Source organism: Stegodyphus dumicola, chromosome 6 (assembly GCF_044657685.1).
Source record: "Stegodyphus dumicola isolate Sdum_Otavi_A_Nest chromosome 6, ASM4465768v1".
In the NCBI taxonomy this organism is placed as follows: Eukaryota; Metazoa; Arthropoda; class Arachnida; order Araneae; family Eresidae; genus Stegodyphus; species Stegodyphus dumicola.
In genome coordinates, this window is record NC_140773.1 from 23,847,288 (window position 1) to 24,135,645 (window position 288,358).

Here is a 288,358-nt window from a genome sequence, read left to right on the forward strand (position 1 = left end):
CAGAATGTATATAGGCTTGCATTCTAAAAATTGAGGAAATATTTTTCGAATGAGCAATAACAGTAGCAGATGACATATCCGGACAGAGGCAAATAAGAATCTTGAAAACTCGTGCACAATAGTAAGAAGGAACCGGTTCCTGGAAGCTGTAGGCAAAAAATCTTCGAAATCTAGATTTTTGTCGTTCAAAAGGTGCAGTTGCTTTAATTAAGTTTCTTTCACATCTACCAGAAGCGAAGTTTTACTTCACAGCAGTATCAAGAATTAACAGTTTTTCTAATTTATATTAGTCAAAAATGCAAATTTTTAGTTCTTATCCAGTGATACATTCGAGTTATTCTGCGATGATAAAGTTCATTATGTAGTGAATTTAGGTCTATTTGAGGTTTTATAGCTGCATTTATTCGTTATAAAGTGTCTGCAGTTTCATTTTAATTCCAGTGCGACATATAATATTAAATTTGATAAAAGGAAGTTCTAACTGCCAGCGCATAATCTTCTCATTTTTAGTTTTACTCCAGTGCTGTTGATCAAACTTAAATGCCATATCCTTTTTTTTATGTAGTGCCTACAAGTGAAGCACGTATTAAATACTCTTCTCATTATTTTAAAAATGATAAACAGAAACAACAAAAAATTGCGGCAAGCATAGTCCATTTCTCACAAAACGTATGGCAACAATGCGAGTTGTCTGCTTCTGAGTTCCGAATTTGACACGTTTATGTAGAGTACATTTAACTCGTTTATTTGTATAAACCTGGGCTGAAATCTCAGCCAACACAAAAAGATAAAAGACACTTATCTTCAGATTATCGATGCTTACTCCCATTTTGTAGAAGCGATTAATAACCGAAGTTTATGCTAACTTGCGCAATTGGCCACGTGACATATGCATATCTCCTGTCATTATCAATATTTCGTTTCCTTGATTATCTAGTTTTGCCTCCGGGTACACATTGTAACCTCACAGTTTTAGTTTTCCTTAACCTTGCTAGGCGATGGCTGCTGTGACAGGACCTTTGCGTTTTACAGGAAGAGTTGCAATAGTAACTGGTGCTGGAGGCGGTGAGTTTAGAGTATTAAAATATTAATCATAAATGCTAAATTAGAAACTTTTTTTAAGGGCGAGTTTGGACTTCACATTAAAATCTTTAACCAGGAAATAACGTCTCTGTTGCATCACAATGCTCATAGTACCAAAAAAAAAGAAAAAAAAAAAAAAAAAAAAAAGAGGGCGAAATGAAATATACATTCATAAAAAATGTGATCGGTGTAAATATGTTTTTAAATTGTGTGTAACGTGTAAATATTGCTGTTTTTATAAATAAAAATGGCGGCTTTTCACAGGCGTATTGAGAATAACGAAACAGTCAATTCCGTTTTCGTCCTTTTTTTGTAAACTTTTGAGTTATATGCATGTTACAAATATATGTTAATAGTTATTGCTTGAATGAAGTGTTTCTCTGATCATTTTAATAATTTATTTTAAGTAACAAATGCAAATCATATTGGAAGTATTTACATTACTTTAGGTAGGGTAAAGTGTTCTTCCTGAAAGGTTACCTTCATTCATAGTCATGTACAACCTTCTATTTTCACCATTTCATCTTATTCTTTACTTTTTTGAATTTATGAAAATGCAACCTAATATAACAGCATTAATTCCATTTGAATGAAACGAAACTTGATCTTCGTTTTATAAAATATGTTATAAAAATATGATGTTAATAGTCTGTATATGTACAAATATATGAAATGGCTATGTGTGTGTACATTAAATTTTTAACGCAGTTTTCAATACTTATGAATGTAAAATCTCATTCAAGTTTTGTTTCAATTGCACGACATTTTTACATAGTTATACATATTTGATCTTGAAGAATGTAGGACTTTGGAAGGTTTATGCAGCATTTATCGATATATTGCACTTAATGAGGTTCACAAAATTTTTCTTTTTTCTTTTCATGAAATTTTTTCTCCTGTTACTTCAAGTTCATAACAGCTTTGTATTTTCGATATTTTTTAAAAATATATAACAGTTACCTATTGGATTAATAAACTAATTTTTATTACTTGTTACAGTTCCTAAACAGTATATACTTTCTTTGGATTCAGTTTATATTGGTGAAAAGAATATGGAATAATTACTGTTTAAATAGTTTGAGCTCAGATTTTATAGGTTTGAGTTTACATTGAATTCTGTTGTGTTTGTCCTTACAGTATAGTATAATTTGTTATTCTTCAAGAACTATTATAGGTTTTACAGTTTTGATATTTATTATATTAGTTGAAAAATATTAGTTGCACTATACAATTTTGCGTTAATCTTCAAATTATGGTAACGTGGCGATTTTTTGGCGAAAATTTGGCGACCAACCCTGCTACAGCAACCTGCTAGTTTTTTTTTGGACGCCATTTTGTTTTCACGAAGTAAAGGCATTTTTTTTCCAACAATCTGCTAGCCGAATTACGCTTATACTAGAACTTTTATGGAACAAAAGTGCTTAATCATGACGAAGATTAGGTGCAAAATTGGGAGAAAGTGCAGATCACCCACTGCTTGCCGCGTTTTTAAGAATTGCACATACACAGTATCCATGTACACGTCGACCTATTTTCACTTCAAAAAACATTCCAGAATTGTACAAAAATGGCATTGCGCACACTCTTGACTTTATCCATGTACACTGCTAAAGTCCTAGCTAGTAACCTTTATCGCCTTACCAAAATGTCGCCAAACTACCTGTTACCATATTCCAAAGATTAGCACAATTTTGTATCAGTGAACTGCAGTGATTATGTGCATATTTTCAACATATGGGCTTCTATAGAATTACTCTCGGAAGATAATGTCTAGCATTACACGTGAATGTTATTTTGCAGTTTTAAACTTACCGTTAATATGAAAATATTATATTGATAAAATTATGGATCCACCAAGACATTCGTATTTTAGTAAGAAAAAAATGTTTTTTATGAGAAATTGCTGTTTTTCTTTTATTTTTTTCTACTAAATTACTATACATTTATAATTTTTTTCTACAATAAAAATCATAAATGTATGAATTTCAAATTGCTGATTTTTTAAAATTGGCATGTTGCTAAAATGCTTTATATTCTTTTATATTTGTTCAAGTATTCTAATTTGTGATATAAGTTACTTATTGGATGCAAATTGTTAATTTTGGCAACTTTTCTTAAAAAGGTCGCCAAACTGTTGCTATTTATTGTCAAAGGCAACAAACATTATCAGCATATTGAAAGAAAATGTTTTTTTAAAAAAAATAGAAAATATACTTTTTTAAAAGAAATACACAGCAATTAAAAATATTTGGTTAATCTTTGGATTATGGTAACTTGGCAATTTTTTGGCAAAAATTTGGCGACCATCTCTGCTACAGCAACCCTCTATTTTTTTTTGGCCGCCATTTTGTCTTCATGAAGTAAAGACATGTTTCTTTTCTTTTTATTTACTCAACACTTTTTCCAACAATCTGCTAGCCGAATGACACTTATGCTAGAAATTTTATGGAACAAAACTGCTTAATCAAGATAAATATTAACTGCAAAATTGGGAAAAAGTGCAGAATCGCAGACTCCTTGCCGCGATTTTCAGAATCGCACATACACAGTAACCATGTACACGTCGACTTATTTTTACTTAAAAAAACATCCCAGAATTGCACAAAAATGGCATTGTGCACACTCTTCACTATATCCATGTACACTGCTTTTTTCTCATAAATTAGAAAAATTTCACGAAAATGCGTGAAAATTTTGTGAATCTTTAAATTCGGTAAAAAGCAAATATATGAAATTACCTGATTGCGAAAAAATATATACCCTTTCCAAGGATGAACATTTCCACGTATAAAATAAATAATATATCCAAAAACTTTTACCTCTAAATTATCTATTATTAACGTCACCAACGAATTTATAACGCAAACATTAAAAATGGTTGCAAATACTTAGTTAATTTAAATATTATAATATTTAAATTATTTCCATGCACGTTTACTTCCACTGAAACGTATACCAAACTGCTACAAACATATAATTCACAAAATAACTATCATTTAATTAAAATATAATTAAACCATGTACACATCGACTTATTTTTACTTAAAGAAACATCCCAGAATTGCACAAAAATGGCATTGCGCACACTCTTCACTATATCCATGTACACTGCTTTTTTTCTCATAAATTAGAAAAATTTCACGAAAATGCATAAAAATTTTGTGAATCTTTAAATTCGGTAAAAAGGACATATATGAAATTACCTGATCGCGAAAAAGTATATACCCTTTCCAAGGATGGAATATTCGCACGTGTAAAATAAATAAGATATCCCAAAACTTTTCCCTCTAAATTATCTATTACAAACGTCACCAACGAGTTTATAACGCAAACATTAAAAATGGTTCCAAATACTTAGTGTCAAATATTTAAATTCTTTCCATAAACAATTACTTCTCCTCAAATGTATTCCAAAATACTACAAACATATAACTCACAAAATTACGATCATTAAATTAAAATATGATTAAATTAAAAAACACTACTTAAAATATAAATAACCACATACATTAAATTAATAATAAAAATTAGCTTACAATCCTAATTATTTTATACTAAATCATTGCTAATAACTATTTTCCCATAATACCATATTAATTTATTTACTCCTTACATTTAGAATAATGCATAAAAATAATATCCTCAAATGATTAAAAATACTAACTTACCTAATCTTCTACAGAATCTTGAGTGCATAGCGGATCACAAAATGTCCATTTTCACCAGATTTCTTGCACCACCATTCAAACTTATCTGTAATATCCTTCCTTTCACACAATCTCATTTCATTCCCACATGTTGGACATTCATACTTATCCGCAATTAATCCTACACTCGTACACCATTCAACCAATTCTTTTGGATTATCAGATAAGTGCATTAAAAATTTAGAATTCATTTTAGATAGCGCCATGCGATCCAAAAATTAAACAACACTCTTTCACACAACACACAATGAAGCTTAATACAAAATACTATAGTACTGCAGATATTTTCCCAAATTTCCCCCTTTTTCCGATTAAAGAACTGTAATTCGTCCATTAATGTCACATGACATATCTCATGATCTCTCATTTCCCTCGCACAAAATAATGCATAATCGGAACTGAGTACTTCTCACATTATTCGCAAAGTCCTAGGTAGTAACCTTTATCGCCTACCAAAATGTCGCCAAACTACCTGTTACCATGTTCCAAAGATTAGCCAAATATTTAATTATAAAATAAGAGTTGTACGATACATTAAAAAGATGAAATACTTTTTTGGGAAATCCTTCTGTATTTTTTTCTCCTGTGAGTGATCTATTTTCAGTTAAAAATAACCATCAGAATTGCACAAACTCGACATCACTCTTAAGAAAGCATTTCGTATGGCTATCGAATAAATGCATCTTGCCATTGCACCCAGAATATTCATTTTTATTTGCAAGTGAACCCATTCCTGTGCACTACTGTAACATAGACTTTCCCCTTTCATTCCAATTTAAAAATGTCCTAAATTATACCTTTTAACCATGATTACTATCACGCCAAAATGTTTAATTCCAACCTTCAACCTAATGAAAGTGACACACAGATTCTGTTTTCACCATTTAAAAATACAGAATTTTAAAAACAACGAATGATATTCGAAAACAAATAACAGTTAATCTTCGGATTATGGTAACATGACGATTTTTGGCAAAACTTTGGCGACTAACCTGCAACAGCAACCTGCTAGTTTTTTTTTTGGACGCATTTCGTTTTCACGAAGTAAAGGCATGTTTTTATCATTTTTTAATTTTTACTCAACATTTTTTTCAACAATCTGCTAGCCAAATTACGCTTATGCTAGAACTTTTATGGAACAAAAGTGCTTAATCATGACGAAGATCAGGTGCGAAATTGGGAGAAAGTGCAGAATCGCCCACTGCTTGCCGCATTTTTAAGAATTGCACATACACGGTATCCATGTACACGTTGACCTATTTTCACTTAAAAAAACATCCCAGAATTGCACAAAAATGGCATTGCACACACTCTTGACTTTATCCATGTACACTGCTAAAGTCCTAGCTAGTAACCTTTATCGCCTTACCAAAATGTCGCCAAACTACCTGTTACCATATTCCAAAGATTAGCCCAGATAACATGTAAGCAAAAGAAAAAAATGGTTGGTGAATTATGAAATACTGATTTAAGAGATATAGGACTATATAAGAAGTTTTAAGTACAGTGGAACCTCGAGATATGAGTTTAATTCATTCCAGCAATGAGCTTGTATAGGGAATTTCTCGTATCTAGAAACAACCTTTCTCATTGAAAATAATGGGAATCCAGTTAATCTGTTCTGCACCCCCAAAAATATCAACATAAAAATCAATTTTTTCTAATAAATAACACTGGTAAATAATATAACCATAATTTACCTTTATGATGGCTTCCAACACCGAATCGCCTTTTAACTGCTTCTTTTTAATCCGCACCAACGGCTTCCCAACACCTTCTATGAGTTTCGGACAATGTTTTGAAGTAATGGTAACTTCTTTGGCCACATCAGATTTCTTAATTTCTTCCTTCTTCTTCAGAATAGTGCAGATTGTCAATGTTGAACGGCCATAAAGTCCTTGCCAATTCTGTCACTCTTACATCACACTTAGGTTTATCTATGATTTCTTTCTTAATTTCAATGGCCATGGCTTCCTTCTTTTTATTTCCAGCACTCTCCGAGGCAACAATCTTCCTTGCAGGCATCGTCAAATAATTATTTCCACATTAAATGTAAAAAACAATTAACCCACAAGCACACAAACACGTAGATCAAAGAACACTGATTGATCTGACGAGAAATTCCCCCGAGTCAAGCCAAATCAGGAAATACCGCCATACATACCAACAGCCTGGCTTGTTGCTCATTACTTGAGTCAGTGCTCGTATTTAGAGATGAATTTTTCGCTCATACTTTCACTGCTCATACTTTTCACTGGTGCTCGTATCTCGAGGTTCCACTGTACAGTACAAAGTCTTTAATCTGGACTCGTCAGGACTTTGGCGATTCCGTACTAGGGGTTTTTCCGTATTATAGGTCATCAATTTAAATCTGGTAAGATGGCATACAGAAATTATAAAATTAAAAATATGAAACCGTAATTTATGAAATAAAGAGCAATTATAATCTAAAGGCGTATCAAAATTTACAAAAAAAAAAAAAAAAAGCTTAATATTTATTTGTTTACTTTATTAAACATTTCTTTCAATGTAAGTTGTTTAAGTTGCTTTGTTTTATGTGCTAATACTTTCTCTTTAATTCTATAAACTGACATAATTTCTTGTTCAATTACAAAGTTCCGCTGTTCCAGTCCTGTAATTGCTGTGCCGAGAATACCGACTAACTTGTCAATCGAAATTTTTTCGCTTTTCACTAACCTATCTGTATCTTTCTTCATATCTGTATACCTATCTGTATACTTTCTTCATGTCTTTATCCATTTTTTGTTTGATGGACATCGAAACATGCTTTTGCTTTGTAGATCCTTTGGCAGCTCCAGAATCGAAAACTCTTTTTGACATTATCGAAAGTTCAAGTTTACTTTTTATAAAATTGCTCTAACAATCTGCAGAAAATAATAAGCCATATTCAATCAGAAGATTAAGGAAGAATGCAATCTGCAACATTAACCGAAATAGATAATTACATAATTTTAGCCTAGCTTATACCATCTGGTATACATTAAACGCGCATGCGTAAAGGTATTAATTGCATGCGTAAACGCTACGCATGCGTAGAAAGTTTGTAGCTTTGAGGTCCAGATTATAGATCATTCTGGATTATGGACGTCCAGATTAAAGACTTTGTACTGTACAATAATTGCTTACAAATCACTCACTCTTAAAAATTATCTGAAGGAACTAATTATTTCTTGTACTTTGACTATTTTGGGAAATGTACATTTCTTTTATGTAACTCTCGTATTTTTCATGATTTTTTTGACAAAATTCATTTTTATACAATTTAGGCTTGGGGAGAGAATATGCTTTACTCCTAGCTGAAAGAGGAGCTGCTGTTGTGGGTATGTCATATTTATTTATTTGTTTATAATGCATGCTTTAGAGTTTGAATTCATCAGTATTCTAAAGAATTATAAATTTTCTGTAATGAGATTTGATACATTAATAATAAAGTTGAACTTATTTTTTTGCATATATATCTATATATATATATCGTATTTGACGGCATATAAGACACACCTTTTTTTCCTAAATTTGGTCTCAAAAAAGTTACCTGCGTCTTATACGTGAAGGATACAGTCTTATACGTGAAGGTAATTGCATTCAATAATTGTTTATTTGGCTTTTATGAAAGGTGAGAACTAAAAGAAACCACGCTATTGAAACTTTTTTCCCTTGTGTGTGGCCGTCTTAAGTAAGGGTGCATCTTGTATGCCAGTGCGTCTTATATGCCGTCAAATACTGTATATGATTTGACATTTATGACATACCAGGAGATTTGAATGCTGACTGTTCTGTTTGCATATTAATGATCCAAGCAATATTTAAGATTTCATTCATGTGAAATACTTTTTTTTTTTAATAATTTTAAGTGACAGACTTTGAATGCTAAAAATAGGGTAATTTTTAAAACAAAATCTTTTCTGTAATAGGACATTCCATGTCAAATGATTTTCTACAGCATGTGTATGCCAGTATCGCTTGTTGAACATTTTAGGTTAAATATGTTTTTCTTATAAGTTCTTGTTTTTATAGTAAATATGAGTAAAAGGTAAAAATATATATATGGGTGCCCCTTGGCGATAATTGGCGATTTTTGGCAGTACATGGACACAGAGTTTGTGCACTTCTTTGGCTTTGTGTAATGGCAATTTTTGTACAAAAATCACCGCTACAAAAATCCAAAGTAACAAGACAAAGAACTGCACAACCTCGGTATCCATTTACACATTGACCTATTTTCACCAAAAAAAAAAAAAAAAAAAAAAAAAAAAGAAAAGAAAAAAAGAACAGAGTATTTTACAAACTAGGCATTGTGCACTCCCTTGACTTTGGGGGAAAAAAAAAAAATCTCAGTAAACTACATGTTAAATTAAACAATGAAATAAGATAAAAAAGGAAATTCATCTTAGTATTACACAAAGGAAATATCCACTTACCTTATTTACAAATTTCTGTGTCGTCAAACAAAATTCCTTAACAGCATCCAAAAACTTCCTAAAATTATCTGAACTAGAATCTGTATACTAGCGTCGCCACATAAATTCACAAAAATAAGAGTAAAAAATATCCTCCATAGTGCCAGTATCCTCCGACCGTTTGACCATACGCATTTCCTATAAACAGGACACTTATAATGGATACTAAGTAAACCTTTATTTACACACCAGTCAATTAATGCTTTTTTCCCTTTTGTTTCAAATTGTACAGAAACTTCAAATTAATCTTACCACATTCATCCATTTTACCATGTAAACCACAAAATAACAACGCACTTCTTATTTCATCGTTCAAATTCACCACAATCACACAATCGATTACATCATAATAGGGTTTTCCACAGCATTCAACTACTCAGGTTACCATAAATGAAACAACTTCGTGATAAATGAAACAACAACTAGGCAATAAATGAAACGACAGCTTAGCAGTAATCCATCCTTAAATCTACTCTAACCCAGTTAAAAATGTATCATCTTTTTTTTCTTTCTTTATTAAAGTAAATAAATTATGTGTATCATATGTAAGAAAACATTTACCTCATTTAAAATTAGTTAATGATGAAAGTATGTTTTCTTGTTGGAAATATCAAGTTAGCACACACATCTTTATTTAAAAAAATGTTTTTGTGTGTGACGTTCTGAAACTGAAAAGATCCTTTGTTTATAAATAATTAATAATAATTTTTATCTTAAAAGTGCTGTAAAAGATAAAACATATAAGAAACATCGGTATTTTTCCATTCATGGCAGCAATGTAACTTTTCCTTTATGTGCCAGTAATCTAAATAAATAACGCATTATGTGCGGAGAAATGAAAAAAAAAATCATAAGCAACCTGTAAACATCTTAATTTGTTATTTTTAGTGGCCATCTTTTTTTGATTTTGCTCTGGATTTCAAAGTTCCTCGCTGTAATAATGCTTCTTTTTGTGTAAGTAATATGATTGTATTTATAAAAAAAAAAAAAAAAAAAAAAAAAAAAAAAAAAAAAAAGGCAAGGTTAGGCGAGGATGCTGTGCTTGTAAGAATCAAATTAACATCAGAAAAGATAATTGGTTTGAGAATTCTCATCTCCCCTTTACAACTGCCATCAGATTAGTTTATTTATAGTCGATTGCAGTGACATCCATCTTAATTTGTGAGAAAGAACTTCATATGTCACACAATCACAAAGTCATTGACTGGAATCATTATCTATGGGAATTTTGCATTTGTCAAAAAGGTAGGAGGAGGACCAGGGCAAATTGTCATGAAAGTCTTATCACTATGGAATAATAACGGGGGCCATATTATCCTTCCATAATGTGTTTTTGGAGGAATTTGATGCGATACAAAAGAAACGTTCCTTATTGCTGTTCCAAATAGAGGGGCAGAGTGTTTACTAAAATATATTAACAAAAGGTTCATTATCTGCTTCCCTTGTTGGAAGGAATACAAGATGGACAGACTTATGAAGGTTGGCTTTTCCTACTTCAAATTAAATCAAAAATTCAGTATTTGTATTGTAGACCAAGAAACTAGTGTTCATCTACAGACTGTAGAGTGCATCTGGGGGCAACCAAAAGAAGGAATAAACAGCAACATCACACCACACCACAACATTTATCATCATATTTAACAGAATTGGCTTGTGAAAGAAACAAAAAATGAACAAAAAAGATTTACTCAACTCTATTATCAAAGCGATAGCTAAACACTTTTGTGCCATATATCAACATTGACTTTTAAGAAAGCCAATGAAATTTGTGTCAACAAATAATAGTTATTTAATCTTTTGATGTCATATGTTTTGTACAGTATTTATTTTTTGGCACTTTATGAAAATTATAGGCTACTTTCAACAATAAAAGAATTGGTTTAGTAAGTGAGCACATAGTGGAAAAGTTAGATTGTGGTCATGTAATGAAAAAGCACTCAAATATTATGTTAATTTCAATTTATTTAAGACTTTTAGATGTGACTTTTAGACTTTTATCAGTCTTAGGTACAGTCCATTATGCACCTGACACACATCTTGTTAACTGTAAAAGAGATGTCAAACACATACTGAGATCCAAGCATAGTACCATCATTTGACATCTGCTGAAAATTGCTTATAATTAAAAACCACAACAAAATGTACCTAATTTTAAGTACTCAGTTTTATTTCTAATCAGTAGTCTAGAAATAACCCAATTTCTAGTCCAGAAAAGTACCTGATTTTATTCAGTAATGGTTCGCCAGTGGCCAAGCAATAAGAATACTAATAGTTTGACCTGAGTTTGAATGTCAGTGATCAGGCTGGTTAAATGGAAGTTTTCATGTTTTTTTCCCTTTTTCATATATTGTAAGAATACCTTTTTATTGTTTTATATTTTATATTTCTTGGCTCATGAGCAAGCCTTATTTAAAATTTTATCAGAATAGTTTAGCAGTTTGTACGTGGTGACAATGATGTATTTACAAGTTGAAAAATGATGTAGCAGTGGTTTTTTTTTTTTTTTTTTTTTTTTTTTTTATGAAGGGAAAATTAATTTTTGTTGAAGCACAAATTAGGCATTGTGCACTGCCTTAACTTTGTCCATGTGGACATTGATCTATTTTCACTTAAACAAAGTCAAGAAGCTGAAACAAAGTTAAAACTATCGTGTTAACCAGAAAAAATTCGCCACTGTCTTAACCCTTTGCGGCATGGTGGGTCAATATATGCCCCACCTAATTAATATTTATTTTCTCAGTTAGCAATTTCCGCTAGAAATTTTCTAATCTTTTAAAAATAATCTATTTTAGTTATAATTTTTCTCAGTAGATGTTATTACTATACCAGGGCTTAAGTTTATAAGCAAAAAATATTCAAAATAGGATCACAAGAGTGATATCCATGTATCTCGCATTTTTCAATATTTAAAAAATTTTGGTATACAATTTATGATATGTATGATTCTTTTTAATATTCAAAGGTATTTTATTTTCAAAAATCTTAATTGGATTCAATATTTTATAACATTAATTTTGCAGTTGAAATAAGTGGGTTAAAATTTGTCCCACCACACACTTGAATTTCCGCTCAATAGATGGCAGCACTCACGATTATTTTTTCTTTTCTTTTTTGCATCTACTTTTTTTGTGATTGCGCGTGCTTTTACATCCGTTGTATGCTCTGATGCGCTAAAATGTCTAGAAAAAATTAACAACTCAGGAAGCTTTGGATCTTTTTGCTGAATTGCCATCCGATTGCGACTCAAATGCTTCAGATGTCAGTTCTGATTCAGATGAAATTGAAATCCAGGAGAGAATAACTGAGGTTGAAGTTATTGCTGAAGAAGAAATGGAAGTAGTTATAATTTGTTTTGCTTTTTAAAGACACAAACCCATCTATGCGTGTGGCACTGTAAATATGGATCGGAAGTATCTACCCAAAAATTTAGAAAACAAATTTATGTCAAGAGAATATATAGATTTTTCAGTTAGCGATGATTCAATTTATCGCATAAAATGGAAGGATAAAAAAAGATCCGTTTCTATCCTATCTTGCTTGGAAAAGGCAACTGAAATGAAAGAAATTAATAGAAAAGAACAAGATGGAAAGACAAAAAAAAAAAAAAAAAAAAAAAAAAAAAAAAAAAAAAAAGGTACTGTGCCCAAACAGCATTATTTCATACAATAAGAATATGGGATATGTCGACTGATTGATCAACTGAAAGGACTATACGAAATAGACCGCAAAAGCAAGAAATGGTGGCACATGATTTTTTTTTTACTTTTTAGATGCGAGTATAGTAAACACATTTATTCAAGTTTGTTCGCGAACCTGATCATGATGTAAAAACAATGAAAGATTTTCTTCTCTCAGTTATAGAAGGTCTAATGGCACTTGCAGGCAAAAAAGAGCTGAAAAGAAAACTGAAATCCCCAGTTCAAATAAAAACTAAAAACTCGTTCGTACAACCAGAAAAGAGACTAAAAAATGTAAGTAAAACGCCAAAGAGAACGAGCAGGAGAAGATGTGCATATTGCAGCATATCGAAAGAAGAACGACAAACATTTTGGATGTGTGAAACATGTGAAGTGCCTCTATGCTTACAAAAGAATAAAACAACACGTTTTTCAAAGTTTCATGAAAAATGACTTTTTTCCAATTTTAATCATATATAAATGTTTTTGAATCAAGTGCCAATTTTAATATTTTATTTAGTATCATATGTATGAGTATCAAATTTTAATCTTAAAATAATATTCAAGAAAATATTTTTCGTTCCTAAAATTTAAAAATATTAAATACATACTATATGCAAAATTTTACAGGTCATGCATATATGCAATAAGTACAAAATGCATTTTAGTGTGTTTATTATGAATACAGTCAAAAGTCGTTAATTCGGACACCCATAATTGGGAATGATCTATAATCCGGACCTCAAAACTAAAAACTTTCTGCGCATGCGCCGCGTTGACACATGCGCATAGGCGTTTACGTGTGCGCGTAAGACCATTACGCGCACGCGTAATAAAAAACATTTATATATGATTAAAATTGGAAAAAAGTAATTTTTCATGAAACTTTGAAAAACGTGTTGTTTTATTCTTTTGTAAGCATAGAGGCACTTCACATGTTTCACACATCCAAAATGTTCATCGTTCTTCTTTCGATATGCTGCAATATGCACATCTTCTGCTCGTTCTCTTTGGCGTTTTACTTAAATTTTTTACGACTGCGCATATGAGTGTGCGCAAGTACAGAATACGTTTTCGCGTGCGCGTTTTATGTATAATGGACGTATAAGCTAAAATTATCTAATTATCTATTTCAGTTAATGTTGATGATTGCATTGTTCCTTAATTTTCGAATTGGATCCGGCGTATTATTTTTTGCAGACTGTAAGAGCAATTTTATAAAAGTAAGCTAAACTTTCGATTATATCAAATAGAATTTCCGATATATATTTGTTAATATGTAAAGGACCTAAAGCGAAAGTATGTTTTAAAATCCAAAATCTGTTCATCAATTTCACGCTGCTCGGCGGGGGGAACGCCGCGGCGGGCGCGTAATGAATTGGAAGTTGATCTGTCAGCACTATCCTTATCTTCAGCACAGATGTTTTTATTTTATTTGGCTTATAATTCATTACCAAATGTAGTATTTCATCTCGATATGCTCCGTCTTTGATATGATTTAAAACAAGTTCCTTGTCATTATAATTCGCTTCCGATAGCGAAGAAAGTGACAGAGGTTATTGAAAACGAAAAAATTTCGATTGACAAATTAGTCGGTGTTCTCAGACACAGCAATTATAGGACTTGAACAGCGGAACTTTGTAACTGAACAAGAAATTATGTCTGTTTAATAGAATTAAAGAGAAAGTATTATCACATGAAACGAAGCAAAACTTAAACAACTTACATTGAAAGAAATGTTTAATAAAGTAAACGAATAAATATTAAGCTTTTTCTTTTTGCAAATTTTGATACCCTTTAGATCATAATTGTTCTTTATTTCATAAATTACGGTTTCATATTTTTAATTTTAGAATTTCTGCATGCCATCTTACGAGATTTAAACTGATGATCTATAATCCGGAAAAATCGATAATCGGGAATCGCCGAAGTCCCTACGAGTCCGGATTAACGACTTTTGACTGTATTTTAGAATGCACGCTTTATTTTGTTTATTCATTCCACATATGATTTTTTTTTTCCTGCTATACACCAATATGCTATAAGACATGCTAGTTGCATGGTGGCACAAACGGTATCCCACCTTCCACCGTAAAAAATAAAAGCGCAGAATTTTTTTCAAGCCTTAAAGGCACTTAAGTAAGTCCATCTGACTTATTCTAAGGCATTTTTTTAAAGATAAAAATATATTTTAAATATGCGTGTCGCAAAGGGTTAACACACAGAGACGAACAAATAACCAAAAATACAAAAAGAGTAATAAATAATGAAAAATACACATTTACAAATTAACTATTCCTAACATAAAATCATTAAACAGCAAATGCTTCCCATCACCATCTCCTCAACACCATCACCTGTAAGCAATTCAATTAAATTTATGGTTGTTTCAGCTCATCTGCTGTTAGTGGTGAATGAATACGTATAATAGCATCCAAACCATTAACATTCATCCTCTTACTTACCTCAAACATGCTCAAATGATGGTACCCACTTCAAAATACAACACCAACACATGTGCAACCAAACACAGCAATTGAAAAGAATAGTAAGAATAAAAAACCCCAGTCTATATAAAAGGTTACTATTACAAAAAATAGCTAAAAATCTCATTTTATCTCAACATGTTTGGCAATATTTACAGAAATAAACCCTTTTTAATGACAAAAACTTAAAAAAAAAAAAAAAAAAAAAAAAAAAAAACCACAATTCCCCCCCCCCAGACTAGTTTTGGCAGCATCAACATTAGGATTACCGAAAAACCTATTTCATGCAGCAAGCTTCCAGATTTCATAAACAACTAATACCACTTGGCGATTTTTTTTTCAGATAGAAAATAAAGGGTACTGTACAGTAAAGATCAGTCACCTAGTCTAGTATAATCTGGTCAGTGGAATAAAGTGCAATATAGTTTAATTGATGTAACTGTTAATATTGCTTTAGTTTGGTATTTATATTATATTGCCATTGTTTTGAAGTAATTGGAAGTAATTTTACAATGGAGTAGCTTGAAAATATTTGTAATAACATACCCATACAATGAAATTTGTTTTTACAACCTTCCTTAGATGACCACATTTGAAAGTGATCAGCATTTCTTAGTATGTAAATAAATATTAGTATTGAACATTACCTTTTGTAGATGACCATATTCACAGAAGCTTGCAATCATCTGAAACCATGCTTGTTTTCAGGGAATTTTTTTAAAATATAATAATAAAATTTGTAACAATTATTAGCAATGATACAGCATATAATCAGGAAATCTGCTTTGTTAAAACTATTTAAAAAATTTTAGATTTGAAAAATTAGAGAATGTTCTACAATATTCTTGCCAGTTTATTTTAGTAACATATTGATTTCTTATGCAATATTGTAAATATAATATATTTTGGTTACATAATTATTACATTATAATTTATAGGAAAGACATCTTTGTGAATATACTGAAGTTGTACAAGTCACTTTAAAATATGATTTAGCATTACTGACAAGTGCAGGATATTTGCTTTCCAGATGAAAGGTTACGAATATCAAGCTATTGATTATGTTTAAACAAATTATTACTTATGATTTATTTCATATTTTAATAACATTGATTCTGAAAAGAGAATAATTTTATATAAAGATTTTATATTTTTGGACAGTTTTTCTCATTTAATTATTTTCCATTTTATGTAATATTTTATGCAAACATTGGTTGCAAAAAGAATTGCAGCCTATGGTTATTTACCAGGATATTACCAGTTTATCTGGCTAATTTTAAAAAGAGGTGTTTGTGATGTAATATTCCAACACTCCTTAATAATATAATTATCATTTCAGTTGCCTAATTTTCAAGGTAATAAGTGCTGATTACTGCATCCCGGTAAACGTATATTTACAGATACCCCTTGGCAAAAAATGGCGATTTTTTGTGGTACATGGATACTGAGTTTGTGCAAGTCTTTGACTTGTTATTTTGACTTTGTATAGTGCCAATTTTAGCATCAAAATTCCCCGCTACACAAAGACAAAATAATAAATCAAAGAATTGCACAAACTCAGTATCCATGTATACATTCACCTATTTTCACTTAAAAAAATATCGCAGAATTGCACAAACTAGGCATTGCCCACTCCTTTGACTTTATCCATGCACATGTCGACATGTTTCCACTTAAAACAAAGTAGAGAATTTCACAAACGTGGCATTGTGTAATCCCTTTGTCTATGAACACATCAATATATTTTCACTTAAAAAGTCAAAGGAGCACCCAATTCTAGGTAAAAGTATATTTACGGAACATTCAACTACTCTTACTATAAATGAAACAACAACTTTGTGATAATACAAGGGGTACCCTTCAGTCTACTTTAACCCTGCATCCCCTTTAAAATCATTGCTTTTATAAACATTTTTTGCATACCTGATCAAAAATCATTTTATTTTGCTTTAAGCTTCATAATTTATATATAAGAAAAAGGTAAATATAGTGGTACCTCAATATACGAGTGTTTTGAGATACGAGCCGCCGAACGAGCGATATTTGGTTTTGAGATGAGAGCAAGATTTGAGATACGAGAAATTGCACACTATACTGCTGCACACGACCGCAACATGTGCGCGAATGTTTGTGTCGTGTGCAGCGTCTAACAGTTTCTCCTACCTCAGACTAGACTTGTTCCTCTGGGAAAATCCATGGGTCTGGATGTGGATGAGAGAGATGTGAACGAACTTGTCGAGGAACAGTCTCAGGAGCTGACAACTGAGGAGTTGCATGATCTATATTCGCAGCAGCATATGGTGGTTCAACGAAAAATTAGTTTTGAAAAGGAGCCAGAGGTATAGGAGATTATCCCTACAAAAGACATAAAGGAGATCTTGGGAATGTGGGAGAAAGTTGTAGAGTTCGTGGATAAAAATCACTCCGAAAAAGTTGCTACTGGTGGCACATCGGAGATGTTCAATGAAACTTGCCTAACTCATTTCTGCAATATCCTGAAAGGGAGGAAGAAACAAAACCTCCTTGGACAGTTTTTTTTTAAATGATCTGCAGGTGAAAAGGAGCAAAGCGGGACGAAATATGTATTTATTATTTATAAATAAATGTTTCTTGTAAATGCATTTTTCTTATTCAAAAATACTTAACAAAACAATACTGGTGGTGTTTTGGGAGCTGTAACGGATTAATGGCATTTCAGTTAATTTCAGTGGGGAAAATTGCTTTGAGATACGAGCAATTGGACATACAAGCAAGATTATGGAACGAATTAAACTCGTATGTCGGGGTACCACTGTACAGTGCAATGTCTTTAATCCAGACGTCCATAATTTGGAATGATCTATAATCTGGACCTCAAAGCTACAATTTTTCTGTGCATGAGTTAACGCATGCACAATTGGATCCGGCTTATTATTTTTTGCAGACTGTAGGAGCAATTTTATAGAAAGTAACCTTGAACTTTTGATTATGTCAAAAAGAGTTTCCGATTTTGGAGCTGCCAAAGGATCTACAAAGTGAAAGCATGTTTCGATGTCAATGAAACAAAAAGTGGAATTGTTGCAAAAAATGGATAAAGGCATGAAGAAAATGACAGAGAGGTTAGTGAAAATGAAAAACTTTTGATTGACAAATTAGTCGGTATTCTCGGCACAGCACTTACAGGACTTGAACAGCGGAACTTTGTAACTAAACAAGAAATTATGTCTGTTTATAGAATTAAAGAAAAAGTATTAGCATATAAAACGAAGCAACTTAAACAACTTACATTGAAAGAAATGTTTAATAAAGTAAACAAATAAATATTAAGCTTTTTTTTTTTTTTTTGTAAATTTTGATACCCTTTAGATCATAATTGCTCTTTATTTCATGAATTACGGTTTCATATTTTTAATTTTATAATTTCTGCATGCCATCTTACCAGATTTAAATTGACGATCTATAATCCAGAAAAACCCCTAATCCGGAATCACCAAAGTCCCGATGAGTCCGAATTAAAGACTTTGTACTGTAATTATAAAACTTTTATGTGTATACAAATGGATATCTGCTTTTTATCTGTTTCAGAGCTGGAATCAGTTAAGTGTTGTTCTCTGTTGTGAATACTTTAAATGACTGTTTAGTGATATTAGTGAGAGAGATTTGGTGCGACTAAAATTTTTATTTATTATTATTTTGTTTTTCAGTCAATGATCTCGGTGGAACAAGGAGTGGAGAGGGCAAGAGCTCCGCAGCAGCTGATAATGTTGTACGAGAAATAAAGTCTAAAGGAGGAAAAGCAGTTCCAGACTACAGTAAGAAATTCATATTTATATTTTATAGCTGAATTGCAGTATTTCAGTGTTTTATATATTTTTTGATGTTAGAAATATCTTCAGCAAAGACTTTACAAAAGTTTTAGAGTGTTGCTTTTCTTTTAGTATTATCATCCAATGCCATGGCATGTTATTGTTGAAAACATTTCATCGCCTTATTGGTTTAACTGGTGATAATCAAACTCATAAATGCTAATAACCAATGAAATTTACAGACAGTAGTATTTAATTTTATTAAAAAAAAGCTATCTGAATTTACTATGCTATCCCACACTACTGTCCTATGAATACCTTGGTATGCATTTGTTGTCCTCGTATTCCACTAGGAGCACTAACTTAAATTCCCCTAGAAGCACTACCTGTAGTTTGAAGAACAAGTGACGTAGACTCTGGCAGTGATAGCATGATATGATTGATTTGTGAATATAGTGAAAAGGAAGGGAATGAATTAATCCCTGCAAAAAGGAAGGGGGCTGATAAAAAAGAAAAAATGAGGCAAAATGCCACCTGGATTATTCAAGAGAACAATTATTGTTATGTTCTTAATGTAATGGTGTCCTTCAGAAATGAAATTATTTGTATAATTTTCTCTCAGGTTTCATTAATAAAAAAGAGGTGAGTAAATTTAGTAATTATAATGAATCTGTCATTTGAGCTATAAGTATTTGTATATAAAGTATTTGTAGTGATCATATGTTAATGATACAGAGTAAATAAAAATGTAAGGCAGTGATTGGTTTCTTGGTTCAGGATTAACTGAAATGGGCTAAGAGAATCATGAATTTCATTAAAATATTTTCCTACAAAAATAGTGCAGGTCACTGAAGTCTTTAGATGTTTTCTCATTATAAAAATTAATATGAATTCTCAGGTTTGATTATTTGAAATGTTCCTATGTAAGATTTAATAAAAAGGTTTTTTCAGAAAATAATTATAAAATGGTAAAAAGTAAATCAGTAGTATACCAGCTATGTATAATTAATCATACTTTCTGTTATTGCTTTACACTGGTGTCTTTACTTAGATTAAATGAACAAAAGCAGGATTTTTTTTTTTTTTAAAAAGGAGAAAAATGAATAGTATAAAGCCAAATGAAAAAGATAGTTATGATAATATAAGTATATCTGCTGTTACAGTGATATTATATCTACATTAGTACTTGAAGAGTTAATTACATTAATGTATTAGTTGTCAAGTATCAAAAAATGGAAAATTGTGATAGTCATTAAAAATATGTATCAAATTGTCAGCAAGAGGAATAAATTTTAATCCACAATGGAGTATTATATTGCTTTGTCTAATATAGCTGTGATTTAAATGTGAATTAGGCACATAAAAGAATGTTCATTTGACTTTTTTAAATTTCTTTTTAAGATTCTGTTGAAGAGGGAGAAAAAATTGTGAAAACAGCTATTGACAGTTTTGGACGGATTGGTAAGCATTGCTTCAATATATCTGAGGTATTTTTGTAGAAGATCTTAATTTAAAAATTTCATACATAAATTAAAGCTTAATAAGTCTAAGTATTCTGCTTGAATTAATAGTAAAATTTATAAAGCTGATGTTGTATTCTCCTGTTTCTATCAAGTATTAAACACATAAGAAATAAAATTAACTCATGAATTTGTCTTCAGATAATGCTAAATTGCAGAAAAAGACTTATTTTTGTAACTTCAGAATCATGTATTGTGCTGAGTGAGATCTGTCTTTTGATAGCCTTGACTCTTAGAGTTCTAAAATGCACAAACAAGGTTAGGATCCTAGAGTTTTGTATATTCTTCCATGCTGGAGATAGTTGAGGTCAAAGGCTTTTGGCCACTGATTTCTTTTTCTGTCAAACTTGCTGCTCCTGCTTTATATGGAGTCAGTGCATAGATTGTGATACAGCAGTTTCATCTGATTGCAGGAATGTGTAAAAAAACAGCTTATGCTTGTGTTAAAAACTGGGATAATTTGTTTTTATATAGTTTGAATTTTTTTTATTAATGTATGATTTTTTATACTGTTTCGGATGAATTTTTGTGGACGACTGCTTAGTGCATTAAAATTAGGAGTATATAATATTAATTCGTATTGGATCGTAATTATTTAAACCAAAATATAACTGGATGATTGAAGAAACTGTTAGGGAGAAAAAGAAACTGCATTAAAAAAATTGCTGGGACAATTAAAAAGAAACTTACCTAGAGAGGAAAAAAGTGCTGTCATATCTAGAACTATGAAAAACTTTTACTATATAATGCTGGTATCTTTTTAATGTACAGTAAAACCCCGCTTAACCCTGTTTCGTTTAGCGCTGTTTCGGTTTAGCGCTCTTTTATTTCAACCCGGGGATTCTCCGAAATTGTGCGCAGCGCTAGGTTTCCAAATAACATATCCGAAACAGTGTAGTTGTGTTTCTTGCTTTGTGGACGCATTTTTATCATTTGAAACATTTGTTGACATTATTGTAAGTTTAAATTTGTATAATACTATAATGATTAATACAGTGACAAATATTATGATCTTTAGTTTTTATCATGGGTGATAATAAAAAACAAGAAAAGAAAGCAACCAGAAAAACTGGAAACTCAAATGCAAGTGATTAGAAGATTAGATTCTGGTGAACGTCAATCTCAAATTAGTGCTGCATTGATTTTGGCAACTTCAACAATAAGGACAATTCTTAAGAATAAAGAAAAAATACTGTCATCGGCAACTGCAACTAGAATTACCCGTTCTAGAAATAACATTATAGAGGAAATGGGAAAACGACTGTCTATATGGATTGATGATGAAATTGAACGTAATATGCCATTAAGCCAATCTATTATAATGCCTTCTTGACAAAAAGGCAGAAAATTGGAAACCCAGAATAGACTCAATGATCTGACTGAGAATTTTATTTGTTTTTAAAAGTACATGCGTTTATATTGTTTTTATTTTTGTAAGAAATAAATTTTTGATTTTATTTTTATTAAAAAAAACATTATTAAATTTAATGCCTAACCATTTTTTATCCGTCTTTCCCTAACCCCATTATTTACATGTTAAGATAGCCTCGCTTAGCGCTGTTTCGCATTACGCTCTACTTCGATGGAACGTATCCCCCGCATTAAGCAGGGTCTTACTGTATTAAATATTTAGAAAGGGAACTGTATACTTTTAATTGAAATGCTGATGGTATTTTTAATATTTTATTAATATTTCATTAATATTTTATTAATGAAATTTGATTTGTGGCTGTCTTTGAAGCATCTTGTTTTCACATAATTATCTGTGAAACTGAAACTTTCACAATTATTTGCCATTTTATTCTTCATATTCATTTTTATTCTGTTATAGTAGTTCAACTATTGAGCCACATACTATGTACCGAGAAACTTCAAAAGATGTGAAAAAATAAGCATAAAATGTTAAGATAGACATGTATGGACTTTATTCTAATATTGAAGAATATTTTTTAAGAAGTATTTAGTGTTGTTTGATATATGATTAGTTGTTTCTGAAATAAAATAACTTTTCAGTTTATCAAGGTCCATTTGCCTGGGTTTCTCTATGCAAAAAAAAAAAAAAAAAAAAAAAAAAAAATCTTTATAGAAAATTATTTTGGGAAAAATTCTTTACAGTTTTTTTTTTTTTTTTTTTTTTTTTTTGTCTTCATGCGTAAATAAGTATATTAGGGATGTGTATTTTTACTGGTACTATTTATGAGCATTTTAATATATCAAAAATTAATATTTTATAAAATGAAGTACACCTCTATTTGTTAAATGTTTTTTATTACGTCTAAATTGTACAATAAACATTTTATTCCAATATTATTTCTTTAAGAAAATCTATGATTTGTATAGTATACAGTACTGTCTTATAAACAAATTTTTATATAAACAAGTAAAAGGAAATAATAAAGCAACAAAACCTATCAACAGAATATTGAAAAGTATATTCTGTATGTATGTTTTGCAGCAGGTTTGTTTTGAAGCTGTAAATGATGTGATGGAGTATTGCTAAGATGGTATGTTGTAAGACGTTATGTGAAGTAAGAAGATTTATATTGTTAAGATTATTTAATTTGGCATAGATTCATATAATTACTAAACACTTGTTCTGTCAAATTTGTGGTCAGATATCTTTTAATTGCTCTGCAAGTTCATGTCTATTCTGAGATGGTTATAGCCAATGAGATATGGCAGCCCTGAGAAGAGTTTAGAGATTCAGCAAAGGCTCCCAATAAACAGTTATTATATGTGAATGGCGATTATCTTTCTAAAATATGGCTTTGAACAGACATGATAACATTGGCAATACAGCAAATCTCAGGATTTTATCTACACATCTGAACCATAAAAATCTGTGAAGGACCTGCATGACAATGTATCATAATAAGTGCTTTCACAAATGGTTATGACGAGCATTATAAATGTATACCATTGCACAATTATATGGAGTAAGCTTCTGTAATATGTTATAAGGACTTGGATAATATATTTAATGATTGCATACATTATAGAGAAGTCTGTATAATATATGCAGTCATTTGTGCCAAGCAGAACCACACTTTATCATTGGACATGATATGTTTCTAGTTTGATACATATCTAATATCTAAACACTGAAGTGCCTTAAAATAAGTGATAGATGTTTCGACAGACACCAATAGAAGATGGCTAGTCTTTTTTTTTTTAACGGTGCTTTGTAACATTGTTGTATAGATGATGTGTGCTAGTGATATGTAACAAAACTATTATTTTTGGCAATTCTTAATTATTACACAATCCTCCAAAAGTTGTCATCATGACTGTTATGAGCATCCAGTTGGAACCACTTTTTTGAGTGTTACATTATACAGCAACTGTTAAGTTGATTGTTTCATCATATGTGGTTAACTGGATTTCTTTGGCATTTTTCCTTCCTTTGTAAGAAATTTAATGATGAACACATTTTCGGATTTTTCATTTTTATTATAAAGCGTACTTGCTGCATTTAAGTAACTGTTTAGTTTATTATGAATGCTCACAATTGGCTAATTTAAAATTATGATGAACTTCATACTTAGCTTATGGACACAAGAATGGGAAGATGTGAAAAATTTCCCACTCAGATAGGTAATTTATGAATTAAGAATGCCCTTCATAATTGCAATATTGAATTTTTTTTACTTGATGCATTTTGTGTTGATTTACTATAAATATCGGTTCACGTTTCAAATTGTTGCCACTAAATATTAGAGCCCTGCATTATATTTAAAGAAATTAAATAATGAAGAATGTGCATGAATATATGTATGTTTCTCACATTTAAAAAAAATCATGGTACATAAAGACATAAAATCTATGTATATAAAGAAGAATGAATGTTTGTGTGTTTGTTAACGATTAACTCAGTCACTACTATAGTTATCGTCAGAAAACTTTTGACAATTCTTTTCTGTGTCCTAGAAAAAGTCTACATCCACTCCCCCCCCAAAAAAAATAGCTAAAATCAGAGATATAAATTAAAAATGCTGGAAATGCTAATTTTTGCTCTCAGTTTTTTCAAGTGACAACAGTCTGGCATGCTGGAGATAAAAATCTGCATTATTTTAAGAAGTATTGCCACTGCTCGCTTTCAAATTGTAGAATTTGTTAATAAAAAATTTCGAAGTTTTACAATGAAATAAAAATAGCATTGCCAAACATTAGATACATTACTCCCAATTCCTAAAAATTCATGGAAAGCCATTTCGACTATTCTCAACTTCATACGACTTTAATCAACTGAGATATTAATTAAAAACTTTAAAAGCACTAATTTTTGCACTCATTTTTCCGAGTGGCAACAGTCTTGCATGTTGGAGATAAAAATGCTTCATTTCAAAAAATGTTGCTACTGTTCGCTTCCAAATCATAGAGTTTGTTAATAAAAAATTTGTAAGTTTTACAATATGTGTATATAAAAAAGAATGCGTGTTTGTGTCTTTGTTCGCATTATTGATTTTTGATCAATTATGATAAATTTTTTGACACATTTAATTGACTAAAATTGAATATAGGTGAAATATTGGATGGAACTTCAGCTTTTACAACCATTTGATTAGAAAGACAAAAATCATTAAAAACTGCATGCCATTGTTGCTGATATAATGAGAGAGAATTAGTTTATTTTTCTATTGAAAATTTTTATGCGAGTTCCAAATTGCATCAGCCTGAAAAATGTATGAGTATGAATCGTAATTTTTGCATCATTATTAGAGAAGGGTTACAATGGTATGGTTCTCTCTGTTGTTAGATACATTATTCTCAATCTAACTTAACTGGCATCGGCATTAATTCCACTAATTTTGAATAAAGTAGTCCTCCACTCGAATATGGGCATCTGGAAACCCAAATTTGGAATTTCTTTTATTATCTATTTCATATTTTGTCAAACATCAAAGAATTTTTGATTAACAAACTCGATGATTTCAAATGAGCAATGGCAACACTAAGGGGGAAAAAAAATTATCTCCAGCAAACGAGACTGTGTATCGGAAATTCTAAAAATGTGCTCTTTTAAATATTTTATGATATTACTATTCAATTGAATTCTATGGTTTAAGTGCAAAGAACATGATATTCAATAAGTAAATGTAACACACAAAACATTAAAAAATGCTCCTTTGACCATAATATAAAATCTGAAAGCTTTCAGATTTCGTTTGTTTGTGTGTGTTTAATATTTATCCATCTGTTTCCGTTGCAGATATCCTGATCAATAATGCTGGAGTTCTACGAGATAAATCCTTTGCAAAAATGTCTACTGAAGACTGGGGTTAGAAAAATGTTTTAACCATATATTCATATAAACTATTATAATCATGAAGTTTTAATGCTTTTATTTGTATTTTTAATTTACATGACCTTTACAAGTGGTGGCATTTTCTTTTCTTTCATGTTGATGTTGTACTGATGTTACAAGTTTTAAATTTGAATATTTACCTTTATAGGAATATATTCTGATTGAATTTTTTTAAATTCTGATTAAATTTTTTAAAATTGTCTGTTAATAATGTATATTACATGTTTTATCCTGTGTATATTTCTTGTCTGTTTTTTAATCTTTTAGATTATTTACTTTAAATAAAAACTTAGTTTGCTTTGTGTCTATTCATTAAACAATTATTTAAAATTAATAAAATATGTATCAGTTTAAGTGTTAAATATATATAAAAGGAAATTGTCACAAATGATATTCCATGGTTTGACAGCCTAGTTTTTGGAATAATTTTAAATACTTTTATTCTAGATATTATTCATAGAGTTCATTTGCGAGGTTCTTTTCTTATAACCAAAGCTGCCTGGCCATATTTTAGGGAACAGGGCTATGGAAGGTATGATTACTTGCTCTGAATTTGTTTAAGTCTCTGTTAAACATATAATTGATGTTTGTGTTTTTACTAATATATGTTCACATTTAGAAGTTTCTTGTTTAGGATTTTAAAATTATCTTTGATTACTTTATTTTAATTACTTAAATGTTTTTAATTTATTTTTTGTAGAATAATAATGACAGCATCTGGTGCTGGTATCTATGGGAATTTTGGACAAGCAAATTATTCTGCTGGTATGTTGATTTTCTCAACTTCACATTTGTAAATGCAAAATTTTTCAGTGCTTTATAAACTTTCTCCTTGCTATATAAACACATGCAGATGTTTGGCAAAAAGATCATTGCATCCATCATGTCTCACTATCTTCTAAAGAGAACTATTTGTTATATATATATACATATATGTAATAATTTATTTACTAAACAATATTGATTAAATGATTATATTATCTCCTAAGTTTAATTATAGTAGGATTATCTTAAAAGAGTGAATCCATACTAGCAAGTTATATTTTGAAAGATGTTTTGAAGTAACTTGAAATTAAAATGTTAAAAATGTTTTAATGGGGACTGGAATTAAATCATGAATAACAAAATTTCATTTGTAAAAGGAATAATTGGTGACCTTAAAATTAAAAAGTCTAGATTTTATGTTCTCCTAAATTCATCTGTTCTCCCAAATTCGAGATCTTTCCATGTTACATAACAATGTAAAATTAACCAGTCATAGCTTAGAGTATTTTCTGCATATACTCGGTATAAATATCATTTGCAAGTAATTATGTCTTCTTCCTTTCTCTAACTTCTGCTCTGCCAACACCATGCTGTTTTGCCTTGCTAAAATGCCTACATCATACCTTTAAAAACCAGTGTAGATAAAAATTATTGTATTTAATTATGATTGGTAAAGGCTTTGTCTACCAAAAGTGAGCTGATGTGAATTATCATGGAATAAATTTGTGTTTAGAAATGGCCACATTTGGAAGTTACTGGTTTATGCATCCTTCTAACTAACTGCACATAAAAATATTACATATATATATATATATATATATATATATATATATATATATAATATAGAAGATGACACAGATAGATATTGAACCATATATGGCTGATTCACGATGAAGAACAAACTTGGCAGCTGAGTCAGATTTAAGTATTCATTTTTATTTTAATTAGCATTTGCAGACACAAATAGCTTGGCACACTAATGGTGTCTGTTTCAAAACATTTGTTTTTTTTTCATAGCTTTTTTTTTGGGAGGGGGGAAGCAGTATGATGGGACTTACTAGGCTGAAGAGCAGAAGTGAAGTGTGTCTTAATCCAAGATGGAGGTTTAGTTCAAAAGGAGAAAGAAAAGTTTAGGTTTGTAAATTTTGAAGAAAGGTTTAAGTTTGCATGTTTTGAATTAGCTACATCATTATCACATAATGATGATAATGTAGCTAATTTGGAACTTAAAGTCAAAATTTGCAAACCAAAACCTTTTATTTCTCAAATAGGCTTTCCATCTTTGATGAAGTCACATTTCGATTTTTGCTTCGATTCTGCCAACATGCAGAATGCTTTTGGTAGCTATCTTCAAAATTATATTAAAAAAAAAAATTGTGTAGTTCTTCAAGAAAATGAACATTATGGAATAACAAGGATGATATAGCTGATGTGGAATATAAAGCCAAAATCTGCAAACCAAAAACCTTCCCAAATAGGCTTTCCATTTTGGATTGAGTCACATTTTGCTTTTTGATTCTGCCAGTGTGCTTTTTAGTAGCTGTCTTCAAAATTATATCTGAGAAATTTGTGTAGTTCTTCAAGAACATGCCAAATATTTTATGGCTGCAAATGTCAACTAAATAAAGAGGAATATTTAAATTTGCCATGACTGCCAGCCTATACATTCTGCCATGATTGCCAAGTCAGTTCTTTAGTATGGATCAACATCTACATCAGTGATTCTCAACCTTTCTAAAGCAGTCATTCCCCTAACGAGAGAAAGATATGCCAATAAATTGGTCATGTAAGCAACACCAGTCTTAAATTGTAACAATTTGTCTTTCAGAGTTACATCTTTCTCTTTGAGGAGCTAAAGTATAGAGTCAAAGATTCCAGAACCTGTTGAGGCAGGTACATCTGGAGAGCCAGCGAACCTCAGTGTATAAAAGCAAGCGATTGAATTCTTCATTGTTGTCCTTACACAACTGCCCGAATATTCGATCACTCAGAGAATTACTGTGAATTTTGTTCACAACAGAGATGACATATTGTAATGACTGATGCAAACAGTTGCTGATGTTTTTTGCAACTAAATGCTGTCTATGGATCATGCAGTGAATACAGTCAAAAGTCATTAATTCGGACACCCATAATCCGGACCTCAAAGCTAAAAACTTTCTGCGCACGCGCCACGTTGGCACATGCGCACATGCGTTTTACGTGTGCGCTTAAGACCTTGACTACTGCGCATATGCGTGTGCGCAAGTGCAGAATACGTTTTCGCCTGCGCGTTTAATGTATAATGGACGGTGTAAGCTAAAATTATCTAATTATCTATTTCAGTTAATGTTAATGATTGTGTTGTTCCTTAATCTTCGAATTGGATCGCGCTTATTATTTTTTGCAGACTGTAAGAGCAATTTTATAAAAGTAAACTTGAACTTTCGATTATGTCAAATAGAATTTCCGATGCTGGAACTTCCAAAGGATCTACAAAATGAAAGTATGTTTCGATGTCCAACAAACAAAAAGTGGAATTGCTGCAAAAAATGGATAAAGACATGAAGTATGTGACAGAGAGGTTAGTGAAAACGAAAAAATTTCGATTGACAAGTTAGTCGGTATTCTCGGCACAGCAATTAACGGGACTTGAACAGCGGAACTTTGTAACTGAACAAGAAATTATGTCTGTTTATAGAATTAAAGAGAAAGTATTATCACATAAAACGAAGCAACTTAAACAACTTACATTGAAAGAAATGTTTAATAAAGTAAATAAATATTAAGCCTTTTTTTTTTTTTTTTTTGTAAATTTTGATACCCTTTAGATCATAATTGTTCTTTATTTCATAAATTACGGTTTCATATTTTTAATTTTAGAATTTCTGCATGCCATCTTACGAAATTTAAACTGATGATCTATAATCCGGAAAAATCGATAATCTGGAATCGCCGAAGTCCCGATGAGTCCGGATTAACGACTTTTGACTGTAGTTAGAATAATTTTTCCTTTCTCCACAAACCAGATATATGCTGATAGGAAAGCCTCAGTAGCACTTGGCAAGGTTAATTCATTAACCTGAAGAGAAAATTCAGTGCATATCAAAAGTTTGTATTAGGAAGTTTCAACTTCTTCAGCTATCTCATCAATTAGTCGTCATACTGTATCATTGCTTAATGGGACATGTTTTATAACACTGGATGTAGCTGGATGGTGTCAAATCATTACTAAAACTTACTTGACAGCCAGCAGTATCAACTCTTTGCTGACGGTATGAGCTTTCCTAGATTTAGCAGTTAATCTTGACATACTATTAACAGGCTATCAAATCTTTGTCACATAACCATTGTCACATTTTTTTGATGCAGTTGCTAATAAGCTGAGACACATGGCACCTTCAGAAAGTTGCCCCCCTCTGTTTATGAAAAATGACAAATCTTTGTTTTGTTGGTCAGGATGAATTTTTTTGCAGATGTTCCTGCAAAGGAGATGGTTTTATTGCTTCATTAGATAATACTTTATTACAAAGCAAACACATGGGTAGTTGCAAATTTGATGGCGGAAGAACAAATTTGAATTTCAATTATGTGGGACTGTAGTGACGACACTTCTTATTATTAACCGACATCATTGGCAGTAGCAAAATATGTTTCGGGAAAGATAACTATTTCTCAAAATTGATAATTCAGAATCATTATAAAGAGCTAATAAGCACAGTTACCTAGCCAACTGCCCATATAAACAATAAAAGTAAATTGAAACAACTGAGAGAAAAATAAAACAGAAATAAAGCGAACAGAAAGCAACCAGGGATCAAATCAAACATTCATATTGAAAGGAAGCTCAATGCATGTGCTTTGATTAATGCATGTGGGAACAGCTGATACATTAGCTGTGCTGGTTGGGATTGGAGAAGAACTGTAGTGTCGAGTTCTTTAAGGTCATCCCATCTACAATACAAATTCTTCTCACCATTCTTAGAATTGTGTGAGGGGAGCCGTCACATTAAGTTCATTTTATTGCTGATACAAATGGTGTAAACTGGATAATAGATTTAATAAATTTTTTTAGGAGTTTTAAAATTAAGTTTGAATGCCTAAATAAGCTCATCGCTCCTACCACTCAAAACATGCCCACTCCCCCTACTATCCAAGTTCACTGCTCCCGTTGAAAACCAGTGGTCTTTCTACATCATTACATATATATGTTGAAAGTTTTCTTCAGAATTATTCTTTCAGATACTGATCTGTGTACTGCGGTTGAAATCAACAGTTTTAGCATATCATATGGAGTAAATTTTCAAGCATAATATCACTTTTATGATTCTGTTTTAGACATATCATGGATAATACATGAATGGATCTTACTGCTTTAAAAATGGATTCGAACTTTGATTTCTGGAAAATCCTGAGAAAAGAGCAAATTCAGAATAAACTGTTGATGGCATAATAAAGCAGTAAGATCCATCCACGTATTCTTCTGATGATTCTTTTAACTTCTGATGAGTTTCATAATTTAATTAAAAGTAGTAATGCATTCGAAGTTAACAATATCGAACACTTATCAATAAAGACATAACATGTTATCAATGTGTAATTCTAAATTTAGTTTTTGAATTAAAAATCTGATCTTTATCATAGTTAAAATTGTTTATTCAACTAAAGTTCCTTTGTAGTTGGTCATCTTTGTTTTGGAAGTTAAAGGTCTTAAAAAATTCTGTATAAAAAAGTGTTATTTTATGCTTTTGTTCCACACGGGCATACGCACATACACACCCCTAGTCTCCCCCAAAATTTATCCTCATCTGTATAAAACCTGAGAATTATGAATGGACAAGCTGTCAGGCCTCTCAAGAATACTCACTCTTTCTGACAAAAAAAGAGTAGAAATTTTAACTGCTTGTCCATTGTTCTAACACAGAAATTGAAAATTTGAGATAGCAAGGGTTTCTAAAAAAAGGCTGTAAAACAGCTATGGTAAATACATTAATTTGATGCTGAACATTCAGAGGAATGTTTTTTTTTTTTTTTTTTTTTTTCAGCACATTGAGAGATTCAATGATTCAAGGTATTATTTCGGATATCAAGTTTCGACCGTAGTAACTTTTAAGGGAGAGTAGTAAATAAAATACATTCATTTCAGTTTTATACTAAATAGTATAAATTTAAATAAATTTATTTACTTGTATAAGCCTGTTTAATTTTATCATTTATAATTTAAATATATTTGTATATAAAGTGGAAAAGATATAAATTTTGATCAACCTAGAAATTTTTGTGACTGATGTGTAGTTAAAACTTATGGCAAATGTCCAAAGAGGAAAGTGACATGCAATAACTTGCTTATTTCCAAGCATAGTCTGAAGTCTTCGAGTTATTTAATTGCCATTGTGTTAATATGAAGCAATTTTATCATGCCAAATGTTTCTATGCTTGGAAAAGTCTAGCAATTATTTATAAATTAAGATTTCAAGAAACACTTATTTGGGCAAAGAGAAGCTGTTTCACTGTAATGGAGAGATTTCTCAAATGTGTCTTTTCAAACATTTGCCTCTAGCTCTAGTATCAAGTTTGTAAAATAATACAGTAGAATCTCGAATCACAAATACCTTCCATCACAAACAAATTGGTTCATAAACTTAATTAATTTGTTCTGTTATCAGGACTGGATTTAGATATTGCCAAAAGCTGATGTTCTAGCTAAATATTTATGATATGGCTTAGTCAAAGAAAATTGAAGTAAAAAAAAGCATAACTTCAGAAAAGCAAAGGAAAAATAGCATTTGGACACTTTTGCCACTACATAAATTCAATTAAATAAGAATCTTAATTGGTTATAGTCAGTGCCGCATTGATGTTTATTTCTCCATCTTGCATTGCCAGTAACCTTTCAATAGTTTGCTTGTGACAAGTAGTATTGGATCAAATAAATTGTATTTGTGGTTAATGCAGAAATGTTTAAATCTGGCTTCTCTTAATATAATAAAATTAAATAAATAATATAATAAAAATATAATAAAATTAAAAAACTGAGTATGTTGTTATATAGTTGAATAAATAAGGCATCTGAAATGAAGTTTATATCATGTTTGTTATTTCAATCTGTTTTGATTCTTTCCAGCTAAATTAGGAGTTCTGGGTTTAAGTAACACTTTGGCTATTGAAGGAAAGAAATATAACATTCATTGCAATACTATTGTTCCTATTGCAGCATCTAGACTAACACAAGATATCTTACCACCAGGTAAGAAATAAACATGTTTAATATAAATATATTTTTTAATTTATCAAGCGAAGTAGTAATTATAATTTAAAAAAAAAAAACAATTTTGGTCTAGAAAACATCTTGCGCAATATGCTGCAAAATAAGTAAAATATAAAAATTGTAGTAAGCTCGCCTAAAAGTTACCAAGAGCTGCTGCTCCAAAAGGTTCAACACGTTTTAACAACACTTTTGGAGCAGCAGCTCTTGGTAACTTTTAGCCGAGCTTACTACAATTTTTATATATTTTTTAATTAATATAAATATCTTTTTTTATTGTTATATTTTATTGTTTATATCATTATCAGATTTTTGTATAATCTGATATCATAAAATTCATTAAAGTCAAAAATAAAACAAACTTAAGTTTAGAACAAGAAAAATCTTAAGTAAAGAAAGAAAACTTAAGTTTAAGGAAGAATTGCATGGTGTATATGTATATGGATATATGTATATGTGTATACGTAATATATAAGAAATATGATAGCTACTTTAAAAATAATTGGTGACCTCAAAGTTAACGTTCTATATTTGGTTCTCTCCCTCTAAATTCATCTGTTTCCCCAAATTTGAGATCCTTCCATCATTATATAACAATCTAAAATTAACAAATCATAGCTTCTCTTTACAATTACATCAGACTTAATATAAATACTCTTGGCACAGTAAACTGTGTCATTATTTCATTCCTTTCCCTAAGTGCTGCTTTGCTTCTCAACTGCATACATCACTTCTTTTAAAAAAACAGATTTGGATATGTGTGAGAATGAAGATTGGTGATTTGTCGAAATTCAGTTCTGTTGCCTTCATCTGTATGCCTTAACCACAAGCCATGATGGATATCAAAAGCTGTAAAAACTTCCAGTGTTTTCTTTTACACATTAGAACATTACATATATATATATATATATAGCTACATATAGCTATATATGTATTGCAGGCTAGCCCCCTCTTTACTTTTAATTGCTGGCTCAGATTAATAACTTAGAAATAATTAAATGAAGCAACATGCTTTGTAAAACATGTAAGGTTAATGCTGTGCCTTCTAGATCTGTTAAACAACAATCACTTTGAAAGACTTACAATTGTATCTACCAAATAACCTGTTAAAGAATGTTTTCTCACTTGTAGACAACGTACTGCTATTCTTGGGCATTTTCATATACATAATTTTGATAACATTGAAATTAGTGTGCTAGAAATTGTACCTGATACTAAATTAAGACTGTTTAAGGAATCCATTTACATACTGCAAAAAAGGTCACTTTATGCTTATGGACTTGATGCCAATCTAAATAATACGACCAATAAACATTCAGAAGTTTCTATATATGGACAATTTAGATTTTTTACCAATATTACTCCTAGAGGAACAAGAGGAGGTAATTCTAACAACGAAAAATTTTTTTCAACACAAGATCTGAAATTAATTATTAAAAATCTAAATTCATTCCTTGGAAATAAAGTGCAAAAAATGCCATTAAACTTCTTCATACGTTTAAGAATGTTACTTTATGGAATCTTATTAAAATACTTAATGAACAATCTCAATGTTTTCAAATAGTAAAAGATCTGATAATAGACTTTCGCAAGTTTAAATTAAAGAATAGTAATTTTTTTCACAAAAGTTTTTGTACAATACAATTCCAGCACCCTTCTTACAATCAGTTAAAAATTCCAAGCATTTTTAAAAAATGTCTACACTTGCTACCTGACCAACAACTTCAAATCAAGCCCTGTTTTAAATTTGAAAAGACCTTAGGTCAACTAGGCCCACCAGCGGCCGAGCGGTAAAGTCACTGAACACTGGTAGTTTGGTCCGAGGTTCGAATCCTACGAACAGGCTGGCTGCATGGGTGTTTTCATGGTTTTCCCCATGTGTAACGTGTATACGAGCCAGTTTCCCTTACAAAGTCCTCCACGAAGGCATCCCTCCTCTTAGGCAGATAGCCCTAGTGTGCTTTGCTATAATTAAATACACCAAACACCACCTTAGGTCAACTAATTATCAACCTCCACAATATAATAGAAGATAGCATGTGTCATTGCCAACTTCCAGTTTACCAGTTTATAATAAATATGTAGATCCGTATCACCAGCATATTGTTACAGGAGATCTCAATATCATTGAAGATAAACATTTACTTTGCTGCCAACGGTCAGTCACTTTACATTGGCTATTACCCAGTGATGTTGTTTCCCCCCTTGCTTACGTCATACCGCCAGTTGGAGGGCAATGGAAATGCTCGGGGGTTTGCCTTTTTTTGAGTTTCCTCATTGCCAAGGAAGACGGCTCTGTTCCAGGTCTGTTTTTAATAATTTTTTTCTCTGTAAGATTTTTTCTAGGTCTTGGCAAGACCCATGCTTCAATTCGTCTTTTATATTATCTTTTCCATTTTGATTTAAATATAATTTATGATACTTTTACAAAGTATTAATTCTTTAAGCTCGCAGGTCCACCCATAAGATCTTGTATATTTTGACTAATAGCATATCGCTACTTATATTTTCTCTGTACATCGGAATTGCCTTTCCATTATTTATTTTTATCTTTTTTACACCTTAATGGGTCAAAATAAGCGGACACATTGGGAAATTGGAACAGAGAATTGAGACTAAAGTTTTTTACATACTTTATTTAATTCATTAAAAAATTGTCGTGCACAGTTCCAATTGTCTGTTTCAGCAAAACGCGGGATGGAGTTGGTTTAGTTTGAAATTCATTTTAAAAAATTTCCCTTGACGAGTCAAAAGGAACTTCGAATTGGGCTAATTAACCATTTACCGCTTCTTAATTTTTATTTTTTCATTTTATTTTTTATTTTTACCTCAATCAATTGATTAGTATTTTACTGTGTTTTAAATTTATTTAATTCGTTTAGCATATAGCTTACTATTTTTATTTTTGTCTCGATCAATTGATTAGTTTTTTACTGTGTTTTAAATCTACTTAATTCGTTTAGCATATAGCTTACTATTTTTATTAATCTTACTTGTAAATATTCAAATGTTGTATATTTCTCCTTTTTCACACATTTCATAGCAAGTAAATATGCTTATGTTGAAGTTTTCATGGAGCCACAGTTTTTGGTAACTTTTTAGCGTGCACACTAAAATTTATCTTCTAATTTCCTTAATTTTGCAGCACCATTTGCAAAATTTTTGACCACATAGGTCTTTTTTTGTTTGTTGTTACTACTTAACTTTTAAGTTATATTTGCATTCCACTCTGAGAGGCAGAAAAGAGTATTAACTATCATCCCTTGTAATTTGTAAAAGTAATTTAGAATCACCCTGTGTATACATATGCATATAAATGATATATATATACTGCATTCTCCCTAAACTTAAGTTTGTTTCTTAAACTTCAATGAATTTTATGATAATATAAATATATATATTAATATATATACATACATGCATATATTAATATATACCGTAATTTCCGGAAGAAAGGCCGCATCAGCGTAAACGGCGCACTCGAGAAAAATGGCGGGGAAAAAATTAAAATTACACAGAAAAGCCGCATCAGCATAAACGCAGCAATAGATTAAATTGCGCGTGACATCGTCGTGGGCCGTATAGATGCAAAAACTCAACCTAAGTCCTGATATATGACATACCATCTCCCTTCGGAATAGTCTTTCATTTAAAAATAATCATCGGCTTTAGCTTGTCAATGTCGTTTGCGGCACAAGCTAACACACATGTAAATGACGTTCTTTCATGCCCCGTCATAAACATAGATACAGTTTTTGCACCAGTTTCATCAACAGTTCTGTTTGCAGGAGAGTCAAAAGCTAACGGCGTTTCATCCATATTTATTATCTGCGACTGAAGAAGTTTTTTTTTTGTCAATAATAACTGTCACATATTTTAGAAAAGATGACTTTTTATCCTGCCAGTCCATTGGTAATTGTTGCCTGACTGTTGTTCTAGTACGCACAGAAATATTTTTTCTTTTCATAAATCTGCTACACCTCCTTTGAAATCATTTATGTTAATTCGTTTTGCTATAAATTTTGCTTGTAAGCGAATTTTTACAGTCGAAATTGCTATTCCCTTTCCTTGTTGCTCCTTAATCCAGTTTGCAAGGTCATCCTCTAGATTTGGCCACCTTACAGTACCACTTCTTTTGGCTCGTTTCTGTTGTGGCATATTTTTAAGAAGTTCTTTTTCAGTTCTCCAACGTCGAGTACATCTGTCGTCCACTTCAAACTCTCGAGCTGCTGCTCGATTTCCAAGTTGTTCAGCACGTGAAATTACATTAAGCTTAAAACCAGCAGTATAGCTTCTGTGCCGTTTAGGGACATTTTCAAAAATTTTCCTCTCCCTTCTTACTTAAAAACTATCCAACAAATACTTGTACCCAAACTGATGGGATCTGTATCTGGCAGAATGCCAAGAAAAATCCATTCATGCTGAAGGGGAAATACGTCAGAGTTCGTTATGGCGAGGCAGGTGGAGTCGTGTCCGCAGAATGTTATTGTTCTGGGATCTCATTTAGGGTGAATAAGGCATGCAAGTCTGTTCAAGGGAAAGAATGTAAACAAAATAGCGTTCGCAAAAAGCAACTGAGTGGTCTTTTGTGTGGGAACAGCACCAGTCTATGCACAATGACAAGGCCATCCAAACTATGTACAATGACCCTCATAGGAAATATTTTACTTTTAGTGCACCTAAACGCCGCACCCACTGAAAATTTAAGTTTTAAACACGTATACGCCGCGGCGTTTCTTCCGGAAATTACGGTATATTTATGTGTGTTTTCATGTATAGGGAGAGAAAGAGAGAGAAAATGTGTTCATTTTCTGTGCATGTAATTTAAATATATTAACCCTGTTATAAAATTATTAATGGAAAGTAATTTAATGTTTATTATATGTAACTTCATATTATGCATCAAACTAGAGTATCCCCAAAATAGTAAAATATGTGCATGAAACTAGTAAATATGCATATTAGAAAATATTGCATCTAGAGTGAATAGGAAATATATAGATGATTTGATTTAATGATGATATCTATATAAACAGTTAAAAAATTTTTATCATTAAACAGTCAAAAAATCTTTGTTGTTATTATGAATAATTTATGTTGAACAGTGAATTGTGACAGGAAATTGTATTTTTAGCAAGCATAGCACTTTTTTTCCTATGATTATGTTTGTAAGAAACCTATTCATGAGCAGAGCTTAATCTGCCATTTGCAACTAACTGGCAACTTTTTCCAATAATTGTAGATTTTTAGTCATGTTATTATGTAACATATAATCATCTGTAAACTGCATGTAAGTCAATATGGCTATGCATAAGTACACATTTCGAATTATGTTAATTTTCATAATCAGTTTTTTTTAGAATTTTGCTGATTCCTAATGTTACTATAATGGAAATTTAAATCTAAATTTGAATTAGCATATACAAAAAATTTATTACAAAAAAGCGAACAATCTTGTTCTTAGTGTATTTTATTAATTTTGGAGCTACACAAAGATCTTTTTGAAGTATCTTTATTAAGCACATACATTTAAAATATAATTTTGCAAATGCAAATTTTAGAAATCCTATTTCTGTCACTTATTGCAATGCTTTATTGTTGTCATCTTATAAAATGGATTTCTTTTTTGCTAAATAACATAAAAATTAACAAATTGAAAAATATGTTAGCTATTTGCAATTTTTTGATGTTAGCATATTTTTTTGCCAACCATATAGTTTTAAATGTACATGTATTAATAAGTACTAACTATATTTCTTGTGGAATAGAATGTTCAGTTGAATGTGTTTTCAAAAGTTATCATAAATACTATAATATTTATGATAACTTTTGAAATAATCCCCCTCTCTGCACTTGCTTTAATTTAAAAAATTCTAAAAAAGGAATTTAAGAGATTCTCAGAAATTTATTAAAATTTTTCATTTTAATTGTATAGAGGAAAGGAATTTCAAGCTATGTGCTTCATTTACTAAATTTTATATACTCAAAATAAATACAGTCAAAAGTCGTTAATTCGGACACCCATAATCCGGACCTCAAAGCTAAAAACTTTCTGCGCATGCGCCGCGTTGACGCATGCGCATAGGCGTTTAAGCGTGTGCGTAAGACCTTTACGACTGCGCATTTGCGTGTGCACAAGCGCAGAATACGTTTTCGCTGCACGTTTAATGTATAACGGATGGTATAAGCTAAAATTATCTAATTGTCTATTTCAGTTAATGTTGATGATTGTGTTGTCCCTTAATCTTCGAATTGGATCCGGCTTATTATTTTTTGCAGACTGTAAGAGCAATTTTATAAAAAAAAGCTTGAACTTTCGATTATGTCAAATAGAATTTCCGATGCTGGAGCTCCCAAAGGATCTACGAAAACGAAAGTATGTTTCGATGTCCATCAAACAAAAAGTGGAATTGCTCCAAAAAATGGATAAAGGCATATCCTTTGTTTATCTAACCGTTCCGAAATCTGTTTATCAATTTCACGCTGCTCTGCGCGGGGCGGGGGGGGGGGGAACGTGGCAGGGCGCAATGAACTGGAAGTTGATCTGTCAACACTATCATTATCTTCAGGGCAGATGTTTTTATTTTATTCCACTTATAATTCCTTATTAAATGTAGTATTTCATCTCGATGTACTCCGTCTTTGATATGATTTAAATCAAATTTATGATTTAAATCAAATTCCTCGTCATTATAAATATCACGAATACAAATCAAATAGTTTTCTGGTTGCAATTTTCTAATTTCGGCTATGCATAATGTATGCTTTACGCATGTGCGCGTTGAAAGAAATGTTTAATAAAGTAAACAAATAAATATTAAGCTTTTTTTTTGTAAATTTTGATACCCTTTAGATCATAATTGCTCATTATTTTATAAATTACGGTTTCATATTTTTAATTTTATAATTTCTGCATGCCATCTTACCAGATTTAAACTGATGATCGATAATCCAGAATCACCGAAGTCCCGATGAGTCCGGATTAAAGACTTTTGACTGTATTGGTGTATTTTTAAAGTTAATTCTCTATTTTGTTTTTCATTATACATGGATTTCAAATTTGACTTTAATTTAAAAAATTTAATATTAAGTAAAAATTACTTTTTCTTATTATTTTTATTTAAAAGGTTTCAGAGATTCAAGTAAATATTATAAAGTTTTAAAAAATTTTATTACATCTATTATAAAATGTCATGCATAAATTTTATATAAAAATGTTATTTTCATTTTTTCATTCTAATTTTAAGTTATGGGGGGACTGAAAATCTTTTATAGTTGCTAAAGTTTTAAGTATGTATTGTCAAATGAATTTATCTCATGATATATATATATTTAACCCCTCATTAATAGTACTACCATTATGGCCTTAATAAAAACTTTTAAATATTATATAACTGTATTTTCTAATTAAATTGGATGTAAATACAGTATTCAGCTTTCATTTCCAAGCAAGGAAATATTTACACGAAGGGTGTTATCCCATATCGTACTCAGCATACTGAAATTAAATGTTTTTAATTAGCATGCAAACAATAGCTAATAAACAGCTTTTAAAAACAAATAGAAATGCTTTCTTCTAGTGTTGTAGAAGTGTAAACCAGCACCATCTAAAAATTTTTTGCAAAGCTAGCTTTCTCAAGAAAATGAATGTACATTTTGTAATACTCAATAGCCTATCTAGCTGACCAATAATACAGCTATAAAAGATTTTGCCTTTTATTTTTAGTTTCAATCTTAGGCATTTTTTGATAAAATATTCAAAATTTTGCTGATTGTATAAGAGTACTTTAAATTTTTATGATTAAAAATGTGCTAACTTGTGCTATGTGTAAATTTGGAACTGGACATGATATGTATGTCTCTAAATATATATTTCTTCTCTTCTCCTTTTTAGATATATTTGATCAACTGAAACCGTCTCTTGTAAGTCCTGTAGTTGCCTGGCTGTGCCATGAAAGCTGTCCAGAAAATGGTGGAGTTTTTGAAGCAGCTGGTGGATGGGTTGGAAAATGTAAGAACGCATCAAGGATTTTTTTTTTTAGATAAATATTTTCTATTTATATAGTAATATTTAAGTTCTAAATAATTTAAATTTTTTATTTTTTATAAAGGTATTTTGTTGTTTGTATTTTGTAGTTGTTTTTGTAGTGATTATTTTTAAATAAAATGACATTGTAAGTTTTAGGTAAAAAATTCCACAAATGTAGAAAAAAGTTTTCCATCTTGATAAAACTTGATTCTTGCCATAAGAAAATAAAGGTGAAGAAGTGATTAAAACTTGATAGCTATCAATCTGTCAACCAAGTGAACATAGGTCCTGATGTCTTATATATCAATATTATGCCTCTAATGGAATAGTAGGTTTGGTTTGGTTAATTGGTTTATGACAGTGCACATGAGAACTATCTGTGTAAGGAGAAGGATGCCTCTGTGGAGGACATTTTAAGGGAAATTTGCTCGTATTTATATTACATGTGGGGAAAACCACTATGCGGCCAGCTCACTTATCTGAATTGAACTCAGGTTATTACTAGTGTTCAGCCGCTTTTAATGCTTGGCCAGTGGTTGGCTTAATTGCATAGTAGGAGGTTATTTAATTTGAAGTTCATGTATAGCATATTTACATGTAAAAGCAGATTCAGTTGAGTAGGTGCATTAGACTGAAGAGGGATTTGTTTAAATTTTAAGAATTAAAATTATACAGTCAAAAGTCGTTAATCCGTACTCGTCGAGACTTCGGCGATTCCGAATTATCGATTTTTCCGTATTATAGATCATCAGTTTAAATCTGGTAAGATGGCATGCAGAAATTATAAAATTAAAAATATGAAACCGTAATTTATGAAATAAAGAACAATTATGATCTAAAGGGTATCAAAATTTACAAAAAGAAAAAGCTTAATATTTATTTGTTTACTTTATTAAACATTTCTTTCAATGTAAGTTGTTTAAGTTTTGCTTCGTTTCATGTGATAATACTTTCTCTTTAATTCTATTAAACAGACATAATTTCTTGTTTAGTTACAAAGTTCCGCTGTTCATGTCCTATAATTGCTGTGTCGAAAATACCGACTAATTTGCCAATCGAAATTTTTTCGTTTTCAATAACCTATGTGTCACTTTCCTCACTATCTGAAGCGAATTATAATGATGAGGAACTTGATTTAAATCATAAGACGTAGTACATCAAGATGAAATACTACATTTAGTAAGAAATTATAAGCCAAATAAAATAAAAACATCTGCCCTGAAGATAAGGATAGTGTTGACAGATCAACTTCCAATTCATTGCACGCTGAGCGTTTCCCTCCCCCCGCAGAGCAGCGTGAAATTGATAAACATAATTCGGAATGATTAGATAATCAAAGGATATGCCTTTATGCATTTTTTTGCAGCAATTCCACTGAATTAGAAAATTTTAGCTTAGCTTATACTGTCTGTTATACATTAAACTCGCATGCGTAAACGTATTATGCGCACATGCATATTCGCAGCCATAAAGGTGAAATGCATGCGCAGAAAGTTTGTAGCTTTGAGGTCCGGATTATGGGTGTCCAAATTAACGACTTTTGACTGTATTTGCTTTAAGAGGCATGCAGGGTGGAAGGGAGACTTAGCTCAAAAGATTAAAACTTAACTGAAGACTTTTAAGATTCCTACCTTCCCCTGAGGATGCTATTATTGTATTGTAATTAGCAATTAATCGTACACACCTTCAGATGCCACAAATTTAAAAAATGATTTGAAATTCAAAAGCTTGAATAATTCTGGTTTTTTTTTTTTTTTTTAGAAAGATATCTACCAGAAGCTTTACTAAAAAAAAAAAAAAAAAAAGGGACATTTATCGCAATTTTGGTGTACCATTCTTAATTTTTTGGAACAAATTTAGTGTCTCATGTTCAGTGTTTATTTATGATAACTTTTGAAATAATCCCCCTCTCTGCATTTGCTTTAATTTAAGAAATTTTAAAAAAGGAATTTAAGAGATTCTCAGAAATTTATTAAAATTTTTCATTTTAATTGTATAGAGGAAAGGAATTTCAAGCTATGTGCTTCATTTACTAAATTTTATATACTCAAAATAAATATTGGTGTATTTTTAAAGTTAATTCTCTATTTTGTTTTTCATTACACATGGATTTCAAATTTGACTTTAATTTAAAACATTTAATATTAAGTAAAAATTATTTTTTCTTATTATTTTTATTTAAATTTTTATTTCGGATATTCAAGTAAATTTTATATTTATCCTCTGGTTAAAATTTTGGTTATTATAAATATTAATTTAAATACTCTTGGATAAAGGAACCATTTTAAATTTTTATTGTGTAAATACATCTTGTGCCACCAGTGTTATGTAAGTGATGTATGAAAATCATTAATTTAGGAGTGGCATACATCAGAAAGATTAATTATCAGCATGTCACCATTTCTTAAGGCAGATAATGAAATTGAAAGAAATACATGTAGGGCAATTGCAAATTAAAATTTATATTTTTTTCTCTTATCAGATCAGTGGCAGAGGTCTTCGGGCAAAGCATTTATACCACCAGACAAACTTACTGTAGAAGCAGGTGATTATATAATTTTTTTTAAATACATTCTAAAAAGTTTAATTGTAATATTTTTCTTTAATTTTTGTTCTCTTTTAACAGTTCGAGACAACTGGGATGCTATTGCTGATATGTCAAATTCCTCAACTCCTGCATCCCTGCAAGGTATAAATTTCTTAAATGGATATGTAAATTCAAAAAAAAGATTTTAAAATTATTTGAAAATTTTTTAGTAAATATATGTAAATTAATGTCATTCATCAAAGATTTTATATTCAGTTGTATAAATGTAAATTTCACTAGAAGAATTCTGAATTGAAATTAAATATTTTAATTATCTTTTCTTTATGTAATTTTTTTTAGAACAAACTGTGGCCTTGGTGGAATCTCTCAGTGGAAGTCTTCCAAAAGCAAAAATACCATCAAGGAAATCTGCTGCTGCTGTTGATGATGTCTTTTCTTATGATCAAGATAAAGCAATTCTATATGCTTTAGCAGGTTAATTTTTTCTTATGTTATTTTTTATTTTTAAATTGAAAAGATGTATAATTGAATTCTGCATAAAACTCTTCAGAACTGAAAATGAAAATTATTGCATAATTTCTCTGATTATGAATATAAAATATGTAACTGCAATCCTTTTTTAAGAAAGACTCGCATCCCTTTTGTTTTTTGAGAAAGGGCATCTATATATTACAAAAATTATCTTGTTTTGTTAATTTTTCCTATATCATTTAGAACACTTGAAAGGTATCATTATTAAGAAAGCCTTATTTTTGATGTTTATAGTTGCTTACTGAGTGTCTTCTCTTTATTTGTTACAGTTGGAAGTTAAACCCTCTCATTTACTAATTTAAGTATTATGATAGCAGCAAACCCTGTACTAGACTTTTTTTTTTTCTGTATAGTGTCAGTAAATGATATTAATACTACATTGCTAACAGACTGTAAGATGATATACCTTGGAGTTTATTTTTGTACTATTCTGCTTATATTTTAAGTATGCATTAAAATAACTGAGGTGTTTTTTAAGTCTTGCAACTTGTGACATCTGGTTAAACATAAACTTTCGTGTTTTTAATTCAGTTTTTGCTTCATGTATTTATATATTTTTTTTCTGATATCATTTAATTTTGTCCTCCCTCTGATGTTAAATCTTCTATTTATAGTGGGTATGTCTACAAAGGAACCGACTGCACTTAACTTTCTGTATGAAAATGCTGATGACTTTAGAGTATTGCCTACATTTGGAACAATAGCTGCAATGGATTCTTTGTTCAATTCATCTACTTTCCGAGAACAAATGGAGAAGCTGAATGCTGATCCCACAAAAGTAAGTAAATATTTTATTCTGTTTTGGTGCAGAGCATAAAAAATATTGTATAAGGAAAATGAGCATTAAAGTATGCTACAGTACAATGTCTGTAATCCGGACTCGTCGGGACTTTGACGATTTCATATTAGGGGTTTTTCCAGATTATAGATCATCAATTCAAATCTGGTAAGATGGCTTGCAGAAATTATACAATTAAAATATGAAACCATAATTTATGAAATAAAGAGCAATTATGATCTAAAGGGTATCAAAATTTACAAAAAAACAAAAGGCTTAATATTTATTTTTTTACTTTATTAAACATTTCTTTTAATGTAAGTTGTTTAAGTTGCTTCATTTTTTTGTGCTAATACTTTCTCTTTAATTCTATAAACAGACATAATTTCTTGTTCAGTTACAAAGTTCCACTGTTCAAGTCCTGTGTCAAGAATACTGACTAACTTGCCAATTGAAATTTTTTTGTTTTCAATAACCTCTCTGTCACTTTCTTCACTATGAGAAGCGGTATTTTCTGGATTTAAAACCATACTACAGATTTCGCCATCCATTAATTGATTGATGATTGGGGCATTGTCGTCACAATGAAAAACTTCAGTTATATCATCGTCATTTATTACCGCATCTCCATATTTCTTTACAAAATCCAATAACTGGAAAATTTCACTTTAGTTTGCGATGTCCGAAAACCTTCAAATCCGCGGCTATCATCTTCAATGTCCTCATCATGAAATATGGTAGCTGGCCATAAATTATGCCAAGCATTTTTTAATGTATCTGGAGACACACGATCTTGCGATCTCCTCCCACGATCTTGCGATGCTCCACACAGCAGATTTTATGCTAAAAAGTTTCAAAAAGTCTTGAATAGTCTTGCCATTGTTCAAGAAATTTAACATAGATTTTAAAAAATGCTACTTTATATTTGCATTTCAACACGTGCACTATTCCCATATCCATAGGCTGAATGATAGATGTACAATTTGTAGGGAAGAATAATATGGATACATTATCTTTCACTAAAACTTTAAGTGAAGTATGCACCGAACAGTTGTCAACAATCAGGACTATTTTTGAGTCATCAGGTAAACCAACTGAATTCAAATGTCGCCGAGCCTCGGGTATAAAATGATTTTCAAACCAATCATTCATCAACGCTTGTGTCATCCACGCTCTTTTATTTGCACGATATAAAACGAGGAAAATCGTTACTCCTTTAAATGTTCGAGGTCGTGCATGCTTTTCAATTACAAAACATTTGCACTTGTGCATTCCTGCAGCATTTGCGCATGCTAAAATTGTTAGTCTCGCTTTGGAATCTTTGGCACCAGTTGGAGTCTTTTCTGTAGAGGTTGCCATAGTATTTCCCGGAACATGTTGCCAGAAAAGACCAGTTTCATCAGCATTGTAAATTTGTTCCGGAGATAATTGTTCACTAATAAGAAGTTCGAAGAATTCATCTGCAAATTGTTCAGCAGCTTCAGTATCAGCTGAAGCCTTTTTCACCTGAAATTTTTAATTGTCTTATACCATGGCAATTTTTAAATTTGGTTAATCAACCTGTCGAATATGTGCACTCAGTGTTTAAGTTCATTTCTTCATGAAATATTTTGGTTTGAGCCATTAGCATTGGACCCATCAATGGCACGCCCTTGCTCTGATGCTGTTTGACTCATTCAATCATCACTTTGTCATGATCGTCACTTTTAGCATAATGAACCCTTTTTCTGTTATTCATTGCAAGTGGGGTGTCAGAATCCACAAAAAATTCTAAAAGTTCCCTGCAAAAAATAATAAGCCTGATCCAATTAGAAGATTAAGGAACAGCACAATCTGCTATATTAACTGAAATGTCTTAGAATCAGTAAAGATAACTTTAGCCTAACTTATACTGTCCATTATACATTAAAAATTCATACGTAAACGCATTACGCACATGCGTAAAGCATACAAAAAAAAAGTTTTTGTCTTTGAGGTCCAGATTATAGATCATTCCGGATAATGGATGTCCGGATTACATACTTTGTACTGTATTACTATTAGAAAATCACCAGAAAATGGGTATTATACTGATATGTATATAAATAAATTTAATTAAATATTTTTATTATCTTGCACTTAGCTAAAGTTTGGCTTACAAGCAATGTGAGTGTGTTTGACCTATTAAATGCAACTTACATTGTAATAAGTAGTAATTTTACTTTTAAGTAAAATACTTTTAAAATAGAATTTCAAGAATAACATAATTTTTCAGTGAGCTTTCAGTTATTTAATTTTTTAAATGAGAATATAAGTATAGTAGTTTTTAAACTATTTCAAAGTATGAACTCTGTATTGAGAGCATCAAGGTAGTCAACAAAAGATGAATAATTTTGTTTCTATGATCGATTGCCACATCAGCGCTATTTTCAGAACTGTACTGGTTACTCTTTCAGTAGAAAAGATACATATATTTAGAAAATGTTGTATTAATGTTGTATGCCAAATTTTTATTAAACAACATGCTATCTATAGTTTTAATTGCAAAAAGTGCTACCTTTCCTGTTAACAGGGTGCTACTAAGCGAAAACATAAATGTTGGTGCAATTTCTGATTATCTGCATCCCTGTTTTCAACATTTGATAGAATTTCTGTGTTTTTGGTGCATTTTCAAGTATATGTGTAACAACAACCTACTCAAGCTTACTCATAACAGACATGTGTGAGCACACACAAATTTGCATGCTGTATATTCAGTTACATTCTCACATTTCAGTAATATAGATTTATGTTCTCTATTTTCATCTTTTACAAGTATCCTTGTTCTATGTGTTATGACTTATCTCACTTTTCTGACAGTAACATCAGAACAAGCCCATGAAATTCATTATGTCAAGCAGAATAAGATTGCACCTGTCATTGGCAAGAGTCTTGAGCTTCATACAAGTAATAATACAACTTCGCTCAGTTCCATCCCCAATTTTGATGGAGAGCACACCAGGGGAGAGGGATCCAAGGGTTTCCTGACCCCTCTTCTCCTACCATAACCTCTTGAGAAGACTTTCAGCTCAACTTATATTTAAAGTGCCTCCATGCCGCAAAGACACTATACATTTACAAGTATCCATGCCTTCTTCGGGATTCAAACCCAGGCTCTTTGGTACAGTAATAGGCTCTTCTAACCATTATATCATCTGTTGGCTCTTGTTCTTTGTATTAATGGAATAGTACCTCTGAGGTGAAAAGGAAGCCTTCGCCTATTCAAAAGGTCACCAATATCCATTGATGACTTTTTGTAATGGTGTGGATAATCAGAAAGTACCAACCTGATAAACCAACAACTTATTTTAAACTGATTTCTATATTTAAATGAGTTTCTTTGTAGCTATGCCAACATATGTTTGTATTCTTACCAGGCAAGTACATATGGTGTACGATTTAAGAAAGTAACTGGTTCTAGTTTTTTTAGAGTACTGCCTTTTCTTCATTTTATTGAAATTTTCTGAAATATATAAATGTAAATGTCGTTTATTTAAAGTTAGTCTTATAATACAGTTAGTTGATAATTATATTTAGAGGAAAAGAAGAATTTAATATGTTAGAGGAAAGTTAATTTTTGTTTCATAGAGATATACTTAATTGAACATAGAGCAGAAGCTGAATTTACTGAACATAGAGCAAAGAATTATTTATTTTTCTTTACAAATAACACAATAACATAATACAATACATAATAATAATACAATACATAATAATTTACAATAACATAATAATTAAAAGGGCAAAATTTTTATTAATTTACTTGAAATATTCTTTTTCTATTCAAATACTTACTTTGTACTTAATAATATATTAAAAATATGCAAGTATTTATTTGTGGCTCTTTAAATTTCTGAATTTTTATGTGCAGTTTCGAGTGTCATGTAGTTTGTTTGCCTTTGCTGTAGATAATGAAACATAAAATTTATAATTATTGTTTAAGTATCCAGTTATTAACAAAAATTATTATATCAGTAATTTAATATGGCACTATTGTTAGTCAAGATTAATATGTCTTTATTTTGAGTTAAATAAGGACAATAATATCACATTTTTATGTTTCTTGAAGAAAATATAAAGAATGACTTTTCATTTTTAGAAATGTGTTCTGTTAACTGTTAAAAAATAGATAATCTCATTATTATAAAATCCAAAATACTGTTATGTTAAAAGACATATTTTAATTTTGAAAGGCATACTAAAAGCTTAAGCAAACATTTCTTTGTGAGCTGAGTATTTCTTTCATCATGTAGAAAATGTGCTGCTGTTTTATAACTTAATTGTGGTGAAATATTTTGTAATTGTTGTCAGATCCTGCATGGAGAGCAGTATTTAGAACTTTACCAACCATTCCCACCTTCAGCTGTGCTGACATCTAAATGCCGTGTGCTTGATATATTAGATAAAAATTCAGGAGCAGTTGTAATTGTTGAAGGTAAATAAAAAATTGTATATGGAGATGTGCAAGCAGAAAATTTTCCTTTCTATATTTTTTGCATGTTTTCCAAGAGCATTTTAAATAATTTCTTAGTTTAATTTATTGATAACATTTTCATTAATTTAAATATTTTATGAGCAGTGATATTGGCATACTTTTTTATACTGAGTCTGTAATTTATTCAGATGAAAATTGTAAGTTTTTTTATATTATTGTATTTATTATTATATTTTTATTGTTATAAATTGAGCACTGTATGGTATAAGTGGTATTATCTTGAGATGGTCAGGCATTCAATTATTATTAGTTCATTAGTGTTGTAACTGTCCTTAGCTAGTTGTGTTGTAGCTGTTATCAGGTGTTTATTACATTATTGCTTTTTGTTATTTTAAATAAAAATATGACTGGATATTATTTTTAATAAAAGTATAGTGGGGCACATCAGTAACAGCTTAATATCTACAAATCATCACATTCATTTTTATTAAGTTGAGCCTGATTGAAATAGTTAGTCAGTTCCTAAAATAGTAAAGGAAATGATTTTGTGCAGTTTAATAGTAAACCAATGAAGAAATTTGATTTAAAATTAGTGCAACTAAGTATAAAAAAATTATTGATTGCAGTTTCATTTGAGCTCATCCCAAGTTTATCAAAGCAGTGCTGCTTTAGTATATTGCTCACAGCTTAAACAAAACTGCAGATTGCAATCAGCAATATTTTTTAATTATGCTGATTTTTACACTGAACTTCTTCATTTGTTAGCTGTTCACAATTTTTTGTTGCTATCAATAGTCATAATTTTTGTTTAGTCATTAAGATCAGATTGATCTTTAACTAAGTATTCTTTTTCAGCAGAAAAATAGGTATTTTGAAGCAAATAGAAAATGTAGTTTACCCTCTCACAATGTAAATTTCAATTATGTTCTAGTTATATACAGATGTTGTGGAATAAATATATTAAATGTATTGCAAATTTAAAGCAATTTGGGAAAGAGGGAATCTAGCAGAAAAGTTGCATAACTTGAGGGGGGGGATTTTGTGAATGCATGCAAATCTATTAAACTTTATTTTCTTATAATTTTTCTTTCTTTTCTTTTCTTTTTTTTTTTTTTTTTGGTACAAAAAAAAAAAAAAAAAAATATTTTGTGAAATTTTTTATGATTTTCCTTGCTTACTTCTTTATGTTTCTCTTACTATATAAAAAGTTGTATTTTAAATAAAAATATATTTATAATGTTAAAATAAAAATTAAATTATATATAAACATTTATTTATTTTTTGTAGAAGATACATTCAATGAAGCTAGCGAGTTAATAATGCGCACACAGTGGTCAATATTTCTAGTTGGTGCTGGTAATTTTGGGGGTAAACGAACTACAGATAAAGGTGTGAAGGTTCTGCCATCACCTAATCGCCGACCTGATGCAGTTATTGAAGAGAAAACTTCTATTGATCAGGTAAAATAATTTAATGTTTATGTATGAAAATTATTTAAATTGCCTTATTCTTAAATTGACCAAATTGTTTAAGCTGGTCAAAAATTCATTAAAATAACTCAAAAATTATTTAATTATGTAAGGTAAAAAATTTAGATATTTAAGAACATAAAAGTATAGTTTCAAATTTTTGAATAAAATTATTGATTGAAATAGAGTAAATTTATTATATATACTTTTAATTTATGTTTGATATATGTATAAATAGCTTCAAATTTCAAAATTTATTTTTATGTGTTTTTTGTCCAACACAGTTTTTATTCCTCCTTGCTATATATGAAAAATTTCCCCCTCTTATGCTATTTCTCTTGCATTTTAGGCAGCTTTATATAGACTGTGTGGAGATAAAAATCCTATTCACATTGATCCATCATTTGCTGCTATTGGAGGTATTGTATAGCAATATAGTTACAATTTCCAGTTTAGTGAAGTATGTTTGCATTGTTCGAGAAGTATTATTTTTTGAGTTTCCGATACAGTCAAAAGTCGTTAATCCGGACTCGTCGGGACTTTGGCGATTCCAGATTATCGATTTTTCCGGATTATAGATCATCAGTTTAAATCTGGTAAGATGGCATGCAGAAATTACAAAATTAAAAATATGAAACTGTAATTTATGAAATAAAGAACAATTATGATCTAAAGGGTATCAAAATTTACAAAAAGAAAAAGCTTAATATTTATTTGTTTACTTTATTAAACAATTATTTCAGTGTAAGTTGTTTAAGTTGCTTCGTTTCATGTGATAATACTTTCTTTTTAATTCTATTAAACAGCCATAATTTCTTTTTTAGTTACAAAGTTCCGCTGTTCAAGTCCTATAATTGCTGTGTCGAGAATACCGACTAATTTGTCAATCGAAATTTTTTTGTTTTCAATAACCTCTGTCACTTTCTTCACTATCGGAAGCGAATCATAATGACGAGGAACTTGTTTTAAATCATATCAAAGACGGAGCACATCGAGATGAAATACTACATTTGGTAAGGAATTATAAGCCAAATAAAATAAAAACATCTGCCCTGAATAGTGCTGACAGATCAACTTCCAATTCATTGCGCGCCGCGGCGTTCCCCCCGCTGAGCAGCGTGAAATTGATAAACAGATTTCGGATTTCGAAACATACTTTTGCTTTAGATCCTTTACATATTAACAAATATATATTGGAAATTCTATTTGATATAATCGAAAGTTTAAGCTTACTTTTATAAAATTGCTCTGACAGTCTGTAAAAAATAATAAGCCGGATCCAATTCGAAGATTAAGGAACAACGCAATCTGCAACATTAACTGAATTAGATAATTTTAGCTTAGCTTACACTGTCCGTTATACATTAAACACGCAGACGCATGCGCAGAAAGTTTGTAGCTTTGAGGTCCAGATTATAGATCATTCCGGATTATGGGTGTCCGAATTAACGACTTTTGACTGTAATATAAATGATTGCTTTGCAAACTGCTTCTTTTGCTCCTTTTTATTTTTTTCCCTTTTCTTCTTTCTCTGCTTTATCATTGTTTTGATAAAATACAGGCTTGAAGAGAGAGTACTCAATAACTTTCATTTCCACTCATTAATTTCCTGTAGACTTTTTATACAAAAGTCAACAATTTACAGTTTCATTACATCTAAGTATGCTAAGGTATAGGTAGCATTCCCCCCTCTTAATGTATTCTTTGTATTTTTGCTTTTGTTTACTTATTATGGCAAAATGAGGAAATTGTTTCCTCCTTCCCAATACAACTGTTCTTTTTGCATGCCTATAACTGAAAATTTTAGTTCTAAATTTCTTATAATAGGTATCAACTATGTTACTTTCAAGAATACATTTTGTGATTTAATTTCCGTGATAAGTAGCCCCCCTTTTTGGCTATTTATCTTACATTGTTTTAAAACTAGTTTCTGACTACATCTAAAAATATTGCAACATGCTATTCTAATTCAATCTTTGTTTCTCCCTTTAAGCTCATATATCTGTAAAAGGATAGTAATTTTACTATCCAATAAAAGTCATTGTGTTATTAATGTGAAGACTGACCGATGGCTGAATAGGTAGGACCATTTAACAATGTTTGACCTAAGAATTCCATCTCTGGTTTCAACTCTTGGGAAATAAATTGGTGGCGTTGGACTGTTTTCTCCCATGTGCTGCATAAATTATGAGGCATTTCCCTTCACAGTGTCCTACACAAAAGCATTCCTCCTCTTAGATAAACTGTTTGTGCTGTGCTATATTCAAATGAACAAGCTAACAATATTAAGTTGAAAAAAAAAAATAACATTAAAAATTCCAACACTGTATTAAAATATATGATGACAGTATTTATTGCTTAATTAGTATGCTATTAGTGCATTATTGATTTTTCAAAAAAATGATACTTTGCTTTGCTAGTGTAACATTTTAAACTGACTATTTTTTTAAATTTGTTTCAACATTTGTTAATGAATCTTGGCTTCTGTAATTTGAATAATTTTGATTTGCTAAATTATGTATTCAGATCAGGCAATATACAAATTTCCCTTAGATGAGTTTATTTTGCTTATGCAAATAAATAATAAACTAATAACAAATGTTGAATAGTTGTTCAAAGTACATAATAAAGATCTTAAAAACATATTTAAACAAAGCCAAATAGTAAAATTATTTCCTGTTGCTAAATAGTGTTTTTATACTATGTAATAAGATAAAATGCATGCAAAATTATTATTAGTTGGTAATTTATATAAATACATAAATCCTGAACAAAAATATGAAATATCTGGTTGATAATTATAACTTACAGTTTCAGCACAAACATTTTTGATGAGATAGCCTAGCACTAAAAATATATTTTAAGAAAGACAGATGTCAGATCAAAAGTAGCACTAAACTGACGTTTGTCATAAGCATGTTGCATTAAAAATGATATATGATATATAAATAACTGCAGAGTTTATTGTCATTTCCTAAATGAAAAAAAAAAAAAAAAAAAAAATGAAAGGAGTAAGCCAGAAGTGTATAAAAATAGCTCACTGCAAGGGCTGCAGTTATTTTTAAACTGAAATAAGCTGCCAGGTGGGCACATAATGCAGAAGATTAAATTTTATTTAAGTAATACTGATGATTAGTATTGTATATTTAGGATTCCCATTAGCTTTTTGGAGAGTGGGAAAAGTATATCTGTTATGTTTTACTCAAGAAAGAAATTCCAGATCATTAAAAGTCACTCTTGAACAACAGAGATCTAATCACTACCTCTCATTAAGTCTGTTATTTTTTATGTATTATCTTGTTTGTTAAAATAATTTTATTTACCAAGTTAAAAAGCATTGTTCTTAATGTTCTTAATGTTAAACATGTTATGCACAGTTTTACAGTGTTAAAAATAATTTTTGATTCAAATGGTAAAAAGATCCACGTTTTTTTTCTTGCCAAGCTTATCTATCTCCTCTTATTATTTTACATCTGTGATCCTTGCTGCTCGAACATTTTTGTTACAATATGTTTTTAAAAATAGCATAAGTATCTATATTTAATGCATAATATGTGAATGTATAAACTCAGAACTAAAATCATCTATTACAAATTGAAAAAAGAAAAAATCTCATTTCAGGATTTCCTCGACCAATCCTACATGGCTTGTGTACTTTGGGTTATGCTACCAGACATGTCTTAAAACAGTTTACGAATTATGATGTTGTCCCATTTAAATCTGTCATGGTGAGTTTGTTTTATTGAAGTATTTTTTATTTATTGAAGTTTGTTTTATTGAAGTATCTCTTTATATTTTAAGTGTATTATCAATTTTGAAGTTATTCTAAATCTTGCAGTTGTTTATAGCATACAAATTATAATAATTTTGGAATTTTCTTATCTTGTTAGTGAAATGGCTAAATGTTGTTTTTCTCTATATTGACTTCAAACTTTGAGTACTAAAATGTAACTAGCTATGTGCAACATTTTGCTGTCATCAATGTATATTGTAAAGGTGATGACAGTATGTGAAGAGTGATGATTCATGTATAATTCTTTCATTACTGATTCATCTTTCATTATCATGTATACTCACTGATTCATGCATGTTTCATCTATATGTTACTAAGTTGATATGCAGTATGCGAAGAATATGATTAATGTATTATTCATGTAGAATTCGTACTTCTAGACCAATTTGACTGAATACATTGGTCAAGAAATAGTTTTTAGTAATAGAATGTAATGTTTGCATATTAATAATGTAGATTAGAAAAATATGTAAATTAGGAGGTAGAAAATGAGTTTCATTATATGTGAAAAGTTTTCACAAATGAATTTAGCAGTTCCAAAAAATACATTTTTTTTTTTCAGTATGCTATGCTGAGTGCTGTATGTTAAAAAGTGTTAAACATGTATTAAATAAAAACAAATTAAAGATACTTTCTCATTAATTGCCCAACCCTGAAAAGAATCACTGGACGATGTGCTATATTGCCAAATTAGGCAACTCAGAATTTTATGAAAATATATTTATGTAGCAACTCATGAATGGTTGTGCATGCATTATGCCAGCACAAAAAACTGGCTTTTGGAATTCGCTGGTCATCTTTGTGGCTATTGCTTATCAGTTGTTCGTACATGATTGTGAGAACATCATTTTCAGATTTATGCATTTCTGTGATTTTTTTAAGTTAAATAGGGGGTGAATGTCAGAGAAAAGCAAGAAAATAGTTTATCAACTGTTCTTGACTGTCATAAACTACTGTCTTGCTCTTTTCAGAACTTGTGCAATTCTCTGATTTTTTTTAATTGATAATGTCTCCAAATTTATATCATTCTCTGACTTTTATTAAGTCAAAACAGGTTGATGTGTACATGGGAAAGTAGGGAAAAAGTGTTTTATTTTAAATTTTTGTTATGTTTTTAATTTTGCTAATTTATTGCTGTTTTATGGAATCATCAGTGTACTGCCATTTTTTCAATGTGCCTGCTGTTCTGATGTTAGTGAAAAATTAATCTGTAACAATTGGAGACTTTTTGGAAGGGTGGGGTGGATAATCCAAGAATACCAAATTGTATGCTAAATACTTTGTCTTGCATTCAAAGCGAGGGAAAAAAATTAAAGGAGGGCTTCAGTCTTTATTTTAATTTAAAGATTTTTAAAAGCTTTTGGAAAAATACTATTGGAATTAAATATTATTTAAAGCTGATAGATTTTTATGAATATAGGAAGACTGCATGGAAATCTAATGTCACCGTCTGAAGGTAATTTTGCAAAATTAAAGTTGAACGATTATATTGGAGACTAACAACTATTAGCTTTGGAAGATAAAACTATTTCTATTTTTCTAATATTTATTTCTCAAGTTTGATTTCATTTTGACATGCTTTTTGCATATATTTGAGAGAATAAATTGTAAAAAACAGCATTTGAATTAATTTAAAAATGTGAGATTAGAACAATAAATGAAGATATAATTTATATAGTCTTAAAAGTTTTAATTAGTTTGCATGTTATTCTTGTTTTCTGTCATCAATTTAGCGTAGTGTATGTTCTCACATATATTGGTTTAATTTTATTTATTGAAACTTTAAAGACTTGTGTAGCAAGAATATGAATGATATTCTGTATGATACTTATAAGGGTTGATTAAATCTAATTATATATGGAATGAAGTAAGTTAAATACTTTTTATAAGGCAGATTGTTGAAATTTTAATTGCAGTTTAAAAAAGCTATTTGTAACTAGCAGTTGTTCAGCAAAATCTGTCTTTATCAACTACTATAAAGTTTTGGCATCAAGAAGTATCCTTTCAAATATTAAAGATTTTTACTTGTATTTACTTGGCATTTTCTATTCTTTTAAGGCAAGATTCACAAGTCCTATATTCCCTGGGCAGACTCTAAGAACTGAGATGTGGAAGGAAGGAAACCGAATACATTTCCAAAGTTCTGTAAGAGAATTTTATATTTTTGCAGCATTGTTTCCATTTACTGTTTGTTATTCATCAAAAATTTTTATTTCTCATATGAATGTTTTATTCATACTTCAGTCTCCTTGTATGGTATATATGAAAGTGATAACATTTTATGCCCATATTAAGTTAGTTTTTATTCCTAATAGTGTGTTGAAACTGGAAAGTTGGCAATATCTGGTGCATATGTTGATTTAGCTGGCATCCCCAAACCTACAAGTGTACCATCTACTTCTAATGTAAGCAAGCTATTTTCAATATCAGTTTTAGAACCTAAGTCTAAAGTAGAAAGAAATTTTGATATTACAGTAAGTTCTTAAGCTATTTTTCTTCCAAAAAACATTATTATAAGTTTGGTGTGGTATTCTGTTACAACTAAAAGAAAATGTAAAAATAGTAACTTCTTAGAAATTGTAATAAGAAATGCATTTAATCATAAACTTATGTTTAATGATAAAAATCAACATTCTGCTGGCATTTATTTTTAGCATAAATAGTTAATAAATAATTAGATCAATGAAAACATGTGTTATGTTTGAACTATTAATTGTAAACATGTATTTCAGCATAAATTATTGTGTTGAATTTTAGATCGGTATAATGTTGATTTTTGCCTTTATTTTTCTATCAAGTCATATAGTAATTTTTCAGTTTTTCATGACTGAATATTTAAAAAAATCATAAAATATATACAGAAATTACAATCTAGAAATTTATTCATGTGTGAGTTTGGAATTCTTAAATATGTTGGTTCTTAATAATTATTGATATAAAAAAAAATTTTTTTTAGTAGTAACTATTTTTCAATGTCTTAAATACAGGACAAAGGATTAGTCTAAGTGTGTATATATTAAGAATATTGTATAAACAAATGAATAGCAAGCTCAGTAGTAGTATATTTATTATTATGCAAAAATATATTTTAAAAAGATTCTTTTATAATAGTAGTTCCACAAATAATAAATATCAGGTATGTAAGTAATACTCATAAATCTTTATAACTTCAGATTTAATATCACTAATAGTATGTAATATAATATCAGTATTAGAAAAATGGAAATTTATTGATTTAATTTAAATAGTGATTGATAATGTTATATTGTCTCAAATGGATATCTGTGCATTTGAAACTGGGGGGGGGGAGAAAGGAAGAAAAGAAAAAAAAATACTACCACTTTTATCAAAGTATACCTCCATTGCGTGATGATTTCGCAAAAATTTCCAACATTCCCATATATATTAGAATTTAGGAAAAATTAAACTTTGCTTTAAAGCTGCATATGAGAATAATAAAATTTTTATCAGAATACATGTAAATCAAAATCGGCAATAATTTGCATTTATTGAGTTTATTTTGCACGTCATGTTGTATTAATAATAAGAGTTTAAATAATAGGATTTATAAAAGTGCTGATTTTATCTAAATGCTTTCAATGATCCTTTATCTCCCTCAGAATAATCAGATGTAAAATGTAAGCGTAAAGGTTTAATTGTAATTTTTGAGTGCAACCTTATACAGTCAAAAGTCGTTAATCCGGACTCGTCGGGACTTCGGCGATTCCGGATTATCGATTTTTCCGGATTATACATCATCAGTTTAAATCTCGTACGATGGCATGCAGAAATTACAAAATTAAAAATATGAAACCGTAATTTATGAAATGAAGAACAATTATGATCTAAAGGGTATCAAAATTTACAAAAAAAAAAAAAAAAAAAAAAAAAAGCTTAATATTTATTTGTTTACTTTATTAAACATTTCTTTCAAGGTAAGTTGTTTAAGTTGCTTCGTTTTATGTGATAATACTTTCTCTTTAATTCTATAAACAGACATAATTTCTTGTTCAGTTACAAAGTTCCACTGTTCAAGTCCCGTTAATTGCTGTGCCGAGAATACCGACTAACTTGTCAATCGAAATTTTTTCGTTTTCACTAACCTCTCTGTCACATTCTTCATGTCTTTATCCATTTTTTGCAGCAATTCCACTTTTTGTTTGTTGAACATCGAAACATACTTTCGTTTTGTAGATCCTTTGGAAGTTCCAGCATCGGAAATTCTATTTGACATAATCGAAAGTTCAAGTTTACTTTTATAAAATTGCTCTTACAGTCTGCAAAAAATAATAAGCGGGATCCAATTCGAAGATTAAGGAATAACGCAATCATTAACATTAACTGAAATAGATAATTAGATAATTTTAGCTTACACCGTCCGTTATACATTAAACGCACAGGCGAAAATGTATTCTGCACTTGCGCACACGCATATGCACAGAAGTCAAGATCTTACGTGCACGTGTAAAACGCTTGTGCGCATGTCCCAACGCGGCGCATGTGCAGAAAGTTTTTAGCTTTGAGGTCCGGATTATAGATCATTCCGGATTATGGGTGTCCGAATTAACGACTTTTGACTGTATTAACATAATCACTTTTGTAGTGACAAGAATATTACTGAATAATTATTAATAAAAGTCACTGGAAAGCATCATGATGCCATTTCAGTAAAAAGATTTAGCTCAAATATCAATAAAAGATATAGATCAAATATCATTTTAGAATGATTTTCTTTATTTGTTTAAAGAATAGTGTTATTGGCATAATTTTTGTTTTTAATTATTTATGTTTTTCCTTTTTAAAAATATGAGCTATATATTTTTAATGATATAAATTTCCGAACTGAAAAATTAAGAGCAATATTGCAGTTAAATCACATGTAATTTTGCTATTTCTTGCTTGTTTTTTTAAGGCAATTTTTTTTTCCAATTGGAAATGTGACTGTTTCTTTTTTTTTTTCTTTTTCTTTTTTTTTTTTCCCTTTTTTTTCCTTTTTTCCTTTTTTTTTTTTTTACAGCCTGCATCTGCATTAAAGAGCAAATATATTTTCAAAACAATGGGAGAACAATTAGCAGAAATGCCTGACTTAGCACAAAAAATACAAGCAGTTTATGAATGGAATATTTTACAAAATGGGAAAACTGCAGCCACTTGGAGTAAGTTACAGTTTTCATTTTAACAATTAAAAAAAATATCTAATATCGTATACAAAAGGACAGCTATTTTCTTGTGCATTAGTTTATCACTGTGGCATTGAATTGCAAAAAGAACATATGGCAGTACTGATAAAAACCTTTTTTAAATAAGCACTGATTTTTTTTTCTTTTTACTGTAATTCTTATTTATTACTTCCTCCGAATTAGTTTCTATTTATGTTTGGGTATCTGCTATCTATTATGCAGATATAAAATTACATTCAGGTTATTAGAATTTTGGATTAATAAAGCTTAGAATAATCTAACTTATACCAAGTTTGTAAGAGTAATCCTTGCAATCAGTGGTGTAAAATGATAAGAGATAAGCAGCATATTAGATATTGTTTGCGGTATGAGTTTGATAAAGGCAGAATTGCAGTCGAAGCTTGCTTTGTCAAGTATTTAGATGTTAAAATATCCATCAGCAGTTCTGAAGGAGCTCTGTACTAGACTGTAACAAATCGAAGTATCCACAAACTTATATCCAAGTATCCCAAGTGTCACATATCCATGTTTCCATAAACTATTACAAGCAATATCAGCACATAGAGCAGCATTGAAAAGATAAATGCAAGTGTTTAGGTACAGTTTGAAGTTTATTCAGAAAGTTCTACGCCAGTTTTCGTGAAGCATTGAGAGGAGGGAGTTGGTACCCATGTTTCTTTGCTTGTCCCAGAAATGATTTTTTTGGGGGGGAATGGAAAATTAGAAGTGTGCACAATATCAGATGTGAAGTGTTAAAGCACTGTGTGTCAAACTGCAGACTCTCTTCTATCAACCTCAGATGGAAGTGACCAGTCCTCTATCAGTCAGTCCACCATTGGGATGTTGAGGATATGAAGCAGGTTCTAATATGCTTCATGTTTTTATGTTTATTTTTATATTTGTAAATATATGTGAGTAAAATTAAATTTCCTTAAAAGAAAAGGAAAATATTTCAAGTAATTGCTATAATTTATGTTGTAATTTAAAAACTAACTAAGAATAAAAGTAGTTGAACTAAGATATTATCTAATAGCATTTAAGAAAAAAGTTATGATCTTTTCTAATTTAGAGGAGAGGGAGTAAGTAAGTTAATATCAATGTAAACTATGTAAAAGAAAGCAAAGTCATTACAAATGCATGAGGGGAAGGGGGGAAAGCATTTTGAATTTTCATGACTGTTGTAGTTTAGTTTTAAATCCTAAATTTACGTTTTAATTTCAAATTGAAAATGTTTTGATGTGTGATAAAAATAAAGTATAAACTGATATTTGATATTTATTATCAGTTTAATATGTAATATATATTCTTTAAGCATTTTAATTTTTTTAAATTTTTATTATAGCTGTTGATTTGAAGTCTGGTAATGGCAAAATAGTTGAAGGCAGTATAGATGGTGTAAAACCAGGTTGCACTCTCATAATTGAAGATGAAGATATGTTTGCTTTGGTGACTGGAAAACTAGATCCTCAGAAGGTTTGTTCTTATTATGAATTAACTGATGTTTAAACTTATGAGGGGATACTAATTCAGAAGTCAAACAACAAAAATCAGCGTTATATTTAAAAAATTTCCACAGGACTAGTTTCGATGGTTTTACCGAACCATCATCTTCAGCTGCAAAACCCCAAATGAACAAGATAGGAAATAATGTTTACATAACATAAGAAAGCCTGGACAAGAATAAGCAAGTGGCGCCATGTGTTGGCGAAACCAGAACTAAAACATAATTTCTCTAAAAGCCGAAGGCAAATTTGGATTGGAATTAGGATCGTTAACTAGAACAGAAAGATTTTTATGAATGTGAAATGCCTCTAGAAAATCCAGTTCTCCAATGGAAGATGTTTTTTGAATAATTTTGGCAGCAGAAAAATTGAAAGTGTGATTTTCGGACCAACAATGCTGAGCAACAGAAGACTTCTGTATTTCCTTTTTTCTAACATATGCCTCATGTTCTTTGACGCGAAATTTTAAGGCTCTCTTAGTTTGGCCAATGTAAATTAAACCACACTGGCAAGGAATCCTATAAATACCCCAGGAATTCATATCCGGAATGGGGTCCTTGAGTATAGAAGTTGGAATTTTATTGATGGGAGAGTAAACAACCCGAAAGTTAAATTTCTGCAAAATATGTGCAACTTTATAGCTAATTGATGGAAAGAAGGGAATGACAACAGAATTTTTATAATCTCCTAAAATAAGAGTGTGGCTTTTAGTGTGTTGAGATGAGAATTTTTTAACTGCTTGATTAATAATGTTGGGTGAAAAGCCCCTGTCAATAGCTATTGCTTTTAAATAATTTAGTTCTTCATCAAGGGCTAGTTTGGAGGAGCAAACTTGAAGAGCATGGAAAACATAGGAATAAAATGAAGCTAACTTTTGTTTAGTCGGATGACATGATTTAAAGTGTGGTGGAAGGCAAACCGATGAAGGTTTACGGTAAACTGTAGTACTGAAGTTGGATATGTTACGTGTGACCAGAATGTCGAGAAACGGAAGAGAATTGCAAGTCTCAAGTTCAAAAGTGAACTGAATAGCAGGATCAATAGAATTCATTGTTGAAAGAACTTTATTCAAATCATCTTTATTACCTTCAAACAGGGTAAAAGTATCGTCTACGTAGCGGAACCATGCCGGGAATTTTAAAGTTTCAAACAATTTTGATTCATAATAATGCATGTAGATATCAGCCAGGATGGGACTGAGGGAGCTTCCCATGGCTAATCCCTCAGTTTGCTTGTAATATTTATTTTGGAAAACAAAATGTGTTTGTTTCAAACAGAGTTGAGTGAGAGAAATTAGCTCATCAATTTCGATGCAAGAGAAATGAAATTCGCGAAGTCTGGTTTCTAGACATCTTAATGCACCCTTCACTGGGACATTGGTGAATAATGATTTTACATCAAAAGAAACCATGAGTAAATTACGAGGAGAAATGTTTTTAACCTTTTTTACAAACTCTATTGAATTTTTTATGGTGTAAATGTTATTGTCTAATAGAGTGGAAAATCTAGAAACTAAATATTTAGCTAATGGATACGAGGCAGTACCTAAATTTGATACAATAGGGCGGAAAGGAATACCACTTTTATGAATTTTGGGAAGAGCATATAATCTGGCACAATTCGCAACAGATGGGATAAGTGAATGTTTTAAGTTGCTTGAAATGATTTGCGAAGATTTGATCGCAGTTTTTATTTTGGATAAGTCCGAAGGTGAAGGATCTTTAGGGATAGGATTATATGGTCCTTCGTTTAAGAGTTTAGTGACACCATCGATGTAAGTGTTCTTATCCATGACGACTATCTGGCCACCTTTGTCGGCCTTTGAAATGACAATATCCGGGTTAGAATGAATCTCGCGCATTGTAGCTCTTTCTCTCGCAGTTAGATTTGGTTTCAAAGGTTTATTATTGAATTTCACATTATGAGCGATAAGATGCCTAATCATTTCTTTCTGTGAATCTGAAACTTTACTGAACTTGAAAGCTTTTTCGATAGGAGCCAAAATCTTTGGAATCGAGGGTTTACAGGTTTGTGAGAAGTTAAAATTATATTTTAGAATTCTCTCTTGTTCTTCTGAAAGACTAACATTAGAAATATTAACTATTGGCTTGATGTTTACAATGGGAAGATTTTTTGAACTACTTGAACTGGAAGACTGTAAAAGAAGTTTTTCGAATTTAACTGCAAGGGTGTTTTTATGACGGTTAACTGCATTCTCCGTTACATCGATGGTGTCACTAAACTCTTAAACGAAGGACCATATAATCCTATCCCTAAAGATCCTTCACCTTCGGACTTATCCAAAATAAAAACTGCGATCAAATCTTCGCAAATCATTTCAAGCAACTTAAAACATTCACTTATCCCATCTGTTGCGAATTGTGCCAGATTATATGCTCTTCCCAAAATTCATAAAAGTGGTATTCCTTTCTGCCCTATTGTATCAAATTTAGGTACTGCCTCGTATCCATTAGCTAAATATTTAGTTTCTAGATTTTCCACTCTATTAGACAATAACATTTACACCATAAAAAATTCAATAGAGTTTGTAAAAAAGGTTAAAAACATTTCTCCTCGTAATTTACTCATGGTTTCTTTTGATGTAAAATCATTATTCACCAATGTCCCAGTGAAGGGTGCATTAAGATGTCTAGAAACCAGACTTCGCGAATTTCATTTCTCTTGCATCGAAATTGATGAGCTAATTTCTCTCACTCAACTCTGTTTGAAACAAACACATTTTGTTTTCCAAAATAAATATTACAAGCAAACTGAGGGATTAGCCATGGGAAGCTCCCTCAGTCCCATCCTGGCTGATATCTACATGCATTATTATGAATCAAAATTGTTTGAAACTTTAAAATTCCCGGCATGGTTCCGCTACGTAGACGATACTTTTACCCTGTTTGAAGGTAATAAAGATGATTTGAATAAAGTTCTTTCAACAATGAATTCTATTGATCCTGCTATTCAGTTCACTTTTGAACTTGAGACTTGCAATTCTCTTCCGTTTCTCGACATTCTGGTCACACGTAACATATCCAACTTCAGTACTACAGTTTACCGTAAACCTTCATCGGTTTGCCTTCCACCACACTTTAAATCATGTCATCCGACTAAACAAAAGTTAGCTTCATTTTATTCCTATGTTTTCCATGCTCTTCAAGTTTGCTCCTCCAAACTAGCCCTTGATGAAGAACTAAATTATTTAAAAGCAATAGCTATTGACAGGGGCTTTTCACCCAACATTATTAATCAAGCAGTTAAAAAATTCTCATCTCAACACACTAAAAGCCACACTCTTATTTTAGGAGATTATAAAAATTCTGTTGTCATTCCCTTCTTTCCATCAATTAGCTATAAAGTTGCACATATTTTGCAGAAATTTAACTTTCGGGTTGTTTACTCTCCCATCAATAAAATTCCAACTTCTATACTCAAGGACCCCATTCCGGATATGAATTCCTGGGGTATTTATAGGATTCCTTGCCAGTGTGGTTTAATTTACATTGGCCAAACTAAGAGAGCCTTAAAATTTCGCGTCAAAGAACATGAGGCATATGTTAGGAAAAAGGAAATACAGAAGTCTTCTGTTGCTCAGCATTGTTGGTCCGAAAATCACACTTTCAATTTTTCTGCTGCCAAAATTATTCAAAAAACATCTTCCATTGGAGAACTGGATTTTCTAGAGGTATTTCACATTCATAAAAATCTTTCTGTTCTAGTTAACGATCCTAATTCCAATCCAAATTTGCCTTCGGCTTTTAGAGAAATTATGTTTTAGTTCTGGTTTCGCCAACAGATGGCGCCACTTGCTTATTCTTGTCCAGGCTTTCTTATCTTATCTAAACATTATTTCCTATCTTGTTCATTTGCGGTTTTGCAGCTGAAGATGATGGTTCGGTAAAACCATCGAAACTAGTCCTGTGAAACTTTTTTAAATATAATGCTGATTTTTGTTGTTTGACTTCTGAATTAGTATTTATTCGGCGTGTTATTGTGTCTTAATTATGAGGGGATATAAAAAGTTTATGATTCAGAATCTAAATCATTAGAAGCAAATTCTCAGAAGTTTTTGTTCTTGTTATGATTTTAAATTTAATTAAAATCATAATCATGTCATTTAAAATCATAAAGAAAATACAAAGTAATCATTAAAATCTGAAAAAATTTGAATTAAAAAAAATGAAATGTACCAAGACAATACATATTTGTGCTGACATATTATTTTCAAAAGTCTATGTAAAATCATTGACACTTCTATTTTATACTGGCCAAGTCCAGCAAGAAATGGAAACTGGCATGTTTCAGCCTTGGTAAGAAACAGATGGTTTTTGATATACTTAAGCAAATCATTCAATGTTTATAATACATAATTTGATATACACATACAGAAACAGCATAACCAATAAGTCATTCATTGTCTGCAGTGCACAGTTTATTTGATACAGAAGCAATTTAATACAAATTTGTACTTATTTTTTTATACAATTTTGTAAGCAATACATTTTAAATAAGCAGCACACAAAAACAAGCTTAAAAATCATTTTAAGTAGATACTTATACATGTTCACAGTTTAGCAATTTCTGCTAATAATGCATCAAAGATGTTATCATGATTTGATACCAGAACATAAACTTTATTGGATAAGATTCCAACTGGGTGGGAGGAATAATGCAATGAAACAAAATGTAAAACAATGCTGTGATCACATGTATGGTGATTCATGTTATTTTCTGTTATGCAATGAAAGAATGGTTAAAACAATTTTCCATGGACTGAAAATCTGTAGAAGATAATTCTTGTGAACTCAACCATTGGCAGCATTGACATATTAAAAAAAATACTGCTTGTGTCAAGGCATTGTTAAGTTATGGTATTAAAAGTGAAGATGATAGCAGCAAGATTGGATCTTTCTAAAACAATTGTTTTGTGCATTCTCTATGAAATCTTGTATATGAACAAAGTTTCTGCAAGTTTCTTTGGGCAATTAAAAAATACTACTGGGAGAAATCTTTGCAACTTTATAGTGCACATCAGAGCAATCTTTTACAGCTGATCATAGCTGTTGATGAACCAGTGATTGTACACAATAATCATTTGTTAAAAACAGAGTCAGTGGAATGGGGAAAATCAAGTGAAGCACACCCAAAAAAGCTGAGGTGCAATAATCAACGGAAAGGACAACCACCATTCTTAGGATTATCAAGAGATCCTCCTGACAGACTTTAAAGAAATGCAACTATAAATGGGGAATATTATGCAACATTATTGCATAGATTCCACAATGACTTTAAAGAGAAAAGACATGGAGTGCTGAGCCACAGAGCTTGTCAGTGTGATAATGCTTCTGTGTATTCAGGTGTTATTGCTAAAGATGTGAAATTAAGGAGCTTGATCCATTCCCCTTCTAGCTCTAATTTAGTTGCAGATGATTGTTATCTGCTCTCCAAATTAAATCTCAACTTCATGGAAAGAGATTTTATGATGATAGTGGCATTAGAGCTGTTACGAATTTTAAAAGCAAACCTTGAGATTACTTTTGCAGAGGCATGGAATTGCTCATTAAATGATATGAGAAGTCTCTTTAAGTACAAGGATTATGTTGAAAAATAAACTCGTAAATTTCCTAGTTCTCTCTGAAATACATCAGGCCACCAACTTTTAGATCCACTTTCATATCAACAAATTTAGCCATATATATATGATCAGATTTTTAGATGTGATAGAGACAATGTTTCTGAATTAATAAATTCCAAGTAAAATGTGCATATCTTACTTATGAGAATAATATATTAAAAATTTATATGAAAGATGTGAGGATTAGGCATGATCTTTAGTGAAAATATAAGTAATTTGTAGTTCTTTTAATTTAAAATTTCTTTGAATATTTCTAATTTATGTGAAATCTGGATCAGTATCAAAATGTAGGCATTTGATAATTGATAATTTATAGAAAGTAACTAATAGTAACTTTTCTATAGTTTTCTCATGAAATTTTATTGGTTGGTAGTTATTACTCTTACATGTAGTCAATACTTTTGTATAATTATCTAAACAGAATTTATATTTATTTTGTTCTAAATTATCATTATAATCATCATAGTCATCATTATCTAAGTTATCATTATTATTATAATTAGGATGTGTGTTTATTTTATGCATATAAAATGATTTGAAGTATTTGCTAAAATTATTGTGGAACTATAATTATTTGATGAAATTTATGCTATGGGGACATGTGGCTTAGATCAACTAATTCTCATAAATGAAATATAATATATATTTTAATATTTTTAAATATACTTAATCAAAAAAAATTTGTTCTGAGACAAAAAAATTGCGTGTGCATTATATCATTATTCCTTTATTCTTATTATGTTTAGCATAAAAACCAGTTATCATAAATCAAAGAGTAAATATACTTGTCATACATTCTTCTTACTTTATTCAAAGAAATTATTCTAAAACTTTAAAATTTAAAATTATTATGCATTTTGACTTTTTTTACATTCACAAGCATTTATCTGTTTACAGGCTTTCATGTCTGGCAAGTTGAAGATAAAAGGCAATATAATGCTTACACAGAAATTGAAACCTCTTTTATCAGCTAGACGAAAAACTCCATTATCTGAAGGCCCACAAGTAAGTCAAGTTTTTATATTTTTAAATGTTTAATATATTTTCTTAGGCCTTTTTTTTTTTTTTTTTTTTGGGTGGGGTAAATTTGTTATGAGCAAAATTTTCTTTTATCTTATACTTCCGTCTTGTGAAGTGAAATAAGAAATCTGTAATAATTTCATGAAAAATAAGAAATCTATAATAGTTAAAAGAATTTGTGAAATTTTAAAAGCAATTTGAATTATATGATTGAGCTTTAAAAATGCAGATAAAAAAAGATAATTGTTCTAAATTAAAGCATGAAATATATTTTAAGTATTTTATTAAAACAAGAATAAAATGCAATAACAGAGTGTATGGAAATGTACTTTAGAAATTCTTTATCTATAGAAATTCTTAACCTAAGACAGATTAATATACTGGACAGCTGAAACTGATATTTATCCGAATTAAGCAGCCTGCATATATATCCAACAGAAAGTGTAGCAGACATTTCTTCATTATCCACAAATGAGAGGAACTCTCCATTACTCGGAACTGCAGATTCAGTATCTCTCATATGTGTATTAGGCAGAGACTTGCAGCTAAGGTTTTATAATCTAGTTATATCAGAAATATTATATTTCATTACAGATAATTTTAAAAAAATAAAAACTTTCGCTCTATGATTGGCTATTAAAAAACAAGAAATGCTCTGCATAATGATTTCTATAGCATAATTCTAATAATAAGTTATAATTCAGTTAATAAGGTTGTGTCAAAGCATGAATTTAAGCTGCAACAGGCATTGTTGGTGGTATTGCTGTTTGTTTTGGACTTTGCCGACCATGTGACATAATCTATAATCAGTACTGTGAAGCATTTGCTTCTGGTCTATACACATTGGTGTTAGTTGAGATGTCCAATAGATGGCACCTGTGAAGATTGTTGTCGTTAGCTACTGTGCTTTGTGGTCAGTTTTAGAGAATAGGGCCTCGAGTTCTATGGCTTTACACTTAAAGTCAATATGCCCAGTAACTTCCAAAGATCACCAGAGTGGTTGCTGTATTGTTACTTGTTTTGAACCTTGTCAGTCTCATGGTGCTATCTTTAATTGTTTTTGTGAGCTAGTATAAAGTATAAAAATTTATATAAAAGAAAATATATATATGCATATTCAACACAATTCAACTAAGCTGCAAAGGATGTTAGGGTCAAATGGTGGAAGGGAAATCTCAAAAGATTTAACTCTGAGGCTCCAAAAGTTGCCCTTGGTATCGTAACAAATGATAAAATGGGGATTTATTTCTATAAATCTGAAATAAATGACAATGTACTGTTAATTCAAAATCTACAGAAGAAGTTTGTACACAGAACGTTTCAAAGAAAATGACTGCAATATTTTTTGATGAATCTGGTCATGGTTGCTTTGAAAATCATAAAGCAATAAATAGTGACTGCTGTGCGATGGTGATTGTATGTGTGTTAGATACATTTACCGAACTTAGAGGAATAAAGCGTGAAAGGGTAAAGCTCATACACTGCATTTTAAACCATCAGTTATTTTAAGCATAAAAAATCTGAATTAGTGAATCATTAGCTTTATTTATATGATTACCAGAGGTATTAAACCAACAAGAATCAAAATTGCAAATGACAAAAGAAAAGCCTGTGCAAGCATAGGCTTTTGTTTATCTTCAGTTGAAGAAAGTTCTGTATTTAAACCTTTGAAACTAATCCTGCAAATTTATGAATATTATGCTGATTCCTGTTGCCTTAGCACCTACAATAATCATTTGGTGCATTATTTTAACTTGGATTTATTTACATGATTTAGCACTCTATTTTTTTTTTCTTGTTCCCAACTATTAAACATAAACTACATGAAAATTAGATTTAAGGTTACATATTTTCTGGTATACAAATTTTTAGATTGCATAATTGCTTTGAAAATTAGTTTGTTTAAATGAGAGTGCATTAATGCTGAAGGGAGTATTTTAAAAACAATAAAGATTTATTAAATGAGATTGCTTTGTGTATATTATTTTCTAAAAACTTTAGAGGCTTCACATTTGAAATAAATGTTCTACATTTGTAAAGGGAAATAGTGAATGGTATATTAAACATGAAATTTAGTTTTTCATTTTAAATAAAATCACATGTCCAAGCTCAGCTATTAGTCAAGATTGTTTGTTCTGAATGTGCAGCAGTGTTTATATTTACAGTGTGGATGATTACACACTAGATGATCATAAGATCTTAAGACTGGTGAGATATGATTTGTTATATTATTGGACTTGGCTGTGGAGAAAGGGACTACTAATAACAGAAAATGTCTTCTGGAGGGAATAGGAGTAGCACTGTATAACAATGATAAAAGTATTCACTAATAGCCCACAGAAAAAAAAGGGGGGGAATAAATTGAGTCTTCATGGTATTGTTGTGGATTGTTCTTCAGTCAGTAGAACTGGCTTCCCAAAGGCATTATCTCACTTATACTGTCATCATACAGTGCAATCAAATGTATAGCCCTATCTCTAACATACCCTGTATATATTTACGCATGTTCATTTTTTATATTTTGTCTGAAAAGTAGTAACTTTTAATTTGTTTTTAGGTTGAGTCAACACCTGTTATGAAGTGTGATGGTATCTTTGTAAAACTAGGCGAAAAATTGAAAAAGAACCCTGATTTGGCCAGCTCAATACAAACTGTATATCAGTGGAATATTCTGAAAAATGGGAAGCATATTTCCACATGGAGTGAGTTAGAAATTTTTGAAAATTTTGGTTATGTATTATATATACGAGTATGTATTATATATGTGTTATATATGCAAATGCCAGCGGTTCTTTGCATTGTTATAACTTGGAGAGGCTATAGTGCATAGTTAGAAGGATGACACTTGAAGAAAGATATAGCCGTAATTTCCACATATAATTTTATTTCATGGTAACTAATTCTTGGGACAGATATTTTTGTCATTAACCCCTTAACTGCCATGGGCGTATATATACGCCTTGCTCAGCCGATGCGTTAACTGCCCCAGGCGTATATATACATCCTTCCAAACTGCTATAATTTGCTTTGCGCTGCTACACCTAAAATTATTCGCAAAGTTAACGCATCGGCTGCGCATCTGGGGCAGTTAACGCATCGGCTGAGCAAGGCGTATATATACGCCCGCAGCAGTTAAGGGGTTAAACATCATCATTATGGGTGCACTATGCACCCTCACAATTTTATTCTTACACTTTCAAAACAATAGACAATAGCTAGCAGAGGCTAAGTGACACGTCTAAGCGGCAGCGAGTGAAGTAGAATAGATTAGGTTAGGTTATTTAATTACGGCAAAGCCTCGAAGGCTATCTGCCTAAGGGGAGGGATGCCTTCGTGGAGGACTTTCTAACGGAAACTGGATCGTATACACATGAAGTAGAATAGAGGGTTATGCAACAGCAAAAGTGCTAGATATGTAGTAAATTACTTCTTTAATCTGATTGGCTGAGAGCTGTAACACTGTAACTTGATAAGGGATATGAAATGTATTCATTTTCAGAGGATGGACTTTAGATTCATATCTTAGCATTTCTAAGACAGGAAGGGGATGTAGTCAAATTAAAATGAGTAATTAAAAGTTTGATATTTTTTATCTTACATATTCCGTTATCTTCAAAGAGGAAAAGGCTTAGCGATACGAAAGCCATTTTAGAAGAAAGCATTAGAACATTATCGAAACAAGAAAAATACAATAAAAGAAATTGTAACGTTTTGATCTAAGTTTTGATCTTTTTGACCTATAAATACAATATTGAAAATTTTAAAAGTTTGCAAAGAATTATTAGAAGAGTTCATAGTTCTTGAAAATTGTTTGCTTAAATATCGTGAGATAATTTTAACAGACCTTGTCTTGAAAGTCTTCTTGCAGAAACTATCATATTCAATATAAAACCAAAATTTTCTTTTGCACATCCATGAAATTCTATTAAAATTAAACAAATTAAAATACTCATTATAATAATCCACATTTTCTTATTGTAAAGCAATATAAAATGAACTATAGAAAACTAACAAAACATAATACCATAATAGAACAACTTTGATTAACATGGGCACATTCTGATGAAGTGAATCAGTGTAACTATTGTTGATGGATGTCGGATGCTAAAATACAGTAGCAATTAAAAGCTTTCATTTCTTTACAAGGTAAGTGGCTTTAGCACTGTGTGAAGATATCAGTTCCTATTCATGATTTATAGCCATGGAAATCTTTAAATTACATAACTGAAATAAAAAAAGTATATCAAAAGTATATATATATATGTAGCCACTCTGTTAGTCGGCTCCGTGAGCTCAGGTTTTTTTTATTGTTATATATTGGTAAATTGGGCATTTTTTGCTTTAAAAGTAATTGAATTATGTTGTTCTTATCTTCTGGTTAAGGTTTTTATGCCTTTAGTGAATCTGCATGCAATAGTTGTAGAATTATCAACAATTTAAAAGTTATTTAAGTGCTGCTAAGCCTATTTTTTTAATCATAGCAGCCATATTTGTTTACATTTGGAACTTAGCAGAATAGCGAATTAAGTCATTTTGTGCACCAAATTCAGTGTTTTTTTGTCAAGTGGGACCAAAAGTTAACTTTCAGTTTGTGCATTAAAAAATCTCTGTCCCTGCCCGCCAGCCGAATTTTTAAAAAAAATTGTTTTAACTGTATTTGGTGTTTTATTTTGTCCATATTTATCAATTTGTAATAAAGATATTTTGAGGTTTTGTGTATTTTTGCCTTGCTGCGAAGTGAGAACTGAGAGAAATATATCTAATGAAATTCGAAGAAATAAGTTTAAATGAAATGCAGCCCTTACCCCATGATTTTTTTCTTGTAACATTACTGTATAGTATTTACTTCTCATCTCTAGGTCTCATCTGTTTAAAAAAGAAGTTTCTTTCTTTCTTTCTTTCTTTTTTTTTTTTTTTTTTTTTTCAAGCAAAGAATAATGTGCCAAAACTCAAGCAAACACGTCGTAGCAGCTAACATGTGCAGTCTTCTTCTAATCATCGTTTACTATACTTTTTGGAATATTTATTTTATCTGGTAATTCTTGAACTGTATAACTTGGATTTGGAGTGATAGCTTCTTAAGGTCCTTGTTTACATATGATGGTTGTTCGGAGCAAACATCATTTTTGAGCCTAAAATTTTCATGCTTAAACTTCTGATACCATCTCTGAATGTGTCATTAGAAACAGCACACTTTCCATATATAGGACAAATTTTATGAGCCATCTGATTAGCATTTTTTTAAAAATTAAAAGCATAATATGACAAAAATAAACTTTTGATTCTCCATTCTTAGCACAACATTGAAACAAAAGTTTTGGCACTTTACATGTTAGAATTATGTAACTTGAGCAGAAAATACCATATTTAAACATTTGCTTCAATCAAAGTTACTCCATGTCAGCAGTAACAAAATAATTAGATGAAAACTTGCTTTGATTTGGAAAATACAGAACTTTTGGCATGATTTTGTATTAGTGTTTCATATTCATGAATGCAAGAATCAAAATATTGAAACTTTTGTTCATTATGCTGTATTTTTTATGCAGTGTACATCCTTGCATGTTAGAATCAATGTTTACAAAAATAAATAAGGTATATTTCATTGTATTGTTACATATGGCTTTTTTTTAAAGATGAATCCAAACATAGAAAACAGCTCTAGTATCACACATGAACAATGATAAATAATAAAAAAAGAACAAATTTCATTGTGTTGTACTTTTGCATATAATGTTATATAGTCTTGAGAAGGAAAATCAAGTGGTATATAGTAGCAGTAAATGTGTGTACAAGCTAAAAGAGGCAGTGTTTACATTTCAGTGATTTTCAGCTCTTGTGTTGCAACTGTAATGCTCCTTTATCAGTGTATCACAATTTAATAGAGTGCCAACTTTTTAAGTATTTTAATAGTTGTAATGTACATCTCGTTCTTTTATCAGAAAAGAGATAAATTTTAATCTGTTTTAGCATTTTAGAAAAACTGTTTTTTTGTTAATTTGAGTGGTTTTATAGCAGCTGAATTTGTTTCATTGTTTTATATGTATTGAGATTTTATCTGGTTTTATATTTAAATTTATTTTGCTGATTTCATACATCTTTTCATTACATGATTAACTGATACAGATCAATATGCAACCTTAGTTGATTTCAGAAAGTTGTTTTAGTGTACTTTTTTATCATTTGTTCTCTTCTGTATGATTTTTAGTTTTTATAATTTTGTGTTAATATTAAGCAGAATGGACCATGTATGGTACATCGTAAACTTTTATGATATGCACCAAATGAACCAATTGTTTTCAGTTTTGGATATTGATTTTACTGCATTTGGAAATATTGTTATTTATCCAGATCTTCACATATAGTGTTCCTGGCAACTTAAAGATCTTGTGGAGAATGATTTAGGATCCCCAAATAAGTTTTCGTAATAACTACATGATGATTTCTTTAAGCTTAATTTGAAGAAAAAGGCAATGAATCAATTTTGTTCAGATTAAAAAAAAAATATGCACTACTATGCATTTCCTACAGTTTGAATCTTGAATAATGATAAATGAAATTGCTTGTTTGAATGAACAGATGACTTCAAGCATGTTTTATTCATATAATAACTAATCTTTGCAATCATTGCTAGTTTTAAAACTCATCAGGGTTAATTTTATATAGTAGAAAAGCTCTGTTCCTGTAAGTAGAAGGTTTGCGATTCTTTTCTAACTGTGCAAACTATCAAAGATAAATTTAAGATTGAAATTATTGCCCTGTGGACATGATGGTTGGAAAACTCGGCTGCTATAGCCCCAGGTTTGAATCTGAGAGAAAGCAGGGATATTTGTAAGCATGTAGTGTCTGTTCAGTATGGGTGGCACTTAAAATACTGCTGTTAAACTTAGTCTTCTCAAGAGGTTAGTGGAAGAGGGAGATGGAAGATTTTCAAATCCATTCCCTGTGTTATTATGCTTTGAAATTGGGACTGAGATGGGCATATTTTCTACTTTAAGGTGCCCAACTACTAAGCCAACAACCGGCATAGCCTTTGCCTCCTGGCCATGTTAAAATCCATGGACTTTAACTGATGTTATTGTTAAATAAGTGTGATAGTTACAACAACAAAAAAAGGGGGGATTATATTTCAACATCTGTAAAATTTAAGCATAAAAGACAATACAATTTTTTCTTAAAGATGGGGTAGCAATCAGTTCTTGCATTTTAAAATCGTTTACTATATGAAAACTAAGACCTCTCTTGATGGCCATAAATTTTGGCAGCAGAAGCAGCATGTCTTGAAACTCGCTTCTTTTGTCCAAATCACTTTTCAAATCGTTGCCACCAAATTTTATCACAATGTATTATTAAAAAAGAATGAAATAGTGAAGATTCTATATGTATGTATGAGCAAACGTCCATGTATATGTATGTTATTTGCATTTTGGATAAATGAGCCACCAAATTTTTAACACACCTAATCTTCCACCTGAATATGGGCACCTTGAAGCACTATCTAGCAAGATTTCAGATGAAAGAAGACTATCCAAACTATGCTGTGTATGTGTGTAAGAAAGAAAAATTAAGAAGGAACATGTTAATTTGTGTTCATCATATCAAGAACTTATTTCTTTTAGAAATTTTTGTTAAAATTATCAAGAATAAATATGCTTTTTTTTATACTTTTTATCATATTTTTAAAAAAACAATTTAGCTGCTAGCTAATTTTTAGTCAAATTCTGTCGTAGCCATGTTAATTGTATGTACTTCAGATGCTATCATTTATTTTTTACTTTCAAAGACGGATTAGCTGTTTACTAATTTGATTAACAATGTGTAACTGATACAAAAAAGGGGAGAAGAAAGGAAATTAAAAATAATGAGGAAAAAGTTTTCATAAAATAAGTTTTTAATAAAACTCATAAAATAAATGGATAATAGTGAACTGAATGGAGAAATATAAACTATTCAATATAATGAGAGAGCTGAATTGTATCTGCCAAAAACATCACAGACATGAATGTTGCAGCAAAAACAATGTGATATTTTTTATGCTGATCTTTTTGAACCACTTTGTTTTTGGTGATGATGTTTTTACCACGATGTTCTAGAACTGTGATGTTTTCTGCTTGCTTTCTTTTCTCCCCCTATATTTTCACAGCGGAAGACATTTTGATTTCTTCTGTTGTTTTTTCGATAACATTTTTGTCCGTGATGCTTTGCCATAATGTTTTTTCCTACAATCAAGCTGAATGCCATCTTTAATTTACTGAAATGTTGCATCTTAAGATCTTGTATCATAAAATTGTGAGAGACATTTGCAACTAAATTTTAAAAATGGGTTAAATTTTAAATTTGTATTCATTTGAAACCAAAAGATTTAATACTATTTCAGTGGGAATTTGATGTACAATGGATCTGTTTCCATGCAAGAATTAAAATAAAAATATCTGTTAATTAAAGTTGACAGTTTTTGATAATGTTTCTGCTGAAGCTTACTGAAAGGCATCTGTTTTACGAACTATGGAGGATTTCTTAGCAAATATTATTTTCTATTCATTTTGATTGTTACCTATGTAGGAAAGCACCAAATACAATGCATATAGAGGTGAAAGTGTGCTGGAGCACATTGGAGCCCTAAATAAAAGGGCTCCGGCATTTCTTTTATGTAAGTTAACCACAGTTTTTGCAAACAAATTTTATTTTAGTTAAAAAAAATGAAAATCTGAAAGGTTTCAGGTTTTAAATTACGTCCAAAGGGGCACTTTTTTTTAACATTTTGTGTGTTACATTTATTATTACACAAGTTAATAAATTTGTTGTTCATTTTATTCCATTTTCTAAAAAGTGTCTGGCAAATTCATTTGCTTTAGCATGAAGCATTTCTCCAGGTATTGGCAGATTAAGGCTTTTTTGAATGGCAAACCATTTCAGAAACTCTTCTTCACCATCTCTATGCTTTATCTTTTTTAAGATTTTCGTTGTATTCAATTTATTCTACAATCAGAGAATATAGAGTTTTGATTTTTTTATATGTATGTTTTTTTATATGATTTGGATAAATTGTATTTCTGGCAGATATTGATTTGAGTACATCCATTTTGTATTTTTCGATAATGTTCATCATATCATTAATGCAGAAGCTTTACATTTACAGTTCGTCATAAGGATGCATTTTTGACATAGAAACAGTGCAGAAAGTTTGGTCAAAAAGAATATGTGTGAATTTTGATATTATGGAAAATTTGATAAAGAAGATAATTTCGTCACCTACTTGTCTTTCTCAAGATATGTATGGTGGTGACTTAGAAATTTAATCAAAATAAAGAATATCTTAACGTCTTGTAAAAGTGCTAAAGAATGTCAGACCCCCAATTTGGGGGTAGAACTTTTAGAGCATTTATTCTCAAATAGAATTTTCATTGTTTAAAAAAAAAAAAAAATTAACTGAAAAACCATGAATACCTAAGATTCACTACTTCCTCTTTACTTGAATAGCAAAAAATGCTATCAAAACATCATTCTTGAATAGAACTGTGTCTGACAGCTCAAACAAAAATTTTAATGGAATCAGTAAGAGAGCCCATTCACGTTTTTTGATTCAATGATCATATACACCATATGGTGTCCTACGATAAGCTTATTGTATCATCATTCTTCTGCACATATCTTGCATAGCCTTATGTTTAGAAGACAGAGAAAAGTGGGTTGAAGATAAAAGAAAAATAGCATAAAGGTGTTTTCTTTTACATTTCTGGAATGATGAATGAGGATTCTAATTTCCTAAACATGGATAATTTTAATGGTTAGTATTTTTTTTAGTTAAAACTCCCAGAAATTTTGAGGAAAATATGAAAAGTACAAAAAAGTTCCATTTGAAGAAATTCATTTAGTTCATTACATCCAACTTTTACATTTTGGGAAGTTTGTTATCAAGTGTTTAGGAAACTGAATGGGACCGTTTGTTCATTATATACAGGAGTTTGTTATAAGATGGGTTTGTTATAGTAGGTTTCAGCTGTACTGCATTTAATGGCCAATAATCGAGTGTTGGACAAAAAAACCATCATTTGGTTGTTTTATCCATCTTGTCACAGTTTCATGAAAAATCGGACATTTAAAAGATCACTAATAATTTAAGTGTGTATTCGAATTGGAAAAACATAAAAATATGACTCGATGGATAAGATAGTCAAACAATATTTCTGGTACTTATCTCCTCCCTTTCTGTAAATAATGTACACTGTAGAGCGACGCTTGCTAAATTTTCATTTATGACCCCTTTCTATTAATGAGTTTTTTTTTCCCACACCACTAGAGATTCCATACCACTGGAATAAAATATAAAAATAAATACTTTCCCTTAAGAATAGTTTTATAATTTGTTTCAACTGTAAAAATATTAAAGAAAACTGAGACGTATGTTTTTTTTTTGGTTGCATAACAAATTAAATCTTGGTGTTATATTTGACACTGTTGGACGTAAAGTATCTTCAGTCTTTTTCGATATTTGGATTTAATAAGTATTAAAGCTGAAAATGGCGTTTCATATAAGATTGGGATTTCACAAAGAACAATTAGTGTTGTAGACATTGTAAGAAATTCAGTTCCAGCTCCAATCCAGAAATCAATCAAGGATTTTTGTTGGAACTGAAATTTTGAGTCACTCGATAACTCAACAAATTTCTTTTGAGCTTTATATGGTAGAAGATCAGTCACATTTATTTCAATTATAGTCATTTCTCTAAAAGTCTCATTAATGTAATTTTTTAAATTCGTGTATCTAAATTAAATTTCCACATCCTCATCATTTCGCTTTGTGACCCCACTTGGAGTCACAACCCACAGGTTAAGAACATTGCTGTAGAGCAAGTGCCCTTAACCCACAGGTTAAGAAACATTGCTGTAGAGCAAGTGCCCTTAACCCAAAGCCTTTGGGCACACCTTTGCACCCATGTATACTTTTGCACATCCATGCAGTTCTGTGTTCCAACCTTGGAGGTAGTTAACACAGGAGAGGGATGAGCTGGGTTTTCCCATAATCTGCCTTGAAACAGTGACACACTGCTCTTGGTGACCAGAACATTCAGTAACTCGCCATTAAGATCAATAGGTTTTGACATGATCAGATGTAAACATTTTGTAATTATGTCATAAATATTAAGTATAAATGTATATATTTTCTCTTTCTACAGAATTTTAGAGTCCTAAATATATGAAAACAATACACTTTTAAACAACATTTCATTCATTCTGAACAACATTTCATTCAATGTTCATTCTGAACAACATTTCATTCAATGTTCATGAACATTTGTTCGATATTTCACTGTCATTACATTCAGGAATTAAGTGCTGTATTTTTCCCAGAACAGTTTTAATTTGAATGAAATGCATTAGAACTTAGTTTTTGCTAATTGCATTAGAACAAAATTTTAAGGTAATTCAATTTTATTCGGTTAATGATTGCAAAATCACAATCAAAGTTTATGATATTAAAATTATGCATTCTTTTCTATTTACAGAGTTCATTTCTGAAATACTCTCTGATGATTTTCAGGTTCTGAGGCATTTTTTAAATCAAAAAACATAATGACTCTATAATTCTCTGTTCAGTTCATTTCAAATTAAAGCACATTTTTTTTAATAGTGAAATATGTTAAATTTTGCTACAGATTTTCCGATTTCTAGGTACTTAATTTTCTATGAGCATTTCTGAAAGAAATTAAAAAGAGGGTTTGTTAATATTATTTAAAACTTGTAACTGAGTTATCCTCCCCCCCCCTTGATTTCAACAACACACTTATTCTAATTAATAAAAATTCTAATTTACTACTTCCTACTTGCATCTCAGAGACTGTGCTTCACAACACCTTTTAATAGATTGTTTCCCAGTACGAACAATTCTTGCTTAAATAGTTTTATAAATATATTTGTCAACAGAATTTCAATTTGTATTTACCATAAATCCTTAGGTCATTAGCTATTTAGATAATATTTGCAATCATCATAAATTAATTTTTATTTAATAACTAAATTTTTTTCAAGTAACATTCACAAGAGTTTCTGAATGAATAAATCTTTTATTTCTAAACACGTTTATAAATAATTTAATAAATATACATATTTTGCAATGCATGCTTTTTACAAGGGTATGCACTTATATTTAATACTTTTTAATTTTTGGCATGTACAAATCTTTAATTTCTTTGCATTAATTACGTGTTTTGACTAAAGTAGTTTACAATAATTTATTATACTATGCCAAAATGTTTTACATAAGAAATATGTATAAATTGAATGAAAATTACATGCATTATTTTTAATATGAAGTCAAAGTTAGTTTTCCTTTAGAATTCCTCCACAAAAGCACGAATAGCCCTGACATGATAGCCCTTACTTGCTTTACCCTATTTAAAAACCTTAACCTGACCTATTAAGTTAAGCCAAAAGGTAACAGTATGCAAACTGTATTGATATACTGATTAATAACTTTGATATGATTTTTTTATGCCTTGAAACTGCTTTAAAATTAGCAGACCACTACTCAATCTCTTCTCCTTTTATTAGGAATTAGATTAAGAAATCAAAATTGGTTTCGTTTTATTCCACAATATATTTATTTAATTAGAAAAAAATTTTCATTCATTATCCCTTGAGAAGTCAGTCTGGAACTTGAAAATATGAATAATCAATAATGTGTTATAATTATAATATGATTAGTATATACACTGTATAAATTTTTTTCTAAAATAGTAAGAAATCATCTTAAAATTTGATTCATTATTTTAAAATGCAGTAGGTTTCTGTATACAATTTTTGCATCTTTCTGAGATGGTTTAATCTACTTCTACTAAATTATTAATTAAAATTATATATATATATATGCAAGGCGTGTCTATTAAATTTCAAGAGTGCACGTGTAGTTAATGAATGAAAATGTGTAGGAATACGTCATCATTCGGATGTCATAGCATAACCAATGAGGCGCGAAGGTGGAACAAATGCGCAGTGATTGTGCCAACATCTCCAGTTTGAAGAAGGTAAACGCAGGTGGTTTGTTAGAGTGCATGTCATAGTTTGTGATGGAGCAAAGAGAGTGAATATCAAGGTTTGTTTCAAAATTGGGAAAACGGAAATTACTAATTACTGAAAATTGCATATGGAGATGCTGCTATGCACACTTTTGCGATGGCAGGGAAGATAACCAGCGCAGTGGGTGATCCATCACAAAACAAACAGGAAATGAAGTCCGCACTTTGGTGATTGCAGATCGCCGAAAGACCCTTAAGATGCTTTGTGGATGAGTTAAATATTGGCAAGAACACTGTGCCCAAGATTTTGAGGGAGAATTTGGGAAAGAGAAAGATTTGTTAGTAGATTGTGCCTTTTTTGTTGACATATGATCAGAAGCAATGCAGAATGGGAGCTTGCTAGGGCTTAATCGACGCAGCTGACCGATATCCGTTGTTTCTGCTATTGATCGTGACAGGCGATGAATCTTGGTGTTACCAGTACAATCCCAAAACAAAAAGACAAAGTGCCGAATGGAGATCACCATCTTCTCCAAGACAGAAAAGAAATCCGTTTCCAGAAGTCGAAAGTGAAAGTCCTGTTGATCACTTTTCTTTGATGCACATGGATTGATCCATCATGAGTTTGTGCCACCTAATCAAACTGTCAACAAAGAGTGCTACGAAGCTGTTTTGCATTGGTCAGTTAAACGAATACACTGTCTGCAACCGAATATGAATAAAGGCAGCTGGCTTCTACTACACGACAATGTAAAGACCCACTGTACTCTCAATGTGAAGTGCTTTTTTACAAAACATGACATCGTAGAGGTTAATCATTCTTTGTATTCTCCTGGTTTTTACTTGTTCCCAAATCTTAAGACTGCTCTGAAAGGGCATCGGTTTCAGGACATAGAGGATATAAAGAAAAACGTAACCGCTCAACTTTGAAGCATATCTTCAGAGGACTACGAAGCGTGTTTCCAGAATTTGTACCACCATGCACAAAAGTGTGTGACTACTGAAGGTAATTATTTTGAGGACTATTAAACACATGTTTGATTTTTATTATTCATTCTGTTGTATTAGCCCCAATCCTGGAATTTAACAGGCACACCTTGTATATGTATAAACAATAAGTAAGAAATTTGCAACCAATTTTCAGAAAGACCAAAAAGAAGTAAAATTCAATGCCATTAAATTTCAGAATTCCCTATAAATATGTAAAATTAACCAAAAGCCAGAAGAATTAAAGAGGTGTAAAAATAATAAAAATAAATAAATAAATAAATAAATAAATAAATAAATAAATAAATACGTTGGAAGAGGAATACAATCAAATCTGATATAATATTACCAAGAGGAGGTACACAGTGCAAAAAAAGGGGGTCAGTTCTATATCTCTCGTTCTGGGCTTTTTCATGTCTCGAAAGCGCGATTTAAGATATATTATTTATATATATTTAAGATTTATATATAGCATTATTGTAACATTATAACATTTTTCTGAAATAACATATAATTTTTTTTCTATATTTCGATTCTACGAATCAAAGTATGCCAAACTGCCAAGTTTTGTAAAAATCACACGAGTTGTCTTTAAAAAATTAGCTCTTAAAATTTTAGCTCCTCAGTGTTAATTCAAATTTGGTATATATTTATCATATCTCTTTGTGGAGACATTAGGTATTTTTTGAAAGTAGGAGATGTGAAAAATGAGAAGTGCTCTTGCCGGGACTCGAACCGCAGACCTCTCGAATACACGTCGAACATGCTAACCCCTACACCACGAAGGCATGCTAAGAAGGTAGGAGAAATACCTTATAACTTTTTTCTAAACTTACTTGATTTCTTCTTCAGGAATTAGGTTCATTCCAAATTTAATTCGCCCAATTTTTATGATTTATTTTTTTTAATTTGTATTTAAAGTTTGTTTATAAATTTTTCGAAATTTTTTTTTGTTATAACCTATAAAATTTTATCATCATCTTTAAAGTAGATGTATTTCTAAGCATACCTGCAAAAAATTAAGAGTTTTTTATTCAAAATTTTAATTAATTGTAAATAATTAAGTAAACTCTTTCTACAGAAAAGTAAGATTAAAATTAAAATTGAAATAAAAATCAGTATTTTATTTCAATGTTCAGTTTTCTTCCTTTATATATACACTCCTCAAAAGTGAAATTGCAACACCAAGAAAGAATGCGCCTGGCGTTATGCAAATTGCAGGAGTGAGAGTTGTGTGGTGGATATGCAAATAATAAAAGTTGCGCACGCATTGGATCACGTGGTACGCATATGCGGGCTATGACAACACCTCCTTATAGAAGGAAGCCGGGACACTGAAGCGAGGGGAAGCTCTGACGTCACAGGTAGTCGTCTCTGACTCACCTCGCTCCTTCAAACAAAATCAAAGCCCCGTAGTTGAGCCAAGAGCGACGAACGTGGAGCGGTTATTTGCGTTAGCGACAGAGTTTTTATATTGTCTCGTGCTTTTTTTATATATTGTCTCGTGCTTTTATAATTTCATACGATGCCTCATAAATGTGCTGTAGCCACATGTCGTGGTAATTATAAAAACGGACCAAAAGTGGCTGTATTCAAGTTTCCAAATGAGACTGAACTCCGGATGAAATGGATAAGGAGTCTACGAAGAAAGATGGCTTTCAACCTACTAAACATACCAGAGTAAGTTCAATTTTACTGCATTTTTTATGTTTTGTATCTTTACATTTTTTTATTACTTTTATTGATAGGTATGTGATGTTTATGCTTACGATATTAGATTTTGATCTGTGGGTAAGAAGTTTTATGTTTGAAAGATTTTAATCTTGCCTGTTTTAATCATTTCAAAAAAATATTTTCCTTCAAAGTTTTATGAATGAAATAAAGTTCCATATAACAGGAATAATTCTAAATTTAGTAGTTACATAAATGCCAATAATTTGTAAATGCTTTCTAGTATACTGTGCAGGCAGATTCTGTAGTTATTCCAAATTTATCATAATTTATATGACAAGGAACTACTAAGTAATCATAATAGGTTTCATTTTAAAATTTTTGTAATGATATATGAAAGTTTGGTATGATGTATTCAAGGTAATTATTTGTATTTGGTAACCAGTGTTTGTTGTAAACAATTATCTCAAATATATAATTTTCTTTAAATGTAAATAAAGCTGTAATCATTATGATGAGCATTCCAGATTTTACAAATTACTTAAATTATACACGTAATTGAAATGATATTACTGGTTTTTTAATTCGTATTTATGTATCAAATTATTTATTTAAATCATAGGGCTTATTGACTTCTGTTACTAAATATTAACATGCATCTAACTTTTGTACTCACAACAAGTTGATTTTTGAATATTTTCTTTTATAGGTATGTGAATTACATTTTCGATCAGATGAAATAATACGAGAAATCGAAATGTATGATGAGAAATCAGCGAAGTTAATTAAAGCCCCAATTTCTAGGCCACGTTTGAAAAAAGGATGCATACCTTCTCAGTTCCCTGATGGCCCATCCTACATGTCATCAAATTCTGTATCGAGAATGTCACCAGAAAAGAAGAAAGCTCGTTTAGAAGAGAAATACCTGGAGAAAGCGATAGAAGAAAGTTTGAAAATGAAAGAACGGTATGATAATGAACGATCATTTGAAAGTTTAATTGAATTCAATAATTGCCTAGAACATCAGATTTTAGAAACATTTTGGACAACTGTACATACTGAAAATTCAACTATGTTACTTGATATTTTAAGTGACCCAGCTCCAGAAATTCAGAAATCGGTAGTAATAAATGAGGATTTAACAGTATGTGTTTATATTAAAAGCATCGCTATAAAATCTATTGGTAAATTTGTTTTCCCTCTAAAAATTAGTAATGTAAATATGTTTCTAGAAGTACTAAAGGAAGTTGAAAGTCTGTCTCATAACTTACAAAATGAAGAATATATTAAGAATTCTATACAAATTGTGGATGATATGCTTTCAGAATTGAAAAGAGTGTTACCTGAAAAAGAAACTGAACTGAACTTCCTTTCAGAGCAAGTAAATAAACTAAATGTAAAGAAAGAGAAGTATCGATATACTCCAGATTTACTTATTTTTTGCAGTTTGTTAAACTCGATCTCACCGCATGCATACAAGTTTTTACGACATTCAGGTTACATTTCTATTCCCCATCCACGTACTATTCGTAGAATTTGTTCAATGTTTTCTCTTAATCCTATTACTGAGCAATTTAAGGATGACTTTTTAGGATATGTTAAACAAAGATGCAAGGATTTAGAAGAAAATGATAAAACTGTAATTATTATGATGGATGAAGTGCATTTAAATTCATGTTTCGATTTTAAAGGAGGAAATTTGTGTGGCATGGCCTACAACTGTGAAAAAGCTGCTACAAGTGCTTATGTTTTTATGATATGTAGCTTATTATCACCTTTCAAGGATGTGGCACATATATTACCAGTTAAATCATTAAATGCTGAGGATCTGTATCAATATCTTAAGAAAATTATAATTGGTTTAGAAAATATAGGTTATAGAATTGTGGCAGTTGTCTCTGACAATAATTCAATAAATAAAAAAGCCATGTCATTATTTTGTATGCCTCCAAAAATTAGTATTGTGTATAAAAACCCTGCAGACTTATCTCGGCCACTATTTTTTGTTATTGACTCAGTGCACGTCTTGAAGTGTGTCAGGAACAACTGGATAAATCAAAAAACTTCTGGGCAATGTTTATTTTATCCAAATTTTGAAAATTTTTCCAAGGTCGAAACAGCGGCATTTGCATGCATAAAAAGTCTCCATTCATTAGAGGCAGGCAGAATTGTAAAATATAGTTATGGTTTGACTCTGAAAGCTCTGTATCCAACCAATTTGGAAAGACAAAATGTCAAGCTAGCATTACAAATATTTGACAGTCGTCTTGCAGAGGCAATAATGGTTATTGGTAAAGAAAATAGTATTTTAAATTACGAAACAACAGCTGAATTTATTAAAATTATATCTACATGGTGGTCACTAGTCAATGTCAAAAGTAACTTTAAAGGACACCATAAGATGAATGAGTATCAAAAGCCGTTAACTGTGCAAAATGATGATGTTAGATATATTTATTTAAATAAGTTACTTGAGTGGTTAGATCAGTGGAAACTTTTAGGCTGTTCTAGTGGTGGACTAACTAAGGAAACACATTTTGCATTAACACATACTAGCTATTCGTTGCTCGAAATGGCAAGGTATTGCATTGAGGAGCTAAAATTTACTTACTTTTTACCAGGAAAGGTTCAGACAGATCTCCTAGAGAATAGATTCGGAAAATATAGACAGCTGGCTGGTTCACAACATAATATTTCTATAAGGCAAGTATATGAAACTGAAGCAAAATTAAGATTACAAAGTCTTCTGCCAACTGTTATTAAATCATCAAAGTATGGAGGAATTCCTATTTATCTAAATTGTAAAAACCTGTGTATTGAATCTCTGGAGCAAGAAAATATTGGATGCACTTTCTCAGGAAGAATAACTATTACAAATGAAGATATACAAAATGTTCAAAATGACATACCAATTTTAATGTATATAGCTGGTTACTGTAGTTATAAAGTTGTGAAACTATTAAGCTGTGATATTTGTAAAGGCAATCTAACTATTGATAAAGAATTAATTGTAGAAAATGAAGGACAGTCTTGGATAAAAAGATTTGATAGAGGACTTCTATATCCTCATCCTGATGTACTAAATTCAGTAATATATAATTATGTTGTTATTCAAAAACTTGTATCTGAAGAATTTGAGAATGAATTTTTATTTTCTGCAAATCAGAGGGATATAGCATGTAACTTAACTCTAGACATACTGATAGAAAATGACATTTTTTTAAATCTAGATGATTGCCCTAAAGCTCATGAGTCACAGAAAGTGTTAAAGCAGATTCTTTGGTCATCAACGAACACATTTTTAAATAATTATTGCAAATTAAAGAATGATACACTAAACCAGAAAAGCATTGCAAAAGAGCACAAATTGAAAACTTTAAAGCATAAATAAAAATATAATGGGTGTTTAGCAATTAAACATTTAAAAAATGTAGGTTTTAATTCAAATGATGCTGTATTTCATAGACTAGTAAGTTTAGTAACTTTAATGCATGTAACAAGACACAAAAAATTAATTGAGCAAAGCCTAGTGATGTTAGTTCAGATTTATTTCTGTTGAAAAAATATTTTCGCATCTAACAGTTACTGTTACACATTATTGTGAATTCCTTATTATTTTTTTTTCTACTCATGTATGCTGTTTGTTTAACCTTGAGATCACTTGAAAAGTAATAGAAACGAAAAATTCATTTCTATGCATCTATGTAAATAAGTGTCTGGGTTGTATTTTAAGTGGTCCTTATTATTAATGTGGTTATCAAATTAGTGTTAACATATGGTAAGATTCTTTATCATTATAATTGACTTGAAATATTGAAAAATTCATTTCCTTGCCCTTAATTTGTTGTGTAAAAAAGTGTCTGCGTTATGTTTTTATGTGGCCACTACTTTTATCATTTGGGTATAATTTTGGTGTTAACATGATAAAATACTTTATCAAAGTAACAGTTATATGTTTCAAAATGCTTACAAAATGTTATGTATATAATAACTGCCACTGTTATACTGGTAATGGGTCATTATACTTTTGTTGATATGGACAGATATTGACTGTTTTACATTCAGATGACTTGAAATATTGAAGAAGGCATGTACTTTTTTTAATTTCTCATCGCGTAAAAAAGTGTCTCGGTTTGTGTTTTAGTGCGGCCACTACTTTTATCATTTGGATATAAGTTTGGTGTTAACATATGGTAAAATGCTTTCTCCTGATAAAAGTGATATGTTTCAGCATGGGTACAAAATGACATGTATACAATAACTGCCACTGTTATACTGGTAATGGGTCATTATACTTTTGTTGATATGGACAGATACTGACTGTTTAACATTCAGATGACTTGAAATATTGAAGAAGGCATTTCCTTGCCTTTAAATTGTCATTGCGTAAAAAGGTGTCTCGGTTTGTGTTTTAGCGCAGCCACTACTTTTATCATTTGGGTATAAGTTTGGTGTTGACATATGGTAAAATGCTTTCTCCTGATAAAAGTGATGTTTCAGCATGCTTACCGAATGATATGTATATAATAACTGCCACTGTTATACTGGTAATGGGTCATTATAATTTTGTTGATATGAACATATACTGACTGTTTTATATTTAGATGACTTGAAATATTGAAGAAGGCATGTCCTTTTTACTTCCTTGTATGAAGTAAAAAGGAAGTATTGTAATCGCGAAAAGTTTCAGGCAGCATATTTCACCGAAAATATCCATTTTGACCGCTATCGAATGCAATTTAACGATGTTTTTGCACCATATCTGTACGTAAGGACAGAATAATATACTCTTTTCCTTCAAAAAAATTATAAAACTGCTTAAAAAAACTGAAACTAAAATTAATTCTGAAGAGAATTTTTCGTGGCTTCTGTACGAACGTATGTACGTACGTTCGTGCGTACGTACATATCTCACATAACTCAAAAACGAGTAGCCTCAGAACGTTGAAATTTTGTATATAGGACTGCTATAACATGTATATGTGCACCTCGTATTTTGGTTGCAATCGGCCACACCAAACGTATATAAATATATTTATATATATATCCACTCTATGACTTGAAATATTGAAGAAGGAATTTCCTTGCCTTTAATTTGTCATCGCATAAAAATGTGTTTGGGTTATGTTTTAAGTGGCCACTACTCTTATCATTTTGATATAATTTTTGTGTTAACATATGGTAAAATGTTTTATCGAGGTAACAGTTATATGTTTCCAGCATGATTAGAAAATTGTATGTTTATAATAGCTGCTGCTATTATACTGGGAATGGGTCATTATAATTTTGTTCATATGGACATGCACTGACTGTTTTATATTCAGAGCACTTGAAAGATGATAATATTGAAAAATTCATTTTCGTGCTGTTGAGTGTTTGCTGCATAAAATGGTATCTGGGTTGTATTTAAATGGCTACCACTTAATGTTTAGCAAGTGGTTATCATTTGGTGTTAACATACTGTAAAATGCTTTCTCATGATAAAAGTTGTGTTTCAGCATGCTTACAAGATGACAAGTTTATGGTAACTGCTGCTTTTATACTGAGAATGGGTCATTATAATTTATATTTTTTATATGGGCATGTACTGACTGTTTTACACTTAAAAATATTGAAAAATTCATTTCCTTGTCTTTAATTTGTTGTTGTGTAAAAAAGGGTCTATGTTGTGTCTTTAAGTGGCCATTACTTATATCATTTGAGTATAATTTTCATGTTACCATATGATAAATTACTTTATCAAGATAACAGTTATGTGTTTCAGCATGGCGACAAAATAACAGGTTTGTAATAACTCCTACTATTATTCTGGGAATTGGCTGAATAAAGGGTGTCTCTGATTAGGAGCACTCATTTCACAAACCTGTGATTTTCATGTGCATTTTGAAATTACCGGTGTCCCATAATTAAGACTGGTTGCTTTCTGGACAAATCATTTTGATATATTCTTTGCTTAAATTAAACAAGCCTGATAGCGAGTAACTTAGAAGATCACGATTTTAGTTTGGAAAAATTACAACAAAATTGTGTTGCATGTAGTGACCAGATACTTTCAAATTGGATACTGGTGCATAGGTAAAACATTTTTATTATTTTCTATATTTGAAACATTAACTGATAATCACTTCCTTTACACAACATCAATAAATGTTTTTACATATACTGGTGATGCTGACATCCATTTGCTGTTGAATGTATCTTTATATGCTTCATAAATAATAATAGCCATCGTACAAAATTTAATATCATTTGTGCACCTGAAGTGTTTTAAATGGTAATGGACGGTCTTCTCAAGTGTTTGCCCGATATTTATCCATATTATGGCAGTATCGTAATACATTTTGAAACTATTAATTGGCTGTTGTAAAAAGTTAATAACGGTGTTTGTAATTGCCAGACAAAATGGGTTGAAATTTAACGAATAGAAACTTGAACTTGCAGTATCAAAATTTAAATATTAAGGTCACATAGTCTCATCTTATTGTTTCTGGTGAGACCCAATTAATATAGAAGCAGTTTTGAAATTTTCACACCTGTTAATAAATAAGAATTGATGAGATTTCTTAGTATGGCAATATGCTTAATGAGATTTCTGCTTCAATTTTTACAAGAAAGTTTGAATAATTTATTGATAAAAAGAGATCAGCTGGTTTTAACTTATTTGTATGTTATAACTTAGGTGTTGTGTTGTTATGCTGACTGCTTGCATAAAATTGTAAATAAAATTTTTTTATTTTTCACTTGTGAGTCTTTATTTTCAAGTTCAGCTATATAACTAACACAATACAGTTAAGTACATATACAACTAATATTATTGGTTCTACAGATTTAAGCAATAATTTTAAATTGCACATTGAATTATTTGCTAAGCAAACCTCTGATATACTAATTTATTTGAAACTTGCAAGACACATAGCATATTATAGACAAAATTTAGTGCATTTTTATACCATTTTCTTTTAAAGACAAATTACTGATTGGAAGAAAAATGAAATAATAAGTAATAGTTTGAATGCAAATAATTTGGGTTTTTTTCATAAATATTAGAAAAATATAAAGCAATATTAAATTATGAGGGAAAAGTCAGAAATTCCTTTTTTGAGTTAGTATGGCTGATTTTTAACTTTTTAAATGCTGCTGTGAAACCTACAAGGAAGTATAATTCATTAAAGTCAAGAAATAAGAAACAAAAAATTCTTAAATTTATGTCAAATTTTATTGTGTTAAATTTTGAAGTAATTAAATTATTCATTATATATAATTGAATCTCTGAATAAAATCCCACCCAAGTATCTATATCAAATAGTGAAATCAACGTTAAGTACGGCACTAGCGCGCAGCCTGTTTTGTTTCGTTGCTCTCTCGGAGTTTCGACATAGACGACTACGCGTGACGTCACAATCCAGTGTCCCGGCTTCCTTCTATAAGGAGGTGTTGGCTATGAAGGTCAGCCACTTTCCCGTTTCATACACAGCATCTGAGGAAAAGAATACGTATTGTTAAGAAGGAAAGCTGCGCAGCAGCAGGAGTGGCTCCCTCCGAACGAAAAGGGACACAACTGCGCATGCGTGAAATATTTGTCGCCAAAAAGCGCCAAAGCTCGAAGCTGATCTCGAAGTTCGAACAGGTTCGACGGTCACGTTTATCAAGAGTTTAAAGCTGTGTGACTCCATTTTTTCCCCCTACATGTTGACAGATATAAAATCAGACATCAAACTGCGATATGGATAATACAAGTTCAACTAGTAAAGCAAAAAAGCACGAAAATTCGAGTTTAAATTATCGCGAAAAGTCCAAGAACTATTCATCTTAACCCGTATTCTTCAATTTCCTGTACACGTGGCGGAGGTAGAAAATCTCGACCAGGTACATCACAAAGGGGGAAATTCTCGCCAACAGGTTCCGTCGCCAAATCCCTTGGCGAATTGTCCCTCTTCTTTCTAGCGGCGTAGAAGACAAACTGGTCTACATTACGTCTATGGAGCTTTTCCTTCTTTTACATAGACTTTAGACTTTCTTTGTCTGAGGGTTTACGGAGCACTGGGGACTATAGAAGAAGCATAGAAAATTCCTCTGACATGTCGTCGAGCTCAATACCATGAGTTAACGACCGGGGAATGTAACCATATTATCGAACATCATGAACTTGGTTTGTCGCTGCGCACAATAGCCACTCGTATTGGGCACAGCATACCATCCAACGTTGTGTCACATGATGGGTTCAGGAAGGTGTACGTGCACTTCGAAGAGGATGTGGTGCTCACAGACCAGCGTATTTGGAGAGTAACTATTGGAGACTCTTTCTCTACGTCACATGGAATCCGAAGCCATTTGCCTCCAGGAGCAGGTGAATCTGTGTCCACCCAAACTATACGCGTAGATTGCATGAAGTACACTTATGTTCACGGGTGCCATTGACCGTTAAAGACAAGATAAGACGCCTGGTTTGATGACAGCGTCATAGTGCGTGGACCATCGAATGGCATCGGGTTTTGCTCACGGATGAATCTCGATTCTGTCTGTGGAGGAATGACGGCCATCAACGGATATGGCGGCGACTCAGAGAACTTTACGAAACAGCCCATTTTGCTGAACGTCACACCGGGCATTATGGTTTGGTGTGGCATAATGTTTGATCACAAGATGCCCCTGGTACACATTAACGGCAGTTTGACAGCAGACCGCTACGTCACGCAAGTTGTGGATCCTGTTGTTCTGCCCTGGTTGCACGGCACACCCAACACGTTATTCCAGCAAAACAGTGCCAAGCCGCATGTCGCATGGCATACTCTTAACAGCCTGACTTGGTTTGACTTCCTGCCCTGGCTGGCAGCCTGCCCAGATCTGAATCCCATCGAACACTTGTGTGATGTCATTGTACGTGACATTAACCGAGGACCACGGCCGCAAACCCTGATACAGGGATCTGTGTACAGCAGTGGATGTGGTTTGACAAAGGCTACCTCAAGCAACCCTCGATGAACTCATTGATAGCATGCCTCGTCGGATTGTGGCATTGCCCGAGGTGGGCACATTAGATACTGAATAAATTAGTTTATAATGATTTTATGTGTCTGTTGTTTTAATCACGTGCATATCCATCTAACAACTCTGGATCCTGCAATTTGCACATCGCTACGAGCATTCTTTCTTGGTGTTGCAATTTCCTTTTTGAGGAGTTTATATAATAACATAATCAAAAAGTTCCTTTAAAAATGAAAGAAAAATTAGACATAAAATTAGCACCTTGAGCTGTTATATTTAAAAAAAAAAAAAATCGATTTAGTAAAGAAATTAAAACCTTACAAAAGCCACTTAAATATCTGAAAGCATCGTATCATTTTCCTGAAACACGCTGCAAAAGTGAAATACATAAGAAAAGGCAAGTTATAAACAAAATTACATTACTACTAGTAAAACGGGGAAAATTTCAAAGTAAAAAAATATACTAATTTAAATAAACTTAATAAAAGTCTCAAGAAATAAATTTAATGTTTAACCTTAAGTACTCTTGAAAATAAAAAAACTCCTCTCCTACAGAACAAATCTAACCGATTGGGGAAGGGGAATTATTATTAGTCCTGTACATGCAAATACAAGTGAAATTTTTTTTTCCAAGTCTGGGCGGCAAGTGAAAAATTCAAATAAATATTAAATAATATAAAAAATAAAATCCTATGATTTTTTTAATCTGTTATGCTTTGATAATAAATCCAAAGAAATTTTAGCGTAATTGTAATGTGAAGGAAATAATTACAACAGTGATATAGAGCTCAGATATAATTACTTGGTTCCAGTTGAGCCTTTGGTGAAACTAATGTCGCTTAGAATCTGGAATTTTTGAAAGGGGTGACTAAGGAATGTGCAATCAGGTTTTTTTTTTTTTTTTTATGGGTTAGATTTGTTCTGTAGGGAAGGAGTTTTTAATTTTCAGGAGTAAAGTATTATTAATTTAGTGCCTCGGATAATTTTGAGCTTACAGAAACAGAATAAGTCTACCCGGAAAAAGTGTATTATCATAAGAAGGCTTTATATCCTCATAACAACGTAGCTAATAGTTTTTTTTCCACTTTTGCATTTACTGCCATATTTATTTAATGTGATTTAGAAAATATTATTTTGACTAACTGTTTTGTTTTAATTTTTAGTTTAATTTTTTTTTTTTTTTTTTTTTAAATTTGCAATACCATTAATTTGTTCAGTTTATTGTATATTACTTTCTTATTTGTTTTCTTTTGCCTGTTTAGTTTTAATTTTAACTTCACAGATATTTATAAATTATATCTTAATAGCGTTATGCGCAGGAAATGTTTTTTTAAGTCCTTATTACATGTATGTGTTCCTAATTTAAGTATCTATCCGTTAATCAAATCATTCATTCTGGTGATGATTGTCATTAGATTAAGTGACAGATTTTGACATAATAAAAAATATCTTGGTTTTGGGAAAAAAAAAAAAAATATATGTGCAGGTAAACAAAACAAGTTAAACAGAATGCATGATCAGAGATGACAAGCATTTAATTTTATGCAAGAATGTTTGAGCTGCTTTGTGATTAAAAGTGTTACATATTTTCGTTGTTTGCGTTGATTTGTATTAGACTACAATTTCTGTATTTTAAACTCACGCATTTTTTATGTTAAAATATGTATTTTATGCATAATGAGATTATTAATTATGTGCTTTAAATGTCTGCCTAATGCAAATAATATTAGCCATATTGCCGTCAGCTGCGAATATGTCCTACAAACAGGTTTGAAAATTACAGGCGTAAAGAAACTGAGTTAAAAGTAATAATTGTAATAATAATTTAGAATGTGCAAAGAATTCGCGCGTAACGGGAATTTGTTTACATATATTGCTGTAATTACTTCCTAGTGGATTACGCAAAACTTCCGATGTTTTTTTTTTTTTTTTTATCTTTAATTTAAGAATTTCACGGGCTTGGAGATATGACGGAAGTTACATACGCGCCTTCCGATGGAGAACACTTCGAAAGTGATTCTGTTGTGTTTGGGAAGTTTTAAACAAGAACTGTCCTACGGTCATTGCACTCTTACTATTAGCCGTAGTGTTTAACTGACCTACTTTTCTTACCTCATATTCTCTTGGCTTTCTCTGATCTAGAAACGAGATCGAAAGCGGGAACTACACGATTGAGAGCGTTATTTTGGGAAGAATTAAAACGTGCCATGGGTTGTCATTTCCCGTGCAAGTTTTCTTTTACTTTGTTAAACCTCGCGTTTGAGGCATACCGTGCCTCCGCTAGAACATGGGCGTTCGTATGTCCAGCTATGGTAAGCTATGGATTACTTGTAGACGTAAGATTCATTTATTTTATTTTATTCTTTTTGTATTACATTTATATGTTGTTAGTAATTTTGATACATTTAAAAAAAATTTGTTTCTGATTAGTGACTTAAAATCAAAACAAGTTGTTTATTTAAATCTTTTTTTTTTTATATGTTTTGATTTATTCTTCGAGCACTTGACCAAGTGTGTGCCAAAGTTCTGCATACTGAATTTATCTTTTTAATATTTTTTTTAATTTGATCGAATATTTAATATTTTTTATTTTTAATATTTTAAATTTTATCTGTTTTAATAATGAGCACTAGTGACTTTTAGATTAGTTTCTAAATTTAATACAATTTTTTTGTTAATGAAGCCGCAATGTGTGTGTGAAGCAAATGTCTAAGTTTAGTTCTGGATTATAGGTGTATAACTTGGTGAAATTTATATATTTTACTAAGAAATTCATACTTAAGTTGAAATATCGAATTGGCAAGAAAGTAATTTTGATATTTGGTATGAAATAAAACCCAGTTTTTTCTATACAAAAAATGAACTTTAATCAGTCAAATATCTTTTCTGTTTGATGAATTTTTTTTCGTACTTGTTGATATGTGATGCCTCGCATTGTTATGATGAAACACGATTCTTCTACGATTTGCCAATTCCGGCCTTTCCTCTGTGATTGCTTCTTTCAGTTTCATAAGTTGTTGGCAGTAAACATCTGAGTTGATCGTTTGATGGTTGCATCTAAACAACTCAAAATACCATGAAGATTTTCTGATGCAGTTTGGCTTTGGATATGATTTGTGCAGATTCTTCGTGTTTGGACCATGATCTTAGATTAATGTTATTGTAGATGATTCATTTTTCATCACCAGTGATAATTCGTTTCAAAAAGACCCGATTGCATTACGTAAATATTGATTCGCTGTTTTGTTAAATTCCTTTCAATTCATGCGGAACCCCATATATCGAGCTTTTTAACGAGTCCAAGACATCTTATGTGATTTTCAATTGCTGAATGTGATACATTTAAGCTTTTTGAAATCTCTCGTGTAGTTAAAGACGATTCGATTCAGTTATGGCTTTAATTTTGTCATGAACTTCAAAAGGTCGGCAAGAACATTGGTCAGTTTTAAGTGAAAAATCTCCAGAACGAAATTTTTTAAACCCTTTCTGACGCATGGGTTCTATTAAGCAATCAACACCATAAACTTGACATATCTATTTGTGAGCGTCAGGCGCTTTCTTGCTCTTATGAAAATAGGAAAGTAAAATATGTCCGAAAAGTTTATTTTTGTACGTCATGCTAAAATTGACCGTAAACAAAAATATACGGAATTTATTTCTGTAGCAACTTAAAAGCTGTCTATTCTCAAAAGAAAAAAAAAAACAGTATGATATTGACAGAAGAATAACAAAAAGAACGTAAAGGTATTTATTTGGTACAGCTTGAGTATAAGACCCCATTGGCGATTTTTGGCTTGGCGCACTTTTTGGATGTTTGTTTTTCTGGTAACCCAGTAAATTCTAGAATACTCCACTTCGGCAACCCTGTCGCATTCCCATGTGTTTTAAACTGGAAAGTGTCATTTTCTTCGAAGGAGCAAAATATTGATGTATTCAATAAATTTCTGGAAATTGTAAAGTGCATAAATTGGGAAGAGTATAGGATTTCTTTGTAAATTTACCCTGATTTTGTAAACTTTACTAAATTTCCAGCATTTCTTTTATTTTTAATTTAAACATTTATTCTGAATTCCTGTTTTCAGTTTTATAACTTAAAACTTGCATTTTCAATATTGCTGCTTAAATTATGCCTCCATGGACTTGTGTATTTTCAAACTTTTCTTTGCTTTTAATTTAAACATGCATTCTTAACTCCTATTTTCATATTTTTAATTTAAACATGTATTCTGAGCTCCTATTTTCAATTTTACAGCTTGTAATTTGTATTTTCAGTATGACTGCTAAAAATATCCCTCCATTTATTTATTTATTTTCAGTTTCACTGTTTAAATATATATTCTAAATTTGTATTTAAATTTTTTCTTGTTAAAATGTGCATTCTAACATCTATTTTCAATTTTAACTGCTTTTACAATATGCAATAAAATATAATAAATTTCCAATTTAACTTGCCAATATATTTTAAAATATGCCCCTACTTACTTATGTACCTCCAAATTTGCTGTTTAAACATATATTCTAAAATTGTTTCTGGTTAAAACGTGCTTTCTAACTTGTGTTTTCAATTTTAACGGCTTTTCCATGACTTGGCGACATTTTTGGTCGCCAAGCCAAAAAATCGCCAATGGGGTCCTATACTCAAGCTGTTCCATTTATTTGTGCAAACCGAAATTACTTTCTTTGCCGACCCAATATAAACAAAATACTTGATTTTATCACATTTTACTTTGCTTAGGTATGTTTTATTTTAGTGACTTGCAGAAAAACAATTGGAGAGAGCTAAAAATAAATTCCACATTTATTAAGTTTTTAGCCAACACGCAGTCCAAATATAAATGCTGTCGACCTATTGGCCTAAATTTAATAGTTGATTTATCAAATAGTAATTTCATTGCTTATCATCAGCGAAACAACTTGATGTTTCTGTATGATTTTAGAGCTCATTTTACGTAGAACCTTTATTTCAATCTCTGTCCGTTAAGAAATTTCATAGCTTCCGTGATTTTCAAGCGTGTGAAAGACTTTTTCTACACTCCAAAATCGTATTAACCTTTAAAATGTATATTTAAATGATTGATACCTTAATAAGCAAATTGAGAGATTTCATTTTCGTCATTCACCGCTACTAGACTTCTTGTAGCGAATTTATTAGGTTTTTGAGATAAAAATTATTACCTGTATTTGATTATCATTGTCATGTTATACAATTAATTTTTTGTATAAACATTTTACTTCCTTGTACGAAGTAAAAGAAGTATTATAATCACGAAAAATTTTAAATATCATACTTCAACAGAAATATCCATTTTGAGCGATCCCAAATCCATTTGGACGATTATTTTGCGTGACGTCTGTACCCACGTATAGAAGAGAGGATTGTTTTTTTTTTCTGAAAAGGAATGTAAAATGGATTCAAAGGGGACTTTTTTGTGACGTCTGTATGTACATACGTACTGTTGCGTGCATACGGGTTTGTAATAGATTGAATACCTCCGATGATAGGTTGATAGGATTTATTTTATCAGATGAAACATTTCAGAGATCTGCAACTTTCCACAAAGATAGTCGTTCTATATGAGCTCTTCACAATATCACAGAGAACAATCAGCAATTACATTTTAAACCGTTATGAACGGTAAACACCACACAATGCAAGGTGCAGCTAAAGAGAAAGCTAACTTGGAGATATCTCAATACTCCGAACTCACGCCGAGTTAACAGCTAACAGCAAGAAATGGGAGCAGATGCTCTCTCCGGCCTTATATAGTGTTCACCCGACCAACGAGATATTTCTAGTACTTTCTGCTTCTCAAAATTACTGGAAGGCAATATGAATGTCGAAATACGGTTAGAGCTACTATAGGGATCAACTACATTTATTTAATTACAATACCTATTAAGGTAATACTGTTACCGGACCAAAATGTCGCCAAATCGCCAAGTTTGGCGGCTTTTGGATATTTCACGCTAAATTTGCTGACAAAAGTATGTTCCCCAAAACCGTTGCCAGCTTGGCGATATCTCGCCAAATTACCGAGATAGTCATTTACTCAATGTTAAATGGACTTGCCCCTGTATTCTTACTTTTCCGGCATAGCTCGTCTCCAGAGTCGTAGCTAGGGTTTTCAGCGCCCAGGGACAACTGAAGATTTCGCGCCCCCTACTGCTTGCCAAAGATGGAAAATATTTAATTCTAAAATGTCGTAACATCAGTTTGGCGCCCCTTGGATTCTGCGCTCGGGGACAGATGCCCCCCTTGCCCCCCTCTAGCTAAGCCCCTGCTCGTCTCTTAAGATTTTTCATGCTATACAAAAGAAATACAACAATTTTACTTCTAGTTCCACTAAAATTACTTATCTAAATACAAAATTCATAACAATACGATGTATGTATCTCGCATAACTTAAAAACGAAAGCCGTAGAACATTGCAATTTTGTATAATCGGACTTCTGTAACATTTAGTTGTGCACCTCCCGTTTTTCTTGTAATCGGCCGCACGAAACACGTATATATACATATATATATACACACAACACACACTCTTACCTGGCTCGGATAAATCGTGCATTTTTTGCTTTAAGAGTGATTGAATTATGTTATTCTTATGTTCCGAGTAAGGTTTTTATGCCTTTTGTTAATCTGCATGCACCAGTTATATAATTGCCAACAGTTTAAAAATGTAAAGTTGCGCTAAGCCGAATGTGGCTGCTATTTATTTACATTTGAAACTCTTAGTAGTATAGTTAATTAAGTCAGTGTCTTTTTATCTAATGAGACCAAAAGTTAACTAAAATTAACAATTCTAAGAACTAAACATTACCTAAACAGTCTGTCTTTAATAGAAAGATATCTCCTTTTAGATGGAAGAATAGTTAAGATTTACCCACAGATCAAAGCAAAGCGAATCCATAAAAAGATACAATCGAGAAGGAACGCGGAAATACTTTAAATCGTACTTTTAATGCATCCCCGTGAAATCCGTTTAAAGTTCATGTATGCAATATTTTTGTAATCCTTTTTTGGTACATTAGAAAATATTTCCGTTTCTGTTTTAGTGCATTGATTTAAATATTAATTGGATTAAATAATAAACTAATTTTTTAATAAATACACTTACACACACACACACACACATATATATATATGTAAGATAAAAATGTATGAATCAGAATTATAATATAACTATAAACATTAATTCTTCCTCTCTATTCTAAAATCGTAATAACTTGCCTGCATTGCGTCATTCAGATTAATCATGCGATCTTATGTAAACGTTAATAACAGATGCCTCTTGACAACCAATCACCGAATTGTAAACCAAAACTTTTCTCTTCGCGTGCTTCCATCTTGCATAACTACGCACTTCAGCTTTAGCTCTCTACCGTGCTAAGATGTAATTTCGCTGGCTTGCTTTCTATCTCCACAATATTAAAAATGTAAATCTTCTGTGTAGAGGCACGATTAGAGTGCCAAGTGATTGTGGCCACAAATATCAATTGGAAATAAAAATGGAATTAAAACTGCCTCGACTGCCAAGTTCTTTAAATACTACGCAATCAAAATTCTTCTTTTGAAGCACTTGCAAAACACCACAGCAGAAGAATGATCTGTTATTTTTTAAACACTGAAAAAACTAATTTGATGATTCACTTCTTTCACATTATCTTGGATTTATCACAAAACGATGATTTGAAGAGCTGAATTAAATTTTCCATTGAGGTTTCAGGCTGCAGGAAACTATCCTTACCGGCTTAATTGCCATAATAAAAGCAAAGGAAACTGACGGAACACTGTAGATGCGTGATTAGACCCATATTGAAGAAGAATTTTGATTGCGTAGTATTTAAAGAACTTGGCAGTCGAGGCAGTTTTAATTCCATTTTTATTTCCAATTGATATTTGTGGCCACAATCACTTGGCACTCTAATCGTGCCTCTACACAGAAGATTTACATTTTTAATATTGTTGAGATAGAAAGCAAGCCAGCGAAATTACATCTTAGCACGGTAGAGAGCTAAAGCTGAAGTACGTAGTTATGCAAGATGGAAGCGAGTTATGCAAGATGGAAGTTATGCAAGTAGTTATGCAAGATGGAAGCGAAGAGAAAGATGCTAGTTAGTTATGCAAGATGGAAGCGAAGCGTATTTATGCAAGATGGAAGCGAAGAGAAAAGTTTTGGTTTACAATTCGGTGATTGGTTGTCAAGAGGCATCTGGTATTAACGGTTACGTAAGATCGCATGATTAATCTGAATGACGCAATGCAGATAAGTTATTACGATTTTAGAATAGAGAGGAAGAATTAATGTTTATAGTTATATTATAATTCTGATTCATACATTTTTATCTTCAAAGGCCAGTTACCTTAATGCAAGGAACGGAGGTCTTTTCAAGTAACTGTCTAGGCACCCTGGGCCACCAGTGCAGAGAACACACTGGTTAGCTCAAGAGGACAGCCCTATTGATGGATATGTTTGTTTAGAAGTATTGCGAGGCTTCCAGTTTGGTAAAATACAGGAATTGTAAATGAAAGATGATAGCGGTGAAACCATAATTTCTGAAGCTTACTCCTATTATTATATGGTATTAAAATATAATTTATCAATATGAAAATTAATATCATAAATATTTATGTGCATTTAATTATAAGTAATGATTATGTAAAAGTTTATTTTGTGATATTCTGTAATAACAAGAACCTTCCCTGAAGAATTATGATTATGTGAATTCTCAAACAAAAAGACTTTTGGATTGAAATGCTGAAAAATTCAATAGGACTCCAAAAATTAAAAAAAAAAAAAAAAATTATTTTATAAAAATTATACTTTACAGGACAAAAATTTTATGATTTATTTATTTTTATTTTTTTACATTTGCTAGTGTTTTAACTCTTTCTCTTTAAAAAGGCTTCTCTGTCGCTATGCCTTTTTCTTTTTGAAGGGGGGAATATGTAAGGTAAAAGTGTATGAATCAGAATTATAATATAACTATAAACATTAATTCTTCCTCTCTATTCTAAAATCGTAATAACTTATCTGCATTGCGTCATTCAGATTAATCATGCGATCTTACGTAACCGTTAATACCAGATGCCTCTTGACAACCAATCACCGAATTGTAAACCAAAACTTTTCTCTTCGCTTCCATCTTGCATAACTACGCTTCGCTTCCATCTTGCATAACTAACTAGCATCTTTCTCTTCGCTTCCATCTTGCATAACTACTTGCATAACTTCCATCTTGCATAACTCGCTTCCATCTTGCATAACTACGCACTTCAGCTTTAGCTCTCTACTGTGCTAAGATGTAATTTCGCTGGTTTGCTTTCTATCTCAACAATATTAAAAATGTAAATCTTCTGTGTAGAGGCACGATTAGAGTGCCAAGTGATTGTGGCCACAAATATCAATTGGAAATAAAAATGGAATTAAAACTGCCTCGACTGCCAAGTTATTTAAATACTACGCAATCAAAATTCTTCTTCAATATGGGTCTAATCACGCATCTACAGTGTTCCGTCAGTTTCCTTTCCTTTTATTATGACATATATATATATTTATCTTGTAAGAGTACGTCTGCAAACTTCTGTAAGGTTAGGTGCCACACTTGCCTAAGGAACTAAGGTTCATACTTCTTTAAAGGAAGAGGGATTTCCTGGAGGAATTTCTAAGGTAAACGGGTTCGAATCGGGCGTAGCGTGCCGAACTACCAATGTTCAGTGGTTTTGCCATTGTTGGGCATAGATTCATATAGGAAAAATATGTTATTGTAAAACCCTAAATTTAGTAAATCGTAGGTTTTTGTCGATAAATCTTTGTGTTTACCACAGTAAAATGATAAAACTAAGAAAAATGCTTATAAATGCTGCCTTTCAGCGTTTTATGAAATCATTTTGTTAAATGCCAGCATTTGCCAGCACTAATTAGGAAAAGCCCATTTGGCTCCACTGTAATTTTGTTTCTCGAATGAATGTGGGTGTGTGTGTGGGGGGGGGAAGGTTTTTTTTTTGTTGTTTTGTTTTAAATTTTTTTGAACATATTCTAGTAGTTTTAAAATATTCTAGTAGTTATTTATCTTGGTAAATATTATGAAGTACAATTATTAAATGACATAATTTTTACTGGATTCATATTTTTAATTATCATTGTTTATTTGAAAGCTGTGTAAATGGAATAACAAGCGTTCTTTTGTGCAGTAAATTACTAACTTTTTTTATATTTGAAAAAATTCATTATAATTTTTATATGGACATTTGTTAGATGGTATTGTTTAGGCTTTTAACTAAACCATTTCTTTAGCCAAAACATTTACTAAAATAGTTTGATTAAAAGCCTGAAGAGGGCTGGTGATCTGCGCACTGATGAAGATGAACCAACCCAGATGACCGCGCGTACATTGCGAGATCGTTCAACTAACTGTCCAACGGACTGTCAGATTTAACGGCTACGACGTGTACAACAGCATTCTGAAGTTGGAAGAGCCTAAAACATATGACGAAGCAACGAAGTCTCCTGAATACGCCGACTAGAAATGAGCCATGGACGAAGAAATGGCTTCGCATTCCAAACATTGAACATGGCAACTTGTTGAGCCACCTAACGGATGTAAAATCCTCGACAATCGCTGGGTTTACAGAGTGAAGACAAATCCCGATGGCTTGAGAGATTCAAGACCCGTTTAGTAGCAAAAGAGTACATACAGTCGGTGAATATCGACTACGAAGACACATTTAGCCCAGTGTGTCGCTATGACACTATTCGAGCTCTAATTGCAATGGCAGCCAAGGAGAATCTCAACTTGTATCAAATTGACGTGGAGACAGCATTCCTTTACGGTTACCTAACTGAGGAGATCTACATGCATCAACCCGAAGGATATAACGACTCCTTCGCGTTAAATAAGCGTGTATGCAAGATGCTTCGTCCTTTATACGGCTTGAAACAAGCTGGACCATGTTGGAATGCCAAGTTTACTGGCGTGCTAAAGAAACATGTCATGATCCAAAGTAAATCCGCCAACTGCCTATTCATACGAAATGATTATGGACATAAGATGCTGATGGCATTGTCGCTGTTCAGGACAAAGCAGCATTCTTCACATTTATGGATGAGCTCAAGCAACATTTTAACATTCCGGTAACGACGTTAAATTGTTTCCTTGGTCTACAAGTTGAACATTTGAAAGACAGCTCATTCTTCCTGCACAAAGAAGCATTTACAAGAAAGATATTAAAGCAATATGGAGATGCTACGACATCACACATCGTAGTAAAGAAGTCGAGTCTCAAGGTCAACTATGGTCAACCAAATGATGACAGCATGATCAAGATCAGGGAAGCGAGGCCTTTCAGCAATGAAATTCCATACCGATCAGTAGTTGGCAGTTTGCTGTACTTAGCGATGGGGATCCGACCAGATATTGTTTACGCAGTGAGTTTGATGTCTCGAAAGCTGAACAATCCTACAGAAATTGATTGAGAAATCGTACAGACAACTTTAACATACCTTCGCAATACCATAGGACACGACATTGTGTACAATAATGAAGATGATAGAAGTTTGATGTTAGTGAGGCAGATAACAACAGCTGTGCAGAAACACGCAGATCTCGAACGGGTGTTATTTCTTTGTATGGTGGAGGCGCAATTACGTGGCGAAGCAAGCTAATTCAACGACAGAGGCATAGTTCATAGCAGCAGCTGATGCCCTAAAAGACCTGATATGGTATGGTTGAAGGGCTTGTTCAATGAGATAGCTAATAATGTCTCATTGCCTATCCTACAAATTGATAATCAGAGTACTATCAAGTACATCAAAAATCCAGTATTCCACGTACACACAAAGCACATTGACCAAAGGTACACGTTTGTGTAGGATGAGTTTTCGAAGGGACGTTTTCAATTAGACTATGTCAGAATTAATGAACAGCAGACATTCTGACGAAGCCGCTTCCAGCACCTCAGTTTCACTTTCAGAAGAAGTTGATTGGTGTAAAAACTGTCAATAAGTAAAGGTTAATCTATATGAACAATGACTATTTTCATGCTCGAAGGAAGCTGTTGAGAATCGAGGATTTAATTGATGTTATGTGCAGTTTTAGTGGCATCATTGTTTTGTTGTATTATTATGTTTTATGTATCTGGCATCACTGTTGTTTCTGTCATTCTAAAAGTTGTCATGTAAACAATAAGACGTATGTAAGTTCTCTTTACCTTTTTTGTTAATAAAGTCCAAAAATTCAATTAGCCATCACTCTGCTTGTTAATTTTATAACATTAAGAATTATTTTTATTAATGAATTACCGCTTTCAGTCTCACGCATGCGCATATGTGTTTACGCATGCGCGTTTAATGTATAACCGACGGTATAAGCTAAGCTAAAATTATCTAATTATCTCGAATTTGAAGTTACAATCAAAGCCAGACAGATTTTCCTTTACACTACCACCGAAGTCGATTATAAAGCTACAGTTGATAAATTCAAGAAAGCACAGATTAGTTTTCATACGTACCAAATTTCCTCAGCCTCTTCAATTAAAGTTATACTTAAGAATATCCCAAGATCCTACACAGAGCAAGCAATTCACGCAGACTTAGAATGCAGAAGCTTCCCTATAATTAAAGTAAAGCAATTCACGAAGAAAGCAGAAGACCAAATTATCCATTTACCTATATTTTTCCTTGAACTAATTCTGCAGGAGAGAAAATTCATCAATTAAACAATATGTTCGGATTCAATATCACAATAGAAAAATATCAGCCCAGAAAACGCCCAATTCAATGTTTCATTTGCCAGGAGTTCGGGCACTCCCAAAATAACTGCTTTAAAAAGGTCAGGTGCAGTAAGTGCGGACAAAATCACAGATCCAATACCTGTAAATTAAAACCAGATGAAAAACCAACTTGCATTTACTGTCAAGAAAATCACGTTTCTTCTTATCGTGTTTGTAAGGTATACAGAAAAAGATTCAATCATTTAGAGAAGATAGAAAAACCACAAGAAATTCCCACTAAAGATGACTTCCCCGAATTTATTCAAGCTTCAGGCCAAACTAATCAAGAAATGCCTAAAAACCTTTACAAAGTTAAGCAGAAAAACCCGCAGGAAAATTTAGCAGAAATCATTAACATTTTCAAAGATCAGAAAACCTTTTTTCTCATGAAATCAATAACCACAATAGTTCAGAGAATTAAATCAGCTAAATCAAATATGCGGAAACTTTGCCTAGCTTTTCAAGCCATTGAGATGATTCTGAACTTTGCAGATAAAGATTAATTCGCAGCTTCTCTCAAGACAAGCATAGCCGAGCGGCAGAAATTCTGAAGTTGCAGATCCTCACATCGTGGAGCCACGTTTACTTCTCTTCTAGAGACTCTGCACTAGCTGCAAAAAGTACGTTCCATCTTACTGCATTCAACTCATCATTAAAGACACTACTTATATATTGGTAAAGGCCGCGTTAGGCCGATTGCCTCTTAATTGTGTTATGACATAGACATAGACATCTAATTCTCTATTCAAAGTCGCGTTATTTCAGATTGCGTTGTTCCTTAATCTTCGAATTGGATCCGGCTTATTAGTTTTTGCAGACTGTTAGAGCAATGTAATAAAAGTAAGCTTGAACTTTCGATTATGTCAAACAGAATTTCCGATTCTGGAGCTGCCAAAGGATCTACAAAGTGAAAGCATGTTTCGATGTCCAGTAAACAAAAAGTGGAATAGTTGCAAAAAATGGATAAAGGCATGAAGAAAGTGACAGAGAGGTGATTTGTTTCTCTAACCATTCCGAAATCTGTTTATCAATTTCACGCTGCTCTGGGGGGGGGGGAGAAACATCGCGGCGCGCAATGAACTGAAAGTTAGTTAATCTGTCAGCACTATCCTCATCTTCAGGGCAGATGTTTTTATTTTATTCGGCTTATAATTCCTTACTAAATGTAGTGTTTCATCTCGAATGTACTCCGATATGATTTAAATCAATTTCCTCGTCATTATAAATATCACGAATACGCATAAAATAGTTTTCTGGTTGCATTTTTCTAATTTCGACTATGCGTAATGTATGCTTTACGCATGCGCACGTTGAAAGATATGTTTAATAAAGTAAACAAATAAATATTAAGTTTTTTTTTTTGTTGTTGTTTTGTTTTTTGTGTGAATTTTGATACTCTTTAGATCACAATTGCTCTTTATTTCATAAATTACGATTTCATATTTTTAATTGTATAATTTCTGCATGCCATCTTACCAGATTTAAACTGATTGTCTATAATCCGGAAAAATCGATAATCCGGAATCGCCGAATTCTCCGGATTAAAGACTTTTGACTGTATACGAGTCAGTTTCCCTTGGAAAGTCCTCCAAAGGCATCCCTCCCCTTAGGCAGATAACCCTAGTGTGCTTTGCCATAATTAAATAAACCAAACCAAACCCTCGATAAGTCTGTGTGAAGCCCCGAATTGGGCTGACCATTTATTGTAATTGTTTGTATATAATTTCTCTGTCTTTAAAATGTTTATGATTGTTTGCATACAAAATATGCTGTTTTACTTTTTTTTAAAAATTTTAGTCTTTTCTAAATTCCAATTTTGTTTTTGTAGTTTATATTCTTTAGTAGTTATTACAGGAGGTTTTTTTTTTTTGCTTGAACTTTAACTGTTTTAATATTGCATTATTGTTTATACTTGTGTTACATGTGTACTCTGGAACTGCAGTATCAAATGTACTTTAAAACATTAGCAAATTTTTACTTCCCTCTTCTGTGCAAATATGTATATATATATATAAAAATTTTTTAAAAGCAAAATATAAATATGCCTAGTATTTTTCGTGCTTTAAGATTCTGAAAATTATCATTAAAGACATAAAGTAAGAAAGTTAGAACTAATGTTTTATAAAGACCAAAAATTTTGAAATTCATAATTAATAAATTTCAAATAACCCTATAATCGCAACAGAGAATTAAATAAATGTAAAAACCAAAGTTTTTGGTCTTTGTGAAACATTAGTTCTAAATTTTTTACTATATATATATATATATATACACATACACATACACTTTTTATACTGCCGATGGCAATAGTAAAATTGAGGTGTGCAGCTAGATGTTAAAGCAGTCCTGCATACAAAATTTGAGCGTTCTATGGCTAATCGTTTTTGAGTTATTCTAGTTACAAAAGTCACGAAAAAATTCAATTTTATAATCTGTTTTAGGAAAAAGACACCTTTATTCTGTCCCTACGTATAGTCCGAATTGTCCAAATGGGTTCGGGAACGGTCAAAAGGGATATTTATGTTGAAATGTGATCCCAAAATTTTTTCGCAATTAGTGTATTTACTTCTTACTAACTGGTAAAATTAAAAAAAAAAAAAAAAAAAAAAAAAATTCAGACATTGCTGCATGAGTCATTTCTCAAGTTGCAGTATGTTTGATGCAAGCAAAAAATATAAATGGTTCAGCAGGGTGACGACAGTGCCGAAATCGTACTCTCCATGTTTTATTACGAAAAAATATCAAATGTGCAAGCGTAAACCTTTTTTTTTTTTTTTTAAAGGGTGGTTGCAGGGGATCTGGAGGTCAAGATTTTAAATCGTTTTGTATATCGGACATCCGGATTTTCGACTTAACGACTTTTCGTTCTGTATAAAACGGCATCACTGGCTGAGTACTAGAAGAAAGATTGTGTTTAGAATTACTTCTGTAGTATATCCTCTCTGATTATATGTGTTTTTCATTTAATACTAAAAATGAGACATTACGCAGCTTATATCTCTCACAATTTTCTTATTTTGTTTCATTAAATGTAGAAATATTTTGCTATTGCAATATTTTTTTTAATGTGTGAACTGCATCCAAATATTCAGTACTGTGTTATTAAAGATTATTTTATTTTTAGCTCTTGACCTTAAAAACGGAGTTGGATCTGTTTATAAAGGAACACCTAAAAATGATAAACCAGATTGCATCTTTATTTTGGAAGATGATCTCTTCACAAAAATTATGGATGGTTCAGCAGACCCTCAAAAGGTTTGTTTTTGAGTATGTAATATAAGAATTAATAAACAAACATGTTTGAATTATATTACTGTATCTGTAGATTAATAATTTCCCCATAGATTAATAATTTGTATGTTTTGTATCAAGTTAGTTTTCCAAAAAAAGGTTCTGCTTCTTTAATAACAACTTCTTTTCATTTCAGAAATTCTGATAATTATTGGTTCCTATCATAATTTTCAATTAATAGAGCTAGAAAAATTCCTTTTAAAATAAGTAATTTTTTTTATCTTGAAGCTTAAATACAAATGTTAAAATATTTTAAATGATTTATGATCTTATAAATTTACTTGTTATATTCTTTTCTTATATTTTAACACTCATGACTTCTTTGTGTATGAAAAATACAATTATTAAATTGGTACTACACATATATGTATTAATTACATATAAAATGTGTACTGTAACCCCACGGCTCGATGAGCGCCACTTAGCGGCTGCCGGAAAACATCGGCCAAAAAAAGACTACCACCTTCAGTTGGTATACTGAAATCGTGGACTGAGCATGGTGTTATTACAGCATCTAAATGTGTAATTATAACGCCCATAATTGTAATGTTTTATCTTAATTGTGTTTTGTTAATTAAAGCTAATTTAAAAGGCCCGGTGAGTCTTTTGTTTATGTTAGTTTGGCTATAGTTGGCCACCCAACACACGGCTCGAATGATTTATCCAGTTGAGAAAAACCATGTTTAGTTTAAGATACCAGGACATCAACTCATATTCTTTTCCAGGTTTTAAGTACTACTTTCACCAGCAAAGTCCTCACCCGAGGATAATTTTTGAAATTGAATGAAGTATCGGTTTCGTCTTTTCCCGAAGATTGTTTTGAAAATCGTATGAAGGGGAAATCGTATTTGGGTTTCATCTTCACCCAAAGATAACATATAAAGATATTTTCATTTGATAAGCATTTGACTTAAAAGATAAAAAATTTTCATTTAATAAGCAATATAAAATTCTAATTATAATGTTGTTAATACTTTAATAATATGGAACGTGTCGTTAAAAAGGAAACAGAATCGTATATAAAGTATAATAAGCTCTAGATGTTTCCTTTTAGATATGTTGCACTTTAAGAATTTATATTGTCTTGCATTGTTTTAAATAATTTATTTCTATTTGAATTTCTATGTTTTAATTCTGTATTCTAATTGAAGATTAATCTTGTTTTCATTAGAAGTCAACACAAGTAAAATTTCGTTTCGGTTCCGAACGAAAATTGTTAATTGAAAATTGCGGCAAAATGTTATTTATATTCTGATTGATAAATGTTTCCGGTGTGAAATAATTCTTTTAGGATTTTATACTATCTATGAATGAGTTGTGTGTTTTGTTTTATTTTATGAACAATATTAATGGATATTTTCTTATCCTCCTTGAGAATAGAAATGATTTAATAGTGAAAAGGGTTTTATCTAGTATATTATTTAAACTGTGTCACTAATGTTTTGTTTTTATTCATAAGAATGCTTCGTTAAATTAATGTTTTATTTGGCGTTATTCTGAAAAGGCATTCTAATACTTGCTGCATTTTCAAATTGTGTGTTTATAGAAATTTTAAATTATTTCGTAATGTTTGAGAACAACTTGTTTATCTAATTGTGTTTTACAAAGAAAACTACAGTCAAAATTAATTTCTTAGAGCATTTAGGATTTTGTAGACATCATAGCCATTAGGAATAGAAGATTTATCAAAATTAAATTCTATTTTCGGGATTTTATGTCCAATGTATGTTTAAATTTGTACATTTTATTGTCCATTAGCAAGTGTACCAATCTTAGTAAAATGTTACTTTCGTTTTCAAAGTAATCTCAGATTAACGATTTTGTTCGATGTTGTTTTTCAAATACAGTCAAAAGTCATTAATTGGGACACCCATAATCCGGATCTCAAAGCTACAAGCTTTCTGCGCATGCGTCGCGTTGACGCATGCCATAAGACTTTTACGGCTGCGAATATGCATATACACCTGCGCATAATACATTTACGCTTGCGCAACGGACGGTATGCGCAGTATTTAATGTATAACGGACGGTATAAGCTAAGCTAAAATTATCTAATTCAGTTAATGTTGCAGATTGCGTTGTTCCTTAATCTTCGAATTGGATCCGGCTTATTATTTTTTGCAGACTGTTAGAGCAATTTTATAAAAGTAAGCTTGAACTTTCGATTATGTCAAATAGAATTTGCGATATATATTTACTAATATGTAAAGGATCTACAAAGCGAAAGTATGTTTCGAAGTACATTAAACAAAAAGTGGAATTCCTGCAAAAAATGGATAAAGGCATATCCTTCATTTCTCAAACCATTCCGAAATCTGTTTATCAATTTCATGCTGCTCTGCGGGCCGGGGGGGGGGGAAACGCCGCACCGCGCAATGAATTGGAAGTTAATCTGTCAACACTATCCTTATCTTCAGGGCAGATATTTTTATTTTATTTGGCTTATAATTCCTTACTAAATGTAGTATTTCATCTCTATGTACTCCGTTTTTTAAATGATTTAAATTAAATTCCTCGTCATTATAATTCGCTTCCGATAGCAAAGAAAGTAACAGAGGTTATTGAAAAGGAAAAAATTTCGATTGACAAATTAGTTGGTATTCTCGACACAGCAATTGTAGGACTTGAACAGCCGAACTTTGTAAGTGAACAAGAAATTATGTCTGTTTATAGAATTAAAGAGAATGTATTATCACATAAAAAACGAAGCAACTTGAACAACTTACATTGAAAGAAATGTTTAATAAAGTAAACAAATAAATATTAAGTTTTTTTTTTTTTTTTGTAAATTTTGATACCCTTTAGATCATAATTGTTCTTTATTTCATAAATTACGGTTTCATATTTTTAATTTTATAATTTCTGCATGCCGTTTTACCAGATTTAAACTGATGATCTATAATCCGGAAAAATCGGTAATCCGGATTCGGCGAAGTCCCGACGAGTCCGGATTAACGACTTTTGACTGTATTATGTAATTGTTAAAGGTAATTAAGAAATTCATAAAATTTCAGAACATATAATTTTTTTTTCAAACAAATATTGAACTTTTCAACAGACATTGAAAATATGATAACATGCATTTTTGGGACTAACCAGAAAAAAGGATCTGCAAGTGTTAATCACAGAACTGGGTCTGCCCGTCTCAGATAATTTGAAAGCGATTCAACTCAAAGAGCTAATTATGCATGTAGACAAAGAAATCTATAAATTTCCAATTAAGCTAAAGTTTTGAAACATCCACTTTAGTGAATCTTCGAAATGACGGAGATAAACATATACATATAAAACAGCATACTCAACTAAATTGTTTATTGCAAAAATTCAAGAGAACTGCTTCGAACCAGGGGGAGATTCAATTCCATGTAGTGAACTTTTCTAGAATCATCCTGATTCTATACTGTTGAATGAATCATTCCAATTCAGTAAAGTTTGAAGAGAATCATCCTGATTCTGTGCTGTTGAATGAATTACCCTGATTCTGTATTGTTGAATGAATCATTCCTATTCAGTGAAGGTTTGAAGAGAATCATCCTGATTCTGTGCTGTTGAATGAATCATCCCGATTCAATGAAGTATGAAGAGAATCATCCTGATTCTGTGGTGTGTGATGAATAATCCTGATTCAATGAATTTGAAAAGAATCATCCCGATTCAGGAAGTTTGAAGAGAGAATCATCCCGATTCAGGAAGTTTGAAGAGTGAATCATCTCAATTCAATGAAGTGTGAAGACAACCATCGTGATTCTATGGAGTTTTGAGTGAATCATCCCGATTCCATGAAGTATGAAGAGAATCATCCCGATTCCAGGAAGTATGAAGAGAATCATCCTGATTCTATGGAGTTGGAAAAGAATCATCCGGATTCAATGAAGTATGAAGAGAATCATCCTGATTCAAAACTGCAGTTTTGAATGAATCATCCCGATTTAATGAAGTTTGAAAAGGATCATTCCGATTCAATGAAGTATGAAAAGGATCATCCCGATTCTATGGAGTTTTGAATGAATCATTCTAATTCAGTGAAGTTTGAAGAGAATCGTTTGAAGAGTATCATCCTAATCCTATGCTATGCCATGAATCATCCTGAATCAGTGAAGTTTGAAAAGTATCATCCTAATCCTATACTATGCCATGAATCATCCTGAATCAGTGAAGTTTGAAAAGTATCATCCTAATCCTATGCTATACCATGAATCATCCTGATTCAATAAAGCTTGAAGAGAATCATCCTGATTCAATAAAGCTTGAAGAGAATCATCCCGATTCTATGCTGCTGATGAATCATCCTGATTCAATGAAGTTTGAAAAGAATCATCCCGATTCAATGAGGTTTGAAGTGAATCATCCTGATTCAGAAAGGTTCGAGTGAATCAAAATCATCCTGATTCTGTGTTGTGTGAGGAATCATCCCGATTCAGTGAAGTACGAAAAGGATCATTCCGATTCTGTTCAAACTGATTCAGTGAAATTTGAAGAGAATCATTCTGATTCAGTGAAGTTTGAAGAGTATCATCCTAATTCTATGCTGTTCCATGAATCATCCTGATTCAATGAAGCTTGAAGGGAATCATCCAGATTCTCTGCTGCTAATGAATCATCCCGATTTAATGAAGAATATGATAAGCACAAAAATATATTATGATTGTCGACAACAAAAGGCTTCTTACGAACCATGTGATAGACTATGGGTGATGTTACATTCTATTTGCAGACCACATAATAGAAAGTGCCAGAAATTCATGCCTAGACTTGAAGCACCTATTCAGCGATAACCAATAGTTTACCCACTACATATGATATTGCTGATCTAGCTAAAGGCAGATGAAGTCCTTGAGACTTACCACAGCTCAGCCTTACATGCTTATGAACTGCCTGTTTCAAGAGATAGTGGGACTATAGCACCCCTTTGGAGACGAGGCAGACCAAAGAAACATATTTCTGGCTCTTCACCGAGACGTCGTACGAGCCAGAGGGGGAGTCTGTAACCCCACAGCTCAATGAGTGCTACCTAGCGGCTGCTGGAAGAAACACCGGCCAAAAAAAAAGATCGCCTTCAGCTGATGTACTGTAATCATGGACTGAGCATGGTGTTCCCCGAGATTTACTTTGTAACTTAAATGTGTAATTATAACGCCTTTTATTGTAATGTTTTATTTTAATTGTGTTTTGTTAATTATAGCTAATTTAAAAGGCCAGGTGAGTCTTTTGTGTATGTTAGTTTGGTTATAGTACATAATATGTGTATTTATATCTATATTTCTATCTGTCTATTATTTATCAATATATATTTTTAGACTTTTAGGAAAGTTATTTTTTAACATTTTATAAAGCAGCCACTGAAGAAATTTTATTTTTCTTGAAATTTAGCTTTATATAATATTTTGAGTATTAATCTTTTTTAGTTAATAATATTGCATATTCAACCGATTGCCATTTTTATGTTTTCTTTTCGTATTGTTGTTTCTTAATTTAGGACAATTCAGTTTCTCATAATTTGTACTGAATCTGTGCTAGTTGTCATTTTCTATACCCATTACAAGTATCTTGTTTTTCAGCCTGGAGATTTCATCTCATTATGTTATTTTCTTGCATAATTTGTCTGTCTATTTATGAATGCACTGCTTTATGCTTGAATTGAAATTTCATTATTAATTTGTCATATTGTACTAACTATTATAGTACAATAGTTAGTACAATATGACAAAAAATTAATTTATTAAATTGATTCAGGATTTTAATCAAATTATAGTTATATTGTACTAACTATACTTTGTTTTCCTTTTATTTTTAGGCATTCATGTCTGGAAAATTGAAAATTACAGGCAATGTACTTGCATCTCAGAAACTACAAGCAATTTGGGAAAATCCAGAAGAAGAAACTGAAAAAGTGTCATTTGCTGGAGCTCCCAAAGACTCAGATGAAAGTTCTGGGAATGATCCTTCTCAACTAGGAGAAGTATGTGTTTTCTATGGTTTGTTTTTATGCAGAATCTATTGTTTGATAACAATGTGTTTTTTTAATAATTTTTCACTTACCCAAAATTTAATGATTTATTGCACAGTTACAAGCTTTTTCTTGACAACTTCCTTTCTTATAACTATTTTTTGAATAATATACAACTATATTTCTTGAATATAAAACAATAAAATTAATAGAAGGCAGCTCATTCACTTAGAATACTATTTATACCAGCTTCTTTGAAGGCATTCAAAATTATCTCGTGTTTGGCTTCAATACCGTTAAATACGCACACAAGCCAAGAAGCGTGAATCGGTTATAGTCGTGATATTCGCAAGTCCACAGATTTTTTTCCTCTAGAAATTGAAGCTCATTAGAATACCACTCAATAAACTCATTCTTGAGCAAACGCTTGAACTCGCCATTTAGACGGGAACAGGGAGGGGGGACGAACTTTTTGAACAAAAGGAAGTTTCTTAAAATGCTTCATGCAAAAGATGTACTTTTGGAATTTTTCAACTTTCTCAACTTTACTTAGGCACTTTTGAAATTTTTCAACTTTCGGTTCTGTTCATATAGAATTCTCGAAATTTTCAACTCACGAAATCATCGATATATTCATTTTCGTGAAAATAAGGGCCCTTACAGTATATCAAAAATACATCCAAAATACCAGTTCTGGGAAACTGGTATTTTGTATGGGATTGTCTGATGATCACTCAGGATCATCCTGAAGATGTATCCTTACAAAATTTAGCAGTACAGGAACTGACACCAAACAAGTTTAAGGGATGTTATGAATCTGCAAATTTTGTTCTTCAACAGATGGAGAATAGTGCAAACTGGTTGTCAAAGATTAAAACATTTAATTGATACTGGGGCAGATGTATTGATATTACCAAAAATGCAGGCTCACTGTTCTGGGCTTATGATGCATGCTCACTGTTCTCAAGATTTGGTTTTGTTGAGCGTGAAGGGAACTAAGATTCCCATGTTTGTCATTAAATGTCTTACTTTGGATTTAAATTTGTTGCATCTTTAATTGGTTATTTTTCATTTCAGATGTAACTCGGTCAACCTCGGTGCTGATTTCCTTAAGAAATAGGTATTACTTGTTGATGTTGCTACTCTACCTTATCGATTCTGCATTTGGTTTGACATCTCGTGGCAAATTGATTAAGAGTTCGTTTGATTTAGACATATCTGTGCATCTTATGACTCTTAATTTTAATAAATGTCTGAGTATCCTGAGCTCACTATTCCTTCTTTATGTAACTAACAATAATCAAACTTTGGCAATTTTTCATTTTATTGAGACTAAAGATCCCCCTATGTTTTCTAAACCTTGTTGTAAAAAACAAATACCCTAAATCATAAGCAAAAACGTTTCTTTATTTAACATCAGGCAACTTTGACAATTTTATATTGCTTTGGTGAACACTGCATTCAGTTTCATTTTACAAAAGTACAAAATTACACTAACAGAAGCAATGAATTCGTGCTTTTTCTGTTGCTTTTCAATCACTCAGCATATACTGATTGTATATTTTATGTAGTATTTAAACAAATCAAAGTAAAATATGTTCCTGTATTTGAGTAAAATGTTTTCTCGCGTTGCAGATGCCAGCTACTTTGAAATCGGATTTTGTATTTCAAATTTTTGCCGAGAGACTTGGTGAAGAGCCAGAGTTGGCAAAAAAGATGAAAGTTGTATATAACTGGAATATACTCCAGAGTGGAAAAAAAATATCAGAATGGAGTAAGTTAATATTTATAATCATTTCATAAAAGTATCAGAAGAGAAATGTTTACTTATACAATTGAGTGAAAACTGTGTTTATTGGAAATCATATTGTTATTCTACACATTACATTTGCTTTTAGAATGCTTTACCAATTTGTATGCACCTACATGAATATTTTGTCTTTAATAATTTTCATTATGTAAACTTAGTTTATAATATCATTAATATTATTATTTTCTTTTAATTTAATTTGAGAATTGAGAATAGTTATTTGTTTGAAATAATATTTTGTGGTGTTAATACTTCAGTTCGAAATGTTTTAAATTTTACTTATATAGTAATGGAAAATTGATATCATTATCAGTACAGAAAGTTATCATCATATTTTTGCTAAAGCTTACTTTTTGTCATATGTTTACAGTAGAAATATTAAAAAAATGTAATGTATGAAATTTGGATAAATACCTATTTATTTATTTTTTATTTAGAAAGTTATCTTCACATTTTTGTTAAAGTTTACTTTTTATCATAGGTTTACTATAGAAGTATTTAAAATAATGTTTTGTATAATTTTGGTTAAATCTTACCTATTTATTTATTTTTATTTCAAAATTTCATTTATTTGTTATTATTATTTTGATGGAGTAGAAATAAGCTTGTTAATAATTAGTGCTTTACTACAAGTGCTAATGTTTGTATTGTTTGAAAATTTTCTTTTAAAACTGAATCATTTCAGGTGTCTTTTGATGAGTAAATTGAAACAAGTTTCATTTCTAAATTCTATTGTTTTGTTCGGTTTTATTTATAGAATCCGTTTATTTACTTTAAAAAAAAACAATTTAATTCAATTACTTATTAATTCAATTAAAAAAATAAGTAAAAAAATTGACATTAAAATTGTTTAAAGTTATATAAATATTTATTATGTAAGAATAGGAAATACTCATATGTTTTAATTATTTTTTTCATTTACGAAGATGCTTATATGCAATTAAGGCTTTTTCTGCCGTCATCCATACAATAAACAATTAATCCATTCATTTATTTCAGTTTTTAGTGTTTGCATTTTCTGTAGGTTTCCTATATTGTTAGGGCATTTTTTTTTCACTTGTGTGAAGATATTTTTTTGTAATATGTACATGCGTATTGGTGTTTTTTTTTACCCTTTTGAGTGACAATACCTATTCTGTGGTTTATCTTTTATGTCTGTTGCAGCTGTGGATTTGAAAAGTGGATCTGGATCTATCTACAGAGGTCCTCCAAAATCTGGGAAAGCTGATGTTATTCTGACAATGGAGGATGAAGATGTTATACTTATGATGTTAGGAAAACTGAACCCACAAAGAGTGAGTTGGCATCTTTTCTGTTTTATCTGAGTTTATAAAGATTGGTTTAATTTAATAGAGTATTAGCTAATTTAGATGAAATACTAGATATAAAAAAAATTGTCAGCTTTATGTACCCATGTTCACTTTAAAGTGTCCTTCCATATTTTAATGAATTTAATGTTATTTAAAAGAAAACAAATTGCTCATTCATACTTATTTTTGTAACATATAATTTATTATTTTTTGTAATGCATCATATATTATCCAATCAATGAGTACTTTAATTTTAAGAGTGAATGTGTGTACTTCTATAATTGTATTTCACTATCAATAATTCTCCTGCATTGAAATTAAAAATAATATTGTGATAAAAATGAAAAGAAAATAATTTTTAAATAATTTTTTAAAATTTATTTAATTTCATTTAAATTTTAAAGCATCTTTTACAGTATTGAAGGCAAATTCTTTAAATTTGTTGCCAAATTTCTTAGAAGTTTTCCATCGAGTGTTTAGAATAACTTTTTGAATTTTTCTGTGGGCTGTTGTAATGACCACAGTAAAAATAAGCCTTGCATTTATTGCAATCTAGTAAGATGGCATGTAGAAATTATATTATTAAAGATATGAAATCATGATTTATGAAATAATGAAGTATTTATGATCTAAAGGGTATCAAAATCTACAAAAAAAGAGCTTAATATTTATTTGTTTACCTTATTAAACATTTCTTTCAATGAAATTGTTTAAGTTGCTTCTTTTTTTTTTTTTTTTTTTTTTGTGCTAATACTTTCCCTTTAATTCTGTATACAGACATAATCTCTTGTTCAGCTACATTGTTGATGTCCTATAACTGCTGTGTTGAGAATTCCGACTAACTTGTCAATCGAAATTTTTTTGTTTTCAGTAACTTCTCTCACTTTTTTCACTATCAGTAGCAGTAATTTCTGGATCTAGAGCCATACTACAGATTTTGCCATTCATTAATTGATTGATTGAGAAACATTGTCATCACAATGAAAAACTTCTTTTATATCATCTTCATTTATTACCGCTTCTCCACATTTCTTTACAAAATCTGTTAATTCGAAAATTTCACCTTCGTTTTGCAATATCCGAAAACCTTTAAAATTAGTGGCTATCATCATCAAATTTAGCTATCCTTCACTATATATATTTGGCTTGAACGTAAGGAGCTTGTCGACTAGTGACAAGTTGTTCTGTTAAATTTTATCTTGCTTCTATCGCACACTGAGGCAATTAAGCCTGAATTGTATTAGTTTAGTTATTTATTATATTTATGTCTATTTCTTGCACATGCTTAAGGTTTATCAGAGTTCTGAATAAATAAATTCCCACATATACTTAAGCCTTATTGAGGGCTGGCGCTACATATCTTACCACCTGATGCAGTCTCTGTGGGTCCTAAATTCTGTGACTCGGTGCGGCCTTTGAGCCCTGGCCATATGGTTCTGGGATTATGTGAATAACAAATCAGTTATTCTTAATTCAAATAGCCGTAAATGTAATCTTTGGGTCTATGAGTATCATCAACAAAATCTATTTTTAGCATATGGAAAGAAATTTTTGGTAAACTTTTCCTCTTCAGCATTTTTAGCACATTTAACTTAAATGTGTGATCATCGGCAAGCGTAATATCAACATAAAAGGTTACCATACTCCTTTTATTTCCCAAGGGGCACAGCAACGTCATAATGTCATTGCAAACTCGTCGCAGATGTCATTCCAAAAATGTTGCAATATGTCGTTTTTAAAATGCCCAGATGTCCGCGAACATCCACTGTTTTGCAACCATTGCAAAGACGTCTTTATTACGTCTTTGCAGATGAGGTTTTTGTCACATAGACGTTGTTGTATCTTTCACAGGGGATATTTTGCTTGTGAAAGCATCATATCACAACATCTTAAAGACGCCTAAATGTTCGCAAAATTCCACCTTTTTGCAACAGTTGTGAAAATGTTGTTATTATGTCCTTGAGTTACATATTGATTTATGCAGAAAAATATTAATAATTAATATATTTTTATACTTTTTTAAATTTTTGTATTCCTTGTATTTTTCTAAAGTTTAAATATTTTATCATTTCCTTAAAACCAGACGATAATACATTTTTTTCCTCTTTAGACTAAATATGCATAATTAATAATAGCTTAATTATTTTCAGTACTTTAAAGTTTTTAAATTTCTCTTTAGACTAAATATGCATAATTAATAATAGCCTTAATTATTTTCAGTACTTTAAACTATATTTTTTAAATAACTTAAATTCTAAGTTATGATTAAGATTTCATCATTTTTTGTTCCTTAAGTGAGAGTAATTATGAAAGTGGTTATTATAAATATATAACATTAATAGTAGGTTTTAAGTAAATAAAACTCAATTAGACATAAATAAAAGTAAAGATATATATGTGGGTAAAAAAAAAAAAGCGTTTCTGATAACAGCATTATCACATTTATTTCTGTTAAATCTCAGAGGCATTGAAAATTGCCCCTGTCATGATAAATTAGGTAACATAATTGGTATTTTACCTGAACTCAAGTATAAATAAATTTATTCGCGTTTCACAGTAAAAAATACAACCATTAACTTCTATATCTGCAAGATATGCAAATGAAAGACAGTATAAAGTAGTTAATAAATGTGATCAAAAATATACCTAAATCTAATAACTTCCCATATTCATATCTAAAATGAAATAATAACGTAACAAACAACTTACATGACAGCACTATTTAAGAAAAAACATGAACTAATAGTGTTTGAAAGTATAAATAGCAGAAGGAAGGTAACAGAACTTAAATTTCCGATTAATAAAAAAAAATATTTGTGTTTTTTAAATAGTAAACAATTAAAAGTGCAATAATTATGGAATGCAGTATTTACTAGTAATGCTGATGATTTTTAACACAATTTCTTTCGATCATATATTAATGTATTTACTTATTTTTAGTTTCTACATTTTAGAATAGTGGTAGATTACAATGATTATTTTATGCACTTTTTATCATCAATAACTTTCCTTTTTGTTACTGTACAGAAATAATAGAAATAATATAGTATACCATAGTAAGCTAAGTACGTTAAAATAAGCTCTTTGTTAAATAGCACACGAAACTTTTTGTTTCTATTTATTATGAATTTCTTTGTTATCACAAGCACATAAAAAGAAAGCAAAGAAAATAGGAAATACTTAAATTTAATAAAAAATAAAACCTTATTTCCAACATTCATTTATTAAGATAATCTAATAAACATACATAACGGCAATATTAAAAAAAAAAAAAAACACGAATTACACTGTTTGGAAGAATAGATACCAAAGGAAAAGTAATAAAACTGCAATTTGCAATTAATAAAAATATTTAGTGTTTTTTAATATTACACAATTAAATATCGCATAATTATAGATTACAATATTTCAAAGAAATGCTAATGTTTCCTTAAAACTAGTTTTACGATCATACATTTCAACATTGTCTAAAATCATTAACATTTTCTGCATACTGTACAAAAGACAATATACTGTAGAATGTGCATTATTATTAATTTTAATAATTGATTAATTGCTTATATGCATATAAATTCATCTTCAGCAGTCATATTAAGTACTGGTACCAATAATTTCTTTGTACTTTGAAAATAGTGAACATACCATAACAGCTTGAATTGTTGTTGCTTCTGCATTAATTGCATTTTAAGCAAAACCAGAGAAAGTGGCTTACCGTTGTGTGCTATTTTTGGTTTTGTATGAATTAATTCTGAAAGCCAACTTTTTAATATGAACACAATAATCAATTAATATGAATGATATGCGATATAGCACTTATAACGTTATAACTGAACCACAAAGCTAGTAAGTTTATCCAAATATTGCACTGCGGGAACCACAGCGATTGGAGACAGACATTGTTTTCACAGAGACACTATTTCATGAACCACAGAGACAGACACTATTATTTTACGAATCACAGAGACACTATTTCACGAATAATATATTCCATAGACCACTATAGTTCACAGAGACACTATTTCATGAACACTAGATTCACGCACAAAATAAGCACAATTCAGCATTCTGACAATAATTTCACTCGCTGAAGGCAGTTGAAGTAAATAGATACAGAACAATGAGAAGATTCACAATGCGTTCTTTGACTGACAGTGCATTACATTTACTTTTAATATAAGCAATATTATTTATATCAGCCAATGCTTAATTCAATTTCAAACATGAAGTAAGTCTTTTTAAGTCTTCTCAAATTGCCTTACAGCTGGCATCTTTACCCAATGACTTGAAAGAACTTCTAGAATCTGAATTAATTGTGCAGTTGTTCGAATTTGGCAGCTAGCCAAAAAGCGCAAATCTCGAGATGTTTCTTATATAAGCATCCAGTAAAGAATGTACAAGTCTGCTTCTCCTTCCGCCATATATATTGGACAGCCATGAATTCATCCTTACTTCAAAAACAAGTCATATTTCAATAGTAAACTAGTTGCTAACGTGTGATTTGCATTGATTTCGGAAATATAATTTTTTTGTAGTATATAAAATGCACTTAATAACTTACTTTATAGATTAGTTTCATTTTTAAATATTTTGCTATAATAGTTATAAAAAATATAAGTATTAATTATTGTAACAAAATTTTAAACAATAATTTAGCATGTATTTTTAGTACTAATTAAATTTAATAAATCAAAAGTATTTATATTAAATTTACATTTCATTAGATGAATCTACCTTAGATTAATATATTTAGATGAAATAAAGTAATGAAACATTTCAAAGTAAATGTTATGTGGACTTCAGATTCATGAAAGGGGAGATTTAGTCTCTTTTCATTCTAAAAATAATGCTGCTGAAATAATAAAAAAAAAAAAAAATGCTAAAATGCGTGATGAAATGATCCGTGAAAAATTTTAGACGAGGTTTAAAGCGGTCATTTCATGACGTTTCAGTGACGTCGACAAATTGGCAAGATGCAAGGCAAATATTTTGTCTTTGCAACCTTGTAAAGACGTAAAAGTTACCGCAACCAGTTTGCAACCTCTTCGGACCAGTTTGCAACGTCGTGTGCTACTTGGGTATCCAATTAATAACATAAAAAATTGTTTAGGCATTGTTACATGAGTCATTACTCAAGTTGTCATGTTTTGAAACATGCAGTGATGAAAGGAAAGTATAATAAGTAGTGATTCGGCAGGTTTGCGTCTGATCAACGATGTATCTATGTGGAATGTTTCGGTTTGAGATGTGTGCCAAGGAAATATGCAGCAACGGAGCCAAATTTATGCTAAAATGGTTGTTTCTTCAATAACAAGAGATTTTATTTAGTTTCGAAGTGAAATTAAGAATCGAGACTCTCCAGATGTTTTATTATGCATGGAGAGGGGAATCAAATGCGCATGCATAAATCCTACGAGAAAAGTGTTGTTGGTGGTTTTGATGTCTGAATCTTAGATCATTCCGGATATTGGACGTCTGGATTTCGGACTTTGTACTGTACTCACTTATATTACCGCAAATATAATTTATAAAGTAGTATTTATTTCACATAGAGAGTGAATTGTTAATAATTAATTAATTTTAGTAAGAAGCCTTTGAGGTTAGAGCTTAGTTACATTTAAATTTTAGCAGTAGTGGCAAAAAGTTTTAAAATCTTATTTAACAAGCTTACTGCATTCTTCTTATTAACACGTTGAGCGTGGCACCAAATATGCTGTCCTTTCTGTTCAGCCAGCGCGAGTGATCAAGCGGTGCAGTGCTGCAGGGTGATCCGTGACTTCACTAATTAGAACTTATCTGTTGGTGAGCTTTGTCGGTTACCAACATACCAGTCCTGCCTGTGCATGACAAAGCTCGTTGTGGCCAATGTTAATACTGTTGGTCCTGCGAACCGATGCCAGCCAAACGAAATTCCAGTGCCGGTTCCCAGGGACCGATGGCAGCCACATGGAAGGTTCACTTCCGGGCTCGGATGTGTACCGATGCCGGCGACGCAGAAAATTAACTGCCAGTCCATAGGGCCCAGCACCGCGCTCAACGTGTTAAAGTATAATTTTTTGTTTTTAAATGATACTTAATGCAGAAATCAAGATTTGTGAGAAATATAAAACATTTGTTTATTTTTTTTCCTAGGCATTCATGACAGGAAGACTGAAAATCAAAGGGAATATTATGCTTACACAGAAATTAAACCAGTTGTGGCAGGAAATATTAAAATCTGGCCGAGCTGTTGAGCTACCTATACTTTCTGCTATTTTAGCTGATAGGGTAATTTGCATTCATTTATGATATAAATGTCTTTATAAAAGCTCTAAAGAATGAGATGTTTTATAAACTATTATTCTTGAAACTAGGTACTTATACTTTAACCTTTGCTTCTCAAATTTTAAATGGTAAAAATTAAAATTCTATATATACTTTGTTTTAATATAAGCAGATTATTTGTGCTTTTTTTTAACTTCAGATAGAAAATGAAATCGTGTAGAAGTAAATCTAGTAACATTTTTTAATGCAGTAATCTCAATGAATAATGTATGTTTTAATCAACATTGATGTTATAAGATGTATTATTTACATGAGTCTGCTCAATTTTGTTCTTTCTCTTTATTTACTGGAATTGTTGGATTATAAAATATAACAATGTAAATGTTATATCTCAAAATAATATTTTAGTTATCAATATTGGTAATTTCATCAAGTTTGTTAATTCTAATAAGTAGTGTATATATATGTGTCTGTTTGGGGGGGGGGACTTCTAAGGTAATGAAGGGTCTTACTAAAATTATTATGTCTCCTTAATAAATCACTTTTAATATTCTTAAAAAATCATCATTTAAATATTTTATTTTGATGTAAAAATAATTGAATTTCAGCATGAAGATTAATGTAACGATTGAATCTGCATGTGTTGAAAAGCCATATATATCATACATATATATATTAAAATTAAAACTGAACAAGCCAAAAAAAAAAAAGTTAGTGAAAAATCAGTACACTTTGAGCAACTTAATGGTTCTGCAAATTATAAATTGTGTCAACATAAATTTTGCAAAATAAAATTAAAAATGTAGTCAAAAGAGTTGTTTCAAAATAAAATAAAAACATAGCAGCTTAAATTACTAAAAAAAGAAATATATATTGTATATAAGGGAATAATTTACACCAAAGCTTTTAAATAATAACCTTGGCATGAAAGTTATTAGCTTAAATCCAATTTATATAAATTTTATTTATCAGAAATATAATTAAGTTTCTGCCTTCTTTTTATAAAAAATTGGCGGTTTATTGTGAAAGAATGGTATGTCATGTTTTACTCAAAGTATTTTCCTTTGCTAACCACTACTTTTTCCCATCTTTCTGGCAGCATATGGATACTGCATCAAAAGAACGCTTCATCTTTTGAGGCTAGCCACGAATCAACCCAATTTTTGGTTTCTTCATATGATGTGAAATACTGCTGATGAATATGTTTCATCATTTGAAACAAATCTTAAATTAATCTAAATTATTCGGCTTAGCTGTCGTCCTCATTTCTTCTTCTTTTTTCAGATATCATAGTGGACCTAAACTCTTTCATTTGCACCTGGCAAGCAGCATTTCATGTGTAAATAATTGATGTTCAATGTTTCTCATCTTCAGTTCATATAGAACAGTTTCCTTGCTTTTGAATCATTCATGATTTTAAATGATGTGAAATTGTTTGTTGAGTCACTTCTAATGTAAATGCAAGTTCTACTTGTATTATACACAGATCTTCATCCAATAATGCTTCTAATTCCATGTCTTCATACACTTTCATCCTTTTCCTCCTTCTTTGTCTATGATGTCAAATTTATCATTCGTAAGCTTTTGAAACTACTCACAACAACTTTTCTCAATAGAGGCAGCCACACCATATGCTTCTACAAGCAATCCATGCACCTCAGTTGGAGGTTTTTTCAAATTAAAAAGGTAAATCAAAAGTTTCAACAAATGATGACTCAAAACTCGACTTACTCAGCTCAAAACTCGACATTTTCGCATGAAAAAAAAAAAAAATATATATATATATGATGCTGTTACAACATCACTAATATTTCAAGGTTATGTTGTTAGCGGATGTCCATCTTTATGATTTGATGTTTTACATTAAAGTCCTTTAACCGGTGCACCATTTTTTTCAAACAGCTGAGACTTATTTGTACTCTATTCGCAATGAGGAATAATTCATTCAAGCATAAAAAGGAGATGAAACATGGTCATAACCAGATTACGGGATATATTTAGGGGGAGAGGTACTCCCCTTGAAAAGTGAGCTCTCTTCGTGGAAATTGGCAATAATTTTATTATCTTTTTTGTAATGTGTTGTAAAACATTTTTATAGCCTCAGTAGCACTTCACTCTCATAATCTTTTGTTGTAAAAGATCGTTATCACATCTTAGCGTTTTTACCTTTCTCCCAAATGTATTGTTTGTAAGAGCAATAAATTGTTTTAATTTAGAAATTACTTCATTTTTCTTTTTCATTAGGTAAATCATTGTGAACCTGCTGTTATCTAAAATTGAAACAAAAAAATGAACCGCGGCAAAACTCAAAGAAAACATACACAGGTTTTCAAACACGGCAAGCAAAGAATGCATGTAATCTCGTGATGAATCATATAACATAACATAACAATAGGGCGCTTCCTTCTTATGAAAAGAAGGAAAGGAGTTTAGGCAAAATTGCCCATTACTCTTCCGCCATTTAATCATTTAAATCAAGGGATTTAAATGGTAACTCCCGTAAAAGGTAAATAATAAATAGATAAGATCTCAAACTGACACCAAATCTATAGTATCAGCAAAAGATCCCATCTCTAAGTTCAAGGTGTCGGCTGGATCGTAAAAACTTGCCTATTGGATGGAAAACCGATTCAATCCCTCCCAAACCACCAAACGCAAATTCTTGACCAAACAAGAGTGCGATGGAGAGTCAAATAAATAAATAAATAAATAAGGAGGGCAGAGGTGCATTCTCAAGCCAAATGGCCAGGTAGTGTATAAAGATTTGATATCAATATATTCCAAAACACAGCTATGAGAGGGAAATCCCTGCATAGTTTCTTTTCCAAAAAAAAAAAAAAAAAAAAAGAACTCATAGGGCGTCTCAATGCTTGTTTCTTGTGGTTCCATATTCACCTTACCTGTAGGTGTTTAGTATACATCAGAAACCCTATTATGCCAGAGAGCCCTTTGTATAAAAGGGCTTGATCAAAGGTAATATAGGGAAACCCAAGGAATTTGTTTCTAGGGACAGAGAACACCGGACATCGTCCCAGAAAGTGAAAAGGTGTTTCCTCTTCTTCTCCACAAGCTGGGCAGAGAGGAGATTCGACAAGACCACATTTGTGGAGATGCTTAGCTAGATAAGCATGTCCAGTAACAATTTGAATTACCTGGCGTAAGTTAGTTCTACTGAGGTGTATGAGTTTACCTGAAAAGTTAAGTGTACTGAGCACCAATTTAGAATGAGCACAGTGTGGAAGTTTAGACCATATATCATCATGTTTGTTCTTTATCCAGCTTCTTACTTCTTTTTTAACCGTTTGATATGAAACTGGGTAAAATGGTTCTGGGCCAGACGTGGGTAGTTGCGAAGCATCTTTAGCTACTTTATCAGCTAGTTCATTTCCAGCAAAATCACAATGACCTGGGACCCAGACTAAACTAATGGTATTATGGGCCTGAGCCAGAGAATTGAGATCTTGAGTACAGTTCAAAACACAGTTTTGTAACTTGACACGATTAGCCAGGGAAAAGATGGCTGATTGGCTGTCAGAGAGAATATATATATACTTATCAACTGTATTTTTAGCTAAGAGCTCCCTGGCGACCATATTGATCGCCAGAACCTCGGCTTGGAAAACAGTTGTAAATTTACCAAGGTATAGATGAAATCTAATGAAATCTTCTTCAGATCCCTTGGTCCTTATAATAGCTCCAGCTCCAGTGAAGTTGGATTTTGATCCATCTGTGTAACATTCAATTGAGCCTGTTGGAATTAGGTCAATTAGAGATTCTATCTCATTCCTTTTTGGTATATGAGTTGAGAATACTTTATCTGGAACTATTGTTTTAGTAATTGCATCTTTGGGCATATAGATTATAGGGATCTCATTGCCCAAGTCCAGACATATGTCAATGTGGCTTTTCAGGTGGCTTTTATGACCAAAACCTGTCCTTTGGCACCATGTGCCATTTTTATTCAATCTATACATGGCTTTAATTACTTCTCCGCTCAAGAATAATTTCAAGGGTGGAATTTGCAGTAAAAATTCTAATGCAGCAGTAGGGGTACTATTTAAAGCCCCACTAATGCTTAGGCAAGCAAGTCTTTGCACCTTTTGTAAAATGTTTAAATACGTGCTTTTGTTAATAACATTAATCCAGACCACGCATCCGTAAGAAAGCATTGGCCGAACAATGGCAGTATAAATCCATAGAGTAGATTTTGGGTTAAGGCCCCATTGTTTACCAACGATTCGCCTACAAAGTACTAGAACATTTGTGGCCGTTTGCGCCTTTTCTTTTATATGGGTGATCCATGTAAGTTTACTATCCAGGTAACATCCTAGGTATTTAACGCATTCCTTACGCCTAATAATCTGGTGACCCAGATATAAATCTGCCAGTTTCCATTTCCTTCTCCACGTGAAAACTATGACCTCAGATTTTTCAGCAGAGAAAGAAAGGCCATTTGTATCACCCCAGTGTGAAACTTTAAGATCTGCTGAGCTTGATTATGTAGGGTTCCGATATCGAAACCCTGTAATAACACAATAAGGTCATCTGCATAAGCCTGTGACATGCCAGGTTCCTCCCGTAGAAGTACTAAGAGTGAGTTGAAAACCAGGTTCCACAGGAAACGGAGAAAGAATACCACCCTGCGGACACCCTTTAGTAATATCTCTCTTTATTTCATAGTCAGCAAGACTAACACAGATATTCCTGTTTTTAATCATGAAGATGACCCATCTAGTTATCATAGGGTGAATATGACTTCCAGTAAGGGCCTTATGTATTTTCTCGAAACCGATGTTATCAAAGGCTCCTACAATATCCAGTAGAATCCCAATGGCAAAGTGTCCGTCTATAATTGTTTTTTCTATTCTCCACACGAGTTGGTGTAAGGCCGACTCAGTGGAGAAGCCAGACCTAAAACCGTGTTGGTCTAAGCCAAAGGTATGTTTCAAATTATTATCTGACTGGAGGTGCCAGAAAATCAATCGCTCCAACAGCTTAAGCTGGAAGGATGTTAGCGTGATCATTCTAAAAGAGTTTGGTTTCTCATATGTATCTTTTCCTGGTTTAGGAAGAAACACACCTCGTGAAGTTCTCCAAACCTTAGGAACATATCCTAAAATCAAACTGGACCTGAATATGTCCACGAGAATGTGACCAAAAATATCCCAGCCTTTCTGAAGCAGAATTGGGTAAATGCCATCGTTCCCTGGAGATTTAAAGGGAAGAAATACATCAAGGGCCGCTTTAGCCTTTTCAAAATTCATAATTTGTCTTAGCAAAATCCAGATCTAATGGATTATGAAGTAGTTCCGATGGATTTTCCTGGGGGTCAGAGGTGACACTTCTGTCCCCCAGATGAAAATTCAACATGGTCGAAAGTGTATCCAAAGGGTTTATAGTATAACTGCCATCAGGTCGCATAACCGATGAGAGTTGAGACTCCTGAGATCTTTTAAGAATCTTATATACTCTGGCAGTCTTATGGTAGGACAGAATATCTGTGCAGAACGATCTCCATGAGTTGTATTTAGTTTTCCTGATTTCCCTTTTAAATTTCCTTTGTAGAATTTTGAAGTTAGACCAGTTAACTTCAGATTTATTTCTGACAGCTTTCCTGTGAGCTCTCCGAACCTCTAGGCGGAGGCTTTCAAGCTCCTTGGTCCACCAAACCCTCTTGCTAGGAGAGTACTTCCTTCGTTTGAGAGGGCATGATGCATGATAAGATTCAATAATGATATTTGTCAAGTTGTTTGCTTGAATATCAAGCTCCTCGACTGTACAATTATTGTCTAAAACCTGAAGGTTAATGACATTAGAAACCAGGAAATCCTTATAAAGGTCCCAATTTGTGTTTTTAATGTTTCTGAAATATTCAGCTGGAATTTCATCTGTAATACAAAATTGTATAAGGCGATGGTCAGAAAGTGAGGGATTGTCACTTACATGCCAATTCTCAATAAGGTTATAAATATCAGAAGAAGTTAATGTGAGATCAATGACTTCTCTTCTTCTGTTAACAAAGGTGGGGCGATTTCCCCTATTTACCCAAGTTAGGTTGGTATTCATTATAAATTCCATGAGTTTTTCTCCTCTAGGATTAGTATCAGAACTGCCCCATGACAGGTTGTGAGTGTTAACATCACCACCAATAACCATAGGAATATTGTTTATTTCACAGAAGCTCACAAGATCTATAAATTCTTGCGGAATGTTAAGGTCATAAGCCATGTAAACCGAGCAAAAACAAATGTTTCCTCTCAGTGAACTGTTTATGTCCTTAATTACAATAGCAGTTAAGTCCTCTGATGTAAATTGGGATAATTTCATAGCCTTTATATTTTTAGAAATGTAAATGCTAGTTCTAGGCCTTTTATCAAGTCCCTCTGTCGAAAAGAAGTGCGCGTTCATGGGCCTACCAAGGATTTTACCCTTGTACACCCAAGGTTCTTGAATTAAGGCAACAAAAGTGCCTTGCTTACCTAATTCAGCAGCTAAATTGTATGAAGCTGCTCTGCTATGTTGCAGGTTTAACTGACTAACCTTAACCATTAAAACAGGTTAAATGAAAGAAAAGAACTTACCCTGAAGGATTTTAGGAGAGACTTAGTTAAAAGCCGCATCCTTAGCATACTACTTCAAAGGAAGTAGTGACAAGGGAGACCTATTCAGATGTCTTCTCCAGAGCCTCCAAAGAAAGCTCTGGTTCCGACTCCTTTTCGGTCTCCCTTTCTTCCGTCAACTGTTTCTTTGGAGGATCCCTGGGCGAAGGAATTGATTTCTCCTGTTGCCTTGGTTCCTTCAACTGCACACAGCCACGGGCACCACAAAAAAGTTTGAAATTCTGGGCCTCCAGATAATCCATAAGTTCATGTTCTACTCCCAGCACCAAGGTATTACCTCCGTCTCCAGGGATAACTGCCTTGATGGCGATCTTCTTAACATCAAGGAGCTTGATGTTATCTTTTGGTGACCTGTTACCAGGAAACCAAGCGAAAAACCTCTTCATGGGGGGTCTGTCTCCGGGAGCCATGGCATGATAACCTGGATGGTTTTCTTCAGGGCCGGGTAGATCATTAATTAAAGTCTTCAGGATGTCCACAGTCTCCTGGTCCTCACATGCAATGTTGAGGCCATTCGGCTGCAGGACTGTCTTGTGGACCCTGCAGGTGGTTATAGAGCCATCTATAATTCGGTCATCAATTATAGAGGTGATGAAATCTGAATCCACCGATGTTATGTCTCTGGAATCATCCTTGCAGACGATTCGCAGAGTGATTGCCTTTCTTGCAGCTTGACTATATAGCTGTCGTTTCTTGAGGGCCATTTCCGGGGTGTCACCAGCAATGCGTTCTCTCTTACGAGACTCTTCATTGCTTGGATGGTTCTTCCTCACCGGTTTGGAGGTTGCTCCAGAGGTCCCAGCTTTATCTGTTTTCTCTTTCTCTTTCGCTCCCTTCTCCCCACAGATCGAGATCCCTTCCATGGCCCTCTCCAGTCGTTTCCGCTCTTTCTGGCGTTGCCTTTTTTCTCTTCTTTTATTTACAACCTCCGTCATTGGTGACTGGTCATCCGCTTGCGCATCTGGCACAGTACTTCTGACAGAGGAGTCAGTATCCATCCCCACTAGGTTCAAGGCGTCCGTGTCCGAAGGCACATTCACCCTTTCACCAGCGGTTCTGGTTTCTGTAGTCCTGAAGAGAAGAGCGTCCGCACCCGAAGGTACATTCACTCCCTCAGAAGGAATTACAGTGGTTATAGTGGGGATTTCAGAAGATGCGTTTTTATCTAATTTTGTATTGCAAGCATCCATTTTGGTATAAGATTGAAGGAAGGGGGAGAAAAATTCCTTCCGATTTTCTAAGAGCCAGTTTGGAGGGGCTAGCCCCAGATTAAGCAGCCAGTAGTGACCTCGGAAGAGCCCCCCGCTCTGCCATGCAGGACCCCACCCAGGCACCACCTGGAACTACAAGGCAGGCGAGATTATACACCAGCTGATAGAGCAGCCAGGACATGCTGGTTAGGCTGCCCCGGGCTCCTGTACTATCTGGCGGCCTGAGACGCAAAACTCAGCTTTTCTCCTGTATCCTCTACATGGCTGCTTCCTCCAAGACCCCTCCTCTCCAGATCAAAGGTCCTCGGAATTTCAAATCCTCCCCACAATCGCCGGTTTTCCCAGGGAAGAGCGGGCCGTTGGGTCGTCATAAGATTACTCATCATCAGACCGAACCTCATTCCACTGAACCCCAGTATGCCACAGGACTTTGTGACAGTTACCCATTTAGCACCACCCAGGGGGCACATGTGACTTAAGGACAATCACGGACGCGGGTAACATTACCCCCCCCCCCCCCGTGATGAATCAACAAGAAACAGAAACTAAAACACCGGATACCGAATCCAGATGTGTCGTCGTCGCTCTGTCTGCTGACAAAATCATACATCAATCACCGGAGAGTTTTATTTTCGATAGCGGTGCAAGTACCCACCTGGTAAATAATAAGAAATATTTCATGGACTTTCAAGCCATAAATCCGTCAGATATTATAACTGCGAATGGGCAATGTATTAAATCAACAGCGATAGGAACTGTCCATTTTAAAACATCAAATGCATTCATTGAATAAAGTGTAAACTAACTGATTTCCCGTATCCCAAAGAATTGAAATTCAGAGCATCTAAACCATTCGAACTCGTTCACACTGATGTTTAAGGACCAGTACAAACACTGGCTGCTAGTGGATACCTATACTTCATAACTTTTATAGATGATTACAGCAGGTTCACAATGATTTACCTAATGAAAAAGAAAAATGAAATAATTTCAAATTAAAACAATTTATTGCTCTTACAAACAATAAATTTGGAAGTACACAAGTAAGGAACTTGAAGAATATCTCATAAAACATGGTATAACTCACCAGCTTACTGTACCGTGTTGTCCAGCCCAAATTGAAGTCAGTGAATGCAAAAATACATCTTTGATGGAGATGACAAGATGCCTTTTAGCTGACTCAGGTCAACCTCACAGATACTGGGCATAAGCAGTATTAACTGCAAATTATTTACAGAATCGTATGCGCACAAAACCAAATGCAAAAACGCCATATGAATTGTGGCATACCAAGAAACCCAACCTCTCTCATCTGAGGACTTTCGGGTGCAAGGTTTTTACTTACATAAACCTAAAAGGGGTAAACTCAATGTACTGCTATAAAAGGAATACTCGTTGGCTATGACAGGAGAAGTAAAGGCTATAGAATTTTAGTCTCTGGAAACAAAATCATAATAAGTCAATCTCTACGATTTATTGAAGACACTGAAACTAACGAACCAGTAAACGTCTCTTTAAACCAGGATGAAGAAAATCCCAAGGAAGAAAGGTCAGAAGAGGAAGAAATAAAAATTGAACTACTCGAAGAGGAAGAAATATCAGAACACGAAGAACTTCTTTTCGAACTCAGAACATCGAACAGAGTCACAAAAGGTAAACCACCTGATTGCTATGGATTCCATGCAAAATATCCAATCTCTTCCAAACCCAAATCCTGGAAGGAAATTCAAACTCGAGAAGAAATTAATTCACTGGAAGAAAACAACACTTGGGAATTAGTTGATTTACCAAAAGGAAGAAAACCAATAGGATGCAAATGGTCTTTCAAAACCAAGCTCAATGCAGAAAGAAAAATTGAAAGATACAAAGCCAGATTAGTCGCAAAAGGATTTAGCCAGAAGTTTGGTTCTGACTATGATGAAACCTTTGCTCCTGTAATAAAATATACAACTCTACGAGTCTTCCTATGTGCAGCTTCGTATAAAAACATGTCTGTCAGACATATTAATATCAAAACAGCTTTCCTTCATGGAGAACTAGAAGAAATTTACATGACTCAACCCAAAGGATACTCAAAAGCTGGAAATGAAAATAAAGTTTGCAAGCTGAAGAAATCTATATATGGTTTAAAACAAGCCACTAGAGCTTGGAATTTGAAAATAGGAAAAATACTTCTAAACATATCATTTATCTTAAACAAAGTAAAGCATACCCATGATTGTTTTTCAAAGCCGTCAACAGAAAATTGACATATATAATATTATATGTAAATGATATGCTTATAGAAAGTAAAAGAAAAGAAAATGTAATGGAAACAATCCAACATCTGAACTCTAAATTGGAAATCAAAAAACCTAGGAGAAGTCGCCTACTACCTTGGCATAAACATCGAAAGATTTAAATATGGAACCTTTGCCATAAACCAAAAGAACAAAAGAATAAAATCGAAGAAATAGTTAAAAAAATTGGACTTAAAAAAAAAAAAAACCAACATATACACCAATGGAAACTACTGCAAACTAGAAACTGAAGGTGATCTTCTAGAGGATAATACAGAATATAGACAAGCAGTAGGGGCATTATTATATATTGCAACAATCAGCAGACCAGATATAGCATGCAATGTCGATCTACTGAGTAGAAGAAACGAAAAACCCAGGAACAAAGATTGGAATGCTGTCAAGAAAGTCATTCGATATTTATATACATTTAAAAACTTTAAGTTGGTCTTTAACGAAATTCAAGAACCTTTACTAACTGCATATTCAGATGCAGATTGGGCAAATGACAGAACAAGAAGAAAATCCATTAGCGGATACATATTCAAATTAGGAAATAACTGCATTTCATGGAGCAGCAAACGGCAAACCTACATTGCACTATCTTTAACTGAAGCAGAATATATTGCAGCAGCTAATACAGCACAAGAAGCACAATTTCTGTTAAATTTGCTTAAAATCTAGGACTAAAACAAAATCTGCCAATTACTCTCTATGAAGTTAACAAGTCATGCATCAAGCTATCACAGACGGAGAAAAATAGCTCCAGAACAAAAGATATAGACGTTAAATACCACTACTTGTGTGAACTTCAACAAAATGGGATTCTGAACCTAGACTACTGCAAAAGCTTGGACATGATTGCGGATCTACTCACCAAACCACTAGGCAAGCCTGCGTTTGAGAAACTTTGAGAATCGCTGCAAATGGCGATGCTGCCCATCAAGTAGGGGTGTTGGTATGCTAATAGCAATGGACTGTCGGCAATAACGCGATAAACATTATGAACTGAAAACCCTGTAATTCGTTACTTTATTATTTAATTAGCTATGATCTTTTCACTTCAGGGCTCGTAATCTTTTGTTGTAAAACATTTTTATAGCCTCGCAATCTTACAACAAATTAAGAAAAGTAGAGAGCAAATTGATTCCTCTTACCTTATATCCAGTGCAGTTTCAAGTGAGATGATAACTAATTGACTTGTAATCCAAAAAAGGTTGTAGACGGAAATTGTAAGTGAAACACATACTTTATTAATACATTAAAATAGATTAGGATTTGTTAGTATTCCAAATACATATTGAAAGAGGGAGTTACATAATAGAGAGTGTCATATCACTGTCCTGTCCTGTAGGAATGAGAAAAAAAAAAGAAAAAATGAGGTTCATAATGTTTATCGCTTTATTGGTGACAGTCCATCACTATTGGCATACCAACATAATGTACTTTCAAATTTATTTTTATGTGTAGACTATTTTAATTTGATCTTATTTTAAAAAGTACATTTTTGATCAATGCCCATACAAATTTTAATCTTCTAAGTTTTTACTAGTTTATTAATATTTCATCTGTTTTCAATATCTTTGCTTAATTTCAGTTTGCAATAGTTTTTCACTTGCTTTCCAAGGAGAAAATCCGTTCTAGAAAATTAATAATTATATTTAATATTAATAATTATATATCCTGCTTCAGAATTAATGCTACTTACCATTAAGTTCATTTTAACATTTAAAAATCAGAAAATGATTAAATTCTTGTCCTAATTTTATATTTATATGAAACATTTTTGTGTTAAAATTACTTGACTAATTTTGATTTCTGTTTTAGCCATTTGACCCATCATTAAGAAGTGAGCCATGTTTTGTAGAGCTTGGCAAACGAATTTCCAGATTGCCAGAACTTGTAGAAAAATTCAAGACAGTCTTTGAATTCAATGTTACTAAGAACAGTGAAAAGCAAACTCAGTGGAGTAAGATAATTTCTATTTCCTTTAAAAGGGGAGGGGATTACTGCTTTCTATCTAAAAATATTATATGGTACACTTCTAGTATTATGTGCTTGTGCAAATAACTTCTTGTATTTAATAACTGTATTCCATTTTTCAAATAAGTTATTTATAAATTAATAACCATTGAATGTAATTGATTAGTATTTTTTCTATTTTTACTATTTTTTAAAAAGGTATTTTTAAAGGAAATGTTTATTAGCCTAGTTATCATTCCTCTTTCAAGAATGGATATTTTCTTACATTTTTAACTGATTTAATTTTTTTCATACTCTTTTTTTTTAAATTGATGTAATTTATGATTAATATTCTTGTTATATAATAACATTTATATGTAAATTTTACATTTTAGTTGTAGACTTGAAAACAGACAAAGGAATGCTTTCTCGAGGTCCAGCTAAAGAAGGTGTGACGCCAACAGTTTTCATAAATGTAGATGATGATGTGTTTGCTGATTGGATTTTATATAAAATTTCTGCTGATCAGGTAAGGGTATATAAGTGTTCAAGAAAATGTAAATATTAAACTACCTTGTTTATGGAAAGGAACATATTAATTTATAAAACTTTAATATAAAATGATTCAGAAACATGTATTGAAAAATAATAATAGGTACAGTTATTTTGGGGGGGATGTATGCATGGGATATCTTTTTGAATTTGTAGCATTAATTATGCATTTCGAAGTATGTTTATTATTTCTTTTAATGTTACATTGGAAATCTGTTAACTGAAGATGCTTGGTATTTTAAGTATCATAAGCATTGACTGCTTGGGATGCTACTTCTGTTGTGATACAAATTCTGTCATTATCTTCCATGAATGATACCTTTGGGAGTTTTAAATAACATGTGTGTTGTTCCTTAGTTAAAATTACACTATTGCAGTATAATATATAATGATGGATTTTCTATGTTGTGTCTTCTTACCGAATCATTTTAAAATTGTGTATTATTTTAATTTATATGTATTTAATATAATATCCTGAGCATTTGGTTTTTGAAATTCGTAATAGTACTCTGTAATCAATTCTGAATTTGGAAAGAGCAATAAGATCTAAAAAAAATTATTCGTCATAAATTTGATAAATATAGATGAATTTGAAAATTTAAATATTTCGTCTTTCAGAGAAAATAATGATCATTTGCAAAATTTTTTTATGTTGTATGTAATCTATTTTATAAAGCTTATTTTTTTTCTGTAGAGATCTGAATAATAACCTAAAAATTAGAGTGTTCTTATGAAACATTCATATTAGATCAATGCAAGGCTTAATTTCTAACCAAAATGTCAGAATTTATGTAGGACCATCAAGAATAAAAATAAATAAATTAAAAGAAACAATAAATTGAATAAAATTAATATAAATAATAAATTTATGTGATTTATTATGACTTGAAAATGATTTTATAAAAAATAATAAATTAACAAATAGCAAGATATGGTACTGAAGATGAAATAACTATTACAGTTTGAATTCTTCAAGATCAAATGAAATTGCTATTTTATTTTGATTTTAAATCCATTAAATTAGTGACTGCCATAATGACTGCGCAGGGTGTAATATATAAAATAAATTTAATTATAACTTCATCGCAGGGATATCAACGTTTATTAGGAGAATGGAAAAAGTAAGCGTTCACAATACAGCAATGTTCAGCATGACTACAACTCTATAACTGAAGTTCAGAGCTTAAAGTTGGCAGATTGCCCAAAAATAATAGATGTTGACACTACAGGAATAATATTAATTTTGAGTGATGTGCTATTATAAATTACTTTTTTGGGGGGGGCGGGGAAAGGCCACCCAACTGGTATGGTGGTTAGTATTTATTGACTACTATGCCAATGCTGAAGGGCTCAGCATTGAATCCCAGAGAAGGCATGGATGTTTGCAAATGTATAGTGTCTGTGCTGCATGGGGGCACTCTATATATGCAGCGAGCCAAAAGTCCTCTCGAGAGGTGCTCTCCAAAAAAATTGGGGGACAGAAGAGCTAAATCACATTATCACCTGTAACATGCTCAAGGCTGTTGCAATGACAGGCATAATCTTGCATTCATTGCCATGAGGAATTTCGTGGGCTTAGGCTGACTATACATCAGACAAGTGAGCATCAGCAACAACAACACTTTTGCAAAACCAGTAGCTTTTCCTTAGCATTTGAAAATTAAAAACTGTACTTGTTTTATTTGAATATTTCTTGTATATATATTCCTTAATCTTCAAAATAATTGATAAAATATTGGCAAAATAATTTTTTACAATCTTAGTTATTTCACTATATTTTGTAGTAAATACGTAAAGTTATTAATTTACTCGCATTTTATTATATTTGGTCAGGGGAAATTGCTCTTTGGTCAGGCAAATTTTAGTGTAAATCTTGCTGGGTGAAGTAGCTTATTATGAAGCTGAACATAATATAAAGTTAAGGAAAATTCATTTTTGTTATTAAAGAATGAAATAATCATATTTATCGTCTTTTCTACAGTCTGTATTGTAGAAAGATTACTCATCAAGTGTTATCTGCAAAGCAAAATAAATGATGTCATTTTAAAAAAATCTGATGTGTACACCACATGACTTTGTTGTACGGACTATTAAATTATACGCATTTTATCTTGCATTTCATTTAAACTTATTGGATTGAATTAAATCTACTTCGTCAATAGCGCACAAACCACAATAGAATAAATGCACTCTTTAAAATTCACTATATTTGTTTACCATAGTGACAATCTGACTTTAGGTTCACTTAAAAGCGTTATATTTCATTCATATTATAACTCAGAATGCACAAAATTTATTTCATTTGAAGAATTATCTAATCGTTGCCACATGTTCTATTCAAATAGTATAATAAATCTAGAACGACGTATAAAAGAAATTAAGGAAACAAAACAAAAAAGAAACAGTTTTTCACAGATGATTCAGTATTTCTCATTCAATTTATTCAGTTCTCACTTCGCGACAAGGCAAAAATACATAAAAACTCAAAATATCTGTATTAAAAATTACGAAGTAAATCTTAAACACTTATTTCCTCGAAAAAATTCCAGAAAGGATTAAGCATGATTTAATTCGCAATAATAAATGAAGGCATTATCTTTGTTGTTGTGAAGCTACGTTTCTCTAGATTGGCAACAAATCCACTACTCTGCCATTTCAAATGTAAACAAGCAATGGCCACCATGTTATTTAAACATTAGGCTTAACTGCACTTAAACAGCTTTTAAATTGTTGATAATTTTACAAATATTGCTTGCAGATTTCTTAAAGGCATAAAGCTGAAACTGTTTTGAATTTGAAAATATAAAATATACTTTTTTTAATTGAGCAATAATTTAAATAATACTGAAAATTTTTAATTACTTGTTTTTTCCCCTTTCTTTCTCCCTCCCTCCCTTTTTTTTCTTTGGGGGGGGGTAATGTTTTATGAAAAATCATGCATTGATTTCAAATATTACTGTTGTAAAAATAAGTATTCTGTTTTTTTGTAGGTCGTTTCCTCCAACAAAACAAAAATTCAAGGGGATTCTTCTCTTGTTTTAAAGCTTTTGAATTCTTTCAAACTGACATCAAAGTTATAAAAGATAAAATTAAGAAGTATTATCTATAAATTGATATATATTTGATTATGTCGTTATCAGCAAAGTCGTGACTGTTATTTCTGTTAAGGTAAAAGGAATATTTTTCTCCTTTGATAAAAGGATAGGCTGTTACTTAATTTACTAACTACTTATGTAATTATGATGTTACAAATTTTTCTATTTTTGATACTTATAATATATAAGTATTATAGGCTTTTAAATATGAAATATATTCTGTATAGTACAAATCATCTATCATAGTTTAAAATCTTGGTGGTGATTTTCTGAGGAAAGGGATGGACTTCAAAATAAATGAATAAAATATTTACATTGTATGTGTATGATTTGTATATTTTCTGTAATAAATTTTTTATTTTGTACATCTGATTTTTGTTAAATTTATGTGTGAATGCTGCAGATGAATTTATATTTTTGACGTAATTTCTCATAAAACAGAAGTTTGCAACATGATTGCATACTCTTATCCTAGATTTAAAACCATTTTACCAAAAGATACTTTTCGAATTAATTCAAAATCTCCTGCAACTAAATTTAGATTTCAAATGACTGATTAAATGAGTAATAACATCTTTGGCATTTGGTATTTTTAATATCCTTTGTTACACCAATCAAGGATTGTAATATTATAATTCATAATTATACAATTTCTTATAATTCTTACATATAACTTATTTTTTGTAATATACCTAAATTTGTTATTGCAGCACTATCATTGATAATAATAAAATAAAACGGAAGTTAAAAAACCCTGCCTTTATTACACACAAAAATTAGGGCCAGATTTTTCAGAACTGGAAACCTGAGACAAAACTTGTTACAGAGATCTTCCTCCTGCTGATTGTCATGCAGACGGCTGGCACGTCGATGTGACAGAGCATTTTCGCATTCACCCCCCACCTGTAAGGCATTTGTATCACAGTTTTGGAACACTTTAGAAACTAATATTTTTGGCACAAGATGACATTATATATGTCGTTAGGATTTGAGATACATGTAGATTTGATCTTTTACTCCAACTGAGACAGAGATGAGTCTCACAGCTTTGGTTTTGATTGTATGTATAACCATCAAGGGAAAAACATTTTCTTCACTGGCAGGCTTGTTGAGGACTGGCTCTTTTAAAAATGTGGATTTGTATTTATAGATGAATGCTATGGTTTTTTGGGAGAGGGGCTATAAAACTGTGTGTTTCTTTAAATGTGCAGGTGGTATTTATTAATGAATGTTATGGGAGGTTTTTTTTTTTTTTTTTTTTTTTTTTTTTTTCTTCTTTTTGTTTCCCTTGCTATAGTGCTGAGTGTTTGCATTAGCAATCCAGTTTCTGAATGAGAATTATGCCTTTTGTGTATCAATTGTTTTTGATTTGAAGATTATAATGAAAATTTTTAACAAATTTTGTGAATTTAAATCAGATTATATCTGTAACTTTATTGTTTGTATGAGAAAAGAAACAAGAGTTAAGAAACTTCAGGATTTTATGGGGAAAGAGTTGTTAAATATTTACTGGAAGAACTTTTCTGGTCAAGGGTATGATTTGTATGTTGATTATTTTTTCATGTCTCTGTCATTCGTGGATGAATTCTTTACGCTTGAAAGAAATACTTGTGGGACTGTCACGAGAAGAAGGAAAGGAATGACTGAAAGTTTTCCACCTCCCAAAATGAAAATTGGTGAGATGTTAGTTTCGAAAAAAAAAAAAAAAAAAAAAAAACTAAAATTAACTGTTTTTGAAGATAGACAACAAGCGCTTTCAAGTTCTAGAAAAATGTGACGGCAATGCTGTGTTCATTTACTTTTCTGCAAAACGTCTCCAAAAAGGCAGATGAGCTATTACGAATGCAAGAATTGTAACATAGGCTGTGTATAAACCCCTACTTTAAAATTTATCTGACTAAAAATTAATTTTAAATAAAATATTTAGTTATCAAATGTGTCACTGGCAGGTAAGTAAACACTGACAAAAAATAATATGCAACTTAAAAATATTTAAACAAAAAAATTCTAAGTATTAGAAGCATGTAAGTAAAAAAAATATTCAAAAGCATATACTGAATATATACTGTATAGAACATTATTAAACAACATGTTCATCTTTCTTTAATTTCGTGGATTTAGTCTTAAGTAGTAAAAAACCCTCTGCACCTGGAGAGACCAATATGAAAGAAACAGCCAGTCCACTCAGTACCTGCATGCTTACAGGCTTAATTGTTAGTGATACAGATTATATTTTGTGTAAGGAATATTTTATATAATGTATTTCATGAAATAAGTTTTTGATTTATCAATTTGTTATTTAAACTTGAAGGGAATGTAATAAAATTTTCCTCCATCTCCTTTGCAACAGTTTGTTTTTTTACCATTTATTTAGTGTACATGCCATTTCACTTCTTTTATCCAATCTCTGTTGAAGTGCTTTGGATAACACGAGGACCTTTAGACACACCCTTTACTATGCCTTGTATACAAGAATGATATACAAGATGTTGCCAAGTTAGTATGACATAGGTTTTTTACCTGAGGCTTTACTAAAGCATGTAGTTGTGGTTGTAGCATACAAGAGTGCGAGATAAGGATTCAGGCTCTCAATTTTAAAGGCATAAGTATCTAAAATAATAAATTGAGCATTTTAGTTCTGCTTCTAATTTTATATTTTTAAAGAATGTAGTTTAAAAAAATTTAACATATTTTGAATACTATACTTTGTTTATGGTTGAATTCGGAGGACTGGTGGAAATCAGGCCCTGAAAAAATGTACTTATATAATTGAACTGTTTTTCAGTGTAATTGCCACCTGAATTTAAATACTTAATACAGCATGAGCATAGTTTTCAGTATATCTTTGCTAAAGAATATCTACTAACAGAGAACTCAGTCACTCCTTAATACTTACTGTAAATCAGTTAATTTTTCTTAGATTTCTACAGCCTGTACTTTCCTCTTTGTAGTTAAGTGATAACCTTCCGAAGCAAGGACCTGATTATGCTTGTACACTTTTACTTTTAAATGTGCACATACAGCATAATATAAACTTTCTACACAGTTTATCAACAGAGAAGATGCCCAAAATTAACTCAAAATCGTGATTAATGTGATAGCCATTAAAAATACACAAAAGAGAAGTATAACATGTATTATAATTAAATACTTTTAACAATTTACTTGTATTTTAAAAATTAATTAAAAATGTAATACAAAATTTAGTTATATTAATTAAAATAATAGAATATGTTATAGGCATAATAGAAGTATTAAACAAGATAAATATTGTTAACAAATTACTTGTATCTACAGTTTTAATCTAAAGATTAAGTTTATCTGGTCACATAAATTAAATCAGTATTCAAACAAAAAGAACACATTGTAAATAACAGAAGAATAAACATCATTAGAAATGAATAAACTAAATTAAAAAGGACATTACAGAAGATTAATGGCTGTATTTATTTTTATAATTGAGAAATTTACTTCTAATGGATGGTTTAACTATGTTTATATATTCTAGATTACATCCAATTCAGTAAAGTACTGATGTGGATAAAAATAACAATCAAATACTTTATTGTCTGCTATCCTTGTTATCTCACTCTTTCTCTCTCTCTTTTTTTTTTTTTTTTTTTTTTTTGTACATTGCTGAATTGTAATTGAAATTGTTTCATCATTTTGTAATAAACGATTTTTTTTCTTTTTTTTCTTTTTTTCTTTTTTTTTTTTTTTTTTTTTTGCGTGGGCTCTAATTTGTATTCCAGTTAATCCACCCCTCCTAGTTAATTGAGAATTGACTATAACATAATGTTTTTCTTAATAACAGCCTTCTTAAGTGCTAAAAGCTACTTTTTGTGAAGAGTATGAAAGTAGCCAAGATTACAGCAATCAATCTTTAACACTTTTTCTTAGGAAAGCAAAGTAAACAAGTCACCAAAAGTGTAGCAAAGTTAAGTAAAATGATTTGCAATGAAACCCAGAAGCTGAATAGTAGCAAGATGCACAAGAAATGAAAAATGTACTACAGTAGAACTCCAATTATCCGAATCAATTGGGATCAGACCCCATTCGGATAATTGGAATTTTTCCAAAGAAAGAATTTATGTACTTTTTAATTAATTACTGTATGTTGAAAAGGGAAAGAAAGAAACTATTTTTAAAGAAAAGGAAGTTTAAATTAATTAAAATGAAAAGGGAACACTTTTATGTACATGTTACATAGCGTTACATGTACAGTACTTAAAAGTGCTGAAAGTCATTGCTTTCTGAGTATCTCGATCAAAGTAAGCTGCTTGACTGTCTTCATCTGTTTCCTGGCAGTCAAATCGTGCATCCGCTTGACAATGAGAAGTTGCCTGTGGTCATACTGGGGTTGGCATTCCATCCACTTCAGTGCAGTTTCAAGACCGGCAAACGCTTCACTAGCTGATGGCCCCGCGTCTGCTTCAACATTAACAACTTCATTCATCTACTTCCTCGACACTTTCTTCTCTCACACTTTCAATAAGTTCACCATTTAGAATTTAAAACCCAGGGTCTGATGAATCACAAACCATCCATTCTGCTGTATCCTCAGTATTAACTTTTGAAAATCGAGGAATTTGCAAATGAATGTTTCTTAATTCCTCAAGTGACCATTATCCTCATCTTCTCCTGTCTCTTCCCTTTTCTTTTCTTGAGCTTCTTTTTTCCTTCTCTTCTTCAGTTGATTTTGAAAAATTCTGAAAGCGATTCGGATAGTCGCAGTTCGGATAATTAGAATGTATAATACAGTACAAAGTCTTTAATCTGGACGTCCATAATCCAGAATGATCTATAATCCGCACCTCAGAGTTACAAGCTTTCTGCGCATGCGTAAACGTATAATGCGTTTACGCACGCGCCTTTAATGTATAACGGACGGTATAAGCTAGGCTAAATTATCTAATGATCTATTTCAGTTAATGTTGCAGATTGCGTTGTTCCTTAATCTTCTAATTGGATCCGGCTTATTATTTTTCGCAGACTGTTAGAGCAATTTTATAAAAAGTAAGCTTGAACTTTCGATTATGCCAAAAAGAGTTTCCGATACCGGAGCTGCCAAAGGATCTACAAAGCGAAAGCATGTTTCGATGTCCATCAAACAAAAAGTGGAATTGCTGCAAAAAAAAAAAAAAAAAAATGGATAAAGGCATGAAGAAAGTGACGGAGATGTTAGTGAAAACGAAAACATTTCTATTGACAAGTTAGTCGGTATTCTCGGCACAGCGATTACAGGACTTGAACAGCGGAACTTTGTAAATGAACATGAAATTATGTCCGTTTATAGAATTAAAGAAAAAGTATTAGTACATAAAACGAAGCAACTTAAACAACTTACATTGAAAGAAATGTTTAATAAAGTAAACAAATAAATATTAAGCTTTTTTTTTGTAAATTTTGATACCCTTTAGATTATAATTGCTCTTTATTTCATAAATTACTGTTTCATATTTTTAATTTTATAATTTCTGCATGCCATCTTACCAGATTTAAGTTGATGATCTATAATCCGGAATCGCCGAAGTCCCGACGAGTCCGGATTAGAGACTTTGTACTGTATCATTATTTCATGTGTAATGAAAGGTAGCTATACGTCAATCATTTATATCATTTGTTTTTATTTTCCTTGTAAAAAGATAGAGGGAAACAAAAACTTGCTATCTTAAAGACTTGATTAGGAATTAAAAAAACCCGTACCCACTTTCGATTAAAATTTTTGGTGCTAAGTTAGCGACAGCCGGTGAATTCTTGCCAACGTTACAACATAATTGGAAGTTCCCAGAAAACTTATATTTGAAGCTTACGAGCAATTTTTATTGATGTTTTCAGAATTTCCTCGTAACGTTGAACTATTTATAAAAGGGAGGTTAATCAGTTGGATTCAGACTCTTAGTGAGTTTCACACAACCAGGGCCGGTGCTAAGCTTTTCGCTGCTCGATGCAATCTCTGCGGATGCTAAGTTCTACCATTCAGTGACTTCCTGTGGCCGCACCGGATTTGCGCTGGTGCTGTGCATCCCCAAGTTTTCTGTTCGATGATTACTGCTTTAGACTTTGCTTTGAGAGCGATATTGGAGACATGAAGGTATTGCTTATGTGTAGGGAGAATTTCATCTTATCTGTGGTGTTCTGGTTGGGCTGTTTGTAGTCTTTACTTCGGCTGCAAGTGCTGTTACTCTTCTCAGTAAAGTTTCAAGTGCTTCTGTTCACCTAGCTACCTATCCACGATCTATACCTATACGAATCTGTAGCATGCAATAATATTTATATGTAATAGCCTCTTTGAAAGGATAGCTTTGTTTTTTGGCAAATATATAATTTGCCAAGAACATTCAAATGTTGAAAAATGGCGTAGAACATTCTTTAATATTGGAATGTGTAAACATCAGTCCTAATTTAAAAATGCTTCTTTTGCATTTAGCCCACCAGCGGTCGAGCGGTAAAATCGCTGAGCACTGGTAGTTCTGATCTGGTTTTAACTCCAGGCGAATGGGGTGGTTGCCGAGGCGTTTTCGTGGTTTTCCGCATGGTTAACTTGTATATGAGCCAATTTTCCTCAGAAAGTCCTCCCCCACGAAAGCATTTCTTAGACAGATAACCATAGCATGCTCTGGTATTATAAACTAAGCCAAACCAAACTTTTGCATTTAATAAAATGGAGATGTTTAAGTACTGTAAATGAATAGTATATCCGGTTGCTTTAAAATTCTGAGCATAGTTTTCTTCTTTTATATTACCTTTATGCCACAGTAAGCTGGAATCCTTTAGCGTTCTTTGCTGTAATAAACTAAACCAAACCTAACCTTTGCATTTAATGAAATGGAGATATTTAAGTACGGCAATGAATGGTATATCTGGTTGTTTTAGGATTCTGCAGCATAGTTGTCTTCATTACCTTTATGCCACAGTAAGCTGGAATCTTCTAGATTTTGCCAGCTATATATTTAAAAGCTACTTTGCATTAATGGTTAGTATTGCTCCAAAATCACTTTGCGTTTATGGATAGTATTGTTACATTAATTCAGGTTTTTTTTCGCAGCTGATTCGGACTCTGCTTTGACTGCATTGAACAATGAGAATGACAATATTCCCCAAAATGTTTCTTCAATTGAACAGCTGTTGAAGAACTGCTTGAATGGCTGAACTTCACGCACCATCGAAGTAAGTTGGGATTATGAAACCTCCAGCTCGAAGACAGGAAAGAATTCATAGGAAATTTTATATCGCCATGGCGTAATTTACTCAGCTTCAAATCAGTAATGAAAATGAGAACCTATGTCTCTCTTAATGATGCATTTTCTGTATTACAGCATTAGCAAAATGCTGCAAAAACGTGATGAGGGTCCAACACAATTATCTTCATCTGTGCCGATGGTTCTCAAGTGGAGGGGGCTAGAATCTGCAGTTACGTCGCTAAACAAAATCGGGAGGTATTGGAAATCTGGAAGGGCTATCTTGGATAAGCAGAAAGGCAGTAGCCATTAGACAAGCATTTATGCTGCAGGACACTTTGAATGTCATAACATTAAATTATTCACTGACAGCCTGTCGACCAGTTTCGTCCTCCAGAATCCCTTTCATAACACCTATTTAGAGACAGTCAGGACCCCGGCAGCTTCCACATCTCCTGAATTAAGGCGCATCCCTGACGCCAGGGAAATGAGGAAGCGGATGTGCTGGCCAAGAAGGTTGCCTGCAATATCGACGCCCAAGAGCTCTCCATTCCACTGCAGAATTCGCATCTCAAGAGGCACGTGCGGGAATCAGCATTAACACGTTGAGCCCGGCGCCGAATTTGCTGTCCTTTCCGTTCAGCTGGCGCGAGCGATCAAGCGGTGCAATGTTGCAGGGTGATCTGCGACTTCGTGCACTGAGCAGAGCTTATCTGTTGGTGAGCTTTGTCGGCTACCGACATACAAGCTCTGGCTGTGCGTGACAAAGCTCGTGGTCGCGAATGTTAATACTGTCGGTCCAGCGGACCGACGCCAGCCAAACGAAAATTCCACTGCCGGTCCCCAGGGAACGACGCAGGCCACACGAAAAGTTCACTGGGGACCGGCGCCGGGCTCAACGTATTAAGGAAGTGGCAGGAGTGGGACGAAATAGCGCAAGGTGGACGTATTTTTCATGGCTTCTGTCACAAAGAAATGCCATACCTCCTGTACTCTCAGTGACCAGATACATTACCGGTCATGCAGTAGCGTAGCTAGGGTGGGGCAAGGGGGGACATTTGTGCCCGGGCGCAGCATCCAAAGGGCACCAAATTGATGCTACATAATTTTTTAATGAAATGTTTTCCATTCCTGGCACACAGAAAGGGTGGCAAATTCTTCAGTTGTCCCCGGGCGCTGGAAACTCTAGCTACGCCAATGCGGTCATGGACTCTTTCCGTTGTGTTTCTTCGACAGGGAGATATCACCCACTAATGTGTGTGTTTGTGACAATTTGGGCACGCCAGAGCACTATGTCACGGCATGTCCTCTGGTGGAGGAGTGGCGAATGCCTCATCCAAACAACGAACCACCACCCTTCAAGAGATTGGTAAGAACTGTTAACCACCGTTCAAGAGACTTGATGCCTGGCAGCCAGAAGTTATTAAGAAACTTAAGTACAAACTACAGTTGTTAGGCCAGTACTTATGCTCCAATTAGCGCACAGCAGTAGACGCTGATCCACAATCCATCTCCTAAGTGTTGAGCAAGCAAAGTGAGTTTCTAGCTACATAACACTCCACACCTAGTATTGACTGTAGTATTCCAGAAATATCATTTTACCATCATATTGTGCGTATCATGTATAAGTACTTGTGCATTAATTAGATGTAATTTGTGCAGCACATGTACGGGTATTTCTTATCTTCGTTAACTGTGCATTACATATACTTGCTTATCAACTAAATACATGTAATTTCTGTATTATATATATGTATATATTAATTTTCGTAAATTGTGCATTATATTTATGTACTTTGTGTATTAACGCATGGAAATAATGAATTAATATTTATATGTACATCTCACCATAGCAAATTATTGCTAAATATGCCGTAGAAATCTGTGTATAAGTATGTCGGGTTCAGTGTATTAATTAGTGTGCTTATTATATACAAATGTATCCTTTTACAGTATGTAGTACATATATTATTTATAAGTATGCTGTGTATATATGCATCCAATAACTGTGCTAGGTATGAATATGTAAGTATTTTCAATTATCGTAATGCATTTATGCATTTCTTTTGTGCATTTGTAATGGACTTGTGAGTATTTGTAATGGTGGTTTTGACTCAGCCCTTTCGCGTTCATATGCAATCTTTATCCAATAAACTCCCGAGGCAGTCCTTGCGAGACATCGGGAGGGTGTTGTCCTGGACAATGGCGGGTACTAAACGACACCCGATTAGTTATATAAAGCCGTCCAACTGTCCGACGCCGCTTTCACCTGCCATCTGTATTACAGCATTTCAGTGAATAACTTCCAGTACAGGCATTTCATTTTTACTAACTTAATTGTTTAATTTCAAGTTAATAATTAGAAAATCAAGGAGGCAAAATGGTATCGAAAGAAAACAATTACCACGTGTTAGGTTCATAACGATAGTAATACCACGAGTCTTTTAGCAATAGTTCGTAAAACAGACAATGCTACTTAAGTTGCTTTTAACTGCTGACAATCCTTTTTGATTTATTTTTCATTTGATATCATAATCTCTTCATCAGTGTTTATTACAATCTAATAATTTTGTATTACATCCAAATTTTGTAATAAGTTGTAGAGACATTGCCATTTTTTGGAAGCAGGCAAGATGAAAAATGAGCGGTCGCCTTTGCCGCGAATGGAACCACGGACCAGAATGCCGGCCCAGCGTGCAGAACCACTACACCACGAAGGCACGCTAGGATAGAATAGTGGGAGAAATACCTTATAAAGCAAATTTATATAAAAATACATAACACTCCACACCTAAGCAAATAATGTCGCCAATGCATATTGCTGGGGAAAGTTGCTTTTCAACCATCCAACAGGCGACTCTATGACTATATTTCTTTTTTTCAGCTCTATGACAAGGAGGATTCTTATCCTCTTTTATCTAATGCTCCTGGTGAAACCGACGGCCTTTTTATAATGTTTTAATTCAGAACTTTCAGGCGGGAGTAATTTGAAGGGTAATTATACGGATGGGTGGCTCTGAACTCCGAAAAGAAAAAGATGCTACCTCAAAAATGAAGTCTCCTTTTAATTTCAGTTTCAAAATTTTTTTATGTCTCCCTTTAATTAAGTAATCGCAATCAAGAATGCTGTAAGTTAGGAAGCTATCGGAGATTTTTAAAATTTCTGAGTGTTACCTTGTGGTTATGAATTAAATTTAGAATGTGAATATGAATTAAATGTTTTACTTACATGAACGTTTATAAAGTAGTGAATAGTTATAAGATTACAACTATTTGATAGAAGTAAAATTAAGCAAAATGCACGTTATAACTGCCTATCGATCAATAAATTAAACAAACCACCACTTTTCAAGAAGATTTATATTAAAATGCATTTCAGTTTTATTATTTGGTAACAGTTTAAAATTATTCTTTTAATAGGAAGGTGTAATTGATTCGTTATTTAAGTTTGTTATGTAATCATTGTTTATCTAAAAATCGGGGTAAGTACAATACTGAGGCTTTAGATTAATATTTTAAAAAGTATTTCTGCAGCATATAAGTCAAATAAAATTGAAAATATAGATAATAAATTTCCACGTTTCATGGTAAGATGTGTATGTACACTGTACTGCCGTCAAGCTTTGAGATCATTGATAAAGCAAATATTTATTCAAAATTCGACATTCGTAATAGACATTGACCCTCCGCTTACTGCTAATACAGAATTTAGTTGTAGGGAAAATATTTTTGCAGTTTCCTAGAAAGTTACAGCTCGAATTCGTCCCTATTTTTCATTTACAGCAGATGCCATAACACGCCAGCTAGTTTAAATGAAGGGGTGTTTCCTGTTCCCTTTGCTGCCTGAACCACCAATAAAATGCCTCGCTCACTTTTTGCACATTCACCACCTTTCATACTTTTCTTCATGCTCTTTTCCACACCAAGACTCGATTTCGGACCTCTTCTTTTTCCACCCTATCAACGTTGTCCTTCCAACACCTAAATTCATGGTAATTATTTTTACGTTTTGCCCTTTGTCTACTCCCTTTAAAGCATCTATTTTCATTTCCATTATCACGTTAGTTTGTTTTCCTTTCTTTTCGAACGATATTTTCACTTCACAGAATATCAAAAGTTCCCAAAAATATGTAACACTTATATGCTTGGATGTGAACTGAGAACGATACCCGCAGTCAACTGTTGTGAGTTTAGTTTGCAATAAGATGCAGTCACAAAACTTCAGACAAGTCTCCTAACGTTTCGCAACAGTAGAAAAGAATGTGAGCCGCTACCTGACTCTTCGTATCCTCGAAAGAAGCAAACCGCGTTGCCACCTCGGAAAATAAGTGTTCAGAAATAATCTCAAAATATACACAGTGAAAAGCAAATATTATTTTTAAGAAATAGGAATTTCTAGAAATTTATTTACCAAATACTTAATGCTTCAGGTGCATTTTAGTTTAGCAACTACTGTAAGCCAACTCAAGCCGTCAGCCTGTATAAAAAATTCTTTCTGTATAAAAAACAGGAATTCTTTTTTGACCAAGAGTGATTGCACTGTACTCATAAATTTGGGGAGCAGTAGCACAATTAAGCCCGATTTTGTTAGCCTTATGAATATGAAATGCACTAAGACATGCGTGCATTTTTGAGTGGACATTTATATATTTTGTAAAAGGCTTAATTCCTTTCACATTAGTATTTGTAGATTACTATGTTATTTTATTGAAGTACTACCAGTGTGCAAATTAATTGGAACAAGGCTTTTATTTATTTATTTATTTATTTTTTTTTTTTTTTAATTTGGTTTCCAGCAACTCACTCAAAACTGTTATCTTCCTTAATGTCGTCTGGATATCTGCGTTCGACTACTTTTATACAATAAATTAGGATTATTGCACCATTTTTAAGATTGTTTCTGTAAGAAGAGGAAACTACTTTTGCATGCTTTATAAATGAGTTTTGCACTCGTTCATTTTAGTGTACTAAAATGGATATAACCGCTTAGTCTAAGGATTATTGCACTTCACAGTCACACAACCGTGACTGTAAGAATTACTGATTCCGCGGCTGGCGTGGGGAAATCGAGCTTTCGCGAATTCTGATGACACACTACGAAATTGATTTATTTTCTGCAGAAATGAAGGACAAACGTGAAAGGAAAAGGAAAACAGCTTCAAAGTCTAAACAATTCCTACCCTGAAAAAATGTGCCGCACTTTTCACTGCCAGTCGGAAGACAAGAAAGGCAATTAAAAAATAACTTTTGGCACATCAAATAAAGCAAAAACGACTATTTTGGACCAAAAAATGCAAATTTTGGACCGTAAATAACTTTGAAAGGTCATTTTCGGCGATTAGATTCTTTTATGTGTTCATAGTGACACATCTAACGTTGTTAGACGAACCAAGGATGAATCACTAACACCTCAGCATATCCAACAACCGTAACCATTTGTATCAAAAACAAATATTTCAAGGTTTTGTCGCTGCAAATGGCACTGGAAGTCTAAATCCCACTGATGGAATATGATGAATTCATCGAAGTATACCGAAATTTATAACTTAAGATTGTGCCATTTTTGAAGACATTTCCAGGGACATTTCAACTAAGATATAGTTCCATTCTACAGTTTGAAGGCTGTCAGAAGGTTCATGTTGGAAAATATAATTACTGTGCTAGCTTGGTCTGGAAATTCACCAGATTTAAATGCGATCAAAATCTTGGGGCATATTCTCAAGAAACATCTGTAAAGTTCCTTTATTTATTAAACTGTTATTTTATGTTTGGGATCTTTACAGTCATTTCTGTCTTCCGTTTTCCAACTAGAATGCTAATTAGGTCGTCATTATTTAAGGTGAGTTTATTAGACTGTAAGACAGAGCGTGTCCAGCTTCTTGAGAGCACTTTACTAAGTTGCTAGAAAAGATACGATTTGTAGTATTTGACCGTGTATTATAATTGCCAATAGTTGATATCCACACCGCTTGAATTTTGAGCCAATTTCGCGTTAACTGATTTGTTTAGCCTTCAGCTACTAGCTTATATGAATTTTGCCGTTGAACTTAACTGTAGCTTAAATTATCTCGCCACAAGTGGTTGGCTGATTTGTAAGCACCGGGTGTGGCTTCTGTTCTACTTAGTTTTAAATAAGTTTCTTTTGCATCCTTCTTAAATTTCAGTTGTTACATTAGACTTAGTGATGATTCGCTGTCAGTCTACCTAAAGTTTAATTACAGTTAATGATTGCAAAGAAGATTTCTAAACTTTATATACCTTAGCGAAATGGATTATACAACAAAAAAGCGCTTGATTAAGAAAGCTGTAAAAGTGTGGTTCCATGATAAAGAAGTGAAAAATAAAATTTACAAAACTAGTAGAGTCAATACCCAAGCACATTCTAGAAGTCATTTCTGCTAAAGGAGGACATATTTATTATTACCACTGTATATGAAAGTATTATATAAATTATGAAAAATTCACTTTGTCCCATTTTATTTGCACACTAAAATATATTACATAAAGCCTTTTTCGAAAATGTTAATGTTATCAATGACTTCACTTCAAAGCGTTCAGAAGTTTAAATTTTTATAATGATCAAAAACCTTTCAGCAGCTGATTTTAGTTCATCTTCTCAAACAGCTATTAAATTTCGGAAAATCAAAAATTGTAACTTGAATTAATTACCTGAATATTGTTGCGAATTTCGTACTTATGATTTTAGTAGAATTATAAGTAAAATTGTTGTATTTTTCTGTGTTATGTAGCGCTAGACAAATCTAAGAGAAAGCTATGCCGGAAAAATACGAATATAGAGGCAAGTGCATTTAATATTGAGTAAATGGGTATTTTGGTAATTTGGCAAGATATCAACGTTCAAGATATCAACGAGAAACTGCCAAAAGTCGCCAAATTTGCCACCCATTTGGCTACATTTTGGTGCGGTCCCTGCATCACAATAATATGCATTGAAACTAAATAAATCTAAACCAGTATGTTAGCTGTAACCGTAATTTAACCTTTGTTTTGCTTTCCAGTAATTTCGAGAAATAGAAAGTACTAGAAATATCTCGCGGCCGGTTGAAAAGTATTTAAGACTGGATAGAGAGCATTTGCTCTCAGTTGTTTAGTTGCTGCTGTTGTTATTGTTGTGAGTGCACCGTGACATCGGATTAGCATTCTCTTTAGATGCGCTTTGCATTGCTTTGTGTTTAACGTTTTAAAGTAGTTTGAAGTGTAACTACTGATTGTACTGTGGGATACTGTATACACTTTTACGAATATTTCGGTGGAAAATTCTAGAACTCTGAAATATTTCTTTTTATAAAAATAAGTTTTTATTAACCTTAAAAAAAAAAAAAGTTTTGCGTGAGTACGGATTCGTAATAGATTGAATGCACAAGTCCGATATTGAGTTTTAAAAATTACAAAATTCGTAGCAGTACGTTAACAGTAATTTAAAGTAACTATCTGAATATGTTAACAATAACTTAAAATCACTAATTGAATATGTTAACAGTATCAGTGGCAGTGTGATTTGCCTCTCAAATACCACTGAATAATGCTTTCATACGACGAGCTGTAGGTTTTTGTATCTGTCAATCATCTTATGTATTTAATACCATTTTCAGAATCTTAACTACTAATACTTTTTCGTGAATTCTTTAAGGTGGTTTTTTTTTTTTTTTTTTTTATGTTCCAAGTGTTGCTTTCTGATTGCAGTAATCTTGCACAAGCATGCAATAGACTCGCCAGTCTCATGCTTCTCAACTCAAATTTTCGTTGGATACTCAAGTCAAAGCTTTACTAATTGCTTTATTCCTTATGCCATAACAGTAACTAGCTCTATACATTTATAATTAATGAAAATTACAGTTACGCATGTAAAGAGTGTAAAATAATCATGATATAATTTGCTGATATGCAAGTATAATAGAAACCCCAACTACGTGATACATATGTTAAGGACACAGCTTCGATTCAATAGAATTTTTACAATCATTAAACCCTAAAGCTTTTAAATCAGTCTTCTGTTAAACTAACTGCCTATTGCATTATTTTTTGAAATTTAATATAATGACGTTTTAGTTTATTAGCAAAAGGAAAGTTATAGCTTTATCTTTCAAGAACACTAGTATAGAATATGTAATTTTCTTCTTTGTTATCTAACAGTAAATGAGGAAACTATTTAAATGGTTTCACCTAACAAGTGAAAGTTGGTCTTCGTTTGTTCGAGAACACTTAAATCAGCCCTTAAATTACAAGTGCAACTCGAACAAATGCAGAACATCTGGGATTTCCTGTTGTGAAAGCCCAGTGCTCCTCATTACGTCACTAAATTCGACCAATTGGGTTACCATAGTGACTTTCTTTATTCGACCACTAACTTGTGTACGTAGAGAGGACAACAAACACACTCTTTACTTACCTTATTGGATAACAGAATTTCTACCATCTTCATATAGTATTTTTTTTGGGGGGGATGAATAAATCGTGAAGTACGTTATTATATTTAGTCGTAAAAAACTGTTCAAACAATTTTGTGAATTCACTCCTAGTATTTTTCATACTCGTAAATAGACTCATTTTTCTTAAAAAAATGCCAAGTCAGTTATTCATAAATCACATTACTTTATAAATCCTTAGTTATTAATTCACAATCTGATAAATTTGCATTCAAATGTGAATTTTCACATACCTAGATCACTTAATTAATTCATTAATTACAGCAAAGTTCTCAACGTCTGTATGCGAAAGGCGAGAACTTGTAACGTGAACTGTGTAAATAGATAAATGCGACGAAAATTACGTTCGATTTTATAAGAATGATCAGCTTTGTTAACTTTTATCATTCTATTCACGGAAAGATCAAGAACTGGAACAATAGAAATTGTCTGTAATATATAATGTCATGAAGATTGTCTACCACGAAGTGCTTTCTTCTTTGGCCTTTTTTTTTTTTTTTTTTTTTTTTTTTTTTGCCTTCTTGTGTAACGTGTGTACGAGCTGGTTTCCGTACGAGCCGGTTGCGTAAGGGGAGGCATGCCTCCACGAAGGCATCCCTCCCCTTACGCAGATAGCCCTTGAAGCTTTCCCGTAATTAAACAAACCAAACCAACCAAACCAAACCAAAACAAACCAAAGCAAACCAATCTTTGACCTTCAAAGATATAAAATGCGAAAAGTGAATAGTTAAAATTAGAATTCAAAATTAAAAAGATGCATTAAAACCATACTTACAATTTAATGGAAGTGATTACTTTGCAGGAAAGCATGCGATGATCCAAAATTTAAGGAAGTATTATTATTCCGTACTTGTAACTTTATCGTTTGGCTAACGGAGCACTTTCCCGTCTTTTTTTGTTATTGTGCATTTATTATGTTAATTTGTTACATCTGGCAACAAGAAATAATGTAAAATTTAGTCTCTGAGAATTGGCAACTGAAATACATTATTCTACTACGCAGTAGAACGCTCACGCAACATGTATTCATTGTATCAACGCTGTCTCTGTTCTCACTAAGAATAAGTGATTAAATTATATTGTTAATTACGCATCTCATTTCTCACTACGCTCACTACATCGCACAATTATGTTATAGGAAATATGTGATACCGAAATGAATTATGACTCATCTGCATATTTCAAATTCCCTGAATTTGAGGCACCGAGGTTTTGGATTTCATGCCGAATAACACAGCCGGATTTTCATATATTATACTGATCTCTGCTTCTCGCCTGCGAAAGCAGAAATTCGTAGGTCGGTCCTCTTGGCTTCGATGTAATTTGAGCAGGACATCAGACACATTGAAAAACACCAGAATAACTTAAATAAAACAATATAAATTTTTCGATGAATAATAATATGAAATTATGTCCTCGACATGAAGCGATATTTCTGGTGTGCAGTAATAGCTGCTGAACTGTGATTAGTTAATAAACTATCAGTTGGATGTGTATAACAAGTTTGAAGGAAGAGTAGTTAGTGGAAAGAATATTTAAAGGTTAGTGGTGGGTGGAGGCTTAACGGAAGCTCGATAATTCAATATCTCTTTCTGTGTTTCTATTCTAAGTATAAGCATTCGAACAAAATATCGCTGTAATAAATAAATCCAGAAAACACTTTGTAATTATAAAATATCATCACAAAAAGTAAGGTAACAGTCATCCTTTGCAGTTTGATAGTATCGTCTCACAAACATCGAGTTGAAAAATAGCTATGAGACATCATACAAAAAGGAAATTTATGTATTGAAAGGGATGCAAAATCTGCAGAAAGGTGATGTTTTATTAATTATCAATCAATTATTCCTTTATTAATCAACTTTTCTTACTAATTAATGTTTAGACCTTTAGATGTTACTCATCGGTATCTATCCTTCATATGGTTCTAGAAGAGCGCTTTTTTTTTTAAGGCAGAGTTTTCCGAATGCATTTCTCTTTCTTCATGTTCTAATAGGTGAATACAATGTGAATACAATGGTCTCTTAATGTGAATACAATGGTTTTAAAGCTCCCCATGAAGAATCTTTTCTCAAGCAAATAGGCAAATAGACTTGCCGTTTTAAATTACCTATATCCTATCTGTAAGCACGATTGTAAATTATTTATTGTTATTAGACAAAATATCTATTGAGAAATGGCAACAGCTAATTTCTGGATGTCGTTCTATTTATAATTTAAAAATATATTCAGATGATGTACGCTTGAAAAATGTATATTGGCACGATGCAGTAAGAACGTCTGTTGTGTTATGTACGTTTACGAATACGTTACGTGTAAGTTATTAAGTAACGAGTACGATTTAACTCTAAATAAATGTTTGTTTGTGTTTTACAATCATTTTTATGAGTGATTAATTTAACTACAAGAGGAAGCCAACATATCGCTTTCGAGAACTTTCATATTGTTATTAATTTCATGAATTCCTTAAGTTTTATATTTTTTCTAAATATCCATTCGTCATGGCTCCTTTTATATTTCCTGCGAGTATTCATTCTAAAACTATGCAAGGCAGAATTTGAATGAAACATTTTATTTTATCGCATTATATGCCTACCGAATTTCATATTCTTAACTCCTTTTTATTTACATTAGATGAAACTGAAGTATTTTCTTTTGAACAGTATGTTGCAGTACAAATATTCCGTACATTAAGACGAACTTAACTCCCGATTAACTGAGAGCGGATTAATCAGGCTTTGTCTAACGAAAATTATTTGTTGCGTAACGATGGAAGAGTTACTATAACAAATACTTAGAGGAAAACAAAATTATCTATGGAAAATACAAAAGGTAAATAAAAATTCGAGGAGGATATTAGTAATGATAGCAGATGTTTGCCTTTATGAACTTTGCTAAAAAATGTTCTAACCGATGTTTTTTGCCTAAGTTAAATAAGATTTATCAAGTTAGCTTGTAAACGTTGTTTGATACTATTGATAATGTTTTTAATTTCATTTTTTTGTAGTGTACATTAATTTTAGCCTCAATATTTTCACTTCTGATTATATTTATCCTTCCATTGCTTATTTTGTGCACTTTTATTATAAAAACTGATGTAATTTACGTAAGCAAATCAACTTACTTTCCGGGTTAAATTGCTTGAAAATACAGTAAATTGGTTATAGAAGTTTTCAGTTAATTATAATATGGATTTCCATTTTTCATTTTTCTCCGGTTAACCGTCAGATTGAATTAACAGGAGACATCATACTCAGTGTTACACAGTTAAGGCTTAATATTTAAAACTCGAAATTTTGGAGCCCTATTAAAGGCCGTCGGGAAAGATGGAAATAAATAAATAAATGAAATAGTAATTAATGAAAAATTTAAATGAAATAACATATTAACAGAAAAATAAAAAATTAATAATTTAGTGATATTTAGTTAAGCAATAAAATACCAAAAGCCATGTTAATAGGGGCTTCGGTTCAGTTTCATTAAAAAACTAAGAAGCTAGTCTCCTCCTGAATTTCCTGAATATCCAGTGTAGGTATCCTATTTCAAAGAATGGTAGAACATAAATCATTCTTTTTTCAGCGCGTTCGATGTACAAAGGTAAAACGATTAAAGCGTCACTAAAAGAGAAGAGCATGCTGGAAAGACTATAAGAATAAAGAAGAAAATTTTAGCTGGGTAACTTGAGTGCAGAAACAAAGAGTGATGAATAAAACCCTCTCTGATCACGATCCCCTTATTATTATAGTTTTCAAGCCGAATGCATTACGGGAGAAAATGCTCATGAATCCGACGGTTGATCTGTAAGCAGAAAGAAAAGTAAAGTTCCCAGAAGTAACCAGTTTCACCCCCCCTCATATTTGGTCTATAGGTCTATATACCTATGTCGATCTATAGGTACTCTTTTTCTTGAAAAATCGCCATTTTGGTCGTCTCTGAGCCATTTATCTTATGTTACTATGTTGTTTATTATGTTTGCAATCATTTAGAAACATAAACGATTTTTCCCTAAACTGCTGTAAATCGCGGTAACTGAAACCATCAGTAGCGAATAAGCGGTTGCGTTGGCGTGACGAAATTAGACACAAGAAATTTATCCTTTGCCAAACAAGCTCTAGTAAATTTATTGTACACTGCGAAAAAAAAAGGGGAGGAGAGACAGTTCTATATCTCTCGTTCTACTGGGCCGATTGACAAATTTCGAATTGCATTTTTCGTGTCTCGAAAGGATAACCGCGGGTATTAGGGTATGTATTAGATTTACATGTAGCATTGTTCTAGTATAGGTATTTTGACACAAAATCGAACTTTTTCTGAAATGACATGCCAATGTTTTCCATATTTCGATTCTAAGATTCAAATTATGCGTAAATATTAAATTTGTAAAATTTGAAGCGAAATTTACGGAGAAATTCAAAAATTTATCTTGGCGCGTTTTTTTCAGTTTGAGCCAAGAATAATTCACTTGTCGAACTTAATTTATAGCAGCCTAGTTTCCTTTCCCTATTTTTCATTGTACACAAGGAGGGGGGATGTCATCGTTCATACTTTCAAATAATTTTAACAAAGTGCTTAAACCACATTCGACGTTATTAAAAAAATTGGACAGTTATATATCTCCCGTTCTACAGGGCCGATTGACGAAATTCAAATTGTGTTTTTCATGTCTCGAAAGCGCAACTTAAGATATATATATATTTATATATAGCTCTGTTATAATGTAGGTATTTTGACACAAAATCTGACTTTTTCTAAAATGACATGTCAATTTTATTCCATATTTTGAGTCTATGACTCAAATTATGCCTGAATATTAAATTTTGTAAAATTTGGTGCGAAATTTAGGGAGAAATTTAAGCATTTATTTTGGAGGATTTTTTTTCAGTTTGCGCTAAGAATAATTCATTTGGCGAACTTCTTAATTTATAGCAACCTATTTTCCATTCCTTGTTTCAATGTAAACGAAAGAGACAAAAGTCACGTTCATTACTTTCAAATAATTTTAACATAGCACGTGAACCGCATTTGGCGTTATTATAGCTGGTAACGAATATGCTAAATTTCAAAGCACGCCAATATGTAAATTTATGTATATCTTAGGAAATTCTGAATAAAAAACTAATTTTTTGCAGGTGTGCTTAGACATACATCTATTGTAAGATGATGTTAAAAATTTTATAGGTTCTAATACAAATTGTTTTTCGAAAAATTTATAAGAGATATTAAAAAATACAAATTTTAAAAATTAGTCATAAAAAATGTGCGAATTATATTTATATTAAGCCTAAACTTCGAATTTTGGAAGAAAGAATCAAGTAAGCTTAATAAAAAAAGATATTAATAAATGTATATCAAATTCAATTAACAAGGAGGAGCTAAACTTTTGAGAAGTAATTTTTAAAAACTACTCTTGTGATTTGTACAAAACTTGCCAGTTTGGCGTAATTTTGGTCGTAGAACGAAACATGGAAAATAATAGGCATGTCATTTCAGAAAAAGTCCGACTTTGTGTCAAAATACACTCATGTCCATAAATTAAGGATATATCGGAATCACGCGGAAATCGAACTCTAAAATAAATATATCACCTGTAAAATCACTACGCACATCTTCAAGAATCATATGCAAATTTCAGGAAGTAACCAGATGACACCGATGGTACGTCACAATGACGAGAGTGTAAGAGAGTGATATATAAGGAATCAGGCAAAGAAGTAAAATTGTTCGCAGGCGCTTTATAAGCATTGCAGTGCAATAACCGAATAGTTATGACACAAAGGACGCATTTGGATGATTTTTTACGTGGTAGAATTATCGGCCGTCTGGAATGTGGGCGTACCCAACTGGAAGTATCAGACGAACTTGGAATTGCCCAGAGTGTCATCTCCAGGCTTTGGCAACGATTCCAAGATGATGGTAATGTGAGTAGACGTTACAGCACTGGTCGCCCCAGAGTTACAACTCCGAATGAGGACCAGTTACTGCCAAAAGAAACAGGCGGATCACAGCTTCAGACCTGTCTCGTCAGCTCTCTTCAGCCACTGGTACGACAATTTCAAGGCAGACCGTGTACAGACGCTTAGGGCAGACTGGTCTATATGCTCGTAGACCTGTCAGATGCGTTCCACTTACTGCAACTCACTGTCGCCTGCGGTTAGCCTGGAGTAGAGAACATGCATTGTGGACACCGCAACAGTGGGCTTGTGCTATGTTTTCCGACGAGTCCAGGTTTAGCTTGCAGTCTGATTCTCGTCGGACTTTCATATGGAGGGCTCCAGGTACCCGTTACCACCAAGAAAACATCATTGAACGACACCGTTACGGTGTTGCAGGAGTGCTCGTTTGGGGTGGAATTATTCCAGAACTGACCTGCATGTTCAAATTGGAACCATGACAAGCCAAATCTATCGGGACGTCATTCTGGAACAACATGTACGTTTGTTTCGGGGCGCCGAGGGAGTACAATTTGTGTTTTTGAATAACAACGGCCGTCCTCACCGTGCAAACATCGTAAACGAATGCCTTCAATCGGAGGATATCACCCGTATGGACTGGCCAGCATTCTCACCGGACTTGAATCCAGTATAGCACGTGTGGGACATGCTTGCCCGACGAGTTCCAGCCCGTCAACCTCCTCCTACATGTCTACCGGAACTTCGGACAGTATTGCTTTTTGAGTGGAGTTATAGCCCCCAAGATCAGATCGATAATTTGATACTCAGCATGCCTAGGCGTTGTACGGACTGTATTGCATCGTCTGGGAGATATACAATGTATTAACAATCAGACCAATCATGTAATATTGATATCTTGTAAATAAGGTTTTTTTGTAATTTGCTCCAGGGAGAAAAAATCGCTAATTTTTTTAATAATATCAATTATATAGCATCTTTTTTTGCTCTTTACCTTTTGTTTAATAAATAAGCTTTAGAAATAAGTCAAATTTGTTTTGCTTCTAACTCTTCCTTTGCCTGATTTTGCATTATCCTTAATTTATGGACATGAGTGTAGTATTAGAACAATGTTATATATAAATCTAATACATATCTTAAGTCGCGTTTTCGAGACATGAAGAACCCAATTTGAATTTCGTCCATCGGCTCAGCAGTACGGAAAACATAGAACCTGTCCTTTTTTTCCTCCCTTCCCCCCCCTTTTTTTTTTTTTTTTTTTTTTTTTTTTGCTCAGTGGCTTAAGTTTTACGATGTGGGTGGAAGCTCTTCCTTCTTCAAACATGTCAACTTCCGTCTACGGTTTTGTTTCCCAATGAAAGAAATGTATGTTTTCAGAAGTTAGCATCGATTTCCAAACCTTACATATTGCTAAAATACAATGTTATGAATTCAAAAAATTTTTTCTACTAAATTCGTGATTTAATTTCATAAATAAGAGCGCTGAGCTCCTCTTATTCATGTAGCATCTCCTGTTCGTGTCGATTATAATTATGATTTATCTGAAAAATTGAGAAGTACCAAAGCCCAACTCTGGCGCAATTAAAGCTCCGATTGGTGTTAATTTTGTGTTTACTAAATACTTTTAATCAGTCTCGCAGTGTACTAATTTATGTGAGATTGAATATTGCACATCAAATACGTGCATTCTCTTAACTACATGTTGCTCATATTTCCTTTGACGTAATTTTTAATGCACCGTTTTAATCACCAAGTTATTTAACGATATTCATTTGTAAATAATGCAAGTAATGTTTTCAGACTTAATGCCAAATAATGCAAATTAAAATGAAAAAACAATTTGTTTTATAATTTCTCAGTCAAATTACATGCTGAATCTTTAAATTTATCTGCCCACCAGCGGCCGAGCGGTAAAGTCGCTGAACACTGGTAGTTCGGTCCGAGGTTTGAATCCCACGAACGAGCTGGCTGCATGGGCGTTTTCGTGGTTTTCCCCATGTGTAACGTGTATACGAGCCAGTTCCCCTTAGAAAGTCCTCCACGAAGGCATCCTTCCCCTTAGGCAGATAGCCCTCGAGGCTTTGCCATAATCACACACACACACACACACACTCTAAATTTATCTTAAAAAGAACTAACTGTAAGAGAATTTATCATTTCCTGTTGCAGATTTAAAATTCAAGATTTTGATCTTATAATTCTAATAGCAGCCACATAATAGTTGCTTATATCATTTTTATTATTAATAGTGAACAAGTACCGCACGTCGTATAACAGCAGTAATGGTTTCTCTATGTCTAAAATTTTAAAATCATAGTTTAATTTACGAATATTTTAACAAAAATATTTAAATTATTTTCTTGAAATTTCAAGTGTAATTTAATCTTTTAACATTGAAATTTTTTGCTTCTGAAACGAAAGAGTTATTATTTAAATTTATAATTTTTAGCCGAAAGGGCAATTTCCGTTTTGGGCTTTTTGCTTCGATTCACTATAAATGGCGAACCACTTTTTAAATTGTTGCCACCAAATATTAAAGCCCTGTATTATATTTAAAGAAACTAAGTAATGAAGAATCTGCATAAATGTAGATATGTTTCTAGCATTGTGATGAAACAACGGTACCTAAAGCCCTCAAAGTTTGAATAACGTACGTCTCCACCCGAATATAAGCATCTGGAAGTCCAAATTTGGAATTTGTTTTATTATCTATTTCATATTCTGTAAAGCATTTATCACTTTTTGATTAAGAAACTCAACGATTTCAAAGGGAGCAACGGCAACACTTCACGGGGGGAGGATTATCTCTAGCGCGCGAGACAGCATACCGGAAATTCTAAAGATATGCTCTTTTAAGTATTTTATGATATTGCTGTTGAATTGTATTTTATGGTTTAAGTGCGAAAAACATGATATTTAATAAATAAAGGTAAGATACCGTTAAAAAGAAACGCCCCTTTGAGAGTAATATATAAAAATCTGAAATATAAGAAATCTGAAAATAAATCTACATAAAAAAAATCTGAAAGCTTTCAGATTTTTTTTTTTAATATAATTTAGTGCCACTTGTTATCCAAATGCATTGCGAATTTCACTCTTCCCCGTGAGCATATTTCACAAGTGCACATCTGTGTAGCCACCGAGGGAGTGGCTTCTAGGATGGACCAATAAGCATCCAGTAATATTTCTGTCATGTCACATGACCTTTCCCGTGCTTTAAGATTTAAGCAAGATGGTTGAAAATACTCTGGCACGCAATTTTCTGTAAAAAATGATTAAAGCATCGTCGATTGCTTCTGAAACTTTTCATTGCGAAGTTAGATCAAATATAGGCGGATACTTCGCAAAAATATCGATGTGAAATATTACTTAATAAGTGGTAAATAAGATAAAGAAAGAAATATATGATAAACACCTGAGCGCAAATGCTATCTTTACATAAAACTATGCGTATCAGAAAAATATTTACACCAATTATATATGTAAATAGAGTAAATAGAAGTCAGCACTTTTTATTGCAGTCTATATAGGAAAAAAATGTCTATAATAATAACCAATGCAGAGTTTTATTCAAAGTGAAATTTACTAATTTGCATTCGTATACACTTAGTGTGTTAAATTTTACATTTAATAACTGCTACACATGTACTGTCTACACAAGAAATACTCGTCAAGCAGAGTGAATTTATCTTATTTACAACGAGTATATTCAATTTATTCACATATAACTTTAATTTTAACAATGAATGTAATCAGATCATATGTATTCTGAATCTCACACTTTAAAAATCAAAAGAATGCAAGCAATGAAATAAAAAAAACACTAGAGTCATTGTAACACTTTCAGTAATTCTCATCTCAATTAAAAAAATATAGACTTGAATTCTCTTAATTCACATAATATGCCGTGAACATCAATCCAAATATTAATACGTGATAAAAATCTTGAAAGTGAAATGTCAGCGATTAATTAAATTCAGAAAATGAAAGCGCTATAAGATTTCTACTATTACGCCATATATTTATAACTGGGAAACAAATGTAAATTAAAACGTAAACAACGCACGCTCACATGCATGAAGATTTAGCGACACAAGAGCAATAGCAGCTCAACGGTCCATTTTAGAAACCCCTCCCTCAGTGGCTGCGCTCATGTGCACTTGTGAAATATGCTGCCCGTGATACGATATATACTAATAAGAACTGTTTTAGGAACAGGACTACAAACAATAGAAAAACTCAACATCTGGGCAATGCGCAAATGAGAACTAACAAACCGTACATGAAACTGGCGAAGATGATAGACAAGAAACAGAAACCGACCAAGTAATCAATTCCCTCCTAATGAACTGTAACAAAAGATAAGGAACTAGGGCAGTTCTGCGGCATTAGATCTTGTTTCCTTCAGTGTGATATCAGTATTGCAATAAGATTCACACTATAGAAAATTCAATTGAAAAGAAACTGCCGTGTTATGAATTTAATGACAAATTAGGTATCACTTAAATTATTAAAATCTCATCATTCTAAGGAAATAATAACCAATTCAAATTCTAAGGGAATAATAATCAAATAATGAAATGTTAATTCAAGCAATTTCCTTTCATAAAACCTACACAAAGGCAAGTTTTCTGAGTTAGGCAACTCTGGAGTATTTTTCTCTAGCAAATAATTTTTTCAGAGAATTTTTGCATTCACTTATATGCAAATACTAACAAAAAGAAAACAGTCAGGCATCTACTCAATTAAAACTGTTTTCTAAATAGCTTTAGGAACAACAACGGTAGTAACAGCCCTGTGTTAGAACATTTTGGTACTAGTATTTTTGAGAAGCTAGTGCAACTAAATGAGAGATGAGCTTTAATATTGTTGCGTGCGTACGGGTTAATAATAGATTGAATGCATAAAAGTCTGATGATAAGTTCAAAAATTTATTTTATCAAAGAAACACTTCACAGTTCTGAAACTGTCCACAAAAATAGTCGTACGACGGGCTCACAGTATCACAGAGTACAACCAAGAGTTACACTTCAAACTACTAAGAACGTTAAACACAACGCTATGCAAAGCGCATCTAAAGAACGAAGCTAACCCTGAGACATCTCAGTACTACGAACTCACGCTGAACTAACAACTACACAAACAACTGAGGTTCCGCTCTCTCCTGTCTCAAATAGCTTTCGCCCGGCCGTCGAGATATTTCTAGTACTTTTTGCTTCTCGAAAGTACTGGAAGGCATATGAGGGCAGAACACGGTTCAAGTTATACAGAGCATGAATTACAGTTACTCAGTTACACCATCCATTACATTTTTACAGGGACCAGATCCAAGTTTGACGACTTTTGCGATTCCTCGCCAAATTTGGCGACAAAAATTAGTCGCTAAAACCGTTGCCTGGTTGGCGATATCTCGCTGATTTGGCGGAATAACCATTTACTCAGTGTTAATGAACCTGCCTGGTATTCTTATTTTTCTGAGTTGGTGAAAAACAATAATGGCCACAATTTATTTAACGTGGGAATTAAACTGCTTTAAGGGGACTCGGTACCTTTTGAATGATTTATTAGCACTTTCATCTACTTTTTATGAATAATATTAAGTGGTTTTATGAGACAAAATGGTTTTAAGCTGAAAAACAATTTTTTTGCTGTTAATTTTTGTTTAATTTGAATTAAAAAAAAATTCAACAATTAAAAATTCTTTCTTCTCCAATTTTCAATATTTTTGCTTCAAATTTTTTTAGTGTATTAATAATAGTGTTCTTAATAACTTTACGGATCGATTTTTCAATTAATGAATTAGTTTCTGAGAAAAAAAAATAAAAAGCACATTTTTATATAAAAATTTAAAAAAAATATGATTTCAGTAACATTTTTACTTCTAATAATTTTTCTTTTCACTATTTTTCAAATCACATCCTTGATTCTATTTAGTATATAATTTTAAATAAGCAGTAAATTTATTAAATAATTTGGTCCATATCTGAACAAGTTTTAGGACTTTAAGTAAAAGGATATATTAAAAAGTTGCAAACTGAGAAATCGCAGTTTAAAGAATGTAAACTGTCTGGACGGTCATTAAATCATTTCCAATTTCTTAAAAATTTTATTACTGAATTTAAATATATATATATATTTATAATAAAACTTAGTACTTCTCAATTGATTAATATGAATATAAATTACAAGCTTTTGTTTAAAACCTTATCTGGCTAGAAATATTGCAAAAATATCATAAAATGCAAGTAGAATTTTCCTTTACCTGTTTTTGTTTTTTAAAACACGCTCAAAACAATTTTAATGCATGAATTAATTATAATGTATTTTCGAAAAGGCTTATAATCATTATTAATAATATTAATTTGTCGTTTTATTTATTTTTTAAAAAAGTAAAATTTGAAATTTTAACTTGCATAAAACATTTTATTTAAAACCACTCAGCAGCTTATGTGATTTCTTCTCTTATTTTAGCCATTTGTTCTCGTATATGAATTCCATTTTAAATTAATTTATGTGCATTTTAATTAATTAAAAAGTTTAATGTTTGTTCCAGCACTATTTCAATAATGCTACGGTCAGAAATTTGATCACTTTCATTACACCACCTCTTTCTGTTCGTATCTAATCACAGATAATTTCAACTTTTGAATAAACATAGCATTTTTGTTGACTGATAATACATATAAAATTATTTGCTGAGCTCAGTATAAATATATAAACTTGCCAGTTTAAAGGTGAAAAAATTTTTTTTTCTAACTTTAATTTGTATTTAAATAAATCAGTATATACGCATAAATAGAGTTTTTTGATAGTTGGAGGCATATTTAATTACACTCCAAAAAATTAAGAATTAAAAAAAATAAACACTGAGGGGGTGTGGCATTTAAAGGGGTGTCAAAAATTTTAAAAACCTTTTTATAGCATTTATTATCGTCAGATCATTTCAAAATTCCTCTTCAGTGTAGTAAGTGTATTAAGGTACTTTTCAGCAAAAAATTGAAAATTCGGTAATTTCATTGACTTTTGGGGTACCGAGTCCCCTTAATTCTTTGATTACATGTCTTGCTAAATGTTTAAATTGTTATTTTAAAAAACAAATGACTTAAACTAATTAAGTTGGTTATTAACTTATTAAGGCTATTTACCTGAGGAAATTATGCCTTTGCGAAAGTGTTTCTATAAGAAACTGGTGCAAATTTACGTCACGCAATGGAGAGATAATGAAAGTCCCATATAGTTAACCCGTTCGCTAGACCCAGTTATCCCTTCTCTAGCTTTCTGAATCCAGATCGAATACTTGGCTACATGCGAGACTTAAAACTAATTGAGCTAAACGGATTGTATTTAGTATAATGAAAAACAACTAGCTTCGTTCAAAATAGTAATTTGATAGCTGAGTCTCCATTCAGTAGCCGTAAGAAAACTCATAGTTTTTTTGAGGTATATCTGCCTAAGGGTAGGGATGTATTCATGGAAGACATTCTAAATGAAATTGGCTCATATCTACGTTACACATGGGTAAAACCACGAAAACGCACATACAGCAAGCCAACGCGTTCGCCAGGAATCGAATCTAGGTCAAGCTATCACTGTTCAGCGACTTTACCGTTCGGCCGCTGGTGGAGCCGTACGTGGGGAGGGCAACAATTTATTCGGAACTTCGGCTACTGATTTTTAACTGTAAAGATTAAGCAGGCGGCAGAATCATGTTCAAATTACGCATATATATATATGTGTGTGTGTGTGTGTGTAATAAATACAGAAGCAGGAATTTTGATGGCGTAGAAGTGTTGATCCATAATGACTAGGAAATTGGAGGCGAAGGCAGATTAAATCTTCAGCTTTATTTTCAGGAACATGTTGCGGCTTCACACAAGTCGGCACATTAAATGTGCCTGTTCCAAAGGGCTTACATTTTTAATAGATTTGCAGCAAAAAAAAAGAAGCAAACAGACTGCAGTCCACTTAAGGCAAAGTGTAGAAAAAAAGTGCGTAATATTCAGGATGAAATCTTAGTCAAACTGAATTAGTTTTGGTTCTCAAAGTATTTTGATTGGATAGTTAATATTGCTGTAAAATTATTATTGGCTGCTTGAGTTTTAGTTCAATTTACATCACCAGAATTACGTAAGAATCATATGACATAGATTTTTCTCGAAACGACGCAGTGCAAATAGATGTTGCTATTTTTAGAATAGAGAAGGGAAATTAATTTACGTTGCTAATTTAATCTTTTACATATTCTTTATTTTTCTTACATATATGTGGGATTTTAAATCCTTAATATTTTTCCTCGCGCGCTGTCTAAATTTTAGCTGTTAGCACGAGTGAAATTGATAGAACTCTCGCCACTTTGTTTTATGAGATGTAAGATGTTGTTTTATAGATGTATTAATAGATGTAAGATGATATAGATATTGTATTAATAGAGGAACTATATTATAGATGCATTAATGTTTTATTAAATGTGTTTTGTTTGAATATGAATTGTGATTTTGAAACTAAAGAACTCACAGAATTGGTGTCAGAATCGGAATCAAATTACAGGCTACAAATAGAGGAATATGAAGCAATATTGGATGAAAGAAGGAATACTTCTGTTAATAGTGAAATCGATGCATCAACTGTTCGAATTTTTAACGATTCTTCTTTTGCTGTTAATGAAGATCATGAGCTAAAACAAAATATTAGTAAGTCATCAGTTCAATTTCCGTTTTCCCAGTTTTCAAATATGTATATAAATTTTAACGATATTGAAAGTTTGATTTCTAAATTTGATGGTAATGCTTATAATTCGGTTGACAAATTCATTGAAAACTTTGAGGATGTATCTAATTTGTTAAAACTAAATGAATTACAGAAACTGATATTCGTCAAAAGATCTTTAACTGGTAAAGCAAAATTATTTATTGAAAGTGAAACGAAAATTAATTCGTGGAATGCACTTAAAGCTTTATTAGTAAATGAATATGGTGTTCAGTATAACTCTGCTCAGTTACACGAATTATTATCAAAGCGTAAAATGCAGGAAAAAGAATCTCTATATGAATATTTTTTGGTAATTAAAACTATGTGTTCTAAAGGTAATATTGAAAACGCCGCTTTAATGGAATATGTTATTAATGGAATAAACGATTCTACATTTAATAAAGCTATTCTTTATGGTTGTAAAACTTTGGAAGAATTTCAGGAAAAGCTTAAGATATATGAAAAAATTAAATTAGATAATGATAAAAAAAAATCCGTTAAGCCTAATTCTAAAAACAGAAAGGACCATTTTGAAAGTAAAATAAAAACAAATATTCGTTGCTATAACTGCGGAAATCTTGGTCACGTGGAGAATTTCTGCAAAAATAAGAGCAAGGAAAAAAATGCTTTCGTTGTAATTTATTTGGTTACGTAGCCGCAGAATGTATAAAAAATAAGACAAATATAAAAGATCTTGCCAGAGTGAATCATATATTTGTAAAGAAGCAGTTAAATGATATGCATAAAACTGTATCGATAGATAATGTAGAAATAAAAGCTCTGATTGATACAGGAAACGATATAAATATAGTATCGGAAAATATTTATAAAGTAATTGGTTCACCTAGTATTAATTCTTCCGACTTGATTCTCGTAGGCTTTGGTAATAATAAAGTAAAACCTATTGGTTATTTTAAAGGTTCCATAGGAATTGATGATTGTGAAATTAAATCAAATATTTATGTTGTACCTCAAGGAACAATGAAAGAAAATGCCGTTATTGGCAATGAATTGCTTTCGCATATGGAAATTATTATAAAGAAGAATGGCATATCTATGAAAGTAGTAGAAGATGAAACTGAATCGAATTTAATGAATGTAAAAGTAGATCGAGAAGATGAGTTAGATAATTGTTGTTCGGATATTAATAAAGCATGTAAGTCCAAAGTAAAACACTTAATTGAAAATCATATTCCCAATAAAACTGAAAATCCTATAGAAGAAACAGATGCTGTTGAAGATGAATTAAAAGAAGAGGAGCCTCAGGAAGAAAAAAGTGATGTTAAATGTAGACAAAGAAAATTGCAAAATGTAGACGAATGGAAGAACTCCATTCCTAAAGGAAGAAGAAAACCCCACTTAAGAATGTTCAGCAAGTCAAAAAGAGTAATGAAAGAATTAATGAATCCAAAAAACCCACTTCAGGGCCAAAGCGTTTTAGAAAAATAAAGAATTCAGAATCTGAGAAACTAATTGAATATAATGCTGGTGAAATAGAAATATTAACATTAAGAAAGAGTAAACAGCAAGAGAAACTTCCAGCTAGAGAACTGGATTCTGGTATGTCTGAAAAACTTACCAGAATCCAGTTCTCTAGCTGGATTCTTTTGGAACACAAGCCAAAAGAAAATCTACTAATTCCGAAATGAATGTTATTTTAAAAGATGACCAACCTATTTCTTTGATACCCAGACGTTTACCAATTATAGCTAAAGAACAACTTAAGCAGGAAGAAACAATTTTACAAATGGATTTGGATGCTTCTGAACAACAAGTTAGATCTTTGGAAAGAAAAATTTCTGTATTAGAACAGAGTGTAGAAACGTTACAGAAACAACTATCAGAAGCCAAAAAGGAAGTAGAAACTACAAAATTTCAGATGAGCATCAAAGATATCCTCTCTGAGAAAGAAAAAGAAGTTCAACATATTAAACTGAAAATGCAAGAAAAGCTACCTTTTGAAAAGAATCGCATGAGAAGAATTAAGGAGAAGATATTATTTGCTAAACAAGAAGAACTTGGAAAAGACGCGAAGAAACAAATATTTAAAATACAAGAACGAAATAAGAAAACATATAACACATATAACTTTCGAAGACATTCTCCAAAATGTTATGAAATTAAAGATTTAGTAGCAATCAAAACAGCGCAATTTGGATCAAACGTTGAGTTAAAATCAAAGTATTTAGACCCATATAAGATTATCAAAATAAAGAATAATGGCACCTGCGATGGTGTAAAAGAAGGAGATCATGAAGGACCCACAGAAACAACTGTATGCGCTGAATGCATAAAACCATGGTCTCAAGCAGAAGATGTATAGAATAATACTGAATTTTAACCTGGAGTGATACAACTAATAATCGAACTGTGATTTTTCACCTAATAATGACTGTTATTTCAGTTAATGTTATTTTTAAGATGAAATGAACGTTTTCAAAATCTTAAAGATTGAAGATATTTTTCGATTCAGATGAAATTTTCTGAAAAATAGAAGGGACTGTTGACGATGTTATAGTTGCAAAGATGAAGGACAATTAAGATGTTTCCTTTCAATATTGTCCTTAGCACACAATCTTCCCCTTTCCCTTCGTATTTCTTTTCAGGTTTCGGCTTATTCATGGTGATGGTTCTTTTACCGAAGAGAACGATGATGTAAGATGACCAATGATTTATGATGCCAAGAGTAGAATAATGTCGTCGAGGTCGACGCATAGTAGGAAGGCCGAATGTGGGATTTTAAATCCATAATTTTAAATCCTTAATATTTTACCTCGCGCGCTGTCTAAATTTTAGCTGTTAGCACGAGTGAAATTGATAGAACTCTCTCCACTTTGTTTTATGAGATGTAAGATGTTGTTTTATAGATGCATTAATAGATGTAAGATGATATAGATATTGTATTAATAGAGGAACTATATTATAGATGCATTAATGTTTTATTAAATGTGTTTTGTTTGAATATGAATTGTGATTTTGAAACTAAAGAACCCACATATATATGTTGTAATTTCATAAGTAAAATGAGAGCCATTTTATGTTTTGATATTCCTGCTGGTAATTTTCATTTAATTTTTCCTTTTCGATTTTTTGAACTTATTCATCAAATTAATGCACAACTAGATTCATCTAATGTGATAAAATACGAGAATTTCGTGTCCTCCGCCAAAGCGATTTGAATATTTTTAAAGTCTTTCAGTTGCTGAACGCTGAATTAAGATCGTGACGGGTTGATTTATTGACAGCATTTCTTGTCCTCGGAATTTTGCTTTTCCATGTCAGAATTCGGAATAGAGTTCGAAATTGACTAAAACTCAGCTCTAGAGTATTCCACCTAAGAAACTTTTCTTTTTTTTTCATGCTTTTCTTAACATTTCTTGATGATGACTGGTGAAAATATTGCTGTTATTATCGAATAGTGTTGTAGGGGTTATCTGAAATCCGAAAAGTATTTTAGATGTAATAGATTATTTTCTAGATATTATTGTTCTATAGCTTATTAACAGGCCGTTTAGTGTCTGAGAAAGTAACGAAACGTAAATGGATGGACATATTTTTAATTTGCTTCCGTCAAAAAGTGCCATATGGATGCTTTTTTATTTTTCTCAGATTAAATATATATATATATGAGCTATTTTGCATGAAAAGGTCCTCTGAAATATCTTTGCATAAGATTAATTTTAAACTACTTTTAAGACAAAGCACTCTAGATCCTCCTAGATTAAGGAAATAAACTTATTTTTAATTATATTACGCATGAAAAAACACTAACGAAGACTGTCCCTTTTATTACACGGCTTGAGTAAACTGTTAGACTGAAGAACTAATAAAAGGATTTCTTTCGAACTTTATTTTGTGTTTGGCGTTACTTAACTGGAATTTTAAGCAGGAGAGATAAATGGTCTGATTTTCTTCACGGAGCTAGAGTCAACGTGTGTGTGTGTGTATTGAGAATACGGCAAAGCACACTAGGGCTATCTGCCTAAGGGGAGGGATGCCTTTCGTGGAGGACTTTCTAAGGGAAACTGGCTCGTATACACGTTACACATGGGGAAAACCACGAAAACGCCCATGCAGCCAGCCCGTTCGCGGGATTCGAACCTCGGACCGAACTACCAGTGTTCAGCGATTTTACCGCTCGGCTGCTGGTGAGCCCTGCTAGAGTCAACGTTTAAAGTAGTTAGGCTCTGTGCAAGTGTATTAACATTAAGTTAAAATAAATTGCAATTAAAAGTGAAAATACAAGAAAAATGAAATTATCACAAGAATACTTACAAATAAATAGCGAATTTAAAACTCAAATCAAATTGCAAGTAAAACGTTGATTGAAGTTAAAACTATCCTAAAACATATGGATAGAACTACAATAGTTATTTAAGACATAAGCAAAAATACAAAGATACAAAGAAGCGGTAAATGGTAAATTAGTCTAATTCGAATCTCATTATGGACTCTTCAGCGGAAATGCACAATGGTTTTCGAATCCAGCCAATTCCATATCGCGTTTCGTCAAAACAGAAGAATCAAGACTGTACACAAGACTTTTTTTGATTATTTAACTGATAAACTAACCTAGATAAAAACATGATTAATAGAGTATGATGAAAGGATTTAGTGGAGAAGACACCAATTCACTTTTCAATCATAGTCAAGATAAATTTTCAGCTGATAGCTACAGTGGACTGCAGTGGTAGCGCAGATTTAACTTGGACGTGTTTATGGCGTAGATAAAATGGTGAAGTTACACAGAGACGTAGTGGGATTAAAAATAATTTTCTTAGTAGATAAAGCAATGTTGGAAACACAATGTTTCACACATGATTATGGGTGCAATAGGCACCCTACAATTTTGTATAATCAGTTACATTTTAAACAATAGAGAATGCAAATAACGAATAGACGCCGGTTATTCAAGGCAGAACAAGCAGCAAAAGAGAAGGCGTACAAGGCAGATGAAATATTTATAGCTCGGAAATTCTTTGTTAGAGTTCTAGATTGCGACTGCGTAGGAGTTTTTGCAATGTGGATGACTGCAGGTAAGTGAAGGGAAAATGTACTTAAATTTAAATTAGTAACTTAATGGTCTATTGCCAATTAAGTTAGAAATCTGTTCCAGTTAAATTTAATTTGTTATCAATTAAATTTACTTTGATTACTTCATATTTTTATATCTTACATAACATTTCACATATCTTTTTTTATCATACATACAACTATAGCAGCTAAATTAATCAGTTATATATATAATAAAATTTTCTGTAAAAATTCTAAAACATCCTCAGAAAACCCTCAAAATCAAGAATAGAAAAGAACCAAGGCTACCAAGAATTTCTGAAAAACTGACTTTTTGCATCCTCACATTGATAATATTAATTTCAATAGTATTTTTAAAAGTCGCATCTTTTTCCTGCAATAGAGTCCAAGACACTCTGTTTCAAATATAGACTAAAACAGAAAGTAACTGAATTACCAACCAAAGACAAACTTGGAAGCAACTTGATTATGGAAAGATCCAATTCATGCTCCTTATTTGGATTCTCACCACAATCACATTATTACTGACAATCCTGATACAGTAAATGATTATTACTTGAGGCAGATCCTGAAAAAAGAAACTAAATTTAGGCCAGTAAGCTCTGCTTCTATTTCTTTTTTCGTTGATAGCATTAAAGGCAACGTAGATGGTTTCATTCTTTGAACCAGCTTAATCTTCCGACTCAAATTTTTATGGAATGGAAACAAACTATTATGAACAAAGTCAAACTAGCACTAAATAAATTTCGCAGTTTTAAAGGTTTTTATTTTTTGGCCAGAGCTAAACAAGAAAATTTGCGACCTTAAGTCCGATTCACTTGTACAAAAGTAGACAACACCAGTAATGAATTCAGCATCATCTGTAAGGAATTCTACAACTCTCATATTGAAATAGAACGTAGACAACCAGTTATCTATTGTGTTTCCAAACGTAATGAAAGAGCAATTGTTAACAAGCTTCATACTTTTAACAAAAAACTTAAATTACAGCTGAATTGAGTACAATAGATTTTTCTAACTAATATGAACTGCCTAAGTTTCACAAGTTCCCAATCCAGATATATATCTAATCGGCACCAGAAATTAGTTAAAAAAAAAAAAAAAAAAAAAAAAAAAAAAATTAAAATTAAAATCTGAAATGTTTCAGATTTTAAATTACGTCCAAAGGGGCGTTTTTTAACATTTTGTGTGTTACCTTTCTTTATTAAATATCATGTTCCTCGCACTTAAACCATAAGATCCAGTGCAACAGCAATATCGCAAAATAGTTTTAAAACGAGCATATCTTTAGAATTTCCGATACAGAGACTCACGCGCTGGAGATAAAAATGTTTTTTCTGCACAACGTTGCCATTGCTCGCTTTGAAATCCTTGAGTTTGTTAATCAAAAATTCGTCAAAGTTTTAAAAAATAGGAAATCGATCATAAAACAAATTTCAAATTGGGTCTTCCACATGCTCATATTCGTTGGAGGATTACGTTATTCAAAATTCGATGACTCTATGTACCGTTGTTTTATCACAATACGAGAAATATACATACATTTATGCAGATTTTTCATTATTTAATTTCTTCAAATATAATGCAGGACTCTAACATTTTGTGGCAACAGTTTGAAAAGTGAACCGACATTTATGAGTCCGACGCAAAATGCCAAAACGAAACTAATAGTCCTTCGGGATTCAAATCCCTTTGGACTTAAAAAAAAAAAAAAAAAAAAAAAAACGTTTTTTTCCTCTTAAAGTAAAAAGAATTGTAAACTCATTTTAGAAAAAGCAAATGAAGAACATGTCTTCACTTAGATCAATTATAGTAACTTTTCTCTTTTTAAAGCAGTTAATAGAATCAATATACTTCATATCAATTGCTACGACTTCGAAAATCTTACACGTCACTGGCGCTTAAGAAATCTGCAATAGTCTACTGAAATTACCCGAATTGTTTCCAGGATTTATAAGGCATTTTCTGCCTCTTTTCTGCCGGCGTTCATGGTGTATCGGTAGCTCTACTCGCGCGTATTTGAGAGGTCCAGGTCCGAGTCCCGGAGCATATTTGACAAGTGCACATCTGTGTAGCTACCAAGGGAGTGGCTTCTAGGATGAACCAATGGGCATCCAGTAATATTTCTCTCATGTCACATGACCTTTCACGTGTTGAAAGATTTAAGCAAGATTGCTGAAAATATTTTTTCACGCAATTTTCTGTACAAAATAATTAAATCATCGTCGATTTCTTTTGAAACTTTTCATTGCAAAGTTAGATCAAATATAAGCAATTGTGAAGATTTCACTACTTGGTTGAAAGAATTGGAAATAAATACAAACACATGTTGGATACTCCGCAAAAATATGCATGTGAAATATTACTTAATAAGTGGTAAATAAGGTGAAAAGAGAAATATGTGATACCCATTTGAGCCCAAAATGCTATCTTTACATAAAACTATGCATATGAGAAAAATATTTACACCAATTATATACGTAAATAGAAGTCAGCACTTTTTATCGCAGTCTATATGAAAAAGATGTTTTATAATAATAGCCAATGCAGAATTTTATTCAAAGTGAACTTTACTAATTTGCATTCGTATGCATTTAGGGCGTTAAATTTCACATTTAATAGCTCTTAAATATACTGTTTACACAAGAAATACTCATCAAACAGAATAAATGCATCTTATTCACAACGAATATATTTAATTTATTCATATATAACTTTTAGTGTTAACAATGGATATAATCAGATCATACACAATATGTATTCTGAATCTTACACTTCCAAAATCAAAAGAATGCAAGCATTGAAATAAGAAAACACTAGATTCATTGTAACACTTCCAGTCCTTCTCATCTCAATTAAAAAAAAAAAAAAAAAAAAACTATACACTTGAATTCTGTTAATCCACAGGTGTTAGTAAATGCATAATATTCGAGGCTAACTGTAGCTTAATTATTTTCTCGATATAAAGAGCGATAATCTACCGTGAACATCAATCCAAATATTATTACGTGATAAAAAATTGCGAAAGTGAAATGTTAGCGATTAATTAAACTCAAACACATGTTGGATACTCCGCAAAAATATGCATGTGGATACGAAAGCACTACGAGATTTTCTACTATTACGCCATACATTCATAACTGCGAAACAAATGCCAATTAAAAGATAAACAACATACGCTTACACGCACGAAGATTTAGCGTCGCAAGAACAATAGAAGCTCATTGGCCGATTTTCGAAACCCCTCACTCAGTGGCTAAGCTGATGTGCACTTGTGAAATATGCGTCCCGGCAAGGGCATTGATAATTTTTCGTGTTTCCTGCTCCAAAAATACTTAATGTCTCTACAAAATGCTTAATAAGATTTTAAATACTTTTAGCTAGGAAGAATATCTCAACTGCACTCTTTCATAATTAAATCAGGTTTCAGGATACTATTTTTCTTCAAACAAACGGAATCCTTATGGGAAAGAAATATTCTGCACAGATTTGCTACCTTCGCCTATCAGATGCCTTCATAATAAAATTGCCCACACTTTTGGCCTTAGTAGTGGCCGTTATAGGCAAGTGCCCGCCGTTGGAAAAAAATTAAAAAACATTGCTACCTTTAATTACTTAGTGCAAAATAGTGCAAATTTCTTCGTTCACTTTTATTTGACAACCTGCAAAATTTTTCTTTAACATACAGGTATATAGATGATATCATCACAATCAACAATTTTAATTTCATTGAAACTTTCAGTAGCTATCCTTGATATCTTAAACAAGACCACCTCATATCAATTCACTGTTCAATATCTATTTCTATGCGTATTCAATCACCATGAAGAAAGACCTTTTTTACAAGAGAAGAGATTTCAACTTGTCTTTAGTTAAGCGCATTAACTGTAACACTAAAATCTCCCGAAAAGTTTTAGGAAATACTATTTATATTCGATTAGTTCGTATAAAAATATTTGCACAGAAGTCGAGCGACAGCAACAAGAAATTATTTTACTTTCCCGGACTTTGAATACTAATGAAATTCCTAAGGCATTTACTAAAAAACAGTTTATACGTGCTGGAATAGGCTACAAACTAAGTGTTTTAATACGTAATGAAACTCATTCATAAACCTAATAGTAGAAATTAGGCGAATGGTTAAGAAATATTCATAGTATAGAAAAAATTTGTAAATTTTGTAATTTTCAGTAAATTTTTCATGTTAATTTTCTCACATTCTTAATCTTACTATAACTAAACATTAGCCATTTCAGACTTATTACAAATCACTTTGCAGTCCAAAAGCCTGAAGACCTGTTACTCTATTCTAGATTTTTTATTTCATTTTCCAAACTTTTACCAGAATTTAGTTATTTATTCCATTTGAAGATTAGTGTTTGTTTAACGTGTTTAAACTTCTTTCGTTACGTGGCGTGATTAAAAATCGTCAAATTAGTAACCCTATTTTACATTCCTTCGGGCTTCCTTTTCCACCAACATTTTGCAACGGACAATTTTTAGATTACGGTTTAGTAATTATTTTTTTTATTATTTATTTATTTATTTTTTGTTTTTGTTTTGTAAAACTAATGCGAATAAATGATTAAACTTTGTTGGCAGTTTAATTTATTCCGGATTGTATAAATCACAGTTTTTTTGGCATTATTGATAGCTTTCATGTTTGAAGTTTTTTTGGGTGCCATTTAGTTATTTTTTTGCGAACGTACCAGAATTTCATTGATTTTCTATTTGAATGATTTAATTTATTTTACTATTGTTTTGGCATATTAAGGGGACTCGGTACACCAAAAATTAATGAAAATACCGATTTTTCAATTTTTTGCTGAAAAAGTACCTTAATACACTTACTACACTGAAGAGGAATTTTGAAATGATCTGACGATAATAAATAATAATACGATAATAAGAATGACGATAATAAATGCTATAAAAAGGCTTTTAAAATTTTGACACCCCTTTAAATGCCACACCCCCTCAGTGTTTATTTTTCTTTTTACTTTTTAATTTTTTCAGTAACTTACTAAAAATCAGTGTAAATGAAAAGGAGTGTAATTAAATATGACCCCAACTATCAAAAAACTCTATTTATGCGTATATACTGATTTATTTAATTACAAATTAAAGTTGGAAAATTTTTTTTTTCACCTTTAAACTGGCAAGTTTATATATTTATAGTTAGCTCAGCAAATAATTTTATATGTATTATCAGTCAACAAAAATGTTATGTTTATTCAAAAGTTGAAATTATCTGTGATTAGATACGAACAGAAAGAGGTGGTGTAATGAAAGTGATCAAATTTCTGACCGTAACATTATTGAAATAGTGCTGGAAAAAACATTACACTTTTTAATTAATTAAAATGCACATAAATTAATTTAAAATGGAATTCATATACGAGAACAAATGGCTAAAATAAGAGAAGAAATCACATAAGTTGCTGAGTGGTTTTAAATAAAATGTTTTATGTACGTTAAATTTTCAAAATTTGCTTTTTAAAAAATGAATAAAACGACAAATTAATATTATTAATAATGATTATAAGCGTTTTAGAAAATATATTGTAATTAATTCATGCATTAAAATTGTTTTGAGCGTGTTTTAAAAAACAAAAACAGGTAAAGGAAAATTCTACTTGCATTTTATGATATTTTTGCAATATTTCTAGCCAGATAAGGTTTTAAACAAAAGCTTGTAATTTATATTCATATTAATCAATTGAGCAGTACTAAGTTTTAATATAAATATGTATTGAAATTCAGTAATAAAATTTTTAAGAAATTGGTAATGAATTAATGACCGTCCAGACAGTTTATATTCTTTAAACTGCGCTTTCTCAGTTTACAATTTTTTAATATATCCTTTTACTTCAAGTCCTAAAACTCTTTCAGATATGGACCAAATTATTTAATAAATTTACTGCTTATTTAAAATTATATACTAAATAGAATCAAGGATGGGATTTGAAAAATAATGAAAAGAAAAATTATTGGAAGTAAAAATGTTACTGAAATTATGTTTTTTTAAAAATTTTTATATAAAAATGTGCTTTTTATTTTTTTTCTCTAATTCATTAATTGAAAAATCGATCCATAAAGTTATTAAGAACACTATTATGAATACAATAAAAAATTTGAAGCAAAAATGTTGGAAATTGAGGAAGAAGAAAGAATTTTTAATTGTTGAATTTTTTTTTTTAAATTCAAATTAAAAAAAAAATTAATAGCAAAAAAATTTTTTTCAGCTTAAAACCATTTTGTCTCATAAAACCACTTAATATTATTCATAAAAAGTAGATGAAAGTGCTTAAATAAAAAGAAAAATATTCAATAGGTACCGAGTCCCTGTAAAGCGTGGACTGTACCTGTTTAAGTGTCAAATACGACGGCAAAGTACTGGTGTCCCCGTCTTCCGTTACTTGTAATGTTATAAGGTATTTCTCCCACATTCTTGGCATGCCTTCGTGGTGTGGTGGTCTGCACGCTGGGCGCGTATTCCAGAGGTCCTTGGTTCGATTCTCTGCGAAGGCATTGCTAATTTTTCATCTTGCCTGCTTCCAAAAATATCTAATGTCCCTACAGTGGCGCCCGAACTAAAAAGGTGGTAGATGATGATTTTCCCCACCCAGGATTTGGCGATTAGGTCCCCTAAAAACCACAGTTGCCCTTTAAAAGGGGAAGTATGTAAGGTATTTTTCCCACTTTCTTGGCATGCCTTCATGGTGTTTTGGTCAGCACGCTGCGCGCGTATTTCAGAGGTCCGCGGTTCGATTCCCGGCGAAGGCTTTGCATATTTTTCATCTCTCCTGCTTCCAATTAACCTAATGTCTCTACATTTTTTCGTAAAAAATGAAAGGAAGGACCAGTAATCCAGTAAAAGTTTTCTACAGGCAGGTGTATTTTTTCGCACGCCACACAGTATTGCTGTTCATAAAATAAAATACTCTTCCTTTTTAAAAATCATTTCTCATTAATTCCTAAAACGTAAACCAAGCTGCAAGGCATTATATATAATACAAAAAGATAATTTTATTTCTTTTGATTAAATATCACGAAAACAAAAATTCAGTAAATGAAAAAAAAATACTGTGTGTATGCTTTGTCCACAGCTTTAAAAAAGGTTGCAAAAAACTCTAGTCAGATGAAATAGAGTATAATTTCTAATTATATAATTTTTGAAAATGATCAATTTCAGTTTTAAAATAGGTTAAAAACAATTCAGATTTCTTTTTAAGATGTAGAACCATTAGCCATTTTATTTTGGAACAGGAGACGTGAACAATGTGCAGCGCCTTCGCCGAGGTTCGAACCCCGGACCTCGTGATTGCTGGACGAATGTGCTTCTAATAACTCACGAGAGTATACGGCAAAGAGTGAGGAATATCTGATATTCTTCCTTACTTAAAGGGCGAGTAAGGAAGTTATTCCAGTTAGTCGGGGAAGGGGGGGCTAAATCTTGGCTTTTACGAATTATCATTCACCACATTTCACTTTAAGCGTCGTTGTAAAGTCATTAGACATTTTATTTCGAAATAAATGATGTAAAAACGATTCAATGCCCTCGCCGAAATCTGAACTTCTAACCTAGCTGGACGTGTTTCTAATTACACCCCGAAAGCACGCGATAAGGAAGAAGAATATATCTTTCAAAGAGACAGACTAAGATGCTTATTCATTAACACATGACTGAATGTTTTCACTAAATTGTTAACCGTTCAGTTTAGAAATACTAATAATGCATATACACTTATTACTTGCTTTATAGAAAATATACTGCTGTACGTGTACAAAAGGATTTAAAAAAATGCTAACTCGTTTCTAAGGTTGTATATTAAAATTTATTTTATATAACGCCGATTGAAAATTAATTTTTGTAAGACGACGGTTAAGCACTAGTGTTTAGAGAGCTAAGAGGAACTTCAAAATAATTAAAGCCATAAGAAATATTTAATTATTTTAAGAAAATATTAGACGTATACTGAAGAAAATTAAGATTGTATCTCTCGCAGTAACAGTTTTAAGAAATAATTTGTGAAAAATCCGTCGCCTGTTACATATACAGGGTGTATCAGTACAGCGTTGACGAACTTCCAGGAGAGATAGAGTACACCTAGACAATGAGAAATCACATAGGGATTCATGGTCGGAAATGCTTTCCTGACGCGGCAGTGACGACACAAAAGTTAAGAAAGAAAGGACACGAACGGGGTGAGAAAACATTTTTAATATTCGGAGAGCAGCAAAAACAAAGAAAAAACAACCTAAAGAGACAATGATCATCATCACAGAATGTGTTCGAAATTACGACCCGGACCGGGATGCAAGAACCGCGCGTCGTGCATCTTCCATTCGTGACGCAGATCTTCCACGCGGAGATGTTAAGCCTGCATCACGGTCCGAGGTCCTAATTTTGAACACCTCCTTTAATGACTTTCATTGTTTGTTTTTACTCTTACTGGTAGTTTTCTGCTGTACTAAACGTAATAAAACATGTTTTGTTCCACTGTTTGTGTTCTTTAATTTTTGCTTTTTGTGTCGTCACTACCGCGTCTGGAAAGCATATGCATTTCTATGTGTTTTCTTATCGTCTAGGTGTACTCTTATCTTTCCTGAAAGTTTGTCAACTCTGTACCGATACGTGCGATTATATGATTTAAAGTTGCCACCATCGCGTTAATATTTGTACATTAAAACCTTCGGCTCTAATTATAGAATTCGTGGAATATTTTTCCTATTTCAAAAAGGAATTTCTTTTATTTTATAAATTCTTTGTACCATTAATATTAATAATAAAACTAACAGTATGGCTCGCTGATTCAATTTACACTCATTTCCATAAATTAAGGATAATGCAAAATCAGGCAAAGGAAGAGTTAGAAGCAAAACAAATTTGATTTATTTGTAAAGCTTATTTATTAAACAAAAGGTAAAGAGCAAAACAACATGCTATATGTTTGATATTATTAAAAAAATTAGCGATTTTTTCTCCCTGTAGCAAATTACTAAAAAAAAACCTATTTACAAAAAGCAATATTACATGGTTGGTATGATTGTTAATACATTATATGTCTCCCAGACGATACAATACAGTCCGTACAACGCCTAGGCATGCTGAGTATCAAATTATCGATCTGATCTTGATTTGATCTTGATCTGATCACTCAAAAAGCAATGCTCTCCGAAGTTCCGGTAGACATGTAGGAGGAGGTTGACGGGCTGCAACTCGTCGGCCAAACATATCCCACACGGGCTCTACTGGATTCAAGTCCGGTGAGAATGCTGGCCAGTCCATACGGGTGATATCCTCCGATTGAAGGCATTCGCTTACGATGTTTGCACGGTGAGAACGGGCATTGTCATCCATAAACCCAAATTGTGTGCCCATGAAGCCCGAAACAAACGTACATGTTGTTTTAGAATGATGGCCCGATAGATTTGGCTTGTCATGGTTCCAATTTGAACATGCAGGTCAGTTCTGGAACCCAGAATAATTCCACCCCAAACGAGCACTCCTGCACCACCGTAACGGTGCCGTTCAATGATGTTTTCTTGGTGGTAATGGGTACCTGGAGTTCTCCATATGAAAGTCCGACGAGAATCAGACTGCAAGCTAAACCTGGACTCGTCGGAAAACATCACACAAGCCCACTGTTGCGGTGTCCACAATGCATGCTCTCTACTCCAGGCCAACCGCAGGCGACAGCGAGTTGCAGTAAGTGGAAAGCATCTGACGGGTCTACGAGCATATAGACCAATCTGCCCTAAGCGTCTGTACACGGTCTGCCTTGAAATTGTCGTACCAGTGGCTGAAGAGAGATGACGAGACAGGTCTGAGGCTGTGCTCCGCCTGTTTCTTTTGGCAGTAAATGCCAAATACCGGTCTTCGTTCGGCATTGTAATTTTGGGGCGACCTGTGCTGTAACGTCTACTCACATTACCATCATCTTGGAATCGTTGCCAAAGCCTGGAGATGACTCTCTGGGCAATTCCATGTTCGTCTGATACTTCCAGTTGAGTACGCCCACATTCCAGACGGCCGATAATTCTACCACGTAAAAAATCATCCAAATGCGTCCTTTGTGTCATAACTATTCGGTTATTGTACTGAAATGCTTATAAAGCGCCTGCGAACAATTTTACTTCTTTGCCTGTATTCCTTACATATCACTCTCTTACACTTTCATCATTGTGACGTACCTTCGGTATCATCTGGTTACATCCTGAAATTTGCATATGATTCTTGAAGATGTGTGTAGTGATTTTACAGGTGATATATTTATTTTAGAGTTCGATTTCCGCGTGACTCCGAATTATCCTTAATTTATGGACATGAGTGTAATAAAAACTTATATTTTTACTTTTAATACCCTATCTCAGAGTAATTTGTGTCAATGACTACGGCAGTTATATGAATCATGCAGTAAAAAAGAGGAGGAAACAAAATAAGGTTGATTATACACTAAATAAATCATTACTGAAGTTCTTTAACAACCGAAATTCAGAAACTTTTACCTTAACTAACAGTTAAAATATTTTATTAAAAAGTCTTTGTTGAGCAATGCTTCATCTTTACATAAAGCTCAATTCATGTGACATCTTTATTCGTAAAAATTTAATAAAAATTCACCTTGTCAGTTCTAGTTAACTTCTCTTTACACAGAGACTGATATTTCTAACTGAGTGACCTCATTGTTTGAGCAGTTTTCTTTTTGATTTTGATTGTTTGCTAATGGTAAGATACGTGATTCAAACACCGATCACAGAGTCGCTCAGCCATTAAAGAAGCTTTCATCGATGAAAAATCCTGGTCAATATATGATAATGTTATCTCATGAAGCGTAGAAATCCTTCCTTCCCTCCGCTTCCCATCATAATTACTCTAATAAAAAGAATGATGTCGTGATTCGAACATTGAAAACTTTTCTTTCTTCAAAGGGAAAAGGAAAAAGAGAATTTTCGATCAAACAGTCTCAGCCCCATTAATCTTAGTGCCTCTAAAAACGCCAATGAGCGCTTATCTGGTTATTGACAGAGATTCGCCACAGAGAGTATAGGTAAAGAACTAAGACGTTCTTTTGAAAAATCTTCGGTTTTGAGGTTTCACATTTAGTGTAAAAAAGAAAAGGATTATATTAAAGAATCATGCAATTTATTTAATTGTTTTACTAAACTTAAATTCTTATTGCAGTCCCCGAAATTAAATTTTTGCATATTTAAGAAAGTTGCGTTGGAGAGGATAGGTAGAATATGACATGGTTTTTTTTTTTTTTTTTTTTTTTTTATATCATTTTTATTTCTCAGCGTTTATTCGCATATATAAAGCAAATATTTGCTTAGATTGAGAAAGCATTTGATAAAGCCATTTAAATTAGGCGATCTGAACTCAAGTTGGTGACAGAAGAATTAGATTCAAACTATTCTTATGAATGCTGAAGTCACAGAAATGTTTTACAAATAATACTGTTTGACTTAAACTCTTTAAATAGAGCTTCTGCTTTTTAAGGTTAATCACATACTGTACTAGAGTTCTAAGTTGCAGCGGAGCATGATTTGGGAATCCTCTTAATTTTTTTAATACAGTGCAACTCTCTTATAAAGAGCCCTGATTTAACGAGAACCAGCAATAGTTTTGTGGTTCATAAAATTTCTATTGACTTCCATCTCTCCAGTTCAGCTAATTCTTTCGTAGAAAAATTTCTTTAACATTCTGAAGTCAACCGAAAGTTAGTGATGAATCATAAATCTTGCGCATACGTGACAGAAGCCATTTTTATCTTGGGGGAATGATCAAAATTTAATTTTTATCGCTGATTTCTACAAGTGCTATCCAGCCTATGGACCAAGGGATAAAAAGAAGGGATTTTCGCTGTGTTTTACTGCTTTCTGCAATAGAATGTGCTACCGAGCAGTTGATGTGTACGTTGATCTCAAACATCGTGAAACTTATATGCTTAAAAAAGAGCCCTTGCTCGATAAACGAAACGATAAATTCAGATTTTTTAAAATTTTCATTAGTATCCTTTTTTTTTTTTTTATGAAATTCTTCGACTTCAGGTTATCTATTGCACTAACAGCAGAAATCCTGAAATGGACAGAAGATTCCTGAACAGAAATGGAAATATTCGACTTCATGGTATCTTTTGCACTAATTGCAGAAGTCCTGAAATGGGCAAATGATTAAGGTAATTTGTTTCATGTGGGAATAAATTTCTTTGCATGGAAGACACATTTATAGGTAGCTGTAAGATGATTAAAGACAGAATAGCAATTTAAGGTAATATGTTCAGACAGTTGTGTACAGTATTAAAATATATCTAGAAGAGGCACGAGAATCAGGCATGCACACATAAAGCTACCCTCACATGTGCCTTTAGATTCTGTTGTCTGTTTTAAATATATTTTATCGATACTGGATGAAATATTAAGTTAATAAATAAACACAAATTGAGATAATACGAAATTACTTTAAAACTGAAGAGTTTGTATGCGAAGGAATCTACAAAGATAGTAAACTAGGCAGAACAACCAGAATTTAAAGTCTAACTGCATACCCACTTCACTATTTTCCCCGAGAAAGACTCGTCGATTTAAAAATTTCCGTCAGGTGTTGGCAACATCACCCATTCTTCGGGGTTAAATGTGAAATGGATAATTACCCCCAACCCCCCCCGATTCTAGTCGCTTCGTGTTTTGTAACTCCGCAAAATGCAGCAAAAATAAAAATTGGTGATCAATACTTTTTAATAATTGGTGACACTCTCTCTACAGTGGGTTTGCATCAAGGGTTAATTCATTTACGGAGACAGGAATGCACTTCCGGCCCCTCTTCAGCTCGTATTGCAAGGGATCTACTTTTAATTTAAGGGGACTCATACACCTTAAACCCCTCATGATCTTCGAATATGTGACTGTTGCAAGAATTGGGATATTTTATTTATTTTAAAAGCAATTACTTCCAACCTTTTACAGCTGCTTACATAATATAGCTGCTTTGGAAACTAGTAACCAGAAAGTTTGTGTTGCCACAAATATTTTTGTAATTTAATCCTCTCTGTGACAAAATATTTCGCCATGTTTCCACCTTGCGCGCATGATATTTTAAAAATGGCTAATGGTACATACTTGAAATTGGATGGAATTCTTTATATGGGCACTATTTTCTAACTGAACCAACAATCTGTTGAATATTTTAATATTGAAAAAAGTTATGGACGAAAACATTACAAATTTTGTTAATAAAATACATTTTATAAATTAAGACAACAATAACACGCCGAATAAATACTAATTCAGAAGTCAAACAACAAAAATCAGCGTTAATTTACAAAACTTTCACAGGTTTTGCAGGTCATTTTGCGGTTTTGCAGCTGAAGATGATGGTTCGGTAAAACCATCGAAACTAGTCCTGTGAAAGTTTTGTAAATTAACGCTGATTTTTGTTGTTTGACTTCTGAACATTTTATAAACTCAACTCAAAATAAAATAACAATTTAACATGAAAATTTTAGAATTTTAGGTTCACAGTAGTTTCCAGACGTTATAAAAGCTACATATTAAATATGGAATTAAATTATGAAACAGAATGTTTTAAACTGTACGCGCAAGTTGGTAACATGACGAAAAATGGTGTCACAAAGCGGATTAAATTATAAAAATATTTGTGGCAACACAAACTTTCTGATTGCTATTTCAGAAAGCAGCTATATTATGTAATCAGCTGTAAAGAGTTGGTAGTAATTGCTTTTAAAATAAATAAGTTATTCCAATTCTTGCAACAGTCACCTATTCGAACATCTTATGGGTTTTAAGGTGTATGAGTCCCCTTAAAAGCTTGCTTTTAGGGGATCGTTTTTGTTAATTTTCAGATAAGAGACTAAAGTAAACAAAAGAAATTTTTCACCTGGTTTGAGAAACGAATAGGAGATATTCTAAGTAGGTCTTGACAACTGGTGAAAAAAGGAAAAAAAAAATATTTCTAAGGCCAGTTTCAGGTGCAAAAAGTTTATGTTTGGAGGATGAAAAAAAATCAAATATTTAAGCTTTGTAGGACGGTGAAGTGGATAATATCTACTAATTAATTAAGTTGTTTTCGAGACAGAGATTCTCGCAAATGAATGGGAGTTAGAGGGAGAGGAATAGATAATAAATTATAAAAATTAGAATACTTATATCTGCTTTTGAGATCGTTTGGTCGATTTTATGAAAGTAATCATACTTGGACGAATTATGGAGACTTGTAAGACGCAATCAGCGGGAGTAAATCAGAGAGAATTATGAGTTCAGTCGAGGCAGTTATTAAGAATCTATGACGTTTTATGAGATAACTAGGTTTTCATGTTTCAAAGAAATTTGAAATAAATTCAAAAGAAATTTGGCGAAAAAATTGTGGTTAGAAGTTGTATGAAAGTTTTCAGGTATTTAGGCAAAGAGGAAAAATAAGCACTATAAAAAGTGTAGCGGTTACGTAGAAAGAGATGGGTCAAGAATTTTAGCATATGCAGCTGAAGTAATATTAGGGAAGACAAAGAGAAGAAACATTATTAAAAAAAAAACTTCATTTTGAAGAATTATACTAATTTGCATCATTTCATGAATTTATATAAAACTGTCTTACAGATGACTTTCATTGCATTACAACTCCTCAATGCATTAGAGTGCATGACTCATTCATTGTATTACAACTCTCTCGGCCTTACGGGATCGTACAGTCAAGTCACGTAGACTGTATCAGGAACCTGTGAGACAACAGGTTATATGGTATTTTTCCCACCTTCTTGGCATGCCTTCGTGGTGTGGTGGTCTGCACCCCGGGCGCGTATTCCAGAGGTTCGTAGTTCGATTCCCGACGAAGGCGTTTGCATATTTTTCATCTTTCCTGCTTCCAATTAACCTAATGTCTCTACAAGGTATCCGTACGAACAGTGAGACGACTTCTGTAGCACCATGGACAATCAGCACGGCGACCTTTGTTATGGGTTTCCTTGACGCTGCAGCCGGGACTGGCGTGCCAACAGTGGTATGACAAACGAGGACACTGGTCACGGGAGTGAGATGAGATAGCTGGGGAAACCCCATCCACCTGATCACGAAATGATCTTATGATAATAAGGGGCACCCCTTTCACACCATAAACGATATCAGCCAGCCACCCGGCGAGTCCCCCAAATAAAGAAAGGAACGACATATTAAATCTAGTAATATTCGAGAAAAAAAAATCAAAGTTTAACATTAAATAAGTTTAAGCCCAGGGAAACCAAGCCCGGAATTCCGAGTAACTAAAACGTTAGTATAAAGTAACCAAGGAAACATAAAAATATACATCCAGCAAGGTTGCCATGATCAATGAGAACTATCATATACTAAAACGTGAGTAGCTGGATAGATGGCACAAAAGGAAAGTAGAGAATTAAAAATAACTAAATCAAGATAATGTGTTAATAATAATCATAACATAATATAAGGAAAAGAAACACATACTCAACGACAACACGAACATAGAACAATAATCAAACATTACCACGACGGAAGGGCACACACAATCACAAATTAAAAAGGTTGCAAAAATTTTTTTTAAATCAGTCCAAAATTCCCACTACCTGACTATTGTTATTTATAAAATTCATAATTTCTTTCGCTAATGATTTCAAATGTTTATAATTCAAGTTCAATAAATCAAAGTGCGCTTTACACTATTTTTTTCCTTATAAAATCAGTTAATTGACAGTCCACAACGAAGTGTTTAGCATTACCTGACACCTTACAATTCAAACATAAATTATTTTCTTGTATACAAATTTTTTTTAAGATAAAACGGAAATCTAACATGTCCTGTTAATATTTGATTAAAATCAATATCATTATATACAATAGTTTTATCAAGAATTTCGATATTTATCAATAAGTCTTTTTTTTCTTCTCAGAAACTGTCCACATTTCTTTCCATTTATTTATATAATATTTTTCCATAAATGCTATTGCAATTTGTCGTGAACCAACAACTTCAAGGACAGGTATATCATTTCTAATGGATGCCTCTTTGGCCAGAGAGTCGGCCCTCTCGTTTCCATAAAATCCCACATGAGCTTTCACCCAATGAAATACCACTTTAGAAGTAATGGTTTCCAACAAAAATTTGATATCCATAATTATAATATTAATATTATCAGGGCAGGAGAGCGACTGGAGCAAAGACAAACAATCAGTGTTAATACAATACGAATGAATATTAAATTTGATCCATTAAAGAGCATATAAAACAGCAATACGTTCAGCTTGATAAACAGAATTGTAAGTATTTTATTTATATATTCCATAATCTATTTCTTCACCATAAAAATACACTACAAATGCAACTCCAGTGCATCCCCCTAACCCCGAACAATCGATATAAATATCATATAAATTAGTATTAGCTGGTTCTTTGTCAAATTTATAAGTCGTTTAGTGGGATGCAATAAATAAACATTATACTTTTCAAAAGCATATTTAATAATTATTTCTGAATTGAAATTATAAAAATCCTTATATCCAGAACGTAACAAAAATTTTACATAATATAATTCATAAATAATCGAGAGGGGCGGCAGTCCGGCCAAAACATTAACAACTTCAGTGGGGACTGTTCTGAAACAACGAGTTATCCCTAAGCACCATGCTCTCTGTACAGTGTCCAACTTCATACGGAGTCTCACCAACTCCCCAGCTCTGGAACCCCATGCACCAACACCATACATTATAGTTGGCAAAACAACGGCTTTATATAAAACAAGTAAAGTGACAGATCTTTTCATTAAAATGCTACCTATAAAATTTCGTTTATATGTAAGTAATAATTGATCTGTCTTCCGCTGTACAGATTTAAAGTGGTCAACAAACGCGAGCTTATGATCGAGGACAACGCCCAAATATTTCATGCTTTCAGTAAATTTGATTCTTTTCTGTAGATATATAATCTGTGGAGGTCTAACAGTTCTTCCTGCTTTTGGAAAAAACATAGCCTGTGTTTTAGACATATTAAAATTTAGACCTTCACGGAAACTCCATTCATTCATGAAAACACAGATTCTATCAAATAGTCTTTCGAGTTTCTCGAGCGAGTCCTCCCTAAGTAAAACAACAACATCATCAGCATACCCTATGAGTTTAACATTGCATGAGAAATCCTGCTTCAACAACTTATCCGTAATTATGTTTCAGAACAGGGGAGCGCTGCAGGAGCCCTGTGGGCATCCCCTGCCGATACTAAAAGTGGATCTAAATTCGGTTTCGGAAAAACAATTAAAGTAAACCTTTCTATTTCTAAAATAATCTAAAACTAAATTAAATATATTTCCAGGAATATGGAGATTCAAGAGTCCCGACAGCAAAGATGTCCAATCCACATGATCAAAAGCCGATGTAATGTCAAAAGACACCAAGAGAATATGCTGATCCATTCTATTCTCTCTAATATAAGAGACAACTTCAAACAGCGCATTATCGGTACAACGACCAGGTATGAAGCCAAATTGACTATAATGAAAGAGATTGTATTTCATTATATAATGTATAAGCCTATTAGTAATTAATTTATCTAGCACCTTCCCAAAGATATTCAGTAGAGCAATAGGTCTTGATTTCCTTAGGGATTAAGATAACTCTGCTAATTTTCCACTTGTTTGGGAATATAGAATATCCTAAACAGGAATTATATAGCGTCACAAAAAATTCTCGATATAGTTCGAACAAAATTTTGATTATGACAGCATGGATACCATCGGGCCCGGGTGCAGCATTCTTTCTCAGACGACGAACAATACCAGCTATCTCATCACAAATAAATTCTGGATCATTTCCCAATTTAAAATCATCAATACCTGATGTATTATAATCAAAATCAACATTTAAATCAAAATAGGTTTCGGCAAATGCTCTATTTACCTCCTCGAAAACACCAGCAATACCCGTTGGTCTTCTAATAATATTTTTATGTTTACCTTTATTAACAGCAGTTTTATAAAAACCATCAAAATGATTTGTGCTATTCAAAAAATATCGAATCCTGCTGTTACTTTTGGCTTTCCGAATAGAATGCTTGTAAACAGCAAGTTCCCTTTCATATCTAATTTTTCTTTTATTTTTAGTGATGTCATCAATATTTTGCACTTAAGAACTTTTTCTAAATGCACGTATTCTTCGCTTAAGTATATCAAGTTCCATATTCCACCAAATTATCTTTTTATCCATCTTTCTCTTAACTCTCGATTTTGAGACAACTCTTCCCAACCAGGCAATTTTCCATATCAGAGACGATAACATCAATCTCTTCTTTACTACTTGCGTTTCTCAGGTCAGTGGTAATATTCTCAATAATAGTATTTAATTTTTTACATAATTTGTAGACCTTGGGAGTGATTCTACTTATAAAACTGTCATTCCCGAGTTGAATACAAAATCTCTTAAATTCAAAAAGAACATACCTATGGTCACTAAGGGACTCTTCTAAGCTGACTTCATATTTATAATCATCAATATCCAATGTTTGCGAACCAAGTACAAGATCGGTCTATCCCTGCCCGACAGAAGAACAAAAAGTTGGTGTAAAATCCTGTATATTATAAAGAGTCAAGTCCTTAGAAGCAATAAAATCAAACAGTAAAACTACACGTGCATCAGCAGTGCCAGCCCCCAGCTAAAATTTTACAGTTAAAAAGCTCCAAAAATTAAAATCTTATCATATATTTCTAAAATACTAACCAATATACTTAAATTAACAGTCAAATCTTCCGCCGGGGAAAAATACACCGAAATCAATCCATAATTCTGTCCCTCCAGAGCAATAGAAATGCTCGTAATAACATCAGTCTCATTGTCCACTATAAAATCCATATTCTCATTGGTAACCACAACAGCAGTTCTTCCGCCACTGCTTGATGCAACTCTCCAATTACTATTCACATAAGCCACCTTACCTTCGATTAAATACGGCTCCTGCAGCAAGATGATATCAGGTAAGATTCCAACCACATTTTGAACAACATAGACAGAGAGCTGGGCAGCAGCAACAGCACAATGATTCAAATTAATACTTATAATGTGCATCAGTATTACAAACGCAGAAACAAGAAATAGACAAAAGTAGATTTGCAAATAAAACATCTATAAAGATCAAGTTAAAAATTACAGTTTATGAACAACAGCCCGATCGCAGTTAAAATAATATATTAAAATTCCTATATACATAAATGATCTGATATATATTTTATTTCACGTTTATAAGTATCACAATCTTTAGATAATACAAGATGGTGTACATCGAAATGAGTGCCATATTTTGAGTTCGAAATCTTACAGTTAATGCAGACCTTATCCTTATTTATATATTCTCTAGCTTCATGAGATCCAGAGCATTTCACATAAACAATCTCATTTCTACAATTTTTAGTTGTATGTCCAAATTTATAGCAATATAGGCATCTTTTAGGTCTTAAATAAATCTTTGCGGAATATGCCTTTCAACCAATGCGCACCCTATTGTCCTCCAAAACGGTGGCTTGGCATTGGGGACTAATCTTAAATATTCTGTGAGAGATCTCGCTAGAGTCCTTACACTTCAATCTAAACAAAGGTCGCACACAATCTCCCAAAAAGCAACACTCCTCCTTCATCTTATTCATAATTTCTTCGATCAAATTGCAGAGTTATAAACGATGATTTTTGCTGGATGAACCTCTTTCTTTGTGTGTGTAATTTATTCTTTAAATTAGCCTTAGATTCAATTAAACTCTGTATCTCGTCGACCTATTCACTTTCCTTAACTCTAAATACCAATTCCCCATTTTTCCTTATGTGTGAACTCATCACTTTAACCTTTGCTTCCTCCGGTTTCACGTTGGTAATCACTCTTCATATACATCAATTCCAGGAGCGCCCGGTCTTACCACCAATTCATTTTCTCTCCAATCTTTATCTTCTTTTCTTATATCCTTCTCAATTTGCTTTGGGTAACCCCTGTGTAAAATATCTTTAATTTCGTCTGTATTCTGTTTAATTTCACAAAGGATATCAATTTTAGTATGAAAGAGATCTTCCTCTATTAACTTTAAATTTTTTGCAATAAGTAGTTCTACGACGTTATCAATACCTTTAGCCAAGCCCTCCGTGATTTCGCGTGAAACTCTTCTGATTTTTAATTTGTCCACAAACTGATAAAGGAGCCTGACAGCGGACAAGACACTACCCGCATGTTCATCCTCTCCGTCTTTTCCGTCATTACAATTTGAGCCCTCCTTCATCATTTCAGAATTATCAAAGTTTTCGTCCTCAGTTTCAATCATTTCCCTATCATTATCATTCTGTAATTGACTCAATTTTACAGTACAGTTAAAATAAGTTTTCGTCCTCAGTTTCAATCATTTCCCTATCATTATCATTCTGTAATTGACTCAATTTTACAGTACAGTTAAAATATCAATCAATCAATAAATAAAATCAATCTCTTTAACACTGTGAAAGGGCCGTATATAAAAAGAATAAAGCTAAAACATATCTACAGCTTTAAAATATCAATACTATAACACAAAGAATCAAAGCACACAAGACAAACATAATAACAAACAATTATAAAAGATTACAATAAATCTAATAAAATCTTATTTAAGATTTAAAATCTCAAAAAGAGCAGAAAATTCTGATAATCTTTGGAATATGGTAACAGGTAGTTTGGCGACATTTTGGTAAGGCGATAAAGGTTACTAGCTAGGACTTTAGCTGTGTACATGGATAAAGTCAAGAGTGTGCGCAATGCCATTTTTGTGCAATTCTGGGATGTTTTTTTAAGTGAAAATAGGTCAACGTGTACATGGATGATACCGTGTTTGTGCAATTCTTAAAAACGCGGCAAGCAGTGGGCGATTCAACACTTTCTCCCAATTTCGCACCTAATCTTCGTCATGATTAAGCACTGTTGTTCCATAAAAGTTCTAGCATAAGCGTAATTCGTCTAGCAGATTGATGGAAAAAAATGTTGACTAAACGAAAGGGAAAAAAAATGCCTTTACTTCTTGAAAACAAATTGGTGTTCAAACAAAAACTAGCAGGTTGCTGTAGGAGGGTTAGTCGCCAAATTTTCGCCAAGTTACCATAATCCAAAGATTAACCGAAAATTCTTCATAAAAGTATCAAAACTCTCTTCAAAATAAAATATAATCCTCAAAAACACTTCAAAATCATAAAAATACAATAAACACACTAAAAGGACAGTTCTGCGCTAAGAATAATATAATCGACCAACGGGCTGAAAGATCAATTTGTTAGTGCACCCAGGTATCGGGTGGTTACTCCTGGAAATAATAAATCTACAATAAGGACATTTAGTCACTTGGATAAAAGTCCACAAGTCCCGGTGCAAAATACGAAGCTCAAAAGGTAAACATTTGGTCGCCACGTTAAGCCTAATCATAATACTACGAAATAAAAATGTTCATAACTTGAAAAATATTAGTCTCTGAGGCTTGAAACTCAGTACAAGTATGAAAATAAGTATGAACTTCTAATGCATACACTCAAAATCTATTTACACAATTTCTTTAAGGCAATACAAGCATAAAAACTTACTTGCGTATGCAAATGAGGCAATCGACCAGCTTCAGGATTTAAAATACTTGAATCTTCGAAAATAAAGCACATCCTTCAACAAAATGCATATATTATCAAACCGGAACACATTCTGAATCCAATAAAAACACTTTCACAAGAAAATATTCATTTTTTACAGAGATAAAGCGAATTTGTCAGGAGCTCAACCACCAACCAACATGGATGAAAGCATGCGCAGAACCAGCAACGGGAGTATCAGAACGTCGTCTTTTCCGAAGAATTTCATTTCAACTTATAGCATCATAATGGACGTATCCATGTGTAGAGCCATCGAGGAGAACGATTGTTGTAGCATGGATTCGTCGTCGTCATAATGACCTAGCGTGATGATACGGGATGCCACTGGGTACACATCCCAGTCGCCTCTTGTTCGCATAGTTGATAATATGGACAGCCGAGGTTACGTTTGAAATGTTAAGGACCATGGCTAGCCATGGTCCTTAAAATTCGCAGTTTAAAAACATCGCGGAGAAAACAACGCAAGGAGAAAACGTTGTGGTATAAAACAATGTGGGAGAAAACATCACAGTTCTAAAACATCGTGGTACAAAATACCGTGGTCGAAAATGAAGCGGTTCAATAAATTCGCAGTTTAAAAACATCATCGTCGTTCATATCATGGTAAAAATATCGTGATAAAAAATAAAGTATCTACAAATCATCGCGTGACGATAACATCACACGCATGCGTTTTTCAAATCGCATAGTGACATATTATGTAACTGACTTTCGTCATAAGTAACAAATCGACCTCCAAAAAATTGATTACACGCCATACATGAAAATATTAACGACACTTTTAGAATAAATGGAAACAAAACAATATGTAATTTTCATTAAAACAGTATCAGATTAAAAAATATGAAAGAAAATAATTTGATCATTAACTAAGCAACTTTTATAGCGCTAGCCTCTTGCAGTTATTTATCTTCCTTTTTCCAAGCATTTTTAGACAGTATTTTTCATGAAAATTTATTAAAAAAATGTTTAATTTATTAATGACCTTCGAAATTAAATATATAAATTTAAAATTCTATTAAGCTTTTTAAGTTGCATTAATTTTCTACTCATTTTCAATTTTTAAATGCTCAAGTTTCCTTTTTATTTTTTCAGCAAAAATGTATTAGTTCGTTCAAATATATGAAATACAGAAGTTAAAGAGTCCCTTCTTCCTTCTTCCGCTGTGTTATCTTTATACGAACATGCATTTACAACTATCAAAACCTGAAAACGCATGTGTGCGATGTTATCGTCATGCGAGGATTTGAAGGTACTTTAATTTTTTACCACGTTATTTTTTTAACAGCGATGTTTTTGAACCACTTTATTTTCGACCTCGATCTTTTGTACCTCGAGGTTTTAGAACTGCGATGTTTTCTCTTTGCGATGTTTTCTCCCACGATGTTTTGTACCACGATATTTTCTCCTTGCATTGTTTTCTCCGCGACGTTTTCGTCCACTATGTTTTTGCCGCCAAGTTTTCGGCGGACACCACTGAGGGGACACGCCATGGGTTTCCAAGAGACTGGCGGGCTCACCAGCGGCCGAGCGGTAAAGTCGCTGAACACTGGTAGTTCGGTCCGAGGTTCGAATCTCGCGAACGGGCTGGCTGCACGGGCGTTTTCGTGGTTTTCCCCATGTGTAACGTGTATACGAGCCAGTTTCCCTTAGAAAGTCCTCCACAAAGGCATCCCTCCCCTTAGGCAGATAGCCCTAGTGTGCTTTGCCATAATAAAATACACACCATACACCAAGAGACTGGCACACTACCATTCTCCATTCACAACGACTGATGAATTCTGACATAGAGTGACATAGAGACAAATCACATGGAATGAAGTATGCGTATCTACCATCCAAGCTCAGTTCGATTTGATGTCCATCCGTGTTATGACCGTTGATGCTGCTAGATGTAGCAGCTCTATGTGCTGAATTCTGCACACGCCGTGTACCTTAAATAATATGCAAATTTAACCGTGTTCCCAAATTATATCATATATGTACAATAAATAGGATTCTGCTAGTCGCTTTCCTTCCTGGTGTAGCAGTTTTAATGGCAGCAATTTACTTGAATATGCTCAGCTCAAACAACCAAAATTTTTCTGGTCAAACTGCAGCTGGTTTTCTGACGGATAGGATTTTGGGCTAATGTCAGAAATCAGTTCTATGAAAAAATATATGTACCTATTGCATAATTTCTGTGAGACCAGCTTAAAAAATAAATCGCTTACAGTATTATGGATTTGTATAAATCTTCTGTAAACAAAAGCATTAATCTTCAAATCATATGAAATGCTTGCCGAAGAATCACCAATGTTAAAGTATATTAAAAGAATGAATGTTTCACCGTTCCTTCACAGTTTGATAAAGTTCGTAAATAATTCGACTTTTATTTTATTTACAGTCAAGAGTTGAACAACTATTATCATGCAATGGAACAACTATTATCATGCAATGTATTTTTCAGCAACATATCAATATAAAATCATTTTACGTAACATATAAAAAAGAGTTGGAGGCATTTTTTATTACTATTAGTGCACATTGTATTTATGTCTTTCTTTCTTTTTAAATTTCTTCTGTATTTATTTCCAAGTTTATAACAAGAACCTTCGTTCATTATTTATTTGTCTATAATTCTCAGATAATTAGTTTTTATTATATCATTGCTAATTATTTTTAAATATGTACACTGCTCAAAAAAAAAAAAAAAAAAAAAAAAAAAAAAAAAAATGGGACAGTCCTATATCTCCCGATCTACTGGGCCGATTGACAAAATTCAAATTGCGTTCTTCATGTCTCGAAAGCGCGACTTAGGATATATATTAGATTTATATATAGCACTATTCTAACATAGGTATTTTGACACAAAATCGGACTTTTTCTGAAATAACATACCAATTTTTTTTACATATTTCGATTCTACGACTCAAATTACGCCTAAATATGAAATTTTGTAAAATTTGGAGCGAAATTTACGGAGAAATTCACAAATTTATGTTGGCACTTTTTTGTCAGTTTGCGCCAAGAATACTTCACTTGGCAAACTTCTTAATATATGGCAACCTAGTTTCCTTAGGAAAAAAAGTCACCATCGTTCCTTTTTTCCAAATAATATTCTTTATATTATATTTTTAATGATAACTTTTTATTTTAAGTAATTTTTTCTTTTCGAATTTCATTTTAATTGTTTAAGTTGCACTTTTTTTTTTTTTTTCGAATAACTGTTTTAAAAATTTCTGTTTACCTATTCGAACTGCGTAAATAAAGGTGCAGCGTTTATTTTTTTTCAAATAGTTTTCTTTATATATATTTTTCGTCATAGCTATTATTTTAGGTCATTTTTAAATTTTTATACTTTTATTTTAATTGTTTGTGTTGCATTGTCTCTTCAGATAATTGTTTTAAAATTTTCTATTTATTCCTTCGAACTGAGAATTTTAAATATATTTATTAATATCAATTTTCCAGAATTTGATTTTATTTATTTGAACTGCGTTTTTTTCGGAAGAATACTTTGTAACCCAGACTACGATGCGTTTGAAAACTGCATACTATATTAAAAGAGAAAATACAGTAAAGCACAGTTTTACACGCCTTTCAATGTTCCGTTCATAAAAAAATATATAAATAAGAGAGATGTATAACCGATATTTTAACTTAGGATGACTTGCATACACTGCTTTAAACAGTTTTATTATTGTGCCCATTGCTTTACACAATTTTATCCTACATTTGGTTTCTTAAAATGTTATTCATATTTTAGTCAAATATTTTATTTTTGAAATCGCAAGAATCAAATATCATAAGATTGAAAAGTTTTAAATTAAAAAAAATACGAATACTAAATTTTACGAAAAAATTTATTTTTCTTCTCTGTTTCTTTAAGCATTCTGAAAGTATATTGAAAAGTATCCAACTTTTCGAAACATTTTGGTATTTCTGACAATCATTTTAAATAAGGTTATCGCCTTCCATTTCATAAAGGCTCACAAACGGCCGAGCGGTAAAGTTGCTGAACACTGGTAGTTCACTCCGGGGTTCGAACCCCGGTAAACGGGCTGGTTGCATGGGCGTTTGCGTGGATTTTCTCATGTGTACCGCGTATGACAGCTGGTTTCCCTTAGAAAGTTCTTCACGAAGTATTTCGTCAGAGCCTTTATCAGTCTTTAGAGGCTAAACATTTTGAAGCTATGAGATGAAAGGAAAGACTGATTTCATCAAAAGGTTTTGGTTTATTTTATTATGACAAAGCACACTACGGCTATCTGCCTAAGGGGAGGGATGCCTTCCTGGAGGACTTTCTAAGGGAAACTGGCTCGCATACACGTTACACATGCGGAAAACCACGAAAACGCCCATGCAGCCAGCCCGTTCGCGGGATTCGAACCTCGGACCGAACTACCAGTGTTCAGCGACTTTACCGCTCGGCCGCTAGTTCATCAGGAAGGGAAAAAAACATCTTTAAGTGACATCCACATACATCACTGGATAAACTCCTGAATCTAATCTTCAAATAATTCGACTGAGGAAATCATGGGATTCACCATTTATGATACGATATGATGTTCTATAACGTAATTTACACAATCATATAGTTTAAAACCAGTCGCTCTTCACTTTAATCTGCAATGATATCGTTTTGTCTTTTCTGTTAACACAAGCTTAATTGATGGTATATGCTGGTGTACTCGTCCAAGTGTTTTCTCTTTGAACACCTAAATTCTTTGAAGTATCCTGAAAGTATATTCGAAAGCGTCCAACTTTTTGAACATTTTGGTACGTCTGACAGCCAAATTTCCCTGCAAATTTTTGCTTACTTTTCTCCCTAATTTTCTTCTTTCCTTCTACAGTTATTTTCAGTGCTCACACAAGAAAATTAAGATTTTTCGACTGCTAGATTTCCATACATTTTGCATTCTTGTCAATTTTTTAAAATATCAATTATATGAATTGCGTTTCAGCTAAAGACAGCTTTTCGTTTTCTAGTCATTTTAGCTATAAATAAAGTTTAAAGCGAAGTCCAATGGATAAATAATTTAATTAAAAGATTTTTGCTAAATGACAAAGAAATAAAACAGTCCAGCAGGGTTTATTCTGTACCACAGAGTAACCCGATTCTTATATCGGCTGAAACAATCTAAATCATATTAAAGATCATGTTTTTTTATACAATCCATAACGCGAGAGAAAAAATTAGCTTCTTAAAACATGCTTTCTAAGAGAATTAATATAAAAATTTATATTTATATATATATTTTTTAAAGTTGGGACTTGAACCAAACTGTCAGACTTTTAAAGCTTATTTGACATGATGGTTATTATTAAAGTTCCACTTTGAAATGGTCATAAAAGGAAAACTACCGGACCAAATGTTATCAAACTTGGGAATCGTGTAAAGGAGGTTATGAGAATTTATTTTCGGCGGAAAAAAAAAAGAGTTCAAAAACTCACCATCAGGAGAAAAATGGCGCTGTATACAATATTGTTAAATGAAATAAGACACGAAAAATTCTGTTTAAAATGTGTTTAATATTTTCCGAAACGTGTTACAAAGCATGTTCAATGTAGCGTTCAGCATTTTCCGAAAGCAAGTTAAATCATGTTACTGCATTCTCAACAGCAGCTCTTAGCATATCAGGTTTGGTTTTGGTTTGGTTTATTAGATTACGGCAAAGCACTCGAGAGCTATCTGCCTTAAGGGAGGGATTCCTTCGTGGAGGACTTTTTAAGGGAAACTGGCTCGTATACACGTTACACATAGCATATCAGGAGGAATGTTATCAGTGCATCACATTTTTCATTTCTGCCAAATTGTTTAGATTATCACCATAAACAGGGCTTTTGAGATAACCTCATAGACAAAAGTCACAGAGGTTGAGGTCTGGTGGGAAGAGGGGAAGTGTTGGCCTATATTGATTTTCTCATTTTTTTCTCATGTGTAAAATGATCTCACAAAGTTCATTTGTGTCACAAAGTTCACAAAGTTCATTCATGTGTCACAAAGTTCATTTGTGAAATGTTGCCTAAGTAACTATGCGACACTCTTGAGGTGGTGCCCAGCCCTGCATAAAAATCGTAGTATCTAAAATGCCACGTTACTGCAGTTCATGTATTACGAAACATTTTAATATTGGCTCTAAGGAACTGCAATCGCAGTGGTCCAGCTGTCGACTGCTCTTCAGAAAAAAAAGGTTCAGTTATAAAACTAGCTGTCATTCAACAGTAAACGGTGTGAAATGACTGTTATGCAATCGAATGCAGTAGGAGAATGCAATGGAACTAGATAGATAACATGAGAGATTTCTTTGGCCCAAATCGATTAAAAGCGTTTTGAATCAGTATCTTCATGTTTTAGTGCCGAATTCAGGCTTAAAAAATTACAAATTAGTGATCTGTAAGAAAACGATTTCCAGATTGTACGCACTTGTGAGAGTGATTTGCGATCTCACATTTTCTAATCGCTAATTCGTGGTTTTCACGGACGAAATTCTCACTTACAGGGATGCGCACTCGACATTTATCGAATTTAACGTCTTTAAATAATAATTTGCCTACTTCAAAGTTTCTTAAGGATATACAACATATTAAACCCGTTTAACAAAAGGTTAAGTTAGGTTCCGACCCATATTTCGTTTAACAATATTGCATACAGTGCCATTTCCCTCCCTGGTGGTGAGGTTTCGAACTTCCTTTTTTTCGCGGAAAATAAATTCCCATGACCTCCTTTACACGATTTCCAAGTTTGATAACATTTGATCCAGTAGTTTTCCTTTTATGACCGTTTCAATGTGGAACTTTAATTATAACCACTCTGTATATTATTAAATTTTAATTTGAAGCTATGCGTTATATGTATACCAGGCGTAAAATTTTCGCTTTTATGGAAAAATAAAAAATCGAAGCAAATATACTTAGTATAATGGACCAAAACTGAAACCTTTCCCCTCCCTCCGAAAATAAAATATTGAAATTTCGAACTTGAATTTACTGGGTTATCGAAATATTTAATTTGACTTATCTTCTAAGTCCTAGTTCCGACAACAATTCCGTCAAAAATTCCGAATTACTTAAGCTAAAGTTAAAGATTTAGTATATATTCACTGTATGTTAATAAAGTAATCAGAGTGTAATAAAAATAGATTATAGAATTTACGCTGATGTAACTTTTTGTCTGACTGCGCAACATGTAATGGAAGAGAAGGTTTGTAGAGATCTGTTTTTCACATGCCTCTAAAAGTAGATGTCATATTAATTTTGTCTCTTCAATGTCAAAAAACTTTCCTTTGAGAGGAAACTTTAGTTTTTGAGAAAGAAAAAAAATCACAAGAAGACAAATTTGAAGAACATGCAGGACGATTGAATATACGTACTTATTTTCCGAACACAAGCGGTTCTCCGACTGGTTATTGAATAATGAAAAGATGCATTGTCATGCAATACAAAACATTTGGAATACGTTTTCTGGCTGAATAACGTAAGATTAATAGTCATCTGCTTAATTCACATCCATTTACAAGTCAACTACTCTGGCAATTGCAGAATCGCTTTGATCCTGAGCTTGTAAGACAAACCTAATATCACTGGATTTAAACACTTCTTTAACCTTCCGAGAACGTTCCTTCTTTAGCTCATATTCCAAGAATATTAAGTGAATACAATTATTGCCAAAGAAATTGAATATTCATTTGCACTACGGCTTGGTAGTTTACTAACGAGTTAAGAAAACTTAAATTAACAATATTTTAAATATTTACAAATAAAATATTAAATTGGAAATTTAATTGGAGCCTCATCAGTTGCCTAGCATTTGAAAAAGAAAATATTGTTAAATACTAATTGTTTGCTGCTCAGTCTAACCCAGGCTGCATGGTTGGTTTTCGTAGTTTTTTAGGTTCTCTTTACAAAGATTCTCTATGAAAGCATCTTAATCAAATAGCTCCCATGTTCTTTCTATGTTCAAGTAACCAACTAACCTAGTTTAAGCGCAATTTCCAAGTGAAGTTACTAGTAAAATCCGAATACTCATTAAAAATCCTGTAGCTAGCCAATCGAGAGTAACATGAAAGATACGGAACCAATAATTGAAATGTTGTTACGGTACGCTGTTTCTTAACTTAGATGGTCATTCCTTAATTAAATAGCCCACCAACAGCCGAGCGGTAAAGACGCTGAACACTGGTAGTTCGGTTCGAGTTTCGAATCCCGCGAACGGGCTGGCCGCATGGGCGGTTTCGTGGTTTTCCCCATGTGTAACATGTATACGAGCCAGTTTCCCTTAGAAAGTCCTCCACGAAGGCATCCCTCCCTTTAGGCAGATAGCCCTCGTGTGCTTTGCCATAATTAAATAATCCAATTCAATCCTTAATTAAATATAATTGATTTGTAAATTCTACTAGAACTGACGGTAAGAATTGAAGTGGAAATAAGTAATATGGTGTGCAATCTTGAATAATATAAAATTAAAAATATTTGCATAGAAAAATGTTTGCATTCAGACAGAAAGTTTTTTGAAATATTTGCAATTACTTTATAAGAAGGATTTATTAATAACAGCAATAATTTCTTATTATATTACTGATGATTAGGATTCAGTTCTTGACAATTACATTCTAAATTAGAATTTTAAGGATATAATGAAAATACGCTACGCACAAAAATACATTTTAGGAAAAAATGAGTTGATTTTTTATGTTTTAAAACTTCTTAATTCATTTAGTAAACATCGTATCCTTGTTGTTTATTGAATCCAGAATGTTGGTGTCGTTTATATAATTATTCTTACTTGTCCACAGAATCTGCTGACTTATCCAGCCATTAAGTAGCTGCAGATCATTTCTACATAACCATTGAACTTCCATTAATTCAGTCTCTAGAGGGTTGTATGTTTATGTCATAATTTGACTTTTATAAAAAATGATTATTCTAAATATTATGTTTCTATAAAAATATATTGTGCTTTAAAAATATGGATAATAGTATCAGCCGCTCTTTCAGCCACTTCAAAAGCAGCAGTTTGTTTAGAAATAAATTATGCAGTTAATGTCATAAAATTCAAATAAATATCAAACGAAAATTCTCAGTTTTAGACAATTCGATTTAAACGAAGTAAAGTAGCAGACGATAAAACGCCGAAGGTAAAAATTTACTCTTACAAAAACTTACTCTTAAATTTTTTAAAAAAAGAAAAGATACAAGAGAAATTTAAAAAAAATAGTTAAAATTTTGAATAATATCATGTATGATTTAAAAAAATAGCCTTTCATATAGTATTAATAAATATTTATTACGCATCATTGAGGGAAAAAATGTCATATAATTAATTCTCCGTAAAATTTCACTTGAAGTTTAAGGTTAAAAATAGCTGTGGCAATTCAGTGTAACAAAAATCCATAGACCACATTTGGCGTTATTATCGCTCAAAAAAAAGGTGCCAAATTTCAAAACGCGAAATTATGTAAATTCGTGTATATCTTAGAACATTTTGAGTAAAAAAGTCTAATTTTTTGCAGATATGCTTAAAAATACACCTACTTTAAGATGATGGTAAAAATTTTATAGGTTATAATTCAAAATTTTTTTCGAAAAATCTATAGAAATTATTTAAAAATAAAAATTTAAAAAATAAAAAGCAAAAAATGGGTAAATTTTATTTGGAATGAACCAAAATTTCGAAATGTGAGAGAAAAAATCAAAAATTTTAATAAAAAAAGAGATATTAATAAATATTTGCCAAATTCAATTAACATTGAGGAGCTAAAATTTTGAGAGCTACTATTTTAAAAACTAATCGTACGATTTTTACAAAACTTGGTATTCTGGCATAATTTGAGTCGTAGAATCGAAATATGTAAAAAAATTGGTATGTTATTTCAGAAAAAGTCCGATTTTGTGTCAAAATACCTATGTTAGAATAGTACTATATATAAATCTAATATATATCCTAAGTCGCGCTTTCGAGACATGAAAAATGTAGTTTGAATTTTGTCAATCGCCCCAGTAGAACGGGAGATATAGCACTGTCCCATTTTTTTTTTGAGCAGTGTACCTCACTTCATGAACGGTTCAGTTCATGAATAAATTATCTCATTGGATGATAAATGTTGGCTCAAGTTACGAAAACTGAAGTGTCTCGAGTTACGAATTTGGTAAAATGCGATTTTTAAAAGGCCGTTGAGGTAACCTATACTAAATAATTGGTATTTAAGAGCTTTTAAAGTATCGTTATAATATCTTTCATTGATTAACTCTTATAAACGTAGCCTGGCAGCAAAACATTTACAGGCCATGAAATCGGCCAGGAGAAAATGATGGCCAGATTGGGTTGCGGCAGAGACTTTGAACTCTTTGACCTTTACGAAGTTTCTAGGTATTTAAATAATTGCGTTTCTAGACAGAAACCATGGGCTTAGAAGTTAACAGTACAGACGTGAAGAAGTTACTAGAGGACTATAAAAAGGAGCTGAACAACAACAACAAAATTTATGCAAATGGGATGGAATGCCTTCACTTATCTATATCATCCTGACAAAGTAGTAGCAAGCTATAGCATAAGCAATTTCAATCAAAATATCATTTCTCATTTTAGAAACCTTTTAAACATCGATAGCAAGAAATTTGCATTAGACAAATTTTGTGTAAATTTAGGCCTTTTGAGTCTCAATCAATGTTGAGTGACGCTTGGAGACAAAGAAAAGATAAAATAAAGTGCCTCCTAAACAGAGTACTTCCCAAAGTCTCCGAAAGACTTAGTGCTTTTACGAAAGACTTTTTTGCATTCAAACAATTACATCTTCGTCATGACTTTTCTCTTAATCCTGTTTATTCCGCTTCGTACAAGTAATGTAAAAATTTAGTTGTTGTCTGTTTTATCTATTTAATATTGTGTTTATACTTTTTTTATATTTACTAATTTCCATTGAGTTATGAGAGTGCGCACAAAGTTTTGTTGTAAATTTTAAATAAGCACTCATATGTGGTCCAGGAACTAATTAATCATTTTTACATTAATTCCTATGGGGAAAGTAATTTGACGAAACAGGCTTCAGGAACGAATGAAATTCATAAATCAAAGCTTCCCTGTATCTTTATTAGGAATCCACAGGAATCCACATTCATCAGTTTTTCTTGAGGCAGTTATTTTAAGGCCAATAATGTATATTTACAATGATTATCCTTTTCTAAAAGATGATAATTATAAATATATGTAATTGGCTTTAAAATAATTGCTTCAAAGAGAACTGATGAATTAACACTGAGATTTTGCTTTTTATTATTTTCACTTTCCATGCTTAAACTTCTGTTAAGCATCTTAATACAAATTCGAAATCTTAATTTAGTTTCCGTTTAAACATAATTTTACCCAGTGATATAAATTATCGAGAATTAAGATAATGAAAGCTCTCTGAGTTTTGTTTATGCTATTGAACTGTTTTCTATTCCATCAAATTCCGAGAGAAAATCAATTAATTATGCATAATATTCTTTCAATTTATCATATATGCAGCCAACAGATCGAGAATTACTTTCACATTTTTAATGTGTTTAATGTTTAGAATTAAATACAAAAACCGTATTTCTTAAAACGGTTGAAATTATTGAAATACGTTTCTGGAAATTATTCCGTGCATATAAATATGGTAATTAAGTTTCATAAAGATGCCCACTGATAAGTTATAAACATTGACAAAATTTAATATTTCTTTATTTGATGAAAATTCTAAAAACAGAATTAGAACAGAAATAAATGAGAAACTTAATTAAAGAGCTTTCTTTTTAACGATAAATTTAGATTTAGATCGACATTAAAAGTTATTTTAATTATTCATTAAACAAATCCTCTCAGCAAATCAAAGCAAATATTTAAAGAACAAATTTCTTAGTTTTTAATTCGACTTTATTTGTGAATAAATAAATTACTTAAAATGTGTGAACACTCTTTTTAAGCTTTTCTTATTAATAAGAAAAGTATAAGAAAGGGCTTTTCGCCAAGCCAGTCCACTGCAATCGTGTGTAATTAATAGAACAAGGAGTATTTCGTATTTATATAAGTAATTCTTCTAGTTTAGGGATCTTCAGTTCATTAATTTGGAAACAATTTTTCTAAATATAAAACATATGTAGACGAAGAAAATATATTGCCTAGAGAATAAAAAGCAAAAAGAGTTAAAATCAAGAATTGCAATTTTCAAAATATTAGAATAAAGTTTAATACTTCTTTAGATGCATCTTCAAATGCATGTCAGGTATAGTCTGGATTAAATTACGTTAAAATGGGTCTGGAAATTAAAGCATATTTTTAATTCTGAAAGGTTGTTTGACATATGGTTTCCCAATTATAATAACTATATTTTTAAAGTAAATTTGTTAGACAGGCTTTAATGTTTGAATGTTTCGGCATAAATTTATGATACACATCACTATTTACAAAACATTTTGCAATTCTTTAACATTTTTAGGGGTATTTAAATTTTTAATAACCTTAATATTTGCACTGTTGGATTGATATTTTCCAGCTTGAACATCATATCCTAGAAAATTTGTTTTTTCTTTTGCAAAGGAGCACTTTGAGTATTTGAATTTTACATTATATTTTTCACATATATAAAGTATTTAGATGTTTAACAAGTGTTTCAAAATTCTGGAAGAATTTATCAAAATAATTTAAAGCGAATTAAATTTGATAGTTATTTAAATTTTTTCAAAAATTCTCAGTTTTCAAAAGTTAAAATTTCTGGTGTTTTCAAAATTTCGGGAGAATGTTATCAAAATAATTTAAAGCAAACTAAATTTGATATCTATTTAAAATTTGTCTAAGAGCACTTTGAAAAACAGCTGAGAAAATTTTGCAACCAAAAGGGAATCAGTTGAATTCATAAGACAAAAATTTGTTGTAAAGGTTATAATGCAGAAAATACTTTTTGATTTTTAACTGGTCTAGCACAACATCTATTCTAGGTATCGATTCGGAATCCATTTTAGTAATTTCGTGAAGTCTCTTATAATAAAAAAATGACCTAGTTTTAGCAATTTAATCTCTTTTAGAGACTAAAGTTACAGATCAGCGTAGGGAATGTATGATGGTTTTATGATAACTTCATATAATAATTCTTCTATTTGTTTTTTAAATTTTATTATTATCCTTAGAAGATGCTCTATATGGGCTGTATGCTACAGGAAGTTCTGAAGTTAATATTACTTCTGGAAGTTCAATATTAATACAATTCATATCAAATTTACTTTCTGCATTTATATGACTACAATTATTCAAAATTTTTATATTTCTGATATTCTTAAAAAAGTTTAAAAAAGCTTTTCCTAAAGAATCATGATTATAGGAACTCTAAAAAATAAGCGCCTTTTGAACGCTGGACTAGAGTATTAAAATATTAATAAGATTCTAAAAATTACTTTTGAGAAAATGGAACTTTTTCTATACTGGACTCAAATCTTAATAGGACTTATAAAATTGCTTTTATTTTAAAAAGTATAGTATTCAAGGTTTATATTCTACACCACTTAAAAATTTTGTACTTAGGACGAAATTCCATAATTTATATTTTTCAAATTATGTTTCTCTTATTTTCTGCTCTGATGCTCTTTCTTTCAAAAAGGCTTTTCTGTTGCTAATCCTTTATTCTCCTTGAAGAGAGGAATGTGAGATAAAAATTTTTAAATCAGAATTCTACTTTTAATAAAGCTGTCTAAGAGTACTATTTCAAAATTAACAGCCGTATCATATGACTTTTGACATAACGCTGGTTATATAAAGGATTTTACGAGCTGAAACTCAACCAGATACTGATAATTTTAGTGAGTTGTTAATTTGGCATCAAACTATATCAAAATCGAAACTATATTACTATGAATTAAGATTTTGTCTCCAACATATCACACTTGCCTTTTGCTTCTCGGCCTATCTAGATTGCTGCTGCGCTGCTTTCTTCTTTTAGCAACGAAATCAAAAATGTAAATGTTCTGGAGCAGGCGCGAGTAGATTGGCAATTTACTTGGGGCCACAAATGTCAAATAACAAAAATATTACTTAAATCTGATACGAAGGCGAGCTGCTTCTTATTACATTATGACTTTCAAGTATTTCTATAGCATGCTTCAACATACGCTCCATCGGGGATGCTTCAGATTATTATATATGCTATATGCTGTGATTATGAACAAAATGGCTCCGCTCGTGAACTTTATAAACTGCAATAAACCAATATATCTGAAATAACCCATGGACACCCACCTCTTTAGCATTATTATTACAATTCATTTTAACATTGCGTTGCCAGTACTAATTATAATTATCTCATTATATTTATCTGTTTATTAATTATGTTTATCTCCTATTTTTCTTGCACCAAATCAGATGTTAAATTTTTCTTGTGAATCTCAAATTGTATTCCGACTATTTTGTAATCTACATATGTCCTACATCATTATTTTTAATAAATACTGGATGCGGGGCGTACTGTGAGATTGCACGATGTACCATAATAGGCAAACGCTAGACCTTTTGGAAAGCTTCAGTCTATGTAAATTCCTATAAAACTTGCAATTCCCGCCCCCCTTTCTTTTCCTAAGAGTTAGTATGGGAAGGCTTTACCTGTTGACCTATGGTACATCGCTGGTGTCCCCCCTTTCCTTTCCTAAGAGTTAGTATGGAAACGTATTACCTGTTGACCTATGGTACATCGCTGGTGTCCCCCCCTTTCTTTTCCTAAGAGTTAGTATGGGAAGGTATTACCTGTTGACCTATGGTACATCGCTGGTGTCCCCCATACTTTTGCCTTTATCTTTACCTATATGCTAGATGATAGTTATAGGCTGCCATAATCATTCAACGAAAAAACGTAATCAAGAGTAATAAGCCCTCTGGTGTTAAAAATCAATTTATATTTATTATTTTCCACCCGTTTTTGAAAGTCAAATGCTACGAATAGGAAAGTATCGAAATATTAGAAAATGTATAATACTGTTGGAATAAAATTAAAAGGAAATTTTATGTAAGTAACTGCAATGAATAACGTGAAATATTTTATTATTAAAAATTATGAAATTAACATTTTTTATTATTTCTTTTAAATTTTATTGAATCAGACGATAATGTACACAAAATATAGATTTAGAAAATTTGTTGTTGGTATTCTACCAAAATGTAAGGAACATACTAAAAAATAAGACTTTTGAGCAGTACTGTAGATTGTCTACAAATGATTCTACTTTGTTACGCTGATGCGCAGGATTCTTTTGTAATATGGAAAATAAATGAAAACAGGCAAATGATAGCAGCTTCCTTTTATAATTTTGCACTTAACGGATAGGCTTTTATTCATCAAGTTCTAGGGTTCTGATTAATTGAATTAACAAGTTATTTTAATTTTGAGACTTTCCTGAATTCTCTTATTTTCTCTCGCATTTCCTCGCCGGGATGCAAATTAAGTAGGTGACGGAGAGTATTTAAACTTCAGAGAGGAAAAGGTTAGGCAGAATGTGATTGTGGTAGTGCAACGCACGTGTGCTAGTTTATCTTCCAGCTGTTAATCTTAGTAGCGGCTACGCTTTCCGGCTGTCTAGTTAGTATATCGCCGGTGAAAGTGTCTCTCTCTGTTAAGTTTAAACTTCAGTTGAGGGGGTCTAGCCTTTCGACTTATTGTTAAATTACTATCGGATTACTTCTACCGCCGCACCATCTCAACCCACGGATCGCTGTGTTTGCGGGGGTGAGGGGTCACCGGACCATTATATCTTTCAGTGCCCACTCACGGAACAGTTTCACTTCCCGATACCAGCCAATATCTCAGCATTTCACAAGTTCCTAGCCAAAAACAGAGCGGCCATAAATAAAATCTGCAAAATAATAACCACCATTGCAGCATATGGCCAGGACCTCTGTCAACCAGAGTAATAGGGCTTACATGCATTACTTGCACTGACATATGCACTCTAATGCTCTACCATCTAATCTCTGACTGCATAGGGAGCAGAAAAAAATTGAACACCATTGTTATAACCTATTAAATGTTTTTTTTAACCGTGCCTGTATGTTAATTCAAATGTACTTCAAATGCCAGATGTTAAACAGTTGCCCCTGTATGGCCATGTATCCACACTTATAACTATTAAATAAACTCCAGGGGAGGACGCGGGACATATGCCTGTTAACCTCTGTTAAGCTTCAGGCGTCCCCGTCCTCCGTCACCTGTCACCTGTTAAATTACTATTAAGTTACCACCGAAGCAGTCGGTCATGTTGTACGCACGTTAAGTGGTTTTTTGTTAAGAAAGTTGTTAAAAAAGTTTGTAGAAACATTAGGTTATTTCGAAGCAGAATACATGAAAAATGAGCAATGCCCTTGCCGGGACTCGTCGAATACGCGTCAAGTGTGCTGACCACTACACTACGAAGGCATGCTAAGAAGGTGGGAGAAATACCTTATATACTTCCCCTTTTAAAGGGCGGCTGAGCATTAGGGGACCCAATCGCCAAATCCTAGTGGTGGAGAATCATCATCCACCAGCTCTTTTAGTTCGGGCTTCACTGTAGAGGCATCAGGATTTTTGATGCTGAGAGACGTGAAAAAGGAGCAATACCCTCGCCGGGACTCGAACCTCGGACCTCTTAAATACGCGTCGAGTGTGCTGACCACTACACCACAAAGGCATGCTAAGAAGGCGGGAGAAATACCCCATAGTTTAAAGGACAAGACAGTAGTCAAAAGAAATGATTGGGGAATGTGATATTTTTATTTTGCAGAAACTGCTTGAGGAGAATGAAATTGTGAGACAGCTCATTGTCGTGCAGCTGAAATCGTTCTATTGAACACATTGAATTTGCTTCGAAAGACTGTCCGCTATATCGTTATAAATTATGGAGTATGTCGACTCTCCCTTAGGAACAAGTTCCTTGTGAATTACCATTTTCAATCAATAAAGGTCACCAACATGATTCTTACTCTAGATATTGAAGTTTACTTGGCCGTAAAATTTATCCAGTCCAAGCAGATGACTGCCGTTTCGTCTAAGAATCATAAGCAAAAATATGATTTGAAAACTCAACAATGTTTGTCATTTGAATGAGATCAGCTCAGCGAAAATTGTTTAAAAATTAACCCTAAGACTTTGAATAAATTAATTGATAAATTATGTGTATTGAAGCCATTAGAGCAAAGTATTAAATGCCTTCGTTTTGCTCAAATTTAAGTTGAAGTGAAGAAACATGCTTTAGTAAGAAAAGAGAGTGAGTGCATATGTGCTTGCGATAATAAATTTGAAACAATTTTAGAATGTCAGCGACAACTACATACTTGTAGTACTACGAGATTTTCTACATACTTGTAGTACTACGACTTTTCGTATAATTCCCATTTGTCTATTTACAGATAACCAATACACAATTTCGTAGTATAAAGACGTACTTAATGTACAGAAATAACATCATTTGAAGTAATAATAGGAAATAATAATAAAAAAAAATAAATCTGAAATGTTTCAGATTTTAAATTACGTCCAAAGGGGCGTTTTTTTAACGTTTTGAGTGTTACCTTTATTTATTAAATATCATGTTCTTTGCACTTAAACCGTAAAATTCAGTTCAAGAGCAATATCGCAAAATAATGTTAAATTAAGCATATCTTTAGAATTTCCGATATACACAGTCTCGCGAGCTGGAGATAAAAGTATTTTTTTTTTCTATATAACGTTGCCATTTCTCGCTTTTAAAGCATTGAGTTTGTAAATCAAAAATTCGTTAAAGTTTTACAAAATATAAAATCTATAATAAAACAAATTCCAAATTTGGGATTTCACATGCCCATATTCGCAGTAGGATTTCGTCATTCAAAATTCGATGGCTCTATGTACCATTGTTTTATCACAATGCGAGAAATAGACAATCATTTATGCAGATTTTTCATTATTTAATTTCTTCAAATATAATGCAGGACTCTAACATTTTGTGGCAACAGTTTGAAAAGTGAACCGACGTTTATGAGTCCGACGCAAAATCGCAAAACGAAAACAATAGTCCTTCAGGGACAAAGCCCCTTTGGACTAAAAAAGAATAATTAATATTTAAAAAATGTTTAAGACGTGAAGAAAAAGTTGCTTTATCTGATTAATTAGTTATTTAAGGCGGAAAATAATATTATTTTTCTCCGTGACACTAACTGGTCATCCCACGTATCAACTGTAATTTGAAGTTTTCAAGTAGCAAATAGATTTTTAAAATGATTTTACTTGTAAGTTTATATTTGTTCTGCCAAGAAAAATCTCATCAATAAAATCTATTGCCTGACGTTCACTGGTGTCTTCAGGCTAACCATAAGTAGGATAAAACGGTGCTACGTAACTAGCACGCACAAATAATAGCAACCACTTCAACTTTGCGAAAGAAAAACGAATAAGAAGCTAAACATTCGAGAAAAGTTTTGTGCTACTGCCAAAACAAGATAGCAAATCGAATTAATTCTGGGAAATTCGTTTATTCTATTTTGGATTTTTTCTCCTCTTCCAACATTTTCTTGCTGGAGCGCAAATTTCCCTGCAGTATAAAATGTGATGTATAAAGCATGATTTTACACTGTATTTTTCTATTTTTACTGGTCATAACTCCTGAGCATATGAAATATGTATCGGAAACCATAGAGAAAAATCATAAATAAGTATATTGTGTTTCTCCCAAAAGGTATTATAGATTTTGGGCATAGAAAAACACTCAAAACTGTTTTCAGACGTTCTATATATTCCTTCAGTAAGAAAAGTGTGGAAAGCATAGTTTAGGAATTTGCATATTTATGTGAACAAACAGAAAAGGTTTTTAAAGAAGAAAAATTTCTTAGTCTCGAGTTTCTTAAGTAGGTTATACGATACGTCCTTAAAGTTAGTCCTCAAATTAATAATTTCATTTATGTACATCGATAATTGTTTTCGTCTTATTATATCAATTTATGCAATCATGCATACAGATGGAAATAAAGTTCTAAGACTGAAAATTTTATTAACGTTGAATTTTTTGAATCTGCGCTGCGTGAATTTAAATAAGCATAAAATTAATCAATTTAATTTATATAATTAAATATTTTATGTCATTGCAGATTATACATCTTTTAAATGCAAATGTGACATGAAGAAAGAGCTAGCGGACCAATCAGAGACTCGACAGTGTGGTATTCAGTCAAAATACAAATGCCTGCGAATGCAAATATAATATGCGGACAACGTTAATTGGACGGGATATGGCTAATATGAAAGAAGGATATAAAAAGAAGATCCCAGACAGTGCCTTAGTACATTTGGTTAATGTTACTCTATGAATGCATGGAAAAATTCCTTGGAGCTAGACGTTATAAGGAGCTGCTTTATTCTGGAAGAAGGAAAAAAATGTCGAACTGAGAAGAGGTGGTTTCTAGTACCATTAGATCCCGACTTTTGTTGGGAAAAACAGGAATGCACGTACGCACATATGATGACAATAGACGCAAGAAGGTTTGATACTTCGAAGGGTGGGATCTAGTGTACATATTAACATTGAAAGTTAAGTGGATTATACGTTTTGCCATGGTAGGTGCCGGTACCACGCGACCAATCCATCCTCAGAACAAGGCCCAGGCCCTCAATCCCTGTCCTCTCCAACCATTTGCTACCTACTAGTCACATTTTAGCTGGGAGATAGGTCTAAATGATCCAAGAGTGGTTTTAGTCTTTGATTTTATTGTTGCCAAAGATTTAATTCTTTTTAACGATTTTAATTCAATTTCCACTTTTTACTCAACTGTCGGAAGTGGATGGACTGATTTAGTTATGGGATCAAAAAGTATAAATGCTAACAACTGCAAATTGAAGATTTGTGAAGAAGAATCGCCGAGCGACCATCGGTACATCCTGTTTGAAATAAACGATTTTTATCTTCAATATGGAAGCAAAGTTTTCATATCTAAAAATGTCTGCATAGTCGACAGATTATGCAATAGAATGAAGAGGACTAACTATGGGCTCAGCGACAAATTAAGAATAATTCATAATCAGGAAGAACTACTTGAAATAATTGAAAAATTTGAAAAATTGTTGCAATTAAGAATAGATAAAGAATTACTGTTTAAGAAAAAAGAAGCGAGAAAAGTTACTTGGTGGACTCCTGAACTAGAAAAATGTAAAAGATGTATACGTGCTCTTAAGGAAGAGTTCACAGTGTCCAGGTGTGGATGAACCAACAAGAACTGCTCGCAGAATTAAATATAAATAAGAATTAGCAAAATACAAGGTACTGATTAAAAAATCCAAACGAGTGAATAAGATGAACTATTTTTTAAAGAGCGCTAACTACTTCGATGGCTATTATAAGACAGCGGTCAATAAACAGAAATCTCGTCTCATTGTTAAAAGACCTGATGGTTCGGCGAGCAGCACAGAGGAAATCAACTAGTTTTATATACATGACATCTTTGAACTGGGCTTTCCTGTTGACTTTGAAGCTTTGGAAAATAGTGCTTGGCAGTGCGGTGAGTATGATCCAATGTTCACCGAGGACGAAATCTCCTACGTTATCTCTCGATTTCGGAATTCTGCTGCTGCCGGCCCGGATCGAGTACATTCAGTTCTGGTTAAACGACTGTTTGGCATGTTTCCATCATTTTTCGTAGACATATGTAATGTTTGTTTAAGATTGTCTGTTTTTCCTCGGATTTGGAAGTTGGGTCGACTCATTTTGATCCCTAAAAGGAATAGGAAACAAAGGCCCACAGTGCTCTTAAATTTTCTTGGGAAAAGATTTGGATAAATTGATTACATATAGATTAGTTTATTTTATTAGTAGAAATTGTCCATTTACTGACAGTCAATTTGGATTTGTTTCTGAAAAGTCTACAGAAGATGTTTTATTTGAAGTTATTGTATTTATTAGAAATAATAACAAGGAACAACATGTGGTATTAATCTCATTGGATATTTCGGCGGCCTTGGTTCTCATTGCTCCAGCGTTTGATAGAACTAAAAATCCCTAAAAATTTACTTAGTCTAATTAAAAACTACTTCATCGATAGGAAGATCTTGTTTAATTGTTTTGGTGATAAAAATAAGGATTCTGTTTTTAATATTTATAAAGTTTGCTCACAGAGATCCTGCAGCGCTCCCCTGTTTTGAAATGTTATAATTGATAAATTACTAAAATGTGAAGTCCCCCGGAATGCTAAGATTTACGCTCATGCTGAGGATATCACGATTTTAATGAAACACGATTCATTGGAAAAAATTGAGATATCTTTCACTGATATTTGCAACATTTTAGAAAGTTGGCAAAGGAATGAAAATTGAAATTTAATTTAGATAAAACTAATGCTTTTTTCCCCAGAGGTGGTAGGAATGTGAGAACACCACGACTGAGAATTTTAGGGAAAAGAATACGTTTTGTTGAAGATATAAAATTTCTAGGTGTTATCATTGACAATAAATTGAATTTCGTCAAACATTTTAAACAACTGCAACGACGAACATATCAGATTTTATTGTACTATAAAAGGACTTTTCAGCTGACGTCTTAGCAACAAAATCCTCCACCTTGGGATTAATCTGCCAGAATGTTATTTTGTCAATGATCATGTACGGCATAGGCGCTTGGGGACTTAGAGCAGGGGAGCTTGTCAGGTTGAGGCTTAAGCTTGACAGCATACAGAGAGCTGGGCTTTAGTGGTCACAAGATGCTTTAGGACAGTCCCCACTGAGACTGTGTTTGTCTTGGCCGGATGGCCGCCCCTTTCAATTCTCTACGAATTCTTTCTGGACAAATTCTTATTACGTACAAATCGAACTGATTTTAAAACATATAATGATTATATTGTCACAAAGTATGTTTTTGAGCGTTATAACATTCAACTTTTGCACCCCTCTAAAAGAACTGGCTTTTCTTATGACAAACAGATTATTGATTCTAGTGCATACGATATATATACAGACGGGTCTGGGATTGAGGGGAGGATTGGGGAAGCATTTGATTGAGGGGAGCATTTGTTGTATATTATTTTGGTGTCGAAATCGACTGTATGAAATTTAGATTAAATAACCATAACTCTGTCTTTCAGGCAGAGTGCGAAGCTCTATATCAAGCTTTAATTTGGGTTAACAGATGCGTTGCTTTTCAAAATGCGATTAATATTCACACAGATTGCTTCTCGCTGCTTCAGTCTCTCTCCCGCACAGACAACGCCAATACCATCATCTTGAAAATCAAAAACTGTTTACAAACTTTGAATGGGTATTTAGATATAAAACTGCACTGCATCAAAGCTCATGTGAGGCATATTGGAAACGAGAGGGCCGACTGTCTGGCCAAGAAAGCAGCCTCCGATATGGATATCCCCTTTATTGAAATTTTAGGATCTAAACAGATGGCCATCACACACATGAAGAAATTTTACATTGACAAATGGAAACTCCTATGGGAAAATTCACCAAAAAATAAAGGATATAGGAAAATTATCAGAATTTCTAACAAAATGGCAATTTTTAACAATGCTGATTTAAACCAAATCTTTACTGGCCACGGGAGATTTCCCTATTATTTTAAGAGATTCACCTTACAAAATAATGAACTTTGTGCTTCTTGTAATGCAATTGGAGACGCAAAACATTTTTCGGAGGACTGCTCTATTTTCACCGCTCAGAGAAAGGTTTACAAAATTGGTAATGCTATATATAATGATAATTTTGATATCAGGGCTTTTATATCTTTTGCACAAGATGTCCTTAAATTTATTAATGCAAATCGACGTGTAACTGGAATTCTGTCTGATGTTGTCCTTTGTGTTAAGTTTTGTTTGTATGTTCGTGAGTGCTTGTTATATGTTTTTCCCTATTTTTATTTTATACTTGAGTATTATTTGTATCTTATTTATATTTTGTATTATGTATTATTTATTTTGTATCTGATGTTCTTTTGGGGACACTCTTTTTTTTTTACCATGAGGCCACTTCGTGGCCAGGTGGGTATGAGTGTACCCCCAATGTATTACAATGTATTACCTACTAGTCACTCGGACTGCCCATCGCAGAGGGACATTACCTAGCAAACCTGGGACTCTAGCACCTGGGATACTAAAGTCTTAAGCTCTAGGACCTGCCAGACCCACGGGGCAGGCCAATAAGTGACCTTTCCGAGGACTTCAGAACCACTAGGTTCGTAATTTTTATACCCCCGTGCCCTAGACTACCTAGGTACAGATCCTAGCCAGTAGCTTCGCAGGGTTCTGTATGCCAATCCCCGGGATGGAGACTCTTGATAAGCATGACCGGGATGGATTTTGCTGTAACATTTATAAAAACAGAGGACAGTGAGAAAGCAGGTGATATTTGACAGCATTGGTCACCAGCGAAGACTTGTAGCTTGTAGCTTACTGAGAATTTCTTGGATCTATTTCTATAAACTCCAACTATTTCAATAGTATAAAGATACTGGCACACTGAATGGACTCATATTGACTTCCCAACCAACTTCTGCGCAATCTTTGGACCTATGACTTTCAAAATTTTGTTAGCGCTAGAGTCGAAAATGGCAGTTGAAAGGTTATATAGCTGAGCGTAATAGGGCAATCGTCATGGTTTTGTGCCGCATCATATTTGGGGATGGGGCTATTCGTCGGGGCCGTTTCGCCGTCGGGCCGTTTCGCGGTCAAGACATATTTTTCTTTACACGATTTACATATCTGGATGTATTATATTATAAGGTACTTCTCCTACTTCCCTAGCGTGCCTTCGTGGTGTAACGGTAGCACGCTGGGCCGGTATCAAGAGGTCCGTGGTTCGATTCCCGGCGAAGGCGATTGCTAATTTTTCATCTCTCTGGCTTCCAAAAAATCCTAATGACTCTACAATATTAAGTTGATTTAAATTAATAACTCTGTTTAGTTTAATAATTTCATTTAATTTAATAAACATTTTATATGAAATAATATATAAAATGTTATTGTATACAGTTTTATACAAATACACCGTTACACATGACATATTAATTTTAAGAGAGCAATGTGCTGGCAAGATTCCAAAGTAATTCTGTTTACCATTCAGATTTCACAAAAATGTAAATTTCCTGCTTGTCTGTGTGATTTCTCTGAAATAGCCGATTAAAATTTCAAGAAAATTTTGGCGAATTACGTAAATATTGTACCTGCATAATTTTAAAATCGGTAATATAACTTCTGATATAATACAAGTTTAGTTCCATATTCTTTAGTTTTCATTCTTTTTTTTTAATCCTTAGCCCCATATATTTAGTTTTTATTCTTTGATACTGACATAATTTTCCAACTAACTATGCGTAATTTCTTTATATCTCATACTTGTAAATATCTACATATATTACAAGTAGCTTTATTAAGTATACAAAAGGTAAACAGAATTATTAAACTAAATAAATTTAATACAAGTATAATACGAGACGATATAATATAGTCAGTCATACAAAGAAAAATAAGTCTTGCCTGCGAAACATCCCGACAGCGAAACGGCCACGGCGAAATGGCGACGGGGAAAAGTCCTAGACCCTCATATTCCATTCACGTTTTCATCTTATACGAATCGCGAATGCTGTGATTTCCTTTCGATATTGCAATTTCATTGAACAGCAATATATTTCTTTTAAAAATACAATTTAGTTTCTTAGGATATTGTATTAGCACCAAAGGAGCTGTTAGTCTCAAACTTCATTTTTTTATCCCTGTTACGCTTGTATTCGTGTCACTTTTTAATCAAAAGGATGTTGCCAATTAATATTATCACAATGCATTATTTTTAAAGAAATAATATAGCGAATAAAAAATAAATGCATGGCAACACAAATAAAAGACTGTTACTTCCAAGCGCATTACTTTTTTTAAGAAATAATATCGCGAATGTAAAAAATTGTATGGCAACAGTGAATACTCTATCGACAATTGAAGAGATATGTTGCTTTTAAATATTTTGAGAATTTGCTGTTGTATTTCATGTGCCGTTATTGCAAATAAAGTGAAATTTAAAGAATAAAGTATGGGTGTGACGGTAAAATTTGTATCCTTTCAGATGTTTTCTTTCCTGCTATACATGTAGTCTTGTATTATCTTGATGGAACATTACATTTTTGCGCTGGAACTCATTTCGATGTTTTTCCTCGACAGCAGCGTCAACATGGACTAGTATTTCGCTGTACACCTTACTCTCGAGGGCTTTATCTCTTTCCAGATAATCTTTGTGGATAATACTACAGCAATCCCACCAGATATATAGCATGATCTTTTTGTTAATCAAACTGCATTTTTGTGACGCTGCCGACGGGCTCACCGGGCGCAGACCAATCCCCGTTTTAGCCTGTGTTGTTGAAGTAAATCCACTTTTCATCACAAGTGACGATCCGGTTCAGAATTTTACTTGCGTTGATATTCGAACAGATTAGTCTACTAGGCCTGAACACGTCTGCCCTTATCTGTTTGTGTCAGCTCATGCAGTAACCAGCGACTGAGCTTCTACGTCAAGTTTATGAGATTCACAGCGCGACTAATGGAAATGAAACTAACAGTCTTTGGAGTCTCATAATGTTTGAAGCCGTAAACAGTAATTTATTATTATTAGAAACAATTTTACTTAACAATTAAATCTCTTTTTACCATAAAAGTAACTGGACATTCCCAAGCTTTCTCTTTGTTTAGTTTTTCTATATTTGCATCGTATATTCACTTTGAAGAAACGATTTACATTTTTAGTCCAAAGGAATTTGAGTCCTGAAGGACTATTACTTTCGTTTTGGCATTTTGTGTCGGACTCCTATAAATGTCGGTTCACTTTTCAAACTATTGCCACAAAATGTTAGAGTCCTGCATTATATTTGAAGAAATTAAATAATGAAAAATCAGCATAAATGTATGTATATTTCTCGCATCGTAATAAAACAATGGTATCTAGAGCCATATAATTTTGAATGACGTAATCCTACTACGAATACGGGCATCTGAAATCCCAAATTTGAAATTTGGAATTTGTTTTATTATCGATTTCATATTTTGTAAAACTTTAACGAATTTTTTAGTAACAAACTCAACGATTTCAAAGCGAGCAATGGCAACACTGTATGAGTGGGGAACCTTTTTATCTCCAGCGCATCGAACTGTTTATCGGAAATTCTAAAGATAGGCACATTTTAAAATTATTTTGCGACATTGCTATTGAACTAAATTTTATGGTTTAAGTGCAAAGAACATGATATATAATAAACAAAGGTAACACACAAAACGTTAAAAAAACGCCTCTTTGGTCGTAATTTAAAATCTGAAATATTTCAGATAAAAAAAAAATTTAGTAACTTTTTATGATCTGTTTATTATGTGAGTTTAATATATTGAGTCAAATAAATTCTGACCATAAATAATATTCCGATATTTGTGTTAGTTAACACCTTCTACATTTTATAGAACAAAACTTATTTCGTTTAATAAAAATAATTTAATAAAAATTAGTTTTCATTACAAAAGTAGCATGTTTCATAATAATGTGTAAATTAACATGATTAATATAGTAAAAGAGGAACAACAATTCAAACTTCAGCTATACATGTACATTTAAGAATATCGACATTTTTATGCATACAATAAAATAAAAACAAGTTTAATTCATAAGAAAACGAAGAAAATGTTCATTAGCATATTTCAGAGATAAGTCCATAAAAGCAGGACTCATAAATGCTAAATCAATTCAGTTCTTAAAACAGAATTTCAAGTAATAAGCTAATTATAGGATTTTTGGTTTTGTCATAAAAAGTGTTTAAGTCTGTTAAGAAATTAACTCATTAGCTGAACATTCTAAATGATGTGAAGAGTTAATGCTCCTAATAATAGAACTTTGAATTCGTAATTTAACTCTTGTCAAATAAATCGGCAAAGGCGGGAGAAGTTTTCTTCAGATTAAACTCATTAAACAAAATTTTCCGCCTCTTTGGAGTACCGATTCAGGATGAAACAGCTCATGCAGATCTGAGAGCTTCAGAATAATTATAAACTTGACGAACGACGTTATCAGTCTGTCATTAAACATTAAGCTGTTACATTGATGAAAAGAGCTGGAGAAGAGGTAGATAAATTAGTTATCTTTGGTATTTTTAAATAAAAAAATATTCTTTCGCCAATACTTCCTAATTGCTTCCAGAAATCTTAAAATCATTTTTTAATGGCCGTTCTTCATGGTTTTACGTTTAACCGAGAAACTAGTGAAATATTTTCCCCATTTTAAGTACTTTAGAAAACATTTTGCAACAGTTAAAAAGTATAGAAGAATACTTAATATAAGTAATCAATGGCTATTTATGCAAGATTTTCTGCAATTGAAGACAAATGTTATTTAAGAAAATTAAAAAATCTTTTTTTGTCGGAATAAATATCATTGCATGATTCACTTACAGTTTAATGAATAAATTTTTCATTCCCGCAAAAAAAAAAAAAAAAAAATTATTTGAGCTCCAAAACTTGCTACCTTAATTTTCTCTATACAACAAAATGTACAGCATGGAGGATATTATAAATAAAAGGTTTTCCTGTGTAAATGCTTTTATTATTATTCCCTAGCATGCATATCAAACTGTGTTTATTTCCTATCAAAAATACACTCATGTCCATAAATTAAGGATAATGCAAAATCAGGCAAAGGAAGACTTAGAAGCAAAACAAATTTGACTTATTTCTAAAGCTTATTTATTAAACAAAAGGTAAAGAGCGAAAAAAGATGCTATATGTTTGATATTATTTAAAAAAGTAGCGATTTTTCCTCCCTGGAGCAAATTACAAAAAAACCCTATTTACAAAAAACCAATATTACATGGTTGGTATGATTGTTAATACATTGTATGTCTCCCAGACGATGCAATACACCCCGTACAACGCCTAGGCATGCTGAGTATCAAATTATCGATCTGATCTTGGGAGATATTACTCCACTCAAAAAGCAATGCTCTCCGAAGTTCCGGTAGACATGTAGGAGGAGGTTGACGGGCTGCAACTCGTCGGCCAAGCATGTCCCACACGTGCTCTACTGCATTCAAGTCCGATGAGAATGCTGGCCAGTCCATACGGGTGATATCCTCCGTTGAAGGCATTCGCTTACGATGTTTGCACGGTGAGGACGGGCGTTGTCATCCATAAACACAAATTGTGCGCCCATGGCGCCCCGAAACAAACGTACATGTTGTTCCAGAATGACGTCCCGATAGATTTGTCTTGTCATGTTTTCAATTTGAACATGCAGGGCAGTTCTGGAACCCAGAATAATTCCACCCCAAACGAGCACTCCAGCACCACCGTAACGGCGTCGTTCAATGATGTTTTCATGGTGGTAACGGGTACCTGGAGCTCACCATATGAAAGTCCGGCGAGAATCAGACTGCAAGCTAAACCTGGACTCGTCGGAAAACATCACACAAGCCCACTGTTGCGGTGTCTACAATGCATGCTGTCTACTCCAGGCTAACCGCAGGCGACAGTGAGTTGCAGTAAGCGGAACGCATCTGACAGGTCTACGAGCATATAGACCAATCTGCCCTAATCGTCTGTACACGGTCTGCCTTGAAATTACCGGTGGCTGAAGAGAGCTGACGAGACAGGTCTGAGGCTGTGCTCCGCCTGTTTCTTTTGGCAGTAACTGCCAAATACCGGTCCTCATTCGGTGTTGTAACTCTGGGGCGACCTGTGCTGTAACGTCTACTCACATTACCATCATCTTGGAATCGTTGCCAAAGCCTGGAGATGACACTCTGGGCAATTCCAAGTTCGTCTGATACTTCCAGTTGGGTACGCCCACATTCGAGACGGCCGATAATTCTGCCACGTAAAAAATCATCCAAATGCGTCCTTTACGTCATAACTATTGAGTTATTGCACTGAAATGCTTATAAAGTGCCTTCGAACAATTTTACTTCTTTGCCTGTATTTCTTATATATCACTCTCTTACACTCTCTTCATTGTGACGTACCATCGGTGTCATCTGGTTACTTCCTGAAATTTGCATATGATTCTTAAAGATGTGTTTAGTGATTTTATAGGTGATATATTTATTTTAGAGTTCGATTTCCACGTGACTCCGAATTATCCTTAATTTATGGACATATGTGTAAATACATTCAATAGGACGCGATGTTGAAATTATTGCTGTTAATGTTTAAACATATGAGGCTCTGCTGTTTCCTGTGTCCATTTATTGAACACATAATATTTTTTAGCAAAGAAAAAAAATGCAAAGAAATTTGGGTACTTACGAATTATCCCGTCAAAGGCTAAGCAGCGCGATTTAACTCCAATTACTGAAGGCCATGTCTTTCAAAATTCCGCAGTAATGATTACCGGTTGGTGACCGTTGCCGAAATTTCCGCCAAAGGTCGACGGGATAATACGTTAATACCGGAATTTTATATAGAAGTACATGGATTTGAAATAGATGTAAGTATTATATATCAATGTTTTCATTATGATATTTGAAATTTTCTCTGAAATTTAATCCTTCTCACATTATTAAGTTTGTCACTCCTTAGACTCTAAAAAGAGATAGACTGAAAGAAAGAAAAAGGTAACGAAGAAATGAAAGAGAGAGAGAGAGAGAGGAGAGAGAGAAAGAGACAGACGTGAAACTTATGTTAGGCTGATGCCACTGTACACTATTATACAGTATCTTTCTTGCGAATCGTTTTCGCATTTTTATGAATTAGAATGCATTAATGACTGATAAATTATGCTAGAAAGATACACAGATAACACACAATAATGAATAATGCACAAAAAATATGGATGAAGGGAACTTAATTATTAGTTTCTGTGTCTGGAACTTTGAAAATGATGATGATAAAAACACAAATTTCTTAGATCTGACATTTAAACCGATTCTAAATCTAATATAATATTTAAAATATACAACAATAAAATAATATTAATTCTGAAATTAAATTCGTTTAATTTTTATTAAATTTATGACCAACCAACCTAGATTTAACACCCTTGGCTATGTTATTATTAATCATAAGAAAGAATTCAAAAGTAGATTGTTAGCATGTGTAAGAATGGACACCAACGACAGAAATGCATAATTCGAAATGTGGAAAATACCTTACTAGGTAAATGTATATTTTATTTAATTTGAAGAAATGATGTCAGGTTTTCTTTGATCTTTTGCTTAACACTATAACAGCAAAATTCACGGGAATTTCAGAATTTACATTTTATTTTGTATTCTACTCTACACAGCAGTCATCATCTCAGTTTTTATATAATATATACATTTCTTTAAACCCCTTTTTTCTACATGGGAAACAATAAAAACTGTTGGTATTCATTAGTTATTAATTCACTTATAATTATTTTACTTCAAATGTATATTGTTAGCTCTTTAAATTTTATTCTATGCTTGTAATTAATGTTTTGATAATAAAAATTTCCCAAGGGCTGGTCATTCTCTTTACATGTACAACAGTTGTACGACCAGTAAAGACCATAATAAGTATTATGGTCACGATTAGCTAAGACCCGTAATAATTGACAGGTTCCAGTGCTGTTTAATATTTACAGCAAGGGACGTGAAAAATGTGCTATGCTCTTCCCTGGACTCGAATTCCAGACCTTCCGATTGCTATACACCACGAAGGCGAGTTGTAAAGAAGGAGAAAATACCTTACACATTTCAATTTGTTTACTATGATTATTATGATTATTAAATGCATAGTATCCCTTAGTTACTTTGTAACTGCGCATAAATGTATATTTGTTTACAAATATATACATAAATCATCTAGAAATATTTTAGCTATTATTACAGGTAGTACATATGTGGGATACAGTAGAAACAATATTGCAGCCCTAGTAATAACAGCATATTATAAAACAGTATTTGCATTAATTTTAAAGAGAATGAATTAAATGAAATGTTTTCACAGTAGAAAATGAATTTATCGAAAGCTCTACAATATCCTTTCACTGGAAGCTAAGAATATGATAACTAATTCGAATGAATTAACGAATCGAAACGCATCCTAATGAGTTTAGATTACGAAATTCCTATTGTATTTCGAATAACTTCCATAATTTATGAAATACCTTCCATTTCATAGAAGGTAAATATAGTCCAATTGCATTTTGTTAAGTATGTAGGCTTATCAAAATGACATTAGACGTTAGACTAAGGTCGTCGAAATTATGCTGACAGAGGATTTTCATGAGACCATGAGACACAATTACATCTTGGAATTAATGCAAAGGATGTTTAAGAAAAGATTGAATGATTGAATATTTATTAAATAACTAATTTTACATCCATTCTTTAGCCGTGATCGGTATAATGGTTAGTGTTGCTGGCTGCCATATCGATAGGCTAGGTTTCGAATCCAGGAGAAGGCTTGGATGTTCGTAAGTGTACAACGTCTTTGCGGGATGGGGACAATTAAAAGAGTCGAAATTTCTCTTGAGTTGTTTGCTGGTAAGGGGAAAGGAGACTCTCAGAGCCGTCCTGCGCAGTATTCTTCGTCAAAATTGGGAAGGAGATAGGCAAAGTCGTACTCTGGAAGTACTCAAGACATATGCAAACGACAGGGACAATTCTAAGCTTTTATGATATAATTCGGCGTCCTTATTCTGATTAGACCAGACAAGTGATATAAGTAAAAACACACCCATTGTTCCACTTTACAAAGCAAATAACATGGATCGGGTTGGCAGAAAAGTAATTCCGGTATTTTAGTGTGATGTAAAACTTAGATCCACGCAAAAAATGAAACTTTTCATCGGTCAAATATTTTTCTTCTGTCAGATAAACTTTTGCAATCTTTCTGGTGATTTTAAGATTCCGCGTTCATACAGCTTCTGGTCTTTGTCAGCAAAAACCTCAATCAAGCGCTATTCGAGGTTATTGTTATTGCTGAAAATTTTACCATTCAAAAAGTTTTGCAAACTTTAATAAATGATAATCCGATGGTGCAGGGTCGGGGCTATATGGAGGATACGACATCGCTTTCCAACTAAGCTCCAATAATTTCGTATATGTTGCTGAAGATGTGTATGGCTTCACATTGCCGTGATGGAACAAAATTCCTTTGTGATTTGCCAGTTTTAGCCTTAATTGATAAGTTGTTGAGAGTAAACATTTGAATTTATCAGTTGGATTCTTGGAAGCAGCTCAAAATGCACAACGTCTTTGCAATCCTACCAAATTGACAGCATAATCATTTTCTGATGCAATATAACTTTAGATATGATTTGTGCTTCGACTGCATTACGCTTGAAATGCGTATTCCAAATATTGATTCGTTGTGTTAAGTAATAAATTTCCTTCAATTCATGCTGAATTCAAATATCGAGCTTCTTAACAGGTCCAAGGTATCTTATGCGAGTTTTAATTGTTGTGTGTAATAAATTTTACATTTTTGCAATCTCTCGCACAGTTATATGACGATTCTATTCAATTATGGCTTTAATTTTGTCATCATCAATTTCAGAAGTTCGGGCAGAATGTTGGTCATCTTCAAATGAAAAATTTCCAGGACGAAATTTTTTAAACCAATTCTGACTCATGCGTTCTGTTAAGCAATCCATAAGCTTTACATATCTTTTTACGAAAATAAAAAGCATAAAATGTGTGTAAAATGTGCATTTTCCACCCTATGTTAAAACTGACCGTGGACTAACAGTTTTAAATAAAAATGCACGGAATTTCTTTCTATAAAAACCTAAAGGTGCCAGATGCCATATGTCCAAAAAAAAAAAAAAGCTGTAAGATTGGCAGAATAATAACAAAACGAAAATAACGCTATCTATTTGTGAAAACCGAAATTACTTTCTTGTCAACACAATACTAGGTCTTCAGATTAACTCTGTTTCAGTTTTAGGTTACCTTCCGACAAGAATATACTAAATTAAATTTGTTTTTAGGACTAACGAAGGAAAAATATATCAGCGAGGAAAGTATTTCCTATAATCTAATTAGTCAAACAAAAGATAATCCGTTTTATATGATCAAAATCACCCAATATAGTAATAATAAGAAATGTTTGGATTTCGTATATTAAAATTTCCGTCTGCAACTGTGCGCGCTACAATTTCCACTTAGGACTGAATACGCGTAGCTGTTTATCTCAAAAATTTAAACTTTTACGCTATCACCAATTCAGAAGCATTAGCATTGTGTTTGTTAAAATTAAATTTTATACCATCCTAAAATTGCTTTCGTTTTCTTCAGGTGAAAATGGTTTAAGCTAAATATTTTTGACAATATTTTACGGGGAGGAATTTGCATTTACTGACAAGATTTTGTTTTGAAATAATTTAAATGGAATAGGTCTGTACGGAATCTCTATATCTTAATTATTAAATTATAGCTCCGAGTAGAAATTCTGAGGCTTATCCCCTCATCTTTGACCTTCAGTAAGGTAACACCAGGTCAAGTCAACCAAAAAGTCAGGAGAAGGTTTAAAACAAACCATTTATTAGATCTTCAGTCTAACAATTTATAGAGCTCGTATAGTAACAGGACTCATCAGTGGCAGAGCGGTGAAGTTGCTGAACACTAATAGGTTTCTTCCGAGATTCGAATCCCTCGAATGGGGGTTGTTTGCATAGGCATTTTTATGGTGTTCCCTATGTGCAATGTGTGTACGAGCCAGTTTGCCTTAGAAAGTCCTCACGAAGGCATTCCTTCCCTTAGACAGATGGCCTCGAGTTCCTCTGGAAAGCTGACTGATGCTGTTTACTGGTTTTCGTGCTGCTTTCCATCTCCTGCAGCTGGTTTCGTTATCTCTTCGATCATCTTAGAATTCCACGGTCTTTGAGGTTCGTTGACTCCTTCTTCGACTGCTGGCACTGCGGCAAAGAATATGTTTTGTTAAGAAGGAAAACTTCGCAGCAGCAGGAGTGGCTCCCTTGGAAGGAAAAGGGAAACAGCTGCGCATGCCTGAAATATCTGTCCCCAAAAAGTGGCAAAGCTCGAAGCTGATGTCGAAGTTCAAACAGGTTCGACGGTCACGTTTATCAAGAGTTTAAAGCTCCATTTTTTCCCTCCATATTGACGGATATAATATCAGACATCAAACTGCGATATGGACAATGCAAGTTAAACAACCAGTGAAAGTGAAACTTGACTTAATTTTCTTATTCATCTTAACCCGTGTTCCTCAATTTCCTGTAACGTCGCGGAGGAGGAAAATGTCAGCCAGGTCCGGTACATTACAGAGAGGGAAATTCTCGCCAACAGGATCCGTCGCCAAATCCCTTGGCGAATTTTCCCTCTTCTTTCTAGCGGCGTAGAAGACAAACTGGTTTACATTATGTCTATGGAGCCTTTCCTTCTTTACATAGACGTTCTTTGACTGCGGTCTCTGAATCTCAGATATCTCCCTGACTTCTCCTCGTCTTTGGGTTGAATTGGCAGCGTCTCCTCGGTTGACTTGGCAGCTTCTACTAAGACTTCTGTACTAATATCAAGACCCAGTTCATTGTTTTCTTTTCCATAGGGCTGTGATCTTCTACTGTTTCTTCTGAACTCGAATCCACTGTTCTAATTTTCGCTGTAGTCTTCCCTATAGGTGTCCCCCCGGGGGTCGACGTAGAGAATTCTGCGAAGCTACTGGCTAGGATCTGTACCTAGGCAGTCTCGGCCACGGGGGAATAAAATCACGAACCTGGCGGTTCCAGAGCCCGGGGTTGGGTCATTTGTATGGCTGGACCCCGGGGGAAAGCATAAGACGTATACCAGATAGTTCTGTAGCTTGGTGTTGGACGGCACCACGGTGTGGGACGGCACCGAGTTTGCTAGGTAATGTCCTGATGGGACGCGCTGCCCGTGTAGTACTGGCGGGAGCATTTAACGACCGGTCAAGTCCATCAGGTTTCCAGGTCACGCCTCTGTCGAAAAGCCGAGAACAGGGAGTGGTGACCCCTCGGGCCCGGCCCAGTACGCGGAGGATTTTTGAAGTTATTCAGTCTGCGGAAGATCCGGTGTAGGACCCGGCTCCTCAGACATTAAGGATTAGTTTAAAACTCCTAAGTGGTCTTCGTAAAAAGTTGGGCTGAGGCTAAGTTATGGATTGGGCCCCACGACTCCAGCCCATTAAGTCGAATTCGTTTTGTGGCCTACCTGCCACGACCTCACCCTGCCTGTTATGGGGGTTCACAATAGGTCGATTCTCCCAGTTGCGTCACTGTTGGCAGGAGGGATGTACAAATATTGATTGATTCCCTATAGGTGATGGCTTAATATTAGGCCTTTTTGCATTTTTGCGCTGGGCTTATTTCTCTTCCTTGGCGCGTTCGCCGCAGATCTGGATATACTCGTTGTTTGATCTGATATCTTCCTGGCTTAGTTTTACATCTGATGTGCGCGGGGATTTCTTTTAAGAACTCCGCTTAAAACTTCACTAACTAACTGCATGTTCGTCCATTTATAAAAGGAATTAGCAAAATTAAGATAATTCCATTGTCTAAGATACTCTTTATTAGCTTCATCAAAACTCCCATTATATTCATAAATATGACATAAAACTACTTTTGTAAAGCTATTTTAATTAAATGACTGTATTTGAAGCTTTAGAATATTTTAGTACCGAAACAAGTATATTCAAATAATCTAGATGTCTTAGACACGTTTCGACGAACTTTTTTTCTATTATAAGGGCATATTTCAGAAGTGCAAGAATTTGGTGGGCACCATGGAGCGAGCATGGTGGGCACTACACTAATACAAACTGATATTAAATAAATATAATAATAATATAATAATATTATTATAACAAAGCATATTTAATTTATGTGGATTGTAAAATTTGTTATGTTCTAACAGTGTAACGATGTCCACTGTATTGCGGCCCGCCAAAAGAGGTCGCTGCTATTATTCAGAAAACATTAAAATAATTTATTTCCTTATAAATACCGAAGCTTCTGTGATTTTGTTTCAGCAGTGTGGGATCACACGATTTTTCCTGTTTATGTAGCTGTGTTCCAAACATATAGGGTTCAGCTATGTTTGAATTTTTGTGTGTTGGAGCAAACTGAAATGTTAAGTGTATACTTATTAGTTGGAGTTTGATTTCCGTCCTCATGTACAAACAGGTGAACATAACTTCTGTTTTTAGAAGAGTGGAATGTGATGTGTGTAATGTGGAAATTCGTGTTGTATGGAAATCGAAAGTGAAAATTGGTGGTTCCTTTTTTTTTTGAATTGTACTGAGTAGTAATTTTGGGTTTTTGAAATCAGGTTTAGTGCTAAATCCTATTGATTAATGTTGTGGATTGAGGTGTTCTTATTTGATAATTTGAGTCGACAGTGTTTTTGTTGAGTTTGATGTGATGTTGGTTTTACTCATTCTGTTCTAACTGTAAATTCAGCGTTCTAACTGTAAATTCAGCGTCCTCATTCTTAAATTAAGATGAGGCTTTAGTCACTTCAATCATTAAGAAAAAGACGAGTCTGTGCTTATGGCGGAGGAATTAGAATTAGTAATTCCCAGTGGAGTGAGTTACTTTGAAAACTTTAACGAAAGTTAACAAGATTATGCCTATGATGTTGAACTCATGGAATATGTTATTCAGAATATTCTAGCATAAAAGAAAATACAAACTGAATAATAATAATAATAATAATAACAGAAAATGAAATTAGAGAGTAAGGAAAAATAAAACTATCTCAGTCAGAGGCGAATAAGCATTAGCTAATAGTAGAAGTCTTGCTTCAAAATCAAAATGTTGAGAAGGACCCTTCAAATCGAAATATTGAAAATTTAATTAAAAGTGTAAAAAACATTAACATTTTCGATATTTACTGAAGCATAATCCTTTAATCCATTTTCCAATCAACTGAAACAGCTTTTAGGGTAGAAAACGTACCCGAAGATGTAGGTTTTAAATAATTTTAACCCAAAGGGTTTAATCCAAATGCCTTTCAGAACGTGTACATGTATGTGAATGAAAAAAATCTCCTTTGGACATAAAGTAAAACCTGAAAGCTTTCATATTCTTTTAAATCTTTTTTTCATTGTTTTTTTTATTTATTATTACATTTTAACTTCAAATTTTGCTACTCAGCTATGCAACCTTGGATAGCTGTGACATAAATTGAAAACTACTCTGACTGCTCCTAAATGATATAGAAAACTAAAATAAAAGCAGTTAAAAGCATTCCAACAAAATATTATTTAAAAAGAAACTTATCTGTTCGATGCTGACTTAAAATTCATAAACCGGAGGCAGAAATAAAAATCTGCTCTTAGAATCTTAACATCAACTGATATTTTTTTATTCTACAAAATGTCAATCTTAAAACAGTTTTCTAGTTAACAGCATGCAATGTCGGAAGAACGTGGCTCGAGATAATATTATTATTTTGTTTTTGTCATTACAGTAAGCGTAATTTAACCCAAAAGAAATACTACTCAGCTTTAAATTAACTTTTCTAAATAACTTATATGGAGGGCGAAATACAATTTTGATAATAGAATATTTTCCTGGATATAATACACCGTAGAAGATTTATATGAGGTAATGGAGGCTCAGAGTCAGAAAGTTTGTGAACTGTCTGCGAACACTTAATGTTCACTCACAGGACAGTAAGCCTACTTCATTTTCTCAAAATCACTTAAATCCATCTTAAGTACATAAGATATCTGTCGTAAACCATTTTAAGTCCCAAAGTCTTTAATATATCCTTTTAATACCGACAACAAATAATATGGTTCAGATTTATCATTTTCTTTTATCCTCTTCCAATAAATCAATAACTTTCCGGAGACAGGGCGACTGAAATCGAACACTGTTCTCTGAATAAGATTTCGTCAGATTTTCAATACTTGGATGTTAAAGCCTCCTAATAGTTCTTAAGCTAAAGTAATGGTCAACCATTACTTTAGCTTAACAATTAAATGACGTAGTAATGAAGCTGCTAAATTTTATTACATTGCTGTAGTTTGCTGGACTGCGGGTACCCCCATCTTTTTTCAGTGATTCGTATTTCAATAGAGGTTTTTTTCAAATTGATTCAGGAAAGTATAATCTTAACATCAAGCAGGTATTTCTATGGTTAATTTCATACATGTTCTATAATATATTTCACCATCTTAAAATGAAATTAAGAAAGTTTTATAGATTATATACTTCAAATTATCTTGCATGACTTTCTAAAACCTTGCATTTGGAAAAACAACATTTAATAATCGTCTATGCTAAAATTAGAAAAGTCTTATAGTATTACATTTAGATTTCTCAATATAATCTCAGAAAAAATTGCAGCATAAAAAATTGAAATACATATAACTGTGGTAATGATTATTTCGTTGGTTGTGGTGGCAAACGTATATGTCACATGTTATGATAAACAGGAATATAGTGGCAACTTACCCCAGGACAAGATCCAGGTCTATAGCCCGCCGTGACGAGAGAGTGACAAACACGTGAAAACAGATTTAATTCTTGCTTTATTGGATACTGACAATACTGAAGAGATATTCCTTTTTTTTAAATCCGGTATGTCACATGATGATATGAGGCCTCCTCACTCAGAACAAAAAAGATAGGTCAATTCTTCCACAGAGCCCTTCGAAGACTTGGTGTATTTCAGCTCATACACATGCAGGTACTCTTCATCGGGATGCCGGGCGAAAATGCCAAGCCCGGGAAAAAGGAGATTAGCTTAAATTTTGCCGCTACAACATCAAAGAGAAAGAAACCCGCTTCTTTCATACATACTGGGAGACTAAAGAAAGCTTGCACGATAAACTCCTAAAAGTTTGCATTTTACCTCCACTCTTACTGTCTTTCTCTATGCAGCGTCTCCATCTCGCACCTTCACAATCTCCTCCTTCTCCTCCCTCCTCGTAGACAAAAAATACCGCCTTTTATAAAGTTCCACAGTTAAGTTTTGCCGCCCAATGAAAAAAGGTCCAGCGTCAGAAGGCAACCAATCGCAAAATACCTTCAGCTACCCAGGAAAACAGAAGTGAAGACGCTAGTTGTCTGACGCAATACTTTCTTCTGCTTACAACAGTTGTCTGATGCAATACTTTCCTCCGCTTACAACAGTTGTCTGATGAAATCTGTTCCTCACCTTACAACACAAGTTGGCGAAAAAAATGAAACTGTCACCAAAGGAATCTGATGCAAATATCTAAATATTGCCATAACGTAGTAAATAATTAATTCAATGTGACCTCGTCACAATAACATTCTATATATTATTACAAATTTATCAGTGAAATTGTAACACTTGCTGTGGATTCCAAATAACTTAGCAATTACAATAACAATAAAGTGTTATGCATGTTCTGAGGGGTAAATTATCACCACCAGAATATCTAGCCGTCAGAAAAACAGACACAGAATTAAAACACTTTAAGTTTATTCTATCTTACCAAATTCTTGAGTGATAAAAAAAGGGAGGGAGTCATTAAATTGAACTGTACAAATATAAATTTACCAGCCAAACTTGACATGGTTTCCTTTCTCATTGGGTATAAATTCAGTAGTTTGAATTTCTTTATCTAGAGCGTGATAAAAAGTCAAGCACATCGCTAAGGAAAGCGTAATCTAACCTCAATCCAGAACAGACACTAACCAACACTAAACCGCCAACAGGCTTTACTGTAATCGGCGAAGCAGCTGTGATTGTGGTACAAATTATCACACTCCTACTCGTAATTCTCTAAACTTAGTAGTAAAATTGCTTGCCTCTCAAATCTACATAAATTCTGGAAGGAGTGAGCCTCTCTAAGCGCAAAGAGGCAGAAAGAAGCTAGTAAATTAAATAACATTTTCGTTTGTAAAACTTAAACATAAATGCCACAAAATATTTTATTCGTGAAGAGTTGAGAGAATATTAGCTCAATGCTGTAATGCTGAGGATTCTAGGTTTTGAACATGGTGAATGTTAAAAATATATAAGCAATTATGTACATTACGGAAATGATAAAATAGTATTCCTTACTAGGAAGACAGGAAGATATTCAGTAATTCAAATAATAGAGTAACCAAACCCTCGTCAACATATTCAGAAATACGATATATATAACAGTTGAATGTGGAGAAAGTAGGAAAACTAGATAAAGTAATATGGTCAACAAACCCAGAGTGATTTCTAATTCATGGTAAAAACTTGGAGGGGAGGCAGAGAAAAAAGATACGAATAATATTCACATAGGAAACCCCAGTCGCAATAAATTTATTTACAGTAAAGGTATTTCTTCCGCTCTTTTAGCATGCTTTTGTGGTGTGGTGGTCTGCACGCTGGACACGTATTCTAGCAGCCCAGTATTTGGCGATTGGGTCCCCTAAAACTCTAGTCGCCCTTTAAAAGAGGAAGTAGATAAGGTATTTCTTCCGCTTTCTTGGCATGCTTTCGTGGTGTGGTGGTCTGCGTGCTGGTGGGCGCGTATTCCAGAGGTCCGCGTTTCGATTCCAGGCCAAGACGTTGCTCATTTTTCATCTTGCATGCTTTCAAAAATACCTAATGTCTCTACAACATAAACACAACTTAAATGCATTTGCAATAAGAAAACTTTAAAATGAGATTGAGATCACAAAATGAATTGCTTCATACGAAGAAGAGCATCTACAGAACCTTTTATCACTCATTCAAAAAGGTCTTGCTCCAAACTATGCCACAAAATACATTTATATATCAATAATTTACATAGAAAACACCATTGCCAGTAGAGGGCAGTAGGTGTGCATCTCAGTAGGGGTTTCCATTCGCGATTATGGTGACATCAGTGATGAGAGATTTAAGTGTCATTAAGTTACATGTATGGTCGTGCAAACAGTAACTCCACAGCTGCGCTGCGGATGTGTCACGCGCAGTTTCTGGAGAGACGAATGCCGGATCATAGAATGTTTCAGCAATTACATCGTCAAATTTGTGAAACAGGTTCTCTCCACGTTATCACACAGGACGCTGTTCGATGACGAACTTTACGCAGTCTAAGATTTGAAGAAAGCATCAGGAACATTGCGGCTGAGATACCGGCGTCAAGTATAATAGCTGTTGTACAAAACGTAGGTATGAGACAACATCCCATTTGGAAAATATTAAACAAAAATCGCTTGAACCCCTTCCATTTTTAACGAGAACAATTTCTGCTTTTGAACTTCTGCCAGTCGCTTTTGCAACATTATGCACTGAATCCGGACCTCAAAGCTCATGTGCTATTTACAGATGAGGCGACTTTTACCCCCGAGGGTATTTAATGAGCACAGTTCTCATGTGTGTGCTACTGAGAATCCAAACGCAACACGACCACATGCGTCTCAGCAACGAATCAGTGTGAATGTGTGAGAGAGTATCGTCCGCGACTTTTTAATTTGCCCATACCTATTGCCGCAGCCACTCAGTGGCCAATGTTACCTTATTTTTCTGAAACAGATGTTACAAGAACTACTGCAAGATGTTCCGATCACCTTCGTAACCGAATATGGCTCCAGCACGATGGGGCGCCAGGACACTTCATCACTGTGTTCGCAATTACCTGAATGCTTGTTTTGGGGACCGATGAATTGGCCATAGTGAACCAGTTCCTTGACCACCCTGATTGCCCGATTTATCGATTACTTTTTCTAAGGACATCTCAAAAGTCTTGTTTATGCCACTCCAGGCAACTCAGCTGAGGATCTCGTTACTCGAATATCAGTAACTGCTGCATATGTGCGTGAAATACCTGGCAAGTGTATGCCAGTCGCTCCACCGACGATGTCAAGTATGTGTCAGTGTTGGTGGACGCATTTTGAACAGTTTTTATAAACATCTTATTTCAGATGAAGTGAGACGCCGGGCACTTGTTACTAAATACATGGATTACGACCTGGGTTTCGTATGTGATAGAACTTTAGCATCTTTTCTCTGCACTGCATGTACTCTGCCAATAAACTGTCAAAACCTGTAGCCAATTTCATGAAAACACTGTTCGAAATAAAGATAATGTTTCAATTTGATCGATTATCTTCAGAACCGATGGACATAATGAATTAGAAATTTAATGAAATAAAGTTTATGTATAGACTGATATAATACAAAAATATGCCGTGCAGTATGTATTGTATTCACGCGTGATCGTGCATAAGGCTTATCCGAGTAGGAAAGTTTAAAATTGAGATTTCAAGCTGAACAAACAAAAAAGAAGGTTAATTAGGGGATATGGTTCCATCTAATAGTCCTATAACTCTCGCAGTGTAACTTCATATTGGAAAATGATGCAGTTTATAAGCCCTGGGGCAGTGGATTCCACTCTTGCAGCAGTGTTGAAGAAGTTGAAGTCGTGGAAGTATTGGGGGATAGGCAAGTTTGAGTTGCCTTCCCAAAAGGATTTCAGATATGTTACACTACATTTTAGGATCTCTAATATCTGCGAAAAATTTCTTAACAGTCCTACAATCCCACCTCGTTGTTAAGAGATAACAACGATCTTGTTTTCATATAATTGGTATAATAGATGTGAGTCCTCTTATGTATGGGGAGCACGAAAAGGACCAAAGACTTCTATTATAATGTTGAACCTGATTTTAAACGGAAAAGACCGAAGCCTCTACTTTACTTAAGTTACACAACAGTGCAATGTTGAATTTCATTTTAAAGCTTACCTAACAGGAACGAATGCATTCTAGTTCATGAACTAATCGAAGAGTAAGTTTGTCATGTTTTAGGCTTAGTAACTCATGATATTCTCACACATTCTCGCGCTAAAGTTATATTTTACCCTTAATTTGGAATACAGAAAAATGTTTCTTCGGATTTTTAAAAAGTAAACTCTCTGCACACATGGATACTGCATACACAGTTATGGCAACTTAGTAAGGAAGAAAGCTGTTGTGTTTTTATTATAGGGGCACCTAATAGATGGGCCACCGTTGTCTCCTATGAGGGGGAGGACAGATTACATTCATTCCTTCTCCGGGATTTGGACCGTAGCCTTTCGGTATGCCAGTCAGAATCACCTACCACTTTCCCCTCTGGGCAATAGTCAAACGATTCTTGAACTCTATATTTGTTTCCGAGGATCAACAAGATTGGAAGAGAAATAGCTTCCTTTTAACGAAGAATTTTGTCTTTCACCAAAACCATTTCACCAAAGTACTAGATTAATAGCAATGCTAGCGAATTTCCAGCAAGATTTATGTCTACTGCACGAACCATTCCGCACTTCACTGCATGATGCCGTTCGCTGGAGTAGCATCTTCAATAACTGCATTCATCTATATTATTTTAACTATTATTTTGCTATTATTTTAACTATTATTTATTATTATTGTAACTATTATTTTGCATTGCAAATCAGTATAATTTGAGAGTATTTAAATCTAGATTTTTGCATTGTAAGACATTGTGTTGTTTCTGCCTCTCGAGGCCATGCTGCTAGGTTTCGCAAGCTCAGGTGAGATTGTATTTATTCCGGGCTACGTTAGTGCTGCCAATATTTAAAGTGTCACCCCAGTTCAAGTTTTGAGCCAACTTAGCTTAAATTGTATCGTCTTTTGAGTACTAGGCTTAGTTTCAAGTTTTGAATTTGATTGTTACCTTTATGTATGAGAAGCACGAAAAAGACGAAAATTACATCGCCACGAGTGATGGCTGATTATGTCAAGCAGAAAGAGTGCGTTTATATTTAAGTTCTGATCTAATTAAAAAGTTCATTTATAAACCTTTTTAGGACTTCGCAATTCTTTTCAGATACATCGATAATTCGCTCTAAGTCTGCTAAGAGTTTAGACTTGGTTTACTATGCCAAAGAACATCAAATTCTATATGTCTTTTTTTAGATGGCAAATAACTGCTCCCTAGAGAAAGAGTGCGAGTAAAGATTGGAAAGAAGTATGCGCAATATGATGTCAAAGTGATGCGTTTGAAATTCAAATTAATGCTGTGGACAACGGAAGTAAAAAAACACACAGATAAATTTTATGGTATTTGCTTCAGAAGATTTACGACTTCCATAAAAGTAAGTACCCATTAGAAACCTCTGTGTCTCCATCAATTCGTTTCTTGAAATCTAAGAAATTAGAGCGGATGTAACTGGAACATATTTTTCAAGTCCTTTTATTTCAACAGAATATTTATTTAAGTTTCTTGTTTTAGCTTTCTTTCCTGCATACTGATTTTCTGAATAACTGCATTTATTCAGTTCTTCAGGGAAACCTTTACAATTTACCTTTTGAGGTACCACTTTATATTAAAAACAATTTATCAAGTTTGCTTTGGCAATGAAACGAAAGTTCTAGATCAAATTCGAATCACTATAATCAAAAATGAGATGCATTTCCTGGAGGGTTTTACATAAATGTTAATTAAACTTAATATTTACATATATACAATGTAGGCTAAAATGCCTGAAATGAATATTAAGGCTCAAAAAGCAAGAACTGAATAGTTCCATCAAAGAGTCTAATCGAATTCTATTGCGCAGTGCATCGAAATCTACCTTCAAGAAGAATATTTTTCCAAGTCACGTGTTCAAAAGGGGAAGGTTTAAGTAAGCCAATAGATGGACTCCTAACGATATCTCTTGGCGATATCAAAGAATATTCCTTAACAGCGCAAAGGTATGAATACACCTTAAAGAGGAATTCTGATATTAATTTTTTATAATATTCCTACGCTAATGGTCTTTTATGTGGAGTAATATTTTGGGGAGCTGGGGAGCTATTTTTGGAAGCAAACATTTTGGAAGCTGGTAGCTCTGACTAAAATACATACAAAGACAGATTAAATACTTATGTTCATCTCAAAAATGTCGATTAACTTCTGGACAAGAATTTTAACAAAGTAAGCTGCTTGCCGGATTGGGGTCAAACAATTGATTGAACAAAAACTGAGTAAAATGTCTTATTTTATATCAAATTCTGTAGGAAAACAAGCCAATCTCTACATATAATAAAAGAAAGAGTCTGCCTGTCTATGTGTGGCTTTCGTACGTGCTGCGCGTAAGCTAATACACCATAATAGCAAATTTGGTACATAGGAGTGAATCTGGACAAGAGCCAGTGGACCTCGAAGCGAATTTTTCAGAATTCGAATGAGATCTTTTTTTTATTTTATGTTATTTGATGAAATCCCATCAAATCGACAATTCTCTCTCATTAAATCAGCATCAATGGCACACAGCTATTGTTGTTGATATATCACTGTTGCCATTATAGTTGATATCAGTACTGCTGCCACTTGGAAGAATGAGGGCGATAATTCTGTGCAGTTCTTAAATTTAATGTTTCTCTTGGATAATAGACGTTTGTTGAGAGAAGGCAAAGGGAAGTTGGTTAATTTAGTTATTAGGATAATTAATATTTGTATTATTTGTATAATTAATATTGTATTGCTTATTTCATTGTAATTTCTTTTATATGTAATAAATTTTCTTGAATTTTTTTTTTTGATAAAATTGTTCTGCGGAGAAAAACTCTGTGCATTGCTTAAATTTAATGTCCCTTTAGACATTTTTCCGGTACATTTAAAAGCCAGACGAACGCGTCCCATTTATAATATATTAGTACACACATTGTTGCAAGTAAACTTTCTCCAATTAATGGATGCAACACAGTTTGGCGGGCGTAACAGTTTTGCACATAGTAACAGGAAGCAATCATCAGCCACTGTGGCAATCCTCCGACGTCCAGACAGAAGTCTTCTACAGGAGTTTTGATCCCTTTAGTAACGATTCCACAGATTGGTGACACTACGATGAACGTACAGCTCTCTCGTAACAGCGGATTGTTTTGCACTAGTTTCCAACATCCCGAGAACCCTTCTACACATTTCATCGTGTAAATGGGGTCTTCGACTCAGGTTTTCCACTTTGTCTATTTTGAGCACGAATTCCTATTTGTTACATCGTTACCACGCATCATAAGTTTTTGAGTCGTATTCTGAAATAATTAAGGGCAAAATTACGTGAGCAGTGAGAGAAAATATGGTATTTATGATATGATCAAACAATTTGCCTGACGAGGTTATAAAATCAATCACTGATTATGTACACTGTACTATTTCTCTTTTTCTACTAGGCCGATTGTCGAAATTCAATTTGCGTTTTTTATGTCTCGAAAGCTGCAACTTAGGATATATATAGCATTTGTTCTAACATAGGTATTTTGACACAAAATCGGATTTTTTCTGAAATGACATGCCAATTGTTTTCCATATTTAAATTCTAAGACTCAAATTATGCCTAAGTATTAAATTTTGTTGCCAAATTTACGGAGAAATTCAAAAATTTATCTTGGCGCATTTTTTCATTTTGCGCCGAGGATAATTCACTTGGCAAACTTCTTAATATATGGCAACATATTTTCCTTTGCCTTTTCACATTGTGCATGGGCGGAAAAAAATTGACATCGTTCCTACTTTCAAATAACTTTAACAAAGTGCCTAAACCACATTTGATGCTATTATCGCTCTCAACAAATATGCCAAACTTCAAAACGCGCCAATATATATATTCACGTATATCTTCGGAAATTTTGAACCCAAAACTCTAATTTTTTGCAGGTATACTTAGAAATATATTTAAGATGATAGTTTTATAGGTTATGATTAAAAAATTGCTTTCGAAAAATTTATAAAAATTATTTAGAAATACAAATTAAAAAATTATATCATAAAAAATGGGCGAATTTTATTTGGAATGACCCTAAATTTCAAAGGGAAAAGGAAGAATCAAATAAGTTTAATAAAAGAAGAAAGATTAGTAAATATATACCAAATTCAATTAACATGGAAGTAAATATATACCAAATTCAATTAACATGGAAGTAAATATATACCAAATTCAATTAAAATTTTGAGAGCTAAATTTTTAAAAACTATACGTGCGATTTTTATAAAACTTGGTAGTTTGCCATAATTTGAGTCGTAGAATCAAAATACGGAAAAAAATTGGCATGTCAAAATACCTATATTAGAACAATGCTATATATAAATCTAATACATAACCTAAGTCGCGCTTTCGAGACATGAAAAACGTAGGTTGAATTTCATCAATCGGCTTAGTAGAACGGGAGATATAGAACTGCACCATTTTGGTTTTACAGTGTAAATTCATATGAGTTCTAGAAACGTGAACTAAAAAATCTGATGTGAACACCGCATACTTTTTAGTACAGCTTTTAATTTATACATTTTTTTCTGCACTTCATTAAAACTCATCTTCTCGAATTTCATTAGAGATACATTTCTCATTCAATAAATTCAGTTTTCACTTTGCAGCAAAACAAAAATACATTAAAACACAAGACATCTTCATCAAGAATTGTAAAACACAGAAAAAGGTAAAAAAAAGCAAATACTATTAAATAAACAGTTAAAAAATTTTGTTATGAAATTATAATTAGTTTAAGCCAAAACAAGCAGTTCAGCCAAACGGCAGGATGACAAAATTTTCAGTGCATAAAAATTTTGGCTTTTTTTCTCACTGGGTAAAAACACTGAAGTTGGTGAACCAACTGACTTAATTCACTATACTACTAAGAGTTTCAAATGTGAAGAAATAGCTACCATGTGTAGCCTAGCGCCACTTACAATTTTAAACTGTTGATAGTTCTGCAACTATTGCATGCAGATTAATCATATTAGTTAAGGCATAAAAATCTTAACGGGAACATAAGAACAATCATTTATAAAGTATAAAATGAAAAATTTACCAGTAAATAAAATTGGAAAGACAGAGGTCACCGACCGGTGTAAGAGGGTGGTTATATAATATATATATATACGTTTGGTGCCTTCGATTTCAACACAAAAGGGAGGTGCGCAATTAGATGTTACAGCATTCCTATATGTAAACAAAATTTCAACGTTTTAAGGCTAATCGTTTTTCAGTTATGCGAAATATATACATACATGTACGTATAAGTATCATGGAAAAACCCTTCTGATTCCATTTTACAACCTGGTTTGGCAAAAACAGTTTTTTATTCTATACTTCATATCACGCAAACAAAATCTTACAAATGGATTCGAGAGCAGTCGAAATACATATTTTCGTTTGAATATGATACCCATAATTTTTCGCGATTATAATATTTCCTTTACTTCATACAAAAAGGTCAAGATTTCTTTAGTCTGTCCTCACGTACAGACACTACTTAAATAGTCAAAATGGATTTGGGAATGGTCACAATGGATATTTCCGCTGAAATATGATTTCGAAAGTTTTTGCGATTATAATTGTTCTTTTACTTCGTACGCGGAAGCAAAAAAAAAAAAAAAAAAAAAAAAAAAAACAGTTTTAATTTCCAAATTCCTATTCAGATTACACAGATTACTAAAAATTAATTTGCATTTTAGATACCACTTGGATGTTACTCATAATAGTTGTCGAGAACTTTGCTTTACCAATAATTTTATTTAAAATACTTAAATTTTTTATGCTGCAAAGAATAACAGTAAATGATAGCAAATACATTTTTAAAGACAAATTAATAAGTTTTCCCTAGTTTCAGAGACAAGTCTCATTGGTATGACGAAAAGAGAATTTTCGAAAATACGAATGAGAATTATCAGTTAAAAGCTTTTTGTTAGTTTATGTCTTAAATCTTAAAGCATTAAAATGCTATGATAAAACACGTAGTCATACTATCAACGAAAACAAAAGTGTAGTTAAAAAAAGTTTAAAATTAGTTTAAAAATTAAAATTAGTTTAAAATTAGTTTTTCACTCATTTCTCTTGAAACGTTTATATGTTCATCGTTCCCTCAAAATTACAATTTTAATCTATTGCCCATGTTGTGAAATAATAACGTATATTTACTAAAAGCTCTGAACTTTCATTTAAGTTTAATTTTTGCATACTTTTTACGTTATGTAAATTCGTTTACAGACAGAAAATTCGTTTATTTACTTTTATGCATATCCAATTGCACACAGCATATATAGCATCAAGTCACGTAGACCGTGTTTTGTAAAACTTGCTGTATAATATGTTCTATTGATTATACAAATAATGCCTTCTATTCCTGATTTACTTAAACGTGACAAACATCGATTTTAACAGCTTGTCTCATAAAGCACATTGACCTTCCTTTATCAGATTTGTTGAAAGGAATAAATTTTGTATCTTACACGAACGTGCTTGGTTCGGGGATTTCTTGCTTGTTGAATAAAATATCATTCAATGTTTTATTTTAATCAAATTTCTTTTTAACAGACGGAAGCATTTAGGATAAAATACTCTCTGAATAACGTTCTTTAGGTTGAGAAATGGAACATTTTTAAGTTGAGTGTAAAGAGTAATACAGCTTAAATAACGTAATACCAGAGCTGAATGAAAACAAGCTCCAGTAAAAACTAAAATCGAAAGCAAATTAAGAGGGTGGGATGTAAATAAAAAAACTCGAAATTAAAAACGAACTGAAATCACGAAAAATTTCAAACAAGGAATACTCTATTTCTGTGTGATTTACTGTTCTTAAAAGTCTTAACTAAGCAACATATATGAAAGAAAATAACAAAATTAAAGCAATTAAGAGCAATATTTTGTTAATAAAATATATAAACTCCTTTATTCACATATAAAAACCTCTTCTTACATTTTTGAAATCTTAAACTATGTAGCTGTAGATAAGCGTTTTTTTTTTATCATTTATTAACTAAAATTATTCCTTACATTTACAAACTTCTCTTTATTTAATCAGAGATACGAAGCATTTTAATTGAACATTTTATAGTATGATTTCATTTTTTAAGTATTTTATAGTATTGTAGGGATTATTTTAATTTTCTAATAGTTATTTTGAATTTTGATACCCTGTTCTTTAAACTCTTGTTTCCCACCTTCAGCTCCCTGACAGAATGAGTTTTCAGTATCGTTTTTTATGTAAATGAGGTAGAACCAGTATTTAATGGAAAGTTCAGTCACTTCCGTAGAAGAGCTCAGAAGTTCTCAATAGAGTATGTTTTAGAATATATTAACTGGTTCGAGTGAATATGTTGATGCAAAGAATCCTAATACAAATATGCAAATACTCAGTTTCTGTTACTCCATGAATTTGTTAAATAAATACACGTGTATAAAAATATATAGACTTTGAAAGTACATAAACTAGCCCAAAATATGTTTATGGGGACACCGCTATAATACGAATAAACCGATACCGAATTCTGTTACAGATATAGATAATTACTCGCATATATACAATTGGCTATTAACATATATTAATTAGTTCAAATGAATATGTTGAAGCAGACACTCTTACAGATATACTCAGTTTTTGTTGTAAGCACTGTAATTATACATAAATACATGTATACATACATATTTAAAAGTACCTAAGCTGCTTCAATAGTTGATGCGGGCATCACTCGTACAAGTATACAGAAACGAATTTCGTTACAGATATTATAAATTATTACATGTTATATGTGCAATCAAGTATTAAAATACGTTAGTTAGCTCAAATAAATATGTTGATGCAGACATTTTTAAGACAAACATATAGATACTTAGCTTCTGTTACCAACGCGATAAATTTGTAAATAAATGCATGTATTTATTTAAGAGTCACAAAAAACATAAACTAGTAAAGTTGTTATGTTGAAGCATAAACCTTTATAGAGTTGTACATACAGATATTGCGGTATATTTATGTAGCATACAAGTATAGAAGTGAATGCAATAAGCATGAACAAGTTGGGGAAATATGTATTGGTAATACTGTAAGCATTATGACACTACTCTGTGATTAAGAAATTGGTTAACTTATACTAATTTATCGGGTCGGCTCAACACAATTAACATGGCTATCCTCGTGCTAGACGTGGCCGAAATTTTAGATCGCGTTTAGCACGAGGGACTAATAATATTCAAGGTCATCCAGCTGGTCCTGTCAGTAGAAATAATAAAGATATTTATCCCTTTTCTGGATGCAGGACATTTTCCATGAAGCAATGAGATTGTCTTTCTGCATCAAAATGCATACTGACAAGGGTTCCGCACAGATCGATCCTAGGACCAATTTTATATTTGTTAAATGCAAACGATTTTCCAAAGTTTACAATGCTCTGTTAGCATGTTATGCACACGACATAGCTGCTCTAATCAAATCTAGAAATCATGTCTTTTTAAAAGACTGCAAAGAATGTTACCTGCGGTAAAAGTACGGGGCAAAATTTGGAAGCTTCAGATAAATTCTGATAAATCACAAATTCTTATCATTAGAAAATACATACTGAGGGACGAAATTGACAAGGAACATTTTAGAAATACTGCGCATATTGTCACTTGACAAAATATCTCCGTATGACGCTGAAACTTCACGCGTAATTCAAGTAAAAGTGGAAATATTGAGTGTTATTAGCTACAAGTTGTTCTCTCAAATATAGTAAGGAAACGCGTAAAATCTACATAGCCAATTTATGCGTCCAAAATGTGCTGATGCTTCTCCAGCACGGACAAATACAAATAACAAAGCTATCTTAAGACTTCCTCCAGCATAAATTCCTTCGCCTCATCATGGGGGATTCATAGTGCATAAGACACGTTAATCTACGCAAAGACCTCAAAATGGAACTAGAATAAGACCTTTCCAGACAGGATGGATGAAAATACTTTCCGGAAAGCACGAGCAAATGACACGGCTAATTTTCCGACTTTTATATACCAAAGTGATACAAGCTGAATACCACTTGTTACCCTATGCGTCGCATAACCATAGGAAAGGAAACATATTCTAAATTCGAAATGCTGGAATATAAATTTTCCTTTTTCTGGGCTTAGTTTGCAAGTTATGAATATCTTGATGCCACGTCCTCCGTATCAGGACGCCAGCCTCGAAGCCAGTTTAATCTCCAGCTGAAGTCTGCTGCCTTTTCCTTTACCTGGTAAGGAAGCTAAACTACCTTCTTAGGATCAGCTCTCCGTTACACATGTGAAGACTGTGCACATCACAGATGTCAAAGTTCTTCAACCTCCAAGCATCTGACTGTCTTCTGGGAGCTTATTTAATGAGTTTTTTTTTTCAGATTGTTAAAACCCAGTTTAAGGCGTAATTTGATAATTTGAGTTTGGAAAACGGTACTTACAAATAGTAATGAAATTCCAGTTTAAATCCTAGATTCCAATATAACAAAAGTAAACAAAACTAGTAATGTACAGAAATTTGCAACCATATAAAAGATACTGTGACTTGAGGAAAAAAAAATGCATAGTTGTAATAAAAGAAATATCATCGCCTAAGTAAACAATAAAATAATTTTCATGTAATAAATCCGCATAATTCAGTTACAGAAGTAAGAGATATCAAGAGTTGTAACATGAAAAATAACATTGTTCGAATAATGAGAGGAAACAGTAATTGAATAACATTAGTTCAACAAGGAAAATAACATTATTTAAATAAATAGAGATACTATTTGCATACTCATTCATTTGCCCGTCTCTTCGGCCGTGAGTTTGAAAAGCAACTTAATTAAGGTTAGTATATTTAATTATGGAAAAGTACATACTCTATCTGCCTGTGGAAGACTTCTTGGAAATCCTTTCTGCAGAAGGAGAAATACTCATGTAAATATTACGTATGAGTTAGCCACGAATGTACGCATACTGCCAGTAATTTAACAGCGGTCACGGTCTCGTGAAATAATTTAATCCTGAATGAAATTAACAGCGCACTCACTTCAAAGAGCTAGTTTTTTTAGGAGCAGGCAGGAAACGTGGAAAATCAACTCTCCCTAGCTGGAAATCAAACCATGTATTTTCCAGCTGATAGATATTCAAAATGGTTCTATTGATCACTTCCACACATGGAGGCATGGGAAGAATCCTTTTATTTCCTTTCATTCCCATGCACATCACTAGTAACTGGGGTCGAGACAAGACGAAATATGGTTAATCAAATAGAGATTGGTAACCAACTATCATCCACTATATTTAATGTGTCGGCATTATAAAACATTTTAATTCTGTGTTATGCAGAAAAATCAACTACGTCATTGTAGGGACTCCAACCACAGATTTTTCATTTGTTAGCTAAATGTGCCCTTCATTACACACACACACACCATCACACACACACACACACACACACAAAAAAAAAAAAAAAAAAAAAAAAAAAAGAGCCTTTGATTTAGAATGCTTTTTGGTTGGATTATAGTATAGAAAACAGGAAGCAAAGAAACTCCTTAATAAAGCATTAAAAAGTCAATTTTAGAACCTAATAGCCACCCTTATCAGTATAGTGGTTAGTGCTTCTGTGTGCTGTATTGCTGGTTTCAGGTTCGAATCCTGGAGAAGGCACGGATGTTTTTACGTATATAGTGACAGGGCAGCAAACGGCCTTCACGGACAATCGAGAGTCCCATTCGCTGTGTGTTCTCTTTCAAAATTTGGATGAAGTTTAATAGTTAGCAATACCTAGAGATATCTAAGATACTTTCAATAATGCGCAGGCGTAATATTGGTTCTTTATTCTCTAGAAAGACTATCTCAGAAATTCTTCCATTTGGAATAACAAATAAAGAAACCTAGAAATTAGCTAAAATTTTATAACTTTAAATCTCTGAGTATTCTTTGGAAAGTACGAGTAATATAATTCAAAGAACATTACTTCATTTTACAGAAATAATTTAACCTCAAGATTTATCTACTAGTATGCTTTCTTTCCTCTTGACAAGGCTATTTGTTGTAAACTTGCTCCTGAAAAGATTGAATAAAACAGATTAATCAAGAAAAATGGGAAAAAGTGGGATGCCGACATAATATGGTAGCTTTGGATCATGGTGCTCTACAAGCGTGACCTATCGTAAATTGGGGATGACAGCGAAAACCCCAATGCCATGAATCATGGAGGAGGGAATTAGCTGCCATCCTCAAATTTACGATCGCTTGAAAAATGTTTTTTATTATTTTATTTATTTAAATTATTTTTCTTCTCAAAATAAACTAAAGGCTATTCTTCGTTTCGAAGCAAACCAGGAAATGGAGAAACACGCTATCGGCTTGGAGAAGATATTGGGATCACGCCATCAGTTCCCAACCTGTAAATCTTAGCACAAAGTTATATTGCAAAAGAATATCTTGTTATTGGATAATTTTATCGAATTCATTGCTGTACATGTGTGTTTTTCAAAGGAAATATGCTCAAGTAATGTAAGGAATTATTTAATTTTTATCTCGTGATCTTGTCGTAAAACTGCATATTACCTCTAGCTAGCAAGTGGAACATCTACGCTCGAATTCTGGCAATATCACAATGAATTTTGTATGTGTTCTCATTTATAATAATTGAAAAGTTTTGCATTCATAAATGCAGCTTATATGGCCAACAGTTTTGTGTCCGTTAATCTTTTGTATCTCTGTTCTTGGTCAGGAGGACGTCTCTCGAATTATATTTGACGCCGTGTAGTGTGAATATAATAAGCAGCAAAACTGTTTATATATATAAACTAACTAACTAAATTTTATTTCCTTCCGCAATCACGTTTCTTTGATACATGCTTTTTCATCCCATCCCATAGTTTCCATTACTTTTAAACAACTCAGCTGAATTAAGAGACGAATTAACAACATCAATTTATTTTCAAATGTACTAAGATTACACAGTACTGTACATATTTCAGATATCTTCCTTTAGTTTTAACTATAACTTTTTTCACCATAAAAAGCTTTCCAAAGTACACAGACAAAGTAGGGATCAATACGCAATTTTCAACAATTTCTTCGAACAGATCTAACGCACAAAGGTTCACTGCAATAGCATCAGAAGACTAAATAAAGATGTTACCGTGCTATCAGTCTTTCGCTTCATTTTTTGCGTAAACTTTGTCATTGAATGAGACGTAGGTGTCAAGTCTTCTTGTTTACGTATGTAATTTGCATCGGAACTGTGCAGCTGATTTTGAAAGAGTTATTTCTAAAGCAGTTACACGTATTGCTATAAAAATCACAGAATCAACGTTATAATTTCATTCTTTGCAAGACTAATGCAAACGTACAAGGTAAGACACATATATTTCTTTAGTTGTTTTGTTACTTATGAAACAATAAAAATAAATTGTTAAAAAGATTTAACATTTTGAACTTTTGTGGAACCTTTAAGATAAAAATTTCTGGTTAATTCTAATATAACGGATTTTAACATAAAACATGCTTTAAAAGTTTAACTAAAATAAGCAATATAAAAATATGATTAAGGAAGCTTTGTTTCTCACTAGAGGAATTTTAAGAAATACGCTTTAGGAAAGATTGAAACGTGAAGAAAGACAAACAAATGAACGCGATAAAGCTGGTGATTTAAGCATTTTAAAAACTGAAATTCAATTGGCAAAGTCATTTAGACTAGGAGTGGTAAACGTATTAGTTGATACGAATAAAAATTAATTTCAAATACCTAACACATTTGCGAAATTTAACACATTGAAGCCTCCTGAGTTAACTGTTGGGGCAGAATAAAAGTAAAGAGAAAGCATGAAACATTAAATCTTTTTAAATTTAAAATTGGACTTATATTGTGGATATGTGATGGGACCGATGAATTTTAAAAGTATCATCTAATAGCGATTTAGTGGCCATATTTAAATCGGAGTTAGCTGGCTTATAAATTACTGCTCAAGCTCAAATAAACCTTTCTTACAATTTACTGATAAAAGTAGTCCAATATTAAAAACTGATTTGCTTTTTATTTTCTTATAGTAAAGTATTTAGGATTTAGGATTTAGGAACGGGGAAGACGGGCACCACGCCTTTACCATTTGGTTAATTGGTTTAGCGCCGTCTCCCCACTACGTGATCCCAGCCGTTTATTAATATTAGCAAACAGATACATAATTTGAAATGAATACAAAATTTGCAATGATACATAATTGAAATGAATACATAATTTGAAATGAATACATAATTTGCAATGATACATAGTTTGGAAAGGAAAAAAAAATTGAAGCAGAATGTATAAAATAGCATAATTATAAACGTACAGAATTTTGAATGTAATACAAAAATTTTAAACGTAATATATGACATAACTCTTTAAAATATGTGCGGAATTTTGAATATAATATGCGACGAAAAGAAATATTAGTGATGAAGAATAGTTTGTAGTTCCAACAAAAGTCTATAGTTCAAAGTCTATATTCAGAATTCACAGTTCAAAGTCTATAGCCCATATTCTATAGACGTAGTACAAAATCTATAGATCAAAGTCTGCAAGTTAAATATTTTGTTTATGTAATTCACGTATATTGCTCAAATTTGCAGATTTTGCAAGTCAGTAGAATGTAGTCGGCTCAGTAGGATAAGGTTCTTACATTCAGTAAAAAATTGTACAATACAAACTGGCTAAATAGTTAAGAGCCCGATGCAGGCTAACGTGACAAATTCTTACTACATTAGATAAGTTCAAAATAAATAACTAACATGATGCCATCAAACTAACATTTACAATTTTTGGTATGGTAAAGAGCTGACAGAAATAATACAGTTGAACATATAGTACAATAGAACATAGTGTACTGATAATGCTAGATTTGTTAACTGGATGATAATGCATGCTAATATAATATAAAAAGAAAAGCATACAACAATTATTTTCATATAAACAAGTAGATAAATGAAATTATAGTAAAGTATGCGGGCTATCTGATTTAAGAGGTATTTAATCGTGGAAGATAGTCTTTAGTAACTGTCTCGTATACACTTGGGACCTAACCTACTGGCCATATGCAACCAACTCGCTGGGCAAGAAACGTGTCAGGACAAGCTTCCAGTCTTAAACACTAGGTCATTTGTTTACACGAACATTGACGGAGGATAGTTTAGGGTAATTTAATAAGGCAAACTCATTAGAGCTATCTGCTTAAGGGATAAGTTGCCTTCATAAAGAAAGTTCTAAAGGACGTAACAAGTGGAAAGAGATGTGGCTCGTTGAACACATGCAGAAAATCACGAAAGCCAGCTATGCATCAGCCAATTCGTCTGGGATTAAACCCGGGTCGAATTTAGAACCTGGGTCAAATTCAGCAAGTTTAACAGCTCAGCCACTGATGAGGCGGGAAAACAGAAGCATGTAATTTATTTTTGAAATTTCTAAGACGAAGTTTCGCAGTCAGGATTATCTCTTAAAATGAAAGGTTTTCTTAATATACTAAAAAGGATTGCTTATTGAATTCTATTAAAAATACAGAAAAGAGAAATGAAGAAACGACAAAATTCATTGCAGGATATTAGAATTCAAACCAGCGATGGGAACATTGTTCAGTTTTACCTCCCTGATATATAAATTGCAAAATGTAGAAAATGCCTCCAAAAGGCGATGTGCAAAAAGGGAAAACCCGGTATGTATTCCCGCCTTAGGTGAAGGGAATATGTTCTCACCACTGTGGCGTAAACGTTGAAAGAATTCTAGAGATGGGAAATAAAGATACAGTCCTAACTTTATAATGTGTTTTCGAGTCATTTGAGAGATAGTGAATTAATTATACTAAAATCTTGCAAAGATGTTAAGATGCTTATAGGAAAAATTCAAGAAGTTTCAACATTGAAACCTATGTCCCCTTAACGTTGGTGTTACAGTCTGCATAGGATTATTTATGTAAACTAAGAGCTGTTAGAGGATTTTGGGACATTAATAAATTAATTGTGGCAGAAAATTATTGAAAGTTTGATATAATAAACCATAACTCATGGTAAAGTATGAGATATTTGACGTTATAAGTAACACGCATCAACAAAACTATACAAGCATCAGCACTGCCTATTAGCCCCCGTTAAATTAAGTATTGTTATCACGACGGTTCTTGGTTTCAAGATAAGTAACGTGGAGGGACGTTGGGCATCCAAATCTAGTCCACGCTGTTAAGGAACTGTATCTACATATTTCCGAAGTTCATGAGTTATTGAAAGGTATAGAATCAAATTAAAAATCAATTGCAATGGGATGAAACTAACAGCATTTTTAAACAAATCAATTTTAAATTGTTATATGTGTTATATGCATGGAATTTAATCCTGCATAAAAATTAAAAATGAATAAATCCTTGCAATCAAAAACTATATATAAAACTGTTTACAAAGTCATCGCTTAATAGAAGGCTGCTGAACAGAAGTCTTTCTTTAGTGTAGCTGAGAGAACATTTTACTGAGTGAATCGTCCTTGATAAATGTGGAAGTTTAGCTTTTATATATTAGGAGAATTTGAATAGAAACGAAACAAAGTTAAGGAATAAGATTGTCAGATATCAACTGGTAAGAAAACTGATTTTTCAAAAATATTTGTGTTCATTTTAATAATTAAAGAAGTGTGCAAGAATTAGTTTATTTTTAACTAACCAGTTATTTTCTATTCAATACCTTTACTGTCATTCCCTCTTTTCGTTTTCCTACCAGATTGCAAATTTGAGTTCGAGCGTTTCAAATGAGGTAGAAAGAGACAGTATTTAAAGGAAAGTTTTAGATTGTTGAATTAAAGCATGCTCCACCTGTTGAAGGCTAAGTTACTACTTCAAACTCTTCGACTGCAATTTATCTCCTGCTTTGCGTTATTCTTGCTATCCGTGCTTGTCATGCCGTTATCCGTGCTTGACATTCCGTTATCCGTGCTTGTCTATCCGTACTTATCATGCCGTTATCCGTGCTTGTCTATCCGAGCTTGTCATGCCGTTATCCGTGCTTGTTATTAGGTTTGGGTCAACTTCAACGTAATTCATTCTGTGTAGCTTTTAGCTATCTTACAACTTACTTCACTTCACTTCAGTTTGAATTTATTGCTTTTTGAGCTACGCCATAAATGTTGGTTCGTTTTGTAAGCACAAGAAATGCCTTTTGTTAAATTACATGTGTTTTAATAAAAGAGCTTTTATATACACCCTTCTTATGTTCTCTGGACCTAGAGACCTAGAGATACCTAGAGACCTCTGGACCTAGAGACCTAGATATAACAGGACCTAGAGATAAGTCGCTTAAGTTCAGCCATGAGTGTCAGTTTAGTTTATGCTGCCAAAGAAGGTGAGATTCTACAAGTGTTACATGTTTTAACCTCACAATGAAATGAAGACACTGTAGAGAGACTAAACATTAAATAAAATGCTTTTCGTTTTCAGTTTCTAACTGACAAAAATTAATGCAATTGGATTTAGGTAACTGAAAAGCAACAGTTTATAACTTAGGACTTAAATATCCGACTGATATAAATGTTCCAGAATATCAGTCTAAAATATGCCTTTATAAAAATCTCTCTGTTTTTATAATTCTATACATAAATGCAACTACGAGGGTTGTATCACTTAATAATAATTCCGGAATGTTGTTTAGTTCAATCGCATCCGAATTCAGAGGCAGTATTCATAATATTTTTACGTTGCCAGTTAATATTGCTAATAGCAAAAGAAGATTCAAAAAATTTAAAGCAATAAGAAAAGCTCCAATTGATCATGAAAAACTTTCAAGCTTCGTCATTTTATGAACATGTGTTTTCAAACACTGCTATTTATTGCAGCTTGGCAATTCGTTCAAACATAGATATTCCGTTTGAAACATAGTCACTTTATAAAACTATGAAAATAAATGATTAAGTAGAGTTTGAGCAAATTATTGATGATAATTAAAAGAAAGAAAATCTTTAGTTAAAAGAAAGAAAAATTAAACTATCAAAAAATGCTTAAAAAAATAAATGCAATAAAATTGTACATTAGTTATATTACTGTTTACACTAGTTTTTATGTTACTGGCCATTTATTAGAAAGGAAAATTTTAATGCTTTTCATTTCAACAGTGTAAATTATTATGAGTGGTATTTTTCTGAATAAATAATGAATGAATTATGTAAAACTGTATAGTTAACTTGCACTGTATGCGTATATCTATGTTTGTGTGTGCGTACCCTTTCTTTTAAATAACCGGTCATTTTGTATTATACATAAGGACGCAAAATTACATATTTGCGTCAGGTGAAAAAATATGTAGGCACGGCTGTGGTATCCTGCTCCGAAAATTCTTATAGTTAACTGAAAGTCATATAATGATACCTTTTATCTAGAAATTACTTTAAACTTTGTCAAAACAAAATCTTGGAGAATAACTTTGTTTATTTTCCTGAATTGCCTCATTGCATTGTTTATTTGGCATGAATTTTAAAACACCACACGGAATTGCAGAATTATAAATGACCCTGTTACTTTTTGAATATTATAGATACTTCAAAGATAAATACTTCTTTGTAGGCTTGAATGTTTAAACCATAAATTATTAATGTAGTATCAGAAAGTACTGCCCCAAATTTAGAGGTTGAAGTCTTTAAGCTAGATTAAAGTTTTTATAACTTGCCGGATTAAAAAAAAAGAACATAGTTCTCAATTAACTTTTATTCAAAAGCAATTTGCCATTCATTACAGGGATGAAAGATAAAATTTAAGATTCTTCTGAAATACTTTTTTTATAAAAGTTAACAAAACTTGAACATCTCTTTAGCAAAATCCGCTTTAGAGAGCGAGTATTCAGGGAAAAGATTTCAGAATATTCTGATAATGCTCAAAGACAAATTTATTTTGAACCATCAGACACATCCTGATTACTTACAATTCAGCAATGAGAGAAAGAGCATTTTGCTTCTATTCATAGGGGTATAATACATGCTGAATTATCCTCATTGCAACTGAATGTGCAATATGGAGAAATTCTAACGAATCACATTGACGAAGATTTCAGGATTTATCGTTGAATTTTTCAGTTTCTGTTTATTTATTAATGACAAGAAAAGACCCGATACCGAGGTTCATACGTATAGATATTTCATTTCTTGACAATGTTATACACACTTTCATTTCGGAAAAATCAGTACTAGGCTAACTTAATTAATTTCAATGAATTTATTTGAAATAATATTTATATCAAAGACTCCCTATCAGTTTTAATAAAACATAGATTTGTATGCTGAAAATAAGAGAGGTTCAATAATTTTTATAATGACATTTAGAAAAGATAATTATTTTAATTTCTGTTAATAATACCAAAACCCTAAATAAAAGCAATATTTAAAGTATATGGAAATATTGACTTCAATTTACAATGCACATATAAATTTAAAATGGAAAATTTACTGAGTCAATTTAAAACTGATAATTAATAAGTAGTTTGAAATGGATAATAATTTGGAAGGGATAATTTGTTAGTTGATTAGAGTAATAATTTAGAAGGATAATTAGTAAATTCAGTGAAGCAGTAATTAAGAATGAATAATTGAAACATTAATTACTTAATTCTCTAATTCCATATTCTAAGTTAATTAATTAAGGGATAATCAAGTAGATTAATAATTAGACTAATGAATAAAATAAGTAAACGTCGATGGAGTTAAGAACAAAAAAGAGCTTTTAGGGGCAAATGCTGACGACCATTTATCTTGAGCACTGCAAGGTTGCTGTTCCTTATGTTTTAGACGTTACATTACCAAGAGCTTAGACACTGCAGATGTAAAGGTGAAATCTCAACAAATACCTTATTAATCATAATAGTAAATATAATTAAAAACAAAACAAAACCAGAAAAACAAACAAGGCATTAGGTAAATTAATAGATGTATAGAGCGAGCTGCTGACAGCACAGTGTTGAACAGAAGTCACTTCAGGCTATTTAGAGTTCACTCCAGGCTGTCAGCAATACTGTTAACAGTGTTAGTATAGTCTGCAATGCAGCTTGAGCGCATATTTATTCTTATTTGCATTCTTGATCCATGACGGCATATTGATTATAGAATGTCTTTCTAAGTGCGAATTCGCGGTGCGCGGGCAATCATACAGATAGTGATCTGAGTGACCAGTACTGCAACAAATACTTCGATCGCTGTCGTTTAGGCCAAATCTGTGGACAAGATACTGTGTCAGTTACTGTGTGAATTGCGAGGAGCCGATATTTAAATTCAGGTTTACTTCTGGATAAAAATTATACAATCTTTTGCCTGTGATGCTCGACTCCCAGTAGTTTTGCAATTGTTTCATTAATTCACATTTTAGAGGTTTTTCAAATATGACTTCGGAAAGGGAACATTAATGCTACTTTTATCAGACTGCAATTTTCGCAGTCACACCTGCTGCTTCATTTCCTTTAATCCCCGTATGTACTGAAACACATTGAAGCTTGCGCCTCAGACTTATAGGAATCGAATTTAACAGTTTTTGTAATGACTTTGATTATGGAATGAATTTTGTTTGACTTTGACTACTGCGGCCTCCCTGGATGGCCTGCAAGCTTGTCATTGAATCTACGTACATTACTTTGTACCTTCCATTGCTAACAGGAAAGCCTAAGGCTGCTTTTAAGACTGTAAGATCTGTTTGAAATACTGAGTTATTGCCAAGCTCTTCTTTGCAGCCATCAGTACAGACGACTGTGGATTGTAATGAAAGTGAAAGATTATAGCTTGCTTCTATATCGATGTCAGTAGAGTGGCAAGGAGAGTGCGCAATGTGATTCTCGTATTCCGAGGATATATACGTCTTATTCCAAATAGTAACGTCTTATTTCAGTATGATCGCTCTCAGCACAGCATTCTCGCTCTGTACTACGAAGTTCAGTGGCAGAAGGCCTGCCAATACATTTAATGGAGTTGTTGGAGAGAGGTATGGAATCCTCTGCAGATGCCCAGAAAAAATTATACTTACGCCGATTCAATGCTTGTTGCATGTTAGTTGGGACATTGACATTCCATACGGAGATGCCATGAAGTGCTGTGTGCTCAGCGATAGTGACACACCGTGCATTGAGCATCTGCGAGGAGACGTTCCAGCTAGGAGCTGCTGCTCTCCGTATTGTGTTAGATAGTTTATGCAGGCTTTCGTTGATGTCCTTGATGTGAGGAAGCCAGGAGAATCGGTCATCTATAATCACACCCAAGTAGTGGAATTGTATCACGAATTAAGGAAACTGTATTAAAATAACGTAACATTCAATTATTAAGTACAAGCACATAAGGCAAATTTAAAGTTAAGCCATTAACATAGTAAGTCTGAATCAGAAAAGTTATTTTTAAAAAATTTCTCCTCATTACACTAGAATCTTCAAAAGCAAATAAATTAACTAGTACTTTTTATTTTAATTTTAATTGCAATTAATAGTATTTTGTTTTTCTAACATGAGTTTAGTTAAAATGGCCAACATTGTTATATTTGAAAAAGAAGATATTCTGTGTAAGTCTATTAGAGTTTTTTTTTGTTTTTGTATAATTCATGGTAAAATTTGACGTGTTTTTTGTATCTAGAATCATTATTTTTATTTTTATTTTAATCCAGTAATGTGCCTTAATAGATTTTTCGAGGTCTGTAATCATGTGTGAGTACAGTTTTGAGTCTTTGAGAATGGGGAGTAAAAACGTTGTAAAAATTTTTATTGCATATTTAATTTTAATTATTTGTTTTTGTTCACTCAACTAGTTTGAAAGGACAAAGCGCGTTTTTCGAACTCCTTAAATATTCTGATTCAATGTTATAAGGAATTACCCCCTGAGGAGTCTGTTTAAAGCATTACACTATGAATAATTAATTGCGATTTGTCATGAATTTTTTAGAAAATTGACTCTGATTTTTAAAATATCTACTTTGATTTAAAATTTTATGGAAAATTCCTTTTATTCAAAATGCCTTAATCTTGATTACTTTTTATTAGCTTAATAGATTGTTTACAGCTGCTATAGTTCTTTACATTTTGCAGGATAGTATATAGATATATGACGCACGCTTATCTGACCCCTTTTATACCTGAATGAAAGGATGTAAGGGAAATCCGATTTACAACAAACGGTAATTCGGAACCCAGAGCCTCACTTATGCATTTACTAACACCTTCAAAGGATCAACATAATGGATGTCTTATCTCGGATATCGAGTGGTCTTCTGAATGAGACCTTTAGATGAAACGATGTGAGACCTTTAGATGAAACGATGTGAGACCTTTAGATGAAACGATGTGGAAGCCCCACTGAGTAAAACTGATAAAATAGAAGCAGGTTTGAAAAAGTCATAAAAATTAGCTTTTCCAAAATTTCAAACCTTATATATGTTTACTTCTATGCAATAAAATAATGCAACCTACAAAGAATTGATTGATTGATTGATTGATTTTATGATAATTCATAAATCAATCATAAAATTGAATGATTTTATGATTTATGGAAATTTAAATTTTATTTTGATTCTGAATTATTTAATTTAAGGCTTTAATTTTGGGGAAAAACAGATGCTTCTGGAAATATTATTTAGTTTAAAAGAGTATTATTTATTTTCCTCTATTTGTAAATCTTGTACAAACTTTTATTCATTGTGAAAGAAGCAGGGAAAGGGAGGCAATTTTCGCCAAGTCATGATTTCGCGCGCTTTAGAATGTTCGAGAAAGAATTTTCATTGTTAGTTGACCTTAAGAGAGGAAGTACGTGACGAAAAAGGTCAAAGGTTACTACTTGTCTTTCAATGTAAGTCATTCAGGTTTTTGGCGATTGAGGGTCCGGTTGTTGGCTAAGTGAAGAAGGGCGCGCATGCGCGATCACCCTTTTTTTCCGCATTCTGGAGTTGAAAACGAAGATTTTGCCATAATTAAGGGGGCGATAAGTGAAGCCATAGTGGGAGCCCGTTTGGTGAAGGAGAAGAAGGAAATTTGAGTTGGACACACTTACTTTTGGCTGACTCTCGGACTGACTCGCTGATTTTTGGGCTTGCTGGACAAAATGTAAGTGACTCCGAGAGGTGTTTTCCGGCGGGGAGCGGCAAATATGCTCCCCGGCCGCGTTTGGTTAAGAGGCGAGACACACTTACTCTTGACCGGAGAAAGGAAAAGATTTAGTCGGCATCGAGCAGTGCTTCCGGCGGGGAGCGGCAATTATGCTCCCCGGCCGCGGGTTTTCTCAAAAATGCGAAGAAAAAAAAAAACTGTTGAGCGAATAACAAAAAAATTAACAGAGACTTGGGTCTCTATCTGTATCGGCAAAAGTCAGGACGATGTCCTCTAAACTCCGACTTGAAAACAGAAGGAATTATGTCACCTTAGTCAACTGGAAGCCTGCGTTAGCCGTTCTCTAAAATGCCTAGCTTAATTGTCTACGTTTTCCTTGGTGGAGCTGAGAGTCTAGGCAGACAGCCGTGCGGTGTAAGCTGTTCTCTTGCTTCCAGTGGGAATAATTTTCTTCTATGGAAACCAGTAGCAGGCGTAAGATTTGACGGTATAGCTGATGTAATTTATTGTCGTGCCGTTCGAGTTTCTGGCTTGCGGATTTGCCAAGTGACGTAAGGATAGAGCTAAGATATGAGCTCTCCTCCACTTCAAGATGTCCACTCAAGATAAGTATTATTTTTTTTGGTGTGTTGGAACTTTAGGCAAGTTTTTCCAAAAACGTCCTTAGCAGTAAAAACAACGTCGAATCTAAAATTTAACTCTCAGGCCATAAATTGTTTCCCTTTCCTTTCTTTTAAATCACCAGACAAACCTTAAGTTTTTTTATGAATTTAAATGAACAGACTCTCAGATGAGGTTAAGATTTTTCTTATTGTGTTGTAATTCAATAAACTGATATTTAATCTGGAACCTCTTACAGTATGTTTTCTTTATATATTTAATATGAACTTTTCCTTTATATCTTGTATATGTTTTATGTTTTCGATCCTCTCACGGCGCGGTCCCGGAATGCATTTTTTTCACAACGCAAAAAAATGCTGTACACGTTTCACTATACGATCACTCCCTTTAACGGCAAGTAGTTTCATATTTAACATTTTTATATGAATTTAAGATATAACATTGGTGCCGTGAAGTAAGATTCATAACATTATTTCCCGGCGTGAACTTAAGCTATTTAACAATTTCTTTAAAGGCTGAGGGCAAAGATGGATTGGAATTAGGGTCGTTAGCTAGAACAGAAAGATTTTTTTGAATGTGAAATGCCTCTAGAAAATCCAGTTGACCAATGGAAGATGTTTTTGGAATAAATTTGGTAGCAGAAAAACTGAAAGTGTGATTTTCGACACCACAATCCATCTTTACCTTCAACCTTCAAAGAAATTTTGTTTTAGTTCTGGTTTCATCAACAGATGGCGCCAGTAGCTTATCTCCTGTCCAAGCTTTCTTATCTTATCTTATCTAATCATTATATCTTATCATGTTCATTTGCGCTTTTGCAGCTGAAGATGAAGGTTCGGTAAAAGCATCGAAACTAGTCTTGTGAAAATTTGAAAATAAAACGCTGATTTTTGTTGTTTGACTTTTAAATTAATCTTTTAAAATCTTATTTATTTGTAATAATAAGAAAACTCAGGAACAATAACCCCAGCAATAATAAACAAACAGAGAAATTTAATTTTGAATGCTATGCCTAATAGGATTATTGTTGAAAAAAATTGCTTCCAATTTTTATAAATATTGGCAACTAATAGAAAATTTTAAACCAGAACGGCTAAAACAATGGAAGTGAAATTTTCCCTGTTTTTTATTGTTTCATTTAATTAATTTCATGTAGTAAAAAGATCTAACAAAAATACAGCAAAACAAAAATATTATAGTCGAAGTTGTTAACTTAATATTAATAGCAGTGAAATGATTTCTTTGTTCATCGTTTCCACAGGTACAAATGCATATACCAAACAAAATAGAAAAACTTCTATGCATTTATGCTATGCTGTAAATGGGTTAGGCAATAAAATACAATCATATTATGTTAGACTGAAATACATTTCCGAATTGCATTTGCACTTTATAAGCCCCGAGGAAATGTAGCAATGGAAATCCTCAAATAAATTGCAAAGATAAATTTGTTTATTCGCAATCTCTAAGCCTCGTGATAGGCTATGAAAAGTAATTCTGCTTTCTAGCAAAAGAGTTACTTAGTCTATGAATTGCAAATAGTGCCTTCAGAAAAGGTGAAAACATCCCAGGAAAGCTCAGAAGGCAAAAATGCGAAATAGAGTAAAATAAAAACTTGCACCTAAGGATGTAAATTCAATTTACTCGAGTTTACTTTTTTGTCAACATATTTCTGCTGTGTTTTAGCGTTGAATTACATTTACAAGCAGTTAACATTTATATCAAAAGCTTCTTTATTTTAAAATGTACGACGCACTAATTTCAGAGAAATTTAGTTTTCTGTTAAACGTTTTCCTTCGAACTATTTTTTTACTGCATCAAATCATTGTGCTACCTTTTCGCTACATTATTCGTTTTTTACTTCCTTGTACGAAGTAAAAGGGAAGTATTGTAATCGCGAAAAGTTTCAGGCAGTATATTTCAACGAAAATTTCCATTTTGACCGCTATCGAATGCAATTTAACGATATTTTCGCGTACCATCTGTACGTAAGGACAGAATAAAATACTCTTTTCCTCCAAAAAATTATAAAACTGCCTTAAAATGAATTTTGAAGAGAATTTTTCGTGGTGTCTGTACGTACTTACGCATGTATCTCGCATAACTAAAAAACTAGTAGCTCATAACGTTGAGATTTTGTATATAGGACTGCTATAACATGTAGATGTGCACCTCGTATTTTGGTTTCAATCGGCCAGACCAAACATATATAAATATATTTATATATATATCCACTTCGTTACCCGGCTCAGTAATCTCAGTTTCTTTATTGTTATATGTTTGTAAATTGTGCATTTTTTGCTTTAAAAATTATTTAATTATGTTGTTCTTATCTTCCGGTTAAGGTTTTATGCCCTTAGGAAATCTGCAAGTAATATTTATAGAATTATTAACAATTTAAAGCTCTTTAAGTGCAGTTAAGCCTAATTTTTAAAAAACATGGCGGACATGTTTGTTTACATTTGAAACAGCAGAATAGTAGATTTGTTGCCAATGTAGAGAAACTAAACTTAGCAACAACAAAGATAACGCTTTCATTTATTATTGTGAATTAAATCATGCTTAATCCTTTCTGGAATTTATTCGGGGAATAAGTGTTTAAAATTTACTTCGTAATTTTTAATATAGATATTTTGAGTTTTTACGTATTTTTGCCTTGTCGCGAAGTGAGAACTGAATTAATTGAATGAGAAATACTGAATCGTCTGTGAAAAACTGTTTCTTTTTTGTTTTGTTTGCTTAATTTCTTTTATACATCATTCTATCTTTATTATAGTATTTGAAAGAACATGTGGCAACGATTAGATAATTCTATTCTTTAAATGATATAAATTTTGTGCATTATGAGTTATAATATGAACGAAATATAACGCTGTTAAATGAACCTAGCGCCGGAGTTTCGCCATGGTAAACAAATATAGTGAATTCTAAAGAGTGCATTTATTCTATTGCTACTATGTGCTGTCGACGAAGTAGATTTAATTCAATTCAATAAGTCAGTCAGATTTTTATATATATCTTCAAATGGGTATGTGTTTATATGATTAATATATTAAAATTATTATATAAGAAAAATAATGATTTATTTATGTTATAATGTTCCTCGATACTTTGTCTAAATATAAGATTGAAGAACCTAGTGAACAAAGTAGCGAATTATCGCTGAGTTCCGCGATAGTTAATACAGAGACGTGAGAAAGGTTAAACTACCCTTTTATTCACTCAAAGAAATGATGGCCCCGTTCTCGGGCTTACAGTAAAGCCTCCTCTTGTGATTTTAAATTAGGATAAAAAAATTAGAAACTAATCTAATACTAAACTAAACAGACGTAGCCGAAGCCATATACAAGTACCTAATGTAGTTGGCCCTTAAATTAAACTAGCCGGCGATTGTTAACAGGCACGTCCGATACGGCCGAGGGTAACAGATTCGTCTTATGGACGTTTAAGATCATTTCAGTTGCATGTTCTTTCTGTGTTATTGATGAAAGTGCAGTGAATAGAAAGAAGAAAAAGCGATGACATAATGGAAGGGGCTTGAGAAATAGGTATATGTTATAAAAGTAAGTTTTCTTGCAAAACGTGCATCTTTTAAAGAAATAAAAGAAGCTATATGATTATTTTAGGAATATAGCTAGAATTATTATACACAAAGAAACAGAGGTGATCATAGTGTCTCTCTCACAAAAAAAAAAAAAAAAAAAAAAAAAAAAAAAAAAAAAAAAAACATATGTGTACACCACATGATTTCCTTGTACGGAATATTAAATTATACGCATTTTTTCTTGCATTTCATTTAAACTTATCGGATTGAATTAAATCTACTTCGTCGACACCGCATAGAATAAATGCATTCTTTAAAATTCACTCTAGTATGTGTTTACCATAGCGAGACTCTGGCGATAGATTCACTTCACAGTATTATATTTCCTCATATTACAACTCCTAATGCACAAAATTTATACCATTTAAAGAATAGAATTATCTAATCGTTGCTCACATGTTCTATTCAAATACTATAATAAAGCTAGAAGGATGTATAAAATAAATTAAGCAAACAAAACAAAAAAGAAACAGTTTTTCACAGACGATTGAGTATTTTTCTTTCAATTAATTCAGTTCTCACTTCGCGAGAAGGCAAAAATACATAAGAACTCAAAATATCTATATTAAAAATTACGAAGTAAATCTTAAACACTTATTTCCTCGAAAAAATTCTAGAAAGGAGTAAGCATGATTTAATTGGCAATAATAAATGAAGGCGTTATCTTTGTTGTTGCGAAGCTAAGTTTCTCTAGATTGGCAACAAATCCACTAGTTTGCGGTTTCAAATGTAAACAATTAATGGCTGCCATGGAAATAAAGGTTTAGCGGCACTTAAACAACTTTAAAATTGATGATAATTCTAAAAATATTGCATACAGATTTACTACCTTAACCGGAAGATAAAAACAACATAATTCAATCATTTTTAAAGCAAAAAATGTACAATTTACAAACATATAAGAGTAAAGAAATTGAGATCACTGAGCCGGGTAACAGAGTGTATATATATATAAATATATTTATATACGTTTGGTGCGGCCGATTGCAACCAAAATACGAGGTGCACATCTACATGTTATAGCGGTCCTATATACAAAATTTCAACGTTCTGAGGCTACTCGTTTTTGAGTTATGCGAGATACGTACGTACGTACATACGTTCGTACAGAAGCCACGAAAAATTCTCTTCAGAATTAATTTTAAAGCAGTTTTATAATTTTTTTGGAGGAAACGAGTCTTTTATTCTGTTCTTACGTACAGATATGACGCAAAAACATCGTTAAATTGCATTCGATAGCGGTCAAAATGGATATTTTCGTTGAAATATGCTGCCTGAAACTTTTCGCGATTACAATACTTCCTTTTTACTTCGTACAATGAAGTAAAAAGAATTTTCGTCTTTATAATATTATAAACTGTTTTTTGAAATAGTGTGCTGGTAGTAAGCAGGATTTGAATTAGAAGAACACAACAAAAAATCTCATGGAACACAATCTGACAGCAGCTGGAGACGAATTAATCAAAAGCTTTTTCATCTTTGATTCATGAATCTATTAAAACTCTCTTTTTTCTTGAAGTACCAGAAAAAAGTCTACCATTCTTGTCACGAGTGTTTACTCGCATTGGCCGAATTGTGTGCCAGAAAAAAGCAAAGAGTGGCTTTGTGCCAGAAGAGGATCGCGAGAAGAGGAAAAACTGCTGAGTGGTCTCAATGGTCACTGCATTAAACGCATCACTTAGTTTGACGTCATTTCTATCGATTAACATAACTTGAAGCGGAACACCATTCAAGCTTGATGTGAATTAGTTGCGTTAATAAGTTCTCCTTCTCCCCGATGTAATTCTGAATGAAACCCTCCAAATCGTTTACGGCTATATTTAAAGCTTACAACATCATTGTGCGAAGTCTCTCGAAAGAATTCAAACAATAAATTAATAATTACCATCTCTCTCTAGCAAAGGTGGGTAAGAAGGAATTTCATGAAATTAATGATTTACGGATGAGTAAACACTAAACAAATTAGACATTAACTGGGAAGAATTCGAGGTTTTGGCAATCACTTGCGAGACAGACTTTGCTTAAATATAATTAATCTTTACAGGAAACTTAAAGAAAGTGCATTTGGATCTAGCTAATTACTTAAACAAGGTTTAAATTAAAATTCCCGTGTTCATAGTTTGATATACTAGTTCCTAGATGGTAGCTGGAGTTCTATTGTATTTTTAATTGCATGTATTAATTTTAAATAAAATTTATGCATAGCAAAGAAGTAATAAATTTACTTGTCAGTATTAGGAAATATGAGAGTAAAGAAAAGTGCAACTACGCGTTTAAAATTTCTTTATTTTTCAATGATGTTTATAAGGCGCTTTATCAGTAGCTGAACGGATAGAATATTGCAATTTGAAGGTTTAAATTATTCAGTTGCCCAAACATTTTGAGATTTAAGTTTTAACTAAATTTTCAGTAAAAATGTAATGCTATTGCAATTTACTTACCAAGTATTATACTAGTTTCTTACGCAATGCAAGTTAAAAAATTATGTCTTAATGACTTAAACAATGCTAGACAGCTAAAGTCTAATGCTAAATGGATGGATGTAGACATTTCTGTTCCTTTCACAATTTCTCAAGATAACGACGAAATAATCGGACATCTGCTGGGAAAGGAGAAAGATGGTGAACAGGACGGAGAAAATGAAGATGTAAACGACACGCAGAATAAGAGAATTAAGTAAAAGGAAGTTAACGGAGAATTACAGACTTTTATAAGATTTTCCGAGTAATGTTCTCTATATCAGTACATAATGTTATAAAGCTTCGTTATATATGCAGCAAATGTTTTAAAACTGCTGCTACTATCTCGAAAGCAGATACATATTTAAGGTAATATGTTATCACACTAAGAAATTCGAAACATTTAGGTGATAGTATATAAGGTAATTTTAAAATAAATGTTTAATACTATTTTTAGAAATATAAAATTATGTGTCTGTGTGGGCTTTAATTTTAAATAATTTACATGATTTTCGATATTATTTACGTAATATCGGCCAATAGATCGAAAATCGATGAACGATCTTTGCATGCTGCAGTTTCTACAGAAAGCATAAACAGGTTATTCTCAAAATATTTATTTAATTATGCAGAAAAATATTTTATCTGGAACTGGTGAGGTTTCGTTACTGCTGGATGAAAGAGAGTTTCAAGTATATAAATAAATGCAAGCTAGTAACACTTAGAAATATCAGTTTAAAAAAAAAAAAAAAACATTTATAAAGAAATTTAAAAAGCCCTAACGTCGTGTGTTCTAAGATATTTTGTAAATTATTTTTCGGTTTTAAGGCTACTCCTAGAATGTTTTAACTTTAAGTAAGGCAATTTAAAATATCAGTTAATTTTAGAAACAAGAGAAAACGAAAATTCTAATTATAACATGAATTTTAATCAAAATTCTTTCTTTTTTTTGTAATAAATTCATAGAGAAAGAATTTGGTTAGGATATAAATTTTACTTAATGTAAGATAATTTTATCAGCATTGCAACTCTAACTTCAACGTGAAAAGCCTTACCACAATATGTGTTGTAAAGCTAGCTTTACTGTAATAATAGGATATCGACAAAGAAGCTTATCTTGGGGTAAGGACGCAAATGGTGTTTGTGAAAACAACATACTGGAGTACTCATAAAGTGTTCGATCTAAAAAATACAACGGACTCTATCATGGCGACCACCTCCTGAAGATGATTCTCTCTGAAAATGTATATATAATATTTCTGATAGCATAATTAAATAATGGTGTGTCACCGATAGCCGTGTTTTATAGGGTGACTACTATCCAGGAAGAACAGAATCGCTCGGAACAAAGTGATTTTTTTAGGTAATCTTTGCTGTATTTCCTTAAAAACGTAAGACATAATCACAAGAATCACTTGCATTACTTAAAAGTGTTTTGCTACAAAAATCACTCGTATTTTGTTGCGGATGACTTTTAAATATAGATAAATAATAAGGACTAAAGAAGCATTTATGCAGCTCGATTTTGAATACAGAGGATTCAAACTTATTAAACACAGGAAGAAACCGGAGCTTTATTCCATTTCAATTCTAAAATATTGTTTTACTTTCTCAGCGTCAATATTTTTTTATTTTATTAAATTCGACAAACTAACATCTAAAAGAGAGTTTTGAGGCCTGAATTCTAATGACAGATATTTCTCGTACTTCCACATAGTACTATCACTTTACATTCTTTATATTCCATGTACAGAACAATGCTTTTATATTGATTTATCTCTCTCCTTCTCTTACATGCGTTAAGAAATCATTCTATAAATATTGAGGCACAAGAATTATGGAGTTGTTGATGAATTGCACAGAAAATCGTATTCCTACGCATCACGTTCTTGAAGTACGAAGTTGTTCCGCTAGAGCGCTATTGGAGAACTTCACCTGAGTCAGTATGTTAAGTGGTATAAACTGAAAACTACGCCTGTGTCGTCTCCGGCAGTTCTGTATGTGTATCTGTAATATACTCGTAACAAGAAAAATGGCAAATTTTTAACAACTAACATGTTGCTGTGAAACTTCGTTTATTATTCTGCAAGAACGCAGCTGAAACTGTTGTGATGATGCAAACAGCTTACAAAGAACACGCTCTCAATAAAACGCACGTGTACGAATTGTTTTCTCAGTTTAGAAGGGGAAAATGGCCATTAAAAATCAGCCCCGTTACGGTCGTCTTTCATCTAGGCGAACCGAGGATAACAACGACAAAATCCGTCATATCTTCAGGCAATATCGAAACAAAACAATTGACCAACTAGAAAAATTTGTCAGAATGCCCTGAATCTCCATTCAGAGCATTTTGCACGACGATTTGGAAATGTGCAGAGGGATGCTTCTCACCGAAGAGCAAGAGAGATCTTCGTGTGGAAGCCTGCTATTAAAGAAGGACACAGTCACAGATAATCCAAAATTTTTTTTAAAATATCCTTACAGGTGGTGAGTCATGGTGCTAGGGGTACAACCCCGAAAATAAGCAACAGTCAAGTTGAAGGAAGTCACCTGTCTCGCCTTGTCCAAAAAAATCTCCTCAGGGTAAATTGGATTTGAAGAGAATGCTGATAGGGTTTTTTTATATCAAAGGAATAGTACCCTCAGAATTCGCCTCTCACAATCATACCGTCAACCAGCGATTCTATTTGAAAACGTAGAAACGACTGCGCAGATGTGTGGTGCTAAAAGGTCTGGTATTGTGGAATTCTTGAGAGTGATCCTGCATCATGACAAGCTCCCGGGCCTACGGGTGCCAGTTGTCGCCAGTTTTTGGCCTAAATGCAGACGACTACATTGACCCATATGCCCTGTTCGCTAGATTTGGCTACCGGGAACGTATCCTGTTCGGTCGGATGAAAAGAATTTGAAAGGCAAGCGATTTGCCGATGTCAACAACATCAAACACAATGTCGCGACGACACTAGCATGTATCAATGAGACTGAATTTGCAGACTGCTTCCAAAAACGAATGAATGTTTGGACAAGTGCATTAGTACCAATGAAGGGTACTTTGAAGGAAGTTTTATTCGAAAAACCGTTGCATTAAAAAAATAAAGTTACCAGGAAATTCCGATTATTTTCGGATCCCTCCTCGTATTGTATGCTTTACGTTTGTGGCTCTGAAGCAAGTCATTGTTAAAATATTCAGTAGTAAGAAAAGAAAAAATCTAACGGTGCACAGTCGTGTGCAAAATTAAGAGAATAAGAAAATTAAACCTTTTTTTTACGAAACGTATTTAATCTAAGGTACTAATTATGCCACCGAAGAATTGTACAAATATTTAGAGTCAAATATATTGGCCTACGCGTGCGTATCTGCAAAACTGTGATGGTGGAGGTGATATAAGAGTACGAGGAGTTTCAGAGATTTGTGTATTCGTACTCTTTTCACGTTCGTAATGTTTCTTGCAAGAGATGGAAAATTTTATAAGATATCAGGTAAAATGAGTAGCCATGAACGTATGGATGACGAAATGAGATTAAGATTGCTGGTATACTGGAGGCAAGTAAATCACAAGCGCAGGTGGCTATAGGGCTCCGTGTAACATCCAGTATCGTCTGAAATTTATGGAAGCCGTTTCAAGGTACTGAATCCATTTCGAGAAGACCTGGACAAGGTCGACCGAGATCCAACGACTAATGAGGATCGTTTTTGGATCGACTTTTGGCGAGACGACTCAAGACTGCTTTTAGCTTCAAAGCTACGTGAGCTATATGCTGCCACTGGAAATCAGTTGCCTGAAGGCTTCTTGAAATAGGGCTGTATGTCAGAAGTTCCGCTGTGAGAGGGAATCATATTCTAAATTAGATTAATTTTCAGTCTGATATCACAACATGGATTTTGATCATCCTACTATAAGCTTCAATGATACTCTTGCGTACATAAAATTACTTATGAATAGAACATTTAGTTCTATGTTATAATTACATACTCGTGTACTCGTGCCAAATTTTATCATGACTTTGTTTTTATACCAAAATGTATTTTATCGTGTTCATAGTTATTGTTCCTGTCATAAATAGAGGCATTGCACAGTTCTGATTTTGCTATCGTTGTTTAAACAAAGAATTTAATATTGTCGTAACTACTATAGATGTACAGTTAATCTAAACTATACTGATTTTTATATTTTATTTGCTATGTATCACTCACAATTAATGACTTCCAGAGAAATTTTCAAATTCGAATAGTTTGCACTTATAAGGTATTTCTTCCGCCTTCTTAGCATGCCTTCGTAGTGTAGTGGTCAGCACGATCGGCGTCTATTCGAGAGGCCCGTGGTTCGAGTCCCCACGAAGGCGTTGCTAATTTTTTTAGTGTATTTCGTACTTCAAAAATACACTAATGTCTCTAGAGTGGCGCTCGAACTATACCAGGTGGACGATGATTCTTCACCCCCAGGATTTGGCGATGGGGTCTTCTAATCCCCAGTCGCGCTTTAACTCTGTCGCATCGAGAGACGACCAAATATGTTTTCAACAAACATCGAAAACGCCCGTGTTTACGAATTTGTCTTGGAATAGTTTTCCTTTTCCCCTTGCCGCTCTTGGAGGTTTTTCTCCGGTTTCTTCCATTGTGTGCAGTTTCACCTTAGGGCCGGATTGCACCAGCGAACGTCAATAGCTTTCCGTATTTCTCCTTTATTTGCTTCAAAAGAATGATTGACATGTCTTTTAACAACTCGCGAAACCAATGAGCCATACACTAACGTGGAGGGGAAAGAACTAGGTAGAAAATAAACGAGGCATTGGGGCGGTTTGCCGTTGCCTGAATGAACGGCGTTACGGGCGACTTCGATGCGAAAGATTTAAAGGGGGAAGTATATGAGGTATTTCTCCCGCCTTCTTAGCATGCCTTCGTAGTGTAGTGGTCAACACTCTCGGCGTGTATTCGAGAGGCCCGTGGTTCGAGTCCCCGGGGAGGCGTTGCTCATTTTTTTAGTGTATTTCCTACTTCCTACACTAACGTCTCTACACACTATTTTAATCTTTGCCCATGTTCGTATCTTTGTTCAGAGAAATGAACGAAGAGTTTGCGTTTTAGCTTTTTACGAGATTGTTACGTCTATAATATATAACTCTCAATATAAAACATTTTATTGTTTCAAATAAAATAAAATTTCCCGACATTGGACGTAAAGAACGACTGCTAGAATCTGTTGATATATCAGGAGAGACAGGAAACACTTTAATGTGACATCTTGCTAAAAGGCTCCAAAACTTTGATATAAAAAGTAAAATTGCGTTGTAACAGGGTACTGTACATAAGAAAACATGGCTAAATATCGAAGTTTTGATACTCCTGCTCAGGGAAACATCAAATTTTCTGAGGTTCTTTAACAGACTGTTTAATATAACCTACCTAATTTCTGAAATATCTCGCAGTTTAATAAAACGTTTTCAGCCCATTAACATATTTTAATGTGACTTACTTATATAAGAAATTTTCAGTAAATTGATTCTTTTAAAATATTGATTTACTGTTAACTTATATAAGAAATTTTCAGTAAAGAAATAATTTTAAAATATTGATTTACTATTAACTGTTAATATTGATTTACTGTTATTTACTGTTAAGTAATTTTAAAATATTGATTTACTGTTAACTTATGTAAGAAAGTTTCAGTAAATTGATTCTTTTAAATTCATTTCATTTTATTTCATTTACTGTTAATATCAAAATCCTTTTCTAAACATTTTTAATCAGAAAAAAATTTTATGGGAAATTAGCGAAATATGGAGTTTATGGGAAATTAGCGAAAGGTAGCACATGAAAGAGTAAAGTTGAACTTTTTCCACCCTTAGCACAAGACAAGTTTTGAGATAATAAGAATAATAAATAAATCATTGTGATAAAGAATCATCTTTCAACTCCCGACCTACTAGCGTCAATTCAGCGGTCTGGCAAAAAGCTGGTTATTTTTTTTTTTTTTTTTTTTTTGTAGAAGCTGATGAATAGATCTGGAATTATTATTAATTTATTACCACATATCAGTAACACCACATGAGTAATTTATTGTATATCTGAAGTTACTGTTTTTTTTAAATAACACCCCATTAGTAACTTCAGATATACAATAAATGTTTGGTTTATTTGCTTCACACTTACATTTATTTTTCACTTCTTGCAAGTGCATGTTCATTGAACGAAGTACAAAATGAAAAGCTTTCACATTAAAATCATGTATATTATATTTTTATCGATTATATTTTTATTGATTATAATTTTTATCGATTATATTTTTCTTACCTTTCGTCATAATGATCAGGTATTATTTAAAAAATTAAATCTAATGGAGTGATTTAGCGCAATCAATAACATATTCTGTGTAGAAGTGTGTAGGGTTTATATTTATTTTAACTAACATTTATTTTAAGCTATCTTTCCTGTCAAGCCTTTACGTTCCCCTGGAATTGCCAATGCCAGAGTATGTAAATTTTAGTAGAAAGCGCAGAGTATTCAAATTTTCGGTAAGAAGAGATGGTAAAATTATGTACCTACAGAAATTTATTCTAATTTTTGAGAAAACAGTGTTTTATGTAAACGAGGCTCTTCAGTTTTAGTTCAGAATGTGGAAACTTTTCAACAGGTCGTTTCGAGGACCTGCTTCCAAGTTTACCAAATTCTGGCAGCGGCAAATGTAGGGTTTATATTTATTTTAACTAACATTTATTTTAAGTTTAAGCTATCTTTCCTGTCAAGCCTTTACTTTCCCCTGGAATTGCCAATGCCAGAGTATGTAAATTTTAGTAGAACGCGCAGAGTATTCAAATTTTCAGCGGAAGTATTTTGAATTAAATAGAAGGGAAACGAGTTTGTAGGTGTGCTTTCTTGATTCACTAGCGTGAAGGTTGCTAGGTAGAAATTTAAGAACCGCGCATTTCGGCCTGTGTGCCTACTTCGGCAGTTAGTTGAATCTTTCAACTTCTTATTCAGAAAGTTTGCTGAAATCTCAGCTGTATCTTAGAACGCGGTTACGTTAGTCACATTTATAGAACCTCGTAGGTAGTGACTTCGTTATTCATACTGTTATTTATTTTTAGTTGTACTTTTCTATTTTTATTTAACCGCCGGGTCGGCGTAGTTTGTGAGAGTCAAGTGAACGCATCTGTAATTTCTAAAGTGGAATAAAAAGGGAGTTAAACCCTTCTTAAGGAGCTAACTGCAGAAATTCTGTTGCTTGCTTTAAATGTGCAAAAGAACATAAAAGTGAGCACTGCCAAACTCAAGAAACCCAAGCTTGTGTAAATTGCATTCGTTATAATAGCAAAATCCAGGATGTTGGCAAGAAAGTTGATGTCAAGCATAAGCCTTTCTCGGAAAATTGTCCTTCTCACATTTTTATGAAGATTAGAATAATTTCTCAAATTAATTATGGCTAACTTTCCCATTTCTGTTCTTAAAATTATTCAACTTAATCTTCATCGTTCGAAAATGGCTACTCAGCAGCTTGTTTTAAATATGGAAAATTCTAACATTGATATCGCTCTTGTTCAGGAGCCTCACTCTTATAAATGCTCTCTTCCCAACTTGCCTTCCTCTTACCGAGCTTACTTTATTGATGCTAATAGAGATACCATTAAAGCTGCTATTATTGTACGGAATCAAAAGCTGTCTACTCTGCTTGATATTAATAATCTTGATTATAATATGGTGTTTATTCATGTTACTCTCAATACTCAAGATTTTATCTTTTTTTCCTATTATTTTGAACCTAATAGAAATATCGACTTAAATCTGCATAAAATTAATGTAGCATTAGCTTCAAAAAATTGTAATAGATTGATTTGGATGCCAACAGCAAATCTGAAATTTGGCATAGTCCAGTTTCAGATTCTCGAGGGGTTAAGCTTTGTGAATTTTTAAGTATGAATAATTTGTTCGTTCTAAACGAAGACTGTGGTTTCTGTAGTACTCAAGGTTCAAGCTATATTGACATTACGGTTGTGGGATCTGATCTTCTTGCAGATATTTTGTGTTGGTGTCAATCAGATTATGAATCCCTTTCTGATCACTGTGCGATTGAGTTTGAACTTTCTGTAGCTTCTAATAACACTTTCTATGACAGAAAAAACAGCAAAATTGTCTTCAGTGTAAAGAAAGCTAACTGGAATATTTTTTACAATACATGTAAGCAGTCGATTGATGAGTTTTCGCAGTTTATTGAGTGCTGTACGGATAAGCATGCATTAAACTCTCGACTAGAAAATTTTGTCTCGATTCTCTATAACGCATCTAAGGCTTCCATGCCTCTAAAAAAGTCACGGGTTCATAAGGTACCTTGGTGGACTACTGAAATCGATTGTATGAGAAAACAGGTTAACGCTGCTAGACGTAGGTTTCAACGAAATCGTAACCCTACTCTTAGAGAGTTATATAAACAAAAATATCTTCACTTAAGGCATAGTTACAGTTTAAAGCTTCAAGATGCAAAGCTTAAGTCTTGGAGAGAATTCCTAATGAGTATAAATGAAAGGAATGTGTGGAAAAAAATATATACGAATGGTATAAAGAAAAATTTTATGAAAGGAATTGAAGTCAGGGGAATTTATCTCCCATCTGGTAATTGTACAAAGTCGCTTGAAGAAACTGTTAATGAGGTTCTTAACAGAAGCTTCCCCACGGACCATTTTAGCACGGATAATTCGTTTCATAGAATGATTAGGGCTGAAGCTTCATTAAATTATGTTGATAATCCAGATCCTCCATTTACTATGTCAGAAATTAATAGTGTTATAGAAAAACTTAAATGCAATAAAGCTCCTGGTCTTGATTCTATTTCAAACGAAATTTTGAAGCAAGTTCATAGAATGTTTCCAAATTTATTCTCCAAAATCTTCAATACTTGTCTGAGGCTTGGTTCATTTCCTCGTTGCTGGAAAACAGCGAATGTCGTTTTAATCCCTAAGAATAGTGGTCCCCGTATCCCGCACTTAGATACCTTGAGATGCATTAGTCTTCTTCCCAGTTTAGGAAAATGCCTAGAAAAGCTGTTTGTTAATAGAATTACCTGGTTCTTGCATAATAAAAAACTGCTAAATAAAGCACAGTTTGGTTTTACCCCTCATAAGAGTTGTGAAGAGGCTCTTTTGTACTTAAAAGACATAGTGGACGAAGGTAAGAAGATAAATTTACACACAGTTTTAGTGTTTCTTGACATCAAAGGTGCTTTCGACCACGCCTGGTGTCCTGGAATACTTGTTTTTTTTTGAGGAAAGCTGGTATTCCGTGTAATATTTACCACCTTATTAAAGATTTTCTGCATGACAGATCTGCATTGCTCTCCCTTGGCCACGTTTCTTCCTCCCGCATTTTGGAAAGAGGTTGCCCTCAAGGCTCGGTTTCCGGACCTTTATTGTGGAATTTAATTATGAATGATCTACTCAATAGACTCTCACATTGTCCTAGTTGTAAAACAATTGCTTTTGCTGATGATCTACTAATTTGCTTTCAAGAGAAGTGTCCCATTACTCTCTTTAATACGGCTCAAAACACCATTACTATTATTTCCAATTGGTCCAGAGAACAGAAATTGGAATTCAATCCTAATAAATCTAAAATTATGATAATTAAAAGAAATCATGTCAGCTATACAAACCAACAACTGTACTTGGATAATACCTTACTCGAAACGGTGAATGAAATTAAATATTTAGGCGTTATTTTTTATCATAAGTTTTGTTGGAAAAATCATATTATGTATTTATCCAATAAGTGTGAAAATATACTTAGAGAACTTAATCGTGTCTCTTGCAATACTTTTGGTTTAAAAGTTAATGTTATTGATATGATTTATAAGCAGGGTATTGTCCCCTTTATTTGCTATGCTTCTAGAGTGTGGGGAACAGCTTTAGAAAAGAAGATTAATTCCAGTATACTTCGCAGAATTCAAAGAAGAATTTTACTAAGAGTTGTGCGTGGCTACAGAACAATTAGCTATGAAGCCTGTTTCGCAATTTCAGGATTTCCTCCGATTGACCTTCATGTTTTGAATCACAAAAAGTTTAAAGCAAATTTATGTGCGATGCCAAGGTGTTGTTTGAAGATCTTCCTCATCCTGCCAATCGTTTGCCAATTCAAACTATCATTTATGACAATTCTGTTGATGATAATTTCCCTGTTGTGTGTTATACAGATGGCAGTAAAATTAATAATCGAGTTGGATTAGCTTATGTCGTTTTCCATAATGGTTCTGAACTGGAATACAAACTCTTTAGAATTCCCAATGAATGCAGTGTTTTCCAAGCCGAATTACTGTGCATTAGTGAGTCAATTAAGTGGATATCTAACAACTGTTCGCTAAGTGCTAAATTTCTTATTCGCACTGATTCTCTTTCATCCTTATTTTCTCTTAGGAATATCTTCTCATATAATAAATTAATTGTGACTTCCCATGCTCTTCTTAAAGACCTTAATAATAAAGGTGTTGATGTTATCTTTTCTCATGTACGTGACCACACTGGCAATCTAGGAAATGAGCGGGCTGATTGGTTGGCAAAACAAGCTACACATCTTCAAGTAATTACTCCAATGATACTTCCTAAGTCATTTTACAAGAACAAAAGTAGGGATGATACAATACTCGAGTGGAATGAACTATACAGGAATTCTACTACTGCCTCTTTGACTAAACTATATTTTCCTTCCATTCCTCACAGACTGAATAATAAACACTTTTTCTGCAATTTTGAAGTTACTCAATTTCTAACTGGACATGGTAAATTCAATTCATATCTGAAAGACATGCAGTTCATGCAGTTTCGGGGGAGTGCAAAATGTCGAACATTTGTTGTTCTATTGTTCAAAGCTCAAGGAAGGACGAAAGGAACTCATTTCTAAGTTAAACTCTGTGAATATTACATTTCCTCCCCCTCTTCATGTTTTTGTTCAACATAAAATGGCTTTCTCTTTTTTCTGTAAATTTATCTCTTACGTATCATCTGTGAATTTGTAAGTTTATTTTATTTTGTGTTGTTGTATTTGTTTTTGTTTTTTTTTACTTACCTCTGTAAGCCTTATGTAATACTATGTGGTGCACAAGGATTTAAAATTTTCAATAAAAAAAAAAAAAAAAAAAAAAAAAAAAAAAACCTTCTTAAGAGTTTGTGTAATTTCCAGTTCATAGCAGTCACTACTACAGTTGCGGGCAAGTTGGGGCCACGCAACATCGCGAGTGTCATGTGTTATTACGCTAGTTTGTTTAGAAAAACTATTTAGTATTAATTGACAAAGGATTTATTTGTCATACATAAATGTATTATCCACGTAAGTTACAGAAACTTTGCTCTTCGTTAATTTAATTCAAGACACCTAAATGTCAGCATAATTCTCTAATTACAAACCGATGGCTGAAGATGGTTGACCCACATTCTAAAGTAATTATCGGCAAACAAACAGTTTTCTTTACTCAAAATACGATGACTGTAATTTAATTTTACACAAAACAAATCAAGTGAAAGAACATGCAACAGACACAAAGATAAATTACCAAAGGAAAATGTCCAAACTGGTTTCTATTTTTACAGAACGAACGTTCGATTATCTGGTTTGCTAATCAGGCTGCAAATCTCTTCATGCATGTGATTAAGTTAAACGTACCACTAGGTATTGAATTAGTGAATTTATCAGGAATGGAAAGAAGTGTTATTAACTGATATCAGAGATAATTGAAATAAAATTAAGCGAGGGTCCTTTACATGAATCGATTTAAGTTAAGCTTTACCAGGAACTGAAACGTATTTAAGCGCTTTAGATTTTCATTTTCTATTTTTTTCGACGGAAGTGTATTTTAAACATAGCTATCGATTTTGTACTAATGAAGATTTATATCCCATGTAACTATAGTATAAGTGGGCATTATTACTACGTTAGATTTTAGAGCCTTTTAACTTTAACTATGTTTAGTACGACAAAACAGTGAGCAACAATATTTAGGTGTTTCATTCAGGCGTAAGATACAAAAGAAAAGAGATTTTTTTAAATTTTTGCTAAATGTAACTTAAGATCTGTTAAATCATTTTTACACTGCGTTTATAATTTATCTGAATTAAAGCAATATTGCAAAGTTTAAATTGTTTATTACCTTTATGTGCTCTCCCTTAAACCATTTTTTTCATTTGTTATAATATAAGGTATTTCTCCCACTTTCCTAGTGTGGCTTCGTGGTGTAGTGGTTCTGCACGCTTGGCCGGTATTCCAGAGGTCCGTGGTTCGATTCCCGGCGAAGGCGATTGTTCATGTTTCATCTCTTCGGTTTTTCCAATTACCCTAATGTCTCTACAGCTTAGTCAATAAATTTTATTAATTTAATTGAAAGGAATCTAAGTAAAATATTTCATAATCAGAAAAAATATTTTTAAAGCTTTGAATCAACGTCCTTTTGTTATAACAAAAAAGACACTGATAAACAAACATTTTTGTTATAACAAAAAGACACATAAAACCTCTCTGAGACTAACTACCTCACACATTTCAAAATGGTTTTGGTTTCCTGCAAAGCTGTTCATCTTAGAGAAATAGTGCATAATATGGATATTATTTATGCTTCCTGAAACGACGATCAATTTCAGCATCTAATGGTTGCCATACTTACTTTCAATAATACGTTTCTTCCATAAAATAACATTGCTAATGCTTATACACTATTTTTGTAGAAGAATATTTTATAGGAGGCAAATGCAAAGGACTTGCCCATTTGGTCTTCTATGAAATAAAAAGGGTAAAGGAAATACTAGGGCATAAATAATATCATTAGAACAACTTTCGTAGAAAGAAATGAAACCTGATTTTTTTACTCAAATAATTATACTATAGGTTAATATTCCAGAGGATGAAGATGAATTGGAAAATCATGACAGTGTTTTATGAAGTTTTTCATCCATCTCAATTAGCATGGAAAGGAGAAAGTAGAATTTATTTTCTAGATCGACTGACGGATTATTTTAAACAATATTTTTATTTAGTGGCTACTTGTTTTCTAATCACACTTCGTAAAATATCGTTGATTTGTCCTATTGTTCCATAAAAACGTGAAATAACAATGCTTTGTAAAATTTCAGTGTGAACTCACTAACATTACTATGAGCTTCAGATCCCATCACACAAGCTACTTTCATTCATTCTGTTTTATAAATTATGTGAAGATTTATTCAGTTTCAATAACAGTTAATTAATTAGTTAAAGCAACGTTCCTTTCTCACATTTTCACGCTTTCCCGACAGAATGCTAATGAGATAGCGCGAGTGTTTTCAAATTGAGGGGAACGAAGTACTATTGAAGCGAAGGTTTCGGAAGGTAGCTTTAGAACGTGTTACGCCTGCTTGAAGGCCACGTTGTTGCTTTGCATTACTAGTGATTTTGTTCTGTGGCATTGGCTGCTTTAAACCATAAGGCTTGTTTCCGTCGGTTTCTACGAGTCAGAGCCTTCCTGCGCGTTATATTATCTTGTGAGTAGTTAGGCTAGTTTAATTACATTTTATTTTAAGTTTAGGTTACCCGTTAAGTCAGAAGTGTTGGTTTTATGTAAGCCGAAATGGGACCATCTGTGGAATTATGTTTATTGGATTGAATAAACCCTTCATCTGATTTTTCTGTTGTGTTAAGACCTAAGGATAATTCCTCATACGTCTTTTTAGAGGTCGTTAGTTTATGCTTCCAAAGAGTGAAAGACTCTATAGTCTGTTTAACTAGTGGCTGATTCTATTAGCACGAGAATTGCATCTATGTTCAAAATTTGCATGTAAACATAAAGGTTTCTTTAAAACCTTTCCAAGACTTTGTAGTTCATTTCAGATAAAGCGATCGATAATTCATTTTACGTCTATTAGAAATTTGTAATTATTTTATGATACCCCAGCAAGACCAATTCTACACATTACATCTACAGGGAATTAAAAAATACAACAGGAACAGACTGAAAGCTTTAATTTTAGGAAGGAAATGCTATAGAATTATTGAGAGAATCACTGTGAAGTTGTTTTCTGCATAAACACACTCTTAAGGCAGTGGAGTACATTTACAGTAGCTGTTTGCTCTATTAAAAATTCAGAAGGGGCTTAGAAATCACCAAGGGAGGGAAAATAAATTACAATTACTATAAAGAGGAGAATAAAACAATGTGAAAAAAATAAATATAAGGTGTCAAAAGAGAGATAAGAATATGATTATCAAAAGGGAAAGAGAAAATGAGACTTAAATAAAACAAAAAGTTTAGGAGAAAATTACATAAATGTCATGTTATTGTCATGTCCATAATATATGGAAGAATGGTTGCCAGAACCTACAATAATGAGAGGTTGAACTTCTATGTTCCACACCAGGTTTGAGGAAGAACACACCGGGGAGGGATCCGGTGGTCTCCCAAACCACTTCCCTTCCACCAAACCACACGAGAAGCCTTTCCGCTCGCCGCATATTTAGAATGCTTCCCACGCCGCACAGACGCACCATCAGGGCGAAATTATAGAAATAATATAATAAATAGAGAAGACGTATATATACTAGAAATGTTCAAGTGTTAGGAAGATGGCGTTTAGGTATGGTATGTGGAGCTCCTAGATATGTAAATACGGTGAGAAATCGAGGAAATAAACACAGAATGTATTAAAGCACTACACTAATAAAATTGGGACAGCTGTTGACACAGAGCCTGACGTATTCCCATAATTTACGTGACGTATTCCTATAATTGAGATAAGTAGGTACATGTTCGGTAAGCACTTCGCTCACTCATTATTCTCAGTTTCATACAAATAACGTTAGTAGGAACGCTACTCAGTACCACAAAAACAAAGAGCCAAGAAAAGCACATCCGCACGCTCGGCTACAGTATCTATTACACAGCATGAGTACCATTCAGTTATAGGAAAACACAATAAACGTGCCTTCAAAATTTTGCTGTCTCATGCATTGAGCCCAAAACGCCTTTTGTTGAAAACTATACAAAGAGATAATTAAAGATTTTCAGTTGAAAATAAGAAAATGGAAAAACTTTGGAAACCTTCGAAAGGTTTCCAAAGTTTTTTTCGGGTGGAGCTTGCCTAACGAACAGTGCATGAAGCCTATGTTTTCAAGAAAACACTTTAATTTCTCCTACTTCGTACATGTCGAACACGAAAAAAGTAGCTGCAAAACACTGCATATTTACACAAAAGCAGACGATAGGAAAAGAATTACAGACAATGTCTTACATATCGTTTTGAAATATGAACTATTGGTGCCAGTGCTAATGACATCAAAAAACAAGTTTAACAATTCGAGTCCCTCGCCATCCGGTGAAAACAGAAATGTCTATTCTTTTTGTTTGTGCTTTTCTTTGGAGGCCATTTTCGACAATGGTATGCAGCAGGTGTAGCGTTGAGTTATAGAAAAGCACAATAAACTTAAAAATCTTGGTGTCTCAAGTACTGAGTCAAAAACCCGTTGATCCACTGGCACAAAGATCCTGAATGGGTTCTTTGATTCCATTAGAGTTCTCTGAGCTTCCCGATAGTACTTTGTCCCACTCTGATGCTTATTAGTCCAAAGGGGCTTTGTCCCTGAAGGACTATTGCGATTTTGCGTTGAATCACTATAAATGTCCGCTTCACCTTTCAAACTATTGACACCAAATGTTAGAGTTCTGCATTATATTTGAAGAAATTAATGAAACATCTGCATAAATGTTAGTATATTTTCGAATTGGGATAAAACAACGGTACACAGAGCCATCAAATTTTGAATGACGTAATCTTCCTACGGATATGGGCATGTGGAAGACCAAACTTGAAATTTGGAATTTGTTTTATTATCGATTTCATGTTTTGTAAAACGAATTTTTGATTAACAAATTCAAGGATTTCAAAGCGAGCAATGGCAACACTCTACGGGGAAAAATCACCTTTTTATCTCCAGGGCGCAGAACTGTATATCGAAAATTCTAAAGATAGGCTCATTTTAAAATTATTTTGTGACATTGCTATTGAAAGAAATTTTATGGTTAAGTGCAAAGAACATGATATTTAATAAATAAAGTTAACACACAAAATGTTAAAAAAACGCCCCTTTGGACGTAATTTAAAATCTGAAACCTTTCAGATTTTTTTTCTATTTATTCGTATTTGTAAATTAGAGAGACAGCATGGCACATTAACGTATGCTGAAACTGAATAACAACGAGAAAGGAATTTAACTGAATATAATAATAATTATAATTAACATTTAAGAGTTTTTAAAATTAAAATTGATGTTACCTTTTGGAAAGTGTGACAATGCTAGTCTCTTTCTCTGTGTGATTTATCAATCAATTTTTTACACTGTTTTGTGAGGTGATCAGTTTATTTTTATTATCAGATAAGATAAAGCGAACCACCAGATATGCGAACAAAGCTTTAGTCTCTTCACACACATATATATATATATACCATGCCCACAAAAGAGCTTATGCAACGTTTAGTTTCGAAACTGTTGGGTGTCGTCACTATGGCAAAAGTTTGTCGAAACCTTTTATGCTTTCGGGCTCAGATTTTGTACCCACATTATTTGAGGATGACAATGCAATGTAGTGAAATGAAACAATTTTACACCTATATCTTCCTTTAACGAACAAACGAAATGTTTTAGAATTTTACTATTTTCACAATTCAGTAAAACTGAACAAAAGTTTTATTGATCATTTGGATTTGTTCTATTTTTTCAACTACTTCAAGTAATGGAATTTTTGGATACAAATTATGGATGATTATGCATTGTTGAAAAAAAGTTTTTCAATTAGGTAATTTGGTTGATAATGTGTATTGAGACTAAGACGAATAAAATACAAAACAATTTTAAACATTTACATAAAACAAATTTTTACTTAAAAGTCAGAAACCAATAAATGAACTAAATGACGGAAAATTATTTTTCATTAGTTTAATGGGAAGAAGAGACTAAATAAATCTCTTTACAAAATTCCTCTACAATTTTATATTACAAATAATTAAATCGTGGGAGCTTAAACAATGAAATCCAATTATCGAAAGGCATTGTCAAAAGCTATTATCTTTATGAATTTATTAATATTTTTACAATAGGTAATTAAGGGTTATACATAAATTTTTAAAAATACTTATTTAAACTTTTGCTTCCATTAAATTATATGATAAACTGTTTTTTCTCTTTCTAGCTCCTTAACGGTTTTTAAATAAAGGATTATTTTATAAAATGACAGATTTATTTTAGTTATATTGAATCTAATCCCCATGAAACTGAAATAGTAAAAAAGAAATACAAAGATATCTGCCCCTACGTTCGTGTTTCATTTCTATAAATATTATCTTTTATCTTGCAACAGAAATGCACGAAACCTCAGAAGGAACGCAATATGGCGTTTCGTCTTTCTGTGTATTTTTAAATAATTTCTATTCATTTATTTCATGTTAGACTAAGATTTAATACTGCTGCCAGAACGGAAGAAAACTTTCTTCATCGATGAATGAATATCTCCAAACGTAATGGAAATTCAAAAACCTATTTTCCAATAGTTTCATAGTTATTTGATTAAATGGTAGTTTTGTAGTTAGTTATAAGTGCATTTAACTTTGTCATATGTACACTTTCGGGTCGATAATTCATCAGTATACTTATATGCATGCCTGCCCTAGTTTTGATAAAGATTATTTTGCTTTCAATTAAAAATGCACTCAATATACTGATAATGCAATGTATTGATGTGGCTGTTTGTTTATAAAATGCAAAATATTTACTTATAAACCATTACATAAACCTAACGATTTAAATAGAATAATTATTTCCTTCAACCCCTCAAACAGTGTAACTTAAATTCAAAATTCCCCTTGTTTGTTTCCATCCAGTTCATGGGATTCACGTTATAAGGCATTTCTCCAACCTTCTTAGCGTGCCTACGTGGTGCGGTGGTCTGCACGCTGGGCGCGTATTCCAGAGGTCCATGGTTCGATTCCCGGCGAGGGGTTGCTCATTTTTCAAGTCTTCTGTTTCCAAGAAATACGTAATGTCTCTGCAACTTTAGCTTTGATTAAACTAGAATTTTCACTAGCATTCTTTCTTTCAGAAATCCTTTTAAGTCCAGAGTTGTAATGCTGAATAATTTTAATGAACATCTGTAAGTTCATAATTTCAGGCCGATGCAGCTAAAATACTAGGTGTTTCAAAATTTAAGTGGCAATTATAACAAAAAAGCAAGTTTTGTTCAGCCCTGGAAAGCAGAGCTGTGTAATATGTTTGATGGTGGATTTAAAAGGTTAATTCAATTTTTAAGTAGGGTAGAACAGCTTTATGAAGATGCTTTGATATCCATAGGAAATAAAAGGGTAAAATGGGTAAAAGAGACGTTCAGTAGAATTGCTTTCTCCGTGAATGCATGAAAAAGCGAATCAAATGTACTTCTGTTTCTTTTCCGAAGGCGGATAAGGAAAAGCGTGTTTGCATAAACAAATATTCACACAATAATATTGCTAATATTCATACAACAGTAAATTTCTGAATGAAAAATATTCTTTCTTTCTTAAATGTTATTTCTTCACCATTCATTTAAATCTACTCATCTGAACATTTATTAGCTCAAAAAGGGCTATTCACCACTAAACACGATTTTGCGTCTAGCCTGTTGCCATTCGGAAAAGTGTAAGATGTTCATTCTTCAAATTGAATCTGTCACTTATGCATTAAAATACTAGGCTATTTAACAGAAACACAGGCTTTAAGAATTTACATACAGCTTACACATACAGGATTTAAGAATACAGGCTTTAAGACTATTTAACAGAAAGATATACAGATAAACCCTATTAACTTTAAGAATGTTATTTATTTATTATTTTAATCAGACTGACTGAAGTAAAAATTCATTAAATTCATGATATAGCAAATTAAAAACATTCAATATTTTTACCTAATTGCCTTATAGATGTTTTCATTTTTCAAACACACTGAACATATAGAACGTTCCAGTGTTGGTCTCAATGTATATTCATTTAGTAATCTATAAAATATTTCGCTGTTCCACTTGGGCCAAACCAATTTTATTCTTTATTGATAAACCATATTAACTTTGAAAACAGTTCTTCTGGGCGAAAGTTAAAATCAAAATCCTTTCATATTTTAATCTTTACTAATTTGTAGAAAGCAAAAGAAATATTGTAATCACAAACAGTTTGAGGTATAATATTTTAACCGTTTCCAGATTTATTTTGACTATTTCTTTGCGTGACATCTATACACACGGACGGAACAAAGGATTCTTTCTTCCGAAATGGATGATTATAAAATGGATTTTTTTCTTTACGTCTATACGTACGTATATTCATATGTTTAGTTCGACCGTCTGAAGTGCAACCCTGGCTGGAATTCTGCCAAAACACATAGACTCTTCCAAAAGGGGCGGTATTACTTGCTACGACGTGAAAGGTCTTCTTTTCTCCGGAAAGAGCTATTCTGGAGGGAAAGAAAGTCCTCATCCTTCCACCCTATTTTGAGAATAATTCGGTCCGAATGACGCATGCATATTTGCACTCATGGTCGCAGATGAGGTGGTCGAACTATATCCCGCATAACTCCAAAACGATTAGTCGAAGAACGTTGAAATTCCGTAGAGTGGGGAGTGCTATAAAATCTACTTGCGTACCTCACTTAATAGCTATCGGCAGCACCATATATATCTGTATATATGTACCAACCCTCCTAACTGTTTTAAAAATCCTTACCCGGCCTTTGGTTTCGTATTCGTTGCTCGTAGTCACATACTTCCAATTACAGAACTGTTTTAAATGACGAAAATATTCATTTTTTGCCAATGTCAAATTAAAAAAAATATTTCGGACAAATAACAAAATGCCAAATTTTAATGCGTTGCCCTATTTCCTCTACCTATACACTGACTACCAATAAGTATTTGGACACCTGTGATAGAAAAGAAAAACTAACTTTATTCAAAATCAATAGTTGGTAGAGCCTCCACGAGAGGTAATTACAGCGTGGGCCCTCCGGGGTATACTTTCCAGAAGTCTTTGTATGACAGCTAGTGGTATTTTCTTCCACTCGGCTTGGAGAAGACATAGAAGTTCCTTCAACGATTTTGCACGGGTAGTGCACCCCTGAATTCAGCGTTGCAACTCGTCCCAGAGGTTCTCGGTAGGGTTCAGGTCTGGACTCTGGGCAGCTCAGTCCATTCGATGAACTCCATTGACACCATACCAAGCCTTGGTTAACGTCGAAACATGACAACTGGCATTGTCGTCCTGAAAGTAACAGGGGTCCAACCCGTAAAACTGCCACAAC

General features: G+C 32.5%; 1 protein-coding gene across 2 annotated transcripts; it reads left to right on the plus strand.

Moving 5' to 3' along the window:
• Positions 1 to 729: 729 nt before the first annotated feature.
• Mfe2 (peroxisomal Multifunctional enzyme type 2) lies at positions 730 to 141,486 on the plus strand. 2 transcript variants are annotated; one of them, XM_085818182.1, is made up of 31 exons: positions 730 to 1,065; positions 8,078 to 8,131; positions 19,115 to 19,222; positions 20,618 to 20,677; positions 25,946 to 26,014; positions 26,489 to 26,573; positions 26,742 to 26,806; positions 32,910 to 33,032; positions 40,945 to 41,061; positions 43,562 to 43,624; positions 43,706 to 43,768; positions 43,967 to 44,101; positions 44,773 to 44,936; positions 49,266 to 49,389; positions 50,677 to 50,849; positions 51,208 to 51,277; positions 54,480 to 54,586; positions 56,710 to 56,796; positions 56,967 to 57,125; positions 59,669 to 59,807; positions 61,174 to 61,304; positions 67,872 to 67,979; positions 70,552 to 70,696; positions 108,550 to 108,680; positions 114,511 to 114,675; positions 116,299 to 116,437; positions 117,638 to 117,768; positions 123,913 to 124,047; positions 135,982 to 136,123; positions 136,512 to 136,645; positions 139,659 to 141,486. In XM_085818182.1, the coding sequence occupies exons 1-31, from the start codon at positions 999 to 1,001 to the stop codon at positions 139,746 to 139,748; spliced, it is 3,483 nt and encodes a 1,160-aa protein (XP_085674308.1). In that variant the 5' UTR covers positions 730 to 998; the 3' UTR covers positions 139,749 to 141,486. The 2 variants fall into 2 exon arrangements, with proteins under 2 accessions (XP_085674308.1, XP_085674309.1); XM_085818183.1 differs by having other exon boundaries at positions 731 to 1,065; positions 56,967 to 57,056.
• The last annotated feature ends 146,872 nt before the right edge of the window (positions 141,487 to 288,358 follow it).

What these genes read in the sequence shown, in the direction of transcription:
- Mfe2 (XM_085818182.1), top strand. Translation starts at nt 999, where the DNA reads ATGGCTGCTGTGACAGGACCTTTGCGTTTTACAGGAAGAGTTGCAATA. An exon ending in TGACAGTTTTGGACGGATTG is followed by an intron (nt 20,678 to 25,945) that starts GTAAGCATTGCT and finishes TTTCCGTTGCAG; the next exon opens with ATATCCTGATCAATAATGCT. An exon ending in AATGTCTACTGAAGACTGGG is followed by an intron (nt 26,015 to 26,488) that starts GTTAGAAAAATG and finishes CTTTTATTCTAG; the next exon opens with ATATTATTCATAGAGTTCAT.